Source organism: Balaenoptera acutorostrata, chromosome 15 (assembly GCF_949987535.1).
Source record: "Balaenoptera acutorostrata chromosome 15, mBalAcu1.1, whole genome shotgun sequence".
Taxonomy (NCBI): Eukaryota; Metazoa; Chordata; class Mammalia; order Artiodactyla; family Balaenopteridae; genus Balaenoptera; species Balaenoptera acutorostrata.
Window position 1 is genome coordinate 22,950,193 of NC_080078.1, and position 288,358 is coordinate 23,238,550.

The window sequence follows — 288,358 nt, forward strand, 5'->3', positions numbered from 1 at the left end:
GCCCAACTGGGGGTGAGGCGGGAGGCAGGGCAAGTGTGGTGTCTGGGGAATGGAGAAGAGGGGAGGGCAGCCCAGCTTGGTGACGACACTTGCCTGCCACACCACCCCTCACCTGCACCCTCCAGTGGACCCACTGCCTCTCCTCCCACCAATAATGCTGCTGCTGTTGCTGCTTGCAAGTCCCAGCCTGGACCAGTGCAGGTGAGTGAGGGACCTGCCCTCTGGGGGCCCAGGAATCCTGCAGGACTCCTCGAGCCCTTCCCAGGGACCCAGGAGCTTTGTTCCCCAGCCCCTCCCCAGGGGCCCGGAGTCCTCCCCAGACACCTCTCCTTATACTGTGTAATCCCCTCTGCCATCCAGAGCCCTCTGACCCCCCTGGCCTGTGGTTCTGTGAACTAACCCTTCACTCCATCCATCCTTCCGGCCTGAGATGGAACCACCAGAGGCTGGAAGGAGCAGAGGCAGAAGAGGCTGAGCCTGGGGGTGAGAGAAACGCATATTGTCTCCTTCTCACCCATTCCTGGGGGGTCACCGATAGGGAGATCCCCTCTGCAGCTGCCCTCTTCTGAGGTGCACAGATACACACACTCACAGGGTAATATACAGACATCACAAACACGGAGACGCAGAGGCAAAGAATCACCCCCAGCCTCACCTGGGGACTCAGGTGTCGGGCTCATGGACAGCTCACACACAGACCAACGCAGGCAAGGACACCCTGGGGGGAACACACACACACACACACACACACATACACACACACAAGTACACATACTCAGGGCCATGTGAGACAACCCCCCAGGGCAGACCCACACACACCCCAAGGAGGCGCACACATGCACACACACACACACACACACACACACACACACACAGAGACATGTAGGCAGAGACATAGACACAGAACACAGGCACAAAAAGAAGACAAACACACAGATACAATCAGGCACACCCAAAGGGACAGCAACTTCACACACAGCACACTCACACACATATGAAACACAGACACAACTCCACGGACCCATATGCCCTGAGACACGTACCTAATACGTAATCCCCTGAGTCACAGACACACACACGGATTTGCACAACCAATGTACACTCATTCAGTGACAAAGGTGCAGATACAATGCATACAGAGCATACCAGAGAGACACTCAATGTCTCAATGCTGTGCAGTGGAAAATTCACGTTCACAATTGAGATGCACATATAGTATATTTACAAAAATTAACCTTATTTATTTTGGCCACAAAGCAAATTTCAATATATTTCAGAGGAATGAAATCACACAGAGCATGTTTTTTGGTAATGCAATTGTGCTAGAAGAGTCACTGATGAAAAGCTAACTAGAATTTCCCATGTTTGGAAATTGAGAAGTACACTTATAAATAAAACATGAGCAAAGAAGAAATCCCAAAGGGAAAGATGTTATAGTTGAACTGAATTACGTGGTCATGATAATATGGTAATAAAATATGTTTCCTTCTGGCTTGCGAATTCCACTTTGTGTGACCAGATGGTATGGGTATGGTCTCAAAATCATCCCTAATTAACGTAGACATTTCAACACCTGAAACAAGGTTAGGTACATCACCTGTTAGCATGGGCTTTAGATTATGAACCTAAACAGGGGGAAAAAAATCCAGTCTGACTCTCATTATTGCTTTCCAGGGACCTCCAGAAATTGAGAATTTTAATGGAGAAAGTTCATCAGCTTCTCTTCCGGGGGATCTGAGGACAGCACCCAAACAGCTTGGCAGTACCAGGAGTGCTGGGTGGGGAGAGCCAAGCAGGTGGGCTGGGGCCCAGGGACCCAGGTGGTTAGACAAACCCCACTGGTGATCGTCTATTCAGGGCCCTGTCCTGAGGTGAACTTCCTAAAGGTGCTTTTATGTGTGATTGACACAGTGGTTTCCCAGCTCATTCAGGCCCATGACAGCTTTAAAATCATTGCTTTAAACCCCATAGATTTTATTATTATGGAAACTTATTGTAAACAGGAAACATTCTATTACTGTTCTAATGGAAAATCAATGTCTTTTACCATAAGTACAAAGAAATGATAAAAAAAAACAAGCAAAACAAAAACAAAAAACAGGGATAACAAAACGATAGTGTTGAAATCTGTTTAGATGCAGTTGCCTGCCTACAGAGTCCCACATTTGGGCTGTGTGGTTATAAAAAGACAGACCAGGCACAGAAGGGGTGGAAGTCAGACTAGCCCAGAAGTGAATGGGAGGCAGACGCAGCCTATAAGGGACTGGGGACTTCCTTGAACGGTGCCAGGGTCACCCTGGTTACAGCTCAAGCAAGGATGAGGGGAAGAAGGAGAAGTGAACAGAGTTAAGGGGCCTGGAAAGGGTGAGACCATTCGTGCCGCAGACGAAGCATCCCCAAAGCCGGTTCAGCCTCCCATCCAGGGGAGCCCTCCGTGGCCCCTGAAGGCAGGGCCAGGAGCCCTGGGCTTGAGACCCAGCTGTGCTGCTTACCAGCGGTGTGACCCTGGGTGGGTTTCCTCCCTAAAATGGAAATGTCCGGTCCTGTGTCCAAAGACTGTCATGAGGACAAAGGGATGCCATGTGCTGAGCGCCTGTGCCCATCAGCTTCCTCATCTCCCAGGGGCGACTGTCCTCCCAGAACTGGCACCTTAGAAGCTGTGAAGCCTTTAAAGGCCCCTCCTGTTACCAGCCTGTGCTAAGCACTGTACGTTGCAGGCATCTGCTTATGGCCCATACCATCTCTATCCCCATTGCACGGATGGAGAGTCAGGGAGAGGTGTTGTACCCAGGCTGAGAAAAGGGTCATGGGGGGACTTGGGCCTGGGTGGGAGTGGGGGGAATGCTGGGAGAGGAAGAAGCTGGAGCTGGAGCCTCCAGAGAGAGAAGGGGCCAGAGAGAATCTTGGCTTGTCGTCCAACTTTGCTCAGGGTCAGCCCTGCTCAGAGGATGAAGCCAACCAGGCGGCCATGGTCACACCTCACTCTTCCACCTCGGGCTGATGGTCAGTCATTGCTGTGGTGATGATAATATTATCATACTATGGTCCTGATGATGTCTTTACTGTCACTGTTGTTATTGTGGGGGAGGGCACAGCCCACTCTGACACACAGGGCGGGTCCTGGGGAGGCTCACTTTTTTCCCTCTCTTGACCTTGGGATCTGCTAGGCCCCATGCAACACCCCCATGTTAAGTGCACGCTGTCATAGCCCAGTCCCTACCCTGTGCCCCGTCCCCAGAGCCACCCTACACTGGCCATTCTCTGGCATCTCAGAGCATAGGCACAGCCCTCTGGAAGGCCCTCAATGGGGCAGGTGCCTAGCACTGGGTTTGGAGCCCGGAAGACACCCCCTTCCATGACAGCCTAGGTGGGGCAGGTCATGCTGATCTCGAGGGTGTGGCGGCTTGAAGCAGGATCTCAGTTCCCTGACTGGGAATCAAACCCAGGCTGTGGCGGTGAAAGTGCTGAATCCTAACCACTAGACCACGAGGGCCGGTGGGCTTGAAACAGGACCTCAGTCCTTGTCTTTGAAGAAAGAATTCAGCAAAGAGACAAAAGGTAGTGAAGCAGGTAAAGCGTTTATTAGAAGAAAAGTACATGCACAAAGACACACGGATGGGCTCAGAGAGAGAGAGAGTCACGCTTTTGGGGTGGCTTAAATTGCTTATATGGGGGCAGTTTTCCGGGTTCCCTCTAGCCAGTCACCTTGATTTATCTTGCTTTGTGCCCATATTTGGTCTGACTCAGGGTCCTACTCAATGTGCACATGCATCTTTTAGCCAAGATAGATTCCAGCGTGAGAGTCTCTGAGAGGTTGGCAGGACATATTACGGGCTAGGGCCCCCTCCATTTTTTGACCCCTGAGGAACCTTTTTGTGCATGTGTAGTCCAGGAGGTCTCCTTGACCTCAAGAATGACAAATATGGTAGTCTTATCTTTTTACTCAGGCAGAGCTGAGCTTCTCTCTGCTCCTGCCTTTATGTTTTCCTGGAAATGTCAGCAGGAGACAAGCTGCAGGGGCTCAGCCTGGAGCCCGTCTACCTTCTACCTCAATGCCAGGGTCTGTTCACCCCGACTGCCTGTGGAGGTATCCACAGGAGTGCCAGAACTGTCTGGGAGTATGTGTGTGTGTGTCTGTGGTTGTATAAGTCTGCATGTATGAACCTGTGTGTCTGAGCATCTTGATTGTGAACGTGAATTTTCCACTGCACAGCATTGAGACATTGAGTGTCTCTCTGGTATGCTCTGTATGCATTGTATCTGCACCTTTGTCACTGAATGAGTGTACGTTGGTTGTGCAAATCCGTGTGTGTGTCTGTGACTCAGGGGATTACGTATTAGGTACGTGTCTCAGGGCATATGGGTCCGTGGAGTTGTGTCTGTGTTTCATGTGTGTGTGAGTGTGCTGTGTGTGAAGTTGCTGTCCCTTTGGGTGTTCCTGATTGTATCTGTGTGTTTGTCTTCTTTTTGTGTCTGTGTGTATGTGGCTGTGTTCTGTGTCTATGTCTCTGCCTACATGTCTGTGTGTGTGTGTGTGTGCATGTGTGCGCCTCCTTGGGGTGTGTGTGGGTCTGCCCTGGGGGGTTGTCTCACATGGCCCTGAGTATGTGTACTTGTGTGTGTGTATGTGTGTGTGTGTGTGTGTGTGTGTGTTCCCCCCAGGGTGTCCTTGCCTGCGTTGGTCTGTGTGTGAGCTGTCCATGAGCCCGACACCTGAGTCCCCAGGTGAGGCTGGGGGTGATTCTTTGCCTGTGCGCCTCCGTGTTTGTGATGTCTGTATATTACCCTGTGAGTGTGTGTATCTGTGCACCTCAGAAGAGGGCAGCTGCAGAGGGGATCTCCCTATCGGTGACCCCCCAGGAATGGGTGAGAAGGAGACAATATGCGTTTCTCTCACCCCCAGGCTCAGCCTCTTCTGCCTCTGCTCCTTCCAGCCTCTGGTGGTTCCATCTCAGGCCGGAAGGATGGATGGAGTGAAGGGTTAGTTCACAGAACCACAGGCCAGGGGGGTCAGAGGGCTCTGGATGGCAGAGGGGATTACACAGTATAAGGAGAGGTGTCTGGGGAGGACTCCGGGCCCCTGGGGAGGGGCTGGGGAACAAAGCTCCTGGGTCCCTGGGAAGGGCTCGAGGAGTCCTGCAGGATTCCTGGGCCCCCAGAGGGCAGGTCCCTCACTCACCTGCACTGGTCCAGGCTGGGACTTGCAAGCAGAAACAGCAGCAGCATTATTGGTGGGAGGAGAGGCAGTGGGTCCACTGGAGGGTGCAGGTGAGGGGTGGTGTGGCAGGCAAGTGTCGTCACCAAGCTGGGCTGCCCTCCCCTCTTCTCCATTCCCCAGACACCACACGTGCCTTGCCTCCCGCCTCACCCCCAGTTGGGCAGAGGCAAGCCAGGCAGGAGCAGATCCCGGGGGCCACATGGACTGTTCTTCCCAGACCTCTATGTCCTGGTCGTTGACTGGGTCCCAGAGTCTCTAGAGCCAGGAGGGAGAATCAGGCCCTGGGGCAATCTCTGATGGGGGCTGGGGGAATTACGAGGGACAGCATTTAGCTCTGGATCTTTTGCAGAATAAATGCACAACAGACTCACTGTGGATGCTGAGTCAGTATTTAATTTGCTTCAGCCCCATTCTGAGCGCTCAGCTGGGCAATCTGAAAGGAACAGGGAACTTGGAGGAAGGATAGTGATTGATATTAATTTAAAAGAACAAAAACGCTGGAATGTTGACACTCTTGGCTCTCTTTCAAGTCAATTCTCTCTGCGTTCCTCTCCTCACCCTCACCATCGTGAGGAAACTGAGGCCGCCAGGCATTTGGCCACCATCACACAGAGGTTTCTGAGTTTATTGCCAATTACATCTGACCAAACTCCTTCTTCCGGAGCTCACTTCTTTTTATCTTGCCAGTGATGGTTTTGGGCAGCTCTGAGACAAACTCCACCTGGTTGAGGATAAAGCAAACACAGTCTGACTAAGTCCCCCCGTCATTTTCTATCAACCCTCAGCCCTCCTCCTTTGCCCTCTCCCAGTCCCCCAGACAGGCTGGCGCCACGTGGGGGCCTTAACGGGGTCCAGCATTTATGTCAGATTCTCCTCGGGCCTCCTGAGGTTGGATGCAGCCCTTTGATGTACTTTGACCAGTGAAATATGAGTAGGAGTGAAGTGTGCCTGCCACCTCTAAGAGAGAAGTTGGGAGTCACTGAGACAGGCCACCCCCTCTGTCCATCTCTTCTAGGACTCTGGGAGGTACCTACGTGGTGGCTGCTCCTTTATCCTGGTCCCAGGCTGAGGGGATGTGGAGCAAAGGCTCCGGGAAAGCTATGGTGGACAAGTGGTGTGAGCAAGAAAGACACCATCTTGTTATAATCCACTACAACTTTGGGACTGTTTGTTACCCACAGTAACATGTAGCCCTTCCTGACTGGTACGCATCCTCTATTCTACTCTCGATAAAGCATCAGATCCTAATGTTAGCAGCAGGAACTCTATTGTCAGATACACATGGGGTTGAATTCCAGCTTCTATTTACTCTAATCTCAGGCAATTTACTTTGAGTCTCTCAGCCTCAGTTTCCTCTCTGTAGACTGGGATGATTATCTCAGGTTGTGGAGAGGATTAAATGAAATAATAATGCATGTAAAGCATTGAGTCCAGGGCCTGGTACACACAGTAAGTGCTCAATAAATGTTAGCTATATAACTTTATAATATGTATTGATTGTAAACATTCAGACAATGCAGGAAAGTACTACTACAAAAGAAGGAAATTTTAACTTGTTTTTAAACAAATCAGATAGCACTACGTATGTTCTTTCTTAGTCTGCTTTTTTATCTCAATAATATATTATTGTGATATTTTATGTTAGAAATCTGCATCATCATTTTAAATTACAGAATAATATTAAATTCCATGAGTAATTTCATCATTTCTCTATTGCTGCACATTTTTATAGGTTGTGCACAGCATTTAAAACAAATGAAGTTGAACAAAAAACATCAGAATGTATTACATGTTGTTAGGGTAAATATCATTTTGTTCATTTTTGTTTGTTATGTATGTATATGTGTATTGGGTTGCAATATAGAATGTATTTCTCACGACAAACAATGTTGTTTAATAGTTTGGAAGATACTGGTTTGGATGTTTTTTTCAAATTTTGAAAGATTATAAATAACCTTCTTGGATATCTTCGGGTAATTGTATGATTTTTTTCTTTAGGTTGACACGCCAGCAATGGATGAGTTTCTGACACAGGATCGAGGTCCATCCGATTCAGTGGGCTCCCTCATACCCCTAAGCTGAAACGCTTCTTCTGCAGAGAAAAATATTAGTGCTCTTGGCTACTTAGGCTTCACCCCAGACACTGCATGAGACCTGAGGCAGTGGAGCCCCCAGAACCACTCACAGCGACCAGACCCCATCCATCTGCTCTCACTCACCTTCCTTGGGTACTTGTACGGGGCTGTCACTGACTTCACATGCTGCTGCAGCTCCTTGGTGAGCTGGTCCCGATCATGGGACAGGAATTTTGGGGTCAGGACAATGAAAGCCTTCACTACCTGCAGTGAAGAAGCAGAGTGGAGGCTCAGGGTGAGTGACAACCAAATTATAGTTGAAGGAGTAAATGCTTGGGACTTCCCTGGAGGTCCAGTGGTGAAGACTCCGTGCTCCCACCACAGGGGGCGCAGGTTCGATCCCTAGTCAGGGAACTAAGATCCCGCGTGCCATGCCACACTGCGCGGCCAATAAATAAATAAATAAAAATTTAAAAATAAAGAGTAAATGCTTACTAAATTAATGGGAAAACAAACTGACAGTAGAGCCTTTGGAAATCCCAGGTTCAAATCCCAGTACTTCCAATTTCCACTCTTTGCCTTGGAACATTTCTTAACCTATCTTAATCTCGATCTCCTTCTCTGCGAAATGGGGAGAGGACAGGTTCATACCTCATCGGGTTTATGTAAAGATTCCATGAGATAATACACATAAAACGTGAAGCCAGTTTAAATGTATTTGTATTCCTATCATTGTTATCATCACCATTTTCACTATTATTGTAGGTAGAGTTCTGTGGGTGTTTAATAATAGTTAAGACCTTGTGGGCATTTAATAAATGTTGGTAATTTATTAGTTTCCTATTGTTATTTATGTCCTCATTTCATTTCACAGGGACTGTACATAGAAGGTGTTCAATAAACACTTGTTGAATCGAGGATGCATGCTCTGGAGCCAGAGTGCTCAATTTCCCACCACTTATTAGCTGTGTAATCCAGGCAAGTTATTTAACCTCTTTATGTCTCTGTTTCCTTCTCTGCAAAAAGGTATAAAAGGAGTCCTTAATTCACTGTGTTCTGTGAGGATAAATGAGCTGACACCCAGTAAGAGCTGATGAACTACTAGATGGCAGCAGCAGCAGCTTTCACAATCAGCATCGTTCCAGTCACAGATGAGGCCACAGTGCCCCCTGCTGACCACGTCGTGTAAGTGCACATGCACACCAGCCATGCCCTCCCTTCACCCTAGCTCCAAGGCTGGGTAGGCATGGCCTGGAAGTTTTCCCCTCACCTGCCTTCCCAGCCCCACACCCAGCCACGATGACCTCCACGTCCCGTTCCTCACCTCCCCTCGGATCGGGTCGGGGCTGCTCACCACAGCGGACTCAGCCACCGCTGGGTGCTCTGCCAGGGCGTTCTCCACTTCTGCCGGCCCAATGCGGTACCTGCAGGACCAATGGTTCCTTCTGAGCCAATTCCTGGGCGAGGGTGACCCAGGCCCTCAGATCGCATCTTTTGGAGAGACACATCTTCCCTTGGCACGGAGGGTATCTGTCACAGGGCGCCAGAGGCCTGTGTAATGGGACTGAAATGTGAAGTCCTGAACATTCCATGCTAAGGAATACAAGGCTCAGGTGCTCCCCAGGGCTCCTCACTTCTCGACCCCAGGTGAGGGAGGTGAATGCTTCGTCCTCCCAGTGCTCTGGGGCTTGGCTCAAGCTGAAGCACCTGTCCCTGGCATGAAAACTCTTGCTTAAACATTTGTACAAATTTTACACCCTATTCTTCACTATATCAGCATTTGTTTTAGAAATTTTAAAAAACAAACTCAATTTTCCTGAAATTCCCAAGAAAACATGTTATTTTAGTGTAACGTGTCACTTTTTTTCTTTATAAATCATGTAAGAGTTAGGAACAACATACTTGTAGTCAAACCGCCTTTGTTCAAATCTGGGCTGCACCCTGTACTGTCTTTGAAACTTCAGGCAACGTTTTTCACTGGTCACTGACTCCGTTTCCTCATGTAAAATGGGCGTAATCATGGGAATTCCCTGGCGGTCCAGTGGTTAGGGCTACGTGCTCCCACTGCAGGGGGCACGGGTTCAATCCCCGGTCGGGGAACTAAGATCCTGCATGCCGCGCAGTGCGGGCCTCCACACCCACCCCCTCCCCACACCCCAAAAAATAAAATAAAATAAGATGGGCATAATCACATCTACCTTACAGCATTGGGAGGTGGATCGTACAAAGCTCTACAGAGAGTACGGTCACATAGTACGTATTCCATAAAGGTGAATTTTATTGTTGTTGTTGTTGTTGTTATGTGTTTCTGTGACATGTGCTTCATGAGAGGAGCACACAGAATAAGCTCCCTCAACAAATAGGGACCAGAGTAAAGCTTTCCTTCCCAGTGCCTTTAAATTGCATGATGTCTTACTTTGGTTCATATTAGGCTGAGAGTCCGTCACCGAGGCATGAAGGAATGTCTGGGCGTGCTACCTCCCACCAGGCTCGTGAGGGTGGTACCTTCCGGCTCAGCGTCAGCCACACCTACCCGGAGGCATTGATGACATCGTCGGCCCTCCCCAGGAACCAGAAGTAGCCCTCTGCATCAACAGTTGCTCTGTCCCCACTGTTGTAAAAGTCCCCACACTCCACTTCGGCTGTCTTCACCGGGTTACTCTGCAAAGAGAAGAACACTCCTCTGTCGAAACAGTGAGTTTAGAGATGATGAGCTACAGCAATGGGCTCGGATCTGGGTTTGAATCCTGCTTCTGGCTCTACCTGGCACCTGGGCAATTTTTATAATCTCTCTGAGTCTACTTTCATTACATGCAAGCACTCAATGCATGCTACTGGTCGATTAGTGAACAATGTTAAACCATTTTTTAAAAAAATTGTTATTTATTTATTTATTTATTTATGTCTGTGTTGGGTCTTCGTTTCTGTGTGAGGGCTTTCTCTAGTTGTGGCAAGCGGGGGCCACTCTTCATCGTGGTGCGCGGGCCTCTCACTATCGCGGCCTCTCTTGTTGTGGAGCACAGCCTCTAAACGCCCAGGCTCAGTAATTGTGGCTCACGGGCCTAGCTGCTCTGCAGCATGTGGGATCTTCCCAGACCAGGGCTCGAACCCGTGTCCCCTGCATTAGCAGGTAGATTCTCAACCACTGCGCCACCAGGGAAGCCCCTAAACCAATTTTAAGAACAATTTTTTTTTTACTTATTTCATTTATTTGTTTATTTATTTTTAGCTGCGTTGGGTCTTCGTTGCTGCACGCGGACTTTCTCTAGTTGCGGCGAGCGGGGGCTACTCTCCGTTGAGGTTCGCGGGCTTCTCATTGCGGCAGCTTCTCTTGTTGCGGAGCACGGGCTCTAGGTGTGCGAGCTTCAGTAGTTGCGGCACGTGGGCTCAGTAGTTGTGGCTCACGGGCTCTAGAGTCCAGGCTCAGTAGTTGTGGGACACAGGCTTAGCTGCTCTGCGGTATGTGGGATCATGCCAGACCAGGGATCGAAACCATGTCCCCTGCATTGGTAGGCGGACTCTCAACCACTGCGCTACCAGGGAAGTCCCCAGAACAATTTTTAGAAATAACAACTCACTTCTGTGTGCCACTCCAGTAAAATAAAATTTCCGCTAGAGCATAACTGTATTTTATTCACTGTTATAAGCTCTGCATTTACACAGTGGCTGGACAGACGGGAGGTGTCAATAAACCTTTGTTGAATGAATTTTCTTCCCAAAATATTACCTCATTTGAGCCTCACAGAAAGCCTATGAAGCTGGTAGTTTTCATTAAACTTTTAAGATAATTGTATATTTGCATGCAGTTATAAGAAATAATACAGAGAGATCTCATGTACCCTTTACCTAGTTTCTCCTAATGGTAACATCTTGCAAAAATAATGCTCACTATCATAACCAGGATATTGACATTGATACCATCCACCAATCTTACTCAGGTTTCCCCAGTTTTTTACTTGTACTCATGTGTGTGTGTGAGTGTATCTAGTTCTATGCCATTTTGTCACATGTGTAGGTCCATGTGTCTACCACCACAGTCAAGGTACAGAACAGTCCCTTCATCACCAGGATCTCTCACGTTGCTTTTATATCCACATCCACTTCTCTCCTCTCCTTCTCCCTCCTCCCTTCCCATACCTAACCCCTTGGCAATGACTAACCTATTCTCCATTTTTATGATTTTGTCATTTTAATAATATTACATAAATGGAATTATATAATATATAACCTTTGGGACTGGCTCTTTTTTTAAACCCAGTATCATTCTCTGGGGATCCATCCACATTGTTGTGTTCATCAATAGTTTGATCATATTTATTGCTGATCAGTATCTCACGTTACGGATGAGACACATTTTAACCATTCACCCACTGAAGGGCGTCTGGGTAGTCTCATTTTTAACTATTATGCATAAAGCTGCTGTGAACCTTACAGATCTGTGTGAGGCTGGCATTTTTTTTAAAATTAATTAATTTATGGCTGTGTTGGGCCTTCGTTTCTGCGCGAGGGCTTTCTCTAGTTGTGGCAAGCGGGGGCCACTCTTCATCGCGGTGCGCGGGCCTCTCACCATCGTGGCCTCTCTTGTTGCGGAGCACAGGCTCCAGACGCGCAGGCTCAGTAATTGTGGCTCACGGGCCTAGTTGCTCCGCGGCATGTGGGATCTTCCCAGACCAGGGCTCGAACCCATGTCCCCTGCATTAGCAGGCAGACTCTCAACCACTGCACCACCAGGGAAGCCCGAGGCTGGCATTTTTTAGCCCATTTTACAGAAGAGGAAAGTGATGTTCAAGGAGGCACAATAACTCACTCAAAGTCACTCAGCTGGGCAGTGGGAGGGTTGGCATTTGAATTTACAGCCTATGCATGTGACCACTAAGCACTGTGTTGGGATTTTTCTTCTTCTGGAACATGGAATAATTTTAAGAGGTTTCAGAAAAAAAAAATCTTTAAACATTAAATTGCATCCTTTTTTAGAGTCCCATCCAATTGGTCTGATGATATTGAGATTCTCTGACATATTTTTAAAAGCTCCGGAAGTACCAAGAGTAAGATAAGTTTCCATTTCAGAACGTGTTTTGCCTTTAATTTTTTATTTTTATACAGTCTTAAAGGTAACTTTCCATTTAGAGTTTTACACCATTTCAGAACTTTTAGTGAAAATAGAATTTAGCTAGAATTTAAGAAAATGTTTTGTGTGTATTATAGTTACGGTTATAATTGCCTCCTGTTTTTGGCAAGGGATACTGTTTTCCACTTGTGATACCAGATCAAATTCTTTTTGAAACAAATGCTTTAAAGTAATAATTTGATTTAAAGTGAAAAATAATGTAAGTAATAATATAGATGGTGCATGGATATGGCAAAAAATAGTTGACGTGGAATTCAATGACTGAAATTTAGGAGACACCACACCAAAGGGTACAGAAAAAGTCCCACCCCAATTCATGTACCATTTGAACTGCTGTCCATCTCAGTGTACTGTGATACAGTTGACCTGACACATCCCTGTGGACAAGTCTTCCCTTAAGGAAATGAAATTTCTTGATGTCAATCATCTCAGGTAGGGTCAGAGATTGGAACCTTGCAGATGGGACTCCCACACCCAGGGAAGGGATTCCTTTGTCTCTCTGGGCCTGAGCTTCTTGGAAGTAGATTCTCAGAGCCATTGAAAAGCTCCTGAATGGTAGGAGAATAGTATCACATCTACCACACAGAGATGGTCAGAGTCTATAGAGGCACCAAAGTGAGTTCTTCACCATGACTACTTTTAAAAAGTGCTACTGGTGGGTGATGTCAAAAAAACATGGCATATGAGGAAGACTTAAGGTCTCATTTCCCCCACAAAACCACAAAAAAAGTATAAGAAGTTGAATTGACTATGTACGACATCTGGGAAAGAGTCAAAGGCTTAAAACAACCTTATAAATACCCAATCAAGAAAAAGCCATCTTAAAAATGGTAGAAAAGCTTTGTGACATTTTATTCACCCTTGCTCCCCTGTCCTGCATGGCAGTTTTGGTCTTGAGCAGATGGCAGCCCAGTTCCCGGTCCCCCGGCTCCAACCAGAGAGAGCAGAGAAGATCTCATTTGCAAATTATCGTACACAACTGTTGTAACCTGTCTCGGAATAATTGGAGGACTGGTGCAAGGCACCCAGTTCATGTAACTCAGAATATAAGTGGGAAAAGCAATAGGCACTGTTCATAGAAGCTACCTGGAAGACTACAAAACTAAAAGATGCCTGAGGTAAGAAATTATGGGTGGAGATATACAATAGATCATCAAGGTCTGGAGGAGAAGCTGGGGTGAGATTCTTTCGAGAAATTAGGATATTCAAGACAGCTGTGCACATGGCGGTATTTAGAAAACCATGCACATACCTGAGCAAGACGTGTGCTCACAAGAGTCCTAGGAAGATCTTAAGCTTTCACCTCAGACTGATCTCTAGGCTCAGAGCAAGCCTAGCTAAGTGGTGAAGGAGTACCCCAGCACAGACCTAAATTGTACATTGGTTGTTCTCTCCTTTTTGTTGTTATTGGTATTTTTGTTTGTTTGACCTCTTGGCACTCAAGAAAATCTCTGTCAAAACATTAGCTGAACATGAGCTAAATGGTCAGAAACTTCAGTATGATCACACATGGCAAATAATTGTCTTTGCAGGAAGAGTTTGGAAACGTCTCAAAACAAACATACTATTATGGGCTTCAGTGGTCAACAAAACAAAACAATAACAACAATAAAACCCCAGCAACCCCAACCCCCAGGGAAGCAGGAGAATCTGATTTCCAGAGCTACCACATTGTAATAGTGAGAGGCCCAATATTCAACTAAAAATTACAAGACATACAATGAGACAGAAATCATGCCTCAGGACTTCCCTGGAGGTCCAGTAGTAAAGAATCCACCTTCCAATGCAGTGGAAATGGGTTCAATCCTTGGTCGGGGAACTAAGATCCCACATGCCGTGGGGCAACTAAGCCCGCGTGCCACAACTACTGAGCACGTTTCCCTCAACTAGGCAGCACGCATGCTGCAAACTACAGAGCCCACGCACTCTGGAGCCTGTGCGCCACAACTAGAGGGGGGAAAATCCACACGCCACAACTAGAGAGAAGCCCACACGCTGCAACAAAAGATCCCACATGCTGCAACAAAGATCCTGTGTATTGCCACTAAGACCCGACACAGCCAAAAGTAAAAAATAAATAAATAAAATAAATAAATATTTAAAAAAAATCATGCCTCATTCAAAGGAATGAAATTAATTGACAGAAACCATCCCTGAGGAAGCCCAGGCATAAGACTTACTAGACAAACAGTTTAAATCAAGTTTGTTAAATGTGGTCACAGAGGTAAAGGAAGAAATGGACAAAGCACTACAATAAGTCAGAAAAATGACATGTGGACAAAATGAGAATATCAACAAAGAGATGGAAATTATGTAAAGGCACCAAACAGACGTTCTAGAAAAGCGCAATAACTAAAACCAAAAATTCACTGAAGTGTTTGGCAGCAGTTTAAAACAGGAATAAGAAAGAATCAGACAGTTGAAGACAGAATAGAAATTATGGGTCTGAGGAGCAAACAGGAAAAAAATGAAGAAAAACAGAGCCTAATGGACTTGCATGACACCATTGAGCAGACAAACATGTGCATTATGAGAGAAGGAAATGAAACAGAGAAAGGGACCGGAATATTATTTGAAGATATAAGGGGCAAAATCTTCTCAAATGTAATGAAACACATGAATTTACAAATACAAGATGTTCAAAGAAATCCAGTAAGATAATCCCAAGAGACCCACACCAGGATACATAAACATCAAAATATTGAAAGCCAAATAGAATCTTGAAAACAGCAAGAGAAGTGACTCATCACATACAAGGATCCTCAGTAAGATTATCAGCTGATTCTCATAGGAAACCTTGAAGGCCAGAGGTGGTGGGATTACATATTTAAAGTGTTGAAAGAAAAAACCTGTCAGTCAAGACTTCTCTATCCTGCCTTCAAATCGCTCCTTAAAAATGAGGGAGAAATTAAGATATTTTCAGAAAAAAGCTGAGGGAGTTCATTACCACTAGACCTGCCCTAGCTGATATGGTAAAGGGATTCCTACAGGTTAAAATGAAAAGACTCTAGACATGTGTCAAATCCATATAAAGATATCTTCGGAAAAGGTAAGTGTGTGGGCGACTGTAAAAGCCAATATTACTGTAATTTTGATTTGTGACTCCACTTTTAATTTTCTATAGGTTTTTTTTAATTTATAAAAAAGAATTCTAAGTCTATATTTTTGGATACACAGTGTACAAAGATATAATTTATGGCATCAGTATCAGAAAGAGGGGACAAAGCTCTATAGAAGTAGAGTTTCTTGTTTGTGTTTCTTTTACTGCTTACATGTTTTTAATGAGGTAGCATTGGTTTATAGCATCATATGTTTCATGCATACATTACAATTTGACTTCTTTATACACTACAGCATGCTCACCACTAAAACTCTAGTTTCCATCCTTCACCATACAATTGACCCTCTTTACCCACTTTGCCCTCCAACCCCCATCCTCTCTGATAACCATTAATATGTTCTCCATATCTATGCATTTGCTTTTGTTTTGTTTGTTTGTTTTTTTAATATTCCACATATGAGTGAAATCACAGGTTTTTTTCCTTCTCTGTTTTGTTGATGGTTTCCTTTGCTGTGCAGAAGCTTTTTAGTTTGGTGTAGTCCCATTTGTTTACTTTTGGTTTTGGTGCCCTTGCCCGAGGAGACATAGCCAAAAATATATTGCTAAGACCAATGTCAAATCACACACTGTCTATGTTTTCTTCTAGGAGTTTTATGGTTTTAGGTCTTACATTCAAGTTTTTAAACCATTTTGAGTTAATTTTTGTGTATGAGTTAATTTTTGTGTATGACGTAAGATAGTGGTCTAGTTTCACTCTTTTGTGTGTGGCTGTCCAGCTTTCCCAACACCATTTATTAAAGAGACTTTCTTTTCTCCATTGTAGATTCCTGGCTCCCTTGTCATAAGTTTGTTGTCCATATATGTGTGAGTTTATTTCTGGGCTCTCAACTATTTCCATTGATCTATGTGTCTGTTTTTCTGCCAAATTATTTTGAATAGTATAACTTTGTAGTATGATTTGAAATCAGCAAGTGTGATACCTCCCACTTTGTTCTGTTTTCTCAGTCAGGATTGCTTTGGCTACTTGGGGTCTTTTGTGGTTCCCGACAAATTTAGAATTTTTTGTTCTATTTCTGTGAAAAATGTTATTGCGATTTTGATATGGATTGCACTGAATCTGCAGATTACTTTAGGTAAAATGAACATTTTAACAATGTTAATCCTTCCAATGCATGAGCATGAACTACTTTTCCATTTCTTTGCTTCTTCTTCAATTTCTTTCAACAATGTCTTATAGTTTTTAGTGTACAGGTCTTCCACCTCCTCAGTTAAATTTATTCCTAAGGATTTTATTCTATTTGTTGTGATTGTAAATGGGATTTTTTTCTTAATGCATTCTTCTGCTAGTTCATTGTTATTGTATATAAATGCAACAGATTTTTGTATACTGATTTTGTACCCTGCAACTTTCCTCTTTTCATTTATTAGTTGCAATAGTTTTTGGTGGAGTCTTTAGGGTTTTCTACATATAAAATCATGTCATCTGCAAATAAGGTGACAAGCAAACTTTGTCACCTTTCCAATTTGGATGCCTTTTATTTCTTTTTCTTGCCTAACTGCTGTGGTTAGAACTTCCAATACTATGTTGAATAAGAGGGGCGAGGATGCTCATCCTTGTCTTCTTCCTGATTTTAGAGGGATGGCTTTCAGCGTCTCACTGTTGAGTATGGTTTTAGTTGTGGGTTTGTCATAAATGGGCTTTATTATGTTGAGGTATATTCCTTCCATACCCACTTTATTGAGAGTTATTTTTAATCATAAATGGATGTTAAACATTGTCAAATGATTTTTCTGCAACTGTAGAGATAATCATATGATTTTCATTCTTTGTTTTGTTAATGTGGTGTATCACGTTGCTTGATTTGCCTATATTGAGCCATCCTTGGATCCCTGTAATAAGTCCCACTCCATCATGGCGTATAATCCTTTTAATGTATTGTTGTATTAGGTTTGCTAATATTTTGTTGATAACTTTTGCATCTATGGTTCATCAGAGATATTGGCTTGCAATTTTCTTTTTCTTGTGTGTTATCCTTGTCTGGTTTGGTATCAGTCTAATGTTGGCCTTGTAAAATGAGTTAGGGAACAGTCTTTCCTCTTCAATTTTTTGGAATAGTTTGAATATGATGGGTATTAAATCTTCTTTGAATGTTTGGTAGAATTCACCAGTGCAGCCATCTGGCTTTCTGGGAGGTTTTCAATTACTGTTTCAATCTGCTTAATGTTTATCAGTCTCTCCAGATTTTCTATTTCTTCATGATTCAATCTTAGAAGGTTGCATGATTCTAAGAATGTTTCCATTTATTCTAGGTTGTCCATTTTTTGTTCATAATATTCTCACAATCTTTTGTATTTCTGTAGTATCCATTGTTATTATGCCTCTTTTGTTTTTTATTTTATTTATCAGTGCCTTCTCTCTTTTTTTCTGTGAGTTGAGCTACAGGTTTGTCAATTTTGTTTATCTTGCAAAGAACCAGCTTTCTTTCATTGATCTTTTCTATTGTCTTTTAAGTCTCTATTGTATTTGTTTCTGCTCTGATTTTTATTTCCTTCCTTCTACTGACTTTATCTCATTTTATAGAGTTCTTCAGCTCCAGAATTTGTTTCTTTTTTAGGGTAACCAATCTCTTTTGTGAAGTATTCCTCTGTTCATCAACTTTATTCCTGAGCTCATTGAATTGCTTTTCTGAGTTTTCTTGTAGCTCATTGAGTTTCTTCATGATAGCTATATTGAATTCTCCATCAGTTAAAGCACGCTCTTCTGTGATTTTCAGTTTGGTTTCTGGAGAATTGTCATTTTCTTTTTGGGATACTGCATTGCTATTGTTTTTCATGGTGCTTGATGAAATGTTCCTGTGCCAGTGCATTTGAAGTGTCCAACACCTTTCTTAATAGATAAAGTTTTGCTTACTTTGTTTCTAACAAACCAACAATTTGTAACTAGAGGTGTTTCCTTTGTTTTTAAGTAGGTGGCACTATAGCACAAGTTTTTGGTTTGTCTTTCCAGAGCTGCCTCTTGTGGTATTTGAGAATCTGCACTTTCCATCTTCCATTGTCTCTGTGCAAGGTGTGGCCCCATGCCCTCATAATTGCTTCTTGTGCCCCTGGGGTCACTGGTGCCTTGCTGTTGCTGGTGTCACTTCTGTTGCTGGCATCACCACCAGGAGCACTGGTATGGCAGAACTTCTGCTGTGTCTGGGGTTGCTTAGGTTGCAGCCACTGCTGCCCCAGTGGGGGAAGTTGGAGGGAGGGGTAGAAGCTGGCGTCAGGGGTTGTCAAGTTTATGGGCCCCACCACCACAAGCAGGGGTCTGGAGTTTCATGTGCTCCTGTGGCTAAACGGACTGGGGTCATGGGGCTCACTTCTACTGCTGCCCAGTTCTCTGTGGCCATGGGCACTGCTGCAGTTGGAAGCCAGAGTCATGTGTGTCACCTTCACTGCTGCTACTGGATTCTCTGGGGCTGTGGCTCACCCATGATAGTCAGGAGGCCAGTATCGGGGGCCCTGGTTCTGCCTCCTTTATGTGTTCCAACCCACCCACCTTCAGATTACAGATGTGTAGATCTCTCTTGTGTCCTGGTGTGTTGAGAAGAGGAACCGGTGTTGAGTTATGGGTGTTTCACTAGTTGTAGATTAAAGGAGAGAAACAAAGGGATTGTCTCACACCATCATAATGCTTAGAAGTAGAGCTTTTGTATGTACTTGAAGTTAATTTGGTATCAATACAAATTAGATTGTTATAATTTTAGGATGTTATATGTAATCCCCATAGTAACCATGAAGAAAATATTTAAGGAATATAAACCAAAGGAAGTTGGAAGAGAAGCAAAATGTGTCACTACAAAATATCAACTAAACACAAAAGAAGGCAGTAGTGGAGGAAATGAGGGACAAAAAAACATTAAGACATATAGAAGATGAATAGCAAAATGGCATATGTAAGTCTTTTCTTATCAATTATTACTTTAAATGTAAATGGATGAAACTCTTCAATCCAAAGGCAGAGATTTGCAGAATAGTTGATAACACATGATCCAACTCTACACTGTCTGTAAGAGACTCATTTCAGATTCAAAGACACAAGTAGGTTGAAAAGATGGAAAAAGATATTCCCTACAAATAGGGGCCAAAAGAGAGCTAGGGTGGCTATATAATAATATCAGAAAAAATAAACTTGAAGTTGAAAACTGGTACAAGTAACAAAAAAAGGGCATTATATACTGAAAAAAAGATTAATTCACTGAGACTATATAACATTCAGAAATGTATATGCACCTAACAGCATAGTGCCAAAATATATGAGGCAAACACTGACAGAATTAAAGGGAGAAATCAAAACTCCAAATTATATAAAATAAACATTGATGGAATGGAAGGGAGAAATATACAGTTCTACAATAACATTTGGAGGGTTCAATATATTACTTTCAATAATGGATAGAACAACCAGAAAGAAGGTCAATAATCAAGTGGAGGACTTGACTAACACTACACACCAATTGGATCTGGCCGATATATAAAATACCCTGGCTAAGAACAAGAGAACACACATTTTTCTCAGATGTACATGGAGCATTCTAAAGGATGGGCCACATCATATGCCACAAAACAAAGATTAGTACATTTTAGAAGATAGAAATCATACAAGGTATCTTATCTGATCACATAGAATGAAATTAAAAATTAACAACAAAAAGAAAAGTGAGAAATTCACAAATATGTAGAAAATTAAGCAATACAGTCTTAAACAACCAATAAGTCAAAAATGAAATCACAGGGGAAATTGGAAATTACATTGAGATAAATAAAAACCAAACTACAACATACCAAAGCTTGTGATTGTAACAAAAGCAGTGTTGCTTTGGAATTTTAAACACCTACATTAGGAAAAAATAATCTCACGTCAATAACTTAACACCTTAAGTAACAAGAAAGAGGAGAGCAAACTAAATCCAAAGCTAGCAAAGGATGGAAATAAGTTTGGATCTAAGAATAATAAAATAGAGAATAGGAAAACAATAGAGAGAACAAATAAAGCCAAAAGTTGGTTCTTTGATAAGATCAAAAATTGACAAATTTTTAGCTATATTGATTAAGAAAAAAGATGATTCAAATTATTAAAATTGGAAATGCAAGAGGAGATATTACTAGCAATTTTACATTCCAAAAAAAGAAAAGTTTATAAGAGAACACTATGAGCAATTATACACCGAAAGACTGGATAATCTAGATGAAAGAGGCAAATTTCTAGAAACACATAATCTACCAAAAATGAATCATGAAGAAATAAAAAATCTGAATAGAACTATATAACTAGTAAGGAGATTGAATCAGTAATCAACCCTCTCATCCTTCCCCACCCTGAAAAGAAAGCCCCAGACCTGATGGCTTCATTGGTGAATTCTCCCGAACATTTAAAGAAGAATTAATACCAATTATTCTTAAGCTCTTCCAAAAAACTGAAGAGGAGGGACATATTCCTTAACTCAATCTATGAGGTCAACATTACTCTGACACCAAATCCAGACAAAGATACTACAAGAAAAGAACACTACAGACCCTTATGAATAATTAGGGCAAAATTCTCAGCAAAATGTTAGCAAACAGATTTCAGCAACATATTAAAAGGATTATATACCATGTCCAAGTGGGATTTATTCCTGGTTCAACATATGAAAATCAATCAATGTAATGAACCATGCTAATAGAACGAAAGTGGGGGCTGGGGGACTACATATCTATTCAATTGATGCAGAGAAAGCATTTAACAAAATTCAGTACCCTTTCATGATAAAAAACACTTGTTTATTTAATAAACTAGTAATAGAAGGAAACATCCTCAACATGACAAAGGCCATATATTAAAAAAAAAACATAGCTAACACCATTCTCACTGGTAAAAGACTGAAAGATTTTCTCTTAAGATCAGGAACAAGACAGGAGAGCCTGATCTCACCATTTCTACTCAACAAAGTATTGGAAGTTTACCCAGATCAATTAGGCAGCACAAAGAAATGAGGCACCAAGATGAAACAGAATTAAAACTAGATCTGTTCACAGATAACATGATCTTACATGTACAAAACCCTAAAAAACTTTCTCACACACACACAAATTGTTAGAGCTAATAAAGGAATTCAGCAAAGTTATAGGAAAGAAAATCAATGCACAAAACTTAAGGTGTGGTTCTATACTTTAACAAGTAACAATCCAAAAAGGAAATTAAGAAAACATCAATAAGAATACAATACTAAGGATAAATTTAGTATAGAAGGTGAAAGACTTGTACACTGAAGATTAAAAATCACTGCTGAAAAAGAGAAAGAAGACATAAATAAATGGAAAAGCATCCCATATTCATTGATTTGAGACAATATTAAGCTGACAATGCTGCCCAACATTATCTACAGATTCAGTGCAATCGCTATCAAAATTTCAATGGTGTTTTTTTTGCAGACATAGAAAAACCCATCCTAAGATTCACATAAAATCTCAAGGGATCCCAAAGTGCAAAAACAACTTTTAGAAAGGAGAAAAAAGTTGGAGGACTTACACTCCTGATTTCAGAAACTTACTTCAAAGCTATAGCAATCAAAACAATGTGATACATTCATAAAAAGAGACATACAGACCACTGGAATAGCATAGAGAACCCAAAAAGTAATCCTCACATATACTGTCAATTGATTTTAGGCAAGGGTGCCTAGACCATTCAGTGGGAAAGAGAGTCTTTTTAACAAACGGTGCTCGGAAACTTGGATGTCCACATGCAAAAGAATGAAGTTACCTTATATCATACACAAAAATTAATTCAAAATGGATCAAAAACTTAAATGTAAGAGCTGAGCTTATGAAACTCTTGGAAGAAAACACAGGGGAAATTCTTGCCTTGGATTTCACAGTGATTTATTGAATATGACACCAAAAGCACAGGAAATAAAAGAAAAAGTATTGAATAGATAAAATATTCTTCACCAAATTTAAAAACTTTGTATGTCATAGGATACTATCAAGAAAGTGAAAAGACAACCCACTGAACGGGAGAAAATATTTGCAAAGCATATAATTTGCATATCTGATAAGGTATTAATATCCAGACTACATAAAGAACTCTTACAACTTAGAAACAACAACTATAGGAAAATGAACAACCCAATTAAAAATGGGCAAAGAACTTGAATAGACAATTCTCCGAAGATATACAAATGGCCAATAAGAACACGAAAAGATGCTAGTCATTAGAGAAATGTCAATCAAAACTACAATGAGTTACCACTTCAAACCCATTAGAATGGCCATTATTAAAAATAAACTGAAAATAGCAAGTGTATGTAAGGATATGGAGAAATGAAAACACTTGTGCACGTGGAAAACATGTATGGCCATTCCTCAAAAAGTTAAACAAAATTACCATATGATCTAGCGAATCCATTTCTGGGCATATAACCAAAAGAAGGGAAAGCAGGGACCCAAACAGTTACCTGCACAGTGTTCATAGCAGCATTATTCATAAAGGCCAAAAGGTGGAAACAACCGAATGTCCATCAAGAGTTTAATGAATATACAAAACTTGGTATATACATACAATGGAATATTATTCAGTCTCAAAAAGATGACAGTTTGCTAAAACATGGATGAACCTTGAAAACATTGTGCTAAGTGGAATAAGCCAGACACAAAAGGGCAAATGTTGTATGATTCCACTTATATGAGGTAACTAAAATAGGCAAGTTCTTAAAGACAAAAAGTACCATTATAGGTTACCAAATGCTGGGGAGATGGGGACTGGGGAACTATTGTTTAGTGGGAACAGAATTTCTTCTGGGGATGGTGAAAATTTTCTGCAGATGCATAGTGGTGATGGTTGTGCAATATTGTAAATTTTACTCAATGCTACTGAACTGTATGCTCAGGAATGGTGAAAGGGGTAAATTTTATATTATATATATATATATATATATATATATATATATATATATGCCTCAATAAAAAGAAAAGAACAGAATATAAGCCAACAAATCTCAGTGGAAGAGTGACACGTCTCATTGCCATGAGAACGTGTGAAATGAAAGAAATCAGTGTGGCCATATGTGAAGACATCTTTGCAAAATAAAATATGTTATGTACAATTTTTTTTAAGTCATGGCTTTGGACCACCACAGTTCAATTTAACCAGAATCTCTGTGGTTGGATCCAAGTATTTAAAAAAAAAATTCCCTCAAATGATTCTAACGTGCAGGCAGTATTAAGAACTGCTGCTCTATACACCTGTTACTCTGTGTTCGTTTTCCCTTTTATCCAACCTTTAAACTGTGCTACTGAGAATTAAGGCTAAGGCTTGCATGATTGCTTCTGGACAATAGTACCACAAGGGACAGGACCCCACCCACCCACTCAAGGCCATAGTGTGAGCACAGCAGTGACACCAGTGGCTGTGACTTTGTAGAAAGGAGATGGAGTCTGAGATCAATTTCAGGGTCTGTCTACCCTTCTACAGTCCATCTTGGAAGCTGAGGATTTCCTCTTAGTGGCCACTGCTAGCTAGGGTTTGTCTGATGAAGAGTTACAGCAGGTTTCCTTATAGTCTATGGTAGGTTTCTGTAGTCCCTGGATTTCTCATTTAGAGTTTGGGGTCCAAAACACACCACTTTGAATCCTAGACTTGCCATTTATTTGACATGGGAAAGACATGTAAAGCTTCCAATCTGCAGTTTCTTCCTCTTTAAAGTGGGGATAATAGCGCCCCTGGAGGCTCAGCGAGATTAATAGATTTGTTTGTACCCTGTTGGTAAGTGGGGTGGTATGATGTGAACCGAGTCAAAGCCAGCATTCTTAACCACAAGAGATCACTGCACCCCAAGTCTGGTGGGTCTGAAGCCAGGCTGTTTTCTACCCCAACAGTCAGCCCATAAGTGCCAGATGGGTTATGACAGAAAGGGATGTGGGAACACACTATGAGCTTTGAGATTAACTAGAACAGGTTTCATTGACTTGGAATGAATAAAGGAAGAAGGAAGAAGTCTCAGGATGCAGAGTTGAGTCCAGTCCCTTATCACCTACACAGCTCCCTGCAAGGATTTGTGGGCCTGTATGGGGGCAGATGGTGTGTCCTTACCTCATAGTACATGAAGACGCCTATGGGCCTGGTGGGCTTGATCCTGATGCCAATGTTTCCTTCAGTGTTGGGCGGCAGGATGTTGCCCTTGTCATCAATGATCTGGAGCAAGAGACCTGTGAATCCCACCCTGCAAGGATCCCCAACACTCCTGCCCCACCCAAACACTGCCTGGCTCATTCATGTGACACAGTGGGGGTAATTGGGGGAGGGGGTTGTGGTAGAGGAGCCCTGTCAGAAAATAGAATAAAACTGTCAAAAGTCTTTGAAATCAGCAAATGGTGAAACCCAAGCCATGGGTCTATGTGTTTCATGCATATATAGACATCACAAATGTGTCTTCAAGCTAGAAAACACGGATCAGGAAAAACTAAAAGCACCGGCAGTGGAGAGAGCCGCCGGAGCTACTGCCAGTACTCTTTCCCAGGCTCGGTGCATGAGGCCTCTGGCTGTCCTGGCAAGCTGCACTCATGCCCAGGACATTGCAGGTCTCAACTGAAACCTCCCCAGGAAACTGGAGGAAAAGTAGGCGGAGAAGACGAAGGACAACCGGGAGGCATGACTGGTTCTGTCACCTCGTGTCACACAATGGTCCCACCATAGCCGAGCACTAACTGCTCTCTGCCAATGTCTTTACCACCAGACCTGAATGTCGTAGGGTGGGATGGCCTTCCCCATGGAACCCGGCTTGATCTTCATCCCCCGGAGAGTGCCACAAGTTGTTCCCTGTTCGCAAAGAAGAGAACTGGGGTTAGCCAAGCGTCCAGGCTGATCACAAAAACATAGCATCCTTGCTCATAGATGTCATTTGATGCTGTGCAAAAAGCCCTCATGGCGAAGCTAGAAGGCATCGACCCAACTCTAGTCAGCAGACGTTCACTGCACCTGACATGGGCTGGGCCTGAGCCCGGTGCTGGGGCTACAGAGTCCAGTGGGAGAGGCCAACAAGAAGCAGAGGAGTGAGCCCAGGGCTGTGGGCATGTAACGTAGGGTGTGGAGTGCCCACTGTATGCCAGACATGTGTCCATTTGCCGGGGAGGGCCATGAGTATATTTAACAAACATTTACTTGTAGCTGCCTCAACTGCTTCTCAGAGCTGTGTTGAGATTATTCAGATTGTTCACGTTGTTCCCCTACCCCCTATGTCTTCCTGATGAACCTTATTCCTTCTTTATGATTCTCTAAATTATCATTCTTCCTAAAGTTAAGCGCTTTACACTCAGAGAGACCAAGGTTTGAATCTTGACTCCACTGCTCACTAGCTATGTACCAAGTAATCCCCCTTGATCTCCTCCTCTGTCAAAGGGGGGTAATTATAACATTATCGCTTAGAGTGCTTGTGAGTGTGTGCCAGGCACACACCAAGTATTCAATAAACAACTGCCACTAGCTATCATTCAGGCCCTAATAAAAGGAAGTTGGGAGATTCTCTTTCTGTGGTATTTTTCCCTACACTTGTATTACTGCTTGTCTGTTTCCCTCAGTAGATAATGAGCATTCAGAGAATAGAGATTGTCCCATCCATCTCTGCACCCCCAGCATCTAAACACAATACCTACCTAAAAACAACCGTGACAACCATAAATGCAATAGGGGTTAGACACTGTGCCCAGAGCTTTGTATACTTTCTTTCATTTACCTTACCATAACCTGGCAAGATTGGCATTATATTTCCATTTTGGAGATGGGGAAGCTAGACTCTGCAAGATTCAGTGATATGCTGATAGTCTCGAAGCCTATAACTGGCAAGGCTGAGATCTGAACTGGGGTCTGATCTCCTGAGAGAGGAAGTACTTTCCCCTCTGCAATGTCGCTGCTCACACTCTAGGCATGTGGAAAATGTTGCAGAGATGAGTGGATAGGTGTGAAAATGTTTGGAGAAATAAAGCACCATCCGGGTATCGGGGAGTGTTTTCTTGTTATGAATAGTTGATGCAAAGGGACTGGCATCATGGGTGTAGTGCATAGTTGTAACCTCACCCTTCTTGTCTGAATGCAAACTGTGAACCAGCAAGGACAGTCCTAGAGTCTTAACATTTCTCAAGCCTGGAAGCAGACCCAGTAACTGATTATTTATTTATTTACTTTTGCAAAATAATGTCAGACAAGTATGTCAGTTGGGACTAAAACAGCTATTTTGCTACAGGCTCTGAGATGACAGTCATCCCTCTGTCAGCTAAAGGGATGATAGGGAGGTAGGGGAAAGTGGCTCTGTCCAGCATCGGAAATGCATTGAAAATGTGTTAGAAGTGAGATACCTGCCCACACTATCATGGATAAAGTCCTTGAGATTCAAGACATGCATTATTCTTTGAATGCCCTGCCCACCTGACTGGTCAGTGATCCTCTTTGGGATCACACTGTGTGTATGTGTATGTGTGTGTGTGTGTGTGTGTGTGTGTGTGTGTGTGCTGTGTATATAGAAGATCTCTCCTCCTGCTAGTGTCTCACAATCAAAGCTGTGTGCTCTCCTCATAAACACCCAGAAATGAACTAGGGAACTTCCGGGGCCAGCTCCTGCCTGCTCCTGTGGTGGCTGCCTAGGAAGGGACGGTGAGGTGGACAGGACTTGCAGTGGTGGCTTCCATGCTCCTGGAGAGTGCCTTCTATGCCAGTGCCCCTCCTGGGCTCCCGTAAACTAACTCTCACAGGTACAGTGGCACCATGTCCTTAGACCCCTTTCTAAGTTTTTGTCCAATAGTTTTCAGCACATTGGTCTTTTGACAAGTTGATGAGCTGCAATTGTCTTTTCTGCAAATTGATTTGGGACAAATTAGCCTAGAGCTCTGGAGCCTCCCATTGGCTTTGAGCAACGCTGCGTGCACAGTGAGGCCTCTGCACACACTCATAGCAGGATTCAGCCCATCTGCTGGGCTCCGTGGACGAGCACATCCTGACTGGCCCAGAGGGACCAATCACCTACCGTCTCTGACTGTCCATAGGCCTGGTAGAGCAGAATGCCTGTCTGTCTTCTCCACAGCTCTTGCTCCTCGGGCAGCAGGGCCTCCCCACCAGTACAGCAGTGCTCCAGGGTGGGGAACCTGAGGCTGGGGGGAAGGCAAGGTGTCAACAGGGCCTCCGCAGATTGGGCTTGGGCGCTCTGCCCCAGGCCCAGGGAGAGCTCAGAGCGTTGTCATCTGGATCATTCACCCTTCTGCTTCTTCGCTTTCTTACTTGTCTTCTGGGCATTTTACTGGTGGTCAAGTCCAAGTGGAAGTCACTTCCTGTTGGTACCTGTTAACTCATCTGGCAGGGGTAGGTGGTGGTGGTGGTGGTGAGGCTAATGGGTTAAATCAGGGAGATCAGGATTGAATATGGATGTTGATGTAACAAGAGGGAGAAAAGTGTGCTTGGAACACATTCTAAGCATTCTATGTGGCTAAGAGGGATATTTGTATAAACCATAAGGGCTGAGGGATAAGACCCCAAGGATATGCTAGGATGGTAGTAGAAGTGTACCGCCTTCTGGGAAGAGTGGGCTTCTGTGAACTGAAGGCCTTTTGTGTTTCTGGCTGGAGAACGCAGATTAGGGGTTGGAAATGAATTGCTCGGGACATCAAGGAAGACCAGGCTTCATGTAAGTGAAGGGAAGAAGGATCACAGGTAACAGCCCTGAGAGCAGGAATTTGGGAGAGAACAGAAAAGTCTGCTGTGAACATTTGCAGCAGTTTGCTAGGTACGTTGTGCGATGTAAATCCTCTCATGTATTTTCCCCATGAAGATTTCCATAAATAATACAAAAACCATCACAAAATAATGATGGATTCCCTGAAGGAAATGGGTAGAAGTGATTGGGGTCTTAGTACCACCTTGCATGGGGCTGAGCTGATCTAGCTCGTAGGGATGAGGGAGGTGGCAGAATCCCTTGTCACCCTCTCCTCGTATATACAGAGCCTGTAGTGATGGACAGGAGAGCTGGCTTCGTTGAGCGTATGTTCCTCATTCTTCTTGAGCTTTATCCAAAGTACATAAAATGGGCAGAGTCTCCAACAGAGTCAATATTCATGCCCTGGTTGAATTTTCATGGGGTTTGTTCACTACCTCAAGAACTTTGCAACAAGTAGTTGTAATATGAGCTTTGAAATACAGTTGGAAACATAATTCTGTCAGATTGAGGGTTCATGAATAAAATCAAGCTGTATTTCAGTTACGTTCATAAATTGAACTCCTTGATATTTTAAGTCTTATATGTCTAAAACATGTTAGCTCTGATTTTGAAGTAGCCATTTCCATTTCAGAGTTGCTAAAAGATACATAAACAACCCTAAGTTTCAAAGAGCAGATCAGGTGAGTTAAAAATTAATCCACAAACATGGGGAAATGCAAAAATAAAATTACAGCGTGATACTACATACCCATCAGATTGGGAAACATTAAAACTTGGACCAAAACAAATATTGCCAGAAATGTGGAACAATGGGAATTCTCCTCCCCTGCTAGGGGAAGCAAACCTTGGTTCAATACTTTGGGAAATAAGGTAGTAGGGTGCAATGTCAGTATGACCTAGCAATTCCTCTCCCAGAGAAGATCTACAGCAATGTGTGATTATGTGTTTTTGTACATGTTCAAAAATTCAATGCAGCATTAATCATCAATAGCCCCAAACTGAAAACTACCCAAATGCCCAATAATAGAACTGATTTAAAATGTGCTACTTTCATAAAATGTAATGTTATACAGCAATGAAAATTAACTCTAGCTTATGTAACAACATGGACACTTCTTAGAAACATAATGTTGAAAAAAGAAGCCAGATATTATGGAATAATGTACGATTACACGAAGTTCAAAAGCAAGTAAAGTAGAGTAATTTGTCTAGGGATATTTCCCATGTAAACTATGAGGGAAAATAAGGAAATGAACACCATAAAAGCCAAGATAGTGGATTCCTTTAGTGGAGATGGAGAGGCATGAGGAGGTCTCTGGGGCCACTGGCCATGTTCTATTTCTGTGCCTTGGGTGAGCGGTTGCATAAGTGTTTTATTTTCGACAATTCATTAATCTGTAAATGTATATCTTATATAGTTTTCTGTATGTTTATTTCACAACAAAAATGTTTATAAAAAAAAAAACCCCACAATGATGCAAGGGTCACTGAGTGTTTCATTTGGTTCTCTGAATTCTGTTTAAAGAACCAATTAGACTAGCTGCTAAATATCACCACCAACATTTACCACCCCCCCCCCCACAGTATCCTCAAAGAACCATAGCTAAAATCAGTCAGACCACAGTGCATCACATAACTTAAAATCCTACCCGAAGATTCCTGTTACCAACTGCAGCCACTTCTACCATACCTGGTGGAATTCTGCTGCAGAATCATTCGAAATACAGAGGGCGCAGCAAGGCATTGGGTAATAGGGTATTTGAATAATGTCTAGAAAGTTAGGAGAGAAAAAATTTTATTTTTACAATTAAGATTTAAAATATAGATTTGTTATTCGCATTTTAACTCTGACCTCTCCTCTAGGAGAGCCCATTTATTCATCGGTTAATTCTTTCAGTATACCTAAATTGAGCATGAATTCCGTACATGGCATGTGTCAGGTACTACTGGAGCAACACAAGGAAGTCTAAGTTGAGGGGATGGGTAGGAGGGAATGAAGGGAAAGTTTTGTTTTGTGAATTTGAATAGTAAATTTTTAATTTAACATTTTTCGTTTTAGTCACTATCTCCCATCTTCAGTAGGAGAGACTGAAACCAAGTAATTTAAAAAGTTTATTTTTAAAAATTCACGAAAGTAATAAGTGTAAAGTAAATTAAACAATAAACTTTCAAATGCAGGGTTTGGGGTAAATTTGTAGACTCAATTCTTTGAAATCATTCAAGCTTAAAATACACTGAGACTCTGGGGACACCCCTTGTAGGGGAAGGAGAATTAGACCTGGTGGGGGAAGGAGAGAGGTGGATTCAGTGTGGTTTGTGCAGTTTTATTGCTCAGAGGCTGGCAGGATGCAGGCAGAAAATAATGACGGAGAGGCAGATATTGACATAGGGGCAGGGAATGAGAAGTGGGAGGTACAGTTTCAGGTGTTCGAGGGATGATCAGATGAACTTAACCAACCAGCAGAAAAACAGGGGGGAAGTAGCCTGGAGAGAGAAGACTGGACAGTTTTGAGAGCCACCTGAGTGATGTACCTGCTGGAGAAATGGAAGTAAAGGCAGCTGCTTAGAGGGGAGGGACAGTTGAGGGCAGAGCCTTGGATGACTGCGGTGCTCAGGACTAAGCTGGGGGAACAGGCGGTAGCTGTAGCAAGTGCAGAATGTGCTATGGAGCAAGTTGACCTTAAGGGAGGAGAGACGGGGCTGGTCCAAGGTGTACCAGGGTGAAGGGAAGGTGTTCTTAGGATGAGGAACTTTGAATATGTTTATGGACTGAGGGAGTAGAGTCAATGAAAAGTGAGAGATTGAAAATACAGGAGAAAAGGTTTAATGAGTTAAAGATTAATAGAGAGGGGCTCCAAACAGAAGGGCAGGGAAAAGAACAGGATCGGCAGCAGTTGTCGGGAGGGAGTTGGACATTGAGAGGTGAAGGGGCAGGTCTGCCTCTGAGATAGAAAGCAGGGGAGTGAGTGGAGACACAAAGATAATTTTTAAGTGAAGAGAAATACGTTGAAGGAGTTCACGCAGGTGACCTCAGTTATTATCATGGTGTATGCATAACAGCAACTGCTACCACTTACTGAGTGTTCTCTCTGTGCTAGTTTCAGGGCTAAGCACTTTACACATCTTTCCTATGTCATCTCATTAATATTCCCAACAATTTTGTGGAGATAGTAACCATTAAGACTCTCATTTTACAGATGAGGAAACTGAAGCTCAGAGTGGTAAGTAAACCACTAATAAATGTCAATCATGGGATACGAAACTAGATCTGTCATATTCCAATGCCTTTGTTTCTAAATACGTCATTAAATTGAGTAGCCACACAAATACAACATTCACACACCAGCTACCTGGCCCTGGTAGAGCCAGGATCCAGGATACAGGAGGCCTGAGCTTGTTCTGTTTGCTTTCATTTCTCAAAACGTATATTCTGGTTCCCAGGTCCACAAAGTCTGATCCATAGTTCTAGGGAAAGGTTTGGAATATGTGTTTTCTTCAAAGTTACATCTTGATGTAATTCTGACACAATGATTGATTCAGTGCTTCACATTTGAGAAACCCAGAACCAGGGTTATATTATACTAAGAGGCTTCTTTGCTAAATAAAGTATTTTCTCAGTTGGATCCAGTTTTTGAACTCGAAATAAGTTTTTTCCGGGAGTTTGTTGATATCGAAAGGTTCGTCTTCTTACCTGTACAATGACCTTGGGATCAAACTGGGGCAGATGATGGGCAAAGACTGTAGACCCCGCTGTCCATGGTTCAAGCAGGGACCCTGCGACAGCTAGAATCCAGCCTGTGTCTGATAGGCACCAGAGGACATCAGACGTCTTCAGCTGCAGTAATTTCCTGCTAACTCCAAAATACAGTTGGCCTCAGATACTATTCTGACTACTATACTATCCTTCCCTTCTCTCCACCCCCATTCCTCCAGGATTTTGCTACTCAGTTGTTATCATTACCACAGATACCAACTGTCTACAAAAAGCCTTCTCTGTCCCCCTGGTCTGGTTAATAATGTACAAAGTATACAGAACGTGGTCTGGTTTGAATGTTACTAGCTGGTGGATGGGGAGAAGGGAGAAGAGTTTGGTTTAAAATTGATTAAATGGTTAACCCAGCTTCAGCCTCTATGTTTGTTCCAGGTTAGGGCAGTGGCTTGGTGTGGCTTAGTTCCAGGTATTATTTTTCCCTAACAGTTCCTGATTGGGAAACTTCATGCTGGATTTGTCCACAATCGAGGAGAGGAGAAGACCTGTCACATAAGGTCACATTGCTGGAGCGTTTTATCTTTCCCCACTAAACCCTGGAACCACTGAGAGTGACACAGGGGCTTGTCATTTGTGTGGTTAGCAGAATGCCTGCTGTTTCCACCCACATCTCCTCCATGCCTGCTGTGAAGGTGCTCAGGTAGGACCCAAATGTGCCTCCTTTGTCATTCAGATGCTTCTGTCAGCAAACACTCATACATAGTCTATACTTCTCACACCCTTAGGGGTCTGAACCAAAGAGAGCAGAAAGGATAAACAGCATTGGGTCAATTCCACGAGGAGTTCTTTTCCCAGCACATAGACATACACATACACATACACATACACACTTCACCCCAGATCTGTGGCCCAGCTTCTAAGTTGGTGCCCTCTCTCCTACCATGAAGGGAAGAAGGATCGCAAAGCAAGTCCATGGCTGTGCTTTGCCATCTTGGGGAAGCCTGTGGTCCCACTGGTGAAGAAGATGGCCATTGGGTCCAGGGTCTTTGACTTAATACAGGTGTGAACTGGGGATTCTGATCTGCAAAGGGATTCAATACAAAAGGACAGAAGTCATGTTTCCTGTTTTTCCATCCTCTGGGGAAGCAAAAGAAGCAATATGAGGCTTAGAGTCAGAAAACTGGGGTTTGCAACTCCCAGTATTAGGCATCAAACAAAGTTTATGTGTGACTTGGATAGGTGGACTGACATTTCTTCATTTTAAAAAGTGGGGAAAATATGAAGGATTATTTTTACTTTAATAAACATTGAAAAAGTATTGCCAATGATTCCAGACAATGCTCTAAATGATTTACAAATAAGAACTCATTTAATCTTCATAGCAACCCTAAGAGGTAAGTACTGCTTTTATGCCCATTTTGTAGATGAGGGAACTGAGGCTCAGAGAGGTTAGGTAACTTACCTGAAGACATATAGCCAGCAAGTTGCAGAGCCAAGATTCAAACTCAGAGAGTGTGATCCATATACTATGCTTTTAGTCACACTGCTAACCCTGTATTTTACACAGACTAGCTTCATGGGAATTTAACCTCATAAACTTGGTGTTGAGGGGTGGGAAAGAGAAAGCTAGGGAGAATGAGAGTGTAAAGAATATATATATGTACATCTGCCCTAGCATGAGCTAGAGATGGAAGGTAGAATCCGTAGCTCCCTCCATCTGCCTCGGTTCTTGGGGAGCTTCTCCTTGGCTGAGAATCTCTTTCTTGGGCCTATTATAATTGTAAATGCAAACTTCCTATAGTACTCAGTCAGAGAGGCTGCAAGTAATCCCAGTGCTGGAGGGAGCACTGGCTCTTGTGTAGAAATGATACCATACTGAGTCTGGACAATTTAGGCGAGTTTTAATGAGTATTGTTTAAGCTATTTTAATCTAATTCTCTGACTTTAGAATCTAGCATAAGATGTGATTTCACTGTAATATTTGCCGTTGGGGGTTGAAGTAAAGAGCTTTAAAAACTGTGGAATTACTTCAAGAAAACAAATCCAGCATGGTTTGTGTGTGATATGAAGAATGTCTGAAGGCTTGCAGAATCAGAGTTTTGGAGGTGGAGCGGTCTTTCTTACTTTTAGCACTTCCCTAACTTTCCCTTCAAGGTGTCCCTATAGACACCCACCCCCTAACACATGGAAGGTGTTTGCTCCCAAAGCTGCCTGTCATTTTTTTCTCAGTCTCAAGTTTCACCTTAAAAATTCATCTTAACCTTTCGTTCAACTTCTTTAATTGCTAATTATTTACATAAAAATAATATTTCAGATTCCCCACCTACAAGGAAAATGCAACACAATAACCCTCTGACTTTACACATCTCCTTTGCACAGGGGTGATTATACTTTAGTGACAGAGCCATAGAAGTTCAATTTCCTCATTTTATACAGAAAACAATTGCAGCCAAGAGAGGAGAAGGAAGTAGCCCAAGATTGCACAGCAAATCAGAGACATAGCTGTGAAGAGAGGCTCAGACCTGGTGAGCTTCCTCCCACTGGCTGCTTCTCTACCAGCACTTGGCAGTGAGTGGCTTTCTCCTGCCATTCCTCAGAAAGCACATTCATCAGACCAGAAACTCACTGAATCAGTGATCGGAAGTCCAGCCACCCTTTACGGCTGTGGTCAGACACCAGGAGCTTGATTTTCAGAGCAGGACACTCAGAGGCCACAGAATCCACCTCTGGGGCAAGGGTATCTGTGGTCACGATGCCCTTGGCTTTAGACACTTGTAGTCGGTAGAGAATGTCCTTGGCCTTCATCTGGGTGGTCCCTGGCATGAAGACGATCCCTAGAGATGAGAAAGAAACTGCTTGCTCTGGTATCTCTTTCACAGCCTCACAACCTTGGCTGTCAGACCTGGTTTATCTGCACAGAAATCCCCTAACTTCTTGATATACAAAGTATGGTCCACAGCATCAACACCGCCTAGGACACAGAATCTCACACCCCACCCCAAACTTACTGAATCAGAATCTGCATTTTAACAAGATCTCCAAGAGATTTCTATGCACATTAAAATTTGAAACGCCTGCCCTAATAATTTCTACTCTAAATGGATCTAGCCAGTAGACAGGTGAGTCCTTCTTTATACAAATTTACACAGGATCTGGGAAAGATACAAGTAGGACAGTGTCCCTGACACTGCATCCCTGCCCCCATTTTTCTCCTCTCACTTCCTTCTCTGTCATCGTGAATCTCTTGTCATCTCTTGTCATCATTCCTTGTGTCATCTTGAATTTCCTCTCTTTCCTTCGTTCGTCATACCCAAAGTTAACTACAATGTCCTTTGAACTTTTCTACTTTCCCTTCCATCTTCCATCACCAACAATTAGCTCAAGTCTTTGTGTGTCCCTATTGCGTTCTAATTTCTCCACCAGATGCCCTGTCCTGAATCTTCCTACTGCCCACCTTCCGTATTATTAGCCTGCTTAGTTCCACAGAGCACTGACTTTTTCCCCTCCACATTTCTTCTCTTCACTAACACCTGGACCCTCTCTCCAGGAAAACACCACACTCCCCCCATCCTGACTTTGAGGGCACTGCTCACTCTCCATCTTTCTCTCCCACAACTCTATTCTCTATTTCAAGATGACCATTCTTCATATAGGCTACTCCTGACTCTAAGCATTTCCATGTGCTATGAACATTCTTGGAATTTCCATCCTTTGCTTCTACTCCTCTTTAATTCTTCTTATCCCAGAGGTCTCAATTCATGTCTTGGGTTTCTCATGGACCATCTCTTCACTATACAGATGGCATGGCTTCTCTATACTCCCTCAGCCACTGCTGTTAATTCTTGATCTTGATGGATTAAACAACTATTTGTGAGAAAACATGAGACAGAGAATATGTGAGCAAGAGCACGACATATTGTTGTATGAGCATGCATTATACAACTGAAGCGATTCAAAAAAGAATCCATGAGTCCCATACTTATTATATAGATTAATGCATAGATAAGCAATTAAAAGGGAAAGGAAAATCTCTATAGAAGAATGCCAACTAATAAATATAGAGGGAATGATATAAATAGAAAATCCTAATAAACGACCACCATTAAAATATTCACTTCAGTCAAGAATCATCAGTGGATTCTCAAACCATAAGGTGAAAGACAGCTGCAGAACAGGATATTCACACAGTCCCATAAATATTACACGACAGATTACTTACTAACTACAAAGGGAAAAGGTACCTTTACAAAGGTGGATACTACCTTTCTAAAGTCATAAAACAATATCAATTATACTAGGACAAACCAACTTTGTATATCCCCAAAGTGATGCACCAAGGAAGACACAATATTGCCCTTCTAGTACCTGGGCTAAAAATGTCTAACCTGAAGATAATCATGAAGAAGGAGTCAGAAATACAAATTTTGATGGACCTTCTGCAAAACAACTGGCTTAGACGCTTCAAAATTGTCATCGTCATGTAGACAGTGTAGAACGTAGAGAAACATTCTAGATTAAAGGAGACGGGGGAGGTATAACAACTAAATGCAATGCATTGGATTTTTGATTTAAACCAAATAAATGCTATAAAGGACATTATTGGGACAATCGAGGAATTTTGACGATGGATGTATATCACGTAACTATATTGCATCAGTGTTAAACTTCTTGCGTGATAACTCTACTGTGGTTATGTGAAGGAAATGTCTTGGATCTTAGCAGATGCATGCTCCAGTGTTTATCTGGTGTTTGTGGGTGTCACAGTGTCTGCAACTGATTCTTAAATGACTCACTGGGAGAGAGGGCTCGAATATGGCAAAACGTTAACAACTGATGAATCTTATAAAAAAGCAAGAATGTCTGATACCATGTAAGAGAAAGTGTGTGTGTGTGTGTGTGTGTGTGTGTGTGTGTGTGAGAGAGAGAGAGAGAGAGAGAATTATGACTTTGTGTTTGAGAGGGTGTGAGTATAAGGGAGAGAGTGGATCAGAAGGAGTAAAATAATATTTGAGTGAGTCTGAGAAAAAGAAAGACTGTGAAGAAGAACAACTGGGGGGAAGAGAAAGCACCTAATATTTCAGGACAAACTGGCTCTAGGTGAGCCCAAAGGTCTGCTTGGGTCACTAACCTGTTCGGATGCAGCCCACGATCACCAGCCACCACTCAGGCACTCGAGGCAGAATCAAGGCTAGATTGTCTCCCTCCTGGAGGCCACAGGTCTGTGTGAAGACGTTGGCTGCACGACGGGTTAAGTCTGTCATCTCTCTGAAACTCCACTTCACTTCATCCCCTTGGTTATTCACCCACCACAGGGCTGGGTTTGGACCTCTCTTGCCTTCCTGGTTAGGATCATATGCTACATGTTATTTCCTGCTTCAAAGGAAAGGGGCACTAATTTGGCCAATCCACCGCCACAGTCACATTCCACTGTGAGTGTAGCTCAAGGTCTGAGATCCCATTTTAAAGCATTTATAGCGCCAAGAGAAGTTGGGGGGAGGTGTGATCCAGCCAACTTCTTCTGGCCTACTGTAACCCCCTCCTCTTAAGCCACATAAAATCATGAAGAGCCTTCATGTTACTTATTGAAGACTTACAATTTTATTCCCCATGTGTCTGTCTTAGTTCCACATGGACAGTAGGTTAATCTCTGTGCCTCAGTTTTCTCACCTATGAAACGGGTATAATAATACTACCTAGAATGTAGTAAAGTTCAAATTAATTATTTTAAAAGGTCAAGTGAGTATAACAGTGCCTGGCATATAGTAGGTACTGAATAAAATTACTGTTGTTATTATTATTACAACAAAATAAAAGAGGATAATTTAATTCCTGAATATTTGGGGAAATTATTTTTTAAATTAAGGTACCTCAAGAGGTGCAATAAGTCAGTCTTGGAAGCTCCAGGGCCTTTTCCTCCTCACAAAAACATCAAGTAAACAACAATAGACTAAGATGGCCTTGTAGGAATTTAGAAAAGAGTCACAAATCCACAGGAACCAACAAATGCCCAAACAATAAAAAGTCATAACCAAAATGGTAAGACATTTTGTGGTGTTTTTGCTTATTCTTGCACCACCCGCTCTCTGATGTGGTACAGTGTAGTCAGAGGAAGCCACCCAATTCCCAGCCCCTCCCCTAGGATAGATGAAAAAGACTGAAACTTGTGTGCAACATTCTGGCTTGTCTGGAGGCGCCCTTAGGCACTGGTTTCTGTCTTGACTGACTTGGAGCTCAGATGGGTATGAGGGCATATTGGAGGTATCTGAAAACAGTGGCAGATGTCACAGTGTGTGGAAACAGTAGACCTGTGGTTACCTAGGGATTAGAGACTACAGACAAAGAAAGAATAGAACATTTAAGTCCCCCAGAAGAAGCAGACTTTTAAGAAAGTTAAAACGTTAACGAGCAGCCAAAACTAGAAAAAAATAAAAATAAAAGCACATGCACAGGACCAGGAAAGACACATGCCAGAGAAGACCTTAAGTTTTCATACTGAGCAGATTATTGAAGGTCTTTCCCTGCATGGAGCCAGTCTGCAAAGACTGAGAGAGGTGGCTATTGTTTTTAAATATCGAATTTTTAACAACAGATCACAAGGTCTACAAAGAAAAAGAGAAGCAGCCTACTGAAAGTAACAACATCAATCTCCAGAAACTGACCCTAAAGAGACATAGGCTGCAGTTACTAGACAAAGAGTTTTAAATGACTGTCTTAAATACACTGAAAGAGCTAAAGGAAAACACAAAGAACTAAAGCAAATCAGGAAAATAATATATGCACAAAATGAGAATATCAACAAAGAGATACAAATTATAAAAAGAACCAAACAGAAATTCTGGAGCTGAAAAATACAATAACTGAATTGGAAACTTCACAAAGGGACTCAACAGCAGACATGAGTAGGCAGAAGAAAGAATCAGTAAACTTGAATACAAGTCATCTAAAATTATTGAGTTGGAAGAGCAAAAAGAAAACTACAAGAAGAAAAATGAACAGAGCCTAAGAAACATATGGGGCACAATCAAAGAGACCAACATACACATTATGGGAATATCAGAAGGAGAAGAAAGAGAGAAAATGGAGCATAGAACTTATCTGAAGTAATAATGGCTAAAAACTTCTCAAATTTGAGGAAAGGCATGGAGAGACAAATACAAGAGGCTCAATGAACTCCAAGTAGGAAAACCCAGACACCCACAGAGAGACATTACAATCAAACTACAGAAGACAAAGACAAAGAGAGCATCTTAAAAGCAGCAAGAGAAAAGCGACTCATCAGGTGAAATTCTTAATAAGATTACCAGTGGATTGAAGACCGGAAGGCAGTGAGGTTATATATTTAAAGTGATAAGGAAGAAAAAACTGTCAACCAAAAATTCTATATCTAGCAAAATTGTCCGTCAAAAATGCGGGAGGGGGCTTCCCTGGTGGCGCAGTGGTTGAGAATCTGCCTGCCAATGCAGGGGGACACGGGTTCGAGCCCTGGTCTGGGAAGATCCCACATGCCGCGGAGCAACTACGCCCGTGAGCCACAATTACTGAGCCTGCGCGTCTGGAGCCTGTGCTCCGCAACAAGAGAGGCCGCTACAGTGAGAGGCCCGCGCACCGTGATGAAGAGTGGCCCCCACTTGCCACAACTAGAGAAAGCCCTCGCACAGAAACGAAGACCCAACACAGCCATAAATGAATGAATAAATAAATGAATAAATAAAAATTAAAAAAAAAATGCGGGAGAATATGTATGGCTGAGTTGCTTCACTGTGCACATGAAACTATCAGAACATTGTTAATCAGCTATACTCCAATAGAAATTAAAACGTTTTTTAAAAATGAGGGAGAAATTAGGACATTCTCAGATAAAAAAAAAAAAATGCTGAGGGAGTTCATTATCCTTAGACTTTCCCTACAAGAAATGTTAAAAGGAGTTCAAGTTGAAATGAAAGGACATTAGAGAGTAACTTACATATAAAAGTATAAAGTTCTTTAATAAAGATAGATACAAAGACAAATATAAAAACACTATTGTTATAATTTTGGTTCATAACTTCACTTTTTATTCTTTCACTGTATGAAAACCACAAAAGCATAAAAAATAATTATAAATCTATGTTAATGGGTAGACAATATGTAAAGATATAGTTTGTGAAATCAATAACATAATATAGGAAGGTGCAAGGGAACTGGAAAACAGTAGGGTTTTGTATGTGAACGAAGTTAAGTTGTTATTAGTTTAAAATGAAGTGTTATAATTTGGAATGTTATATGTAATTCCCATGGTAATCACAAAGAAATTATCTACAGAATATTCCCAAAAGGAAACGAAAAGAAAATCAAAACGTATCACTACAAAAAATCAAGTAAATACAGAGGAAGGCAGTAAGGGATGAACTGAGGGACACAAAAGCTGTGACATCAAGGAATCAATTAACAATATGGTAATAGTAAGTCATCCTTATCAGTAATTACTTTAAATGTAAGTGAAAGAAATTCCCCAATCAAAAGAACTAGATTGGCAAAATGGATAAAAAACCTAGAATTCAACTATATGCTGTTGGCAGAATTGTTACTTCCATGTTATGGAATATGATTAAACCAATCAAGAAAACTTTCAGAATATTTTTGCAATAAAAATCTTATACAATATCAATTTAGAAAAGCAAAACCATATTTACATTAAATCCAAATTTATATAATAGTATCCATTCATTCATCCAATATATATTTGCCAAGTTCTCATTATTTCTTAGGCACTGTTCTTAGACCAAAAGGATACAGTGGTGAACAAGACATACATATACACATGTATGTAAACAGTTTTAAATGTCTATGGACAACTTTCATTTTCTTGTTTAAATCAAGTCTTTTATTTTCCCCAAGTAAAATGATTTTTTTAAGTTTTTTTAATTCCCCAAGCAAAGCATGTTCAGAGTAGAAGTTCAGGCAATGCACAATCTTACTAACAGAAAAATTTCTTATGAACAGAAAAATTTCTTCAAATTTCTCATCACATTTTCACTCCCTGAAGGTCAACACTGATAATTGTTTGGTGTATAATCTTCCAGAAATTATTTCCCACATATGTGCAAACATGATCCTACCATCTCTGCCTCATATGACTGGAACAAAAGAGTGTGTCTCACCTGAGATAAGACTTATATACATACATACATACACACACACACAGATATATGTATATACATATATTCATATCTATGGAAAAATCAGTGCTATGAAAAAAAATATTCTCCAACAGATTAAGGAATGTTAGCAAGTATAAATGTCTAGTTGTGCACTGTCTATATAAGGGGAACAGATTATATAATATTTCTGTATGAGTTTACAAAATGATAGAAAGTTTGGGGTATCAATGTAAAAACATTTTTTGTTTTTATTCAGACAAAAGTTTAGATTCCTAACTCTTGCAACTTGAAGAAGATATTGCTTAAGCATTTATAGTTTTGGGGGCTCAGAATTAATCTGATAATGTGATATTAAGATTAGCATGTTTTCAAGAAGATAAAACACAACCTTTAAACTGGATATGAGATTTAAAGTTTTATGCAGGGAAGTTTGAAGCCAAAGGAAATTGAGAAATAGATCTAAAAAATAAAACACTAACTCAGCAATAAAAAGGAATGAAGAAGTAATACACAAAACAATATGAATGAATCTCAAAAACATGCTGAGTAAAAGAAACCAGACACAAAAGAGTGCATCTTATATTATTCCATTTCTATGAAACCCTAGGAAAGAGAAATATAATGGCTAGTGACAGCAAATTAGTGTCTACCTGGGGCTCAGGGTGGGGGTGGGTGGGTATTGACTAGGAAAGGGCAAAAGGAAATTTTTGCGGTGATAGAAATGTTCTAAAACTTATTAAACTATCATATAAAGTGTGTGAATTGTATTCTAGGTAAATTATAGATAATACAGTTGATTTAAATAAACAAAAACCTACGTAGCTACTCCTTGTTAAGATAAAGAAGGAAAATTGGAAAGGTAGATAAATTACTCATGTGATTGATGAATGAGATGATTCTTTCTGAATGTTAAAACACATAAGAATTTACTGCCTATAGAAAGGGCTTGCCTTATTTTTAATTAAAATGAAATACAAGTAGAATTTCTATAATTTCTGTAAATTAATGATAGAATATGATAGATTTCATAGAATTTAAATCCTAACTGACATAGATAAAACACTTTCCCCAACAATGATATAACTCACCTTCTCTTCCATTGTATTTGTAATGTTTACTAACCTCCAGAAATTTCAAAAGTCAGACTATACTTTTTGACTACAATGAAATTAAGCTAGAAATCATTAACAAGAAGACAATGAGAAACCCATCTCAACTATCAGGAAACTAACCGATACATTTCTATGTAATCTATGGGCCAGAGAAGAATCAAAAGGCAAATAAAAAATGTTTTGAACAGAATGGTAATAAAATATGATATATCTAAATTTGTATAATGTACCTAAAAGGAGTGCTTAGTGGGAAATTTATACTTTTAATGCATATATTGGAAAAGAAGGAAGGGTTAAAAGTAAGGACATAAGCTTCCATTTCAAGAATCTAAAAAAAGAATAACAAATTAAATCAAGGGAGCATACAAGAAAAGAAATAATAAAGATAACAGTAGGCATCAATCAAATGGAGAGCAAATACACAATAGAGTATATCAGTAAAACCAAAACTGGTTTTGAAAAGATTTATAAACTTGGTAAACTCTTAGGAAGACTTATCAAGAAAAAAAAAGAGAATAAACATATTAAAAATATCAAGAATAAAAGGTGTACATTATTACAAATCTTACAGAGATTAAAATAGCAATAATAAAAATATTAATAACTTTATGTCAAAAAATAACTTTATGACATTTTGAATGAAATGAACAAATTGCTAAAAAAATTTAACTTTCCAAAGTTGATGAATAGGAATCTTAATAACCTATGTATTAAAAAAAAAGTTAAATCCTTTACTAAAAGCTTTTCTTCAATGAAAACCCCAGATTTTATGTCTAAATATTTCGATATGCATGCTAGTGTGTTGAGTCTGACCTGAAAAACTGCTGGTTTTTGTTTTTTTAGGAAAACAGTGATAATTATATTTCAATTATATCTCAATAAAACAACAACAAAAAATTAGTGATAACTTTTAAATTCTTTATCAAAGCTCTTAGAAGAGCACCTGGTACATAGTAATGTTCGTTAAATATGTACTGAATGAATAAATAAAAAACAACAACTCTGGAATATAAATAAGGAATTTCAGGGTTAATTTAAATCTAAAGATGACCCCAATCACCGGTGGGCCAACCCCAGCTCCAGGTGCCCTAACCCCATGGCCAGCTATCCCAGGATCCAGCTTCACCCACCAGTGGGCCAATATCAGCCCTGGAACACCCCAGGCCACATGGCCAGCCACATCAGGAACCAGCCCTGCCTACAGGCTGGCAACCACTACATGAGACAGGGAATGCCAGCCAATCAGTCTGGGGGCCAGCCTTGACTACCAGTGCCCCCACGGTAGTTGGCCATGCCACTACAGAAGGGCCCACATAGCCCACAGAGGGGGGAACCATAGAGCATACAACCCTAGAGCATATAACTCTGGTGACCAGAGGGGAGTGTGCTGCTGGGCCCATAGGACATCTCCTACATTAGGCCACTTCTCCAAGATCAGGAGCCACTTATGTAGGAATGTTAAAAGGCAAAGAAATAAAACCATCTATACCCACAATAAGTAGTTAATGGATATGCAAAAGAAAAATATGTAAAATATGTCATCAAAAACAACAAACATGGGGGGGAACAGTAAAAATGTAGGGTGGTTAGAATGCATTTGACCTTAAGAGATCATCAACTTAAAAAAAAAACCCATAGGGCTTTCCTGGTGGCGCAGTGGTTGAGCGTCTGCCTGCCAATGCAGGGGACACGGGTTCGAGCCCTGGTCTGGGAGGATCCCACATGCCGTGGAGCAAGTGAGCCCGTGAGCCACAATTACTGAGCCTGCGCGTCTGGAGCCTGTGCTCCGCAACAAGAGAGGCCGCGATGGTGAGAGGCCCGCGCACCGCGATGAAGAGTGGTCCCCACTTGCCACAACTAGAGAAAGCCCTCACACAGAAACGAAGACTCAACACAGTCATAAATAAATAAATAAATAAATAAAAGAACGTGAATTTCTTTAAAAAAAAAAAACCCATATATATATATATATATATATATATATATATATATATATATGTCATGACAACCACAAACCAAAAACCTATAATAGGTACACACACAGAAAAGTGAAAGAAATTCAAGCATAATACTAAACATGGTCATCAAATCACAAGGGAAGAGAGGAAAAAAAGGAGAAAGGAACAAAAAAGAACTACCAAAACAACCAGAAAGCAGCAAAATGGCAATAAGTACATACCTAGCAATAATTACTTAAATATAAATGGATTAATATTCCAATCAAAAGACATAGAGTAGGTAAGTTGATAAAAAAAAAAAAAGACCCATTATATCCTGTGAAGAGACTCACTTCGGATCTAAAGTCACACACAGACTGAAAAAGTGAGGGGATGGAAAAAAGTATTCCATATAAATGGAAGTGAAAAAAAAAAAAGAAGCTGGTGTGCCAATACACATATCAGACAATATAGACTTTAAAACAAAGAGCAGAGCTTCCCTGGTGGCACAGTGGTTAAGAATCCACCTGCCAATGCAGGGTACACAGGTTCAAGCCCTGGTCCTAAAAGATCCCACATGCTGCAGAGCAACTAAGCCTGGGCACCACAACTACTGAGCCTGCACTCTACAGCCCACAAGCCACACCTACTGAAGCCTGTGCTCTTAGAGCCCATGCTCCGCAACAAGAGAGGACACTGCAATGAGAAGCCCGCATACCACAATGAAGAGTAGCCCCCATTCGCCACAACTAGAGAAAGCCCGCGTGCAGCAATGAAGACCCAACACAGCCAAAAATAAATAAATAAAATAAATTTAAAAAAATAGAAATAAAAAAATAAAACAAAGAGCGTAACAGGAGACAAAGAAGGACATTTCATAATGATAAAGGAATCAATCCAACAAGAAGATATAACAATTGTAAATATATATGCAGCCAACATAAGAGCACCTAATACATAAAGCAAATACAGTTGACCCTTGAACAACACAGGTTTGAACTGTGTGGGTTCTGTTGCATTTCTATACACTAACAAGTAACTATCAGAAAGAAAAATTAAGAAAACAATCCCATTTACAGTTGCATCAAAAAGAATAAAACACCTAGGAATAATTCTAGCCGAAGAGGTAAAAAACTTGTATCCCGAAAACACATGTTAGGTACTCACTAAATCCTAACTGAATGAATGAATGCAGTATCAAACAGACAGAATGAATGATTTTGGACATGAACGTGACCTCACATGAATAGATTTGGGAGGCTGCTCCATGAATCAGTTGGAGTGTAGTATCCTTGGAGCCTAGAGTAATATAGGGTTTAATTCCCAAGGATAGTCAGGGGTTATAAATTGATGGCTTGAATGAGTGACTATATTCCACCCCTGGACCTATGTTGCCTGGCTTATGCTAAAAAAAAATTACATTAAAATGTTGGATTTCTAACTTACCATTTTTAATAAGTAAAATGTGTTGAAAATTGAGTCAAAATAAATTCTGTCTATTTGTTATGGTTTGGGTTGTGTTGTTGATTAGGCTACGGATCAGTTTCTGAATGACGCTTGTTAAGTCGTAAGGGGAGGCCCAGAAGGCCAGAGTGGACTGTGGTGGCACACGCCCTCCAGAAGGTCTTCCATGGGAGCAGCATCAATCCCTACGGTGCTCGTAGGCAAGTTTCAAAATTAATGTATTCCACAAATGTGTACTGAGGGATTGCTAGGTGTCAGACACCGTATGTCACTAGAGAGACACTGATCGTGATCAAGGCAGTTGGAAAAGTAGAAACAGACAGATCAGAACTGTTGTGAGAATGAATGTAAATAGGGTGGAGGTGCTGGGGGTAGGAGAAGTTTGGAGATATGGAGGAATTGACAATGACCCAACAAAGACGGGGCATTCCCTGGGAAAATATTTACATGGTGATAATCTCCAGGGGTTGATGTGTGAACTAATAAGGACTTTATGAAGATAAATGCAGGAAAAAAACGATGGCCTCTCCAGCCATTTCTTATGATTCAAAAAGTCTAACCAGAATTTTGGTCTGGGCAGTGATGAAAGTCAGTTTGTAGTCTGAAGGCAGAGATGTTTGGACATCATCAGATTGTGAGACCAGGTTAAACAGTGGATTATAGAATCAGACAGCCTGGACCCAAATCCTGCTCCTTCACTTATTAGGTATGTGAATTCTGTAGGTTATTTGAACCCTTGGAACCTCAGTTTCCTCAGCTGGAAGATGGGGATAATTAAAGTGTCCATCTAATCAGAATAATAAATGCAAAGTGCTTGACATGGCACATTAAAAAAAGGCTCTCCATAACTGAGGGCTCTATTTTCCTTGGAGTTATTATGGAAATTCAGAAAAAGGAAAAAGATGGAGGTAGGAAAAAAAGTCCCTATGAAAGGCATGTAAGCTTTGAATACTAACATATGAATGTATGTTCATGGGACATTAAAAATACATCAACTCTCTGACTCCATCTCAGGTGAATTCTTTCTTCTGTACAAAGACAGTGTTCAGTGGGTTTTCACAATGTGGACATTACCAGCTGGGACTTAGTAGCTGGAACACCACCCACCGTCTACCCCAACTCCTAGTGTCACCACTGCTCCTCTCTTGGTCTGTCTCTTGGTAAAAGACAAACCAAGAACGTGCATTTGTCTGCAGAGACCACAGGGACAGGTTTCTCTGGACACATCCTAAAGCTACATGCTTAAGTAGGTAGTTGACAGGGAAGACTCCAGATGTACTTGCCATCCTCATAGGAAGATAGATGACATGATTTTGTTACATGGTCAGATGTTCATGTGCACAGTCAGGTTGCCTGTACCCTCCCTCTCACTGTAGCCTGAAGTCACGCCCAAGTGTGATGAGATGAATTCTAGTTAGACTCACAGTTCCAGTAGTTGAAGGTGAGAATTCAGACCAACATCAACTTGCTGACCTGTGATTAGAACTAGACACTTGGTCACAATTACTTGACTGTGTACCAGATACTTTTTACCTGCTATCTTGTTTCTTAAATGAGATTATCCCCATTTCACAGATAAAACCATTGGGGCTCAGAGAATTAAGGAAGTGTCCAGGCTGAGAATTGAAGCCAAAAACTTAAGCTTTTCCCACGATGCTTGTAAGCTTAGCCAGAAGCCATTCTTAGTTCTGTGACCCTCAGCCTACAAGGAGCAAGAGGTCAATCCTGTTCTCACCCCCCATCATGGGTGCCTCCTTACCTTCTCCATTTGAGTCCAGTAGTCCAGTACATCACTTGCAAAGTTAAATTCCTCAGGTGTATCATAGTCATTCCATCTTGGGGCTCCAGCTCCCGATAAAGACTGGCAGCACAGGCGCTGAAGGGCAGGGTGGAAGCCATGGCAGGATTTTTGGGTGTCCCAGAGGACCCGGAACTTCATCAGCCATCGCATGGTGGAGCAGTCCTCAGGAAGCAGGCACAGAATTCTCAGGCCACCACCTGCCTTGGGAGGAGATGGATAGTAGGTTGGTCATCGGAGCAAGAATTTCTTCCACAAAATGAAGTCACGCTCCTGGTTAGTTGCTAGAGTGATACTTTGTTTAAGCTCAATGGAATTTGGAAGGCACAACTTACTGATTAAGGTGGGGATTTCTCTTCCCAGATGAGGCAAAAAATGATGGGGAGGGGCTATAGCTACCAGATAAGGTTGGCACATATTTCTGAGGGTCTTCTCCTCTTTTTTTTACCCCCTGGGATGGCGGCCATGTGGCCACCCCCTTTTTGGTAGAAACTTATCATCTTGAAAGTCCTGTACCTAATGTTATCCTTGCTCTGGAGACCTCTCTTCCCACCAAGCCCAAATGTATGGTTCTCATGGAAACTAAAGTTGACTGGTCCAGAGCTGAGCAGTCATTTCCCATGATTTTTTAATCCAAACTGGGCTAATCATAATCCCTCTCCAGAATTTGTGTGTTTGTGCTTGTTATCAAAGGGTATATAAGGCAGTCTCTCCTTGGTAGAAGCCATGAAATGCACACTTTGGAAACTGTCGGTGGCTATAATTCCTGTCATGTGGAGATAACTGCTTTGCATGAGTGAAGAAAACATGGAAGATTTCAGAGACATGGAAATAAGGGGCAGAGAGTATCTCAGAGGCATGCAAGTCTCTGGTTCAGAACTATTGTTCCTGAGGCCCGTCTGCATCTCTACCCCTCTCTTGGTAATATCCTGTCCTGAATTCTATGAGCCAACAGTTTTTCCTGCCTGAGATTGAGTTTCTGTCACCTGAGACTCTAAGAATATTGACAACTATGCACCACCTCACTCAGGACAGAGGAGGCTAATATCACAGCACCTTCCTTACTGGACCAGGATCTGGCCTCGGGGTTTTCCCCAGGACAGCATTCCAGGTAGCTATTACCAATCCATCACTTGACCTATGAAATAAAGTTTCTTTGCCACTCCAGATCCCAGCAAATGCTTCTAACATGGGAGCAGAACGCTCATTTATTAGGATGCTTCTTGAAGTTTGATTGGGAAAATTGGTTTAAGCTAGAACTTCTGTTCTGTGAGAAGAAAGCCACTTCACAAATAGCTCTGAGGTTCAAGCACTTCATCACTGCAAACAAATAAGCCTCCTCCCCCTGTTTCAGCAATAACATAATACTGTTTGACAATAGACCCATTAAAGAGATCAATAAAACTTGACTCAATTTATTTTCAACCTGTTTAGACTCGTAATAACCTAACCTCAATTAATTTTGATGCTGCCCTCAGAACCCTGCTACTGTCTGCAGAAAAGAGGACAGATATGCGAAAACTTCATCCCTTAGAGTTTCTTTGTCTGTGTGGATCCTTAGACCACATGAACTAAAGTATGTCCCCTTCCTTTTTAGTGCCTGTCTATCAATAGTACTGTCTTTTGTTTTATCAGAGCATTTAAGGGAAGAAAGACCCTAAGATAATCAGCTGGCCCAGGCGTTTGACCCTCATCCTTTGGAGGAAAAAATTTGAATTGCCAATATTTAAAATTTGGGGCATTTCATTTAAAATGTGAATTGAAGATTTCTCTTGAAAACTCAGAAGGCCTGGCAACATTGGGCCTTTATTTCAACCTGGCACCAACTGGTTGGAGCTGAAAATTAAATGGAATGTTGTCCAATTCAACAGGGTTTCCACTACTCCCTATGTTGTTACAGCTACTTGCTTCTGCACTTACTGTACCTATCCAGCTCTTGTCGACATTTGAGCTTAAAACCCCCATTCTAGGCCAACATCCCAAGAGGGACAGGGATTTCCCCAAGGTTTCAAGGCAAGTTTAGTAGCAGAGCTACTTCTAAAACCTGCCTGCTATTTTTTCCAACAAATACCTCTCTCCACAGGCATGAGCTCAATGAGAGCAAGAAACCAGACTCAATTTCTATTTTTATACACAGGTGTTTACTGCAGGATCCTCCTTAAAATACTCAAGGACAGTGCAAACAACCCCTTAATAAGTAGCTAAAAACCAAAGCAACACCAAGAGAAATAATGAGGAAATTAATTAATCCTTTATTATGAGCTGAATTGTGTCCCCTCAAAATTCATATGTTGAAGTGCTAACCCTCAGTACCTCAGAATGTGACTGTATTTGGAGATAGAATCTTTAAAGAAGTAATTAAGTTAAAACGAGGTCATTAGATGGACCCAAATCCCATATGACTGGTACACAGTGCCTTGACGAGCTCTTGCAACAGAGCTTTAATTTCACAAGCATTTGGACTGAAAAGCTATTTATTTTATGAGGCAACATCCTTAGCGTGTTATAGGGGATCCTAGAGTTACAGAGCCAGGTTTGGCTCCACTGGGTACCAGCTGAGTGATCTTGACCACCATTCATGTCTCTAAACTTGAGGGCATAGTCGTAATACCCACTATCAGACTTCCACAGGATTAGCACGATAATCAATATAAATCACTTAGCCAGCACTGAGTCTGATGCAGAATAAGGGCTCAATAAATGTTGAGGTGCCTTCTAACTCCCAGCAAATTCTGAGGCCAACCCCTTCCCTGTTAGATATTAAAAACATATTTTTTAATAAAAGGCATTCACCTTATATACTGTGAACAAACTTCTGCATAATAGAGTTTTCTTTCCAGTGTCTATTTTCTGGGTGTTTTTTACACCTCTCGGTACCCTCCTCCCACAACCCACCACATTCAGAGCTGTCTAACATTAAATCAATCACCCATGTGCCAGCCACGGTGCTAGGCATATCACATGTATATTCCCATTGAGCCCTCTCTCTCAATATCACCATCCTCATTTTGCAGTAAAGGAAAAGAAGTGTCAGAGAAGTTAAGAGACATGCTCAAGGTCTGTAAGTGGCACTGCCAGAATTTGAAATTGGGTCTTCAGATTTTAAGTTCAGCACATACTTTACTGCCCTGTGTCAGATAAACACACACATATAAACACAACCCCCCGCCCCCCCAAAGAAGCTGTCATTCACCTCCATCTTACCTGGTACTGTCTAGGAAACACTTGGGTTAGGTCTTGGATGGGGACTTTGCGGGTTCAGTTCTCTCTGATCAGAAGTTCAGTTCTCTCTGTGCACACAACAGAACTTGGTCCCTGGCCACAGCTGGGGTGGAGAACTTGGCAGGAATTGAATGATTCAGAAGGGGGAGGAGATGCTCACGTATAACAGGTCAGAAAGCGATCACAAGCCCTCATGGAGAGAAAATCGGTTAGAAAAACAAACTATATAAAGTAATCTCCAATTATTGTAGGGAGACCTTGCGGTGTGAATGAACAGATAAAGCCAAATGGAGCACTTTCACAAGTTCTCTGTAGCTAACCTGCTCCCCTCTCCCAGTCCCAGGTCTCCAATGTTCTCGTTTAAATGACAGCCAGGTGGCAGCGTTGCCTAGTAGTTAAAGCCTGTGATCCGAGGCAGAGAGATTTGGGTTTAAGCGTCAGGTCTGCCGCTTACCCTCTCTTTGACTTTTGTGGACCTCCTTTTTCTACACTTCAGTTTCCTTATCTATGAGATGGGATGGCAATAGTGACACCTATTTCCTATGGTTGCTCTTTGTTGGTGTCATTGTTAGTATTAGATGAAATAATTCATGAAACGTACATAGCACAGTGCTTGGCATAATCAATGTTGGCTGTTTTTATTAACGTGGGATTCTAAGAGAATCAGTGTGGTGTACTGGCAAGATGCAGGGTCTTTGGTATCCCAAAGTCTTGAGCTTAAATCCTGGTACAGACACTTATAAGATGGCCCATGGCAAGCCATTTACCTCTTCTAACTTTTGTCTTCTCATCTGAAAAGTGGAGGAGTGGGTGGTTGTTAATAAGATTTGTCCCACGGGATCTTTGAAAGGTTCGCACAATGTACAGTCTGCAGCGTGCCTGGCCCAGGCATGTAGACACTGGGTTGACATTGATGTTGCATTGGGTAAGTCCAGATTGTCACAAGTAGGGGCTGGTACTGTTCGTTTTCTTCTAGAGCCATTTTGGGGAGTTGTAAGGGGATGGGGGATGTCTAGTATCCTGGTGCAACTTTCCCAGCTCCTATTGCCTCCCAACATCCATTGAACCAGGGAGAAAAATACCTCTGCTCAAAGCCACCACCAAAGACTGCTGGAGACAGCTAGAACACCCCTGCTAGGGCGGAGGGGCAAGCCTGGCCTCTGAGGGGTGGGTCTTGCTCTTTCTGGCCGATGCATTCATGGTGAACCCTTGCTCAGGATAGACTCTTATTTTATGGAGAGGAGCAAGTAAGCAGGCAGGGCTAGTTGACTGGCCATAATAAGCTAAAGATTATGAAGTACAAAACACTCTGTTACTCAAGCAGAAGAGGCGGTCACTTTTGAGAAGAGAGTGGGGACAGGAGGAACAGTGCACGAGGTGCCCTCTGGATCTCAGTAGATCTCCCGTGTGGAACTGTTACACCAGCACTGTGGTCAAGAAGACAGGCTCTGGGGCCGGGCAGCCTGGGTTTCAGTCTAGCTTTTATCAGTTACCAGCTCTGGGACACTGAGCGAGTTTAGTATCCCTTTGTGCCTCAGAGACAGTAGAATTCTCTAAAGATTCCATGTGCACGTCTCTCTCATGTCCAAGCTTCTTCTGTATTTAGGGTGAGGCTATTGAATTCCACTTTTGGACAAGGAACTGCAGGTGGAAGTGACACAAGTCACTTCTGGTCTAGGGCATTTAAGAGCTGCTATGAGTTCTCTATAATCTTCTTCTGACTCAGTAGTCCTGGTAACTGTGTAGGGAGATAGAAGCATCAAAATATGGCAGAGATTCTATCAGCCTGGCTCTCTGTAGGGCCCTTTCTGCATTACACGTTTCAGATATCACATCCTCTCATACCTTCTGCGGGGCTTGCTGGGACATCTGGGGACCTCCCAAACCAATTGTGGGACAGGCTCTATATCCAGCTCACAGCCCCAGGGGTCTCTGTTTCTCTTCTCCCAGGACCCTCTTCTTTTCAGAGTACCTGGGCCCTGGAGGGACGTGGACGATAGAATGGTGCCCATGGGTGGGTAGAGAAGAATGACTGAAAAAAGTCATGACTCCGTCAAAAAGCCGGATCTTAGAGTCTGAAAATATACCTGCTCTTCTGAGCAAATGCCCTGCCCTGCTCACTCCTCCCCTCTCTCTCTCCTTCTGTAGGCAGACTGGCTCTTTTGGTGGACTGAAGTTTTAATTAAGGGTAGCTAAAATTAAACAGCAATGTTAATCAGCCCTTTCATTGCTCTCTTCTACCTTTCTGTTATCACATCCTGCCTTTTCTGAGTCTTCTTTCTCAGTATTGATCATAGGATTCTCTTCCTCTTTATTCTCTTAAAGTATTATTGTTCTCCAAGGACTCATCCACACCCAACAGTTTCTTTCATTCCATTTATTCCCTCTCTCTGTCTCTCTCTCTCAATAATTTCCTAACCACATTAAAAATCTTTACTTCCCCCAGAGTTCAAACTTAAATATCCAGCTGATTACTGAATATACACTAACCTCAGTATTTCATAGACAGCATAGATAAATTAACATGACCACAATTGAATTCTGTGTTCCTGCCTCCAAACTTTTTCCTCTCAGAGTCTTACAACCACCTATCCCAGTTTACTTAGTCAAACACCTAGACATCATACTTCTGTGCCTCCTTGCCCTTAACCCTATCTGCCTTATTTAGTCACTAAGTTACCAGGTTCCAAGAAGAAGGAATTCTTCTTCTAAGCATTTCTCAAATTCTCCTTTAATACATTTACCACTCGCTTACCAAGGTAATCATTTAGAAATAAATTGTTGACTGAGTTCATTACTGTCCAGATAAAGTCCAAACTTTTTATCATGTGATATAATGACCACCCCTTCTGACATTTCATAACTTGAACCTGACATTGAAATAATATTGAATGCAAGTGAGGTGACTATCTTTTTTCAGGGTAAGATCCTCCTTCTATCTACAGATAATTGCAGCAATCCGGGGGCAACTTAGGCCATCAACACATACACAAATTAGTTAGTCTGTGGATTCTCTAGAGCTAATGATTTCCAGGGAAGTTATGAACAACATATACTGGGTCACAGGGACTTGACAATCATTACTTCTTGGTTCTGAGGGTTACTGGGGCATCTTAAAGGCTTTAACTAGACAAAGACAGGAAGGATGAGGTAGTCTATTTTTATCTCATCATGAAAAAAGCAAGAGTCCGTGATTTCCTTGTGCAGGTACATCTTGGGGATATTGCAAGTTCAGTTCCAGGCCACTGCAATAAAGCAAATATCGCAATAGAGTCACACAAATTTTTCTCAGTTTCCCAGTGCATAGAAAAGTTATGTTTACACTATACTGTAATCTATTGTGTGCAGTAGCAATATACCTTAAAAAAAGTACATAACTTAATTTAAAAATACTTTATTGCTAAAAAATGCTAGCCATCATCTAACAATGCAGGGTTGCCCAAACCCATCAATTTGTAAAAACCACAATATCTGTGAAGTGCAATAAATTGAAAGAATAAAATGAGGTATGCCTGTAGTTACAGTAAGGCAATCTGAAAGGTACTGGCTTAATATTGTGATTTCTATATACAAGCCAAATGGAGAAGGAGATGGAATGAAGTGGGGAGAGACACATTCTGGACTTTGGGTCAGTAAGTCATAGATTTTCCCTAGAAGTATGTGTTCCCAACATCACTCATTCCAGAGCCTGGTGAAGGTAAGGAGATCATGGGATGGGCACTGAGTAAGGAGATATGATCAAAGTCATTCTCACTATAGGATAAAGATAACACTGAAAGTGTCAGAATGATCAATCTGCTAGATTTAAAATTTTGGGAATGTGTCAGTTAAATGATATTCCTTCAACAGTGATAAATCCAGATTGTGAAAAAGAAAGTTTTGCTCTTTCCTTAGCAGATTGTGTTTCTCTACTAGGCCTAACATAAAACTCTGGTGAATTTTAGTGGACTCCAGGAGAGGATTATATCACAGTATATTCACCTTCTGGTGGATATTTTATTTTATTTTATTACTGAGTTGTAATTAACATACAATATTATATTCGTTTCAGGTGTACACAGTAAATTGGTATTTTTATACATTATAAAATGATCAACATAATAAGGCCAGTTAACATCATCACTGTACAAAGTTGTTACAATATTTTGACTATATTTCCTATCTGTACATTACATCCCTGTGACTTATTTATTTTATATCTGGAAGTTTGTACCTATAATTCTCTTCATCTGTTTTGTTCATCCCCCACCAACCCCCATCCCCTCTGGCAACCACCAATTTGTTCTCTGTATCTATGAGTCTGTTTCTGTTTTGTTTTGTGTGTTCATTTGTTTTGTTTTCTAGATTCCACATATAAGTGAAATCATGTGGTGTCTTTTTCTCTGTCTGACTTATTTCACTTAGCATAATACCCTCTAGATCCATCCATGTTGCCACAAATGGCAAGCTTTTGTACTTTTTTATGGCTGAGTAATATTCCACTGTATGTATATATATATATATATATATATATATATATATATATATATATATCAATCACATCTTCTTTATCCATTCATCTATCAATGGACATTTGAGTCTTTAATATATTTTGAGTGTATTTTTCTATATGGTGTAAGAAAGCGGTCGAGTTTATTCATTTGCAAGTAACTGTTTAGCTTTCCCAACACCATTTATTGAAGGGACTGTCTTTTCACCCATTGTATATTCTTGCTTCCTTTGTCATAGATTAATTGACCACATGAGTGTGGTTTTATTTCTTGACTCTATATTCTATTCCATTGACCTATGTATCTGTTTTTGTGCCAGTATCATACTGTTTTGATTACTATTGCTTTGCAGTAAAGTTTCAAGTCTGGGAGTATAATATCTCTAGGATTGTTCTTTTTTTCTCAAGATTGCTCTGGCTGGTAAGGATCTTTGTGTTTCCATAAAAATTTTAAATCATTTGTTCTAGTTCTGTGAAAAATGCCATTGGTATTTTGATAGGGATTGCATTGAATCTGTAGATTGCTTTGGGTGGTATGGACATTTTAACAATATTGATACTTCCAATTCATGAGCATGGTATATCTTTCCATTTCTTTCTGTCTTCTTCAATTTCTTTGTCAACGTCTTATAGTTTTCAGAAAACAGGTCTTTCACCTTCTTGATTAAACTTATTCTTAGGTACTTTATTCTTTTTGTTGAAATTGTAAACAGGATTGTTCTTTTCATTTCTCTTTCTGAAAGTTTGTTATTAGTGCATAGAAATTCGAGATTTCTGAGTATTAATTTTGTATGCTGCAATTTTACTGAATACATTTATTAGTTCTAATAGTTTTTTGATGGAGTCTTTGAGGTTTTCTACATACAGTTTCATGTCATCTGCAAATAGTTAAAGTTTTACTTCTTCCTTTCCAATTTGGATACTTTGATTTCTTTTGTTTGCCTAATTGTTGCAGCTAGGACTTCTAATACTATGTTGAATGCAAGTGGTGAGTGTGGGCATGTTTTTCTTGTTCCTGATCTTAAGCTTTTCCTTTAAAGGAAACACTTTCATCTTTTCACCATTGTGTATTATGTTAGCTGTGAGTCATATATGGCCTTTATTATGTTAAGGTATGCTCCCTCTTATACACATTTTCTGGAAAGATTTTATTATAAATGAATGTTGAATTTTGTCAGATGCTTTTCCTGCATCTATTGAGATGATTATGTAATTTTTATTCTTAATTCATTAATGTGCTTTATCACATTGATTGACTTATGGATGTTAAACTATCCTTGCATTGTAGAATGAATCCCACTTGATCATGGTATATGATCCTTTTAATGTGCTGTTGAATTTTATTTACTAATATTTTGCTGAGGATTTTTGCATCTATGTTTATCAGGGATATTGGCCTGTAATTTTCTTTTTCTTTCTGGTATCTTTGTCTGGTTTTTGTTTCAGGGTAATTTTGGCCTCATAAAATGCACTTGGAAGTATTCCTTCCTCTTCAATTATTTAGAATAATTTGAGAAAGGTAGGTTTTAACTCTTCTTTAAAGGTTTTATAGAATTCTTCTTGAAGTCATCTGGACCTAGACTTTTGCTTTTGGATTTTTTTAAAATTACTGATTCAATTTTGTTACTAGTAATCATTCTATTCAGTTTTTCTATTTCATTATGATTCAATCTTGGAAGATTGCATGTTTCTAGGAATTTATCCATTTCTTCTAGGTTGTCTAATTTGTTGGCATATAATTGTTTTAGTAGTCTCTTATGATCCTTTGTATTTCTGTGGTGCCAGTTGTAATTTCTCCTCTTTCATTTCTGACCTTATTTATTTGGGCTCTCTTTCTTTTTTTCTTGATAAGTCTGGCTAAAGGTTTCTTGATGTTGTTTATCTTTTCCAAGAATCAACTTGTAGTTTCATTGATCATTTCCATTGTGTTTTTAGTCTCTATTGCATTTATTTCCACTCTAATCTTTCTTATTTCCTTCCTTCTACTGACTTTGGACTTTGCTTCTTCTTTTTCTGTTCCTTTAAATGTATATTTAGACTGTTTATTTGAGATTTTTCTTGTTTCTTGAAGAAGGCCTCTATTGCTCTGAACTCCTTTTGCTGTTTCCACTTTCATTTATCTCCAGGTGTTTTTAGTCCCTTTTGATCTTCATTAACCCACTGGTTGTTTCCTAGCATGTTGTTTGGTGTCCACATGGTTATGTGTCTTTTCCCCCAGCTTTTTTTTTTTTTTTTTTTTAATTTTTTTTTTTTAAACTTTGGGTTTATTTATTTATTTATTTTTATGGCTGTGTTGGGTCTTCGTTTCTGTGCGAGGGCTTTCTCTAGTTGCGGCAAGTGGGGGCCACTCTTCATCGCAGTGCGCGGGCCTCTCACCATCGTGGCCTCTCTCGTTGTGGAGCACAGGCTCCAGACGTGCAGGCTCAGCAATTGCGGCTCATAGGCCCAGTTGCTCCGCGGCATATGGGATCCTCCCAGACCAGGGCTCGAACCCGTATTCTCTGCATTGGCAGGCAGATTCTCAACCACTGCGCCACCAGGGAAGCCCTCCCCCAGCTTTTTTCTGTAGTTGATTTCTAATTTCATACCTTTGAGACCATAAAATATGCTTGATATGATTTCAATCTTCTTAAACATAGTGGGATTTATTTTGTGGCCTAGCATGTCCTTGAGAATGTTCCATGTGCACTTGAAAAGAATGTATATTCTTCTGGTTTTAGATGGAGCATTTTATATATATCTACTAAGGTCTAATGTGTCATTTAAGACCAGTGTTTACTTACTTATTTTCTGTCTGAATGATCTATCCATTGATGTAAGTTGGGTATTAAAATCCCCACTATTATTGTATTGTTGTCTACTTCTCTCTTTATTTCTGTTAATATTTGTTTTGTATATTTAGGTGTTCCCATGTTAGGTACATGAACATTTATAAATGTTACAGCCTTTTGTTGGATTGACCCCTTTATTATTATGTAATGCCCTTTCTTCTCTCTTGTTACAGTCTTGTTTTAAAGTCTATTTCATCTGATATGAGTATTACTATCCCAGCTTTCTTTTATTTTCCATTTACATAGAATATCTTTTTCCATACCTTCACTTTCAGTGTATGTGTGTCTTTAGATCTGAGGTGAGGTTCTTGTAGGCAGCATATATATGGCTCTTGTTTTTTGTTTATGTTTTTGTTTTTTGTTTTGTTCTTTAAATATTCTTCCAGACACCCTATATCTTTTGATTAGAGCATTTAGTCCATTTACATTTAAAGTAATTATCGATAGGTATGTACTTATTGCCATTTTGCTAATCGTTTCTCAGTTGTTTAGTAGCTCCTGTTTTCTTCTTTTGGTCTCTTCCCTGTGGCTTGATGGATTCCTTTAGTCTTCTGTTCAGATTCCTTTCTCTTTATTTTTTGTGTATCCATTGTAGGTTTTTGGTTTGCAGTTACCATGAGGTTCATATAGATCAACCTGTATATATAGCCATCTATTTTAAGCTGACAGTTGCTTAAGTTCAAAAGCATTCTAAAAGCACTACATTTTTAACCCCCCTCCCATATTTTATGTTTTTGATGTCATATTTTATATCCGTGTATTTTGTGTATCCCTGAATTACTTACTGTAGTTATAGTTGATTGTACTACTCTTGTCTTTTAAAATTCATACTAGCTTTTTGAATGGCTGATCCACTGCCTTTACTATATATTTGCCTTTACCAGTGAAATTTTTCCTTTTATATATTTTTTTATTTCTAGTTGTGGTCTTTCTTCTCCATTCATAGAAAACCTTTTAACATTTTTATAAGGCCAGTTTAGTGGTAATAAACTCCTTTAGTTTTTACTTCTCTGGGAAGCTCTTTATCTCTCCTTCAATTTTTAGTGCCAACCTTGCCAGGTAGAGTATTCTAGGTTGTAAGTTTTTCTCTTTCAGCACTTTAAATACATCTTGCCTGTAAACTGTCTGCTGAAAAATCAGCTGATAGTCTCATGGGGTTTCCCTTGTATTGTAAATGATTAGTATGTGATTAGCTGTTTTTCTCTTACTGCCTTTAAAATTCTCTCTTTATCCCTAACTTTTGCCATTTTAATTATAAAATGTCTTAGTGTGGATCTCTTTGGGTTCATTTTGTTTGGGACTCTGTTCTTCCTGTACCTGGATGTCTGTTTCCTTCCCCAGCTTAGGGAAGTTTTCCTTCCCCAGCTTAGGGAAGTCATTATTTCTTCAAATAAGTTTTCTGTCCCTTTCTCTCTCTTCTTCTGGGACCTCAATAATACAAATGTTAGAATGCTTGATGCTGTCTCAGAGAACCCTTAAACTCTCCTCATTTTAAAAATTTCTTTCTTCTTTTTGGTGTTCTAATTTAGTGATTTCCACTATTCTATCTTCCAGATTGTTTAGTCATTCTTTTGTATCATCTAATCTGCTATTGATTCCCTCTGGTGTATTTTTTTTTAAATTAATTAATTTATTTTTGGCTGTGTTGGGTCTTCGTTGCTGCATGCGGGCTTTCTCTAGTTGCGGCGAGTGGGGACCACTCTTCGTTGCGGTGTGCGGGCTTCTCATTGCGGTGGCTTCTCTTGTTGAGGAGCATGGGCTCTAGGCGCATGGGCTTCAGTAGTTGCGGCACACAGGCTCAGTAGTTGTGGCTCGCAGGCTCTAGAACGCAGGCTCAGTAGTTGTGGCACACGGGCTTAGTTGCTCCGTGGCATGTGGGATCTTCCCGGACCAGGGCTCGAACCCGTGTCCCCAGCATTGGCAGGCAGATTCTTAATCACTATGCCACTAGGGAAGCCCCCTGTAGTGTATTTTAAATTTCAGTTATTGTATTCTTCAGTTCTGATTGGTTCTTTCTTATATTTTCTAAGTCTTTGTTGAAGTTCTCACTGAGGTCCTGATTCTTCTCCTAAGTTCAGTGAGCATCCTTGTGACCATTTCTTTGAATACTTTATCAGGTAAATTACTTATCTCTGTTTCATTAAGGTTTTTTCCTGGGATTTTATTTTGTTCTTTCATTTGGGACATATTTCTTTGTCTCCTCATTTTGTTTGACTTTTGTTTCTGTCAGTTAGGCAAAAGAGATACCTCTCCTGGTCTAGAAGGAGTGGCCTTGTGTGGGAGCCTCCCTTGTATAGATTGCTTGCACCTGGCACCTTTGGCAGGCCAGCTGGAGTTATAATGGACCTAGGCCAGGGAAGTCTCTGGGGAGTGCTAAACCCAAGGCCACCTTGGTGGGGTGGCTGGGGCTGGAGCAGGCCCTGGCTAGGTGCAGTCCCTGGGTCAAGGCTGCCTTGGCAAGTGGCTGGAGCTGGAGCAGGCATGGGTCACAGGGAGTCCTAGGAACACTCAAACAGTAGGGCTCACCAGCACCTCCAACCCTGGAGAGAGCTCCAGCAGTTCCCTGTCCTTTTGGCATAAGCTCTAGAGTTAGCAAATGGGTTTCCTTCCTGTATAGTCTAGGTGTCCTTTAAACTGTTTTTTCACTGTGTCCCAGGGTGGTTAAGTTTGCACTCAGGCCCTTCAGCAATATTGCTTCCTACTGCAGATTGCTGTGATGGGGGTGGGATTCTCATGGATAACATGTCTCTATCTCTCCTACCTATTTCTATGTGGTCCTCCTATGTGCAGTAGCTATTCAATCAGTCCTGAAGTATTCTTCAAGAGGAATTGTTATATATGTAGGCATATATTTGTCGTGTCCCTGGAAGGAGATGAGCTCAGGACCTTCCTACACTGCCACCTTGTAGAGAATATTTTAAAAGATTACTTTAAGAGAGAGACTTTGTCAGAGTGTCAGAGAAGGGTCAGAGAAGGGTCAGAGAAGAAGGCAAGCAACATGAAGGGGTGCATAGACATTGTAAGCATATAGGCCTGTGTTTGAACCTGATGCTGTCATTTACCAGGTGTGTGACTTTGGGGAATATGACTGAATCTCTCCAAATCTTAGTTTCCTCCTCTGTAAAATGGGAAGAAAAAAATACTAGTACCTGAATTGAAAGGTGACTGAACATTAAGTGGGATTAATATATATGTATCTTGCCATAGGGCCTGACACATAGCAAGTACTTTATAAGTGATTGATATTATTAGTACTGTTGTTATTATTACTAAGTATTCTTAAGAAGAAGAGTCATAGACCCTCAGAGACCCTTTTCTTTCTTCTTCAGCTCACTTTAATCTGCTAGGAAGATTCACCGTCTATCTCTGGGTTGTAGGTGACACCCTCACAGTCCTTACCCCTCTCCCTTCGCTGGATTCCTGGCTCTGGGATCCAGAGGTCCCAGGAACTTACTCTGTGGTTTGTTATTCAACAACATCACTCTCCCCTTCTTTGTTTTCCCCAAAGATAATCCTTAGGGTCTTGATTTTAAAATGATTTTATTATTGATTCTAGGAAGAGTAGATACCAAAAAAAAAAAAAAAAGACATAAGCCATGGAGGAAGGGACACCTTTTTGAGGTGCCTACACTGTTCTCACAGCTATGATCTGAAGTCTGTAGATGCCACATAGAGATAAGACGTGATAATATTTATGAAATGCCTTGCATGGACAGTGTCTTGCATTGTGACAAATGCTCAGTAAATGGTGATTCCCCTCCTCTGGTCATGATTGCCCCCAAATTTGAAGTGACTTGTGGATGATTCTAATTTCCCAATCACACCCACAAACCTCTCTGTATGGAGGTTTTGTCCTAGGAGCGTGATGGGGTGTCATAGCCTTTTGTTTCCTTCCTAAGATCCAGTTTTCTGCATGATTTTGTCACTATCTGTCTACTTGTGGGAGTAATTATAAGTTTCCTTCCCTCCTCCCTTTCTCCTATTCTTCCTGTCTTCCATCATTTTCCTTTATCAGTTTCTCTTACTATTTTATTGAGTTCTTTCTTTTCTTTTTTCCCCTTCCTACCTTTCTTCCTTCCTTCATTTCTTCCTTTCTCCTCCTTCTATTTCTCTTCTTCCCTCTAATTATTTCCACCTTTCCTCCCTGCCTCCACCTCACCATCCCTCCGTCCTTTTTTTATTTCTCAGTTTCTTTCTATTGCTGTTTTAATTTTTCTCTCATTTTTTTCCTTTTTCTCTGTTCACCTCTCCTTTCCTCTCTCTCTCATTCCTCCCCTCCTTTTCTTTTTTCAGCTCCTAACATGGCAAGATTTTGAACTAATAATCAAGGAAAGACAGAAATCAGATCACGTCTTATCATAAAGAATCTCATATCCCCCAGAGGAAGGCAGATGATCCAAAGGGAAATAAAAGGGGAAGAAGGGCAGGACCCAAAGTAAAGCTCCTTGCAAGTATCACTGGGCCCCGATCTGCCCAGACCTCTTCCACTCCTTGACTCGAAGCTTCACCTGCTGGATTTTCCCCGTGATAATCTTGGGCAGATCCAAGACAAACTCCATCTGTTGAGGAAAAAATCCGTCCAAAGTGGGCTGTTCATGACCCCAGTGGGGTTGGATTTCTCAGAGAAACTGCTATAGGGTGAGAGGAAACTCTTGAGGCTGAAGGCTTCTGGTGAGTGAGGACAGAGCCTGCTCAACGAACTTAATCTGTCACTTTAGGTGAGAATGACAATTGTGTTCAAGTTGGCAGATAAAGCAGCTGCATTCAAAGCCAAACTGTAATTATGGGGGCAACGAGTGAACACTGGGATTTTTGGCATGTTTCCAACATTAGCAGAGACTTTGAAAGAGACTGAGCCAGAGCCTTCTTTCTCCCAGCTGGTACATCATCACCTATCACAGCTTTCAAAAGAGTTTGAGCATTACTTCCCCACCACAAAAGACACCCGAACTGGGAAGGAATGGATCCACGACCCATTTGTGAATAATCGACTTTGTCCGTGCTAGAAGAGGATCAACTGCTTGAGATCGCAAGTGACGGTGGCCTTAAAAGTATGTTTGAGACAACTTGAAATCTCCATACGTTCTGGATTAAAGTCAAGGCGGAATATCCTGGGATTGCCACAAAAGCACTGAAAAGCCTGCTTCCATTTCCAGCATCCTATCTTTGTGAAGCAGGGTTTTCTGCAGTGACAGCCGCCAAAACGAGATCATGGAGTAGACTGGACATAAGCAACACAATTCGGGTGTCACTGTCTCCTATCACCCCCAGATGGGACCATCTAGTTGCAGGAAAACAAGCTCAGGGCTTCCACTGATTCTGCATTATGGTGAGTTGTATAATTATTTCATTATATATTACAATGTAATAATAATAGAAATAAAGTGCACAACAAATGTAATGCGCTTGAATCATCCCGAAATCATCTCCCCATCTCCCCACCACCACCCTGGTCCGTGGAAAAACTGTCTTCCGTGAAACCGGTCCCTGGTGCCAAAATGTTGGGGACCGCTGCTCTAGGACAGGGAAAAAAGAGCATGGTGAACGCAACATGACAGAGTAGACAGCCAGCTGAGTTTTCACCTCAGATTCTCTGGGCTCCAGCCTTTCCTTTACCACTTACCTGGCTTTGGTCAGGTCACTTAGTTTTTCTGAGACTCAGTTTTCCCACTGAGTAGACTGGAAGATAACAACTTTGTTGAGTTTTTGTGATAAAAATTGCAATTTCACAGACTAAGTTCTTGGCATGGGGTTGTAGGGGAACAAAATTTGCCAGCCCAAAATGTGTCTCTTAGGCATGAGGATTAATTTAGGCTGATTATTTTTAAGAAACAGAAGACTCAGGATGTTTTTCTTGTTACTTACCCCTTAACTGTTTAAAAGAATTTAGATAAAGAGTCTCTGATCACCAGAGATATCTGCAAAGAATATGGGCTAGGTGTGCTGGGGAGGACTCAGCAGGGCCTAGACATCAGTGCCCACCCTGCGACCCATGGTCTCTGTACAGCTCAGCAAACATTTTTTGCTATTTACCAAACATTTGCTTTTCCATCTCCATGTGAATTGCCTTACTCCCTTTTGAGGTCCCAAACCACTACCCCCAACATCCTCTTTTGCCTTCAGCTGAAGATGGTATTTAAGGTGAGGGCTTTGGCCATTTTGGCAAGTTACTCAGTTTTCCTGGGTCTCTCCCATGCATACATGATTAAACTTTTGTTTGATTTCTCCTGTTTATCTGTCTCATAGTGATTTAATACTTAGACCAGCCAGAAGAACCTAGAAGGATAGAGGAAAATTTTTTCCTCTCCAACAGGGTAAACACTCAAAAATATTAGGTGTGGTTATTAATCTAGACTAGAGAGAATAGACATCTAAGAGTTAGAAAGCCTGGTTTTGAATTCCATCTCAGTCATTTCCTATTGGTGTGTCCTTGGAAAAACTATATAATCTCTCCAATTTCACTTTTCTTACTGGTAAAAAGGAATGTTTGATATCAAGGACCCATCCATTTCAAATATTCCTGAATCCTAAGATACGGATGATGAAGACAATTCATTGAGGCTTCCCATCGTATGGATCAGCTTGTCAGGGCTTTGGTCTAGGAGTAGATGGTCTTGGGTTTAACACAAACAACAACAATAAGGATACTGATATAGAAAAACTGTCTTCTTAGCAGCTGATATGGGAATCTTCCATAAAGTAAGACTGACTTTGTTGAGAAAGGAGTGTGTTAAAATCACAATGGAGTAGATCAGGAGTTGGCAAACTATAGTCTGTGGGCAAAATCCAGCCCTCCTTCTGTTTTTGTAAATGAAGTTTTATTTAAACACAACCAGACCCATTCATTGACAATTGTCTCTGGCTGCTTTCACACTGCAAGGGCAGAGTTGCAATAAAGAGAGTATGACCTAAAATATTTCCTGTTTGGCCCCTGTAGTGTAGGCAGAAGGTAGAAGGAAGCCACAGGGGAGATCCAGGTTTAATGGTAAGAAGAAAGCTACTCTGCATATCATGAAGAAGGAAGCAGAAGGATGTAGTCACTGGAAGGAGGGAGGAAGTGGAAATGACCTGCTGCTGAGGGCATTCTAGAGGAAAGACTCGTAAAAGGAGACACACCTATTGAATAATATAGTGTTATACTGTGTGATAGGACCACTCCACTCGATACTCCAAGATGTTCAGTTACAATTCAAAATTCATAATATGATTGGATTTCTAGTCTCCTTTTAAAATACTTATGAAATGTTTATTATGTGCTGGTCGCTCTTCTAAGTGCCTTATGCCTTACAAATATTAACTCATCTTCTTAACAACCTGTGAAGGAGTAACACCATTAGCCCAATTTACAGATAAGGAAATTGAGGCACAGAGCAACTGTTGAGAAAGTAAGTGATGGAGGTGAATTTTGAATGTAACAGTCTGATTTCAGAGACTGTGCTGTAATGCCTCACTATCAGTTTGAGGCTGAAAGTCTGCGTGGTGGATTCTTTGACGTGTGACTCAGATCCCCCTGCAGAAATGAAAGACTTACTCTTCCACTGTCAAACCCCTTTGGGGAGTGCAGCAGCCAAGAAGGGATATCTCTCCCAGGGCTACACCCCTTCCCAGGGCAGCTTGCATCCATGCCGGACCTACATGAGCGTAAAGACCCTCCTCCTTGCTTTCCCCCAGGAAACCCTGAAAGGTTGTCCTAGCTTCAGAATTCCTCATGGGGTTGGCTGAAGCCCTCACTGAGACGACGTGACAGTGCATCTCCACATTCTGCCCTGGAGTTTGGGGGTAAGTTTTCTCCTGGGTTTGCGCTTCTACCCTCTTTGTGTTGGCAAACTATAGTCTGTGGACAAAATCCAGGTTTTATTCAGGATCTATTTAAAGGTTTCATCCTTTCTCCTTAAGGCCTTGTTCTGTATGCAAGTATTGATACTTATTTGAGACTTTGGCCTGATATTAAAATCAGGCTGTCCCAGCTGAACTGCGCTAACCTTTGGCCTGATTCTCTTTGGAACAGGGGCTGTTTCTTCTGGAACTGACTAGCCTTCAGCCTATTCCTTTGGGAACAGGGGTTATTTAACTGGAATTGTGCTGATTCAGCCTTTGACCCAATTCCTTTTGAAATAGCGGTTGTCCTATTGGAACTGCACTGAGCTGCTTTTGGCCTAGCTCCTCTGGGACCAAACTATTCCCTCAGAACTGGCTGGCAGTAGGCCTGCAGGCAATTTAGGTTGTTTGAGTTGTTCAGGCTGTTTGAAAATTATTCTTTTATTCTAGAGAAAAACCTCTGGGAAATAGAATTCCCAGTTATCTAAATATTTTGACCGTACCCCACCAGGGACTCTGGTATATTTTATGTTTGAAAACCACAGTCCTCACTCACGCTCATTTCTAACTACATGGACTGACTTAACTAAAGACAATTGAGAACATCAATGGTCATTACGGGGAACTTATGAAAACCCCAAACTTACCTCTCTTAAAATCAAATTGAACAACCGTAGCTCTAAAATTTCCAAAACTGAATGGAACACCTATTTCAATTAGTGTTTTAAGACATCCAAATGTTATCAGGAGCCTCACATTGCCTCTCTGCAAAATAAGATTTTAAAATTAACTGAGGCAAACAAAGAAAGAAAGATAAAATGGCCTTTGAAGCCTCCGGCTCTTCTTCCTTGGCTTCTTTGTCTCAAGCTCTGTCTCTGGTGCAATCTTGTGGCTCTACCTCAGTCCCTCCTGCTCAAGGCCCCATCTCCAGTGCCATCTTCCTCCTTCCCTTCTATGCCACCTACACCTCCTCTATATCCTCAGTTCCCACTTACTAATTCTCTCACCAAACTTCCCTTTTTCTCTGAAACTCTCCCCGCTCCCTTTCCCTCTGACTCGATCAGTATCTGTCCCTTTAAAATCAGGCCTTCTGAGAATCCAGAAGCTAAGCCCTTAATTTCTTATATTCCCTGAACTAAACCTGAACTGCGAGCCGTAGTCAAAGATTTTCCCAAAGCAACCAAAGATCCTCACAGATTTGTTGAGGAATTTAATATAGTCACTCAAATTTAACCTGGTTTCTCCAGTTTATATCAGCTTGTCGGTGAAGGCCAGGCTCAGTAGTGGATGAAAACTGTTAATTGGGAAAATCCTGAAAAGTCTCTAGAATTACAACCAGGAGACCAGCCTGCCAACTCATTATATGATCTGCTAACCTATTATGTGATTAGGCTTGATCGGGCAATTCTTAGGGCTTTCCCGAAGCCTGTTGATTGGAACAAAATTCAGGCTTGCACACCAAAATCTGATAAATCTCTTCGTGACCATTACAGTCAACTTCAGATCATTTTAAAAGAATATTCTGGTCTTTCTGCAGATGTTGATTCCACTTGGGGTAGCTTTTAGCTCTATGTTTATTAGTGGTTTGAACCAGGATATTTCACTCCATTAAAAAGGACCAGGATGGAATGGGAAACTATGTCCACTCCAGATTTAGTTAATCTGGCAAACCAGCTTTCTCATACTCCGTCACCTAAAAGGTGACAGACTGCTAAAATTCTTAATCTTCAACTCCAGCAAATGAAGGCCCCTAAACCCAAAAAAACAAAACAAAACAAAAACAAAAACAAAAACCCAAAAAACAAAACAAAAAACCAAACCCAAAACCAACAAACAAAAAAACACCTAGTTTGTGCTATTATCGCAAAGATCCAGAATATCGTAAAAGAGAGTATTACAAATTTAAGTGCTTCGGGCACCTTCAGCCCTCCAACATTCTTTCAATTCTCAATGATGAGGCTCAGGGCTCTTCCCATTCCTCCCTCTTAATCAGCTTGGAGAAACATTTCTGCAGATTTGGGATGAATTACTGCCAGTCCTAACTGACACAGGAGCCACTCTCTCAATGCTCAGCTGCACTACTATAAAGCAGCCCCTGTCTCGGAGTACTAAAACAGATCAGATAGTGGGGATCTCTAATGAACCTCAAGAGATTCCTGTCTCTGAACCCATTCCCTTTCGTTTAGGCCCTTCGAGAGATACATACCCTTTCCTACTTAGTTCCTCTGCCCCTACCCATTTATTAGGCTGGTACTTCTTAGAAAAGTATCATGTCAGAATTTCTTTCTCAAAAAAGGGGGAAAATAATTCTAGAATTTGACCGTAGTCATCAAAGCAGCCAACCATGTGGATTAAATGATCTTTTGATATCCTTTATTTGCTCTGTCTCTGATGGTACTAGAGCTGATTCTGGAAATACTGATCATCTGTCCCTATTGGATTGGCTACCAACCTCCTGACGAGAAAAATCTCCACCTGATATTGGCAAAATGCACAAGGTACCTCCCATCAAGATGCAAATAGACCCCTCAAAACCTCTTCCCAGAATTAATCAATATCCAAAAGTAAAGAAGCTCTTCAAGGCATAAAAAGTCCATAACAGAAGATTACAAGGCTCAAAGCCTCATTATCCCTTGTATTAGCCCCTGTATACTTCCATTCTAAAACTTCTATTTTACCAGTGAGAAAACCTAAAGGCTGAGGGCAGAGATCTATCCAGGACCTCCGAACAATAAACAACATTGTTATCCCTCAATACCCTGCTGTTCCTAACCCTCATTACCACTAATATCCATTCCCACTGGAAGCAAATTCTTTACTATTTATGCAGTTGATTCTTTAGTATTCTAGTTGATGAACTAGCCAATACCTTTTGCCTTACCTAGGAAGAAAAACAACTTACCTGGACAGTAATGCCTCAGGGTTTTATTAAGAGTTTGTCACAAATCCTGAAGGCTGATCTGGATGATATCAAGTTCCCTAGAGGTTCTGCTTTGCTGCAATATGTGGATGGTTCGCTTCTTTGCTCGCCTTCTCCAGTCTCTTCAGAGGAAGACAGCATCCACTTGCTAAACCTTCTAGCCTTAAAGGGACTTAAGGTTGCCAAGTGAAATTTGCAGTCCACCCAGATTTGTGTTTGATACTTAGAGCAAAGGCTACACTTAGATCCAGATAGACTTCACAGTGTCCTAAGTTTCCCAAAACCTAAAACTAAGTGCCAACCGTGAGGTTTTCTCAGGCTAGTTAGTTATTGCTGAAATTGGATTCCAAATTTCTCTCTTATGACCAAGTCTCTGTATGTTTTACTAAAGAATAACAAACCTGGCCCAATTTTATGGAAAGAACAAGATGGCATAGCCTTCGAAGCCTTAAAGGAGCATTTGATGAACTCATCTGCCCTTGGGCAATCCAATTATCAGAGTCCCTTTTTCCCTTTTGTATATGAAAAGGAAGGGAATGCCCTTGAGGTACTCACTCAAAAACATGGAGACCATCATCAACCTATAGGGTATTATAGCCAGCAACTTGACCCTGTGGCATGGGGATAACCCCCTTGCCTTAGTGCTGTTATGGCCACTGCCCTTTTGATTAAGGCCACCATGAAAATCACTGTGAGATTCCCTTTAACCATTTTTGTACCTCATGCAGTAGAAGCTCTCCTGAATTTCCATCATATCCAACATTTCTCAGTCGGCCACCTCACCTCCTATGAAGTCCTTTTGTTAACTGCTCCTCTCATAACTCTCTTACACTGTAGTGGCTTTAATCCAGCTAGTCTTCTCCCCTCCGTCACCAGGGATGTCCTTCATGACTGCTTAACACTGGTGAACCACCTCCTGACTCTTCATGGTGATCTACAGGAAACTCTAGTGGGTAACGTTGACTTCTCATGGTTCACTGGTGGTTTTTATTTAAAAGGTGGTGATGGCAAACATTGTGCTAGGTACGCTATTACAACTCCTTTTGATGTTGTTGAAGCAGCATCTTTACCTATGGCTACTTCTGATCACAGGCTAAATTATATGTTCTTACAAGAGCATGTACTTCAGCCAAGGGCAAAACTGTCAATATTTATACTGATAGTAGATATGCTACTCCATAGCTCATGATTTTGGAATATTGTGGAAGTAATGTGGCTTCCTTACTTCCACCAGAAATAAAATTAAAAATGGCCCCTATGTTCAGGAATTACTGAATGCAATACTTTTGCCTGTTGCTTTAGCTATTATTAAGATTCTGGGGGCATTCTAAACTTGACTCTCTGGAAGCAAGAGGAAATCACTTTGTGGATATTTCTGCAAGAAATGTTGCCCTTAAAGGGACCAACAGCAGCCAAACCTCTGTCATGGTCCAAAGGGATATTTCCCCAAATGATAATTTAGAAAAACTGGCTACAGAAACCAAATAATTGGCCTCATAAAAGGAAAACAAGATTGAAATGTCAAGAATTGTTGGTTTGATAAAAAGAGAAAGCTCTGGTTTGGACCAAATAACAACCCAGTCCTACCAGAGACTCTGAAATTCCTACTCCTCACCACTGTACATGTATTAAACCATTGGTCTACTAACAAAACAGTAGCTTTCATGAATCAATATTGATGGGGAAACATTAACAAGGCTGAAGAAAAAAAAAAAAAGCCTACCTCACTTGTCCCTCTTGTCTGAAGTACAACCCAGGAAAGCCTGTTCATATTGCTCCTGGACATTTTAAACTGCCTAAAGTTTCATTTGAGGTCTGGCAAATGGATTTCATACAACTGAATCCATCTAATGGATATAAGTATGTTTTCATCATGGGCTGTATATTTCACACTCTACTGAAGCCTTTTCTTGCAGACAGGCTACTGCCTCTTCTGTGGCTGATATAATAGGAAAAGATTATCCTACCTGGGGAACACCTCCGGAACATCACAGTGATTGAAGAACCCATTTTACTGGCCAGGTACTTGAACAAGTCCGCACTCTTTGGCCAGTTTTACAACACTTTCACTGTGCTTACCATCCTCAAACTTCTGGTTTACTCAAACACACTAACAGCATTATTAAGAATCAGCTGGCAAAATTTGTAGAGGCCTTCCAAATACCTTGGCCAAAAGCATTGCTGTTGGTCCTTCTAAATCTTAAATCCACTCCTTTTGGAACTCACAAGCTCTCACCCTTTGAGATAGTCACAGGCCACCAAATGCACCTGCCTCTTTTGACCGACAACTAATAAAAGGAGCGCTACTCCAACATTGCAAAGACCTAAGTGCTTCTATTAAAAATAACCACTTTTTGGTAGAGCAATCATTTCACAGTGAACTCAGGAAATGAGGATGTTGAGCATCACACCTTGCAGTCTGGAGATTTTGTCTATTGAAAAAGACACATCCAGAAAAAGATTCTCTTCAACCTCACTTGAAAGGCTCCTTTCAGGTACTGCCAACCGACCCTGTGCTGCCAAACTCCAGTAACTAGACTCTTGGATTCATGGATTCAACTAAAGAAAGCACCAAACCCTAACTGGATGTGCCCATCTGAGGGCCTGAAAGTAAAGATTTCCTGGAATTGAATCAAATGACATCTGATGAGAAAACTTTCCCAAGATAACTGGACCAGGCCTGGTGGAAGATTGTTCACCAAACCTTTGATGATGACATAACATTTCAAACGATCCTCAATATCTATGATCTTGGTATCATATGGGCTTAATAAATAAAAACCTCAATTGAAATAGAGCTGGAAGACCAGAAGGGGAAGCTCTCATGCCCTATGACAAGAGCAGAGCCCAATGGGAAGAAAAAGGACTTCCTCTTCTTGCCATTGAGCTCAGCCAATGAGAGACTTCCACAACTCAGCCAATGAAAGGACACTATACTTTGAACTCTCAGCTCCTCCCCTGGATGCTTTGTTTACTATAGCCCTGCCAACTTCCTTTTCTCCTCTTCAAAAGAGTTCTCCTCTCCCAGGACCTATCCAGGACCTCCGAACAATAAACAACATTGTTATCCCTCAATACCCTGCTGTTCCTAACCCTCATTACCACTAATATCCATTCCCACTGGAAGCAAATTCTTTACTATTTATGCAGTTGATTCTTTAGTATTCTAGTTGATGAACTAGCCAATACCTTTTGCCTTACCTAGGAAGAAAAACAACTTACCTGGACAGTAATGCCTCAGGGTTTTATTAAGAGTTTTTCACAAATCCTGAAGGCTGAACTTGCATATGGCTTGCCATGGTTGCAGACCCCGAATTGCAATCCTTTGCTGATCTCAAATAAACCCATTTTTGATGGAGGAATAACTGACAGTCTATTTGTTTTGGGTAAACACCTTTCTCTCCCTTCCCTTCTATTTCCTTCCCCAGGTGTTGATCCCAAAGCACTCCCTAATAAACCTTTGCATGTTAATTTCCTTCCCAGAGTTTGCTTCTCAGAAAACCCACCTATGATAATTAGCCTGTGCTGACAAAGCATCAGTGAGAATCTGGGTTACATAAGAATCTGAGGGGTGTTAGGCGTAACGTGGTTGCTCTCACTTTCTACCCCAGACACAAAAATAATTTTTTCTTTCCCTGGAGCAAGGTTCTATTTTATACCCACCTCCAAAAACTGGGATTCCCCTTCTGCATCAACCTCCATGCCTTAGTGCCCTGCCCCAGAGTAAAAACAGCTGAATACGGGTAGAGTGTATTCTATGCTATTTACCTTTTCCAGTAAGAGCAGTTCCTTTTTACTGTGGGGAGACACCCCTTCCTCAGTTCATGTCATGGGTGTAGGGCAGCTCTCTCTCCCATCTTTCCTGCACTCTCTCCAGGGTTGATCACGTGACTCAGAACTGGCCAATCAGAGTGTCCATTCACCTGGTCACCGGGATTGGTTTAATCATGGGCACCTGACCTCAAGTGGTCCAATGAGAATCAAGTTGAAGAGTTTTGCTGGTGCCTTTGAGGGAAAAGATGCTTTTTTTTCTACCAGGATTATCTAAGCTGATGAAACTGTTTGGATCTGCTGGGGGCTATCTCAAAGGGATAGCATTTTAAGAAATGAAGCCAATACAGAAAGAAGGAGAGTCAAGAGATGAAAAAGACATCCCTGATCACATCATTTGAATGACTGGTATCAGCCACAAGAAAGCTTCCCCAACCTTGGACTTTTCAGTTGTGTGAGCAATACACTTCACGTCGAATTTCTGTCACATGCAACTGAGAGAATCCTGAATAATATAGCAAGACCTCAATACCAAGAGTGGGAATATAGGCCAGGTATTGGCTAGAACTTGTTCCCATGGGAGAATATGACTTTCAATTCAGAGTGAATTAAAGGCCAATTTTCAGACATCTAGACAGTTACTGGATTGTCTTTTTGGACTTTCTTGGTCATAATCAGGCAGAACTTTAAAGTCTTTGTCCTCAGCCTGAAAAATAGAAATACAAGAGGAGAAACATCTTTCCTTCCCTAAGTAAGGGGGAGCATGGGATTCCAGAGATGCAGAGGCCTTACCTTCCTTGGGTACTTGTATGGGGCTGTCACTGACTTCACATGCTGCTGCAGCTCCTTGGTGAGCTCGTCCAGGTCATGGGACAGAAACTGTGGAGCCAGGGCCACAAATGCCTTGACTACCTACAGCAAGGATGAGGGCCAAGAGAGAATGATCAGAGTGCATCGCTGTCTCCTGGGATAATGGGAAATCGGTGCCAAGACTACCATCACAGCCACCACCTTTATATCCCCTCACTGGCACCTCCAGATATCTGGTGCAAGGGAAAGGGAGGAACTGGGGACAAGCATGGCCAAAGTTCCAACTCTTTCTCAAGTTGTCTACTAGTTGAGCAGGTAGGACTGTAGATTGAGACCAGGATCACCTCATATCCCAGGGACAATAGAGAATGATGGGGGGGAAATGGTTATAAGAGAAGAGAGGAAAATAGACTGGGGACAATAAACCTAAATGATTTGTTTAACCTCTCCAAACTAGTTTGCCCACCTATAAAATAGAGATCCAATTGTCATACTTAATTAATGGGAAATAAAAAGAAATCATATATAGCATGGCTTAACTCAGTTCTTGGCACCCAGGGTTGGACCCCATTTGCCTAGTGGAGCCTATGATATTTCCCACACATGCCAGAGGTATGATATTATCAATTTTCACCCTGCAGAAATATACCTGGACATCGACCCACATCTCTCTACCTTAACCTTTTCCTTCACATACACCAAGCTCCTTTAGACGTTATCTGGGCCTATTTCTCTAATCTTGGCATTATAGGGGTCTTTCTTCTTCCCCTACTTTCACTATAAACCCCATGCCTCGAAGGCTCTGTCTCTTGGCTCAAATTCCTCCTCTGTTCTGGTCAGGTCAGATTCTGATTCAAATGCCAAACTACAGGATAGAATCCCTGAAGCCCCCAAACAGTAAACTTTATATGGTGCTTGCTACATGCCAGGCTTTGTTTCAAGCACTTTACAAATATTAACACATTTAATCCTCACAAAAACACTTCATCTTACATATGGTTAAACTGAGGCAGAGAGGCTAAGTAGCTTGCTTGCCCAAGGACACACAGCTAGTAAGCAGCAGGGCTAAGATTTGGACGCAGACTGTCCACCCCAGAGTCCATACTCTTAACTACCATCTGCACACCCCCAGGCTACAGCTTCCCCATCACCTCTCCTCGGATGGGATCCGGGCTTCTTACTACAGCTGTCTCAGCCACAGCGGGTGCTCCATCAGTGCCTTCTCCACTTCTGAGGGCCCAATCCGGTACCTGTAGAAGAACCTGTCCTTCAGAGAAAACTGGACACTCAACCTCTAGCTCAGCCCAAAAGTCTAGAATCAGACAGAATAAAGGACCAGATTACCCTTTCCAGCCCAGACACCAAGCTTACCCATTGGAGTTTACGATATCACCTGACGGTTCCATGAATATGGAATCTGCCATGACCAGATGTGCAGACTGTTCATTTTACAATTTGAACTACTACACATGGTGGGTCTGCCCTGAACTCACCAACTTCAGCCCCCAGGTGGAACTGGAACTTCCCCTTTTATTTTATTTTACCCAGGGTCTCTCACCTACCCGCCTGGGTCCAGTCTGATGGATAATATTGATGAATTCATTCACCCATGCTCTAGGGCCTTTTCCCCAACTGATTCTACCTTCCCTTCAATCATCAGCCTAACCCCTGCTCCGCTCCACAAAAACACTCACGGGCACCAAGATTTATTAGACATTTTTCTTGGGTCTAGATTGTTAGATTTGAAAGTTCTAGAGATACACCAGCAAGCCACCAGGGCCTGAGTCAAGGTGCATATTTCTATAATGGCTGAACCCCTCTGTTCAGCTGAGGCACTTGTTTATGAGCAGTGAGAAGGATTGAGATTTACCCCTTGATAGAGCATCTTTATATCTTGTTCAAGGGTAGGGGTGTGAGCTCCAGATTGAATGTTTGGTCACTGGGTTAAAAGGTGGCATAGGGAATTCGTAGCCTAGCTCCTACATTTGGAAGATAGGGGTATTGAAGATCTGAAAGATCAAGAGGTAAGTCCAAGGTCACACAGCCATTACAGATGGCAGAGCTGAGACCAGAAGCCAAGTCTCTTGACCTCCAGCCTGACTTTTTCTCCTGACAACTATGCAGCCCCTGCTGACATTAACTCTGTGGCTTTGGGTCAATCTGTTAACTCCTCTGAGGATGCCTCCTCTTTTGTTGAATGGGGAGAATCTTATGCCTTAACTACTTCACTGGCATGTGAGAATAGAGTGGGACAATGGACAGGAAATGCTTGGAGAAGTGCACAGTGTAGCTGTGCCTTCATCTCTGAGGCTCAGTTTTCCTCATCTGTATAATGGGAATGATATTTTCAATCTACAGTTCTTTCATTTTACACACTTATGTACCACTGTTCTTAGTGTTTCACAAATATTAATGCCTTTAGATATCCATGATAATGCTATGAGATATTATAATACACATTTTACAGGTGAGGAAACTGAGGCATGAGAGATCAATAACTTGCTTAAGATCACACAGTAATTAGTGGAACAGGGTTTTAAACTCAAGTAATTTGGCTCCAAGGACTTCATGGGGTAATTGGAAGGATTAAATGAGTTTAATGTATGTGAACTGCTTTAGGAGAGTGCTTACCATGTGGTACACTTGCAATAAATGGCAGCAACTATTACTATTGGATTTATTATTTACTTTATTATTTAATCATCTTGGTGTCAGAAGGTATGTGTTTGAGGTCTTCCCTGCCCATTGTTCACTGTAGTGGACTTGAATGAGTCTTGTAATCTCTGACTTTACCATCCTCACCCATATAGTGAGGCAGTTGGATTCAAGGATCACCTATTTTTAATATTCCAAGATCTGAAGATAGGACTGCTTCCAGCTTATGGTGAAATCTCAGCGTGAAGCATCTTGCATGGCTCTAAAGGAGGTCAATGGCATAGAGCAGGGGGATGGTACTTTAGGGAGGGGGAAGGGCTGCCCTTGGGAGAATGTTGCTATATATAGTTCAGGGGCAATAAGCTTTCTGTCATAAAACAGCTCTTGGGGGCAGAAAAGGGTTACTGGAGAAAGATAATTCTTCAAATGGAATCTTAATGAGAGGCTAAGAAAGGCAGGGTGTATAGTCAGTCTTTTCTCTAGGCAGAGTGCCCATTCTCAGATGCTGAACACCCCTTGTCCCTATTTCTTACCAATGCCTCTTGGTAGGTGGGTAACTCTGGGACTCCCCTCACCCCTCTCAGAGTCCACTATCCCACTAGGAGACAAAGGGGGCTGAGCATGGCTTCCTCAGCACATTCCTGGTTTAGGAATTCCCACATCACTCTCTTTCTCTGATGTCTCAGGTTGGAGTCTTTTTGACAATCCCTGCCTAGCAGTCATCCTACTTGCATACCCCTAATGACAAGGACACACAGCTTTCTGAGAAGACTGACTCAGTCTTTGGTTGGTGCTGGTTTAATAAGAGAATGCTGATTTTCTTTCATTAAACCCAAATCTACCGCCTCTATGACCCCAACCCACTAGTCCTTGTTTCACCGTGGGAGGTGACAACAGAACATGTGCAGTATTTGCAGGCCAACTGTGTATCAGCTGCCTGGGGGGATTCTCAGATTGCTCCACTAGCCTCCTGGGCCCTTCTTCTTCTTTTTTTTTTTTTTTAAATGTTACAATTTAGTTTAACACAAATTTGCATATTCACAACCTTAATTATTATTTATTTATTTATTTATTTATTTTATTATTTTTGGCTGTGTTGGGTCTTCGTTTCTGTGCAAGGGCTTTCTCTAGTTGCAGCAAGCGGGGGCCGCTCTTCATCGCGGTGCGCGGGCCTCTCACTATCGTGGCCTCTCTTGTTGCGGAGCACAGGCTCCAGACACGCAGGCTCAGTAGTTGTGGCTCACGGGCTTAGTTGCTCCGTGGCATGTGAGATCTTCCCAGACCAGGGTTCGAACCTGTGTCCCCTGTATTAGCAGGCAGATTCTCAACCACTGCGTCACCAGGGAAGCCCCTGGGCCCTTCTTTCTGCCAAGCCCACGTTCTCTTGCTTCTACCCTATGCTGCCTCCACGGAAGATAAACATCTCGTTCACAGCACAGTGCCTGACACATAACAATTGCTCAATACATATTTATTGAAAGAATGGATGAATTAGTGAACTCAGCCAAACTTTCCAACTCTGTGCCTCTTCTCTGCCCCATTACCTTCTCCATGCCAGCCCAGTGATTTATCACATCACTAGCAAAGTTAAATTTGGCAGGAATTTCCTGGTGGCCCCGTGGCAGCGATGCCAGTTGCCTGGTATGAATGTGGACAGTGCGACTGGATATCTGGGTTCCCCCATAGGATGCAAAGCCCCTGGAGTTTCTGCAGCCAATGCACGTTCAAACCTGTGAAGGAAAGAAAAAACAGAGGTGAGTCTTTCTGTACAGTCATCAGTTGCTTCAGGAGATTCATCTCAACTTTACAGGGTTCTTCCAGAAATCAGTTTGTCGTGGTTAGGGGCGAATTGGCAGCCAGCACCCGTCTCAGTCGCCTTCCGATGTGCCTTTCTCCAAAAGCACAACACCTGCTCTAGATCCTATTTCTCTAACTCCTCTGACGGTTTCGTGAACATCCAATTCCACGTAATAAATCCTTTTGTGCTTCAAACACAGGGGTGTGGTAGACTGAATTGTTGTTACCAACAACTCCCTGAGGTAGAATTATATGTATGTCCTCATTCATTTTCACATGACTTGCCCAGTGCGTTCTGAAGAAGAGTGTATTTGTGCCTCTCATTGACTTTGGCTTGTCCGTAGGAGATGCTTTGGTCAGTGAGATAGGAGTGGGTGTGATTGTGTGGTTGGTCAGAGACTCTTGCATTTCTGCCCTCTGCCACGAGAGTAGCATGTCCCCCAGATGGGCCTACCTCCAGCCTGGGTTCCAGAACACACGTGGAGCAGAGCTGAGCCCAGCACAGCCACAGGTAATCCCCAGACTCATGGGAAAAATATCTGTGGTTATGAGCACCTGAGATGTTCGGGATGCTTGTTATTATCGCAAACGTTGACTAATACAAGTAGCATCTATTTCCTTCCACTGAGAATACTATGCATTTAGCACACAGGACCTAACATACAGTATCACTTTAGAAATTATAACTGTTGTGATTATCATTTCTATCTCTGCATTGGTTCCAGGGAAAGTAGTTCAAAGGCTACTGGTCTCTGAGTTCCAACATGTGCGCCCTGATGGGAGTTGCAGAATTTAAGTCTAATGACCTTTGACTCAAGGAATCCAGCCAGGAGTCCCACCAACTGGCCAGATTCTCATTCCCTGTTGTTTGGGCAGCAGCAGTCAGAATGCTTAAGGTCTCTGACACTTGGGATTCCTCTCCTATTTTCTAAAAGGATAAGGGATGAAGATTTCCTTACCAGCTCCTACGCAGGAATATTTATTGCCTTCCTACCTGCTGATCTCTCTCTCCTCTGTGGCTGGCTCTTTCTCATTCTTCTGGCCTCACCTCCTCTGAGAGGCTTCCTTCCCTGACCACCACCCAACTCCCATCCCACTTTGACCGCTCTTCTCCCAGCCACCCCAGTCCCTCCCTTTTGCTGTGCTAAACACTCCTTTTTCCTTTGCCCATTGCTGCCTCCTCACTAAGACCTGGAAGACCTGCCTCGGCCCCTGGAGACGGCAGACTTCCTTTCCCTGTGGACTGTCACTCTCCTTGCTAGCCCTGACTTCTAAAGATTGGTTAGTGCCATCGTGAGGCATGACTCCGTCTGCCCATTCCTAACAATGTGCTCACCTGCCAAGTCTTTTCAGGAGGTCTCTCTGGAGATCTCTTGGTCTACTCCCTCCTGAGCAGACAGTGCCAGAACCCCTGCAGCCTTGGAGGAGGGCACAGCTAATCAAGCGGATAGCTCCAGGATCCCTGCAACCTTCAAAGAAGGCACAGCTAATCATTAACTGTGGACAATCGCCAAGCCTAACTTGGGGTAACATCAGTCTTCCTAGCTGTGTTTGTGGATCGCACAGCCCTACAGCCTTGGGGCCAGCAGGAACTGTTCTTCCAACCCAGGGGGCCAAAAGGAGATTTATGTACAAGACTGACAGCAGGTTCATGCTCCGACCAGGAAGGGAGAAGCAGAGCTCATATTGGCTTGATGTACATCCTGTCCTCTCACTTCCTTTAGCCCTTTCCCCCACCTGATTTCCCTCTTACTCTCAGTCTCTTTTAATGATTCCTCCTCATTTCCTTTATTCACACTCACTCCGTACATGATCTCATCCAGTATCGTAGCTTGAACCCCGGCTGCCTTGCCGATGACCATATATGTGTCTCCAGCCTGGATCTCTCTCCTGCACCCTAACCAGCTTGGCCTCTTCCCTCAGATGTCTAACATGCTTTGCCCAGAGCTGAGCACCTGATCTTCTCCCCCTCGGTGAAGCATCCCACTCCGCCTGCCCCCTTGCCCATCTCGGTGAATGTTACCTCTTACGCAGCTCTTTTTGAGTCACAGGGTCAGAAAAACAAAACCCTTTCCAGATCATTGAGTGGATAATATAAAAACTCAGAGTGGAACAGTAACTTGCTTAAGGCCACACAGAAAATCAGTCTCAGGCCCAGGCCTGGAACCCTAGCCTCCGGAAGGGTGGCTCATGCCCGGGCTGCTGACTTACAGTGGATCCTCAGGCGCCAAGATTAGAGCTGGAAATCAGAGGGCTCTAAGCTGCTGAGACACACTGTGTTCCAGGCACACCCACCAAAGGAAAAGTATCTCAGGCCACCTTGGCTCCTGTATCCTCGCAGATGGGGAAAGGACCCCTGATGCCACAGTGCTTCCCCTCCTGCTCCCCTGCACCCCGTGCCCAGCCTTAGAGAGTTATTCCTTCGATGTGCTGGCCACCAGCCATACATCTGCTAAAAGAGCCCCATGACAGGCAGGAATGGGGGCTCCCTGAAAACAGATATCTCTGTTGGAGGCTCACAAGCCAAGGGCAAGACGAGGGTGCCGGTTACCTGGCAGTGACTAACTGCTGAGGGCACGAGTGACAGAGACCCACATTAGGGGACATCTAGGGAAGCCAGAAGGGCTTAAAGATCCTAGAAGCCAGGGTCCAGGGTCTGGCGAGAGAAGAGAAGAGATATATCTGGAGAGGATACCCGAAGCAATTGGCTTTTCTCTGGGCAACCCTAGAAATAATACGCTTGAAAAACCTGTTTATGTAGAGCAGCAGCTTTGTCCTGGGAAGAATTCCGGACCCTTTCTGGAGAAATTCATAGAATTTCACCACCGAGCCCCTCCAGTCCTAAAGGTATCCATCCTTTCTTAAATACCCCTGCAAAAGGTATTTCTGAATGTCTCAAAATCACACAGTCATGAGACTCAATTCTCTTCCAGGAAGTTCTCCCCAATGTCTGTCCTAAATCCCTCTTGCTGTCACTGCTCTGTGCCCTCTCACTACTTACTGACAGAGAGGCTTCAGAGAACCAAGACCATGAGGACAGCTGTACAAGTCCTTCCCTTCTTTCCAGTCACTGCCTTTATTTTGACCTATTTGCCACAAAGAGTAGGAGAATACCTAGAGTGGAGACCTAGATCTTGAAGAATAAGACACCTGAGTTGCTGTCCCTGCTAAGGCTCTGTTTAATAAATAGTTGAAAATGCTTGGAAAGGGAGATGAGGCTTTCTGAAGGAATTTGGTGGCAAGACATAAGAATTACCTCATTGTCAGTTCTTGGAGTCTCCTGAGAATCTCAGGCTCTCTCTGGGTCTACCAGGAGTCCTGAAATGGTCAGCTATTTCTCCTGTTGCCTTCTCTCCTTTTAAAGGCTCCCCACTCCGTCTTGGGTGTCTATCAGAGACATCAAGGCCTCTCACCTCTGCCTCATTTACTTCCGTGGGTTGAGGAGGGATTTCACCTTGTCCCATCCATTCCTCCTCACTGCTGCTCTGAGTGCCTTAAATGCCTCTCTACCTGAGATTGGATTTGTGCTTTCTTCTGTACCAGTCACCCCCTCTTCTGTGTACAAATACCCTCTGGTTCTTCAGCTCCAGTGGTTGGCAACCTCTTCATTCATGACTATTCAGTAGGATTCATGGTTAAGTATCGGGGGCCTGAAGTTTGTCTAGATTTGAATTTGGCCTCCTCTATTACTGAATTGTGTGCTCTTGAAGAAGTTATGTTATCCTTGCCACACCTCAAGCCTCAGTCTTCTCATCTGAAAATGGGGGATAATTCTAAAATACCTCTTAGACGTGTGAGGATTGAACTTGATAATGCACATCAAGCATCCAGCACATGAACATGTTTACAACACTTCTAGTATCAGAAATTGCTAACCTCAGCTGCTTCTGGAGAGGGGAGCTAGTTTGACTTTGAAACAGGTCAAAGTGTCCTTTTAGTTTTTAAAACTTATTCAAAGTTGAATTTTTATTTACTTAAAAGTTTTAATAGTTAAAAAATAAACCAAATGCATAGCACATAGTAAGCACTTAGTAGATCACAATGGGAGAGACTTGAAGGGGAGTCTTTGGACTTAAATTCACACAGCAGCCTGGGCAGGGGGCCTGGGGTCATTAACCTTCTTGCAGATCACGTGGATGCAGCAGATTTGAAGAATGAGGGTCCTGATCCTGGAAACAGTAGTTAGGGTCCCACGAATGGAAGGGAACCTAAGAAAAAGTCATTTGTCCTCCTAGAAATGGAGGCAAAAGGACCCACCTGATAATCTGGTTTAGATGTTCTGGAGCCAAGTTCCCCATGATAAGCCATGGAACACTGTCTTCCCTGGAAATATCTGTCCCTGTCAATTAGTCAACAAATATTTATTGACTGCTGCTCTCAGATGGACACAGAGGTAACCAACACAGCTCCTTCCCAGTGCAGAGGTGAGACAGCTAATAACATGTAAAATGGTTAAGTTCATTTTAGATACTGTTAAGGATAGGTCAGAGGTCAGATAGGTCACACCTCTACTCAGCACTTACCAGTGAATCCCAATTTCATGCAAAAGAAATGTCAAAGTGTTTACCACACCATCCAAGGCCCCACATGGTCTTCATACACGCTCCCATCCTCTGGCTTTATGTTCTGTCCATTTACCACTCACTGCGAAAGAGCCCCATTGACCTCCTGTTCCTTGAAGGCACGTTCTGCCTCAGGACCTTTGCATTTGCTGTTTCTTCTCAGACTACTTTTCTCTGGTATCTGTGGATAACCCCCTTCCTCCTTCAAATCTTTGCCAAAGATTTTTGTCACCTTCTTTGTTACCTTGACCACCTACTTCAAATTTCCATCCACTGGTTCTCCCTCCCCACATTTACGCTGTACTATTTTTTCCTTAATACTCATTGCTTTCTATTATATTATAGAATTTACTTACACATTATTTTTTATCTGTCTCTTTCCTTTAGAATCTAAGCTACATGAAGACAGAGCTCTTTGCTGTGTTTTGTTCATTGATTTATTTCAAGAACTCTGTAAAGTATCTAGCACCGAGTAGGTGCTCAGTAAATATCTGGATTAGTAAATAAGGGCTATGAAGAAAAACACAGACTGACGTGTAGAAAAAAGTGTAGAAAAAACACAACACATGCCTTGGGTAAGGCAGGGCTGGGGAAGAGGAGCAACTCTAAGCTGGATTTAAGTTTTGATTTAGTTTGGACTAAACATTTTAATACCTGAAAATGAGGCTTGAGAAGGAATAAAAAGATAAGGAATCTGCCTGAGGATATACAGTCCTTTGGGTGAGGAAGAGAGAGAAGACATAGTGGCACTGAATATTAGTGACAGGAGTAAAAAATAGAGCTATTTTCTGACAGTAGCCCATCAAGCCCAGCCCACTCAACGTCTCCATCATTTCTGCCACCATCGGGTTAGGTAGGGTATCCTGGGATCTCCAAAAAGTTCCTAACATGGGGATCCAGGGGAGCTTTGCAAAAGAAATGACTTTAGGGGCTTCCCTGGTGGCGCAGTGGTTGAGAGTCTGCCTGCTAATGCAGGGGACGCGGGTTCGAGCCCTGGTCTGGGAGGATCCCACATGCCGCGGAGCGGCTGGGCCCGTGAGCCACGGTTGCTGAGCCTGCGCGTCTGGAGCCTGTGCCCCGCGACGGGAGGGGCCGCGATGGAGAGAGGCCCGCGCACCGCGATGAAGAGCGGTCCCCGCACCGCGATGAAGAGTGGCCCCCGCTTGCCGCAGCTGGAGAAAGCCCTCGCACGAACCGAAGACCCAACACAGCCAAAAATAAATAAATAAATAAATAAATAAGAAAATCCTTTAAAAAAAAGAAATGACTTTAAAAGTTGAGCCACGTGAGCAACTAAATTGAGCCCTCAGGCCAGGAAGATGCAAAGTTGAAGAACAACGGGAAGTTCAGTAGGAAAAGGACAGGGGCAGAGTCCAACAGGGCAGACTGTTAAAGAGAAAAACCACAGGCCCCAAATGGTATCACTTGTGTTAAAGCCATGATACCAAACTTAGATTTAATACCTGACCAAATTGCAGTTTCAGCCTTCACCAGAAATGTAATCTTAACCAACCAGTTTGGAATTTTCTTAGTAGCACCAATGAGGTAATCCCCTGGGCCCCCTCTACCTTCCAAAGGAAGAAGAGCCATCTGCATGATAAAACCCTTGCCCTTGCCTTTCCTTCTCCACCCAAAGAAGATGCCCTGGCCTAAAAATAATCCTTTCTTTTCTTTTGCTAATAGCTCCCTTGCCCCACCCTTCTTCCTTAAAAACCTTCTGTTTTGTGCAACCCTGGGAGAACCCTCCAGGTTGCTAGAAGAGATGCTGCCCTGTTCATAAGCCATTGAATAAAGCCAATGAGATCTTCAAATGTACCTGCTTGAATTTTGTTGTTTAACAAGAATTTAGAAATCTTGTTTTCCCACTGGAAAGGTTGGAAGGGGTCTTGGTAGGGTCTCCAGCTCCTGACAGAAAAAGAGGTGGAGACCCAGGGAGGAGTTGCTATGCAAGTCCCCACTGGCCTTCAGTCTCTTTATCTGTTAAACGGAGATTATAATAGTTTCTTCTTAGGAGATTATAATACTTTCTCCTTAGGAGATTATAATGCTTTCTCCTTAGGAGATTATAATGCTTTCTCCTTAGGAGATTATAATGCTTTCTCCTTAGGAGATTATAATGCTTTCTCCTTAGGAGATTATAATGCTTTCTCCTTAGGAGATTATAATACTTTCTCCTTAGGAGATTATAATACTTTCTTCTTAGGAGATTATAATACTTTCTTCTTTCTTACTTCTTATAATACTTTCTTCTTATAATAACTAGAATTAGATCGGATCAGTTTTCCCTAAAGTGGGCTTTGCAAGGTGATTTTAGATGTGCAGTTTTCATGTTCATGATGATTTTGATGCTCATTAGAAAAAAGTTAACTGAACTACAGAGTCCTCTTCCAATGCATATTATATTGCTTAGGGTTTAGATATTTTCTTTGAAAGGTGAGCTGATTTCCGGCACAGATGGTGTGTGACTACAGCTACAGTCCTGATGGTAGAAAGGGAGTGAGTAAAGGTTGAGGTGAGTATTTCAGCAGAGCTTGTAGCACAAAGCACAGTGTGGAATAAATTGCCAATAAAGTGACAGCACTTGTCATTGCTCTCACTACCAGTGACTTCTGGGTCTGGGTGTGCTGGGGGCTCCCTATGGTAATGCAGCTGAGAGCTTTGCTTTTGACTTTTTGGAGCAGAACCGGGCTGAGGTGACTGTGGCGGAGTTGGCTGGGGAGTCCGGTGTGTTGCGGGGTGTGGAGGGGAGTCCTAAGGGGAGAGAAACTGGGTCCCCCCCACCTGCCGCTTTGTTATCTTTGCCTCATTCTGACTGAAGTCTGAAAAAAGGCCCCTAGCTGGAGAGCTCTGATTATAGCTGGAAAACAGGCTGGTTGAGCCCAGGGCAGGGAGGGAGTCCAGAGAACATCAGCCCTGCAGGCAAGGAAGCTGAGGCTTAGAGAAGAAAGCAGTGTAACCACAATGACAGAGCTGGTAGGTGCCACTTCCCCAGGTGTCATTTCCATCCAAGCCCCTGGCTTTCGGGGAACTGACATATTGGAGACTCATTAGGAATTCCAGCGGCACCCAACACAAGACAACCTCGGCTCAAGAGCACTGGTGATGTTGAGCTGGACCTGCATGTTCTCCTTGCCTCTGGTGCCCCCTCCTGTTAGGTATTGTGCAAATCACCAAAGTCCTCTGAATTTCCACCTTTGTAATAAAGCGAATTTGCCCAGTCTAGGAATGCCATAAAGACAAAAGACATGAAGAACAAGTAAATCACTTTGACAAGTTTTCTTTTTTCTTTTTAAGGACTAGTGAAATTTTAGGAGGTACATTTCTCTGCCATAAACCTTCAGTGGCTCCCTTGCGCTCACAGGAGAAAAACAAAATTCCTAAACCGCGCCATCCTGAATAGGTCGTGAAAAGTGACGCACGTGTGGATGGTGGAGCTGGACCACCTGGCTTTTAATTCTGTCTCTGTGAGATACTGGCTGTGTGAACTTCAGCAAATTGCTTAACCTCTCTGTTCTATCTGTAAAATAAAGCACGTTGCCCACCATCCAGTTCTACAAGAATCAAGTCATTAGCCACTGCAGTTGCTGACCTATAGTACACACTGAAAGGAATTCAGAGCAAAGATCAGGAAGAGGTATTAACAGCCAACAGGCCCTTAGATAGTTAGATATATTTCGGGAGAAATTCTTATGAACCCAGATCCTTGCATCTTCCCATACTTAGAAAAGCACTAAAATCATTAACTGGGATATCTGTTCCTCGTGACTAGCAGCAATCTTCTGTCGAGATATGCGCTGGCGTGCACACACCCCTTTGCCAAAATCACACACATACTGGCCTCCCCAACCTCTTCTGAGCAGTTCCTCTGAGCAATCTGAGAAACTGTCCCCTCGGCTATAGCCTCAGTAAGTTCCCAAATAAAACTGGAACTCAGGGGCTTCCCTGGGGGCACACTGGTTAAGAATCCGTCTGCCAATGAAGGGGACACGGGTTCGAGCCCTGGTCTGGGAAGATCCCACATGTCGTGGAGCAACTAAGCCCGAGAGCCACAACTACTGAGCCCATGCGCCACAACTACTGAAGCCCATGTGCCTAGAGCCGGTGCTCCACAACAAGAGAAGCCACCACAGTGAGAAGCCCGTGCACCGCAACGAAGAGTAGCTCCTGCTCGCAGCAACTAGAGAAAGCCTGCACACAGCAACGAAGACCCAATGCAGCCAAAAATAAATAAATAAATAAATAAATAAATAAATAAATTTCAAAAAACAAAAAACAAACAAACAAAAAACTGGAACTCACAGCTTTCATGTGCATTTTTATTTCAGTCAACATATCTATAAAACGAGGGTGTTATCAGTACCTGTCCAACAGGACGGTTGAGAGTTAAAAAATTTAGAATTGTGCTGACTGTGAGCTGTTTTTAGAAACACAAAACCTGTCTTTCCCACCCCAAGCCCTTTACACATGCTGTATCCTTTGTTCAGAAAGCTCATCCCCACTTTCCTTACTTAGTTTACTTCCACTTTTCCTTTGATACCAGCTTACTGGGGACTTCCTTATGGAAGTCTCCTCTGATACCCTGAGTCCCCCTCAGTCTCAATCAGTCCCCTCATCTGTGTTTTAACTGTACTCTTTGCTTCATGACATTTATCACAGTTGTGCCTTACTTGCCTTATTCTTTGATGAATAATATCAACCTCCCCATTAGACTGTAAACTCCACAAGGGTAGTGTCATGGGCCAAATTATGTCCCGTCAAAATTTATATGTTGAAGTCCTAACCCCCAGTACCTCTGAACGTAGCTACATTCACAGACAGGGCCTAGAAAGATGATTAAGTTAAAATGAGGTCATAAGGGTGGGTCCTAATCTAATACGACTGGTGTTCTTATAAGAAGAGGAGATTAGGACACAGACATGCACAGAGAAGGGGCTATGTGAAGACCCAGGAGAAGATAGCCATCTACAAACCAAAGAGAGAGGCCTCAGAATGAAACCAACACTCCCAACGCCTTGATCTGGGATTTACAGTCTCAAGAACTGAGGGAATAAGTCTCTTTCATTAAAGCTGCCCCGTCTGTGGTACTTTGTTATGGCAGCCTGAGCAGACTAATACAGGAAAGGACTGTTGGCTTTGCTTATCACTGTGTTCCCCGAGCCCGGGACGGAGTAGGCACTCAATAAATATTGGTCGATGAGTGAACAGAAGTGCTAAGAGTCGGATAAGCAGCACTAGGTTCAGTTTCCATCTGCTTCTTTTCTGCACGGCTGGTCTCAGCTGCCCAGAGTCACCCCTCTCTGTTTCTGGGCTTCTGAGACATGGCTTCAGGTCCCTGTATCTTTCCTGGGTGAGACATAACACACTAGCATTTGGAGTTGATGTGTTGGTATGTGGAGGAAGGACAAGACATGAGTCAGAGTACGGTATTGGGTGATTATTTCTTTAAAATAATTTTTTCATTAGAAGAGTTAAATATACTTACTGAGAAAATTTGGAAAATAGAGAAATGTAGAGGAAAGGAAAAATCTATCGTCCATTATTTTCAATACTCAGGAAAATTACTATTAACATTTTAGTGTATCTCCCTCCAGTCTTTTTTCCATCTATAGATTTCCCTTTACATTTCCAAGTTGTGGTTCTCCACTATACATATATTATTTTTATTCTGATTTAACATTAATTTAGCTCAAGTTTTCCCCAACACGTATTTTTTTTTAAAATTTAATTAATTAATTAATTAATTAAATTTTGGCTGTGTTGGGTCTTCGTTTCTGTGCGAGGGCTTTCTCTAGTTGCAGCGAGTGGGGGCCGCTCTTCATCACGGTGCGCGGGCCACTCACTATCGCGGCCTCTCTTGTTGTGGAGCACAGGCTCCAGACGCGCAGGCTCAGTAGTTGTGGCTCACAGGCCCAGTAGCTCCAAGGCATGTGGGATCTTCCCAGACCAGGGCTCGAACCCGTGTCCCCTGCATTGGCAGGCAGATTCTCAACCACTGCGCCACCAGGGAAGCCCCAAACAAGCTCTTCTTAAAATTAACATAAATAAATTTCTTTGAGATAAAGTTTACATTCTCCTACTACAAATAAAAAGTACCTTTAACATAGAACTCAGAGAGAGGCACAACAGACACATAAGGAAGGGAAAATGAAGAAGGAAGCAAATGCATAGAGACACCCAAAGAAATAGATATCATCTGAATTCAATTCTATGTATCTGCTGTGATCTGTGAAAAGCTTTGAGTCTGAGCCAAGCTCTCTCCTTATTTAAAAGGGATGTGCACGACGTGAGGAAGATACTAAAAACAGACTAGTAGTAATACAAAACTTTCTCCTTCACTTGCTCAGAATGATCCGAAGGGAATCAAAAGGGGCGTAACTCTCTCCCTGTGTGATTTGGGCTCCGGAATGTGAGACACACTAGGGATTGGGCAAGGGTGTCTAAGGCTCAAAGGCTTGGTCGTAATTGTTTTTCTCAGGTTAAATGCTAACAGTTTAAATTTTAGGACTTGAGAAACTCCCAAGTCAAAATGTCCACATGTCTTGTAGCCCTGAGTCTCACTGGGGTGCCCAAGGGCGGACGGAATCTGATGCTCAAGATGGACCCTGGGACACAGTGAGTTTCACCCTTTCCAGCTGACTCCACTCGTCCAGCACGTCATGGGCAAAGTTGAAGTACTCAGGCACTGGCCGCCTGCCCAGGCTGATGACTTCCCAGGTGGCCACAATCTTCTGAGGGACAGATAGAGGCGACAGCTGCCCACGAGACGCACAGATGCCCCAGGCATTTCTCAGAGCCTGGAGGACCAGTCCTCTTAGCCATAGCCTCGTGTTGCCTCCTGCCTGTCACCAAAGAGGAGAGAGAGCATCGTCATGAATTCTGGGCTTCAGGGAGACTCTGAGGTTGGAGAGAAGCTTGTGGTCAGCCCTAGGGTGAGCACGGCACATATCGGCTTGTAGAGCAGAGTCTTGGGCTTTAGTCTGAGTTCTGTGGTGTGATTTTGATCATTTCTCCTCCCTGGACATGAGGTCTAGCCCTTCCACCTCTCACTGTCCGTGGATCTCTGTGGATCTGAGAGCAGGAACTCAGAGCCTGCTTCCCAAGGCTCAGTCCTTCAAAGCGAATCCCTCAAAAAGCCTTTGGCAAATCCTGAACTGGCCTGACAATGCGAAAGAAAACTCCAGGGCAGCACTCTCCGATAGAAATGTGATGTGGACCACACGTACTCGTGTAATACACAATTCGCTAGTAGTTTCATTCAAAAAAGTAAAAAGAAACAGGTGAAATTCACTGTAATACATTTTATTTACCTAGCTATATCCTATAATTTCAACATGTAATCAATATCAGAAATTATTAGAGAGATATTTTACATTTTTGGTTGTTGTTGTTCTTAATTCTTTGAAATCCAATGTGCATTTCACACTTACAGGCACACTTTGGTTTAGACCAGCCACATTCAAATGCTCAAGAGCTACACGTAGCTAGTGGCTACTGTTTTGGACAGAGAAGTTTTAGTGCCTGGCTATTCAGAGTGTGGCCTATGGACCAAGGACATCGGCATCACCTGGGAGCAGGTTACAAAGGCAGAACCTTAGACCCCACCCTCGACCTGTGGAATTAGAATTTGCATTTTAACAGGAACCCCAGGTGAGTCGAGCACATTAAAGTTTGAGAAGTGAAGCAGTGGCCTCAGGACTGTATCCCCAGTTTCTTTCTGCCACGTTCCTCTTGCTAGTAATAATAATAGAATATGGGAATAATAACTGCCATAGACTAAATGTTTGTGTTCCCCCAAAATTCATATGTTAAATCCTAACCCGCAATGCAATAGTGTGAGGAGGTTGGGCTGCTGGTGGGTGATTAGGTCATGAAGGTGGAGTCCTTATAAAAGAGACCCCAGAGAGCTCCCTTGTTCCTTCTGCTTGCTGAGGATACAGCTATGCACCAGGAAGCACGCCCTCACCAGACACCAATCTGCCCATGGTGCCTTGATCTTGCACTTCCCAGCCTCTAGAACTGTGAGAAACAAATGTTGTTTAAACCACCCAGTATATGGTATTTTTGTTATAGCAGCCCAAACGGGCTAAGATAATAACCAACAATAATAATGTGTCATGGTAACAGGAAAAGCAATAATAACTGTCATCTACTGAAGGCTTACTGTGTATTAAGCATTTGAAAAGTGCTATATATTTCCTTAAATCCTCATAACAACTGTATGATGTGCTATATTCTCTATTTTATAGATAAAGAGAGTGAGGCTTGGAGGGGAAAAGTGACTTCCAGGTCTCACCTCCCAGAAAGCTAGACCCCGGCTTCTGCTGTGGCCACCAGCCCTGCAACGGGGGTCGGCATGTGGGGCAGGACTCCCTTTCCCTCACCTCCCTCCCCCACTCCTCACCGCTCCTGAACTCTGCCCCAAGCCCTTTCCTCTGCCTTTCACTCCTGGATTCCGGGGGCCCCTTGACAGCAGATAATTAGAATCTCAGGCCTCCTTCCCAAGTGCATAACGCCATTTCAGGCCCTGCCCACTTTAGGCTTAATCAGCAAAGGCCTCAGGGGCAGCTGACACCCCCTGCTGAAGGATTTCTCTCCACAGTGCCTTGTTCTTGAACCCAGGAAGTGAGAAGACTTCTAGGTTTTGCTTCAGCTGAATGCAGGCCTTAAAGCCTGTAAACATTCGGGCTCCTGGGAACGTCAGTAAAGGCAATTTGCTGACTCAGCCTCCCTCGGGAACTTTGGCCCCAAACGCAGCCAAGAGAAGGCAGAGCCCGAAGCCAGCAGGGGACACGTGGCTTCAGCTGGTCAGCACACTTGAGCCAGCGGGTACGGCCCCGCCACCTTTTCTCACAGCTGGGAGATGGTACTCCAGCCCCAGCGCCTGCTGGGTGTCCGGACCTAGGGGATATTTTCCCTGAAAATTCAGGTCACCATCTAATCCAAAAAGAGAACAGGAACTTTATTATATTTTAGCAGAAAGGAGACAGCAGTGACAATAATATAAATCAGATCACGTCCCTTTTCTGTGCAAAACCCTCTAGAGACAGGAAGTAGATTAGCAGTTGCCTGGAGCAAATGGGCACAAGGGATCTCTTTGTTGGAAATGTTCTAAATTTGGAGTGTGGTCAGAGCTGCACAACTCTGTAAACTTACTAAAAGAAATTAATAGTAATACAAATAATTGTACACTTGAAATGAGTGAATTTTTTGGTATGTAAATTATACTTAAATAAAGCTACTAACAAGAACAAAGCCTCCTCTGGCTCCTTGTGTGGCTCAAAGGCAAAGTCTGGAAAACCGCTCTCACCTGGCTCGCCGGGCTGCAGCCACGGTGGTCTCCCCGTGGCTTTGAAGTCCTGGCTTGGGGTGGGGTTGTTGGTAAAGTGGTTCTCTGAGAACCAAAACTGCACAAGTGACTTGTAGTGTTTGCCAGTATCTATGGTTAAAAATTCCCACCATGGCCAGTTTTGATTCCCACCAGTTTCAACTTATCAAAGTTTAACAACCGGCCTGCAAAGTTTCTGAATATTAAGAGGCTCTCAGGTGGCCCTGCAGGTCGGCTCCAGCCAGCACTGATTCAGGCCTTCTTGCAGGCTCCTCCGCCAGGACGCCCCATCCACATGGCTCACTGCCTTGCCACCCACAGGACTCAGCTCATGGACCTTCAACCAACTGCCTCTTCGAAAGTGGAACCCTCTCCCATCTGACACTTCCTGCCCGCCATTCTCTGCTTGATCTTCCTCCCCAGGATTTATCACTTTCTAACAGTCAGTATATTTTATTTTATTTTTTATAAATTTATTTTATTTATTTATTTTTGGCTGCGTGGGGTCTTCGCCTGGCTTTCTCTAGTTGCGGCGAGCGGGGGGTACTCTTCCTCGTGGTGCGTGGGCTTCTCATTGCGGTGGCTTCTCTTGTTGCGGAGCATGGGCCCTAGGCGTGCGGGCTTCAGTAGTTGTGGTGCACGGGCTTAGTTGCTCCGTGGCATGTGGAATCTTCCCGGACCAGGGCTCGAACCTGTGTCCCCTGCGTTGGCAGGTGGATTCTTAACCACTGTGCCACCAGGGAAGCCCTCAGTATATTTTAAAATATGTTTTTATTTTTTCCAGCTTTATTGAGCGACGACTGACAAATGAAATTGTATATACTTAAGGCGTACGTTGTGCTGGTTTGCTACATGTGTACATGGTGTAAGTGATTACTGGGACAGGGCTTCCTGCCTTACAGGTGTTATGCTGCTCACTTTGCATGTATCATCTTGTCTAACAATCCTCCTAGGTGTTGTATGCCATTTTACTGGTGAGGAAACTGAGCCTTAGAAAGCATAAGTGACATGCCTGAGACCACACAGTTGCTTAGGAACAGAGCTGGCATCCAGATTCCAATCTATAGGCACCTTTGATGCCACACCCAGTACCCCATAGTGTGTTTTGCTTCTGGCCCTTCTTGTGACCTCCAGCCCTCCTCCCCCCACTCAGCATGGGCAGGGCAAGGCCCCCTCTTACTCAACAATGGCCTATTCTTCTCCAGGGCTGGAACCCCAGAACTCAGAACGTTGCTGCTGAGGATGCTCTGGCCTCAGGGTGTCCAGGAAGGGACTCCACTGCTGCCTCTGGATTTCCACCCAGCGGCCTCCGGGTCCTGCTCTGGTCACAAAGGGAAGCCGGGACCCTGCTCTTCAGGCGCAAACTTCCCCCCTCAAGGGCCGCAGAGTGTGCTGCCCCGGCCCTGGCTTGGCCCCAGTGGGCCTGAGAAAAACCAGGCTTCCTGCAGGTATGAGCTTGAGTAAAAATGGCAATTCTGACTGAAGGGCCCTGCCCTGGTAGCCTTCCTTCTGCCAAGAAGGTTATAAATTTAAGTGTGAATTTCAGCATAAATGGCTACACATCCGGATCACCAAGGGGGCTTAAAAAAAAAAAAAAAAAAAAAAGATGCCCAGACTCACTGGACCCCAGATCAATGAAATTGAATCCAATGTGTTTTGAGTTCAAGCTCTTTTTAAGTGCCCCGGGAGACTGAAATGCACAATCATGGTTGAGAACCACTGAAACAGACCATGGGGTTTGTGTGACAATTAAATTAGGTTATTTGTTCATTCATTAATTCGACATACATTGAGCTCCAAATCTGGGCCGGGCACCATTCTAGGAGGAGGGGAAACAGCCGTGAACAAAGGCCCTTATATTAAAAAGTTAGAGATATAAACAAGATGCACTCAGAAATAATAATACAAAATTTGAAGCAAGCAAGGGTAATGTGACTGAGAGTGCTCAAAGCTGAGGCGGGGGAGACAGAGTGGCATGGAGAGACCCCTCTGAGTTGCTGGTGTTTGTACCGGGACACTTCAGAAAAGGCTGAATGAAGATCAGGGTAAGGGGGTTCCAGGCAGAGGCAAAGGCCCTGAGGCAGGATGTGCTTGAGGAGAGGAAAGGAGACCAGCATGCCTGGCGCCCTGTGATTGGGGGGAGAGACTGGAGTGCCAGCGTCAGAGGGGAAAAGGGCTATGGAGGCCAGAGCTGGCCAGAGGGGCCTGAGAGAACAGACGCAGGGTTGGGTTGTCTGAGACGACAAGCCACGGACCTTTTAGTAAGACAGCAATGCGATCTACATTATGTTTAAAAAGAAAATTGCTAACTGCTGTGTGGGGGCTGAATTGGGGAAGCAAAGGGAATAAGCCGAGGGATCAGAAAGGAGGCCGCGGTGCTGGGACAGGGGCCCTCTCTATGGGACGCTGGTGGAGACAGCTCACACTCAGGGGTCAGCGTACCGGCTGGCAGGTAGGAAGCCCCTCCGTGTTAGCTCTTCTTCTTCTCGGTCTTATTAATAAAAGTTTCCCATCACGGCACTGCCCTGGAGTAGGTGGCGGGGGGGAGGATGCTGGAATCTGTGGGGCTGGGGCAGACGGTGCCTGAGGAGACACAGAGGGGCAGCAAGGGATTCCCGGCCAGAAGGGCAGGTACAGGGAGGACTGAGGTCCACAGGCCCAGAGAACAGAGGGGCCCAGGTGGGGCTGAGGGAACAGTGCCAGGGGTTGAGCCAGAATGTGGTCCAGAGTTTGACGGGAGCCCTGGGATGAGGTAGGATGGAGCTGTGGTCACAGTCAGTTTTAGGAGAGAGTGCAAGAGGGAGAGACAGAGACAGAGACAGAGAGACTACTCCCCTGCCACCCCCCATCTACAACCTGCTCCCAGCAATGCAAATAGCTCACTTCTTTGCTTCCTTCAGTAAAATGGCAGCTTCGGAGTGAAGCTTTCTATGTGACCCTATTTAAAATGTCAATACCCCCCTCACCTTATCCCTTTCAAATCTTCTCTGATTTACTTTTTCTCCTTAGCACTCACCAGCATGTGACATACTCGGTATTCTTTCTATCTCATTCACTTGTTCCCTCTTCTAGAATATAAGCTCCATGAATGCAAGAACTATTGTCTATTTTGTTCACTTCTGTACCTAGAATGGTACTTAGCACACATGGAGACCTTAAAAAATATTTGATGAATGAACAAACAAATGAATGAGTGACTGAGTGGATGAATGAATGATCGGGAGTTGGGAAGACTGAAGTGGGCAAAGTCTGACGGTGGAGGGCTTTCCGCACAGCTCAAGGGGCTCGAGCTCCATCCCGTGAGACCTGGGGCTCTGAAAGCGTTTCCAGCCAGCAGGAAACCTGGCACCTCCCTCTCTGGGGGGTCTCCCACTTCTCCCTCCCCAGGAATTGATGAGGAGTCCCTGGGAATCCTGTGTCAAAGACCTGTGAGGGGAGAGAGCGTGGTAGGGCAGCCTCCACTGCCTCGGCTGCTCTCAGATGCTGGGTCACCCGCTGGGTTGGGGGGAGGGCACGGCAACACAGGTGTCCCGAGTCCTGGCGCAGAGGTGAGACCATAGGCCCAGGCTTCCCTTCCCTCTGACAAGTGTTATCCAGATCTCTCAGAGAGGGTCTAACAACCTCAAGTCTTGAGGTCTCTTTCCAAAAGGCCTACTGGCGTTTTTGCAAATCCCTCCTGCCCCTGCCAAACAAGAGATTCTGTGTGCCAAGGGGTTTGGAAGGGGTCACTGATAGTCAGTTGCAGGAAGGTTCTGGGTGGCCCTCACTGCCTTATGTTTACATAACTGAGAAGCGGTTATTCTAGTGATTTTCTGTAAAATAAAATTAACTCTCTAGTACTTTGATGTCTCCATCTAGGCAAAGGACTTTTAGATGACACTTTCTTTTGCAAGTAAATGATTCAATGAACAAATAAGCAAACAGGTGCCAACTAGAGAATGGTGCTCGCCTCCCAGTTCCACGAGAATTACGTCATTAGTCACTGCAGTGGCTGGCCTTAAACGCGCCCTGAAAGGAGCTCAGGGCAAAGATGAGGAATGAGGCACTCTGTGCTCGGGGAAAACTGGCAGAACAGGCCTTCAGATAGTTAGATATTTTCAGGAGAAATTTTTATGAACACAATTTCTTGCATCTTCCCATACTTAGAAAAGCACTAAAACCAATAACTAGGGCTTTGGTTCCTTGCTGAGATGTGGGTTTGATTGCATGTACTCCTTCACCAAAATTACGTATATACTGACCTCCCTCCTTATATCTTCTGAGCAGTTTCTCAGAGCCATCTGAGAGGCTGTCTCCCTAGGCTATAGTCCTCAACAAGACACTGAATAAGCTCAACTCACAGCTCTTATGCTGTGCGTTTTTTCCCAAGTCAACAAAGGTGAATTAATACTAGAAACAAAAGTTCCATCTAATAGTCATCACACTGTACCAGACTTACCCAGGGCTAACAAGTGTCATGTTACCTGGTGGGCCGTGGGACTCAGCAGTAGTGAGCCCTTTGGCTGAAATGCAGATGTGAATCATATGCACCACTCGTCTTTCCAGAATACCAGGCTCTCCACACTGACTTCATCCATATCTCAACTCTCTCTGTATTGATTTTATCTGACCCTGTGGTTCTCAGCCTACAGGCTGCAGGACAGAATTACCTGGAAGGCTTAAGAGACATGACAATCAGTGACAATACATGGATCTCAGTTGGATTCTGATTTAAACAAACTTAAAACTTATGAAATAATCAGAGTAGTTTACTGTCTGGATATTTGATGATATGGGAAATTATAGTTAATTTTGTTAAGTGTGATAATGGTGTTGTGGTTATGTTTTATTATAAAATCTTCATCTTTTAGAGACTCATAATGAAATATTTACGGATGAAATAATATGATGCTTGGGACTGGCTTCAAAAATAATCCAGGGCAGGGAGTCAATGGGAGTATAAAAGAAATAAGATTGGTGATGACAATAACAGAGGTTGAGTGATGAGTTACCTTGTGGGTATGTTATACCATACCATCCTATTTTTGTTTATGTTCAAAATTTTCCAAAGAGAAAGTTAAAAAAAAGAATCACCTGGAGAGCTTTTAAAACATACAGATATCTAGACCCTCACCTTGAGCAATTTTTAAAAAATAGATCTTTATTAGAGTATAATTGCTTCACAATACTGTGTTAGTTTCTGTTGTACAACAAAGTGAATCAGCCATATGCACACATATATCCCCATATCCCCTCCCTCTTGCATCTCCCTCCCGCCCTCCCTATCCCACCCTTCCAGGTCATTGCAAAGCATGGAGCTGATCTCCCTGTGCTATGTGCTGCTTCCCACTAGCTATCTATTTTACATTCGGTAGTGTATATATGTCGATGCTACTCTCACTTTGCCCCAGCTTCCCCCTCCCACCACGTGTCTTTAAGTCCATTCTCTATTTCTACGTCTTTATTCCTGCCCTGCCACTAGGTTCATCAGAACCTTTTTTTTTTTTTTTAAGATTCCATATATATGCGTTAGCATACGGTATTTTTTCTCTTTCTGACTTACTTCACTCTGTATGACAGACTCTAGGTCTATCCACCTCACTACAAATAACTCAATTTCGTTTCTTTTTATGGCTGAGGAATATTCCATTGTATATATGTGCCACATCTTCTTTATCCATTCATCTGTTGATGGACACTTAGGTTGCTTCCATGTCCTGGCTATTGTAAATAGAGCTGCAATGAACATTGTGGTACATGACTCTTTCTGAATTACGGTTTTCTCAGGGTATATGCCCAGTAGTGGGATTGCTGGGTCGTATGGTAGTTCTAATTTTAGTTTTTTAAGGAACCTCCATACTGTTCTCCATAGTGGCTGTATCAATTTACATTCCCACCAACAGTGCAGGAGGGTTCCCTTTTCACCACACCCCCTCCAGCATTTATTGTTGCTAGATTTTTTGATGATGGCCATTCTGACTGGTGTGATACCTCACTGTAGTTTTGATTTACATTTCTCTAATAATTAGCGATGTTGAGCGTCTTTTCATGTGCCTCTTGGCCATCTGTATGTCTTCTTTAATTTTGAATTAATAGTCTAGGGTGAGAGGAGCATCAGTATTGCCTTAAAATCTCCCCAGAGAATTTTAATGTGAATCCAAGTTTAAGAAGTACTAATCAAGCACAAGTTCTTTATGAATCCTCACAACGACTCTGGGATACAGGACCACTCACCCATTCTTCAGAGGGAGGTGCTGTGCTCTGATAGTGGACTTTGCAAATCTGAATATCTGTGACCACTTCCAAAGTCCAGAATATGAGGTATGGGCATGAGGGCAGTGTGGTATGGTGATTTAGACCTGAGGGTAGCAAACTTTTCCTGCAGAGGGCCAGATAATAAATATTTTTGGTTTTGCTGGCCACATAGGGTCTCTGTTGCAACTACGTCACCCAGCAGTTGTGGTAACTGCAGCCATAGATGATAGTGACGGAACGGGCGTGGCTGTGATCCTCTAACACTGTATTTATAAGAAGAGGCAGCAGGCCATAGTTTGCGATCCCTGGTTTAGACCCATGGACATGGGGCTCAGATATACCTGAGCTCAGGTCTCGCTCCTTCTTCCTGGATGGGTCTCCACCTTGTAAGGTGGGCATCATAATTGTACCTACCTCACAGACGTGCTGTGAGGGTTAATGAGATGATGAGTGTAAAGCCCAAATACTAGCTTAATACATAGTGATTGATTTATTACTGTGGGCAGGCATGGGACTGGGGACTGGGTCTGCAGTGGTGTGCAAAAAGAGACGGGGCTGGGGTTTCAGCACAGAGAAGGGACAGAAGGTAGGACCCCTTTCTCAGGACCCCAGAAGCATCAAAACTCTTGCCACTCCTCCCCATTCTCCTCCCTCCTGTTAGGAAGGCACACTTTTGTCTCCTTTGGGGAAGGTAACTGTTCCTTCTGTCAACATGTTCTTCCAAACCTAGAGTTTATAGCATAAACCTTTGAGTCGTCAAAAACCCTTTTCTTTCTGAAAAGCCCAGTTCCTGCAATTGGAGCTCTGGCTTGCAGGTGCCTTGTCCCTGCTGAGTTTCAAAGGCCTGTTCTGCAACCCTAAACCAAAAATCCGATTCTGTTCTCTATGGCCAGCCTCAGTCCTCCCCTCTGAGACAGGATGTGATTGAATGGTGGATACCAGGGGTGGTGGTTGGGCGGAAGCCTCAGTGAGTGTCTCAAAACACTGTTCACTACATCAGTTTTGCAGGGGGACACTAGAGAGGCAGTACATTATTGTGGTTAAGGGCATGGATTCTGTAGCTAGATTGCCTTGTTTAAAATCCTGACTCTGTCAATTATTAGCTGTGTGGCCTTGGGCAAATCACTTAACCTCTATGTGCCTCATTTTATACTCACTAAATGGGGATTATAATATTACTATACTTACCTTATAGAGTTGTCGTAAGAGAGGTGATGACATGGAATGCATTAAAACAGCACCTGGTACATGACAAGTATGTTTAGCTACAGGTATTTATAAAATTTAGCACTTGAGAATTGGTCACAATTCTTTATATATTAGACCAAAAAATTACCTTAGAAGATCTACTTTTAAAAAATCCTCGGATAGTGTGCCAACCATATTTCCCAGGTAAATATCAAGTATCTATTCATTCATGTTCATTTTCCTATCATAAATGCCAGGTGCTAGGAATACAGCACTCAACGAAGGAATTCAGGTCCTTATACGTTTAATCTGAACTTGCTATATGTCTTCTTATTTAAAACACTTGGGTAGTCTGTGTGATACACAGGAAAATGGCTCTATGCTTGTGGAGAACATGCAAAGATCTGTGACAGTGATCCTATGCTTTAAATTATTAGGGAAAACATATGTTATCAGGGAGAGTGGAACTTACAGAGAGGCAGCTGCTGAACCAAACCATTCTAACAGATAAGAATTGTAAACAAAAGATAAATAAATAAAAATAAAAAGAAAAGAATGAGAAAAAAGAGGAAAGGAAATCATGTTATAGATCTAATATGTACCCTTATCAGAAGGTACCTGGGGTATATTTCATCTCATTGAGTAAGACAATCGGAACAATGAACAGTATACATATCTAATTCCATTTATGTTTACATATGTACATTCAAATATACATTCATATGGGCATTTTCAACATCATTCCAAACTGTTAAGAGTCACTTTCTCAGGGGTGAGGTTATGGGAGAAATTTTTATTTTCTACTTAACATTTTTTTATTGTATTGCTTGGAATTTTTACAAGTGTGCATTATGGTGATTACTTTTAAAAGAAATATTTACACTTGAGAAAATTTGCTCAAAAATCAAATGGGGTACAATGTCAAGTAGTGAGCCTCCCATCAAAAGAGGTATTCAAGCAGGATCTGGAGGAGCATGAAGCAGAGGCTGTGATAGGGATTGGACCAGTCATCTCTGAGACCCAGAGGCTCACCCTGGGATCCTGGACTGGGTTTCATATCCGAAAAATTCTCACCTAGTGTCTGGGGAGCCAGTGGGCTTGAGTGGCTGGCATGTGATTTGGCTTTCTGCTGCTCCAAGTGGGACCGTGCTCCTCCGAACTAACCCTGCGCCATTTCCATGGGCCCTGAGGTTAACCTAACGCTTTGCCTCTCCTTTGCCAGCTTGCTTTGCTGAGCTGTGGGCACTGCTAGGGGGGCAGTGGGACATGCTCAGGCCATGTTCTCCACATCAAGACTGACCTGGCAGGGAAGGAGATGGGGAGGGAGTGATGACATGGGGCCCCACCACCTGTGTTGATAAGGGTTCTTGTTCCTCCTCCTGCCCCTGCAGGACAGCAATGCAGCTGCTCTGGATGTCTCTGCTGCTGGTGGCCTCTTGTGTCTTGTGTTGCACTGTCCAGGGCTCACCAGAGACGGACGTCAACATGTCCCAGCCCTTGCACATCCTGGTGGAGAAAAACTTGATGGTGCTAACACCTGCCGGCCTGACCCAGATGCTGAATGAGACCCGCTTCCTGATGGTGCTCTTCCGTGAGTGTCCCTCACTCCTGGGCAGTGGGTGATGGGTGGGCTGAGACCTGCCCCCTTTCTCCTGGCAACGAGAGGAGTTTTATTTATTTATTTATTTTAAAATAAATTTATTAATTTATTTTATTTTTGGCTGCACTAGGTCTTCGTTGCTGTGCGCGGACTTTAACTAGTTGCGGCGAGCAGGGGCTACTCTTCATTGTAGTGCACGGGCTTCTCATTGTGGTGGCTTCTCTTGTTGCGGAGCACGGGCTCTAGGCCCGCGGGCTTCAGTCATTGTGGCACGTGGGCTCAGTAGTTGTGGCTCAGGGGCTCTAGAGCGCAGGCTCAGTAGTTGTGGCGCACGGAATTAGTTGCTCCATGGCAGGTGGGATCTTCCCGGACCAGGGCTCAAACCCGTGTCCCCTGCACTGGCAGGCAGATTCTTAACCACTGTGCCACCAGGGAAGCCCTGACTACTCTGTTTTAATCGGGGCAGCAGGGCAAGTTCATGGCTCTTTGGGGCGTTAACTGTTGTCTTGTAACTTAGGGATTGGATTGACATCGAACCTGGGGCTACAAAGGAAACTAATCCATTTTATATACTTTAATTGCACTTGATAACAACCAATTTGAATACTTTAAATTTAAAGCCTTCCCACCAGCAGGTATTTCAAAGCGGTGAACACCAGCAGAGATGCTACCTAAAAGACACTCAAACTCATTTCATTTGAATATTTGATGCCTTCAAATACACAGTTTAAATCAAAATGAATTCTCAAAAGCTGGCAGACCCTTTAAAGTGACCTTTGGAAAAACAAATCACTTGGGGCAAGCATTATAAAAGCTTTTTTTCCAGGAGTAAATGGCTTTTTATAAATAGGTCTTTCCAATATTGTCTCCAGGGAAATACTGCTCTGGTAACTTTCAAATCCTTAGCTGCTGCCCACTTTCTCATCTCTCCAAGGACCCCAGGCTGAAGAGCCAACACCCAGGGCGATCTTTGCTCTTGGATATCCCTCGCACATCTCAATGCCACGTGTGTCCAAAATAGACCTCAGCATCTTTGATTTGCTCCAACGACAAACTTCTTCTCACGTCCTGTCTTGACTGACAGCACTGTTATCCACATAATGTCAAAGTCAGAAATCCAAGATCATTCTTAACTCCTTTCTACTCTCGTCTCTAATCGTCACCAAATCCTGTTGAAACCACTTCCGGAAGCCCTCTGCAATCACCATTTCTTCCCATCCCCCTGCCACGGCCTTAGTTCTGGCCTCACCATTCCCCGCCACGAACCACTGCAGCATCTTCTAGATGGTCTCCCTTCCCCCTCCAGTGCTGTCTCTACAGTGTACCCAGAGAAATTTTTTTTTCTAAATGCAAATCTGATTGGGTCACTCCCTGATTAAAAACCCCCAAAGATTCTCTAAGTCCCCAAACTCCTTAACACGGCTAAATGTCCTCTGCTTGATCTAACCAGGCCTCCTTCTCCACTCCACTTGAACTCTGTGCTCTACGCTCTGAGTGTGGCCACCAGGTAGGTCACACTGGCATCGGCCTCCTGGCCTTTACACTTGCAGTTCCCTCCACCTGTAGTGTCCTTCCTGAACTTCTTCACCTGGATTGTGAGGTTTAAGTTCATGGAATTGCCCTGTCAAGAGGCTGTGTCCACCTCACTCCCTCCTAGGCCCTCCCACGCTCACTCAGCCCTCTGCACCCTCCTTTTCATAGCATTTGCCACACTGTATTGAAAATGCTTTTAAACCTGTGAGCTCCACCGGGCACAGGGGTCAAATCTTATTCATCTCTTGATTGCTAACCTCTGGGATTGTGCTTGGAGCACGGCAGGCCCGAGGAGACGCTGAATGAGTAAATGAGCTTTCCTTTGGCCCACAATGTTCTCCACGAATGAGACAGGAGAAGAGGGAAGGCTACATTTAGCAGAGAGAGGTCAAAATGAGACTTAACAAGAGCTGTTTCTAGTTCATTAATTAGTAATTAGTACTCATCCCTAAAGCAGAGGTGGCAAGATTCTGCCCTGGGAGCAGGTTAGATGATGATGTAGATGGTGAATGAGGATGATAATGAGGACAACAGTGGTGATGATGGGGACGACCATTTACTGAGACCTGCAAATGCAAGACCTTACAATGAGACCTTACATTTAAGGTATTTATTGATATGTATGTTCCTATCACCATTTTCTTAATTATTTTGCGTTTGTTTGTGTAGGTCTTGTCTTTCTCTTGTGTTTCCTGCCTAGAGACATTTCGTTAGCATTTGTTGTAAAGCTGGTTTGGTGGTGCTGAATTCTCTTAACTTTTGATGTCTGTAAAGGTTTTAATTTCTCTGTTGAATCTGAATGAGATCCTTGCTGGGTAGAGTAATCTTGGTTGTAGGTCTTTCCCTTTCATCACTTTAAATATGTCCTGCCACTCCTTTTTGGCTTGAAGAGTTTCTGCTGAAAGATCAGTTGTTAACCTTATGGGGATTCCCTTGTATGTTATTTGTTGCATTTCCCTTGCTGCTTTTAATATTTTTTCTTTGTATTTAATTTTTGATAGTTTGATTAATATGTGTCTTGGTGTGTTTCTCCTTGGATCTATCCTGTATGGGACTCTCTGAGCTTCCTGGACTTGATTGACTATTTCCTTTCCCATGTTAGGGAAGTTTTCAGCTATAATCTCTTCAAATATTTTCTCAGACCCTTTCTTTTTCTCTTCTTCTTCTGGGACCCCTATTATATGAATGTTGGTGCTTTTAATGTTGTCCCAGATGTCCCTGAGACTGTCCTCAATTCTTTTCATTCTTTTTTCTTTATTCTGCTCTGCAGTAGTTATTTCCACTATTTTATCTTCTAGGTCACTTATCCGTTCTTCTGCCTCAGTTATTCTGCTATTGATTCCTTCTAGAGAATTTTAAATTTCATTTATTGTGTTGTTCATCATTGTTTGTTTGCTCTTTAGTTCTTCTAGGTCCTTGTTAAACGTTTCTTGTATTTTCTCCATTCTATTTCCAGGATTTTGGATCATCTTTACTATTGTTACTCTGAATTCTTTTTCAGGTAGACTGCCTATGTCCTCTTCATTTGTTTGGTCTGTTGGGTTTTTGCCTTGCTCCTTCATCTGCTGCATGTTTCTCTGTCTTCTCATTTTGCTTAACTTACTGTGTTTGGGGTCTCCTTTTCACAGGCTGCAGGTTCATAGTCCCCGTTGTTTTTGGTGTCTGCCCCCAGCGGGTGAGGTTGGTTCAGTGGGTTGTGTAGGCTTCCTGGTGGAGGGGACTGGTGCCTGTGTTCTGGTGGCTGGGGCTAGATTGTGTCCTTCTGGTGGGCAGGGCGACACCTGGTGGTGTGTTGGGGTGTCTGTGAACTTAGTATGATTTTAGGCAGCCTCTCTGCTAATGGGTGGGGTGTGTTCCTGTCTTGCTAGTTGTTTGGCATGGGGCATCCAGCACTGGAGCTTGCTGGCCGTTGGGTGGAGCTGGGTCTTAGTGTTAAGACGGAGATCTCTGGGAGAGCTCTCGCCGATTGATATTACGTGAGGCTGGGAGGTCTCTGGTGGTCCAATGTCCTGGACTCGGCTCTCCCACCTCGGAGGCTCAGGCTTGACACCCGGCCGGAGCACCAAGACCCTGCCTGGCTGGCTAATCCTTTGCTGTATGTGTGTGTGTGTGCGTGTGCGTGTGTGTGTGTGCGCATGCGTGTGTGTGTGTGTGTGTGTGTGATGTGAGGAGGGTGTCCCTGCACTATAGGATATTTAGTAGCATCTCTTCCTTTACCCACTAGATGCCAGTAGCATTCCAGATGTGACAACAAGTAATGTCTCCAGCTATGGCCAAATATGCCCTGTTGAGAACCACAGTCTAAAGCAATGCAGACTCCAGCTCCCTGTGCTGGGAGCTAATCTCCAGTCCCTACACTCACAGCTCCCCCATCCATCCGTCCCTGCCCTGACCCACACTGGCTGCTCAGAAAAGGGAGACTGGGGTTATCTACTAAAGACCCAGGCAAACATTGATCTAGGTCCATTAGCCATTAACACATTTACACACCAAGCAGACAGTCAGAGAACCACTGCCAACTCTAATGCGACCCTGGGTCCCATTTGTTTACCCCCAAACCCACGAGAGAGCCACACAATAGGCCTCAGCCTTGTGTTGGATGACTTGGTGCTGGTCACCATTGTCTTCCTTCCCCCAGAACCAGAAGATCTGCTGAAGATAATGATATCTCCATAGGACTCTCCCTCCCCAGAGAGCATCTGGTCAGAGCAAGACCAGGGATTTCCCCCATGTCATCATAATAGTTAATGTTTATTGGGCACTTCTGTGCCAGAGCTTTGCATACCTTGTCTTACTATGTAGGTTCATTCTAAGGTATGGGAGCTATTACTACCCCCATTCTATAGATGAGGAAACTGAAGTGCAGAGATGTTTAAAAAACACCTTGCCTGGACCACCAGTGCTGTAAGCCACCATAACTGTCTCTGTTTTATGAGACAGCCTAAGGAATTCATGTTCATTGAGTACCCACTATATGCCAGAAAATGAACCGTAGGTGGAGTTAGAACCTGAGGAGGGCTATACCTGTAGGAGCTCTCAGCCTCCCAGCGAAAGGCTCCCTGCCGGTCCACAGTCCGCTGGGCACTGCTTTGCCCAGGTTCCGATGTACAGCTGAATTGTCTCCATGCCCCATGAGACACAGGCACCAAGACCTGCGGGGTGTATGCATCCATTTCACCTTTACACACTCAGAACTCAAGACTCCAAAGCCCCAAAGGCACATTTTAAAAAGACAGAAATTAGTAAATAGGACTGTAAATTATAAAGAGTGGATTTGGCTCTCCAGAGTCTATGTGCTCTGATGAGAACCACTCAGAGCAGGGGAGATAGGAAACCCACCCCTCCAGGAAAAAGGAACATTTTTCAGACCAGCTTACCTATAAGGTCAGTTAGAGCATAGATCTTGGAGTCAGTCAGCCGTGGAGCTGAACTCAGCCTAATGCTTACTAACCGTGAAACCTCTTGGCTTCCGTTTCCTTGTCTAACATTCCTCACCTGTAATAGTAGATGACTCATAGGGTTGTTCTGAGGATTCACCAAGATAATGCGTGTAACACTTAGCAAAGCACTTGGCATAGTAAGTGTTCAATAAATGTTGTTATCTTGTTATCATTACTACCATCATCATCACCATCATCATCCTTCTGGTTGCTCAGGTCAAAATGTCAGAGTCATCCTTGATTTCTTTCATTTATACTCCACCCCCAATCCATCAGTAAATCCTGTCAACTCTTCCAAGATCCCTCTAGGCTCTGACCATACCTCACCACTCCCCTGGTTCAAGCCATTACTATCTCTCACCTGGATTACTACAGTGGTTCCAGCTAGTCTCCTTTTTTCTCTTTGGTCTAACCTCCATATAACATTCAGAACAATCCAGTAAAAAAGTAAGTCATCACATCTAACTCTGCTCCAAACCCTCCAGTACATTTCCACAACCCTCGGAGGAAAGGCCAAAGTTTATTCAGTGGTCTACACGGCCCGTGTCACCTGACCTCACCCCAGCTCACTCTGCTCCAGACCCAATGGATTTCTTGTCATCCCTCAAACATGTTGCATGTGCTCCCACCTCAGGGCCTTTGCATGTATGGCTCCTTTGTCTGGAACTCTCTCCCTCCTGTGAGCAAGCACACAGCTTGCTCCCTTATCTTCTTCAGTCTTTATTAAAATGTTCCTTCTCAGTGAGGGCTCCTTTCGCCTCTCTACTTAAACTCCATTCCCCTGACACTCCCAACTTCCACCTCTGCTTCTTTTTTCTCCATAGCACTTACCATCTAACATGGAATATAGCCTGCTTCTTTATTTTGTTTATTTTCTGCCTTCTCCAATGAGAGCAGTGATTTTTTTATCAATCTGTTCGTTGTTAAGTCCCCAATACCTAAAACATTTCCTGGCACATGGAAGATTCTAAAAAAGATTTGTCAGAAGAATGAGTGAATGAATCCCATTACTGTTACTTTTAGGTCCCATCCATCCAGCTCTCAGACCCCAGCTGTCACAACCTCTTTCTCTCACTTCCATTTTGGACACTGAAGAGCGCTGGGCTGTGTGTGGAACCTCAAAAACTCCACTGTTTAGACAAGTGTTTCTCTTGCCCCAAGCTCGTACCCTTAGAAACTCAGATTTGGATGCTACGTCAATTAGCAGCCCTGAGCCCGGCACTGCCGAATCCACGAGGGAGGCAGAGGAGAAGCCTGCAGGCCAGAGTGGCTGGCAACAGGCCAGCACCTGCTGGTGGTGATGGATGGGGGTATCGAAGGCAATGATGGTGACAAAGCAGGCAGTGGAAAGGCATCGATCTACAAGAGAGGCGAAAATTCCCACTTCCTGTCCATTGATTGGGAGTTTAATGAAAACGATCATTCACTTTCGGGTCCCATCACTGGAGCAGGTGTGCTGACTGGCAATAGGGCCTGTGCCAGCTGTCCCAGGCCTAGCCTTCTGGGTTTTGCTTTACAAAAGCCCTCTCTGTTGGACTTGGAACTTGCCCATAGCATTGGAAGTGATTTGCACTTTTTCCAAATGCTCCAGATGGACAAGGGAGTTGGAAAAAGATAAACTGTTCTGGCTTGAAAGGGAATTAATGACCCCCTGCCCTGGCTTGGCACACCTGCTGCAGACACCAGTCGGTGAGGGACCAGCGAGGGGCCTGCAGTTTCACAATCCTCTCAGGAGGAAGGGAGGCAAAACTGACTGCCTTTTAGCCCCTCCCATTTAGGCCAGGAAGACCTCTCCTGCTGCTGGGATCACATGCCAGGCCCCTGAGGCTCTTTCCAGAAAAGGGCTCCTCACTCCTAATGCCACCCCACTGCCCAGCAATGTGACAGTGTCAGGTCTCTTCAACACCCCCGACCAAGGGGATGGGCTGAGCGTGTAGGAGATCATCATAACCTCCCTCCATCCTTACCCTTCCCACATCTGGCCTTCTTTCCACGAGAGAGTCCCCTGCCGTATTACATGCAGATACAGGGCAACTGGAGGGGCCCAACTTGGCCTGTTAGGTCCAGGAATTTCCACCAGATGGCATTCTCTCTCTTTTTCTCTCTCTCCCCCTTCCTCCCTCCCTCCTTCTCTCTCCCTCTCTCCCTCTCTCCCTCTCTCTCTCTCTCTCCCCCCTCTCTCTCTCCCCCTCCTTCCTCCCTCTCTCTCTCTCCCTCTCCCCCTTCTCCCTCTCCCCTCTTCTCCCTCCTCCCTCCCTCATTCCCTCCCTCTCTCTCTCTCTTTCTCTCCTCTCACCTCCCTTCCTCTCTCTCTCTCTCCCCCTCACTATAATTTCTGATAGAAATTTTACAATAGTAACAGTGCTAGTAAGAATGCATTATGTACTGACCAAGTTCCAGGCATTGTGCTAAGGGTTGGACATGCCCAGTGGAGGTTAGAGAGCAAGCACTCCGGAGCCAGAGTGAGTGGTTCCTGCTACACCTCCTGCTGCCCTGTGGCCTTGGGCAAGTAGGTCATTTCAATTCCGCAACAGTTTCCTTATCTATAACAGTGAGATAATAATAGCAGTGCCTACCCCATAGGGTACTAGGAGGATTAAATGGCTTAATCCATGTAAAACTCTTAGAAAGTAATAAGCACAATACAACTGATTGTAAAATAAATCTTTTGACAACTTCACAAGGTAGCCACTATTTCCCCACTTTATCTATGAGGAAATTGGAGCTTCAAGAGATTAAGTTGCCCAAGGTTGTATTGTTTCCAGTGTTGCTGAACCCAGAGAAACCTGATGTGTGTCTCCCAAACTGACCAATTTCATGAACCGTGTGTCTCACATCCTGTCACATTTCTGAATCTCCCCGCTAGCAGCGGAGCACCAGAAAAGCCCGGGAGCTAAGCAGGCCAGACAAAGCCTCCTCCTTGGGAGACAGGGATGCAGGAAAAGCTCTAGTGAGTTCTGTCTTCATACTGCCTCTTTCAGACAACCCGTCCTCAAAGCAATCCAGGAACTTAGCTGAGGAGCTGGGCAAAGCCGTGGAGATCATGGGCAAAGGCAAGAACGGGATTGGCTTTGGCAAAGTGGACGTCACGGTTGAGAAGGACCTTCAGAAGGAGTTTGATGTCAAGAAGGCCCCAGAGTTGAAGCTGTTTTTTGAGGGCAATAGATCGGAGCCCATCAGCTGCAAAGGTAATGGTACTTCTGCATCAATCAAGGTAATGCTAACTATGGAAGCGCAAACATCTGCATTTCAGTGGCTTAGCAGAATTACTAGTTTATTTCTTGCTTGCATGAGCCCGGTTACCAGCCAGAGGGTGGAGATGAGGGGGCTCTTTCAAGGACCCAGGCCCCTTCCAGCCTGTGACTTTGTCCCCCCCTCGGACCCCCGAGCTTCCTGCTCTTCCCTCTGTATCTGCAGCTATTGGTGCTGAGATGCAAAGGGGCGCCACGAGTGGTGTCCGTGGCCCAGGCCTGGAGATGGCGAATATCACTTCTATTCTCATCCCATTGACCAGAATTCTGTCAGGTCGCTCCGCCCAACAGAAAGGCTGGGAAATATGGCCCTGCTCTATGTCTATAAGGAAATAAAAGATTTCGGTGGACATGTAGCTGCCTCCACCGCAGCTTGCATCTCAGCTGGTGGGCTCTGGAGGCACCATGAGGTGGGAGAGTGATGTACATGGTTTATAAACTAGAAAGACCAGAGAGTGAGTTCCCCGCTCACCTATCTCCCCACTCCCACCGCACTCTTCCGCTTTAGAATGATTTTGACAGGGTCCCAGGCCGAGGAAGCACTGGTTGCTCGAAACGGAGATTGGGAGTTGCCAGAACAAGACGGGTTTGAGACAGGGTGACTACCAAACCCTTTCGCTTCTATCATCCTGCATTCAGTTAACTCATTCATCTACTTATTCCACACCCTTTTATTAAGAACCTACCATGTGTCAAGCCCTATCCTGATGTTGTGGAAATTTGAAGAATTTTGTGCTTCAGTGTGGCACATAGCAGGTCCTAAGTTTAAAGAGTGTTAAATATATGGATGCATAAATGTACGCACAATGGATGGATGGATGGATGGATGGAATAAAACTAATGAACACAGAAGTGCCCAGCACAGCCCTTACTATGTTAGCAGAATTTTCCCATTGTGTACGTTGAATGATTGAATCTCAGAAAACTGAGTTTGTATTTTTCAGGGCCTGGCGTTTAGCAGGTTTGCAATAAGCCTGTTTGAGGGTTGTTACAAGAACCAAAGGGACAGGGAGGAGAGGGCCACCGTGTGCAGGGGCTGCAGGATGCCTTGCAGTTCTCAGAATGGACACAAAGGGGGTGTGAGACACACATGCCAGACCTGCTGAAGAGCCAGCCTCAGGGCAGGTTGCATAAAAGACTTGGAGCCTTGAGGCTCCCAGCTGGTTTGTATGAGGCTGGTGTGTGCAGGGGGAGGAGAAAGAGATGGGGAGAGAGGGCAGGAGTGAGAGAAGGGACAAAGACTGCTGCTTCCTATGCACCGAGTGACAACCCTCAATGGCCACCCACTGACCCTAAGCGAGAAGCCCTTTGTGATGTGTTGGTTTGGGGGAGGGCTGTGAAGAAACCAGAAGCCCCAAGTTACTTTGTCAAAGTCCATATCTCCTCATGGAGTGGCTCAGGCTCTGGGATGCCTTCGCCTCCTGAAGGACAGGTGAGGTCCAACTCCACTTAGAGGTAAGAAGGTGACAGCGTAGCGACTTCCAGACTGTCTGAGCCCCCTTTGTGCTGGGAGCCAGGCCTGGAACCTCCTCTGCCATTCAGGAAGCTTCACTATCACCTCCTCCAGGAAGTCTCCCCTGACTGCCCGGTTTCTGTGGTCCCACAGCACCCGTGCTTCCCCCTCAAAGATCTCATCTCACAGAACTATATCTTTTCCTCACTGTCTACTCAACTGAGAGCACAGGACAGAGGCCAATCTCACCTTATTTCCTGGGATCTCTGAAAAGGCTGCCAGAGCTGGTGGACACCTCGGCTTCAAATCCTCACTACATACCTGAGGAACAATCACTTCCTCCTGTTGAATTCTGATTTCCTCATCTGTAAAGTAGGGATGGTAAAGGCGTCTACCTCCAAGGGTTCCTAGGAAGAAAGAATAAGTCTGCACATGTCTGAAGCATTTACTGTGTTCCAGGCACTGTTCTAGTCCCTTCTCAGATGTCACAACACAGTATAGGAGGTGCTTTTACAGATGGGGAAACTGAGGTGCAGAGAGTGGAATAACTCTCAAGGCTCCCCAGCTAATTAGCAGTGGGGCCCACAAACATTTTCTCTAAAGGACCAGAAAGTAAATATTTTAGGCCTTACAAGCCAGTCTCTGTTGAAACTATTTAACTCTGCTGATGCCGTGAGAAAGGAGCCATACACAAACAAACGGGCAAGGCTGTGTCCCAATAACACTTTATTTATAAAATTAGTTGGCAGATCAGATTTGGCCCATGGGCTATAGTTGACTGATCCCTGCTGTACGCCGTGCTGTCCTCTAAGTAAACGGCAGATGTGGTTATTATTATCCTCAAACTATTAGTTTCCTGACCCTAGTCTAGTGCCTGGAACACTTAGGTTTTTAATGCATGTTGAGTTTGAATGGGGTGGAATTGCAAGGGCCCCGCAATTAAGGAGCCAGCCCATATTTGTACTGGGCTTGACCATCCCCTTCTTCCTCAGTATTACCCCCAACCATGGAAAGAGGCAGTGGGGTGCTGGGATGGAGCCAGAGCCCAGAGTTTAGGACGAGCACTGGCTGTGAGAACTTGAAGCAGCCTCTATTGCTCGCTTCTTAAAAAGAATGACCAGTGCCAGTTCTGCCAGTTGACAGGGCTTCCCTGAGCTAAGGGGGCGGTGGTACCTTACTGACCTCCTGCATTGTGACTTTTACGAAAACTTCCCTCAGAGGCAGGTGCGGTTTAGTCTTTGTTGTTTCAAGTCCAGGTTCTCCTCTCGTCTCCAAGGACTGATGGTGGGAGACTTGGCCTTGGCCATCTCCTTGGAGGGAGGGGGACTCAGGCTGCCTCCAGGCCTTCAATTAATGATGCATTCACAGCTTGTGCCTGGAAATATGCAGCGGAGCTCCGGCCCCAGTCAATCATTGACACGGCATTCATACCTCGGTTGTCACTGTGTCCTCTGGCTCAGAGCCGAGCACCAGGAGAGGCACCTGCCTAGTGGGGACAGTGCCCGATTGGCAGGCACTCAGAAACAAACTGTTTGCCAAGTTCAGAGCTATCTCGGTCCTATGCGGTCCAGAAGGGCAAACGGAGCTCATCCATCCCAGAGAAGAGGGTCCAAGATCAAGCTCCCTCAAACCGAGTTATCTAATGATTCATTCACCTCATCCATTCACCCCATAATTACTTCCTGAGCACCTACTATGAGCCAGACATTACAGGATGTAGGGGAGGAAAATTTTTCCTTTCTTCCCTTCCAGGTTCTTTGGCTGGTCTAATAATTAAATTGACATAAGAAAGAGTAACAGAAGAAAAACAAATTTAATTTCATACGTACAGGAGTCCCAAAGATATGAGGCTCAAAAAAGTGACCAAAACAGGCAGCTTTTATACCTTTCAGACAAAAAAACAATAAAGTTGTGAAGAATTGACAAGGCAAAGGTGTTTGGGCTTGGGGTAGCAAATTAGTGAGGAAGTAACAAGGTTTGTTTATACAGCCTTCTTGACCTTAAATCCCTGTGTCTGGTGATAAGGATGTAGTCTACCCTCCTGGTATAGGGAGGGTACCTGTACATGGGAGACTTATCTCCTGCTTTTGAAGGGACAAAGGAGGGTCAGATAGCCTTCTTGCACAGGCTATTTCTCAAGTAACTTTAATTCAAAATAATATGCCAAAGTAGTAGAATTTGAGGTGGCGTATTCTGTTCCCCCTCAGGAGCTACTGAGAAAGTTAGGAAAAAAATCATAACTTCAGAAACAGACTCAATGAAGAAAATACAACAGGTCATAAAATAGGGAATGATTGAGGGGAGTGTAAGAAAAGACCAAATCGAGAATTAAATAAGCAGGGTGAGATGCCCTTGAGAGCTGAGAGGAAAGGACAGCCCAGGCAGAGGGACTGCTGGATGCCAAGCCCAGTGTGCTGGGTGATAAGGATATGGCTGGAGTGTGGACAGAGGGAGAGAGTAGCACAAAGGGAAATCAGAGCAATGGTTCTGAGGACCTGAAATTCAAACCCATTTGGAAGGGTTTTATTCACCTTTTTTTGGTATTTTCAGAATTTCTAAACCAATTCCTTTCAGGTCACTTAAGACATAATTTTTTCAGGCAAAGCCTTTAAGAGAAAGAGTTTGTTTTCATGATATGTGCCTCTTTCTTCCTAAAAGATGGCTTGGACCACTGTGAAAGTAGAAACTCAACCTTGGGGCTGGTGTCCAGGAGGAGGGGGTGACTGCAATGGGTGGAGAGCCATGGTTAGAGGGTGGCATGAAGCGTCCCCCGCCCCCTCTGTCCCTTGAGACCACCACATCATCCTCTTATGAACTTCTAGAGGCCTGATTCACTGTGGCTTTTTAAATGGTCTAATCTGTATCTACTAAAGCTGGACACAGCGTCCCCATGACCAGAAATTCTTCTGGGCATGTACCCAACAGAAGTGCATACAATGTGCCCCTAGAGACATGCACAAGAATTAATTCTTAATAGCCCCAAACTATAAACAAACTTACTGCCCATTAACAGGGAGTGGATAAACAAGTTGTGGAATATTCACACAATGGAATGCTACACAGCAGTGGGAATGAATCTACAGGTGCAACATGGAGGAACTCACACATATAGTGAAGCCAGATCCTAAACACATACTGTATGACTCTATATAAAGCTCAAGAGCAGGTCGTTAGAAGTTAGGATAATGGTTACCTCTAGGTGAGGGTTGGGTAGTGGCTGGGAGGGGGCACAATGGAGATTTCCGAGGGGCTGATAATGTTCTATTTCTTTATCTGGGTGATATTTTTACATGTGTGTTCATTTTATGAAAATTCATCAAACTATACATTATAATTTGTATACCTTTATGCATGTAAACATACTGCATTATAAATTTTTTAAAGGCCTAGTGTTCTTAGGAAAAGTAAGCAAAGACACTGAAAATAGTGTCCTTTCCAGTCATTTTAGCAACTCAGTGTGCATTCCTCAAGCCCTAGGCAGCAATTTGTCCTGCCACAGGGCCTTTGCACAGGCTGTTTTCTCTGCCTTTCCTTTTCCAGTTGCTTCCTGTTAACACCTATGTATCCTTCAGTTTTCAGCTCATAAGTGATTTCCTCCAGGAAGCCCTCCTTGACTTCACAGTCTAGGTCGTGTATCTTTTCTACAGGTTCATAGAACTTTGCTTTTGAATACTTACTTTGGGTGTGATTATACACTTGTTTGTGCAGTTATTTGATAGTTGTCTTCCTCAACAGAATGAGAGCTGCATAGTCTTGTTTTTGCTCACCATTTTATCCCCAGGACTAAGCACATCATTCAGTAACATAATAGGCACCCAATGCATATTTATCAAATGAATGAACGAGTGAAGGAATGAATTATAAGAGAAAGAATAAAGGCCTTTGTATTGGCCTTTTTGGCCAACCCAATATGTTGTCCAAAGCTACTCACGACAAACATAGCTTTAGCTCATAAACTCATTTTAAACGATCCATTGTATCAAGGCCTATAGCAGGCCTTGACAGAAAATAATATTTTACATTGTCTGCCACCATATGAAATTGATGATCCTAGCAAACACAAGTCCATTTGTAGCCTTGAGTACATTCTGTCACACCATTATGTCTCCCCAGATGTGGTAGATGTGTCCCAATTTTAGATGCTTTTTGTGTGCTTGGCACTTCCCTTATGATAGCTGAGAAATGGAAGTCAGGGTATATGACCTCAGTGGACACCTAGGTCTCAGCTAAGGAACTGGAGGCACAGGGAGATAATGGAATTCTCCCAAGGGTGCAGAGCTAGCTGGCCTTTTAATTTACATTTTAAAATTTTATGTTTTAAAAAAATAAATCCACCTTCCTGTCACTTTGAAGGGTGAATAAGAAAACACAGCTGGGCATGCTTCCTCCCGGGTTTGATTCCCAGCTTCACTAGCAGAGTGACCAATGGCAAAGTTGAACCTCAATTTCCTCATCTGCAAGATTGGGAGAATATGTATCCCACAGGGTTATTGTGGGGATGTAATACATGCAAAATGCTCAGCCCGGTGCCTGGTCCTTGGTAAGTGCTCAGTCAAGTTTAGCTGCTGTTGTTAATGTTCACGTTTTGGGGCTCAGGTGGGGAGGAGAGGAGAAACTGACCTTGGCCTTCAAGGGGTGGGAATCCAAGGCAAGAGGTTTCTACTCATTTAACTTGGGGAAGACAGGACTTGCTCCAGTTCAAGAGGAAACTTCTGTGGGATCCATCTAATTGTATGTCTCTCTCCAGGAGTGGTTGAATCTACTGCTTTGGTTGTTTGGTTGAGAAGACAAATTAGCCAGAAGGCATTTTTGTTCTCTGATGCCAATGAGATAGCAGAGTTTGTGAATTCCAGGCCCTTGGTCATCATTGGCTTCTTCCAGGTACTGCATTCAAGAGGTGGGAGGTGGCTTCTGAACTGATGAGGAGTCCTGTGTCTGGGAGGGTAGGTGGGGTGAGGAGAGGTCTCCCATTTAGGTTAATTCCATGCCCATTCTTCATTTTTCAATGAACTGGTTTTCTGGGAGAACTGCAGGATAAAAAATAAAGAAATAACAGAAGCTGAAATGGTGAGAGAAGGTAACTACAAAGGTGGACAGTAATGGGGAGAGAGGAGAGGAGATTGACATATATTGAACAGGTTTTGATGGTGTAACTGATCTTTTTGGGGTCCATTTAGAATATCACTGAATGACAAATGATTTGCAAATTGTTCTTGCTTTTGGAGAATGAGTTTCCTATACATCTTAACTCATTTCCTATAACTTTGATGACTCCTCCTCTTCTCTGAGTAGAAGTCAGAACTTTGGTATTATATTTATACAAGGGGAGAGTTTGTACCTTTTTCTCTCCCATCCTACATTTTGACATCGTTTTTGGCCCCAATTTTCTTTCAAGCTTAAGAAGAAGGCTGAAACTACAACCATATCGTGATATCAAGTTCATATTTGGTACCACATGTGGTCAAATCAATGGCCTCTTCTGAAAGGAATTAAGGAATAAATGTTAAAAAGTCTTAACACCTGTGTTAGAACAGCCTTCACTCTAATACTTGGAAAAGGTCAAGTTTATCAATTCTCTCCGTTCATCTCTGTGGATTTGCGTATTTTGGCCTTAGTCATAGCCATAGAAGTATTCTGGGTATGAAACATCCATGAAAGTGGATTTAGGTGGCCCAGCAAAACCACAGAACTTGGAAAGGTGAAGAGATGAATTAGTCACTATTTTCACCCTGTCCTTAAAAAATCCAGGCATTTTGCTTCCTACCAAAGCCTCATCAGACATCCCTCCCCAAACAGGATTTAGAGGAAGAAGTAGCAGAATTGTTCTATGATGTGATCAAAGACTTCCCAGAACTAACTTTTGGAGTGATATTGATTAGAAATGCCATTGGACGTTTCCACGTCACCCTTGACAGTGTTCTGGTGTTCAGAAAGGTAGGACTTTGGTCTTATTGCTAGTGAGGGGGCTCTAGTTCAAAATAATGAACTATGTGTGTATGTATGGGCCTTGGGTATAAATTCTGGTTCTGCACTTGTGAACTAAGGGACATTGGACTAGTTGGTTTCTGGGAAATTGCAGTCTCCTGCTGTCTCTCTGGCCTGTCTAGCCATTTTCCCTTGGGAGTTCCTCCTTTCCTTAACCAGTAAATGACATTAATTAAGTCTCAATCTTCTGCCCTGAGTTTTCCTCTGGTCCGTCTCCCTTTCCCCATCACCCATGACTTACAAATCTCCATCTCCAGCCAGACTTCTCTAATCTCCAGACCTTTAAATCCATCACTAGATGTCTCAACATGGCCATGCCTAAAGTCATAATCTCCCCTCCAGATCCTCTTCTAGTGTTTTTTCTCTCTTAATGAATGGTATCACCATCTCTCCCAGCTCCTCTGTAGGCAAAGCCAGAACACCTAGGCATCATTCTAACACCTCCCTCTTCTCCATCCCTCAAAACCAATCCATCAGCCCAATCCCATTGATTTTTAAATCCAAAATATCCTGTGAATCTATCCATTTCTTTCTACTGCTACCATCCTAGATCAAGTGACCATTCATATTCCATAGCCTAATACAACATACACCCAACTGGTCTACCACATTTTATCTTGTCGTCTAAAGAAAAATCTTTCCAAAATTAAAATCTGATGGTCCCTTTCTGCCTTCCAATTGAAAGCCCTTTAACTGATTCCTATAATTTTTAGGATAAAGATAAGTCCCTGATGAGGCCCACAAGGCCTTCCACAGTCTAACCTCTATTACAAACCTTCCTCCTCTCTCCCTCTGGGATCTAGATCTGAGCTGTCCAATATGGCAGCCACTAGTCACATGTGACTGTTTACATTAAAATTAAATTAAAATTTTAGTTCTTCAATCAAGCTAGCTATTAGTGGATTGTGGCTACTGTATTTAATAGCATTGATTTACAGAGCATTTCCATCATCACAGAAAATGATGATGAACGGTGTTATTGAACGGTGTTACTCTAGACACTGTGGTCTGTTTCCTGGAACATGCATTACCCCCTCCCCACACAAAGCTAAATCCTTACAATAATCATGTTGCTTATAGGCATGGCTCAGAGAGGTTAGGTTACTTGCCTAAGGCCACACAGGAAGTAGGTGGAGTGATAGCCAGATGCTGGTTGACTCTCAGAGAGAAGTCTTCTCATAGAGAAGACTGTGAGCCATTGTGTTTTACTTAGGCCCATGGAAGTCATTGAAAGATTCTAAGTTGGAGAATAAAATAAGCTGATTTGTGTTTTGAATGAACATAGAGTCCAGAAATAGATCCAAATGCATATGGAAATTTAGTATATGATAAAGATGATATTTTAGACCAGCAGGGAAAATAGCATATAATATGCTAGTCATGTTATTCAATGACTAGCATTGGGTAGCCATTTGAAAAAAGAAAACTAAAGCTAAATCTATATATCACTCCTTCTACCAAATTAAATTCCAGATTGATCCCTGATTTAAAAATATAACAATAAAACTGTGGAAAGACCAGAAGATGCCATGGGAGAGTCTGCTTTCTAACCTTGGAGGGAGGGGGAAAGCCCCTTTCTAAAGCATGACAGAAACCCCAGAAAGTATGAAAAGAAATACTGATAAATTTGGATCATACAAAAATTTTAAAATTCTGCAGAATAAACCCAATCACAAAATCAAAAACCAAATAGCAAACTTGGAAACGCATTTAGGAGAGATTTGGTCTCTGTTAATGGTTAAGAACATGGGCACTAGAATCAGATTGCCTGGCTTGGAATCTTGGCTCCACCTCTTACTACCTTAGCAACCCTGGGCAAGTCACTTCACTTCTCTGTGCCTCAATTTGCTCAACTGTAAAATGGGCAAAATAATAGTATATAGCACAATGAGATGTTATGAAGATTAAATGAGTTAATACATATATTTAGAACTGTGGCTGGTACAACATGAGCTCTCCATAAGTCTAATTAGGATTATTAAACTATTGTTATGACCAGAAAAGAGTATAGGCTTTATCCTGAGGACAATAGGGCCTTTGAAGTGTTTAAGCAAGAGTTGCATTTTAACAACATCACTCTGGCTGAAGTGTGGGAGATAGATGGAAGGGAAGCAGGGGGAGAAATTGGAAGACCATTAGGAGACTTTTGCAGGAGTCCAAGGAATAGGTTTGGACTAGAGGGTGGGATTGGCATAGATGAAGAGAAGGAGATGGAGTAGAGAGAAATAAGGAGATAGCTGCTTCCTTCTCCTTCCCCCACAGAATTTGATCCTGGGCTACAGAGAGTTATGTCATTTCCTGTGCTAATCCAGGTCCTTCTGAGAAGCAGTCATCAAGCAGGATTAATCATGCAAAAGATTAGGGGAAATGCCTTTGAAGGAAAATAGAGAGGGAGCTGGGGGAAACTTATCAGACCATGATGTATCAATAGATCTGACCCTTTGGAAGGAAGGAAGGTGGGATGGAAGAGTCCTTGACTGCAGTGTAGTTCTAAGAAAGTTCATCAAAGTCCCCTATAAGAGATGTCCTGTATCTCCCAGAAATGGGCTTGCCTTTGTATCCCTGACAAATTCACTGGTTAGGAGCAGCGTGTGAGAAACTGCTCAGCATCAGCACAAATACGTTGATGGATTTCAGAGCAAGGCAGCTGGCGCTGTCCGTCAAGTATACTCCCTGTGTCTGTAGGCTGGAGGTTTTCATGGCTTCCACATACCCGTATTCCACCCTCAGGCTAATCTGCCCAACCATCCATATTTATTAAGTATCTAGATTATGTATTACACCTGTTACCATGGTGTTTTCCTTTTATCCAAGGGGAAAATTGTGCTATTATATTTATTAAGTGCCTACATCATGGATGCTACTGCCCTCTAATGTTTTTCTTCGTTCGTCCAAGGGAAAAATCGTGAACCGCCAGGAGCTTATTGATGACAGTACCAACAAACATATCCTCAATCAACTCATAAAACAGCACCTCACAGATTTTGTTATTGAATACAACACTGAGGTCAGTGAGCAAAGGGTCCCGGGAGAAGGGTAGCTGGGGCAGCTGTGTGCAAGGAATGACCTGTTTTCCTTTTAATTTCAGAATAAGGATCTGATTTATGAATTGAACATCCTGAATCACATGTTGCTCTTCGTCTCCAAAAGCTCCAAGTCATTTCGTATGATAATGCAGCATTATAAATTGGCATCGAAGAAATTCCAAAACAAGGTTTGTGGAAGTTGCCACTGCTCCTTGGGGCTCTTTGTTTAGGAATCCAAGACCTGTAGACCCTAATGTGATCCATCTGCCTTACCGATTATAAATTAATCCAGGAAGGATTTGTGTATTCATTTGCATACCAATCTCCTGATTTGCATTCTTCTTCCTGCCCAGTGTCTCTTTCTTTCTCACCAAACCTTTGCTCCTTCTTCCCTCATCTTTTTGAGAAGTCTACTATGGGAACATGATTGGTCTGGCTGCTTTTTCAATGGACCATGCTCCACTAAGAGTGACTGCAGTGTGGCTAGCTTGGAGGTGAGGGGAAGGAAAGACCACTCCTGCCTGAGGTCAAGGAGTGTGAAAAGCCTGAAGGTGTGAAGCAGCACAGACAAGCAGTTGCTGAAGTTCAGGCTTCAGCATCAACAGACCTGTGTTCAAATTCTCTTCCTCTTACAAGTGATTTTGTCTTAGATGAGTTTAACCTCTCAGTCTCAGTCACCTCCCGTGTAAAATGGGGAGTTATAGCAAGAATTAGAAGTGCTATATGTAAAGCAATGAGCAAATGTACAATAAATAGTGCTTATTTTTATTATTATCATTAGAAACACATCAGGGGACTTCCCTGGCAGTCCAGTGGTTAAGACTTCGCCTTCCAATGCAGGGGGTGGGGGTTTGATCCCTGGTCGGGGAGCTAAGATCCCACATGCCTCTGGGCCAAAAAACTAAAACATAAAACAGAAACAATATTGTAACAAATTCAATAAAGACTTAAAAATGGTCCACATCAAAAAAAATCTTCAAAAAGAAAAAAAAGAAACATCAGTTTTTCCTAAGTATTAGACCTATATTTATAGAGCTAGCACCATCTGGACCCTGGGGGCTATTTACTTCACTTTTCTCTTTATTTTTATAAGAAGTAAGGTAATGGTAGGTTCTCTTTCTCTTGAAGAAAATTATTCTGAAATGTAAACAAAACAATTAAAAACTTTGAAACCCCAAATAAATACAGAATAAAGCCACTAGGCATGAGCATATTTAATGTCTGCTACATCCCACCTCATTTTTCTCCAGGAAAGTTATTCTAATTACAGAAACACCTCTTGTAAATACGTTTCCTGGTTTATTCAGTTTTAAACTTTAAGAATTTTGATGTAATTAAATTGATTACAATCTGATTGCTTTCACGCTATTTCTGTTATAACAGTCAATGCTTAGCCATAATTCTTCTAGATTAATTTTTTTAATTTAACTCTTTAGGTGGAACTTATTTTGGCATATTATCATGGGTTTAGGTTGTAGATTGCCTTTACCCTAGTTAAGAAACTTCTAGAATGCCATTTATTGATTGTGCTCCATTTTCGTGCCAAAGATAAACAGTTGGATGAATATTATTCCAACAGGTCATACCCCCATATCTTATCTTGTTCACCTCTAACAAATGTTTATTGAAAGTATAAATGGTTGGCTTTAATATGTCTGCTTTGTTTTTCACAATCTCCCTAGCACCTGGAAGAGTGTCTGGCACATAGTAGGGCTCTTAATATTTTGATAGATGAATGACCTGAGAGTATCCAAATCCAGGGTCTACAGGAGACTCTGACTGGTCTCCTTCTTCCATGCTTGTTTCTTCTCTACAACCAGAGTGGTCTTACTGAGCCTCTATCTCACCCCATCTGTGCTCACTCTCTCACAGTGCCCTGTTCTATCATCTGGTTGGCACTCACTCGTTGCTATCTGATTGACTAATTTCTTTACTCTTTTCTTGCCTGTCTTCTCCACTAGAACGTGAGTTCCATGAGGGCATGGATTTTGTCTGCCTTGTATCCCCCAGTGCTTAGCAAAATGACTAGTAGCCACTCCACAAATAGGTGTTGAATGTATGATTGAATGAGGTCGTGAGTTTCCTAGATAGAAGAATAATTTAGAATAATAGGTGAAATGTTCTGAGCATTTTATACCTCCCAGTCACTGAACTGAGCCTTTTATATACAGTGTCCTGTTCCATTCTCACAGCAACCCTATAATGTGGGTACTATTATAATCACCACTTTACAGATAAGGCAACTGAGGCACAGAGAGGGGAGATTACTGTTTTGCCCAAGGAACTGGGATGAAAGCTCAGGACCTCCTGACTTCCTGCGGTTGTGTGAATGGTGTCCTGCACCAGGATGGGGAAACCAGGATGACAGCTGATGTCTGTCTGTGCAGGGCTGCACCTGCCTGATGAAAAGGACCTTTTGTCCTGGCTTTCAGAAGCGCTCCATAGAGTCTGCTATTTGCTTTCCATTAGTGTCCCCCCCGCAACAGCTTCCCAGCAGTTTCTCTCCCTCGGTAAGGGGGTCGTTACCTTTTTCATGCCTCCGATCCAGAGAGACACAGGTTTCGTTTGGTTTGGCAGATCCTTTTCATCCTTGTGGATGCAGACGAGCCCAGAAATGGACGTGTCTTCGAATACTTCCGGATCGCAGAGGCTGATATCCCATGTGTCCAAATCCTAAACTTAAGCTCTGATGCAAGGTACAAAATGCCTTTCGAGGAAATAACCTATGAAAACCTCAAGAAATTCGGCCAGAGCTTCCTGAATAGAAAGGCCAAGGTAAGCTCATCCTTGGACAAGGTTTATCCAGAGCCTCAAAATAATTCTTTTTCTGTCATTCTGATGGCTTTAGTCATCTGAATGGGGAGGCAGAATAAAGGTCAACCTCATGGTTCTTGTGAGGAAATACCCCCATCTCCCCAGCTCGAATCTATTTAACTTTTGATCTGTCCTGACCTTATTATTCCACCATTAACTCTTTATTCTTAAAGTAAAGGCATTTTCTTTGTAGGAATTTCCAGATGAAATGCAGGCACTCCCAGGGCTGGCATCCTCTGAAAGTAGGTTCTTATCCTTCTTTCAGACTCTAATGTGAAAGATTTACTTGGCCCCAGGGTAGATGCTTGCTTGGGGGAGAAGATGGGGTGGCATATATGAAGCAATCAGGATTTAACCTCAAAGGCTTTAGGGACCAGGGAGGAGAGGCTGCAAAAGGATGGCTGCATAACACTTAGTAGCCCCATAACATAACCTCCTGCTGTTTATTTAGCTCTTGCTATATCCTCAACCATCCTGCTGAGTTATGTCCTGCTGAGTTAGGTGACCATATTATTTATTTTCCAAATGGGGTCACTTTTGAGAGTAATGGAAGCAATTTAAAAAAGTGTTCTGAAATGGCAGGAATAAATTGGGACTCTCCAGGCAAACCAGAATGTATGGTCACCTTACCTCGGCGGGCTCCCACTACCTTCCGTCCACCCCCCACAGACACCGCTTCCCCCGCAGCCTTCTCAAATGAAAGCTGGTTTTTGTCTAACGTACAACATTATCACAGGCCAGTTGGTAAGGTTGGTGTCCTCCATGCCACTTCCAAACCATTTCTCCTCCTTCTGCCTTCAAAAACTCCAGATTCTTTGGATTCCACGCCTTTGGACTTTAGACCACCTGCTCCTGATTCCCATTGCTGTTCTGATCGCTTCCCTTTCACTCTCTGAGGCCTTAAGCTCCTCGTCACAGACCTGCCCTCCACCCCTGCTCTGCCCTCATTTACAGAGATGTCAACATCCAAAACCCTGGTCTTTTCTCCAGTAATGGTGTGTCCATGCCCTCTCAGCCACCTGCTCTGATGGCCATACTCTAGAGATGGCAGCCCCTCTGAAAGCCTGATTTCACACTTCCCGTCCTCTCAGTTCCTTCCTCTAGTAGCCACATTGCTACAATCCCTAACCCTTTTCATGGCCTCCAATCTCCTGATCCTGTTTCACCATCCCTTTATTGCCCTCCTTCATGAACTTGGATTCCATGGCTCATCGCTCTGATGATGACTCCCTTAACTCTTCGATCCCTTCCACCTTCCACCTCCTCTACACCCTGTAGTATTTACCAGGCAAAATCACCACTCCTGTTGAACCCACTTAACTTCCCTATGGCTTCCAGACCGATCCTGGAGAAAAAAGACCTCATCGCGAGGCAGGCTGGCTTCATGGAATCACAAACCAGATACCCTGTGGGCTCTTAGAAATGCCCTGACATTTCTATATAAATTTCTCTTAGTGTGTTCATTCTCTTAATCTTGGAGTCTATTTCTCCTCCAACCCCATTCCTACTTGCAGCCTGAACTGAGTACTCTAATCATATATCATTAAGAAAACAGAAGGCTTCAGACAGGAGCCCCTCATTTTCTATCACCACATCTACAAACCTACCTGGAGCTCTGCCTGTCCTCTTTCTCTCACTCTGGTTATATCTCAGGTGTCTATCTTCCTCTCAAGGGCCAGCACATCCTCTTGTGTTCTTGGAATGAAGATAAGCATCCTTCGCATGACCTATAATATGTCACGTGCCTGATCTGGCCCATTCCTAATTCTCCATTCCCCATCTCTCATATCCAGTCCCCACACTTTTTACGCTCCCTCACAAAGAGTTTTCAGGTCCTTTCCAGAGATTTGGGTGGGGATGAGGGAAGCTATAGTGGGAGACAAGGCTGGTGAGCTGGGCAAAGGCCAGACAGCAAGGACTTGTAAGCATATAAAGGATTTGGTATCCTAAGAGCAATGGGAAGCCAGATTTGTCTGGTGAAGGTAGAATCCGCTTGTAGGAGAATAAAGGTGTGGTGAGGATTAGGAGGAGATGCAGAGAGAACACTAGGAGGCTATTACAGCGACCTAGACGAGAGATGAAAGCTACCTGGCCAAGGGTAGTAGCAGTGCAGACAGAGAGGAGGGTGTGAATTCAAGAGATATTCAGAAAATAATGGTTGCAGAGAAAAATATATGTTCTAAGATTTTCACCACTTTCTTCAAAGAGAAGCAAGAGCTGGGCTCATTCTTTCATTCATTCACAAAACATTGACTGAGGTCTCACCATGTGCCAGTACTCAATTGTACCCAATGATGGGGGAAGAAAAAGTCCCGTGTGACATTCCATTCATTGAGATAGTGATACATTCATCAAATAACCAGAAAGATAAATATAAATGATAAGTAAGTGATGCAGGAAAAGTACCAAATATTATGAGAATTTATGAAAGCAGGGCCTGACCTTGTCTGGGGTAGAGTCAGGGAAGTCCTCCTCTGAGATCAGTCTGAAAGATAAATCTGAGTTAGAGATAAATCTGATAGAGAAGGGAGTGTGGGAATGAGGAAGTGGGTGGAAGGCTAGCCCTTTGGGTGAACAAACCAGCTTGGCTGAAGAAAGCAAGCAAGGGAAGAATGGTGATGAGCTTGGAGAAGGTGTCAAGAAACGAAGTGTGATAAATATTTTAGAGGTCACATAAAATGATCTTAGTTTGATTCTTGGGGTAGTTGGGGATGGCTATATTTTTGGGAGAAGGGACACAAACTAGTTTAGATGTTAATGATGTGAAAGTCACTCTCATCTAAGAATTCTAAGAATCATGTATTTGAAATGCTAGAATCCACCCCAGTTTGGAGCCCTGCCACTTCATCAGCCCTCTGATTCCAGTGCCCCGGACAATCTAGGCTGCACATCTAGCTCATGATCTATCTCAGCATTTCCAACTCTTTCCCAAGGCTGTTGTAAGAACAGGAGAAAGTCTTCCATTGTTTCCAGTCAGGGTGGGGAGCCCCAGCTGCCAATCCCTTTCTGGAGACCGTTAAAATCTCTCAAATTTGCTTTCTAGAAACATCAGTCCAGTGAAGAAATTCCAAATTATTGGGACCAGGGGCCGGTTAAGCAGCTTGTTGGGAAGAACTTCAACGTCATTGTCTTTGACAAGGAAAGGGACGTATTTGTGATGTTCTGTAAGTATCTCTGCAGAGACCATTGGAGGCAGTGGCTTCAACATTACTTTTCAGTGTAGCTCCTGAATTCTTGGGTACCAGAATCTCCAAAATTTATCAAAGCACCATGCCAAGAATAGTCTTCAGACATCCAAAGAGTTTGGATCAAGATGCTATCAGCGTCTTTATTCCTGTCCTGCCCCTAGGTTCTTCAGAACCATTATTATTATTATTTTTTTAGATTCCATGGGAAGCAGCCGCATAGCACAGGGAGATCAGCTTGGTGCTTTGTGTCCCCCTGGAGTGGTGGGATAGGGAGGGTGGGAGGGACACACAAGAGGGAGGAGATATGGGGATATATGTGTGTGTATAGCTGATGCACTTTGTTATAAAGCAGAAACTAACACACCATTGTAAAGCAATTATACTCCAATAAAGATGTTAAAAAAAAAAAGATGCTATCAGCTACAAAGCAACTCTCCCCCCAAATCAAATTCTTGCAATGTGTGGAATACCTTCTCATAATCAGGCCTGCAACTATTTGTAACAACAGTAATGAATGCTGATGGCTAATGCTGATTGAATGCTAGATAAACCAGGCCTGTGTAGCTCATTTAACCCTCACACCTTACTTTTGAAAGTGGCTACTTTATTGCTCCCACCTTACAGATGAGTAAACAGAGTCCCAGGGAAGTAAAGAAACTTTACTAGAGTCACAGCAGCTAGTATGTGAACTTAAGTAAGTAAGGGATTGGAACCTAGTCAGCCTGAATCCAGTGCCTACTCTAGTAACTGCTGCACCAGTGACCAGTGTAAGTTAAGTAACTCATCAAATGGCCCATGCTTAACATACCTGAGTTGGTGCAGCCAAACTGAAGACCCACATCATGCATGTAAAAGACTTGCAACAGTGTCTGGCATCTTGTAAGCATTTGATAAATGACAGGTATTATTGCTATTATTTCCCCTGTTGTTATAATTATTTCCAGTGCTCACCCAGGAACTACTGCCCTTCCCTCACTGTTTCTGATTTGCATGTGAGAGCCAAAGCCAGGGACCTTCTCTTCCACCCTGAGACACAGAGAAGGGTGGTAATGCAGTGACTTCAGACATCTCTTTTACTTAACAGGAGGAGTTACCATTTATTGTGCACTTATGAGTTTGCAGTTTATACACCTGCTCTCATTTCCTCCTCTAAACAAGCCTCTTAGGAAGGTCCAGTGGATTTCCCCATGATACAGATCAGGGAACCAAGCCTCAGAGAAGTTAATTACCTTACCCCAGGTCACATAGTAAGTAAATTGCAAGGCAAAAAGTTCAAATCCAGTTCCGATGCCATCATTGCCTGGAGGGTGAAACTAGGGCTGGATTACATCACGCAGGCCTTTAAAAATCTCATTAAAGTGGATGCTCATCCACAGAGCCCGGTGTTTAAAGTCTGCATGGCTGAATAACCATGATCTGCTGCCTTTAAGTGAGAGGCTAGGGAGGCCTTTCTGTACTCACTGACGCTGGGAGTCATGAGAATGCCCACTTAGTTCCAGTAAAAAGCAAAAGCAGCTTCATTTTCTTGGAAGCAGGGCTGTCAGATTGGCTCCCTGGGACCGCCGCCATTAGGACCCCTCATGTTCCAACCCAGGGCCCATTGGGCTCCAAGGGAGATTCGGGGATTCAGCTGGGAGAGCAGATGGTCACAGAAGCACTTGGTTTGTAAATGGAGGGATGATCGTCCAAATGTAATAACCAGGACCTTTGACGCCACTCCTCCCACAGAGCCAGAAATTTTAATGGAACAAGCATGCAAGGTTGTTTCCCTTCCATGTTGGAGCTGGTCCCAGCTTTTTCTCCATAGGTCCCGGTGACTGGGCCACGCTCAGAGCTCAAGGGGGAAGTCCAGTGTCCCCTTCCCAGGGGTAGTTGTACTTGTCACAAGCTCATGTTCACTTCCTGGGTGCGTTCTCCTCCACAGGACTGAAAGGCGGTGTGATACCATGGTCACAGGTCAAAACAACCTGTCTGCAAATCCCACCTCCTCTGCTTAATTAACTAAATGACCTTGAGCTGTGAGCTTAACCTCTGTTGGAAAACTCTCATGCTATCTCACACACACACACACACACACACACACACACACACACACACACACACACTTTCTGGCAGAACATGAGGAATCATCTATCATAAATATTTTTCTTGGTTTTCCTCTTCAGCTGGAGTGGAAGGCTATGTTAAAGGAAAATCAGAGAACAGAAGAAAATGTCCCAACATGTAAAAAGTTTTAGTGTCTGAGTGGAAGGGGACTAGGTTATTATTTTTTTTCTAATTTAGTTCATGATGATCAGGTACTATGGTTGAAATGTAAAATAACCTAACACACTATTAGAAGAGAGGGGGGCTGCAATTTGCATGGCAACAGACCATTAGTGGAATACAGTGACCGTGTCTACGTGGGAGTGTGGCTCTCAGGGTCTTTATTAGTGTGAGCTTGAGTGACGGCCCTTCTCTTCCAGATGCACCCTGGTCCCAAAAGTGCAGGGTGCTGTTCCCAGTGTTGGAAGAGTTGGGTAGAAAGTATCAAAACCACTCCACAGTCACCATCGCCAAGATCGACATCACAGCAAATGAACTTCAGCTGACGTACCCGGACCGGTACCCTGTCTTCAGGCTCTTCCCTGCTGACTCTCAACAAGTGAGGGGCTCTTGGGATTCACATAACTGAAAGGTTACATTATTGTCATGGACTCAGTCTCTCCCTGTCTCCAGCTCTGCCTTTTACCAAATCAGCTTCATTCTCAGCTCCAGCCCTTATTATCTTCTCATATTCAAGTTAAAGATTGTTTTCCATTAGCTTCCACAAAAGTCCCAAGACTCAGTCTGATTGGGTCCCCCCCGACCCAGTCATTGTGGTCAAGGCGATGTGGGTGTTTTGATGGTCAGGCCTAGGTCAAACAGTTCCCTCTGGTATTAGAGCTGAGCCTGATTTAGACTATATGGAATAAGGTTGGGGGAGTCACCGTGTGAGTATTGGGGGTGGGGTGCTATCAGAAGAAGAAAGAATGCATGATAGAGACAATTAAGTATTTTACACTTTGGTATTAGAGTCATCGAACATGACCAGTGTTCATGCAACACATTCTTCATGCCACTTTGGCACGTGGGGAAGAATGTCAATCAAAGAATCACAAGCCGAAGTCCCTGCTCCTAAGAAGAGTATGACTGAGTGTGGAGGAAAAGTCATGATATGGGCTCATCTCCAAATGCAACTGGAATTGGATAGGGCAGATACTGGAGAACAGATATGGCTGGAGGTCTTCATGCAGACATGAGACTTTGAAGAATGGTGGGGATTTAAATCAGAAGGGCATGAAGTATAGGTAGGAAGTATGACATGAACAAGGGCATAGGCAGAAGGCTGGCCACAGAAAGGTGAAAGAGATGTCATCCTCCTGGTGCAAAAGATGCACGTGCCTAGATTGAAAGATCTTCAGTTATCTGAAGATCTGGCACAGATCTTCGGTTATCTGAAAAGGAGTTTGGACAGCCAGAGGGCAGTAAGCAGTTTCCTAATCTTCTTAAAGACCAAAAGAGGAAAGGAAGCTAGTGATGGCTGAGCAAGAACATAGGCCAGACACTTTGTAAAATAACTCTTCTTATTCTTTAGTAATAATAATAATAGAAAATATATATAGTGCAGACTATGAGTCGGGCATTGTTTTAAGTGCTCTTCGTATAGTAACTCATTAAATCCTTATAACAACACCATGAGGTAGGGACTGTTATTATCTTCATATTACAGTTAAGGAAACTGAGTCATAGAGAGGTTAAGCAACCAGACGGCACTGCTAAGTGATGAAGCCAGGGGTTGAGCCCCAATAGTGTGTCTCCAAAATTCTTGCTCTGAACCACTGCATCACAGCCCTAGGATGGAGGACGGTTCATTATGCTTATGTTAGAACCATGGTAGTGGAGGCTCAGAGCAGTTAAGGAACTTGCTTACTGCACTTAGGTTGTTAGGAATTTGACTCTGGATTTCCCTGTGGAGCAATCCCCTGAGTATTTTGCAAGAAGGGGCTACCATTTCGACCCTGCTCCTTTTTCTTCCTAGGCTGTACTATATAAGGGAGAACATACCCTGAAGGGCTTTTCTGACTTCCTGGAAAGTCAAATCAAGACCCAGACTGAGGACGAAGATGAGGTAAGGCGAAACAGCAGTACCCTAGATGATTCTATCCCACACAGAACCATCAGGAGCTCAATGGGCTAGGAAAGAGGGTGCCAAGATTTCCATAATCTTGTGCACTTTGGAGAGATTGGAGGATGAATCCAGTTTGGATGACTTTATTTCAAGGACACATACTACCAGAAAGGTGGAGTTGAGAAACAACGAGAAGGGCAAAGGCTCTGAGGTCTCACACAGCTCCTAAGGCTGCTTCCCTGGGTCCACTGTTCCTGAGTGGGTAACCACATGTCTTGATGGGCTCTTGCCCTCCAGCATCATTCTACAATCTCCATTCTCTCCTAATTCTGTTCATGCCTCAGTGAGGCCATCTGCTGGAAGGTGTCATCTGTATTCGTTAGGACCCTTTCAGTTGCAAATGTCAGAAACCACAGTACTCTTTGGCTTAAGCAACAATGGGAATTTATCCCCTATAACTGGGAGAAAGTCAGATGTGGGTGGATCCTGAAGCTCAAAGTTGCTTTCTGTCTCCCCATCTCTGTTTTCCTCTGTGTTGGCTTCATTCCCAAGTAGGCATTTCCCCACAGAGGGCCAATGACTGCTCCACGGTTCTCAGCTAACAACCTCTCCGCTTGGAAAGAAAGTACCTACTCTTTAGTCCTAGCAAATGTCCTGGAATGGATCTCAGTAGCCAGGCCTGGGACAGCCGCAACTGTGGGCATAGAGCAGAGAAAGGCAGCTTGGCAATTACAATAATTATCGCGTAATTCTTGCTTCTGTTTCTTTTTCCACCTTCTTCCCTCTGTCCCTCCCACTCTTCTTTTCTTGAATAGCTACTGTCTGTTGAGCAAAGTGAAGTGACAGAAAAGGAGGTATTAGGTGAGGAAAAGGAGGTACCTTTTACGAAGAAAGAGCTACCAGAACAGAAGTTGCCTGAGCTGGAGAACTTGACCAAGCTGGAAGGGCCAGCTGGGCAGAAAGAAACGGCTGAGGAGGAGGAGAAGGTAGCTGAGCCAAAGGGACCTCCAGGACAGGAGAAGAAGCCAAGAGTGAAGGAAGAACTGTAGCCTCTCCAAAACCAGGAGAGAGGGTGCCCATTTTCCAGGTCCTGGAATCATTTTCTGAGTGGATCTACTCCAAATAAAATTATATATAATTGTGGTAGGTGGGTGGAGACTGGATAATAAAAGCCCCTGATTTAGCCCTGTTTTATTCATTACGTCTTTTTCCTGGCTGGTGGTGCCTTAGAAGAGTTGTTTGGCCTGGAATTCACATAGGGCTGCAAGGGAAGCCATAAGAGCAACATTTAATGAGTGTTTACAACATGGTGGGCATTCGCTTAGTTCTCACAACCTCACTGGGAGCTAGGTTTCATCATCCCCATTTTACAGATGAGGAAACTGAGGCAAAGAGAAGTTAAGCAACCAGGCAGGATCACACAGCTAGAAAGCCCTTGAAATATGATCCTAGGCAATTTCACTCCACAGACCATGCATTTAACCACTATGCACACACTACCACCATCAGGTTGGGGTCCCCAGAAGGTAGCTGATTCTTTCAAAGAGGTGGATTGATTTTTTTTTACGTTTCATTTTAGCACAGTAAGAAAGAGATTCAACTCCAAATCTGTCCCCAGTCTTTCACATCTCAAAAATGACCCACTCTCTTAAGTAGCCATATGCTAGGCTAACCCTCAAGGTCCCGCTTTCCTTTTATTACCATGAAAGTAACTCTACCAAACCACATGACTCCACCCACTGCCCTCCATCTCCACCCACCAGTCTCAGCCACAGAAGTCTTCTAATTGGTCCCTCTACTGCTGCTCTGCACCTCCATGCCCCACGCACATACACAAAATCTATACTCCCTAAAGCTGCTAAAGTGATCTTTAAAAAAGCCATAGCCGTGAGGGCTCGCAGTACTACCTTGTTTTTCTAGCTTCTAGTGGCTGCCTGCATTCATGGTTCCTTCTTCAAAGAACTCTGACCTTTTGTTTCCATCCTCACTTCTCCTACTTCCTCTAATTCTTCTTGCATCTCTCTCATAAGTGCCACTGAGATAGCACTGGGCTTGCCCAGATAACCTCATCTCCAGATACTGAACTTAATCATACCCACAAAGTTCTTTTTGCCATGTAAGGTAACAGTCACAGGTTCTGGGGATTAGGACATAGACATATAAGGAGGTCATTCAGACTCATGCTGCTGGTGTGTGACATTCATTTCAGTTAGGTGATAATAAACCTTCTCTTGGGAAAAGGAGGGCATAATATTTTAGGGACCAAGGTCTGCACAAACCATCTGGGCCTCTCCACACTCTACCCGTCATGTAACACAAAGGCTGATTGTGCTTTATCAGGCCTCCGGAGCCGGTGTCCCTGTCTCTCTTCCCCCAAACCTGGCCTGTCCACATCCAGACCAAGCAGGGAACAGCCTGGGGCCCTGGAACTCACCTGAACCAGTTGCCCCGACAGGGGCAGGTATTAGTATTCAGGACACGATTCGAGGCTCACCTGCTTCAGTCTTAAAGCCACGTGGCTGCCAGTGGCTTTAAGAAGGAGGGGTCCACAGGGGCTGCTAGAACTAAATCACATGGAACAGAGCCCCTGACTGGCCACAAGCCAGAAAATGGGTGTGCTACCTGCAGGTCCCCCAGATGCAACTGGGACCTTAGGAAGTAGGGGCTCAGATTGGGGTAAACAGTATGGGTAGGTGGCGCAGGTGATGACCCTCTATTGGGAGGTCATCAGAGCATACAGGGAGAGAAAGGCCTTTTGCAGAAAGATATTGTCTCCATCATGACAGGAGAGGGGCTGTGGGAGATGAGTCCAGAGGCAGGTAGATGGAGAAGATGTAGGAGGCATGGCTTAGTTCCTCCAATGAAGTATGCCATGATGTCATTAAGTGTGTGGGACTGGGGAGAGGGCAGGAAGAAGAAAGAGTGGAAAAATAGCCAGTTAGAGAAATACCACAAGACGATCCAGCTGTGTTGAGTGGGATGATGCTTATTGTTTTAAAATGTAGGTTTGATTATAATTCAGGTATGGCAAGGCCAACACATGAGGAGATAACTGTCATCGAAAAGACGGTTTATTATACTCACAGATCCCAAGAGGAGGGTACACACCACGCCGTGGGTGGGGCACACAGGGAAGTGCCAGGGTTGGTCAGGAGGCAGAGGAAGCAAGGGGAGAATTTAGCTATAATTTGAAACTGTAGCCTTAATTGTGGTTTCCATAAGAAGGAACAGAAGAGGCAAGAGAAGCAGGTTTAAGATTGGCTAGTTTGAATAGTTTCAGCAGGCTCTGGGACTTAGGAGTTGTCCCTAGTTGTCTGGTACCTGGCCCTGGGGTGATTAGGGCAGGGAAAATGTGGCCCTGAGTGTGAGCCTGATAGAGGAGGGGTTGGGGGATGGGCTCCGGACAGGCATTTGTGCATATGAAAGTCATGCTCTCGGGAATAGGATATTCCTAGAGATGGCAAGGATATATATCCTGAGATATTCCTTGGTATCTCTAGGCATTAGTTTACCTTCAGTGGGATAGTCCCTCCAGAGTCAGCAAAGTCTCAAAGTGTAAAAGCATCAAATACAGAAACTAGAATAATGTGGTTATTAGACTTATGAATAGTCTCCAGCCCAAACTCCCCATTTTCCTGCCCAGGATCTCTGCCCAGACAACTCCAGAAGCCACCTGGAGCTCCATCTTTAATCCTTTAGAGACACCCAAACTCGGATTTTGACAGAGCCTCATGTGCACCAACCAGAAATGATATTCACCATCCAGGATGGAGAAAAAGAATATTAAGAACTTTTATTTTCTTCTTAAGCTATAGAAAAGAGAGGGAAAAAAGACATATTCTTATAGGGGGAAAAAAAAGGAAAAGGATACAAACAGCCAGTTCAGAAAAGAATAATAGTAAACAAATGAAAAGATAATAACGTCCCTTTTCATCGAAGAATTGCCAAAGCAAATAATGAGATATTTCTCACTTTTCGACAAAGATGAAAGTTAAAGCTCACGGTTGGTGAGTACTGTGGTGGGATTGTAAACTAATTTTTAAAGATCTCTCTGGGGTGTTTTTTGGGAAGAGGTATCAAAATTCTTAAAACTGTGCCACCTCTTTGACCCAGTAATTTCACGCCTATGAAATTCCCCTGAGGAGGTGAGTGTGACACTGCCAATGGTCACCCAACCACTAAACCAGGTGGAAGAAGAAAGCCCTGAAAAAGCAAGTGCCATGGGTCATTGCCATATTTCCTGCGCAGCCTGAGTTCACACACATCTGATTTTTCTCAATATGGGATTTCCGTCAACATGGAATTAGGTCAGGAGACACGGGGTTGAACCCAGCCAGGCTCTGTCATTTTCTACCCCGTGACTGTACATCAGCAAAGCAGCATTGGCAGTGACTTCCACGGATGGTATCATTGCTACATGCCTTTACTTGCATCATTTCCTTTAATCACTGTAACAACTCTAGGAGATGGGTATTGTCATTTTATAGATGACGAAAATGACCTCAGGAAGGAAAGAAATGAGCCTACTGGCACACAGCAATGGCTGATCAGGATTCTGATGGACTGACTCCAAAGTTAGTTTGTTCAGTCACAAAGTTATCCACTCCCAAGGGACCTTCCTTCATGGGAATTCAGATTTCCTGGTTCATAAAGTGAGTCTGGTCCAACGATGTCTGAGTTATCTTCTGGCTCTGACCTTCAGCCATTCTCAGCTCCTTTCCTGCTCCCATCTGGACCCCAGGGGAGCTGGCTTAGTCCATGAGGATGGAGTGTGCTTTGGAACCCGAGCGGCCACAGGTACATGTCCCAGTATGGACAATGAACACCCTTTTCTCCTGGAGAAGCCTGGCTTTGGATTCTGACCTCTGCCTGGCTCCACCTCGTCCTTTTCAATGACCAAGAAAAAGCCCAGTAACTTGGCACTGTTTTCCCAGTTAATTTCTAACGAAGGAATCTCTTGATCCCAAAAGGTGCAGAACAGAGGGCTTGTAACTGTGGGCACAAGTGTGACCCCCTATGTCAATCATTTGGGGTCTCTACCAATTAGGAAAAAGAATAACAACCAGCTCACAGCCTAGGAAAGGAAAACACTGTGCCAAAGGGGGAAAATATTCCACCCCCGGGAAAACAATCAAGAAATAGAACCAGAGAATAACTGGAGGCGAGAATGCCAGTGGGGGGCAGATGCGTGTGTATATATATACATATATATATATATAGGAGGCACACACTTGTAAACGGATTAATTCTACCTTTCTGGCTTCAGGTAAGGCTATCTGCAGCTCTCACTTCTCCTAGCCACTTCTCCCCATCTGGTCTTCTGCTGATTTCCATTCTATTTGAGGGAGGGGGTAGCAGAAAGGAAGAGATGGGACACTTGGGTCAGACCTAAGTTGAGTCATCACTCTGCTGACCACTGGCTTTGTGAGCTTTGGTAAGTCAGTCCCCCTCACTTTCAGCCTGTGCTTCCCTAACAACAATTTTTTCATTCATTCAGTTCATATTATTGAAGTGCCTACTATGTACCAGGCACTGGGGAATACAGCAGTGAACAAGAGTATCTGCTCTGAGCCTGCTTTGCACATATCATCTCAGTTAATCCCCGGATAACAATATGCAGTCGGTTATTAGCCAAACTATAGGTCACAACCCATTAGTGGATCATGAAATCATTTGTGGATTACATTCAGAATTTTATTTTAATTAAATACAATAGAATATATCATCAAAGAATGCACACCGTAATGGTAAGAATTGTTTTATAAAACATTTATTTCATGTGTGTGTGTATGTGTGTGTGTATAAGCAGCTGTAGTGGGTCATGGCATAAAATAATTTCCTTATAGAAGATCATTGTCTCAGAGGCTTGCAAAACACTTTTCTAGGACACAGTTTCTTTGATGACAGGGGACTTCTTCACAGTGAGCCTGATGCATTGTAGTCACTCAATTTGTGCAAGCACTGATCTCTATTTCATAGATGAGGAAACTAAGTCTTAGCGAATTGAAATACATTGCCCAGTGTTACACTATGAGTTTACCAATCATAGTGATTGTTAAAATAGGGATTTGAATCCTGGTTGCAGGCTCCAGGTCCCACATATTTAACCACCATGCTACGCTATTTTGCTGCTGTAAAAATTGGGGTAATAGTAGATTATTTTGCCAGATGGGTGAAATAATAAGTGAGCACTCTGGAAACATTAAAATACATTACGAAGGTTAATCACCTCTCAAGTTGCTTATCTCAAGCCACTTCTTTACAATATGTGAGTTGCATGAAGTCAGGGACTTTGTCTGTCACCTTGGTGCATAGCTCCCTGTTTGGCACATAGTAACTACTCAATAAATGTTTGTTGAATGAATAAACGTATCTGAGCAAGTTCAAAGTTTCCCATCAGGGGATCAGGAGTTGGCTGTTAAAACCCAAAGCTGCCTCCAATAAGATGGTGAGTCCAGAACACTCCCCCATCTTGCTGGTTCCTGCTCCAGATGAGAGACTCAGTTCTTCCAAATGCGCTGAAACTGGGGAAGCTGATGCTGGGATGTGAGTGGGAGTTAAGAGTAGGGCCATAGAGGGGAAAACCCCACCAAAGCAAGGGCCACAACGATACACACTTTTTGTGGTTCACATAAATGGCATCTCCTGGACTTACGCAGTGCACAACCAAAGTACTGTGGGGCTGGGAGTTAGATCATGTGTTTATCCCATCCGTCTCTGTTCACAGGACTTCAGGTGTCAAGGACAAGGAGGAAACCCCAAGAGGCCAGCCTTTCCTTGCCTTTGGGAAAGTCTTCCCAGACCAGGAGTAGCTGTGAAGAGCAGAAAAGATGAAGTGGCCCTTCGCTTCGACCTTAATGTGGATGGTAGTGGTGGTGACCTCTTGGGTCATCATAGCTGCAGCCTCTGACACCTCGGCAGCGAGTAAGTGCTGTGCGCGTATAGTGAGCAGTGCCCGCATTAGCAGAGGCGGTCTCAGTCCCTCTCCTATTATGCTTGGGATTTGCACAGTCTTTATTCTAAATTCATTTCTTACTCTATAATGTACATAGGACTCACCCAGGAATTTTACTAAAATGCAGATTCTGATTCAGTAAGTCTGGAGTGGGGCCTGAGACTCTGCATTCTAACAAGCTCCCAGATAATGCTGATGCTGTGGTCCTTGGATCACATATGGAGAGACAAAAGTCTAGAACATCACTGAGGCCCCCTGGCACTTCACTGGAAGGTCAAGAACATACTCAACCACACAGGAGATTTGAACACACCCACGTGGCTTCCAAATACCTCCCGTGTAACACTTAAGTGACCATTCCATGGGTTGCACATTGCTTCAGCTTTTCCTTGGAGAAGGGAGCTGGCCACCACCCCACAATCCCCAGCTGGGGTGCTTTGGGACAGAGAGTAAATACCATCGTGTTGTCGTGGTTAAGAGCACACACTCTATGGTCCTGCCACCTCGGTTTGTGTCCTAGCTCTGCTGCTTACCAGTGGAGCAAGTGGCTTAAAACTGCTGAATCTTGTTTCCTCACCTTTAAAATAAGGGCAAATACAAAAGTCATTCCCCAGGGCCATTGGAGAGGATTCAATGAGATAATGAATAGAAAGTGCCTATCCCAGTGTCTGGCATATAGTAAGTGCTTAATAAACAACAGCTCACTATCTTTACTGTTATCGGGTTGGCCAGAAGGTTCATTTGGATTTCTCCATACGATCTTATTACTATTGTCACAGAGGAACAAAGTGTGACCGCCACCACCAGATAGAGAGAGGAAGCAGGGAAGGAGATCTGAGCAAAAGGCATAGAATGTACCAAGTAGGGGAAGGGGTGACAGGGTCACCTAAGTCCTACCAAAGTGTCAAGAACTCTGCATTATTCCTCTGGAGGTGGAAAGGTGGACATTTGAAAAGAAGACACAGCTTGAAGGCAATGCTTGGACACCATCAGGGGAGTTTGGTTTGTTTCTTTCGAAGGTGGTCGGCTATGGACTAAGTCTTAAAGAACGTGGGTACCCTAAGGGACACGGGAAGAGTCTCTGCGTGACCAGTGGCCTAGCGGCCTCCACTCTGAGTCTGGTCTCTTCTGTCCGCAGGAAGCTGCTCTGAATGTCACAGCAACGCCACCTGCACGGAGGATGGGGCTGCCACTACGTGCTCCTGCCAGGCGGGCTTCACGGGCGACGGCCTCGAGTGCGAGGACCTGGACGAATGCGCCACTCCGGGGACACACAACTGCTCCGCCCCCAGCAGCTGCGTGAACACGCCAGGTTCCTACACGTGCGTCTGCCCGGAAGGCTTCCGCCTGAGCTCCGAGCTCGGCTGCACGGACGTGGACGAGTGTGCAGAGCCAGGGCTCAGCCACTGCCACGCCCTGGCCACCTGCGTCAACAGCGAGGGCAACTACTCGTGCGTGTGCCCCGCGGGCTACTGGGGGGACGGGAGGCACTGTGAGTGCTCGCCGGGCTCCTGCGGGCCTGGCCTGGACTGCGTGCACGAGGGCGATAGGCTCGTGTGCGCCGACCCGTGCCAGGCCCACCGCATCCTGGACGAGTACTGGCGCAGCGCCCAGTACGGCGCGGGCTACGCCTGCGACTCCGCCGTGGCCGGCTGGTACCGCTTCGTGGGCCAGGGCGGCGTGCGCCTGGCCGAGACCTGCGTGCCCGTCCTGCGCTGCAACACGGCCGCGCCCATGTGGCTCAACGGCACGCACCCGTCGAGCAGCGACGGCATCGTGAGCCTCAGGGCCTGCGCGCACTGGAGCGGCCACTGCTGCCTGTGGGACACGCCCGTCCAGGTGAAGGCCTGCGCCGGCGGCTACTATGTCTACAACCTGACGGCGCCCCCCGAGTGCCATCTGGCTTACTGCACAGGTGAGTGGGTGACTCCCCGCCACCCCAACCGGGCCGCGTGGGCGCCTCGAGGGCCTGGAGCGCATCCTTGTTGACTGTCTGTCTGTAACCCTGCAGACCCCGGTTCCGTGGAGGGGACGTGTGAGGAGTGCAGTGTAGACGAGGACTGCAAATCGGACAATGGCAGATGGCACTGCCAGTGCAAACAGGACTTGAGCATCACCGGTGAGGCCAGTGGGGAGGAGGGGAGGTCCTGAGAAATGTCGGCCACCAGGGGAGGGACGCATTCCTGTGTGGGAATTGGGGGACCGTGGGGATGACCCGGGGAATGCTTATTATCCAATGTGAGTGGAAAGCCGGTCCGGTAATATCCATTTAAACCCAGCAAGAAGCTCTCTGGGCTCCCAGAGCTTGGGGAATCACCTCACCCCCAGCCTTCGTTCTGAGGCCCCCTGCACCACAGCGGATACGCAAGTGGCTGCCACCTGTCGGCCCGAGGCTACCTGAGCCATATTCCTGCAGCACAAGAGCGCAGGCGTGGCCCGCAGTCTGCAGTTTCTTGGGCCGGGCCCTCCACTGACCAGCTGAGGACCCTGAGCAGGGCCCTGGCCATCTCTAAACCTGTTTCCCCATTTGGATAATGACTGAAGCAGGCTAGTATTTCCCAAATTCCAGTCCTGATTTTAGTCACATCGTTCTTGTAAGTAAACTTGGGACATTGAAGTTCACTGCTGTGTCTCTCTGTGGGAAGTAACACTTACCCTGCGTAGACGGTAACAGTAAAAATGAATACAATGAAAGAAAGTCATTCAATTTCAGCAGCTGTGTAATACTTCAATTTAAAAAGTCCAACCGTCTGTTGTTATGTGCTGCAAATACTTAGCCAGAGGTCTGCGCTCTGTTGTTTCAAAGGAAAATTAGCAAGTGTAGGGCACTGAAAACATTAGCAGCTCTTGAGGACTGTCTCCTTGATGTAGAAAGGATGGAAAGAAATTGCAGTTAACTTATTAGCTTTTTCTGTTTGCTTGTTGTTTTGTTTTGTTTTACTGGGATTCAATGTTATTTAATGCCGGGGCAGTGAACGACCCAAAGATAATACTGTTCCTTGTATACAACCTACTCTTAGGGTAACATGGTCTGGTGGTTGGTCACACGGATCCATCCAGTGAGCTGGGAATCCAGTCTCATGTCTCTATATCTCTCAGAAGGGAGACCACAGCGGGAGACCGAAGCGACTCTGAGTACCCCCCAGCTGGTGGCCAACCTGGCTAGCTGGGCCTGGGCCCTGGGGCTGTGCCGTACCCTGAATTGTGGTCCCAGGCCTCCCTCCAATCCTGTCTTCCCTAATCATTTCAGATCTCTCCCTCCTGGAGCGCAGGCTGGAATGTGGGGTCAATGACATTAAGCTGTCCCTGGGCAAGTGTCAGCTCAAGAGCCTGGGCTTTGAGAAGGTCTTCATGTACCTGCGGGACAGCCAGTGCTCGGGCTTCACTGAGAGGGGCGACCGGGACTGGATGTCCGTGGTGACCCCAGCCAGGGATGGGCCCTGTGGGACGGTGATGACGGTACGTTCCGGCCAGTGTGGGACAGGGTCAGAGCACTGCCTGGTTCAAGCCTAGCCCTACCACTTGCTAGCTGTGTGAGCTTGGGTGACTTATTTAACCTAGCTGTGCCTCAGCTTCCTCAGCTGTAAAATGGAGTAATAATAGTACCTACTGCATAGGGTTAAGAGGGTTAAGGGAGTTAATGTGTGTGAAATGATTAGGACGGTGACTGGCACATAGTAAGTGCTCCGTAAATGTTAGCAGCAAATACGAGGACGATCCATAGTGATAGTTCCCCATTTTACAGATGGGAAAGGTAAGGCCCAGACAGTGCAATGACTATTCTAAGCCAGTAGGTATCAGCGCTGAGTTCAGAAGCAGATCTGTTTGTCTCTGGCCATCCTGGGAGGCAGGGTCTGCATCACTGATGTTTGGAGGCCTAGGACTTCAGCTATAGAAGCCTCCTCCGAAGGGACCCAGAGGTAAACACTTGTGTGAGTGGGCTCTGCTTCCTCCCATCTCCCTCATCCCCCAAAAGAAAAAGAAAGAGGACAAAAGAAACAAGGAAAAAATTGTCATTTGCCAAATATGGCTTTTTGAAGTTCCACCATTAATGATGACTCGGTACGTGGTTTTCAGTCTTTTTAGTGTTTGCGAGAGAAAGCATGGGGTGATGGGAAGAGTCCAGGCTTGTTAGATCCCCTGTACCAGGGGCAAGTCACTCAGTTCCCATGAACTTCTGTCTCCTTTCAAGAGACAGGGAGGTGCTTGCCTTGCCTCTTAGGGTCATTGCAGGGCCAGTGCAATGATGCAGTATGAGCGTTTAGCTGGGGTGAGGGAAGGGGGCTAGCGCATGAGTCGTGCTCGCGGAAACTGGGAGGGCAGTTTCAACACCTTTGGCTTTGAATCTTAGATTCTATGCCCTTTTTTCCACCCTCCCTCCCCCCACCTCCCCACCCTAACACAGAGGAATGAAACTCATGCCACATACAGCAACACTCTCTACCTGGCAGATGAGCTCATCATCCGTGACCGCAACATCAAAATCAACTTTGCGTGCTCCTATCCCCTGGACATGAAAGTCAGCCTGAAGACCTCCCTGCAGCCAATGGTCAGGTGCGGCCAGAGAGGGTCCCCAACGTCCCTGGCCGGCTCCACCCCACAACCCCTTAGACACCAGGCCCTTAGCTTCCCTGTCCACTGCCACCCATAAGGAGCTGGGCAGAGGGAGGTGGCTGGGAGGAAGTGTTGGACTCCATCAGGAGCCCCCCTAAGGAGCCCAGCTAGGAAGTCTGGAGCCTGCTTTCATAATCCCGGCTCCATCACACCGATGGCTTTGGGAAGTTGATGGCCCTACTCTGAGTGTCAGTCTTCTCATATGTGAAATGGGTTTAGCAATGCTGGACTGTCTTTCTTAGAAGCACAAAAGTGCTCCGCAGAGGTGAAACCAATATTAGGGTCCCTGGCTTATCAGAGGGGTAGGGTGGGGTGGTTGGACCAGAGAAAAGAAGGGAGAGGTCTCAGTTCAGACCTGCTATGGGACTGGGCAAGTTGTACCCCATATCTGGACCTCAGTTTCTTTCTCTGTAAATAGAAGGAGTTTGAACAAAGAGGGGTTTACAATTCATGCTTCTTGGAGTGTGAGGGTCTTTAACGAGGTGATTTAGGGGTGGGAACCAGAAAACTTCTACCCACATTGAGTGCCACATGAGGTTTTATTTATTTTTTCCTATTTTTTTAATTGAAGTATAGTTGATTTACAATGTTGTGTTAATTTCTACATACAGCAAAGTGATTCAGATATATATATATATATATACACACACACACACATTCTTTTTTCATATTCTTTTCCATTATGGTTTATCATAGGATACGGAATATAGTCCCCTGTGCTCTACAGTAGGACCTTGTTGTTTATCCATTCTGTATATAAAGCTTACATCTGCTCACCCCAGCCTCCTACTCCATCCCTCCCCAACCCCCTCCCCCTTGGCAGCCACCAGTCGGTTCTCTATGTCCGTTAGTCTGTTTCTGTTTCATAGATAGGTTCATTTGTGTCATATTTGAGATTCCACATATAAGTGATATCATATGGTATTTGTCTTTCTCTTTCTGACTTACTTCACTTAGTATGATAATCTCTAGTTGCATCCGTATTGCTGCAACTGGCATTATTTCATCCTTTTTTATAGCTGAGTAGTATTCCTTTGTATATATATGTACCACATCTTCTTTATCAGTTTTATTATTTTAAAAAATAAAAGGATCCGGTTGCTAAATAAACTAGAAAATCTCTGAATAGGATGAATCACAAGCCAATGAAGCTGATACTGGAAAAAAATAATAGTTGTAATAATAACAAGTGTTTATCGAGAGCTGACCATATGTCAGGCATTGTGCTAAGTGCTCTACATGGAACATCTCATTGAAAACTTAGCGCACCCCAGGAGGTGTAAGTATTATTATTATTCCCATTATACAGATATGGAAATTGAAGGTCAAAGAAGGTTTAGTAACTTGTCCAAAGTTGTAGAGGCTAGTAAGTGACAGAGCTGGGATTCAAACCCAGGCCATCAGGCATAGAGTCCCCACTCTACCGTGACCTTTTCTTTGAAGCTTGCCCATGGTCACATGTTCCCTGGGCCAACCAGACTTGGGGAAGGGCACTGGGCACTGATGAGGGTGCTTGGCTGACTTGAAGGAAGACAGTTACTCATTGTCTGCTTTTGTGTGGCCGAGCAGTGCCCTGGAGCAATGTGGCCACGTCCCAGGCCTGGTCGGTTCCAGGGAACAACACATCTGTACGCAGATCTCTCTCTGGCTTGAGCTAGAGATCTCATTCCAGTCTAACCAAGTCCAAACCAATAACCCCATTCTCACCTCTGAAATGGACTTCCACATTACTATTTCTCATGTACCCCATTTCCTCGGGCATCAGTCTTTCAGTGTCCTTTGTAGGATAATCGCATGGAGTCTACATCAGTGTGACTGTTTTTAATGTGATTTAAAATAACCCATTTTTAAAAACCCCAATCTTCTGCTGTAGGTGCAGCCAGAACTCTGACTAAGGCCTGTAGGACTCATAGCCCATCTTTTTAAACTGTTCTAGATTAAGGCCAAAAAAGGAATCTAGGTGATTCCCGAGAGAATGTGTTTGCTGCGCTTCTTGAACGCGGGGGCCACCACCTGAGGGGGTGGACATGTTACAGAAAATGTGGTCTATAGATCAGAAGCAGCAGCAGCAGCACCTGGGAGCTCGTTAGAAAAGCAGAACCCTGAGCCCCACCGCAAACCTACAGAGCCAGGACCTGCATTTCACCAAGATCCCTAAGTGACCTGTGTGTGCTCATTGTACTTTGCAGAGCAATGGTTGGTGGGTTCCAGTCCTATTGCTGGATAAAAATGCAAATAACTGCCAGGAACTGCTTAGGAATGCAGCAGAAAGGATGACCCTATCTGTTGCTATTCTCAGCTCTGGTTCTCTCACCAGCCCCTCTCCTCCTGCAGCGCCCTAAACATCAGCATGGGTGGGACCGGAACGTTCACCGTGTGGATGGCGCTCTTCCAGAGCCCTGCCTATGTACAGCCCTACCAAGGCTCCTCCGTGACCCTGTCCACCGAGGCCTTTCTCTATGTGGGCGCCATGCTGGATGGGGGCGACTTGTCCCGGTTTGCCCTGCTGATGACCAACTGCTATGCCACACCCAGCAGCAATGCCACAGACCCCTTGAAGTACTTCATCATCCAGGACAGGTAAGGCCCACGGATGGAATACGGGAGCAGGGAGGGTCTTTGGACTTGGATGGGTGCAAAGTACATTTTTATATGCATTCACCTCTGGCTGAAATTTAGCATTGCCATTCATTATGATATAGGCAAGAAACCACAGAAATATTAGCAGGACATATGAACACATGTACACACATCAATACTTTCTAGTTACTATAGTATTAGAATTTCTACTAGATATTATTTGATGTAATATCAAATCCATGTACTTGTAAATATATATATACATTTATAAAATAGATATGTAAGTATATAATGCATGTATCAAAAGTTTTAATATTTTAAGAACTATGTTTAATTGGTTTTCTTTATAACCTTATGTAATTTAGTTTATGCATTTAAGGCATTATTTTTGAGGAGGGAAGCATGGGCTTCCCTTCCAGATGGTGGAGGGGGTCCAGGACTCAGAAAAGGATGAGAAACCTGATGGAAAGGCAGGCCCCGGGCAGGAGCAGGCTGGCACTTGGCTGGGAGGAGTGCAGTGGAGGTATGGTTAGCCAAGGGCCAACTGAAACAGGGAGGACACAGGTGGGCTGCTTTTGACTCAAGTGCATTAGAGAACCATGAACCACACTGTGAGAAAGTAGTTCACGGTTTCATTCATAAACTGAACAGATATTTTTGGAAGTTTATGTGTGTCAGGCTGTGTGAATAACAGTGAATAGAAGGGACAAAAATCTCTGCCCCCATATAGCTGATATTCTAAGCAGGGAGACCAACAAGGAAACAAAAGTGACATCCATGGCATATTAATGATGAAGGGGCTGTAGAAAAAAACCTAAGCAGGAAAAGGGGAGGGGCATTTGCAATTCTAATAGTGCAGTCAGAGAAAGCACTCCCAGGAGACACTGACCTGTTTCTGTTTCAGTTCTCTTAGTATCTGCATGGTCACATCAAGGGGGAAGGTCTCAGCTGGGTGCTCATCTGATGCTCACACTTCTGTTATTTGCTCATCTCCCTTTGCAACAAAAAGGAAGGAGAGCAGAAGTCTGTTTCGGGCCTTTTACAGTCAACAGTGTCTAAGTACAATGTAACAGCACTGCTTTACTTTATATTTGTTAGTATGGTCATGTTTTATATATGGCAGCTAATACTGGTTTGCTATTTGTGGTCATGACCTTCTAAAAACTAGATGTATTTCAGTAAAAAGGATGATATAATAATGTAAAATAATAATACAGATATTGGGAAACAGGAAAACATTCATGGAGATGGTTTCTGGCTAAGGCAAAAAAAGAACTGAAATTTGGAAAATGCTGGCATGACCTCGATTGGGGCATCATGGAGACTTGGGTTCACGTCTTGGCTTTGCTATTTCTTAGTTTGAGACACAAGTCATTTCATCTCTCTGGATATCCATGTTCTCATATGTGAAATAGGCATAAATCAAACCTACTGTGCAGAGATTTTTTAAGCTTTTTTTTTTTTTGTCTGAGTATAAAGGTAGAGCATGTACATTGCGGAAAGCTTGGAAAGTTTTGAAAAAGAAGCATGAAGAAATGCTGGCTGTGGCCCTGTGTTTCTGCCGTGGCATGGGTGGGAGCTGGGCCGAGGACCACCAATCTGTGAGAGGCTCAGAATATCACGGGGCGTGTAAAGAGGAGACAAGTTGGGGAGACCATGAGCAGCTACAGGAGACACCTAGGTGCCTTGCTTGGGTTGAGTGCCTGGGGCTGCCGAGGGCAGCGCTGGATGCCACGCTCTCTGCCTTTCCTGAGGTGGGTCCCCTTAACCTCAGGGCTTTTATTTTGCCAAGTGAAGTCAGATCTGAATTGGAGGGGGCACAGAGTAGAGGGAACACTACCCCCAGAAGTTCCTTTCTCGGTTCTCCTCTGCAATCAGCCTTCAGCCCCTTTTCTAAATCCATTTTGAGCAGATAATGTGGAATAGCAGACAGGGTACCTGATTTACCTGCTCAGAGTACCTACGTACCCTGCTCCAGCCCAGCACCTGTGTGAGTCTCCAAACGTGCAGTTTTGAGTTTCTATCCATGTGTTTGGGTGCGTTGTGTATGTGTGTAGATGAGCACACACACTCCAATTTGGTCAGTGGCCCTCAGCGCTCAGACGTTTCCATTGTTAAAATTAACACCAGGCACTAGTGGACAGCCAATAAATGGTAGGTAATGATTCCTGAATGCCATTTCCTGGGAAACCAGGAAGTGCTGACTTTAGGATGGTTGCAGCTCTGTACCGATGACATTTTTACTTTAGAATCATATATATGTATCACCTATTGTACGTCACATACTGTAATAAGTACTTTGTAATTTTAACTCATTTGATCGTTGCAACTATCTTATGGTGTGGGCTACAATTATTATTCCTCCTACGTAGATAGGGAAACAGGCTCAGAAAGGTTAAGTAAATGGCCCACGGTCACACAGCTAATAAGTGGTGGAGTGAGATTTAAATCCAGGAAGTCTGGCCCCAGAGTGTTTGCTTAGCCAACCGTGTTATATGACGTAACCTTCCCAGATGTCCACACACGGCGGACTCAACCATCCAAGTGGAGGAGAATGGGGAGTCCCCTCAGGGCCGCTTTTCTGTCCAGATGTTCCGTTTTGCTGGAAACTATGACCTGGTCTACCTGCACTGTGAAGTGTACCTCTGCGACACCGTGAATGAAAAGTGCAAACCTGTGAGTCACCTCCCCTCCCTCAGCCTGCTCGCCACGCCCTCCGCCACGCCCAGCTCCCATAACCGAAGACATTTGGCCACAAGGTTCAAAGAAAACATATAAACATCTCTGCCACGTTTCTGTTTTAGTACAGGGGTAGACAGAGCAATAAGATGAGGCTGGTGTGGCCGGGCAGGAGACCTAGGCTGTGGGGAAGTCAGGTGGGGTCAGGGCAGTGCAGCAGAACCTCTGGCTTATCTGCAAGCTTGTGTTCTAATAACAGAAACTGACATTTTTAAGCAGTGAGTGCGACTTATGTGTGTTAACTTGTTAATACTTGACAGCAACTCTGGGAGGGAGGTATTTTACCAGCCCCTTTTTCTATATGGGGAGAGAGGTTCAGAGGCTCAGTGACTTTCCTAAGATCGTACATCTAACATATGGTAGAGCTGGGACCTGAGCCCACGTATACCGATCTCCTAACAACCCCTGCCTCTACCATCCTCAAGTCCCAGCCTGAGGCAGGAGGTTGCTCCCCCTGGCAGGGCCACATTCAGTCTCCCTTGTGGAAAGGCTTCTTTGTCACCCTCTCCCTGCAGACCTGCTCCGAGACCAAATTCCGCAGTGGGGGCATCATAGACCAAACCCATGTCCTCAACTTGGGTCCCATCACACGGAAAGGTAAGAGGGCCCCTCCCTTCCCCACATTCCTGGCGAGAAATGTTCTCTGGAGATGAGGAGGGGTGACGGAACCTGGCACTTGGGATCTTACTGGGGTCTGAAGAACTGGAGCAAGTAAATCCTGCGAGGCGATGTAGACTATAAGCTGCCTTCCTCTTGCCGGTTCTCATTCATTCATTCATTGCACAGCTGTCTTCTCATGCCTGCCTTGTGCCAGGCCTCGTGCTAGTGGCCAGGGTCTCAGGATGAGCAGCAACAGGTACAAGCCTGGCTCATGTGGCACTCGTGGACCAGTAGGGGAGACATCAGTCAAATAATCGTGTATCTCTGCGGTTGCAATAAGTGCAGTCACGAAAATGGATCAGGAACTCTGAGCTCTTACAGCAGGGGAAGCAGACCTAGTGAGGAGGATTGGGGAAGAATGGAGCTGAGGTTTGGAAATTGAGAAGGGATTAACTATGAGGGGTCAGGAGAAGCAGAGGAGAGGGAGGAATCCCAGGGAGAGAGTAGAGCATCGGCAAAGGGCCTGTGGCAGGAGGGAGCCTACCGTGCTGGAGTAACTGGGATAAGGCCAGGCAGGCTGGAAGGAGGAGGGTGAGCTGATGCAGGTTGGGGACCAGACCATGTGAGGCCTTAGAGTACTTCTTCTCTTTCTTCTCCTCCCCCTCCCCCTCCCCTTCCCCCTCCTCCTCCCCTCCCCCTCCCCTCCCCCTCATTTTAATTGAAACATAATTGACATGTGGTTCTTGCTAAGGTTTTGCGCCTTTCTCTTGAAAGTAGCTGGCAGCCACTGAGGGGTCCAAAGCAGGGGAGTGACATGATCAGATTGGGGTTTCAAAAAGACCACGCTGGCTGCAAGGAGGAGCAGATGGAAGGGGCTTCACCCAGGCTTCCCCACGCACTGACCCTTCTGTTTCCTCCCACAGGGAGCCAGGCCGCAGTCTCGAGGGCTGCTTCCAGTAGCTTGGGTAAGTTCAGGTCCTCTTTGCACAGGGACTTGCACCAGAACCTTCCTCTGGGGCTTTTATCTGTGGGCCCAGGGTGTGCTGGAGTACCTGGCCTGCTTGAGCTGAGCTCTGAAGAGGTGACGGCCCTTACGGAAAGTCTTGGACCTGGGGCTGCACACATAGCCATGCTGTCCCACAACAGTGCACGTGGACGCAGGCATGCACAGACAGGTGCACAAGAACAGACATCACCCAGACGTTCACACACACACACACACAAGAGGTCATGTGCACGTATTCACATTCACACACAAAGGTGCATGACAGCTGGAGCTGCATGTGTGCATATCTGTATATACAGACATAGACTCGCTTGTTACACACTTGTACACAGTGAGCAAGCACACACTCTAGATCTGCACCTTGGGCACTTCCTGAAGCTTCAAGGCTCATCTCTAACACCTTTTTCAGGATGCTTAGTGCCGGGATGAACACAGCAGAAAAACAAGAAACCCTGTTTTTCTGCTTCTCCGCTCCTCTGACCACAAAGGCCGGGGACCGGCAGCATTTTCATGGCCCTTGATTTTTATGGCCACTGAACTGACTGAAAATCTGGACGAAAAGTGAATCCATGTAACTGTTGTCCTGCTTGGCTCCTGGCACCTAGATCCAAGCAGGTTGTTACACCAACCTAGTGTTTGACCTGAGCTAGTTCATCCCAGTATCAGTGAGCTCAGAGCTGGAGAGTCAAGGTATCCCCAAGAGGCTTGCCCTTTGTGAATATCCCTCAAGGTCACCAAGGTTGAGTAAGCTGGTCACTGCACAAGAGTGCCCTTTTGAGGGGATACCAAGGCTAGTGCCTGCGGAATGCCTGCCTTTTTCAGATTGGCCCACCTGGGAGGGCACCTTTTTCTAATTGGTTTTCAGGGCAGGTAAAGAGAAAGCTTCCTTTTTCTAACTGATCAGCCCAGAGAGGGTGTCCTTTCCTATTGGTCAGTTTAGAGGAAGCAGTTTATGTTCGTTTTGCACATAAAATGTGCACATCAGTGCTGGCAGCAGCCCTGTAATCGCTTTCCTTTCAGGGCTCCTGAAGGTCTGGCTGCCTCTGCTTCTGTCGGCCACCTTGACCCTGACGTCTCAGTGATCAGTGGCTGGAAACCCTGTGCTCTGTAGCTACCCACTCACTTCCTACTGACTGGTGAGGCGATGCAGGCTGGCACTCTACCCACAGAGAAAGGAGCCCACGTTTCAGTCGCTCTGCTCCTATTTTCTCCCCTTTAATCCTTGCTACCGAAAAACAGCCTGTGTCTTTAAATGCTGCTTTCTCTCAAAATGGGACTTGGGATATGTCTGCACATGAGGCCCCTATCTCCTTAAATAGTGTTGCAAAATAATAATTTTGAAAAGCTCAGTCTGTGAGTCGTTTATTCACCCAGTAAGTATTTATTGGGCACCTGCTCTATGTAGGCACTGTCCGTGGTGCTAAGGATCCGATGATGAGAAAAACCAGACTCCATCCCTGCCGTCATGGACTTCATGGTCTGGTCGCTGAGACTGGGTTCAACTCTAGTTCTGTGAGCTTAAATAAAATACACGACGTCTCTGAGCTTCATCCATCTATCTATCCGTTCAGTCAGTCAGTCAAGTAATATTTGCTGATCACTTACTATGCGCCAGGCACTGTGCTAGCTGCTGGGGATACAGCGGTGAACAATCCCTGCCCTCCTGGAGCTTAAGGTTTGGCAGGGGAAAAAGAACTTCAACAAGTAATGATAAGTGTGTCAGGCATTGCAGAAATGGAGGATATAGCAGGGGGCTGCTGCTTCTGCATAATGGGGATAATAGTGATACCCTCACAGGTTCATTCAGTTCTCCAGAAAAAGTTTTTTGAGCACCTAATATATGCCAGGCACTGTGCTAGGTGCTGGGAAAAGACAGACGTGAATAAGATAGACACAGCCCCTGCCTTCTGGAGTCTCACAATCCTTATAGGTGACGTACCTGGCACGTCCTAGGGACCCCTCCATCCTTTGCACTTCTCCCTCCCAATGTAGAAGATGTAGACCTGTTTACAGGGACTTGGCAGCAGAAGCAGAAGGCAGACCATTAACCCCATTGAGAGGGGATGCTTTGCAAGGGGGGCCTCCAGGAGGCTCCTTGCACGCACAACCAGAGGCTGCCCAGGAGACCTGGATATTCCAAGGGGCTCTGGACTTCTTTGACCAGTAGACCAAAGGAAGCTGATGCCAATGGGAAATGTCTGCCTTGATGCCAGCTGCTTCCCTGGACCCCAGCCGTGGCATTCAGGAGAGACCAAGGCCCTGACCCATTATTAGAACCTCTGATCCCAGGGAAAACCACACGTGTGTATCAGCAAACTGGGGGCTGTGGGGACAGCATATCTCAAGTTAAGGAACCTCTTATCATACGCAGACACGCACTGAATCCCCATGCCTGCTGCCTTTACGTAAGAGCTTTATGTGGGAGGACGTCCATGGTCAGATGGGCCTGGCTAGGCATGTGCAGAATCATCTATACTTTGATTCAGGTACAAGAGAACATAAAAACAAAAACAAGGACCAAAGGCAAGAGCCAGGAGGAAAAAGCACATCAGAATTTATCCTTTTGTCCCTCTGTTCCTTTACTTTTCCTTTCCTTTATTTTTCATTCCTTTTTTGTTTGCTATCAGATAGTTATTCAACTTAATATTCAACAGAGATTTTGAGCATAAATTCAAGGCCGGACGCTTTTATAGGCAGCAGGGAAACTGACAGTGACCAAAACAGAGCCCTTGCTGGTAAGGAGCTTATGTTTAAAAGGGGGATACATGTAAACAATAGCTATGTGATATGTCAGGTGGTAACAAGCGCTCAGAAGGGAGTGGGTGGGAAACAAGGGTAATAAGGCAATGAGGGTGTTATTTTACATAGGATGGTTGGGGAAGGTCTCTCTGATAAGCAGAAACTGAGAGAAGTAAGAAAATGAACCAGGGAGATATCTGAGGAAGAACATTATAGGCAGTGGGCCAGCAAGTGCAGAGGCCCTGAGGCAGGAACTTGTGTCTTTCCACCAAGCTCTCAGTAAGACTTGGGCACCATAAGGTTGAGGCATTACACACAGGAAAGGGTCTTGAGCATACATACTGTGATTTCTGCCCATTTGTTTACCCAACAAGTACTGACTAGGTGCTGATGAGAGCTGCAAAGACAGGATCCGCGTCCACAGAGATCTTAGGGCCTTCAGAGGGAGACAGATATGTTAGTGGGTAGTTGAGTGTGACGGTAATCAGCCCAGAGAGGCATAGTAGCACAGAAGAGCAGCACGAGCAAGTCTGGGGAATTTAGGAAAGACTTCCTGGAAGAGGCAGACCTGAATGATAAGCAGTAGGAGGGGGTTGGGCACGGAGTAATCCAGGCAGAGGGAAGAGCGTATGGAAAGGTGTGGAGGGGGAAGAGTTCAGAGAACCACAAATAGGCTGGAGCATAGAGTGTGTGGGGAAAATCTGCAGATGAGCTGGGAGCTGTGAACAGGGGGTCAGATCCCAGGAAGCCTAGTGTGCGGGGGGTAGGGCGTATTGCTGAGAGGTGACACTGTGGCCTCTGGCTGCAGGGATAACAGAATCAAAGGGGGCAAGAACGAAAACAGGGAGACCCGTGAGGCAGCTGTTAAAATCACCCTCCTAAGAGATGATGGTGGCCTGAATTAAGGCTGATGACGTGGGGGTGAAGAAGGAAGGACGGGTTCAAGAATATTTGAAAGATTGATGATTATTGGGGCTGAGGGAGAAAGGAAGGAGGCAGGTTTCCAGCTCGGGTGACCAAGTGAGCGGTGGTACCATTGGTTAAGATAGGTTATACAACGAGCAGGGAGAGATCTAGGGGAATTGATGAGTTAGGATTTGGACCTGCTAAGGTTCAAGGTGCCTCGAGCATTTCAGTCCAAGTGGAGCAGTCCGGCAAGCATCTGGGTAGGCGGATCTGAAGTTCAAGGGAGTAGTCAGGGATGGAGATACACATTTGGAACTCACCAGCCTGTGGATGGTACTTGAAACCATGAGATAACTTGACACCTCCCAGGGAAAGTCTGTGGAGTGACAAGAAAAATGGGACCTACCAGCATTCTCAAGGACAGCTGGAGGAAGACGATAATGATAATGACAATGATAATGGTAATGATAGAGCACGAGTATCCAGAGACGTAGGGGAGAATCAAGAAAACAATTGGTACAGGGGAGTCAAGGAGATACAGAGCGCCTGAAGAAAGCAGCGAAAAATCCATTGACAAGAGGCCAGAAAAAATGCCCACGGGACTTGCCTAAGAGGTGACCTTAGCAGGGCAGTCTTAGCCATATGCCTCAGACTGAAATGGAGAAGTCAGAGAGGGATGGAGGAACTGACTTTGAAAAGAAGAAAGATCACCTTATCAGAAGTTGCGGAGGAACTAGAAAATGGGGGTAGATATTTATATGTTTCTAGGGGAAGGAGACACAAAGTTGAGTGAGGTCAAGTGTGATGACTTAAATTTTCTTGAGGTAGAATGCAAGACACCTGCTGAGAATGGAGGAAGTGGAGAGAGTAAGTGAGTAGTGATGGCTGCAAAGACTGTTTAAAAGGATGGAGAAGGTTGAGAGTGGCCATAGGGGAGACTAGGGTGGGTACCTGGCCAAAATGAATGGATCAGTGGGCTATTTTGTGGGCTCAGATGAATTTCTGAATCCAGCATTTGCAGTTGTTATGTTTCACATTTAGGGGATTCTTCTCCAAATGCACTAGGAGTAGAGAAGGTGGCTTGTACCATCTCTTCCTTGTCCATGTTGAGGTTTTCCTGGAAGGTGTTACCAATGCCAAGACACCCATGCTCCCTGCCCCTGTAGCCTTGGCTCCTTAAAGAGTCCCAGAGTAACACAGGAAAGGCAATGGCCATTTATTCTGCTAAAGCTTTGACTCGTTTGTTAATTCTGTAATATCTACCTTGCCACAAAAGCCAGGTCCAAGCCTGGAATTTAAAAGTCCAAGATCTTCAGCTTCCTCTCAGTTTTATACCTTCCAATCTCTAGGGTAACCCACATACCAAAGGCTCTTCTGATGCTTATTTTGTTCAAGGGCATGGGCTATCCTTTGCTAGTCGGTGATTCACACATCCCCAGATTGGCCCTTCCCAGACTCCTCAGCATTGAGCATCTGAAGTTGGGTAGATTCTGTGGGCCAAAAATCAGAAATACCCATCCCCCCCTTCCTTACTTAGTCCCTTGCTCTAACTGACTTCAAGCTGAGTGGCATCGACACAAAAGCAGAAGTGCTTTAAGGTGATTAGCTAGGAACACAAGGTACAATTGGAAATCTGTTGCGCAAACAAGTGTGTGTGTTTGATTTCTCTCCACTTCCCTTTGGATATTAATCCTTTAATATCCAAGTCCTTCCTTTTGATTAGCGTTTGGTTTCTGGTAATAAATATGGTACCAGCTTCATTGGTTTATGGTGAGGATTAAATGTGAGAAGTAATGGGTGCAAAGCACTCAGCGGTGCCCAGTGTGTTCAGCATTCAGTACCTACTGCTCTTGTTTATAGAGCAGCATTTGCATGAAGGAGGGACTGCTGAAAGGGTTTACATGCAGGGGGATGGCGGGAGAACAAAGGGGCCTTCCTTCACCATCCTTTGTGGTAAATTGCTTATCTTACCTGCACCCAACCAGCCCAGTGTATGCCTGGCAGGCTAACTCCAGTCACACCTCTGCACCAATCGTGGAGAGCCACATGGGTGGGAAACTGCAATAAAAGGACAGTCCACGGCAGGCTTGGATTCCCATGGCCAGAGGAGGAGGAGGAATGCTCTGTGTTCTCACCTCCAGGTAAGTCCTGCTTCAAGCCCCAGCAGTCTTTCTCCTGATCCTGGGGGCCTCCCCCAATCCTTGACTCACTGGGATTGCTAGGGCTGTTTGTTTCTGGAAGCTTTCAGAACCCAGCAAGGAGTTTGGACCCCGGCCCTTGTCCAGGGCTCCAGTTATCACTCTATGTCCAGTTCAGCCATGACTCCAGGCACCTGCTGGCTGCTCCAGGCCTAAAGATGCCCCCTCACCGTTGTCCCTGGACACCCCACCGAGAAGACAGGCCTCTACTTGGGATTTTATCTCTAAGAATTACCAGTCCCGGGCGCTCTCTCATAACATATTCACGCTATCCCTTCCAGAAACAGACCTCTATCTTCAACTGAAGTCTTCCAGAGGCTGTACGAAGTTATCCAGAGATTTTTCCATTTGAGGAGAGTTTCCCAGAAGAGGAAGTGTTATTTATTTGAGTGCTGATAGGCTCTTCACAGCTCTTTGTTTCTATCCACTCCCTCCCCGTTTATTATTCATTCATCCCTCAAACCCCTATTGAGCAACTCTTGTGCGTCAGACACTGTGCAAGGAGCAAGCCCTGGGCTCAATCTGACATGGTCTCACCCTCACAGGCATCTACACACGTAGAGGACACTTCGGGCTCTCTTAGCACAGTGCCTGATGCACAGAACTGAGAAAGGGAAGCCGTGACTTTTGTCTGTAGGTATTCATAGTACCGTCACCCGCCCCCCTCCATCCAGTCTCCAAGAGCCACTACCTTGACCTGAGTAGGAACTACCCTGAGACCTTCTAGGACATTCTGCAGTCCTGGCTGGCTCTAAGCTTGCCTTTGGTTCTCTTGCTGTCAATCTCACCCACTTGGCAAGTCTCCTGCTCCTGTTATACCACCTCCTTTCTTCAAGTCACACCCGCTTTAAAGCAATACAGCCCTTCGTGAAGGAAGCCATCGGCCCATCTTTAAGAATGTGGGCCTAAGCAAGCTATTTCACTTCCAGCACAGTGCTTACACATAGGAGGGGCTCAATGAATATTTCTGGAATTAATTTACTCTGAGTCGCAGCTTCTTCATCTGTAAAATGGGAGGAATAATAATACCTTCCCTGAGGGTGGTTCGGTACCTTAAATGAGCTAAGGTATGCAAGGGGCTTAGTACACGTGCTAACTGACGTGAGTTCCCTTCTTACCCTTGCATGCACCCAAGGGAACAACCTCTGTCTCCTTGATCGTATCTGGGTCTCTTCCTCCCGCACCGCCCCCCGCTGCATGGATAATCTGCGGGCCACTGAGTGAGCGCATGTCTCAGCTCATGGAAAGGATGGCTCCTGTCCTGTGGCTGGCCCTGGCCTCCTGCATTCTGACCCTGGCATCTACAGAGCAGCAAGGTGAGTGCTCTGCTCACCTGGCATCTCAGATGCCCTGCAATACCCGGAGAGTGAGCAGGGAAGTGCAGAGAAGGTGCTTCAGGGTCAGTGAGGAGAGGGGCATGACTAAAGCAAAGGCTCAGAAGCCAAAAGTCGAGGGAAACAAGATGAGAGAAGCTGGAATCCAGTCACAGTCTCTCAAAGAGCCAAATCAGAAACTCCCCCTCAAGGACAGTGGGAGCCAGTTAACATAACTTCCCGTGCCCGGATATGGGGGCGATCAGAGAGCCCGGGGTTCATGAGGACATGAATCACCCAGTCACTCTGTGCCTTGTTTTGGCCAGCGCCTCTCCTTCTTCCGAACAAGTTTGCTCATCTGTAAAATGAAAGGACTAGGCTTAGTGATCTCTCTGTGGTCCTTCCAAAGATCCATGGATTGGGCATCTTAGATGCTTGTAGGAAGGGTTCTCAGGCTCAACACAAGGGTGAAAATTTCTGCCCGTGTCACCTGTGGAGGGGGCTAGAGGGACTCAGCTCATGGCCTCCCTTGGGAAAATACAGTGTGTGCAGGAAATAATCCAAGAATAACAAGTGCAGGGACTCCTTTCCTTAAAACAAGCATGTGCATAAGCAAGGCTCGAAAATCTCTTTTCTAAAAATTCCCTCTAATGTGATCCGAGCTTTGTGGGGATGGACAGAGCCCTAGCAATCAGTGCATCGGTGCTGGGCACACAGTCACCCATCAAGTAGCTTGTGCATCAGGGGAAAAAAAAAAGGAATGTGTTGTGATCCTGGTAGGATATACTTAATTCATCATTAAGGCACTCACACTGTTCAACATATCAGAACTAGAGGAGAGAACTAGCTTAAACTACTAGGCCCCAGGTGCTGTGCATGGCATTTTGCACCTACTATCTCATTTAACCAGCCAACAATCCTTTAAAGCTTTATTTTCCCAAATGGGGCATGCATATCCCAAAATGACTGCGAGGGTGCAGAAATTCTTAAAGAATTTTTGGGGAACTTCCCTGGTGATCCAGTAATTAAAATTCTGAGCTTCCACTGCAGGAGGCATGGGTTCGATCCCTGGTCAGGGAACTAAGATCCTGCATGTTGAGGGGTGCAGCAAAAAAAAATTTTTTTTGATAGCTATATATAGTTTTCTTCATGGGTATTAAACAAAATAACTAGTACATCATACCTATGGTATCACAGATATTATTCCTTAGGATGAAACGAATTTATAAAGAGAGTCATTGAAAGAAACACATGAAATAAATAATAGGACAGGTGGACACACGTGTGGCAAACGTCATGACCTGAGGCGTGGGAATGGATGAAGTTTGGGCGCCATTAGCTCACAGGTGTTGTTTTGCAGAAGAGTCTCAGGGGAGTTAAACCATCTGCCAAGGTCACCCAGTCAGCAGGCACAGAGCTGGGCTTAAACCCAGACTGAGCAGCCTGTGGCTTCCTCCGCCCCCCACCCCACCGCTGCTTTACTTGTCTGCCTCTTCACGCACCACAGTCCCTGAATCTGTTACAAGCCATGAGATCAGCAATCAGAAATGGTCCTGTTAAATTCAGTCACAGCTGGGAATCTGGTAATATCTGAAATTGCTTAGCAAACAATAAAGAGAACAAAAACCTAAAAAAAAAAAAAAAAAAAAAAAAAGAAATGGTCCTGTTAGACCAGTGGGGGGTAATTTTGCTTCTCAGGGGACAATTGGCAATGTCTGGAGACAGCTTCGGGGAGGAGTACTCCTGGCATCTAGTAAGAAAAGCTCAGGGCCGCTGCTAAACATCCTACGGTGCCCAGGACAGCCCCCAACACAGAATTATCCAGCCCAAACATCAACAGTGCTGAGGTTGAGAAACCTTGTGTTAGATCTTCATCTACTGATAATGGACAAATGTCTATGATATATTAAGTAAAAAATGCAAGTGGAAATGGACATATATACACTACCAAATGTAAAATAGATAGCTAATGGGAAGCAGCTGCATAGCACAGGGAGATCAGCTTGGTGCTTTGTGACCACCTAGAGGGATGGGATAGGGAGGGTGGGAGGGAGATGCAAGAGGAAGGGGATATGGGGATATATGTATACGGATAGCTGATTCACTTTGTTATACAGCAGAAACTAACACACCATTGTAAAGCAATTATACTCCAATAAAGATGTTGAAAGAAGGAAAGAAAGAAAGAAAGAAAGAAAGAAAGAAAGAAAGAAAGAAAGATGCAAGTGGAAAAAAACAAGCTCTACAGCATTAAACCCATTTTTATTTAAAAAAAAACTATTTTAAACATATGCATAGAAAGGGTCTAAAGACTGTACAACAAATTTATGGTTACTTCTGGGAATGGAATGGGCTCTGACAAGTTTCATTTCTACTTTATTCATTTTAATGACCCTGATGTTCTTAATGCCTGTAATATACCACACAAAGGCCTCATTATTATTCTGACCCCAGGGTGATGAAGGCTGATGTTCAATGAATGGATCACGTGCCGCTTGTCCTCACTGGGGCCCCTAGCATTTCCAAAACAAAGCGTGTCGGGGATAAAAACCCTGTAGGTTCTGGGGTTTCTCTGTAAACCTAAGCGTACTGTTACTCTCCAGGTTACAGAAACCCCACCAGTGCCAGTTCCTATGAGCAGGACTTGGAGTGTGGAGCCCCTGGCACCCCAGAGGCCCAGCTCTGTTTTGACCCCTGCCAGAATTACACCCTACTGGATGAACCCTCCCGAAGCACAGAGAATGCGGGACAAGCCGAGAGCTGTGACGGTGACAAGCACGGCTGGTACCGATTTGTGGGAGATGGAGGAGTGAGGATGGCGGAGGACTGCGTCCCCGTGTACCGCTGCCAGACGGCTGCTCCCATGTGGCTGAATGGCGCCCACCCCACCCTCGGGCAGGGCATCGTCAGCCGTACCGCCTGTGCCCATTGGAGTGACAACTGCTGCCTCTGGAAGACGGAGGTGCTGGTGAAGGCCTGCCCGGGCCAGTACCACGTGTACCGGTTGGAGGGCACCCCGCAGTGTAATCTGAGATATTGCACAGGTGAGGGGAGCAGGGCTACCCGGTGAAGTGCCCAGGGTCGGTAGAGCGAGTGGAGCGGGTCAGGAGGAGACTGAGCAGAACAGCCTCGACTCAGTGCCTGTCAGTTATTGCCCAGAATGTTGGGAATGTTGCCCAAGGGCTGCCAGACCTTCCAGCATTTCAAGTAAAGCCAGAGATTCGGATTTGAAGGTGAAATCTCCTGATACATCTATCCACGTGTGTGGCATCGTATTAAGAACTCAGACTCATTGAGATTTAGATTTCACTTGGGCAGTTTAACTCTCTGAGTTTTGGTTTTCTGATCTGAAAAAAACGGACGATGGCAAAAATAACAGCACCATAGCATGCATTACAGTGCCCCTGCCCCTGTTCTAAACACTTTAAACCATTAATTCCTTTAGTCCTCCCATCAACTTGATGAGACACGCACTATACTGTTAGTGCAGATGAGGGGTCTGGGGCACAGAGACGTTCAGCAGTTCTCCCAACATCACAGAGCTGGAATTGTGGCAGAGCCAGATTTGAACCTAGCACCCCAGCTCCACGATCCAAATGCTTAACTGCTATGCTACCCCCACCCCCATGTGGTCCCCACGTGAAATGCACGAGCTAATGCATGGAAAGTACTGGGAACAGCGGCTGCCTTGTAGTAAAAGCACTAGGATGGCACCTCCGAGGTTCTCACCTCCCTGGATTAGGAGTCCGGAAATTCTAGTTTGAGGCTTGACCCTTCCACCAAGCGTGGCACAAGTCTTCCGTGCCCTGTAGAATGACAAGGTTGGCCTTGGTGGCCTCAGCTCCACCCTGCTCTGCATCTTGATCCTCTTCCTCTGCACATTACCCCAGACCCCACCACCACGGTGGACAACTGTGAGAGGACCTGCCGCCCCAATGAGGAGTGTCGCTTCGTCAACGACACCTGGGACTGCTTCTGCAGACAGGACCTCAATATCTCTGGTGAGCGCTGGGATTGGGCTGGCCTGGTGGGCAGGGCAGGAGGGAGGGAACTTCAGAGGGTCTGGACAAGGTGTGGACCAGAGGCAGTAGGGATGGAGCCGAGGTCAGGGGATGAGAGTGCACAAAGCCAGTGAGTTTGCAAGGATGGGGGGCAGGGATGGAGCACATTTTCAGGTCAGCCACTGGACCAGGGCCTCAGGAATGAGTGGGCTTGACCCACGAGGGACAAAGGTACTGAGGATGAGAACTCTGCAGGTGTGGAAGTTGTGTTCAAATATCTGCAGAGTCTATACATGAGGAACAGGGGCAGACTCCTGAGCCACTTCTGGATTGGCCAGGTGGGGCCTGGGGCCTGGGACAAGCCGCCTACACTCTCTGAGCCTTAATGTCCTCATCTGTAAAATGGGGATGAGCTAATAATAAAAAATACCCACAATGCAGGGTTTTTATGAGAATTCAATCAGAGCAGTCCAAATGGGCAGGCTCTGGAAGTGATGTTCTTCTCATCCCAGTAGGTAAGCAAACACCGTCGGGTGACCCATGGGTAGACATGCCACAGATGCGCCCTAAGCCCTGGGTGGGGATTGGATGAGCTTCCCACTGAGACGATCTCCTTCCCTCCGAGACTCTAACAAGGGCCTCTGACTCTTGCTTTGGGCACAAGCCTGCTTCCCTGTGAGCACACTTGCAGGCCCTGTAGAGGAGAGGGTGTTCTAAGCAGAGGGAGAAGAGGGAGACCGAGTTCCCCATCTCTGGTGACAAGGGTGTCCTTCTACCTCCAGATGCAGGGAGGGCACCTTTCACAGGGGAGACTTATTTCCTGCCTTCAGGGAGACAGAGAGGAGGGTCAGAGTGTCACTCTTGCATTAGCTGTACCTTAAGTAACTTTAATTCAAAATAATCAATGTACCATTAGGCATATTTTGGGGCGACCTGCTCTGGGGCTCAGTAGGAACCAGACACGAGAACCTTCACCAAGCCTGCACACAAAATGCTTGGAAATCTTGGACCAGGGGCATCTTTGCCAACCTCGCCTACCACAAGCCTGGGTGTGAATCCCACGTGGCTCCCAGGCCCCCTCCAGTCTCCCCAGCCTCCCGGTGGGCAAGGTGGCTTTGCCAAAGGGCAGACAGTGTGAGCTCTGCCCACTACTTCCAGACCCCTGTCCACTCTACCTACCTTCCTCTCCCAACTTTCCAGATGTGCACAGTTTGCAGCCCCAGCTGGACTGTGGGGCCAAGGAGATCAAAGTGTCCCTGGACAAGTGTCTGCTGGGAGGCCTGGGTTTCGGGGACGAGGTCCATGCCTACCTTCAGGACCGGAACCGGAACTGCAGCAGCATGATGCAAAGAGAAGGGAAGAACTGGATATTGGTGACCAGCCCCACCCAGGCTGGTGCCTGCGGAAACATTCTGGAGGTGAGTGGTGTTTACCCCACTGCTGCCAGAGTGCGGGAGCTGGGCTGGTGGGGCCTGTCTCAGTAACTGGGAGCTCTTGGACAAGTCACTTAGCCTCCATGGGCCTCTAGAGGTATGTGAGCTTACACATGTTTGTCCAGGAGGGAGCTGAGAATAGGTTTGATGCCTAAGCTCAGTAAAGGTAAGCTATGATTATGATTATTTCACTTAGGGATGAGGTGGGAAAGGTTCACAGAGGACCAGGCATGGTGATTCCTGACTGTTCCCAAGGGTCAACAATCTATTGTTCTAGTTTTTGATCTGGGGTCCTCAGTCCCCTTCCCATAAAGTGGCAGTGCCACTGCGGGAGGAGGCCCATTGCCTCCTTGAGGTCAGAGGGCAGGGTGTCAGCTTGACCGAAAGCATCAACTCTGGAGTCACACAGACCTGAATCCCAGATACACTTGTACCCTCATCCACATAAACATACATGTGGTCTTGTTTTTATGCCGAAGAGAAACCAAACCCATGCCATCTACAAAAATACCCTCTCCTTGGTCAACGATTTCATCATCAGAGACATCATCCTCAGCATCAACTTCCAGTGTGCCTACCCGCTGGACATGAAAGTCAGCCTCCAAACTGCCCTGCAGCCCATTGTAAGGTATGGCACTGACCCTTACCCTTTGACCCATAACCCTGAAGTTCACGACATCTTATGATGACCACAGAATCCGCCCACCTCCTTCAGGAGCTTCCGTTCATTCGCTCATTCATTCCACAAATATTTGTTGATTATGCATGAGGAATGTTCAGCATGAACAAGGCAGGCATAGAATATTTTGTGGATATTAAAGATTATTACTATGAAACAATACAACGACATGAAACAGTGTTAATTAAATACGCTAAGGAACAAAAATGCACAACGATTTCATTTGTCTTGAGGAAGAAAGGCATTAAACAACTAACTATATCAAAAATTATTTACAAGTGAGGTGCACGCAGTGTGGGGTAGGCTCGGAGTGCTGTGGGATCAGGGAGCAAGGGTCCCTGACCTAATCTTGGTTGGGGAGGACAGTTGGGGGCAGGAAGGCTTCCCTGCAAATGTGGGATTTAAGCCAGATGAGCTTTGATTGGATAAACAGCGCCCATAACTCAGGAGAAATAGAACCAAATAGAAATTTGGATGGAATTCAGTTTGGGCAGGGGCTTTTGTCTTTTGTTCACTGCTGTATCGCTGTGCCTGGAATGGGCCCTGTTGAAGGAATTCCTCAGCATTCCTAGACTTGCTGGGGGACCTTCTGGGGGTATCAGAAACCCAAGATGCCCTTCCCATTCCCTTATTGCCTCCTGGGCTCACAGAATGGCAGGGTTATGATTAGAAATCTTCTGGTTCAGTTTCTAGGTTTCAGTCTGTAATGTGTTGGGGCCCAAGGTTCATAAAAAATAAATATTAAAGCCATTTTATTTATCTTGTTAAAACTGGTGTTTCATTGAAGACTATAGGGTGGAGGGAAGAGGTCTGCTGCCAAAAACTGTGAGCCCACAGAACTGGTCCCAAGCCCTATTCTACAGGTTAGAAGACGGAGGTGTTCTTTGAGCGAAGGAGGTATGTCTGCTGTCTGATGCAGGGAGAATTTGTAGGAATCCTGGAGCCAGACTCATGTGTTTGTCAAGTTTAGTGCCTAGAAGGTAGCAAATGCTTGATTTAAGTAAGTGATCGAATAGTTCATTTAGGAATCGAACATGTGCCTCTGCCTTCATAACCCGACACAGGTGTGGGACTTGATTGATTTTGTTCTCACTGGGCAAAACCTGAAGTTTCCATTCTTGTGGTTTCTCTGTTCTCAGTTCCCTGAACATCAGTGTGGACGGGGAGGGAGAGTTCACTGTCAGGATGGCCCTCTTCCAAGACCAGAACTACACATCTCCTTATGAAGGGGCTGCAGTCGTGCTGTCTGTTGAATCCATGCTCTATGTGGGCGCCGTCTTGGAGAGAGGGGACACATCCCGATTTAACCTGGTGTTGAGGAACTGCTATGCCACGCCCACTGGAGACATGAATGACCCTGTGAGATATTTCATCATCAAAAACAGGTACCGGACAATCTGGGGTTATCTTTTGGCCTAAATGAGGTTTGGGGTGGAGAAGAATGATCACCTCATCCCTGCCTGGCAGTTGGGTAGATTGGCTTGCCTCTTTTGGAAAATAATTCGGTATTACATATCATGACCATACCCTGTGACCCAGAAATATCACTCCTGAAATTGTAGTGTTAAAGGATTAACAGAAAATAGGTGGGCAGGGTAAAGAAATGCCAATTATTTTTCATTTCAGTGTCTTTCATAATGTTGGCAATAGGTTCATATTTCAAAAACAGGGGACTTTTATACAGATGTTAACACTAACTGAACAACATGAAAATAGCGTGTTATGGGACAAAATATTACTGAATATTGTTAACTAGCAAAAACAAAGGGAAATGCATATCTATAGATCATGATTCAAACCGTGGTAATAATACTGGCTAATATTTATCATAGAGTTTAGCTGTATACCAAGCACTGTGCTAAACAGAATATAAGGATTATCTCATTAAATGCTCACATCAACCCTAGGAAGTGCATACTCCTGTCTCTACTTTACAGATAAGAAAAGTGAGGTTCAGTAAAGTAATTGGATCACGATTGCTTAGCTAGAAAGTGGGTTGGGTTGGAATTTGAAATCAGTCTGTCTCGTTCCAGGGACTGTGCCCCCCAAAACTTAAACCGTGTGGGCTTATGGGTAACATTGTGGAGGAAACCTGGAGGAATAAAAGTCTATGTTATAGGTTGGAGAAAACACTTGGCGGGAGGTGGGGAGGCTCTTCTCTCCGATGCTGTTTTTATACTGGATACAAATTAAAGATGCAGCCAAGGGCCTCAGGCCCCCTAAGTTGCTCTAGAAGTTAAATCCCTGCCCCTGTCACCTCCCAGCTGCCCAAATAAACGTGATTCTACTATCTACGTGGAAGAGAATGGGGTGTCATCGGAAAGCCGGTTCTCAGTTCAGATGTTCATGTTTGCTGGAAATTATGACCTAGTTTTCCTGCACTGTGAGATTTCTCTCTGCGATTCTCTTAAAGAACAGTGCCAGCCGGTGAGTATCTCTTTGGACTGAACAACTATTCAGTGCCTGACATGGGGCCTGGTACCTCCATATATACTTATTGGAATTATGGATGGATTGAAAGAAGGGAGGGAGGAAAGGAGAGAGGAAAGGAGGAAGGAAGGGAGGAAGGGAGATAGGGAAAGAAAGTTAGATGGATGAAGAGATGGAAAGATGGATGGATGGGTGGATGGATGGAACGGAGGGAAGGAGAAATAGAGGAAGAGAGGGAAAAAAGAAGGATGAATGGATGTACTTTAAGCCTCCAAAAGCCCACATGTAAGCAATCCTTGTGTCCCCAGGAAGTATATCAGACGAAAGAGCCTGTCCTCTAGGTTTCCTTGGCCCAGGACATTTTAAATGATTTTAATAATAGTTGACTATTTTTAGTGCTTACTCTGTGTCAGGCACTGTACTAAAACGTTTATATGCCTTATCTAATTTAATTCTCACAGCAGCCCTTTAAGTAGATTCTTTTAGCAACCCCACTGTACAGATGAGGAAACTGAGCTCAGAGAGGTCCCTTGCCCAAGGGCCACACAGCTAGAAAGTATCAGAGCTGGGGTATGCCCTGGCTGAGGTGTAACTACAGTGCCCACGCTCTTAACCCAGATTTAGCACTGCCTGCTAAGAGTTGGCATTTCTTGAGTGCTTACTATGTGCCTGTGTGTTGCAGACATACTTCCTTTTAACCTTCACAACCAAGAAGATACTATTTAATAAGAGTAGACAGGTATAGTCATTTGTCCCAAATTAAACAACTAAAAGAGAGGAGAAGAGATTCAAACCCAGGTTCACTTGACATGACAGTGAGAATTCTCTAGATTGAGAAAAACAAACATCAGCGTTAGGATCATATAGTGCGTGAGGCTCCACTCTCGGGCCGGAGCTGCCCATCGCAGGAGTAGCCTGGAGAGGAACGTGCCTTCACATTTTGTCATAATGAGACTTCTCCATCCCCACAGTCTTGCTCGAGAAGTCAACTCCGCAGTGAAGGAGTGGCTATTGACCCAGCCCGTGTTTTAGATCTGGGACCCATCACTCGCAGAGGTAAGAAGTGGCCACGTCCTGGTGATAACACCAGCTGGCCAAATGCTGACAGTTAACTGCAGATGCCTGGGGTCACCAACCTAATGACCCAGGGCTTTTTCTGCTTCCTCAGTGCCCCTCACTGGTGAATGCATCTTTCCAGGAGATGCTTTGGGTAATGATAATTGCTTCTGCCACATGTGCTGTGCGCTAGAGATCAGGCTAAGCTCTCAGCATGCACTGACTCACTTAATCCTCCCCAGATGCATCCATTTTACAGGTGAGAAACTGAAGCTCAGAGAGATTGACTCACCCAAGATCACCCCCTCATGAGCAGTTGGAGCTAGCACTGAACCCAGCTCGGTCTGATTCCAAAGCGTGTGTCCTTTGCCTTTTCCCTCCTGCCAGGTCCCCATAACTCAGTCTAAGTCCTGAACCAACTTTGTTTTCTGGGGAATGACTGTGCTTCTCAAAATCCAGTTACAGTGTTCTGGGGCATGACATAGGAGAAGCTTTCCAAGTACTCCTCAAATTTTCATCTCTCCATCCCACGGGTTAGCAGTACCTGTGGTAGTTAGTCATGGTTTTTATTCGCACTGGAATGGCAGAATCAAGAAATCCAAAAAAATGAAAACATTTCTTTTTGTCCTAGAGAAATTAGGATGCAGTAACATTAATAACAGTAATAATAGTAACAGTAATAATAATACTTTGTGCCTGGCACCATACCAAACACATTTATATGCATTATCACATGAAATGTTCTCAACAGTCTAAGGACGTAAGCACTATTACCACTTCCATTCTCCAGATGAGCAAACAGGCTGTCTCCTGAAGAAGGCTCTGCCTGGAATTGTCCTGTCCTTTTATTGCCTCATGTGTTGTCACAGGGTAGCTAGGGGAGGGGGGAGGAGGTGCCAGGAACTTCCACTTTGCAATCAGACAGACTGAGGTTCAAATCCAAGCTCTTCCACTTACTGGCAGACATTGCTGAGCCTCAGTCTTCACATCTGTCAAATGGGGATGAGAACGGTTTCCTCACAAATCTGGCAGGAGGATTAAGTTTCATATGCATGATAATAGATGCTTCCACAATGTGGATTGTCCATGACTGTGATGGCCAGGTCCAGGAGGTCTTGGAGCAACTGTGGCTACAGTGCCACAGTCAGTGGAGCATGACTCTGGAAACCCTCACCTTCTGCTCTTGTCTCCAGGTGCCCCGTCTCTTGGTGTCATGAGTGGAGCCACCAGCACTGCAGGTACATCATTTTCTCCTGCCTTTCCCACAGCCCTCCCTCCCAACTCTCCCTCTTTTTAATTCAGTGCATATTTAGTTATAGCCTCTTCTACGCGCCAGGCCCTGTGCCAAGAACTGTGGACCCTGAAATGATTCAGACCCTAGACTGGCTCTAGAGATGAGCTCTCACAGTGCAGCAGGAGAGCCAGTCATTAGACAGGAAATGTTTATTGAGCACCTACTGTGTGCTAGTCTTTGTTCTAGGCACTGAAGTTATAATGGTGAACGATACAGGCCAGGTGCCTGCCCTCACGGAGATTGTGTTCCAGTTGAGAAATAGATAATAAAAAGTTAAGAACGTAGTTTAGAAATAGAGGAGAGTGATGTGATAGAAAATTACCAGTATGGGTTAGGGTTAACTAACCGCCTTAAATAACACAGAAGTTTATTTCTCTCACACATAAATGAAGTCCACAAGGCAAGCAATCCAGGGCTAACAGGGCAGCACCATGAGGTCATCAAGAATCCAGACTCACTTCATGGATAGGGGAAGGCTAGCTCCTAATAAAGAGAGGTAGGCTCTGAGGGCATTGGCTCTGGGCTATCAGAAGAATCACAATCCTTAGGAGCCTCTATCCAGATGATCTCATCCCATGTTCCTCAGTCCCCAGGTTTTTCCAACCAGAGCTCTGACATCGTAGCAAAGCTGCCTAGACAGGGCATTCAACCATCTTTTAAGCTTGGCAACTATATTGAGCCCAAATTTGCTCTTCAGCTGTATCTACTCTCCTATTTGCAGTAGATAAGGGCTTCTTACAAGCTAACTAACTACCAAAGAGACCCTCCGGCTCTCTCACTTGGCCCTAACAATTAAAACTCCTCAGTTACTCATCCTTCTGCAGTAGGGCATTACTATAAAGCAGTAATAATTAACCAATTCCATTTCCCCTGTACTTAAAGGTCTGAATCATTGCTCTGGCCAGAGAATTCCCCCCTCAACAGGAACTTTCTCTTGAGTCACTAATTGGTGAAAATTTTAGCAATTATTTTGCTGCCTTATGATGGGAACTACTCATGTCACACATATTAATTGGGATTGGGTTCTAAAAAAAAAAAGAATCCAGCCTCCTTCCATCTCACCCCTCTACCATCTTTAGGGTGTGGCCATCACCTTCATGATCCAAGATGGCAGCCAGAGCACCAATCTTTATATCTAGGCCAGGATTGAGGGAACTTGGAAGAAGTCAATGACTTTTAAGGAACAGTCCTGGAAGCTGACACCTTATACCTCCACTTACATCTCATTGGCCAGTGCTTAGTCACACGCCACACCTAGCTGCAAAGGGAGTTGGGAAATATAGTCTTTATCCTGGGTGGCTATGTGCCCAACCAATGTGTGATGGTTCTATTACCAAGATAGGAAGGAAAATGAATATCAGAATGGATAAATGGTCAGAAAATTTTTCAGAGGAGGTGATATTTGAACTAAATGAGAAAAAGGAGACAGGTGTGCAAATATTAGCGGAATAAGCCCTGCAGGCAAAATGAATGCCAGTTGCAAAAATGAGATAGGCATATAAGCAAATAAATCACAAGCAAGTAGATAGTGCAGAAGGGGCACACAGAAGAGTAATTAACTGTATTGGATAAGGTCAGGAGAGAATTTCAGCATGTGTTGACATCTGAAAGGGCTTTTGATGGATGAATTGGAGCTCAATAGGAAGACAAATCTAAGAAACATATTTTGGTCCAAAGGGAAAGCAATGCTATTAAGATTTCACTGTCCCCCAAAATGGCCTATGCTGGTGAACCCAGACATGAAAAAGTTCTACCCATCCTCAAATCTCCAACTAGATAACAGTCTAAAAGTTTCCAGTTAATCTCAAGTTGTCCTCTCCATGCTCAGTGCTAACATTCAGACAACACTCAGAAAAGCAGTGCTCATTGGAGAGGGGGGTTTAGGGCTCAGACCAGAAGCAGCTTGAGGGCAGGGACCTCAATCTCATTCATTTCTTCCAGTCCTTCAAGTTAGCACAGTGCCTGGAACAGCCTGGCTTCCCAGTAGACTTTGCCAAATTGACTCATTTCTTGGTGGGTAGTGGATTCTGGGGACTTCTGAAAATGGAGGGAATCACTCTGACCTGGTAGCAGAGTACCACAAGAGGGCACCTATGGTTTCATTGCTTGCTATCTCCCACAAGCATTTTTGATGTTTTAGAATTAATTGAACATCAACCTATGTTTCATAATTATAAGCTGGTTGTCATATACTAATATGTTTCTGAAAATTATGATATTCTTCTCCCCCTCCCTCCTAAGGACATCAGCAAGTTACTCCGAAATTTAGGGGACAGAGAGCCGTTATAATCTGGTATTGGGTGGAAGGGGCGGTGCATGCCTCTTCCAGGTCCTCCAATATGAGGCAGCTATGATCCAGGATCCAAGCCCTTCTTTAACCCTGAGTATACTGTAATGTTTAGAAGAGATATGATTCCAACCTCCCAGATCTTAGAGTCTAATTTTCAAAATCAATACTTACATGGTGTTTACCACGTGCCAGGCACTGTTCTAAATGCTTGCTATGAGTTCACTCACTTGCCTTACAAAAATCTCATGCAGTAATAGCTGCTAGTAATGTTTCTATTTTGCATACAGGGAAATTCAGGCGCAGAGAGCTTCAATAACTTGCCTGGGTCTGCACAGCTAGTTGCAGAGCTAGGATTCTAAGCTAAGTAGTCAAGCAACAGAAGTAGTGCTTTTTCACCTCCCTGTCTTTCTGCCTCTTCAGTATTAGTCATAGTAAGTAATGCTAGCTGCTGTAACAAACAATCCCCATCTTTCTGTGCTTTTATACAACAGTTTATTTCCCACTAAATCACTGGAGGATGCAGTTCAGTGCCTTTGCAGTCATTAGGAACTCAGGTGCTTAGCTTCTGGCAACTTCTGGCAACTCTACTGTCCCCTGCAAGTCCTCTCCTGGATCCTCTGCACCTGGTCCCTAGATGATGGATGAGGGAGCATGGAGAATTATGTAGGAGGTTTTAAGGACCAGGCTTAGAAGCAGCTTCTACCCACATTCCACTGGCCAGATTCAGTCATATGGTCCCACCTACCTGCAAAGGAGGTGGGGAAAAGTGCCTTCCAGCATGCCCAGAGGAAAATGAAGTGTTTGGTGGTGGTGAGACAGCTTTGCCTCTACCACATGGCCCTGTGCCACCTCCCAGGGGCTGTAACCCAAAATAAATATTAAGGATGCTCTGTCTTTGTCATCCTTGTAAGACAGAAGATAGGGATGCCACCTCATTTTGGCTGCTGAATTCCAAAGCCCAGCACCTGACAGTCCTCTCTTGCGTTTCAGTGTTCTTGGTGGCCTGGCCCGTGCTTCTCCTGCCTGTCCTCCTGGCTGGGCTGCTCTGAGAGCTCAGCTGGGCATCTGGCCTTGAAGCTCGTGTTCTTCCCTCTGGCGATGGCTTCCAGTCACCCTTCAGCTCTGCTGGTTCTCTCTCGAAATCACATAGACAGTCTCCAGGCCTGACTAGGCTTGGAGAAGAAGAAGAGCTTTCCCTTGTTTAACACTCTCAGTGCCTTTGTATTCCTCTTTTTCTCATGGTGGGTGCCCTGTCACCTGGGCTGGCTTGACTTCCTCATTCATTAGCAGGATCCTGAAAGCAAACTTGCGACGTGCTTCTGTGGCTACAAGTGTAGCACGCGTTCATAACTTCAGGGAAGAGGGGCTGTGTCGATGGGGGGAAGGGACGGGGGAACTGCTTGTAAAAAGATACCTCCCATGGTCTTCCCAAACACCCCCTGTTCTGACTGCCAGTGAATTGAACAGACCAATGTTTGCTTTCACCCCGCTTCCTCTGGTGTATTTCCATCATGGTTTCAACAATATCCATGGGAACATGTTGTAAAGGGGCCACTTTTGGAGACCTTGTTCTGGGGAAGACTGGTGCCCATTGCTCCCCTGTCCCCCACCACACTGCAGACATGCTTTGACATGCCTAAAACTACACAAACCCCTACCCCTGGGACCTGGAGGCTAGAGGAAATGCTCAGTTTGGGTGCAGAGATGCTGTCACCCAAGAGCACACCTCTAGCTGTAAATAGTGAGGCCCTTGCTCTGAAGGGTTAAGCAGGGAGTCCCAGTATAAAATGATGCATCAATTCTGCCATGGGGATGTAGCAGCAGAGCCTGGGGGATGGGCGAAGTCCCTTTCTGGAAACCTTGAATGAACCCTCACAAAGACTCCACGAAGATGCCACAGATAGAGAATGCTATGCATGAGGCCTCTCCACGCCAGCCTCAGGGAAAGTGACAGGATCAGGGCTAGGCGACCAGAGGCAGAGCCTATTCATCTGCCAGGAGGAGACTTTCCAAAGTGCCACGTTGTTCAGAGATGGTGTGGTTGCAAGAAAGAGAAACCCACTCCAATGGACTCAGGCCAGAGGGGAATTAATTATAAGGATATAGGAGCACCAAGTCCAAGGACAGAAGATACAGCCTGACTGCACAAGGAGAACCACGAGAAACTGAAGTTTGTCTGTCTTTCCACCTGTCACTCTTCCTAGAACCTTGCAGGCTTTACATCTGCTTATCTTTGTGTGTTCCCTTCATTTCCCCGCCTCTCTCTGTGAAACTAGCTTTACCTGTTCATTCATCATCCTTGATTAAATATGGACATTGCAGCTTCATATCACTTCTTAATTCAGAGACCACAGAGACCACCTGGCATCTTGGTATCCCACATCCAAATTGCACCCGGGGAATTTGATTTCCCTGTGGGTATGAATGCTTCCCCTGGTCCAGTCATTGAGGGCAGGCGAGTGGGCTCATCTAGCACAGAGCCAGTGGGGCCGACCTGAGGGGGCAGGTCTCAGATAAATGGGGGTGTTCCTTGGACAGATCTCCCAAAAGACCACTATGATAGTGGCTTCTTTGAAAGGGAGGTTCCCAAGAGGAATTGCTTTCTGTTTCCCAGTAAGAGGATTCATAACTACTATATTCCAAGGGAGGTGGCATGCTAGGATTGGACTTGAAAGGAGGTCAGAGGTCCTAATCTTTCCCCTCTCTGAGGCTCATCTTCTCCCTTCTGTAGAAAAAAGGGGCTTGGCTAGAGCAAGATTCACAACATTTATAGTGGAGCTATTTCTTTAAACACAAGTCTACATGAACATCAAATATATAGAGATTAAAAGCAAATAGACTCTTGTTGATGTCAGGTAGGGGGCTTACCTCTTCCATTCTGTGCTTTCCTCCTCAAACCCCCAAAGAAACTCTATGATAACCCACAGGGTTACCAAGGGCAAAATTTTGGAATTCCCTGGAACATACGACCTCTAATATCTCTTCCAGTGTAAAGCACATGGGATTCCACTTAACTAGACTGAACCCCCTTTGTCTGTCTATCTGTCTGTCTAACATATATTTATATATCATCTATCTATCTATCTATCTATCTATCTATCTATCTATCTATCTATCCATCTAGCTCCTAGTCTCTCTTTCCCTCTCCATCTGTCTGCCTATCATCAAGGTAGTTACAGCTTTTTGTTTTCTATGAATGCGCATCCCTTCGAGTAAGAGCCACTGAATATTCAGTCTACTTCGTTCATTCAATCAACACTAATCTGCTGAGTAGTTATTATGTCCCAGGTCCAAGGGCCTGGGTGAAATAATGAAGGAAACACAGTCCCTGCCCCTGAGACGTTCACAAGCTGGTGGGACACAAACATGCACAGAGGCATGCACAGGCAGATCACATTCACACACACTTTCCCACTGACCCTCAGGCCCAGAACTCACACCCACACCAACATACACTTGCAACAGATATACACGTCAACTTCACATGCTCAAAGATACATGTCACACACAGAGATCCTCACCTGGGCCCTCAAGCTCAGTCACCTACATATTTATTGCCATGAATAACTTAGTAACAGCTAACATTTTAACATGTCCTGTGCATCATTCTAGATGCACTGCATTCCACCCTCACATTAGGTACTGAAGATATGTACTTTTATTACCCCCAGTTTAGAGATGAGTAAACCAAGGCTTAAAGAATTACTCGCCCAAGAGCTTATAGCTTTCAAATTCTGTATTCAGGGTTTAAACCCAGGTAGCCTGAATTTGGGGCATTTGCTGTTGACTGGACACTCTATGCTGCCTCTGTTTATATACAAAGCACACACACACACACAGAGGTACTCATATATTCACACATGTACCACCATATATACATGCATCCACTCATGTGCATACAGGCACATGGGAACATGTGGACACATTTGCCTACACAGAGACCCTCACACATAGACAGACATGAACACTAATGGACACACAGATGCTAATGTGCACATTGACTTATGCGTGGTCATGTAGATGCAGACACATACACCTTAGTACAGAAAAAAATAAACCCAGAAACACATCCTATGCTATACACACACACAAGCACACATAGATACATGTACATATGCATACATACCTCTAAGACACAGGACCTGGATCCAACTCCCCAGGAGCCAGGACTCCAACCATGTCTCCTCTCTCATTAGTTTTCTTCTCCTCCATCCCCAGTCCTGCCCAGCTGGGCACTGAGACAAGAAGTCCAACCTGGGTCACAGAAAAAATAGGTTCGAGACCCAGCATCTGGAAGTTCTGGAGTAGAAAGATGATGGAGACGGTGAGAAGGAACCTGACCCGTATCAGGAACACTGACGTCTCTGTCCTGGGGTGGGGCGTGGGGTACCTCCTCGTAGCAGTGGTGGAGGTTGCAGAGAGGAGGTTGCAGAGGAGAACTGGGCAGCCCTGCCCTCTAGGACCTTAGAGTCGACTTGGGAAAGCAGGGCATACAAACTCCATACAGCCAAAGCCAAGCAGTGTAAGACTGACACAGACACTGCGGCAAGATGGGGAGAAAGGAGAACTCAATGCAGCCTGGGAGAAGAGGGAAGTATCCCAGCCCAGAGAGTTTAGTCCCTTCATTTTCCAGTTGGAAACTGAGGTTCCCAAAAGAGAAGTCACACGTCCATTCTTAACCCTATAAGAGACACTAGAAGACGTGTTGTGGCCAGCTGGGCATGAGGGGCAGGGGGAAAGTGGTCCCCTGAAGGAAATTGGAATGAGGACCCTAAAGGATAAATTCCACCCAACCCAAGTCATTTCATGATCTCTCCTCACCCCCTCCTTCTTCTTCCACCTCTTTCTCTTACAAAGGGCTGGAAATCACCCTTTTCTTTTCCTTCCTCATCACAGTTGATTCTCCCTTCTAAAACTCTATGAAATCCATCCACTTTTCTTCAGTTCCATTGACCCTGATCTTTTCTAAGTCACCGTCCTCTCATACCTCTATAATAGCTTCCCAACTGGTCTGTCTCTAGTCTCACCCCTCCCAATCCACTCTCTACACTGCAGCTAGTCAGCATATAAAGCAATTCACTTCTCTCTTGAAACCCCTTCAGCAGCTCTTTACCTTCTATAGGATGAGATCAGCTTACTAGCTTGCAGACAAAGTCCCCACCGTCTGAGCCCTGCCTGTCTCTTCAGCCTCAGATCTTATATGTATCCCCTTTATACCCTTGTTCTGGCTTCTCTGAATTTTCCTCAGTTCCTTGACCTGTTCCATTTCACCTGTGCTGCTTTTTTCATGTGCTGGTCTTGCTGCCTGGAAGGCCCCTCCCATTCTGGGGATGTGACCCTAATTAACTTCAGGGTCATTTCTCCTGGAAAGCCTTCCTGACCCTGCTCCCCAGTCTGGAGCTGATTACACTCTGCTCTGTGAGCCCTTCTCTACAGAACCTCATTCTCATGTGCGTTACCTGCATCTGAAGTGATCTGTTTATACTCATCCCACATCCTCCACCCTAGATTGTTTGTTCCTCAAGGACAGGGGCTTTGCCATATTCACACATTACTGGCTGGATAAATGAAGACACAGGCTGCATCATGCTGTCATCTTCCGGGAGAGGAAGAAAGAGCTTAATATCAAAAATAAAGAAGAATTTCTCACTTGGATAATTATGAAAGCGCCAACTCAGAATGGGAACAGGAATTCTGGGCTCGACCCCAAATGTGCACTCCATCCCAGTGTCAGTCAATCTTAGCAAGGATCGCTTTTCTTTCCCTTTAGTTCCCATCTTCTGTGACTTCAGGGGAGGTTGATTGGAAATCTGAGTATTTTTTTCTCATTGAGGAGGGCTCTTAGGAAACTGATAGAGAGGTTATTAGTGGAGAGCAAATTGAGAGGGCTGAAGAGTGATTATTACTTAACAGCAGGGGGGAAAACACACAAAAAAAGACCCCATAAAAACCAAGCACGTAAGAGATTGGGAGACTAAGTCCAGAACTGAACACACATAGCAGCTGTAAGGGTGGAAAAATAATTTTCCCTCTACTCTTATAGGTTGAGGCTGAGACACACCCCCGCCCCAGATACACACACACACACACCATAATAAAAGATTAACAGGAGAAAAACAAACATAAGTTTAATAACATGTCTACCTCCTGTATACATGGGAGATGCCCAGGAAAACTGAGTAACTCCCTGAAATGGCCCAAGCCATCATCTTAAATACCATCTCTAGCTAAAGACAAAAGAAGATTGGGGGAGGGAGGGCTGGGTGGGGAGGAGGTCGGTTATGGGAGGTTACCAGGTAAACAAGGGTAAGGTTGTTTTGCAGAGTTTCGTTGTTGTTATGCAGATTTAAGTCTTTGCCTCTCCTTTGATAGACTTTTAGAGTCCTCCTTCTCTTCCTGGTACAGAGAGGGCAGCACCCTTACAGATGGAGGTTTCCCTCATAAACGTAAATGTCTCTTACAAAATGTAACTTCTACTAAGTTTTCAGAGCTTCTCCGGTGTCTGTTTTTTCTTAAAAATAACCAGCTCAAAATGATTCTTATGCCCAAGACGCATACTTTGGGGTGGCGAATTCTGTCCCCCTTCACAGCCAATCAGCAATCAGATCTTAGAAAGTCACAGAGAAGGGCTTCCCCAGTGGCGTGGCGCAGTGGTTGAGAATCCGCCTGCCAGTGCAGGGGACACGGGTTCGACCCCTGGTCCGGGAAGATCCCACATGCCGCGGAGCAACTAAGCTCGTGTGCCACAACTACTGAAGCCCGCGTGCCTAGAGCCCGTGCTCCACAATGAGAGAAGCCACGGCAATGAGAAGCCTGCGTACCGCAACAAAGAGTAGCCCCCACTCGCCGCAACTAGAGAAAGCCCTCGTGCAGCAACGAAGACCCAACACAGCCAAAAATAAATAAATAAATAAAATAAATTTAAAAAAAAAAAAGAAGAAGAAAAAGGGCAGTTAAAAAAAAAAATCACAGAGAAGGACCTTCAGACAGGCAAGTCTCAGAAAAAGTGTTTGTTGTGGAGTCCAGGCAAAATGCTGGATTCTGGGAGCCCCTGTCTTCGAGAGGAATTAGCTTTGTTTCATAGAATACTTTGCCATTAGGTGAATTGGGTTGGCAGGGAGGGAGAGGGGCCCGGTTGTACATATCTTATTTCAGTACCTAAACCTGGCTCCAAATTCATTGAGAAGAGCTACAGTTTTAAGGGGCAGAACACTTGGACTCCGGGTCCCAACCTACCCAGGCAAGTGTTCCCACTCCTTAAATGTAAAAATGGGAGCTGCAGAGCTGCCAGAGAAGTAAAGAAGATACAGGACATGAAGTCACTTTGCAACCTTACAGATGATGACTGCAGTATTACCATCACCATCGATCGTCAGCACCAGGGCTATTTCCCCATGGTAATGTATTAAGCTGCCCTCTTACCTCCTAGAGGGGACCAAAAGGGGACCGTTTTAAAGAACCTTTGTGTTTGCCAGAAATAGGCCTCTCAGGAGCACCTGGAAGGGGGTACCCCCTCCCTCAGACATGAACTAATACTTTATGAACACTTAATATGTACAAACCAGTGTGCCACACATTTTACATTTATTATCTAACTTAACCCTCACAATAATCCTTTGAGATAGGTGCTATTATTTCCACTTAACAGAGGAAGAAACTGAGGCATAGGGAGATTTAAGGGACTCATCATCACACAGATAGCACATACCCGTCATTTATTTAGTGCGCTAAATGGGTCAGCACTTCAAATTTCACATTTTACAGAGGAGGAAGCTGAGATTCAGAAACATCGGTAACTTGCTCAAGGTTGCGCAGTGAGGAAGTCACAGACTCCAAGACTGGAACTCAGGGTTGCTTAAATTGAAAATATGTGCTCTTTCTTCCATGCTACACAGGCCTCCCTTCATGACCCTCAACGCTCTGCAATGATGACTAAAAACCTACCTCAGAACTGTGGCAAGATGTGAACATGTGTATGTGTGTGTGTGTGTGTGTGTGTGTGTGCAAGTACACGTGCACATGTGTGCCTGTGTATTTGTGTGTGCGTGAGTGCGTGCGTGTGTGTGTTGGCAGCCACTAGTTAACTGTAACAAAGCTGAATGGTATAAAAACCACTTTTCCTGAGACATCCTTGAAATTCTTTCCCACTCAGCAGGAATTCAGAAGGCTTGTTGGAACTGGGAGACCCAGAGGAGATTTACAGATGATCTAATCCTACCCTCTCTTGTGTCCACAAGGAAACTGACACCCAGAGTGCACTGGGCCAGGAAGCAAGAAATTCAGATTTCAGACTGACTTCTGCTGACGTGAGTTCAAGAATGCCACTTAACTTCCCTTGGGCCATCTGTAAATTAAGATAATGATACTCTTCCGCTGCACTTAATGATCTATGACTCTGCCATTGACAGGCTGTGGCTGACGCATGTTCTGGCCCCAGCATAGCCCTCTCTATCCAACCTGGGGCTGTCTCAAGACACATTCCCAGTGGTACACTGGCCTCAGAACCCTCTGGTTGGCTTGGAACCTGGGAGAGCGCCTCTCTGGTCCTGAAATGCAAGGTGGGGGGGGAGGCAGTTCAGAACTCGGAGATGACCTGGGAGAAAATGCTCCCTCCCTTGATTCCTTCAAGTTCCTTCTGAAGAGACCAGTGGGCCAGCTCCTGTGCTGGTCTTTCTTCGCTCTCTGGGGACTCACTGGAACTGGTTTACCTTGTCAAGTGTCCCCTCCAGTTGGAACTTCTGAGGTGGAAAAGTGGCACATAGGGCCTCAAAATAGTCGTGGCTGTGTTGCATTGTGTGTGACAGTAATGCAGCTGTAATGAAAAGGTGATGTCACTTTGTAGCCACAGAATGCTTTCACCATATTTTATTGATGTATAATACACATATCACGCACATATTTCACTTATACACCTTGATAAATTTTAACAAAGTGAGCACTCCGATGTAAGTAGTACCCAGCTCAAGAAATAGTAGCCTTCCTGCCCCTCCAGTTATGGCATCTCCCAAATGCAACACCTGTCCCACCTTCCAGCACCACAGAGTAACTGATTTTGAACTTTATCTAAGAGGAGTCATACAATGTCTGTCTTTTGAGCCTGGCTCTTCTGATCAGCATTGTCTTTGTGAACTTGATCCATGTTGTGTTTAATTATAGTTTGATCATCCTACTTGCTGACATTATTCTGTAGGAAGAATACAACCTAAATTATTCATCACTTCTACTATTGAGGACATGTGGATTGTTTCCAGTTTTCAGCTGTTGCGAAGGGTGCTGCTTTCTTCTTCCTGGCTTTTGGTGAGCACAGGTACCCATCTCTGGTGAAGTGTATATATTCAGCTATAGTAGTTACTACCAAGCACTTTTCCAAGGTGATTGCACTTATACATGACATGCTTTTTTTTTTTTTAAATTTTTTATTTATTTACTTTTGGCTGCGTTGGGTCTTCATTGTTACACGCGGGCTTTCTTTAGTTGCGGTGAGGGCTAATCTTCGTTGCAGTGCATGAACTTATTGCAATGGCTTCTCTTGTTGCAGAGCACAGGCTCTAGGCGTGCAGGCTTCAGTAGTTGTGGCACTTGGGCTTCAGTAGTTGTGGCTTGCAGGCTCTAGAGCGCAGGCTCAGTAGTTGTGGCACATGGGCTTAGTTGCTCCACAGCATGTGGGATCTTCCCGGACCAGGGCTCTAACCCGTGTCTCCTGCATTGGCAGGCGGATTCATAACCACTGCGCCACCAGGGAAGCCCCTGACATGCTTTTCTTAACATCCCAAGATTCTTTATCTTCCAGTATCTAGTGACTATTGACTATTGACTCCACTTCCTTGAGCACCCCAAGACCTTTGCCTCCCTCAGGGCCTTTGCACGTGCTATTCTCTTGGCCTGTTAATCTTTCCAGGTGAAGGATGGACAAGTGCTCATCCTATAGGCCTCAGTGTTGATGTTGCCCCTTTCAGGCAGGCCTGTGCCTGTTATACTCACCACTTCATGCATAGCATCTAGCCCAGCCTGGTAAATAGCCAGCACTAAACAAATGTTAGTTCATATTGCTGTTGTTGCAATAAATAGTCTCATTCCAAAAAGAAAAAACAACCACCACAAAAGGAGTTTCTCTTTCCCAAATTCTATGATTCCGGGAAGTCAGATTTCCTGACTCATTCTGCTGTGTGCTGATCCGTATGTACCCCCCAAGGGTTCTAAATCTCCCCCCAGGACAGGGGCCGTTAGCAGGTGGGGTCTCCCCAGGCCCCCAGGGGAGCAGCGATCTCCCTGGGGCTGCGCAGTCCCTGCTCGCTACAGAATGGCCAATAGAGGGCACTGTGGGAACATAACCAAAAGAAAGAGGGAGGCGGTGGTCAGAACTAGAAAGAGAGAGCCGGAAGGGACCTTCATTTTGCAGACCCAAACCTTCATTTTACAGATGAGCAAACAGATGCCCAGACAGGAGACGTGACTCCCCCAAGGTCACACTGGTACTGCTCGGCGAGCGGAGATGACTCTTCACCCCTTGGCGTTCTCCGCTCTGCGTGGGAGCTGCCAGCCCCGAAGGAGCCGGCTGCCCGCGGGCGCTGCAGCCTTGAGCCGCCAAGGCTGCCGTTTTCCAAGCCCCTCACTGCCCCGAGTTTTCTCCTTCTTTGCTCCTGTTCCATCGGAGAAAGGATCTAGATTTTGGAGGTAGGACAAAGCACACAGTGCCCCTTTGATTCCACAGTGTTCTCTGAGGAAGTATTCTACTTTTCTTAATAATAGCTACCAATTATTGGGAACTTCCTGGTGCCAAATATTATGCATTACCAGATTTAATCTTCAAACCAGGAATGCGTTGAGGGTTCAATTTTCCCCTCCCTTCTGGGAGTCCTTTCCTGATCATCACCCCATTGAAAGAGACCTTCCCCCTCACCCATTGCCTCTCTATCACAGCACCTGGTTTATTCCTTCACAGCTCTTATAATTATGTTTATAACAATTTTGGTTATTTACCTGTCTGCTTATTTATCATCTGCATCAACTCCTCTCCTCCTCCCAGTAGACTCTGAACTCAGTGAAAGAAAAATTCTGGAGCTAGACAGACCTGAGTTCAAGTCTCAGCTCGTCCATTTACTAGCATTATGACAACCTTGTGTTAGTCACTAAAACTGTCTGAGGCTGCATTTCCCTTTGTAAAATAGGGATTCATGCTTGTATTTTACAAGTATATGGATGGCTGTGCCAGTCATTTGTTGATTAGATCTCTCCAATATCATCATTGTGGTCATCCACCCTATATTTGATTACCCTCCGTGATGGAGAACTCACTACAAGGCGGCCCCCAGATAAGGCAGCATATCTGGGCATTCCAAGGTCAGTCATAAGATATATGACTTTGGAAAAGTCAGAAAACTTTTCTGAGCCTCAATTTCTTATTCTGTAAAGCGGGGATGGTGATGATAAAACCCATTTCCCAGGGATACTATGAGGATGCAGTGAGATTGTGTGTTGTGTATAAGGGTCTGGCATATGGTAGGTGCTTACTAAATGTTAGTTTCCTCACCTTGTTTCTTAGAAAGGGGGAAATGACTCTATAAAGCACATTTTATGATATCTGAAGTTGTTATAATTGATGGCATGACATAGTTTGGAGGCACCGTTCTTTTATTCTCGGTGATACGTATAATGATGTGTCTTATAGTCAAAGTCGTCTTAGATTCAATGAGATGTGACAGTAGGTTCCAGGGACAATATTCAAATTCAGGTTTGCCTGACTCCCAAGGCCCATTTCTGGGGAGAAGAGTCAGGTAATGGTGGACACAGTTGAGAAGAGAACAGACAGTAGAAGTGTGTTCCAACTAAGGCTTATCTGAGCCTGGCTGTCCAGAACGCCACCACTGCTCAGCTGGTAATTGAATTTGGAAATGTTTTACCATGTAGGTCCGTCTGAATGAGACTCTTCATAACCACTGGTGAACTGGCTTCCCTGCAACTCCAGCCCCATCCCCAGCCAAGCCGAACAAAAACTTAAAAACCGCTAGGGGTCATATTACTATGCTACGCTTATGTGTGTGGGGCAAGGAGAATCTGGGGCTGAATTAAACAAAGATGTCCATCATCTGCTACTGTCAATAGATAAGTCTGGAGACTGTACCTGTGGCTGTTTGAAAGGACACAACATTTTTTGAGTTTCTACTGATTTCAAGGCCTTGGGCTAGGCATGTTGACAAAGGCAAACAAATTAGCTCCTCACTACAACCTTATGAGGCAGGTATTATTTATTTAGCTCATTTGCATACAAGGAAAATATAGACAAGGTTAAGAAACCTGTCCAAGATCAGGCAGCTAGAAAGAGGCAGAGCAGGGGCTGGAATCCAGGGTTCCTTGGGCACAGAACAGCAAGGAAATTGGTGGAAATTGCTAGTTATAAACCTTGAATGAGCCAACTCTCATCCTTTTTCTCGGTTCACAGGGATCCCAAAATTCTGACTTTGTTATCTTTGCAACGTGTACTCTGTATTCAAGAAAAATCAGACAAAGGGACATGAGCTCCAATATACAAGCATTCATCTACCTTGCGCTCTTCCAAGAGTGGTCTCTTTGTTGGGTGGACTTTGTAGCAGAATGCACCGGTGTGGCCCAAGTTCCTTATTCCTTTGGGCCCCAGTTACCACATCTAAGGCAGGATGATAACGCTTCCTCTGTTGGAGACAAGAGCCTGATAAGATGTTCTGAAGGGCCAGGAGCAACGGTCGAAGGAGAACATGTCGGCATTGCCCCAGCTGGGGAGCCAAAATTTGGGGCACGTGGATTTCCAGACTCAAATGGAACAGAAAAGAAGAGAAAAGTGGAATATTTGAACCCGAGGAGGTAATATTCCAGGGTCCGTCCACACTGTCAGTCATGACGTTATTTGCCTTTCTGACCCTCAGTGCTTCTGTTACCTCAGTTTCTCTGCTCCACTAACTATGGGCCAGTCACTGAACTTGGACTTCAACTACTTTATTCCAGCATTTCTCAAGCTCAGCACTCTTTACCATTTTGAAGTTAAACCAACTGGGGTTCAGAGAGGTTAAATTACTTGTACAGAGCTGAGCAGTTTGAAACAAGTCTGACTCCCAAACCCAAGTTTGTTCTACTACAGTATACTTTCTACCCCCTGGAACATGGGGCAGGCAGATGGACAGTCATGGGCATGAGTGACAAGCTGTTAGGAACAAGATGTAAGGTCACTGGGACAACCATTTCAGAGAGCCTTGGTTAATGGAACAAAGGTTTCCCCGAGACACAACACCTGATATCAGCACATTCCATGGTTACTTCCCGGTATGCAGTTCCCAGGTCTCAGCCCCTGGGAGCCAGAGGGCACATGGTCTAACCCTGAACTGAACAGAAGAACTAAGACAGAGACAATCCTGTTAACAGCAAACACATAGTGTTTATCATGTTGCAGGCACTGCCCTAAGCACCATAGCAATATTAAGTCTTTTCATCCTAGCAAGGAAAGTACAATTGCATTCTCCTGTAAGATGGGAAACTAAGTCACAGAGACGTTAAACAACTGCCACGTCACACAGTTAGCAGACAGCAGAAGTAGGATTTGAATCCAGGCAGCTGTGTGGTAGAGCCTGCATCATTTGACCATTGTGTCTGCCTGAGCCCATCTGCTTTTGGCCCCATGGCTTCTCTGCTCCCAGAGCCTTGGCATCCTGGTTTGAAGGATTTGTTTTGTGCCTGGAACAGAGACAGCCAGTCCTGTTCTCCCTGACAGCCACTGGAGTCCAGCTGATAAACTACCAATGGGCTGTCAACAAGGAGGCTTCAAACTCATGCAGAAAATCCCTATAGGATAGATTCATGGGATGGCGTCATACATTCTGGGTGGGCCTGCTTCCTAGTAGCCTCTGGGATTTTTGTCTATCCCCCAAACTTCCCCTTGTCTTGCTGTTACCCTCAAATGTGTTTATTTCACTGTGGCCTAGAAAACTCCTCACCCTCTGCAGCCAGAGCGGTGAATCATATTGTGGCTTTTCTCCTCCCGTCGGCACTAGACAAACGGATCACCACTGATAAGAGCCTCTTCCTACACCTCTTGGAACTCACTGCTATTATGGCCTGTTCCGAACTATGATGATTTATGTGTCTCTCTCTACTTCTCTAATTTGTGAACTCCTAGAGAGAATGAACCATCTTATTCACCCAACACACCTAGTGTAGAACCTGGCACTTAAGGATACTTGATAAATATTTGTTGAATGCATAGGTGGGTGGATGGGTGGATGGATGGATGGATGGATGGATAGATGGATGAATATACAGGGTAACTCTCAGTGAGACCACTTTTCATCACCACCCCCATCAGTTCCTATTCAGACAGATGTAATAGCTTCCTAAAGGGCTCTTCACCTCCACTTTGGCCCCCCTAAAATCTGTTATTCATACTGCAGCCAAAGGAATGCTGTAAAGATGCAGATCTGATCAGCCTTGACTCACCTCTGTCTAAAATATGCCAATGACTTCCCACTGCCCTTAGAATAAAATCCAAATTCCTTCCCAGGGCCTGTGTCCACCAACAAGCTGTGCTATCTGCTGACCACTCCATCCTCATCCCGTGTCAGCCTCCTCCTCACTGTTGATGTTTGGACACCCTAGCCGTCTTCCATTTCCTAGAATGAGCCCAACTCTTTCCTGCCTCAGGGGTTGTGTCTGAACTTGCCGTTCTCTGTGTCTGGAATGCACTTCCTCTGACTTTTTGCATAACTGGCCCCTTTTCTTTAAGGTCTCAGCTTCAAAATAAATTCTTGGGGAAATTTTCTCTGCCTCCCCCATCTAAGTTACACCCCCTATATCTTCTTTACGGCATTCATGTGGTATATCCACTTTCATTATAGTACTTTGTTGAACATTTTCAGCATTATTTGTTAATGTCTATCTTCTTAGCTAAACTGTAAGCTCTAAGAGGGCAAGGAGAGCAGGGACCACACCTGTCTTATTCACTACTCTACCCTTAGTACTTAGTGGATGGTAGGTACCCAAAAATATTTTTAATAGGTGTTGTGGGTGAATGGATAGACAGGCACGGGATATGTTCTGATGTTTCATCAGACTGAGGACACTTGGAGGACTGAATGAGGGAAATAACCAGGCCTCTTTCCTTTTCCCTGAACATAACTGATAAGTAAGTTTAGGTTCAGAATCATGAAATCTGATAACCTTGGAGCTGAATGGGATCTCTTTGATCATTGAGAATCATTAAGCTGATAAATGGAATATCAGCTTCATTTTAAATTTGCAGAGATGGAGCCCCAAAGTGAAAGTCACCTGCCGGAAGTTACTGTAGTTGGGTGGGACTGCTAGTTACCTGAGCAGTAGCATTCTTTCTTCATCCTTATAAGCAGAACCCAGATTTTGTTGGTGGTGGTGATAAGCCCAGCTTAAAAATAAATAAATAAATAAATAAATAAATAATAGATACTACATTTATCAGCCTCATTTTCAGGGAGGGATGGTCGTGTGACTGTTCTGGCCAATGATGTAAGTAGACATCGTTAGATGCGGCTTCTAGAAAATCTTCTTAAAAGAGGGCTTGACTTAGCAGGCATACCCTTTGCCTTTTCCCCCTTCCTTCTCCTGGAACACAAGCATGAAGGCCAGCGCTGAGGGGGCTATTCTGTGCCCAGGAGGCCATCTCGATGACAGAAGCCACAAGTTAAAGAGAGTAGAACAGAAAGTTAGGAGTCTGGAATATTGATGACATCCAGAACCTACCACATTAGCCCTGGATCACTGACCTCTGTGTTTTATGTCACGAGACAAAAATAGACCCCTATTTTGTATGAGCCATTGTTATCTGGATTTTCCATTATATGCAGCCAACTTAATCCATAACCGATATGGTCACTGATAGAGCTAGTGGCACAGCCAGGATTTGAAACCAGGGATCCTGACTCCATGCCAAACGCCACTTACATAAGGATAGTAAGTAATCCATTGCATCTAACCACGTGGGCATGATAAGAAAATGCCGTCCTAGAGATACTACTGTAATACAGCCATTCTCAGACTGTGGCCCCTAGACCAGCAGCATCACCTGGGAACTTGATTGAAATGCAAATTCTCAGGCCCCACCCCAGACCTACTGAATCAGAAACTCTGGGATGAGGCCCAGTGAGCTGCATTTTCACAAGCCTTCCAAATGCATTCTAAATGCATGCTAAAGTTTGGGAACCACTAGCATTCTAATGCATTCTAGCATTCTAATGCATGCTAAAGTTTGGGAACCACTAGCATTCTAATGCATTCTAGCATTCTAATGCATGCTAAAGTTTGGGAACCACTACTGAGCTAATACTCCGTGTTACCTATGGGAAGCATGAATAAAGCAAGTCATCTGATGCAGAAGTCACTCCTAGCGCAGAAAGAAGGGAGCTGTCTCCAAGTTCAGGGATAAGATACGTGGGCTCTCACAGACAGAATAGGCAGTTATTCTTGTGTTTTTATCCACTTGCTACTCAGAGCGTGGTCTGCAGATCAGCACTAGCTTCACCTGGGAGTTTGTTGGAACTGCAGCATCTCAGGCTCCACCAGACCTACTGAATCAAAATCCGCACTTTAGTAAGATCCCACCTGTGGTGGGTCATACAGAGGTTACAATTTGAGTGCCCAACTCGCTCAGCGAGGTCTGGGGCTGGGGATGAGGTGGCCCAGGCCCTGATCCCTAGAAGCACATGCAGATGTTTGTGGGAAGATGGCACCCACGCCAGGTGCCAAAGGAGGTGGGGACGCAAAGCTGACAATCAGTGTAGCTGCCACATGGCACCTATTGCCCACCCATCCACCTACCATCCCCTCCATCTTGCTCTCTCTGCTTTCCCCTAACATTGCCCCAACACCTTCCTCTCCATCCCCAGCCTAATGCTTAAGAGAGTCCTAGAGTCAGATCTGCCTTGATTCAACTTTACGACTTTGAGCTGTTTAATCTCTCTGAGTTTTGGTACCAACTTCATGGAGCTGCCGTGGAGATTAAACGTGTTAATACTTCTAAAACACCTAGACCAGAGCTTCACAATCCTGGATCACCTGAGGAGCTTTAAAAACATGCTGATGGCTGGGCACCCTAGACCAAGTAACTAAGAATCTTCAGGGAAAAGGACCCATCATTCATATTAAAACGGATGAAGGGGCTTCCCTGGTGGCGCAGTGGTTGAGAATCTGCCTGCCAATGCAGGGGACACGGGTTCGAGCCCTGGTCTGGGAGGATCCCACATGCCGCGGAGCAGCTGGGCCCGTGAGCCACAATTACTGAGCCTGCGCGTCTGGAGCCTGTGCTCCGCAGGAAGAGAGGCCGCGATAGTGAGAGACCCGCGCACCGCGATGAAGAGTGGCCCCCGCTTGCCACAACTGGAGAAAGCCCTCGCACAGTAAACGAAGACCCAACACAGCCATAAATAAATAAAAATTAAAAAAACAAAACAAAACAAAACAAAAACAGATGAAGAACAAGCCTCCGCAGGTTTTTCTAATGTGCAGCCAGGAGGGAGAACCACTGACCTAAAGCAGCACCAGGCACACAGCAGCAAATACTCCATAAATGCCGCTGTTGCTATTCACACCGTGCACCCTTCCTCACCCACCCCCAGACTGTCTTCACCCCAAAGCTTAATCCTTTGCCTCAAATGACCTGCCCCTCCTGGACTGCCTGGCACACAGTGTTCCTCCAAGATTCTGCAAGAGTCTCACCACCTCCAGGAAGCCTTTCCTGATTCCTCCAAAGGGTACGGACCACTTTCTCCTCCGGGCCCCAGTGTAACCAAGTTGATAATAAAAATACTGACTTAACCCTTTTATGGGGTATTAATTTATCCTGGGCATTGTGCCAGGTCGTGTGTACATTCTCTTTGTCATTTCTCACAACTCTAGGAAGGTTCTGTTGAAAGCCCTGGTATATGGATGAGGAGACAAGGATCCAGAAAGGTACAGTCACCTGCTGGTACCTTGGGCAGGTGGTATTTGCACTCAGGTGTGGGTTCAAACCCCTGCACCACACTGCCCGTATTGGCCTGTCTGTCTCCTGCCACAGCCTCTTAAACTTTTCAAGGACACGGATTGTGTGCGATTTATCATTGTATTTCTAACACCTGGGATATGTTAGGCACATAATAAATGATTTAATTAATTAACTGTCAGGGTAGGGTGTGATATATATCTGTCACCGGCTTGCTGCTTTCCCAATATCAGGGACAAGAAAGTATAGAATTTGAACCCAAGAATCCTGATTGTGGTCTCACTGGGATCAAAGACTGCCTACAGCTCTCCACCGTGATGGTGACCTTGGTGAGTCACATCATCTCTCTAAGCACTAGCTCCGCATCTGTTGGTGGAGACAGCGAATGTGGCCTCTTCACGTGACTGAGTTACGTATGTGAGGTGCCTAGCACGGTGCCTGGTATACAGCCAGGGCTCAGTCAGTGTGAGCAGCTATTGGCATCTCCTTTTATCCTCACAGCAACTGGTTTAGGTGGATAGTGTTACCATGTTTTTATTTTCTTCTTTAGCTGAGGAAGCTGAGTCTCAGAGAAGTTGCCACTTGCCAGAAGTTGCAAAGAAAGTAAGTGGCAGAGCAGGGACTGGAGCCCAGATTGGCCTGGCAGTAAGTCTGAGCTCCTTTCTAGGCTCGCTCAGGCAGGCAAAATGGTCTGGTGGCCTTGAGCTCTCCCCTGGAGGAGGCTGCAGGCTGGGGAGAAGCAGGGAGAAGCACTTGCAGGAGGAAGAGGCTGCCTCAAGCATCACGGCTCAGAGGTTTCATCCTCTCCTGTCCCTGCACCTCTGTATGTGCCCAGAAGAGAGGTGGCCCCAAGGCCTGCAGGGGTGATGGCTGGTGGGCAGAGAGCAGGGAGCGGCCAGTGGGGGTTGGGCCAAGTGCAGGGAGAGGACAGATGGCGAGGACAGGACGAGAGGAGGGGGGGAAGGGTGGGGGAGCATGGTGGAGGGGAGAGGGACGGTGGCAGCACAGGACGATTGTCACGAGCAGATGGAAAGGTGACTAGGACAGTGTGGGGGGCAGCGCGGTATGGGGGCTGAGGAGAGGGAGGGGTGGCCTGGGAAGAGGAGGGGAGGAGGCTAAAGAAGGTCTCCTTGTGGTGGTGAGCTGACCTCTCCGGAGTAGAAGAGCTGTTGCCATGACAACGCTGAGAACCAGATCGATGCTCGGCGCTGGATGGAGCTCTCAGTCACTGCCAACTCCCTCCCCCTCTTTCACCCCTGAAGTGGGGAGTGTGGGGAGAGGGTGGAGGATCGTTCCGCACTCCCCAGAGCCTCCTGGAGTGATGACAGGGGTCCCCAGAGCCCCCCAGCTGAGTACTGCACATCCTGCCCCAGAGAGTGGGCCACGTGTGGGATAGGAGGGGCTCCTTCTGCCTCCCTCCCAGCTCCTTTGGTGATGGGGTGAGAAGGGAGCACAGGGTTCCCCGAGAGCTGGGGGAACCTCCTGGCTGCTGTCACTAGGGATCAAGGGTACAGAAGCCAAGTGTCACCTCCTCCCCTCCATCTTGCCAAGAAACCTGCAGAGGGAATCCCGAGGCATGGGTTCAGATTCCTTTCCAGGCCTCCTCTTCAAAATGTGGCAAATGGCAGCAGAGACTAGATTTTCTCTGAGGCTCCTTCCAGCTCTAAAAGCCAGGACTTTTTTCTTGTTGGCTTTCTGGGGTGGGGTCACCTTCTGGTATGACTGAAGAACCCCATGGGATCCCCTCCTGCCTCTCAATGCAGGCCTTTCCAATGACCAGTCAAGAAGGTCTGAAAGGCCATTAGAGGGTCCGCTTCTTTGAACTGTTACAAAAATGCAAGTTCTCCGCGGCAGGGCCATGTGTTAGCTTCTTACCAGGCTCAGGCCTGGAGCTCCCAGACCTCAGGTGAAATGCTCAGTCCCCACTCACTGGCTCTTTGATCCTGGCAAGTTACACAACTTCTCTGAGACTGTTTCCTCCTCCAAAAAGCACTGTTTGGGGAAATAATAATACAAGGGGGTATGGTGAGTATGGGTAAAGTGAGATGATAGAAATGAAAATACATTTAAAAGTAGAAATCATTATGTAAGTATTTTAAATTATCATCAGTCATACCTGAGTGAGTCAGCCTGATAGAAAGAGGTTTTGGTGAGTGTGGTGACCTGGGAACAAGGCTTGAGCAGTGCCAGGCCCTCTGCTATCCCATATGATCTCAACAACTCTGGTGGTCATATTATTCCCATTTTTCAGTTAAAGAAACTGAGTCTCAGAGAGGTTAAGTATATCGCCAAGGTCACACCAAACGTCAAGGACCATTCTGGGATTTGAATTCAGGACTCTCTGACTCCAGAGTCCTCAGTGGAAGTATAATTGTTGAGCCGAGTCTCCTGTCCAAGAAGGGCCAGGCTTGGGAGCTATCTTGGCGTAAAGACATAAGAGGTTTTGGCAAGAAAGGCAATGAAGTTGGTGAGAGACTGAAGGTCGCTTCTACCCACACCCCCTGTGGGGTCCCAGAAGGAGAATTTCTGAATGAGTCCAAGTTCAGGGGGATGCATCAGGGGTGAGCAGTTTGTCATTGATTTCAACTAGGAAGGAAGATAGAAACCAAGGAGGGAAGGAGGGGGAAAGGGAGGGAACGAAGAAGGGAGGGAAGGAATGGTGAGCAAGAAATCCTGGCTCCAAAGTAACGAAGTTCTCCTTTCTCTAGTCCAAGGTGACAGGATTTCACCAAAGGTCCCACCTGGACAGTCCAGAGAAGCCCTGCCCAGGCACTTCCAACTTCACCAAAGTCTGGCTTCCTGGGAGTGCAGGGGGCAGGAAGGGGGAGCATTTTCGAGCAAAGCAAGAAGCTGACACAGAGCGCAGCTTTCCAGGAGAGAAGGAGAGGGGAGGACGACATGAGCACAGGTGCCCTGCGCAGCTAGGAGATTTCAAGAAACTCCCGGCCACGAAATGCCGGTGCGGCTCCCCAGAATCAGGACCAGAACCAGGGGCTGGGAGGCCGTGGGTGGGAGCCAGGCCTGCAGGGAGGGGCGAGGGGGGTCAGGGAGAGGGCGGCCACTGAGGAGGAGGCGGCGAGCTCTGCTAACCAGCAGCAGCCTACGGATGCCAGCGTCCTGCTATCTGTTTTTGGTTTGGAAACTGCTTTTTTTAAAGGAGTAAGTTTGGCTTTTACTTGGAAAATGAGCAGATTTGTCTGCACACAGCGGTCAGTTGGACATTTTGCATCTTAACAGCATGGCCTCTGCTGTCAGGCGACCCTGGCTTCTGTTCCCGTCCAGCTCCCTGTGAGCTGTACAACCTCCAAGTATCAGTGTCTTTTTCTGAAAACGGGGATGGGGATGCCTAGCCCGGAGGGTGGCTGTAGAGATTAAATGAGGTGATGTGTGAATGCGAGCTTAAAGGACTCCTGTCTTCTAACTTCTGATGTGCAAAGGGGCTAAGTGGGATTTCTCCTAGGAACTCAGGGTCCGGGGCAGGGAATGGAATGGGCTCTGGGGGCCTGAAGACGACACATCACCGAGGGTGTGAGGAAGCGAGTGTGTGAGGTGACAGGGCCAACATGGGGTCCCGCAGGAGCAGAACATTTTGTTTCCACTGGGTGAGACACCATTAAACCCATTTTACAGATGAGGGGCTGAGGCTTACAGAGGGGTTGATACTTATCCAAGTTCACTTGGTCACTGAATTCCACAAAGTGGTAGAAACAGAAGGTAAGTGCAGGTGTTTCTGCTTTCAGAGCTCAGGCCTTTGTTATACTGTCCCCTGCGAGGGCAGCATTGAAGGCAGGAAGCCCTGGGTGCCAGCTTCACCTTTGCCACCGTAGGCAGGGGTCTTCGCCTCAGTTTCCTCATCTGTAAAGTGAGGGTTATCTCTGCTAATGTATTAAGAGAGCCCAGCAATTTCAAGTACATGATGATGTGTTGGGAAGACTGTTCTGAGAGCCAGGAGTCCTGGGCTCTAGTCTTGCCTCTGCCTCACCTTGCTGTGTGCCCTTGGGCAAATCCCAGCCTCTCTGGGCTTTAGAGCATTAGAATTCCCAGGGAAACTTTAAACACACAAGCAACTCAGCCTCTCCTCTAGAGATTCTGATTCAGTTCATCTGGAGGCCTACACACCCAGAGCTGTGGCTATGCAACCAGGGTTAAGATGACAGCAGTGGTTCTCAAATGTAGTCCCTGAACCAGCAACATCACTGGGGAAATGCAAAATCTCGGCCCTACGGGGACCGACTGCATCAGAAACTTCGGAGGTGGAGCCCAGCGATCTGTTTTTTGGCGTTTTTTTTTTAACATCTTTATTGGAGTATAACTGCTTTACATTGTTGTGTTAGTTTCTGCTGTATATCAAAGTGAATATATGTATACATATATCCCCATATCCCATCCCTCTTGCATCTCCCTCCCACCCTCCCTATCCCACCCCTCTAGGTGGTCACAAAGCACCGAGCTGATCTCCCTGTGCTATGCAGTTGTTTCCCACTAGCTATCTATTTTACATTTGGTAGTGTGTATATGTCCATGCCACTCTCTCACTTCATGCCAGCTTACCCTTCCCCCTCCCCTCATCCTCAAGTCCATTCTCTACATCTATGTCTTTATTCCTGTCCTACCCCTAGGTTCTTACAAAGCCCTCAAGGTGATTCTGATGTGCATTCAAGTTCGAGAGCCTCGGGGCTATAGGATCCAGCCCTAAGATCCTCTACTTTTTAGGTTGTGTGCATCAGAGGACCAAGATGAAGGAACTGGGTAAGAGCAGGAGACAGCGTGGGTAAGATCGGAGCGTGGGTAAGATCGGGGGTAAAAATAGAGGGATGGGAGAAGAGACCCAGAGAATCAAGAGGCGACCTCAGCCTTGTCCCTGGGTCTGTTGGCATCGCAGCCGTGAAATCTGCTGAAAAATTTAAAAGCCTCCAAGGACGTGCTTCTCAAAACAGAGTGTGCCGTGTGGGTGATAGAAGCCACAGGAGGAAGATGCTTGTCTTCCCGGAAAGTCAATTTACCAGAAGATGTTTTAGGGGAAAAAGTGTTAAATTATTTCATCAATGAGTAACTGAAAACATGACTATTAGATTGAGCAAACAGATATATTATGGTACAGAATACACTTCTAAGATAAAAGAAAAGCTCAAAAACATTTTACACTTGCATTTGGGAGCTTCAGACCCCAGTCTCAGACCCTAGGAGGTCAGTTCTCTTTTCCTTGACCTTTGGACAACTGCGGTAGAAAACAACCATTAATGAATGAATTCATGGATTGACTGATTAGACAAATGATTGAGTCCCTACCTTGTTCCAAGCACTCTACTAGACACCAGGGGTGTACCAGTAACAAAAATAGGCAGAGTTTCTGTCCTGGAAAAGGTTATGTGTAATGGGGGTGGAAGAGGTGGACAGACTCCAACAATAATCCAATTATCACACAAATAGATACGTAATTACAAACTGTGATAAATGTTTTGAGCAAAATAAAAAAGAGGCAAAGGCAAAAGGATCGTGTGACAAGGGAGCAAAGCTACAGTGAGGTCAGGAAAGGCTTCTCCCAGGAAGTGACACTGGACCAGAGCCCTGGAGCCAAGAGTGGGAAAAGAAACACCAAGCGGTGTTTCCAGGAGGTCTGGAACCAGCACGCCAAGTCTTTGGCTTCCCTACCTGGAACTTTCTCCTTCATCTATTTAACCCCTAGATCAAGCCCAGCCCCCATCCAGGAAACATTTCCTGACCCTGACCAACTCTGACCACTCTGACCATGCTCTGAATTTCTATGCCCCATTCTTCCAGCACCGACTGTGATCTTATTTCCTGTCATTCAGATCTCACTTTCATGATCTTCTCTACACCCAGGTAATACCCATCTAGAGTTGCCTTAAATAAAAGGTAAATAAAAGTAATCACTATGACTCTTCCTTTGTGATAAAGGGAGACTGGCCAATTTTAGAAGGATGTTAAAGACATATCAGCACTAAATGAGACATCCTTCTTGGCAGATCAGAAAGACCAACGAAGATACGTGAGGGGAAATATGGTCACTCTGTGATTCACTAGTTATCCACGTAGCTCCCGAGACAACTTTCTGTCCCATTAACGGTACAAACATTGCATACATTTTTGTTTGTATTTTTCATGTTTTGTTTTCAGGAGGATGTTAGGGATCTCTAACAAAACTGTGAAATCCTCAAGGATCCTCTCTTACATATCCATAGCACCTGCAGTTAGTGTTCAAATGTTTCTTGATTCAGAGGAAACTTTTTGACTTGCCATGACCCAAAAGAGCTGAGATTTGTTGTGTCCTTAATGTCCTCCGTGAACTGCTTTACATCTCTTGCCTCTTTTTATTCTCACAGTAACCCTGGGACAGAGGTCGTGCTGTCATCTCAATTTTACAGAAGAAACTGAGGTTCAAGAGATGGAAGGAAATGACTTGATTGGGCTCGTCCACGAAGAGGCAGAGCTCAGTCTGGACCCAGGCCTGGCCTGAAGTGCTCCGGGCCATGCCAGTCAGCTAGACCATGTGCACACAACGGGGTTGTTCAGGCCTGAATCACAGACACATGTTCTGATTAACAGTCTCACTTTTGCAGAGGACCCCCTTCCCATAGGATTCTTATGAAAATACAATAAGAACACAGATGTGTAAAAGGGTGAAAGGAAAGACATGATGCCAAGTACTGCAGACAACTGGTTAACATAGTGGATCCACGTGAAACTCTCCTTAGCTGCCCTGCTCTTCCCTGCTTCCCCATTGCCTGCACGCAGGTCTCAGACTCACGCCTTTCATGTACTGCCATGAGAATCTTCACCATATAGATGACCTGCACTCAATTAATATTAAATAATTGAACTTTACTTAGAATGCATTTGTGTGGTTCAAAATGCAGAAGTTATAAAAGGGTATACAGCAAAAACTCTCCCACCCACCCTGTCAATCAGGTCCCTTTCCCAGAGATGGCCACCATTGCTACAGTCTGTATGTTTGTGTCCTCCTAAAATTCGTATGTTGGAATCCTAACCCCCATGTCATGGGTTAAAAGAGGGGGCCTTCAGGAGGTAATTAGGTCGTGAGGGTGGAGCCCGCATGGATGGGATTAGTGCCCTTATAAAACAGACCCCAGAGAGTTCTGTTCCCCCCTCCATCATATGAAGATACATGGAAAAGCCTTCAGCTGTGAACCATGAAGAGGGTTTTCTCCAGAATGTGGCCATGCCGGTACTTTGATCTTGGACTTCTCAACCTCCAGAACTGTGAGAAATAAATTTCTGTTGTTTGTAAGCCACCCAGTCTGTGGTATTTTGTTACAGCAGCCTGAGCAGACTAAGACAACCATTATTAGCTGCTTGTGTCCTTCCAGAGAAAGTGTACTCATATATAAGCAAATACACACACACACACACACATACACCCTTTTAAACACAAAGAAAACATATCAGACATAACGTTGTGCCACTTGCCTTTATGACTTAACAATACACCTTAGAGCTCATTCTATATCAGAATATAAAAAGCTTCTTCATTTTTAAAGGCTGTTTTGTATTCACTTGCCCCATTCTTCAACCAATTGATGGACATTTAGGTGGTTCCTATTCTTTTTATATTGCAAACAATACAGCATGAATAATCCTCCAGTTATACTATTAGTGAAATAACATCTTTCTCTCAATCAGCTGTTTTTTAAAACTTTGCTTCTGTACTAAGCGATATCTATGAAATCACAGGTTTGATGGACTAAACGTATGTTTTTCAAATTCACATAAATAGATAAGAAATCCATAACTGTTTAAATGAAAATGCTTGCCTGTGTATCACCTGTATTCATTTTGCTTAGCCCTTGTACCGTGCATCTGCTATTTAGGGAAACACCAGCTTCCAGACATTCCAAACTCCGTGGCCAAGATCTACCCTCTGCCTCCCTCTCCAAATTCATTTCTCCGATATCCTACGCTCCAGGCTTCTGGACTCATGTGCTCTTTGAGGCTTGTGCCTAGGTTGATCATGCCCCAGTGACTGTACATGCTCCCCGGTACGTGTACCGCTGCCTGGAATAATATCTGCACCCTGCCCCTGGAGAACTCCCATTCTTCCTTCAAGTCACAGTCCAAGTCTTCCCCTCCAGGAAGCTCTCTCTGCCTTCTTCATCCAAAACTTGCATCCTCACATCTTGTGCATGCTTCTACTCTAGCACTCAGTGCACATAACTAGCATGGCAGAGTGATTAAGAAAGTAGGGCCTGAATTGTGTAGCTCTGCGTTCAAATCCCAGCTCTACCACTTACTATCTCTTGGTGGGGGGCTCAACTTTCCCATCTGTAAAATGGGGATAATCACAACATCTACTTCCTTGTTATAGTGAAGATTAAAAGATGTGTTTAGCGGGTTAGGTGTTCACTATAGCTCTTGCCTTTACAGCTGTTTCCCCCACTACATTACTAGCTCCTTTGAGCTTCTGAGCTCTCTATTTGCAATCCTGTCAGGCTTACCTTCAAAACAGATCTCATTTCCGAGCACACTGCAACTCATCCACAGTGCCAGCTGAGCAACCATCCTCTCCCGCCTGGACATTAGCCTCCTACCGGCCTCCGTGTTCTGTGCCCAATCCCTTCAGTTTGTGCTTTACAGCCGCCAGAGGGATCCTTCAAGACAGAAGTCAGATTGGCTCTTATCCTGCTCTCAACCGTCTAGTGGTTTCCAATCACTGTTAATGTAAAATCCACAGTACTTTACTATGGCAAAACTGGCCCACGTGAACTGGCCCTGCCTTCCTCTTCCTCTCGCCCCCTTCTCTGGCCACACTGGCCTCCTTGCTCCTCTGGCTCATGGACCAAGAGCTTTGCACTGGCCAGTTGGGCCTGTGGCCTGCTCTTCCCGCAGGGAGCCGCGTGGCTGGCTCCTTCCTGCCATTCAGGCTGCTGCCTTCCCGGCCCCCATCCAAAATGACCGTCACCATCCCTCTCTAGTCCTCTGTTCAAAGCATCACGGCTTCCTAACACGATGTCTAAATTTGTCAGTCTGTCTGTCCCACTGAATGCATGTTCTGTAAGGTCAGGGGATTGATTTTATCCACTGCTCTCTCCACAGTCCCTACGCCAGTGCCTGGCATATAGTAGATGCTCAATAAATATCTGCAGAATGAGTGGATGAATGAAGGACTGCAGTGCCTAGTACTGGGCCAGGGACATTTTTCAGCAAACATTTAGGGAGGAACAGAGACAGGGAGGGAGAGAAGAAAGCAAGGAATGAAGGAAGGACAGAAAGAAGTCCAGAGCATTCTTTTTAGTTGCCATGTCTCTTTAGTGAGGTATGATTTATATACCATGAAATTTACCCATTGCAAGTGTACAGTTCAGTAAGTTTTAGTAAATTTCCACAGTTCGGAAACCATCCCCACAATCCAGTTTCAGAATTCCTTCATCACCCTCCTCGCCCACCTACTGCCGGTCCCTCTCACAGCTCCGGTTCCACGCGACCACTCAACAGCTTCCTCACTCTCTGATTTCGCCTTTTCTAGAAATTTCATATAAATGGAATCATACATGATGTAGTCTTTTCTGTCTGGCTTTCTCCACAACGTTTCGTAATTATTTTTAGGTTCACCCATGTCAGGCACGCGTCAGTAGTTTTTTCCTTTTCCTTCTGGAGTAGCGTTCTAGTGCACGTTTGTGCCACATTTTATGTATCCATTTGCCAGTTGATGGATGTTTGTAGGGTTTCCAGTTTTAGGCTGTTATGAAGAATGTGGCCATGATTTTCACGCACAGGTTTTGGTGTGGACATCTATTTCCAAATGTCTGGGGTAGACACCTAAAAGTGAAATTGCTGAGCCATACAATAAACATGTGAGTCCAAAAGATTTTGATGCCCTAAGATACAGCTTACTTTTGGAGTCTCCACCTAGGCTTGTAAGAAAATGCCCCAAACATGGTAGAGAAAAATGCATATAAAACTCAGTTTGAGCTGCAAGCTCAGCTCCAAGTCCTAAGTGCATGGCCAATTCATTACGCCTGTGTTTGAGTCCCATTTGTAGCTGCATTTGATGTATTGTCTGTGGGGAGATGGTGAAATTTGCAAGCCTTCAGACTAACAACTGAGCCTCATTTTTCACCCAGTGATTCTAAAGAATTCTCTTCTTGGCAGAGGTTTGAGAGAAGAACAGTTGATGAAATTAATTGTGGCAGAATCATGTGGGAAGAAGTCACACTTTCTTTACCACTGAGAGGCCCAAGCAAGAGGTGAAGTGATCACAGGCAACCACAGTTGTGCAGAAGTATCTCTGGCCCCTGTGAGATTTTGGCCCCTTCCAAGTGTCCTGGACACCCTGTCACCATTCCCGGCTGTCGAGGTCTTGAAACCTGGGCTCCAGCACCAAGATCTCAGGTTCTGCCAGGTGCATCCTGCCAGATCCTTGCTTCAGGTTTTAAACTTCATAACTACGATGATGAGGCTGCAGGTGGGATTTACAGAAAGCTTCGAGGCTTTCATCTCCTGCCTTGCCACCTGACGCTGTGCTTTGCTCTGCTGTGCTTCAGTTTCAAAGACTTCACCCAGTGAGGGAGTTAACCTTCAGGTGAAAACCTCAGGGGCTGGACCATGTCAGCGTCCATCCCACCCATGAGAAAATGAAAAGCTCCCGGCTCCTCTCCTTAGAGATCTTTTGTAGCATAAAATCAGAGTTCGTCCTAGGATATAATTTTGGCTTCAAAAGTCAATTTCTGATGTTCCCGATTGAACAATGCCCATTCAAAAGAAGAAGAAGGAAAAAAAGCAGACTAAAAGCAGAGGTTCACAGAGCTTTGGATAAGTAAATATCCTTTCTGATGGGTTCCAGTCTCCCTGCAAAGAGAGGACACTGAGAAAAATGATAAGTCAAGGGAGTCAAGATTTCATAGGAATTTTTGTTGTTTGTTTGTTTGTTTGATGTAACAGAGGTTCTGTCTGAGAAAAAGGGAATTCAGGCTATCTTGCAGGGCAGATAGGTTGGGAGGTCAGCAACCCCAAGGTAATCCATGTGCAGGAGTTGATTAACGTGGAAGAAAGATGTGGGGATCTCACTGGCCTCAAGGCTGGGTTCTGAGCCCTGAGGAGAGAGATGCCGAAGGAGCATCTCTGAGCCTCAAGCAGCCCTGACATGACAGCTTTGGAGACCAGGGGACACAATGGGGCATGTGCAGGGGGAGGGCAGCATTTGACTCATGTCAGCACAGCACACAGTGTGGCTTCTGCTCAGGAAAGGCTGGGAATGTGGCCCTCCCCAGTGGGGCAGACTGCAGTCTCTGGGCTGGCCACCTGGGTTCACACCCTGGCTCTGCTTCTTTCTAACAAACTTTGGGCAAGTTGCTTCTCCCGTGTGAGCCTTGTTTTTCTCATCTGTAAAATGGGTATATTAATAATGAACACCTCCTAAGTCTGCCGTGAGAAATAAGTAAGTTCTCATATGGAGAATGCTTATCTGGGTATACAGAGAGTGTTTGCTAAATGCTGGCTGGTTTTTTGATGTTGCTGTTGTTAAAGAATTCCAGCTTTCAGGAGCACTCGGAGACACCACCCTAACATATACATCAATGCTGTCAAGGTGGTTCCAGCAGGAGCTGGCACGAGGTGGCCACTAGAGAGGCGCTGGGGCAAACACACCCTGAGCAAATCCTTTCAGAGCTCGTGTGAAACCCCTTTGGGACTCGTAGCAAAACCTGGGTGAGACCTCACCTGGAACGGGAGAGCCCAAAGGCCTTTATTACACAGATGGGGTATCAGCCAGTGAAATAGATATCATCACTGTCAGTAATGACCTCGTTAAACCCTCAGCTTCGGGGACCTGGGACTCTCCAGGTTACCCAAAGAAGAGACTGGCAGAAACATAGAGGAAATAGCTGCTGAGTAGTTAACAACTGAGAGCACGGCCATCCACACTCCCTGGGTTCAAATTCTAGATCTGCCACGTCCTATCTATGTGTTTTCAGCAAGTTAACTCTGTGCCTCAGTTTCCTCAACTGCAAAGTGGGAATAAAAATAATAGTCCATATTTCATAAGGTGTTTGTTGGGCTTTAAAGAGATCATTAAAATAAAGCACTTAACATGGTACGGTGCCCAGTAAACATTAGTGAGCCAAGCTAGCAGATTAGAAGGAAGAGGGTCCCATGTGCAAAAGCCCAGAGGTGCAGAGAGAACAGAGCTGCAGGAGACAAGGCCTGAGCCTGTCCTAGGCTCACAGGGCTTCTCTTCACAAGGGAAGTGATGATGAGTAGAAGAATTTTGGGGGCATCGGTCAATGACCTTGTTTGTGTCTGTGTCTCACCATCTAAACTAAGCCCTTTGAGGGCAGGGACCTTGTTTCTTCATCTTTGTTCCCATAGCACCTACCACCACACCCAGCACGCAGTGAGTGCTAAGTTGGCATTCTCAAGATGTTGAAAGCACTGGAAAAAGCTCCAGACCAGGATTCTGGTCCCACATTGGCCTTTGCTGATTTTCTCTGGGACTGTGGCCAGGTCATACCATTGATGTCCAGGTTTTGCTGGACAAACAGAGATCATGGAAGGGATTTTATTTTATTTTAAAAAAATTTTTTATCATCCAAAAATAGTTTATTATTCCCTTTATCAACTCTTCCTGCCAAATAAAGGACCCCAAAGCATTAAGTGTTAACTGCAAAGAAGTTAGGTGAGGCTCGTCTTGTCTCCTGGAAGGGATTTTGGAGATGAAGAAACGAAGGCCCAGAGGACAGGAAGAGCACAGTTAATGTCAAACACTGAGCAATAGAGCCAGGCCTGGAAACCATTCCCTCTGCTAAGTCCAGTGCCCATTCCCACCTGATTTCTCACCGGGCAGATCAATGACAGATTTTGCTGTGCAGCTGAACTTCATATATTCTATCAAGCTTGCATGTGTATTTTCAGTGAGCTGATCAATTCATCCTGAGACTATTCTTCCAAACCAAGCTGGAGGTTAATAATAAGCACTTACAACCGTGATGTGAATAAGATATGAATCCTATGTTACAAGTGAAGACAGCCTCCAAAAAGCTGAATTTACTTGTCTAGGTTCTCACACCTGGTAGGGAAGTTGCAGAGTACAAATTCATCTCGGTTCTCCCTGAATCCAAAACCCATGCATTAATCTACTGAGAGGGAATTCCGGGTGTAGTTAAGGAGCTTTGCCTGGGGTTCAAGGGTTCTACTGGAAGTCTGGGGTTCTGCCCACCCCACCAAGAAAGACCTCTAGGACAGAAGGCTATAGTATGGGGTGATGGCTCGGCCATTCAGGAGGTTCAATGCCATCTTGGTGTGCTTGACTATTTGGGTAAATCAGTGAAAATCTCAAATCCCTACCTAATCCTCTCCCTCTCTCCTTCCCTGAGGGTCATTGAGCCTATAAGAAAAGTCTTAGCTCTCACCATGACTATTTCCCAGACTGATAAACAGAGGTCAAACAGAAATGTAGAAAGCAGGGCATGCTCTGGGCTATGGTGTCAGATGCAGCACAAAGGATGCTGATCTCCTTCAAGTTAAACAGCCTCCCGAGACTCCACAATTTCCTCCCTCCCAGCCCCAATCCCCTTCAAGAGAATCAATGCTTTCACTTTATTTTCGCTGAAATTCACATTTAAATCCCCATTACCTCATAAAATACGTCTCATGCATTCACACAGATTTACCAAATGTATTAGTCTTTTGCATTTTTTTTTCTGTAAAGATCTATCTTAATCCAATATTGCTCCATCACCATGAAGGTACCTCCTTTAAAGGTTATCCCCATAAGAACATTCCTAAGTGCCTGCAATTTCATCCCCACTGCCAGCTGGAGAACTCTAAAAATAAATGATAGCTACAATTTAGTGAGCACCTACTATGTGCCATGCATCTCACAAAATGATAAATTATATAATTAAGTTATAAGTTTGGTTGTGAAAACAGAGTCCCCCATTTCTCTCTCATTTAACAGTCGAGGAGTAGGCTGTCCAGGGTTGGGATGGGGGCTCCAGGATGTCAGAATTCCCAGGTTCCTTCTATCTTGTTGCTCTGCCATCTTTAGGTGTTGCTCTGCCATCTTTAGGTGTTGCCCTGCCATCTTTAGGTGTTGCCCTCATTCACCTCGTCCGAGATGGTGCATTGCTACCTTCCAGCCAGCTAGGAAGGGGACTAGAGAAAAAGAATGCCCCTTTCCTTTAAGGACATCAACTTATAGATGGCATAGCTGCACATTTCCCATTAGCCAGAACTTAGTCAATGACTACACCTAGCTGCAAGGGAGGCTGGAAATTGTAATCTTTAATCCAGGTGGGATAGACCCAATGAGAAATCAGAGGTTCTAATTCCATCGAAGAAGATAACGAATGGTGGTACTGGGTACCACCAGTAATATGTGTCATATCAGGTGATTCTAAATGAAGCCAGGCCCCAAGATTTTTGAACCTATGATAAGAAAAGGCTGAAAGTGAAACGCTCTGGGAGAGGTGCAGCCTCACCTGGATTGGGATGTGCATGCGTCATTTCCAACTTTGCTTTAATATAAAATAACCCAGAGGACGGGATGTGGGATAGTCCCACCTGTGTGGCAGGGACAGGTCACAGCCCTGCGGGTGGGGAGGCGCTGTGGAGCTTCCCCCGAAAAGAAGGGGTGCTCCTGCAGTCAGCCCTCCTGGAGGGTGGCCAGCCCTGGAGCAGGAAATGAGGATTCTGAAAACAGACCTTAAATGAGACGGATGGAAAATGTCTCTCCTCTGTGAACTGGGGGTCTGCTGGGTCTGGACCCCACCGTGTAGAGATGCCTGGAGTATTTCTGGTGAGGGAAGTGGGGGACTTGGGCCCAGTCATGGTGAAGCATACTGAGAGGGATACTCAGAGCCCGGAAGTCCAGAGAAGCTGAGGACACACCTGGACCTGTTCGGTCATAATTATTCTCTATTTTGCTTTCTTCTCAACTAGCCCCAAGCTGTCATAAAAGCTTGTGATATAGCTAATCCTGGTCTCTCTTCTATTGGGGAAATGAAGGCAAAGTGCCTGCTCCACACTTAGGAAGAAGTAGATGTGTCACTCTGGCCTTCCTTCAGACCCTCAAATATGCCACATTCCTTGCTGCCCCCGGCCTTTGCACACACCTTCTCTCGGCCCGGAATGCCTGCCTCTGCCCCCTTTGCCTGTACTCTCCTGCTCACTCGGACCTATCATCTAGAATATCACTTCCTCAAGAAAACCCTCCCAGACTCTCCTAACCCTCACCCCCCAGACCCAGTAGATTCTTCCTATGCTCTCTCATAATCCCCGAATTATCATATGCATGGTTTGTAATTACATATTTATTCATGGGATTGTTTGATCAGACTCTTTCTCCCCTACTAGACAATACGTACCACAAGGGCAGGAACCATGTTCAATTTTTCTCACTCTTCAATTTCGAGCATCTAGGACAGTACCTGGAACGTAGTAGGTGCTCAATAAATACATGTTGAATGAATGAACGAGAATGGTGTCCCATCGCTGAGGCCAGAGTACACGGGGCTCAGCAGCAGAGGACAGTTTTGGCCACCAGAGTATTGACCCTCAAGGGTCTTTGGTATGGCGACATGAGGGGGAGACAGGAGAAACCCTGCCAGTTCAGAGGGTCGCCTAAGAGCTTCTCACAAATATCTGAGGAGACACATTTGGACATAAGGAGCTTAACCTGGTTCAGAAATGTTTGAAAACCACTCAAGGACATACAGTAAGTAAATGAAGTCTGGATTCAAACTCACGTCTGGCCATCTCCAAAGATCACCCTCATTCTACAAGTCCCGTTTGTTTCCCAGAGAAACAAAAGCAAATGGGGAAAAAAAATACAAAGTCAACTCATGAAATGACTCAATGACAAATGTTTTCAACTCATGGCTGCTCCAGGAGGCCTTTTCTTCTGCATGAATGTCTCCATGGCTGAGTACTCCCAGCCTACTCTCCCAGACCCTCTACCATTTAAGCTTGACACTGACTACTTTTCATAAATTTTGGTTTCAGTTATGCCCTTAACATGGTAAGCATACTTTGGGATCCTGTTCTCTGAATACACAGTAGTTTACACCTGTGTCCCTTAAGGGTAGCATCCCAAACAGAACAAGTTGAAATAGACCCAGCCTTTCCAAAGGGCAGTTTGGGTTTGTGTATGCAAAGCTTCTGAAATGTGCGTCTATTTCATCCAGCATTTCTGCTTCAGGGGGTTTATCTCAAGAACTAAATCAGACAGATGTGTAAAGATGTCAGGTCAGGGATTTTTTATTGGCAGAGATATTTGCAATAGCAAAAATATGGAAACAACCAAATATCCAATAATAGGGATTGGTAAAATAAATGGAGATACATCTATACAATGATATACAATGTAGTCATTAAAAATGACAATGAAGATTTTTACTGATGATAAAAAACATTCACAATGAGAAAAAGTAGGTTCAGAAGCAATTTGTATAGTATGATTTCATTTCTGTTAAAATATAGGTTTATTTGTTCATTCAACAAAATGTATTGATTGGTTGCTATTTATCAGGTGCTAAGAGCTGGGGATATAGCAGTGAACAAAATAAAGACTGTCTATCAGGAAATCACCAGTCCATTGACCATTCTCTGCTGGTGATCCCTGAGGTCAAACTCTGAGCCTCCATTTCCTCATCTATCAAGAAAGAATAATAACAGTTATCTACAGAGATGTGGGAAGGTTAAACATGTATGAATATAAGGGCTCAATAAATATAAGATAGTGTATTTATCACGCCAAAATCTACTACTCCCTACTACTCCCATTTACCAGGGACTATTGTGATCTTATGTAAAACCTTGAGGCTGCCTCTCAAGTTCTAGTCTCAACACAACTATCAAATATCTGTACAGCCCAGGGTAAATTGCTACATTCAATCACGTCAGTCAGTTGGTTAGTCTGTCATTCAGCAAACACTTATTGAGCACCTACTATGTGTCCTCCTATAGCCTATAAGTTTGTACACCCTCTGGTTCCATACCCACCCCTCTGCCCCTACTACTGGCCTCCCAACACTGGCCTTCTTGAAGTTCTTCAAACATGCCAAGTTCGTTCCCATTTCAGGGCCTGCTGTTTCCTCTGCCTGATGTTCTTCCTTCTATATGTCATGACTGACTCCTTCTATCCTCCCAGTCTCAGTTTGAATATCTCCTCTCAGAAGAGTCCTCAGCATCCTAGGGCCTCCTAGACGCCCTGTTCACTACTCGACTCTATTGTCTTCATAGCATTTACCACAATATTATGATCAAATTTATTTTCTTGTTTATTATCTGTCTTCCTCAATACAATGTAAGCTCCAGGAAAGCAGACACCTACTTTGTCTAGTTCATTGCTATACTCCAGCTCTTAAAACTGTACCTGTCACATAGTAGATGTTTAATAAATTATGTCAGAGGAAAGAATGAAAGGCTGTGCCTGGCCCCTTGCAAAGGCAGAGGAGACAACAGTGAACAAGGCACATGTAATCTCTTATAGTCATCACCTTGTGATGCCTAGTTTCTCAGTCCTCCAAAAGGGAACTATTCTTGCCCCTTTCTTACCTGAGAATCCTTTATAGTTATGAAACCAGCATTCATTTTAATATGCACAACCCCCATCAGATTCTTTCTCCAAGACTATCCTCTGCCAAAGTGCTGAGTAATTATCCTTTAGGAGATACAATGGCTCCAAATTTTGATTAAACATTTTCCTGGTTTTTAAAATTCCAGGCCAGACTATTAGGCTGTGTTCTGCTATGGCATTACCCAGTGCAGTGATTGACTGAGACAGACTTTGTCCCCCTCTTACTTCGCAGTTATTTCCTCGAGTATTTTGATCTGGACGAGAAGTATGACATTATTGATTTGCTCTGCTCCACACACCAACTGCCTCATCTGCAAGAGTAGGAATCTTTATGGCTTCAATAATTTCCCGGAGTGCAGAGAACGAGAACTCTATATTTTTGCTTGGCACTTTGCAATTCTGTAAATTTTTTATGGACTCTGAGGTTAAGTTTTGTCCTTTGCTCTCGGGCTCATCGGGATGTGTGCTCGTGCTCTATGAAAGAACCTGACCCTTTCGTACCCAGTCACGTCGCACCCCATCCTTATCATCAGAGAGGGAAGGAGAGAAGAAGAGGGAAAGAGAAATAGAATAGAATTCGAGAGCTCTTTAAGTTCTATACTTCTTTTTACTTAAAAAAAAAAAAGCAGCTCAGAAAGGTTTAGTGACTTACCTAAAATAACCCTTATTAGTAGGAAATAATAAGTGGGAAGCACTCTTCTGCTTCTGGGGCCATCATCGGTGCTTGTCACCAGTATTTTGTTTCTCTTCCCCCTGAGCACAAAATAGTGTTCTGTTTCTCTGTCTCCATAAGGCCCTTTGACGTGCAGAGGCCAATACAATGCACGTGGAAGTAAGCTGTGCCACTTCAGGTGGACGCCGTCAAGAACATCAAGAGCCATGACCCATTGCGGCTTCCCCACCTCCAGATGGTGGAGGCTCCATCTACCTGCATCCCTAGATGAGCTCAAGCTCATCAAACAAGGAAAAGTCCAATTCATTAGGAAAATACTTAGATCTCTTCAGCACTGGACCCTAAGCTTCCTTTCCAGCCTCAAATCTCCAGATCCCTTCCTGAGACACTCTTCTTCCACGTCATTAACCTCTTTCCCTGCACACATTTATTAATTCTTTGTTTGCACAGTCATGCATTCAACAAATGTTTATTGGGTTTCTGGAATGTTCAAAACATGCTGTGGACTTCAGTGTATCAAACTATTGCATGTACTTCTTTATTCTTTTTTCAAGATCCAGATCAAAGTCTTTTCCACTAGGAAGGCTTGTCTGACACCAATTTTTTCCAAAGCTATGTAGCTTCCTCTTTCTCTGGGTGTTGATGACATTTTGTAGGTCTTTCTTTTACCTACTGTGCATGTGGTACTACAATTACTGGTTCACATATTTATCTCCCTCACTAGACTGTGAACTCTTTGAGGGCAGGGATCACACCGCAGTCATCTCTGGAGTTCTAATGCCTGGCTCATAGTCTATGCTCAATAAATATCTAATGAAAGGAAGGATGGATGGTGATTCATTCTCACTATTCTGATTCTGCTTCCAACATCCCAGCATCTTAGCTCTCCGAGGGGGAAAATGGCACCCAGAGTCCCAGAAATCTGGTTGAGCTGGAAATTGGGGTGAGTGTCTGATTTATAAACATACTGGGTGCGTTGGTGAGGATGAGGAACCGTTTAACATCTCTGCACCTACCTGGATGAGAAGCAGCAGAGAGAGACCCCAAGGATGTGCTAATATGTCTGCATGGTAGAGGGCCGCCCAAGACTGGCTTGTTTAGGGGAGCAAATGTCACTTAATGAGCAGGAATCAGTCTCTTAGAGGCCCCAGAACATAATTATGCCAGTGGGGATGTCCTCCTTCTCTGCTTGTATTTCAAACATAATAAATCATGAACTACCCTCCTGAGCCCAAAGCTTGGATCCCAATGGTGAAGCATAATAAGACTCAGGCTGTACAGCAAGGCTTGTCATTTCTGCAACAACATCAGCACCTTTGATCTTTGGAAGTAACCCCAAGTCAGCTGAGCCTTCAGACAGCCAACGCCCCCTCACTTACCCTCCTCCCCACGCTTGTGTCTGCACAGATCCTGGGCTTTCTGTGTTGGTTTCCTCAACCACATTTGACATAATCCATATTTTCCACTTTAAATATTTATAGCAAACTTGGAGGGAAAACATTCTCTTTTCAACAGGCCTTCTAATTTCATTCAACAGTGAAGGTCAGAGCAATGAATGCTCTGCAAAGGAATTTCTCTCCTGATTTTCAATCTACAGCAAGCAGAATGGAGAGCAGGAAACTGAGAATTCTTTTACCCAGTTTCACCCTCCATGCTCTCCACTACCAACCATCTGAAGGCTCCTGTTAAGGGGAAAAACAGCTGAGAAATCACCTTTTAATAGATTTATAGTATTTTTCAGATTATAAAAATGCATATCCCTTGCAATAATTTCAGGATATAGAAAAAGCATATAGAAGAAAATAAAGGCCACCTTTAATCCACCACACAGAAATAATCATTATTAACAATTTGATGTCAAATCTTTTAGATCTTCTTCCAAAAAAAGGATTATATTACTTCTTACTAAAATGGGATTGTATTATGCAAACTATTTTGCAAACTTCTTTTTTCTAATTATAATTATAGTGTGGAGATCTTTCTTGTGTGGGAGTGTGTGTATGTGTTTGTCTAATGCACATAAATTTTAATGGCTGTATAATATTCCATTGTAAAAAAGTACCAGAAATAAGTAATTAAGCAATCCCCTATCACTGGGCACTTAGGTTGTTTCCACTTATTCATTATTATTTTAAAAAATAATTTAAAGATGTGGTGATTATCCCTCCACAGAAAGATGAGTGTTCTTCTCTTACTATTTCTTTCATATAAATTTCTTGATGTGAAACTGTTGCTTCAGGGGATATGGGTCTTTTAAAGACTTTGACTCACATTACCTTAAAAAAAAAAAGGAAAAGAAAGGACCAATTTGCTTTCACAAGCAGTGTATGACCCTGCCTATTTCCTTACAAACTTATCAGTTTTGTGTATGAGCCATCTTTATATTTTTGACAATCTGATGGCAGAAAAAAATGGTGATCACATTACTGTCATTTTTAATACATTTCATTTATATTAAGTTTAAATGTTCATTAAACACATTTTTTATGAATTTGTATATTAGGTATCTTGCTCATTTTTTCCCATTAGAGTAACTTGATATACTGCCATTTTAAATGTTAAAGATTATATGCTGTAAGTACTCTTCTTAATGTGCCTTTTGTCCTTTAACTTTGTTCTCCTTTGCTGTGCAGATTTTAACTTGTGTGTAATAAAGTCCATCAGCGTTTTTTCTTTTTTTTTTAATTTATTTTATTCAAGTACAGTTGATTCACCTCTTCTGCTGTACAGCAAAGTGATTCAGTTATACATACATATACATTCTTTTTCATATTCTTTTTCATTATGGTTTGTCACATGATATTAAATATAGTTACCTGTGCTATACAGTAGGACCTTGTTGTTTATCCATTCTATATATAATACTATGCATCTGTTAATCCCAAACTCCCAATCCATCCCTCTCCCACTCCTCTTCCCTCCTGGCAACCACAAGTTTGTTCTCTGCGTCTGTGAGTCTGTTTCATAGATAAATTCATTTGTGTAATATTTTAGATTCCACATATAAGTGATATCATATGTATTTGTCTTTTCTTTCTGACTTACTTCACTTAGTATGATAATCTCTAGTTGCATCCACATTACGCAAATGGCATTATTTCATTCTTTTTTATGGCTGAGTAGTAGTCCATTGTATGTATGCACCACATCTTCTTTATCCATTCATCTGTTGATGGACATATCAGTGGTTTTTTCTTGATGGCTTCTGGCATTGATTTCAAACTTTAAAAGGCCTTCCCCTCTCCTGAGACAATAGAACTTTCACCTATATATTTCTATGGGAATTTTGTGGTTATTTGCCTATTTTTATATAAGTATTTAAACAATGTGAAATTTATTTTGGTATAAGGTATGAGGTAGGGATCTAACTTATTTTTTCCCATAAAGTTAATTCATTTTACAATTAACCCTTCTCTCTGATTTGAAATACATTTATAATGTATAAACTACTTATATATTTGTGTTAGGTAGACACACTTTGTTAGAAGAAATCCTTTCATTGCTCTTCTTTTTTCAGAAAATCCTTGAATTGTTTTCAGTTATTTATTCTCCAGATGAGCTTATTATTTTGTCAAGTAATAATAAAAATTCTGCTAATATTTTAATTAATATTGCATAATGTTTATATAATTAGGGCTAAATTGGCATGTATCCAATACTGAAAACATAGATTCCATTTACTTATCTCTTATACCCTTCAATAAAGATTTGCAATTTCACACAACATAGAATAACACATTTCTTATTAAATTTATATCTAGATATTTTATGTTTGTGCTCAGAATTTTATTATAATTTTATTATTAATTTTTACTGATCTATAGAAAAGCTACTGGGAATTTTAGTGTATATTTTATACCTGTAATTGGTTTTGAAGATGGTTATCTGGTGGTTAAAACCATGTCATTGTACTTCATAGTTGCAGTTGTATTACAAATAGACATAAATCATGCAAACTCTTCTGGAAACCCCATTGGTATAAGAATGGTTGTGTGGCTTGGAAAGTTCACCAAGGATAGTTGTATTAATCATGTTTTCTATTTTCTGTATTTTATTATGCTTTGACATTTAGAGGGCTTGTTGACTTGGGAAAGACTGCTCCTCCCAGGGCTAGCTGATTCCTAGAGACAGCAAGCTGCTTTCCTGCAAGCACACTTCTCATATGCAAACAACCACCCTCCAACCACCTCCTTTATTGAGTTCTTATACTTATGTCCATATTCTCCTGTCCTAATCACCCCACAGCCAGGTACTAGATAACTCAGGCCATGCTTTCTTCCTGCTTCTCTGCCTCCTGACCAACCCTGGTACTTCCCCATGTGGCCCTGCATAGGGTGGCAGACCCCTGCTCTCGGAGACTGTGAGTAACAAACTATCTTTTCAACCTGTTCAATATGTTTCAATCTGTTCAATATGTTTCAATCTGTTCAATCTCCTGATCTGTTGGCCTTGCCATACTTGAATAGTAAAAGATTTTACATTTTAAAACAACAGTTTTAGTAGAATATCAGGAATAGTCTGATACTGGAGCAAGATGCTAGGTTTTAGAGTCACACAGTCCTAGGGCTGAATTAAACTTCCTGACTTGCTAGTGGGGAGACCTTAGACAAGTATCTCACTCCTCCAATACTCCAACTCTCTCCACAAGATGGAGGTTCTTGGAAACGGAATGACTCACTGAAGTTCACCCGGGCAGTTGGTGGCTGAACTGGTACTCAAACCCACTTGAGTTGGAACCCAGACGCATGCCCCTGTCACTAAGTTACACTGTACTTCATCTCACTGTGATGTGTGAGGGTCTTGCAGGGCTTAGCCACCTTTCTGAGTCCTTGATACCATCATCCATATCTAAGACAAGAGTCTAAGATGCAGAAGAGAAGGAGAAAATGCAGGGGCCTCTTTCCACTAGCTGAAGCCTACTATGCCCATTAATAGAGGGCCCTGGTAAGTTGGAGTCTTACTGATTGAGTGGGGCTACTCTGAGGTCAAGACATGCTTTACACGCCCAACACATCATGAGACACACCGGCAGCACCTTGAACAAGCAGGGAGGCAACAGCAAGAGAGGTAGCCTGGATTAAAACGGTCACTCTGTGGTAAAGGAGCATCTCCAAGGACCCACAGCCTCGCCTCAGCTCTTGCGAAATGTACACAAAAGGAAGAACTGCGCAGGTTCTTCTTCTTTTTATGCACTTACTACTTATTCAGAGCTTACTTTCTGCTGAGACAATGCTAAGGAATTCATAATCACAAATTCACATAAACCTCACAACTGTCCTGTGAGGAAGAAAGAGTCATCATCTCCATTTTACGGATTAGGAAACTAGGGTTCAGAGAATAGAGTCTAACTCAAGTCATATATCTCAGAAGTGGCAGAGTCAGGATTTGAACCTAAGCTTGCCTGGCTTTGAAACACTTTGCTCTACTGTCTTTCTTCTGATGTGCTTGGTGCCCATTCACATCCTGGCACTGATATGTCAGCATGTGAACTGGCTATTTGTTGGTGATCTTATTGCTCCAATAATGAGTCACTATGAACATTCGTAACAGTGCAGGTGGCGTGATCAGAAGTTTTACAGAGACTTCATGTTGCACGCACTTTATGCTTTAACTGTTACTGTCAGTTGCTTTCCTGCTTGTCAGGGCGGCTGCTGAGGTCTTGTGGTGTGTCCCATGATGCCCTGGGTATGTAAAGCATGCCTTGACCTCCGAGCTGCCCCACTCCAATACATAAGAGCTGATGTTGCTCGTAAGGAGACATCTAACAACGTCCAATGAGTTCTGCAGATGAAATCCTCCCACACCCACACATCCCCTATAAAATAACTGAGAGAGGACACACACTGGATGTTGGCCAGTGAGGGAAAGACATGTTTGTGCAGAAACATGTTGGCAAACGATCTACAGCTGAGTGTCCCTCTTTGGTATTTAGGCAGCAGGTGTTCACTGGGGTTCAGCTGGGGCCTTTCACTAGAGGACCAACTCTCATCAGCCAGCTCAGTGCTGCCTCAGTTTGCCCACTCACAGCCATTGTCTGTGGGAGGCGCTGAGGTCAGAAGAGCCGTCATGGGTCCAGATATTCCCAAATGCCAGCCCTACGAAGCTCCACTTCCCAAGCACTGAGTCGGCTGCCCCTATATGTCTAGAGCACATGGTCCTGCCTGGGAGGCTGCAGGAGTGGTACTCGGGACTAAGCAGGAACACAAAATCCCTCTTCTGAAATGTTATGCATTAATGTGAGAACGACATCTGGCCTGGAAGCCAAGGACCCAAAGCCTTTGGTTGGTGTGTGACCTCAGGGAGCCCAGAGCTGCTTGGGGTGGGTGAGGCTTACTCATCATAGACATGGCCACAAAATCACATCCAAAAGGGCATCGTTGTCTGCTACCAACACCAGGTCACGGAGCCTGCAGAGCATATGGTGAAACAGATTAAGAGGGCAAGAAAGATTTTCTGTGCCAAGACATCAGCCTAATTTACATGGGTTAGCACCTATGAATGAAGTCATTTCCTCTCAGTCAAAGGCTGAGGAACTTGAAGACCAGAGAAAGAACCAGGGCAAGATATCAGGAGAAGGGGTGAGTTACATCTCCCAGTGGGAGATCCCCTCCCCTGGGCTTGAGCCTTGGGGCTTCTCTTCTCTGCAGCCCTGAATTTCTGCCTAGTGACTGAAGCTTCCCTTAATCTTTCCCACACTTTTGTCTTTCCCAGCTAAGACTCGAGCAGCCTAATAGAGTGTGACTGGGTCTTTCCCCTCTTTTTTTTTTATACCAGGAAGAGGTTTATAGAACTAGCTGGAGGAGACCTGATGAGAGTTTGGGGATTCACCTGCGGGGTCACTGAGCACCTGCTATGTGCTAGCACAACTTAAGGCATTTTGCATACATTTTCTCACTTCATTCTCATAGCAAACCTGTGAAGGAGGTATCATCCCCGTTTTCTAGCTCCAGGTCCTTTCAACTATGCTGAAGATGAGGATGATGCTAGTAACAGTGCCAACTGGCACTGCCCCCTGACTCTACGGCAGACACTATTGTAAAAGCTCTTCCTACTTTAACTCATCTAATCCTCACAACAACCTCATGAGTATTAAAATTATGATGATTATTATGAGGTATCACTAGTGCCACTTTACCGATGAGGAAACCGAGGCACAGATGGGTTAAATACGGTCACACAGCTGGTAACTGGAAAAGGCAGGAGTCAAACTCAGGTGATTTACTTCAGGGATTTGCTAATTATTGCATACCGGCTGGCCGCCTGTTTTTATAAATAAAGTTTACTGGGACACAGCCATGCCCATTTATTTACTTACTGTCTGTGGCTACTTTCCTGTTATAACAGCAGAGTTGAGTAGTTGAAACAGAGATCATGTGGCCTGCAAAACCTAAATACTTATCACCTGGCCCTTTACGGAAAGTTCGCCGACCGCTGGTCTAGCCCCGGAAGGAGATGGCACCTGGCACTCTCTGAGCAAGCCGAATGCCAGCTCCGTCAGCGTGTCTTTCCAAAGCCCAGGTGGGGTGGAGGAAAACCTTCAGGCCTTGGTATCAAATCCACCTGCGCTGAAATCCCCACTCTGATGTATTGTCTGGCAGCACCTTGAGTTCATCTGTAAACTTAAGGATGACCATTTCTTTCCTGGGGTTGGGGAGTGTTGCTGTGTATGGAGGCCATTATACAAAATACCATAAAACAGTAGGTACGCAACAAGTGCCCAGAAATCATCAATGGCGCAGGTGAAGTGGGAGACTCCCTTCACCTCCTCTGCATCCCAACGGAAGTGCCAGCTCCATCCTCCGCCAGCCAGGGAGAAGTAACACCTGTTATGCCATTGAAGCGCAAAACACTTCCTATCTATTTCACATTTGCAAGCAATCATCAATATGCTGCTTCAGCTTGGCAGATGCAGAGAGAATGCTCAGATCTCCAGCTCAGACAGCTGCTCCCTGGTGGGCAAGGAGGAGGGGGATAAGGAGAGTGGGGAGGGGGAGGGGGAGGGGGGAAGGGGGAGGGGGAGGGGGAGGGGGAGGGGGAGGGGGAGGAGGAAGAGTGAGGAAATGAAATGGAGCCAAGGCCCGGGGCCTCTATCACCCCACTGACCTCCTCTGTGTCCTGGTGGCCCCACTTCCAACTTGAACAAAGGGCCTTTTACAACATGGAGGTGGAGTTCCAAGACTCCCAGAGCTGATTGCTTCCAGAGAATGCTTTAATAATGGAAGCTCTGTACAGGAGAAAAAAGACTGGAATCTGCCTTCAGTAGCCTCTCTCTGGAACTGTTGGGGTGAGAGACAACTGGGGGCGCCTTATCAGACTGACTTCCCTGAACAACTTCCCAGGGTCGCCCCCAGGAGCCCAGCACCACCAAATAGTAGTAGCCAACATTCATTGAGCACTTACCATTTAATACCACAATAACCCCATGATGAAGGTACTGCAATCTCTGCTTTACAAATGAGGGTGCTGAGGCACGAAACATAGAAGATCCAGCACTGTGAGAGAATACATTTCCGTTGTTTCAAGTCCTCCAATCTGGCAATTTGTTATAGCAGCCACAGAAAACGAACACAAGGGCTTCACACATGATCTGGCATGTGGTAGGCAAGGCCATTAAATCTCACCACACCCAACCAACTCAGATCAGTTGGTAATGCCTGAAAGGACTGAGTCTGGACTCCTCAGGAAAGAAGAGTACAGTCGATTAGTGATGTCTGCCATAGGTAAGGAAACAAGGACTGTTGGCATGAATACTATGTATTTCTATTTCCTATAAGAATGCACAATAGAAAGCTGTTCAATCAGTAAACAAATGAGACTTCTGCAAAGAGGGTCCTCCTGAGAGAGTACTGAGACTGCCTAAATATCCAGAAGGCTCTAAACGCAGCTAATCGCCAAGCTTGCAGTGACCCTGGGAAGCTTCAGCAGAGATTGGGATCTCAGGTCTCCTCCTGCCCTGTGGTTTCTGGAGGGGACGGGGAAGAGACGAGTGCATTTCTTGAATCCATGCCTTGCTTTCCGCATTGTCCCCACAGCCACCATCTCAGCCCGTCCTCATCACCCACACCCTCATTGTGGCATCAGCTAGGCCAGGCCTCCTCTTCGGCTTTCCCCTCCAGCTTCTGCTACACAAGGCTGCCACTGTCTGTGTGAAGTACCACTTCCCTGCTGCTTCTCTGCTCGTAAACTCTTTAGGGTCTACTCATTGCCTTCAGTACAAAATCTAAGCTTTTCTGCTTGACAATAAATATCTTCTTTCTCCCTTTTTCGTAGTTCACCTCCACTTCAGACAAGCTGAGCTGGCAAGATGAATGCCTTGGGTGAAAGAATCCAGGTCCTTGGCCAGGAATAACCCCAGGATGCCCAGTAGCTTTTCCTGGTGTGTGTTTGGAAAGATACCAGTTATGCAGATTTCAGCTGTGAGTAACAGAATTCAGGACTCCAACTGGCTTCAAAGTTTGAGAAATGTACCATCTCCCCTGAAGGTTGTCCTGAAGAAAGTGGGCTTCAGGAGTGCTTGATTCAGCCACTCAGCAATGTTACCAAGGACCCTGGTTCCTTTCAATTCTCCCTTCAGTCACCCTCAGGGCTGGTGTCCTCAGGTTGGTGTTACTTTATTTTCAGATGACAAACATCCAGAACAAGAAGAGAGGTCACTTTTTCCCATCACTCTACTTCAGGGGCTGTAAGCTTTACCCAGAAGTCCACAGCAAATTTTCTTTCACCTCCTCTTGGCTACTTTGGGGTCACCAGCTCATGCCAAACCATTCTATGATTTGGGAGTGGGATTACCCCCAGACCAATCAGATTCACTCCTTGTGCTGAGGCTGGGTTCAGCTTCCCCTGAGGCTCACGTCTGCGGTAGGGAGGGGAAGTTAATCAAAAGCAGGGGTCTGCTAGGAAGTGGCAAATGGATGCTGGTGGGGGTTGGAGGTGGGAGTCGGGGTGGGAGGCAGCCAGTGGTACCCATTACAGAAGCATTAAAGGCACAGCCTTGCATTTGACATCTTTGAGAAATTCTTTTTTAAAAAATATTTATGTATTTATTTATTTGGCTGCACCGGGTCTTAGTTGCTGCATGTGGGATCTAGTTCCCTGACCAGGGATCGAACCTGGGCTCCCTGCATTGGGAGTGTGGAGTCTTAGCCACTGGACCACCAGGGAAGTCCCATCTTTGAGAAATTCTAAGAGTCTTAAAGACTAAGATGCCCCATCTCAGCCATCTCCACCGTAATCTAAGGCACCGTCATCTCTTGACAAAGCCACTGCAATAATCTCCTCTGTTTTCCCCACATTCTCTCTTGATGGCCTCCACCCAATCGATTCCTTACTGACCACTGGAGTCACATTTTTTAAATGTACATCTAATCTCACCAAAAAAACCCTACACGTCTTCCCATTGCTCTTAAACTAAAACCCAAACCTACACTGACTTAAATGGACCTAGAGAATCTGGCTTCTGCCGACCCCCAACATCAACTTGGGTCACTATCTTCCCTCCCTCTCTTGCTGTATCTTTATGCCTTGAACCTGTTGTCTCAACTGCCTTGAACCTTACAGGAGCTCCTTCCCCTCTTGAGCCCTTTAAAGCTGTTTCTTCTCCCAGTCTGCTATCTTTGCTTGACAAACTCTCACTGAATGTGTGGACTTAAAAGTTGAGAGTTATATTTTATTCCATGGGAATTTTTAGGACTTCAAGCCTGGGAGGCAGGGCTTCAGAAAACTCTGAGAAACTGCTCTGAGGAGGTGAGGGGAGAGCCAGGTTATATAGATGTTTTGCAACAAAGGGTAGGTAGTCGAGAACATCAAAAGATTATTGTTAATTAAAGAAAACCAGATATTCCAAGTTAAGGAATTTAACACTTTCCTATCAATGGGAAGATGTAAGAGTCTGGGCTCACTGAAATCATGCCTTTGATATGCATCTCAGCTATCTGGGGTCAGTATCCTGTATTTTCACATCCTGAGTCTCTTTTTTTTTTAATAAATTTATTCATTTCTTTTTGGCTACGTTGGGTCTTTGTTGCTGCTTGCAGGCTTTCTCTAGTTGCGGTGACCAGGGGCTACTCTTTGTTGTGGTGTGCGGGCTTCTCATTGCAGTGGCTTCTCTTGTTGCGGAGCACAGGCTCTAGGCATGCAGGCTTCAGTAGTTGTGGCACACGGGCTCTGTAGTTGTGGTTCACAAGCTCTAGAGTGCAGGCTCAGTAATTGCGGCGCACGGGCTTAGTTGCTCCGCGGCATGTGGGATCTTCCCAGACCAGGGCTCGCACCCGTGTCCCCTGCATTGGCAGGCGGATTCTTAACCACTGCGCCACCAGGGAAGCCCACATCTTGAGTTTCTTCAGGGCTCACCATGGGGAGTGGCTGCAGTCTGATGGCTGCTAGATGGCAGGTATTCTTTCCTTCCTGAGTTCCCTCAGGACTCTCCAGCTCACGCTGGAGGGTTGCAATTGCTGAAGACTGTGACATCCTTTGTTTACTGATATGGCAGGAGATATTCTATTTCTCAAATGTAATGTTTTGTGTCCAGACTTAGTCAGCTTCTTCTGGTATTTGTTCTCAGAATACTCATTCTTTCGTCACACTGATCACAAATGTAATTACAATGCTTTTTGTATAATTAACTGATTGACATTACATCCCCTTGCTAAATTGTAACCATCATGAAGGCAGGGACAAGGTTTATTTCCTCCTTTGCTGTATCCTCCAGAATCCAGCATGCAGATGTTCAATAAATAGTGGAATTATTTAGGACTCTTGGGGTTGCAAGCAACAGAAACTCACTATATTATTTAGAATATAACTTCAGCTGCTGTAACAGAGAGCCAGAGTAACAGAGCCTCAATAAAACAAAAATTTCTTTCTCTGACATGTAATAGTCTTGGTGTAAGCATTCCTGGGCTGACATGGCAGCTCCATGATGTTACACACCCAGGCTCTTTTGGTCTTGTTGCTCTACCATCCCTTTGAGTGCTGCCCTCATCTTTATGATGCAACAGAGCTTATGGCCACATCAACATTCCTGTAAGCAGGAAGGGAGAAAAGTAAAATGAGCAGGCGAGGATTTATCCCTTTTGTTCAGGGATACAACCCAGAAGTTACAAGCTTTCTGCTTGCATCCGTTGGCCAGAGCATTGTCATGTCATCACCCAGTTGTAAGGAGGCAGGCAGAAATATGGTCTTTAATTTGGACGGCCACATGGACAGCCAAAAATCAGGGGTCATAAAGAGTAAAGACAGAATGAATATTAGGAGAAAATTATCACTACCTTGAACAAGGGTGGGCAATTTATTGCTTCACATAATCCCTAAAACATGGTTAATAATCAAACCTCATGAAAGGCAAGGACACTCCGGGCCTCAGAACAAGGAGAACTAGGACAGAGTCTCCCTCCATCTTCAATTCAGCTCTCTTTGCCCGTCACCTGTTTCTCAATGTGATAGCTCCTGAATTATACATCTTACAATGCTCACAGTTGGAAAGAGACCGGTTCTCTATATCAACTCCTGGGGAAGTCCAATGCCCAGTTTGAATTAAGCAATTGTGGTCAAGGAGACAGGGTGCTGTAAGAACATTCTACTAAAACTAAGTGGGTAAACATAGATGCCTCCTACATGACGTAAAGACAGATAAAGTAAATGAATAAGTGACTTTGCACGTCCTTACCTATCATGTTGTATTTCTGGCTAATAATCATGTGTCAATGCCTTGAAGGCTAAAGCCTCCATGTGATCCCATTCCTATTTCTCCAGATGCTGAAATCATTCAGTGAACGTTTGTTGAAGCAGAGTCAAAGAATCAACACTTGACATTAATCTCAGACAATACTGTAAAAAATGATCAGTGGACTAAATACATAGTGAGACACAAGAGTGGGAAAACTTAGCAACTGTGCAATGGAAAAGGTAACAGTGCACTTGGAAAAGCCCCAAGGCTGTGGTTGCTGAGTTTGTTCTTTGATAGGAGGTCCTCGGGGTACAATAAGGGCAGCACGTGCTAACTGAGGCCAGAAATCATGTTCATCACCAGAATGTTTCTGTTATCTTTTAAATCTAAATGAGACCCAGTGGGGTAAGTTTGGAACATGATTATCAGGGATTTTGCAAGGTGGCTTGTTAACATAATTCCCCTAATTAGGAACCAGAGAAGCTCTTGTTGAAAAATTTCCACTAAATATTACAGGGCCATAATTCTTGCATCATTAGGTGCCTAGCTCTGAATTCTAATTGTAAACCTTCCCTTATGATCTGTGAAGAGCTCAGTTCTAGAGGGATTTCTTTCATTTAATAAACAGTTATTGAGCTCCTACATGTTTAGTACTGGGTTAGGTGTTGAACATACAGAGACAAGAGATAGTCCCTGACCTCAGGAAGCTCACAATCTAATAAGTGGGACAGAGAAATAGACAGGTAATTGCAATTCAAAGGATATATGGTGTGTGTGCATGTAAGGGGTTGGGGGTAGAGAGAGAGGGAGGGAGGGAGGGAGGGAAAGAGAGAGAGAGAATATGAATATGAAAAAGATGCTTCGGAAAAACATAACAGCTTCTCAGCTTGGTGGAGGGAACTGAGGTGGGGAACAAGGGTCAGGGGAAGCTTTCTGAACTAGGCAATCCATTAGCTATTTTGAGGATCATTATGTGAAAACAAGAAGAAAGGTATTTCTGGTTGGGGAACAACACATACAAAGGCCTAGAGACATGAAGGACAATGTCAGGTCCAGGGATTTGCAGGTAGGCAGTTCAGCAAGTCCAGAACTTAGAGCAAAACAAGAAGTGGAGACAGACATGTCTGTATTGGTGGGTGAGGGTCAGATCACTATGCACCTTGGAAACCATGGTAAGGAAGTGTTTTCAAGGGCTAAGAGGGAGAGGGAGAGGTGGAGACAGATAATGATCAAAAACACTTTACGTATGATGCCTAGAGGATTATCCTCCCAGGAAAGCCCCTTCCTCTCGCTCTAAAAACCTGTTGACCCTCCCTCCCATCCCCGCCATCCTAACATGGCCGTAGTCCACAGCCCTGGTTACAATTTGGCCTCCCAGTTGATTGGTTTGGAGGAAGATCACCTGATTCAAGCCAGACCAATCCTGCATCAGGAACGTTCTAAAGTTGGGTGTAAAATGCTGTATACATTTCAGGGGAACCAAACAGTCCTTAACTTTTCTCAGGTTATCAGAGGATTCCTCCAACCTCTTAACATTTACTGAGGTCCAAACTAGGGGGTGGGGTTGGGAGTAGGAGCGAGGAACCACACAACAAGGCACCCAGGCCCAGCATTTTGCAACTTGCTTGAGCAAAAAGGAGAACGGTTGTATAAAGCATAAACTAACCCCGTGCCCTCTGCACCAAATTTTTCTTCTGGCCTTTTCATTATGTCAGACCCAAGCCCACCTCACTTATTTCTGTCTGACATGATACAGTGCCTATCTTGTGAGACATGGTGAAATGGACTACAATAAATACATTGCTTAAGCAAGGAAAGTTGACAGGAATATAAATACAGGGCATGATATATAAAGCCCCACACATCCCAATGGCCTCATTTATTAAAATATTGCCATGCGAAATTTACAAAGAGTGCTCGTCTCTACATGGGTTCTCATAAAATACCACTTACTCTGTTGCTCACGTCCAAACCCTCCCCAGTGTCACTATTAGCTGACCTTTCTCTATGTAAACCTCAAGGTCTCACTAGAATCCACCAGGGACTCAGCATTTAGATGTGTTCAGGGTAGGCTTTAGATTTGGATTGAAGTGAAGATATGAAGCTCTGGTCAAGGTTAGAATGAAACTTAAATGGGAATTTCTGGAGGAATCGTGGTCTCTGGGTCATTCCCATCACTAGCCACTCATCTAATCAATCCTGAGCCAGACCCCAAATCAACAACGTTCACTTATCTAATTAATATTTAATGAACATCTGCTATGTTCTGAGTATGGCAGGACAGAATGAATTGGCCACAGCCCTTGCCTTTTAAGAACTCACAATAGAACGAGGGAACTAAATACACAAATATATAGTTTTGACACGTTGTGATAAGTGGTGTAAGTGATTGGAAAGGCAAATAACCATAACATTTGAGAGTCTATGATGAGCCAGGCACGGTGCTGTCTTTATGCCACTGTCTTGTATTTACATATGTATCTCCACTTTACAATTATGGAAAATGAAGCTCACAGAGGGGAAGGGACTTGCCTGAGTCAAACAGTGAGAGATTTTTTTAATTGAAGTATAGTTGATTTACAATGTGTTAATTTCTGCTGTACAGCAACATGATTCAGTTTTATGTGTGTATATGTATATTCTTTTTCATATTCTTTTCCATTATGGTTTATCACAGGATATTGAGTATAGTTCTCTGCTACCCAGTAGGACCTTATTGTTTATCCATTCTATATGTAATAGTTTACATCTGTTAACCCCAAACTCCCAATCCATCCCTCCCCCACTGCCCCTCCCCCTTGGCAACAATAAGTTTGTTCTCTATATCTCTGAGTTTGTTTCTGTTTCATAGACAGTTTCACTTGTGCCATATTTTAGATTCCACATATGTGATATCATATATTTGTCTTTCTCTTTCTGACTTACTTCACTTAGTATGATAATCTCTAGTTCCATCCATGTTGCTGCAAATGGCATGATTTCATTCTTTTTTATGGCTGAGTAGTATTCCATTGTATATATGTACCACATTTTTTTATCCATTCATCTGTTGATGGATATTTAGGTTGATTCTATGTCTTGGCTATTGTAAATAGTGCTGCTGTGAACATAGGGGTGAATGTATCATTTTGAATTATAGTTTTGTCTGGATATATGCCCAGGAGTGGGATTGCTGGATCATATGGTAATTCTATTTTTAGTTTTTTGAGGAAGCCTACATAGTGTTCTCCATAGTGGCTGCACCAACTTACATTCCCACCAACAGTGTAGGAGGGTTCCCTTTTCTCCACACCCTCTCCAACATTTGTTATTTGTAGATTTTTTAATGATGGCCATTCTGGCTGGTGTGAGGTGATACCTCATTGTAGTTTTGATTTGCACTTCTCTAATAATTAGCAATGTTTAGCATCTTTTCATGTGCCTATTGGCCATCAAACAGTGCGAGATCTGAATCCAGGTCTGTCTGAATCTAAAGATTGTGCTTTATTCTCTGGTTCCTTTTTTACTGTGGCCTTCAAGATGGGCATGGGCTTTCCATGCAGGGTCAGCACTGGGTAGCTGATATACTTCAAGATCCCCCTACTTACCTGCTTCAACTCCTTATTCCTACTCTTCCCCTTCCCTAGATATACACTTGAAGAAATTTTTGCATTGCCCTCGGTCCATGCTGATGGACCTCTTTTGGTTATTGCCTGCCTACCATCCATTCCCTTTTCTTCTTTTAGTGGAACCCTGGTATCCCTTTCCCTCTTTCCCTCCATATGCTCAGATGGGCTGATCCCACTCCCATGACCCAACCCTAGGCAAGCACAGCCACAGTGACTGATTCAGGGATGGGCATGTGATCCAGCCCAGCCCAACTGGAATGAATGTGGGGCCTTCTGCTGGAATTGCTGGGCGAGAGCTGCTCTCTGTTGGCTGGGGTTGCTAAGGAGAAGAAGTGTAAGCCTGAAGCTGCCCTTGGCCATTTCTGCCTCTCTTTGGGGGGAACTTGCTGTAGAACGAAGTCAACAAAGAGAAAACTGAGCCAAGAAATGGAAAGAGCCTGGTTCTGATTCCCTTTTCAGGTCATTTTCAGTACTGGATACAGCCATGACCCAAACCTGCACTACCACAGACTATCAAGGTACAGGAGGCAGTAAATGCCCTTTTTAGCTTAAGCTAACTTGAATTCGGTTTCTGTTATTTCAGTCAAAAGAGTCCTAATTAGTACATCCACCAGTCTTATCTCTGAGCTCCTAGAGGCTGGAGCTGAGACTTGGGTAAGCCTAAAATCCCCTCCAGCTCTCCAGCTCTCCATTCAGGCAGCAAAGCAAAGAATTCAGTTGGTCTCAGATCCAGAATCCTCTCTGTCAACTCACTCCATCATCTTCCTCAGTGAAACTCAAAGAAAAAATTGAGAGATGTCTCCTTGTATGACTTGAAGAAAAGACTACCTCACAAAACTGGGTATTTTGTAAGCTGTTCTCCAATATGAGTTCTTAGGAGAAAGGTGTATCGTGGACAGCTAAGTTCCTGACCTTGTAATAAATAAAACTCCCTCTCATTATAGTACTAAATAAATAAAAGTGGATATGAAACTATATGTGAAGTATGATTAAACCATGAGAAGATACATAAGGGGAAAATGGTTTCAAACGTACTGCTAACTACAAAAAAAAAAAAAAAAGAAAAGAAAACTGATGGAGATTTATCACAGGCCACCATTTGAGTATATTAAAATCACATACACATAGAAAACAACCCTGAACATTTTACAGGTAAACATGCATTAGAGACATATATCAGAAACATTAGAGCGGGTGCCTGTGAGGGAGGGGATGGGAATAGGGACTGGGAAAGAAAAGGGTGGAGGTGATAAGTAGAATGAGAGGGGCATTGCAGAAACCAGTGATGATCCCAGAAGTAGGAGTAACTCAGCTCTCTGCATCTGAGATTATAGACAACAGAAAGAAGGAAAAGAAGGAAAGAAACTAGGAGGAAACACTCCAAAATATTAACAATCATTGTATAGTCAGGGAGCATTTGGCTACCAGGAAGAGACACTCACTCAAGGAAGCTAAATTAAAAGAGGGCTGGTCTTACGGACACAACTGTAGACAACTCAGGCTGACCTCAGAGAGCTGTAATCTTGGCGACTCTCTCCGCTAGCTCTTTATCGGAACTACATGCTCCCTCAAATCTGCCTCTCATCCTATCCTGCTTCACTCCCTGCAGAACAGCTCTCTGTGCTTTCATCTCCTTCCACAAGATCCATTGTGGAGGCCCCAATGGTCCACGTACCTCGGCTGTTCAGCAACCCTCCTTTCCCCAGCTAACGGTCTCTGTGACTCTATTCTAAATTTGCGATGGACACATGTGACTGGCCTAGCTTCAGTCAGCTATTTACCCCTGGTTTAAACAGGGCTGGTGATAGTGAAAGGGAGTGAGGTGGATGAAAGGGAAATGAAAATGGGGCTGGAGGCTAAGACAGTGGGGGGAGAAGAATAGTATAGCTTGTGCAGACTGTCCCTCAGTGCTGGGATTATGAACAGTTATTTTCCTTATAACGTTAGCATGGTCCAATTTTCCTAAAATGCATGAGTTGGAGATAGAAGGACTAGTGTTTAAAGGTACAAGCTCTGAAGTCAGACAAAATTGGTTTCAAATCCTTGCTTTTCCACCTCCTAGCCATGTGACACGAGCAACTGCCTTCACCTCTCTGAGCCCCTCTTTCCTCCTCTGGAATGCAGGTGGGGTGGTAGCTTTCTCATAAACTCTTATAAGCAGTGAATGAAAACGTAACGAAAGCATTGAGCACAGTGTCTCATTCATAGCAATCACTCAAGAAATATTACTCTAGGGCTTCCCTGGTGGCGCAGTGGTTGAGAATCCACCTGCCAATGCAGGGGATACGGGTTCGAGCCCTGGTCTGGGAGGATCCCACATGCCGCGGAGCAACTAGGCCCGTGAGCCACAACTACTGAGCCTGCGCGTCTGGAGCCTGTGCTCCGCAACAAGAGAGGCCGCGATAGTGAAAGGCCCGCGCACCGCGATGAAGAGTGGTCCCCGCTCGCCGCAACTGGAGAAAGCCCTCGCACAGAAACGAAGACCCAACACAGCCATAAATAAATAAATAAATTTATATATTAAAAAAAAAAAAGAAATGTTATTCTACATTATTGTTAGCATATGTGATTTTTAGAATTAACAATTCTTAACCAAAACAAATAAAACCCCCCATGTCATATGTCAGCTATCATTGAACTCTGTTGCTACTCTTGTTCTCTCACTCTCTTCCTGCTTGGAATACGGGATTTATCTGTGCCGGAAATGGCTGTTGGAAATCTTCACTGTATACCATGTCCCCCTCCCCCCATGCACATAATCAATGAATTAAGCTTCCTCTTCCTAGCAGCCCTCATTTACTCACCCTAATTGATCATTAAAGGCATGCTCAGGGGGTCCCTGGGCTCGTGTGTTAATTGACTGCACACCCACTTCAGGGGGAGCTCCCCAGTTCCCCAAGTGTGAGCAGACTCTACTCCCTCCTGCACACACAGTGCATTCTGGGAGCCTTCAGAGGAGAGAAGCTTGGCAGGTGGTGCATCTGATCAATTAATTAGGAGCACATTGAGAGGTTTGACTCCAAGCCTAGCTAATCGCATAATTAAATCTCCACCCACCCTCCGTCCCAGTTCCCAATTCAAAAAGCTCTCCCAGCCTGCCATCCTGCTTGTTGCTGGGGAGATACGAGCCCTGCTCTGGTCTGTCCACGGCCGAGGCAGCTCCTCCCCATCCTCCTGCTCCTCATTTCTGAGGCTGAAAAAAATGGACCAGGAAAATGTTTTTGAGAGCACCTGGGAAATGAAAGTGGACCAACTTCCTCAAAAGGTTGTGTGAGGATTGCAGAAAATAATAGTGAAAAGGAGCTTTTTCCAAGGGGAAAAACCTCAACCTGTTTCAATCAGCAAAGCCTGTTGATCTAGTCCTCGGAGGTCGCTGTGCCAGACATGGCTTGTTCTCCCTCTCCTGCCCGTATCTGTTCTCCTCCACTTTACCTAGAAACCCTGCTTTTGTTCATGGCATCCACGCGTGCAACCAAAATAAAATGTCTTTCCCAGGCTCTCTTGAGCGAGGAGAGGTCCCAGAACAGTGAGATGTTGGGAGTAGACATCAGAGAGAGTCACCCTGTACAAATAATAAGGGTGAGCCGTGGAGGAGGGAGCTTTTGCCTCAGGTCCTTCACTTCTTTTTTGCTCTCTTGATGATAGATGCAATGCCTGGCAGTGGAGCGACCATTTTGCAGCCACGAAGAAAAAATGCCGACTTCTAAGGACGACTGAGATGAAAAATGGAGGGAGTCTGGGTCTCTAATGGTGCTGTAAACAGCCATAGCAGCCGGGGCTGCCACTCAGGATTTGTTGCTATGTGAGACTATAAAGTTCTATTTGGTAAAAACCACTGTGGGCAGCTATTACCTGCATCTGAACAAACTCCTGACTGATACAGATGCTGACATTAGCCTAATGTATAGTAGTAATAGTACCGAGAATAACAAAATACAATGAGCATATGTTATAGACAGGATTGTCAGGAGGATTGAATGAGATAACGTGGTTAAAACTCTTAGTACAATGACAGGCACATGGCAAACATTCATGTACTTTGGTTTTTATTAGAATTTGAGGTTGAGAGGGCTTATAAGACTTATCAAGAAGTCTTTGATAAGACCTACCAAGAAGTTGGAAGAGAAACCAATACCAAGATTTGGGAACCACAAAAGAAGTGATTACACTGATCTCATGCTCAGGAACTTCCCCCATTAGCTGGTGTCCTGGACCTGCCTCTGACACGATGTGTGAGTTCAGGCAAATTACTTAAGCTTGTGGAACCTCAGTTTCCTCTTTTGCAAAATGGGGAAATTATGAGGATTAAATAAGATATGCCCATTGGTTAGCACTTGTGGTTAATTCCACCTGGAGGTGGGCAGGAATCTCAAAGGAAGAGAATCTCTCAGGGCATTGAGAAAGGTAGCAAGACAACCTCCCAGTCTTCAGCAAAGGTGTTTTCCAGCAGACCCCATGAAAAGCAAGAGGAGGCACTCAGCATATTCCTCACTTTGATAAAAATCTCTCAGAGAGGGCTTCCCTGGTGGCGCAGTGGTTGAGAATCTGCCTGCCAATGCAGGGGACACGGGTTCGAGCCCTGGTCTGGGAAGATCCCACATGCCGCGGAGCAACTAGGCCCGTGAGCCACAACTACTGAGCCTGCGCGTCTGGAGCCTGTGCTTCGCAACAAGAGAGGCCACGATAGTAAAAGGCCCGCGCACCGCGATGAAGAGTGGCCCCCGCTTGCCGCAACTAGAGGAAGCCCTCGCACAGAAACGAAGACCCAACACAGCCAAATAAATAAATAAATAAATAATTAATTAAAGGTGCTAATAATTAAAAAAAAAAACAGAAATCACCTTCTCCCAAAAGAATTCCTTATTAAAAAAAAAAAAATCTCTCAGAAAGGCAGTAAATTACCGAATCCTTGTTTCAGCTAAATCAAACATACTGCAGATTCCATTGGCATTTAATACTGATATTATAGCCTCCAGGAATAACAAGGGAAAGTAATTAAGTTTAATGATTGCAACGAACCCAATACGCTTGATTGCAGTGTGTATGCCTAATTATCTTCCTTCTTTTGTTGTGTGTGCGTGGTATAACTAAGGCCTATTTGTTAAAAAAAAAAAAAAAAGGCACTAATTTTAAGATGCAATAGGAAAAGTTGCATCTGCAGCACCTTTCTGAAGGGCTCGCTCGAAATCCTAAGTGAGGAGAAAGTAGCTTGGCTTGTCAAAGTGGCAAAGGAGGGATGATGTAATGCTCAGGTCTCTAAACTGCAGGACAAAACCAGCTTTCCCAGCAGCAGAGGAGGAAGCCAAGGAGGCCCAAGCCTCTAGGGGCCCTCATCTTCTCCTCACCAAGGTAAAGGAAAAACAGAGGTGTGTAGAGGCTAGAGGCATACCCTGGGGGAGGAAATGGTAAGGTTTGACTATGGTCCTCAGGCACTGAGTCTGCTCTGCTCACCTGGAGAGATGCCCCAGTGGCAGATGAATCATCGGCCTCAATGCCCCAACACCTCGCTGTATCCAGGCTCTTTGCCATATGACTTTCACTTCTTTCCATTAAAAAGACAGAATATATTTCCCTACTCCTTGACTTTGAGTGCGAACACATGACTTGCTTTGGCTAACAGAATAATGTGGAAGTGACAGGCTGCCAGCTACAAGCCTAGGGCTTAAGAGACCTTGAACATTTCTATTTACCATCTTGTGTTTCTGCCACTGCCATGTGACCATGCTTGGACGAGCCTGCTGGTCCCAGGTGGAGAAGGAGAGACACATGGCAGACGCACTGAGTCAAGCCCAGCCTAGATCAGCTGGACTCCAGCCAAGCCACAAATATGAAAGCTAAATAAATGCTTAGTGTTGATTTATTTATTAAGTGCCACTGGGATTTTGGTTTTTTTTAATGGAGTATAAGGGCTTTGGTATAACAATGAAAACCTTGAAATGCTTTGAGAATTTTGTGACAATAAGCAATTTTCTGGGAAACAGTTTCCCAGGTTTCAGGGGATTCTGAAAACTGTGTCCGATTCAAGGGAAATTAGAAACCACCTGAAACAGTTAACCACACCTCCCTGTACTCAACCACAAGCTGCAAACTCCCAAGGCCTTCTTGGCTCTTCTTCTCTCTAACCGCCATTGTCTTCTCCCAGCTCCACATTCGGTGACATCACATTAGTAACTTCAAATTGGCCATGGTGGGAGTATTTATACCATAAACATTGGTGAAAGCTACCAACCAGGGTTTTTCCCCCCAGAGAGCCAGCTTAGCATCTGCAATCTGTTGATCAAGTCATCTTGCCGCTTTGGCGGCAGCAGTATCTCTTGGAAGCAGCCCCTTCCTCTTCATCCTTTATTCCACTGTCCTTGCACAGGGGCTAGCCTGGAGCTGCAGAGCATATGTCAGAGTCAAATGACCTGTGTTCAAATCCCAGCTCTGCTACTTAGCAGTTGTCTGATCCTAGTTAGTTCCTGAAACGTTTACTCCTCATTCTCCACATGTGCAAAATGGAAATAATCCAACAGTATTTAACTCTTAGGGTTACTAGGAGAGTTCAGTGAAATAATTCAGGCAAAGCAGGCAGCACTGCTTACGACACCTCCTAACCACATAAGAAGTGACAGCTATCGTTACTTGGTTCATGCTCACGCCATCTTATGCCATGGTTATTTGCAACGCCTTCCAACTGACTTCTCAATTGTTGGTCTTGCCCTCTTTCACTCCATTCTCCCCAAAGCAGACAGAGCAAACTTTCAAAAACACAAATATGATTGTGTCACTCCTTGCTCAAAATCTTCCAGTCACTCCCCTTTGCCTTCAGGAGACAGCCCCAATTAACAAACAGGGAACTTGGAGCTTGGAGAGGTTAAGAAATTTGCTCAAGGTCATACAAGCAGTAAATAACATAGGATTGGAATCCAGGCTCTGGATCTCCATGTTCTGCCCTCTTAACCACTATGCTATACTGAGGATAAAAGGGTAGGTGGTTAGGAGGGATAGATGGATGAACAGATGGAATAACAAAAGGAGAGAAAGATTGGGGGATGGATGGAAGTCTAGAAAGGATGGCAGATTCTGGAATGAAAGGATGGATGGATGGACGGATGAATGGATGGAAGAGTAGAAGATAGAAGGATAAAGATAGAAGGATGAATGGACTAAAGGATGGAAGAATGTAGGGATTCTCCTAAGTTGCTTTCTCTCCTTCCCTCTGGCCTGGCCTTTCCTAGCAAGGCCTTCTCTCCATGGACACCTACCTGGGACATCTACTGAGAATGTAGCAAGTCCTTTGAACCCTTCCACTTCCTGGCTCCTAGTTCTCTTTTCCTCCTGCCAGCTCAATTCATCCCTAAACAAGTCTCCCTTGGTGATCAGTTTCCAGTGAACTAACCACTTCTGTCTTCTTCCAGAAGCTCAGGCTTTCCCATGACCAGGGACCAAATTTATCTTAATAGTTAATATACACTAGGCACTTACTGTATGCTAGATATATAACTATCTCATTTAATCTTCACGATTCCCTTACAAGGTAGGTATTGTTATTTTCTCCATTCCATGAAGATTAAGAAACAGAGTCACAGAGATCTTAAATAATTTGCCTAAAGTTGCACAACTACAAAGTGGTGGATCCAGGATTAAACTCAGGGAATTAGACCCCAGGGCCCATACTCATAATGACTGCACTCTGCTGCTATGTCTCCTTAGCTACCTCAGCTGTTAGCTCCATTCTCCATATTTGGATGGACAAGCTCTTATCAGTCCATGAGGGCGAGATTCACATTGTCTCTTGTGACCTTACCTAAGGCATTTCTCAGACATCTGCCAATTTATAGTCATAAACAACTATTGAGTACAGGTTACAGAATATACCACCATTAACAAACCAGAGCAATATGGGCCAAAGACACCTCCCATATGGAATTAAAGGGCCTCTGACATCTTGCCTGAGAAAAACACTCCTGTAGGAGGCATGGCCTAGTTGGGACAAAAGACCCATAGTGGTTTCAGAATCTGACAAGCCTGGATTCTAGCCCCTACCCGCCATTCAGTTAAACTGTGTGACCTTGGGCAGCTTACATTTCTGAGTGTTCGTTTTCTTATCTGCAAAACAGGGAAAATAATAGCAGCTAGTATGAATAGTTGTAAGAATTAAATAAGATAATGTGTACAAAAGGCTTGACATGATAAAAAGTACACAAATGACAGCTCTCGTGCTGATGGTTGTCATATTCTGACTGCAACTTCTCTCTGGGCAGATAATCTGCCTGGAAATTTTCTAAACTGTGGTAGATTGTAGAAAAATACCTCTCTACCATTAAGACACATGATACAGTATAAACACTACCTGGGAAGAAAGGCTTTGTTTCTTCAATGTGTGTTTTTTTAAACAAAGTGAAAAAGCTCAATCAACTTTGACCAGAGGCCCAAGGCCCTCACCTCCCTGCTCGCTTTCTCATCCCCAAAGGCCTCACCTCTTGGCAGAGAATCTGTTGGATGAGCTCCTCTTCTGGCTTGATTATCTTTCCCTGGTTCACTGACAGGGTTCAATGCAGTTTAATTTCATTGGGAGGAAGTGGTTCAGAAATCAAGGTCATTTAATTTCTGAAAGGCAAGTAAAGGGTTGCCTTTCCTAGGTGATCTTTCTGCCATTTCTCCCCTTAAAACGAAAAGTACAGTGGTTAATACAATGGCTTCAAGGTCATGTTAGAGCACCTTTGCAAATAAGGGAAGAATTCTTCCTACAGGATTTTAATTAGGTCGAGTACAACTAATTCTTCCTTTGCTACTTATTCCATTTCCTTTCCTTTCTGTAATTACTGCCAGCGTAACGCTCCTCACACACACAAATGGAGCTGAGGAAAGCCGTGCGATTATCCTTTATTTCTCCTTCATGCAGGAAGGGTGGGTGTTATCCACTGCCTTCAGTCTTTGTAAATCTGAGGACTATAGTCCTAACAGCCTCATACACGTGAGTGTCAGCGTCATTATAAGAAGGGAGGGGGTTTCAAATGTGATGCTAGCACCGTGACACACAGGTCTCCCCTTCATCTGGTCTACAGAAAATGATTAGGCATCAGCACAAAGAAAATCAACGCGTGTGCACATTGTCAATCATAAACATGTACCACCTGCCTGTCAAGGGCTTAGAAGGGTGTTAGGTACATGGGAGTCAGGGTTGCAAAGGAGACTAAGGAGCTTAGTCAGGTTTGGTGAGACTGACAATTAGCAGGTACAATAAATCAGCAATACACTACTTGGTTCTAGAACGGCAAAGGCACTGTGGGCAGCGGTGGTGATAGGGGGGCAGGGAGGCAACCAGAATGCTCCACAGAGGAGGTGAGGCTTGAGTTGACTTGACGGCACAAGTATGATTCAGATCATTCACTCATTTAAATATTTCCTGAGTGCCTAATATATGCCAGGCATTGTATAAGTACTGTCCTCACTTCAGTCCCGAGGGGCAGGTGCTATCCTTACACCCACTTTACAGATAAGGAAACTAAGGCTCAGATTCATTAAGCAAAGCGCTCAGAGACGCATTAAGAGTGGCAGAACTGGGATTCAAACCCAAGTTTCTCTGACTCCAGACTCCAAGACAAAAAGGGAGAGAAGAATGAAACTCATTGGGAAGAGAGAGATCATACAGGTTGTCTGGACAGGGAAGAAAGCTGGAACAGAAACTTTAAGCACCCATAAGCCAGGTTCTGTGGTAAATGTGTCACCTCAGACACCTGTAACACCATTTTATTTTTAGCATAGCACTTTTCAGTACCTGTTATTTTCTTGCTTTGATTGTTTTTTATCAGTCTCCTCCTCTCTCTAGAATGTGAACTTCAAGACAGGAAGGCCATACCTCGCTTGATTACTGCAGACTACTCAGTACCTAGTTCCCTGACTGGCACATAGTAGGTGATCAACAAGTATGTGTGGAATGACAGAGTGCATCTCATTTCCCAGGAGCCAAGGGGAGGAGGTGCTATATTGCAAACTCCAGCAAGGTACTCTCCATTCCTGTCTGGTGCCCCACTGTATCGCCAGCACCTAGGACAGCACCCACAGCAGCAGGCAGCTACTCAAGGACTGTTGAATGAAGGAGAGATGGAGGGAGGGAAAGAGAGAAGGAGAGGAAGAAGAAGAAGAAGGAGGAGGAGGAGAGGGAGGGGAGAGGAAGGGAGGGAGAGAGGGAGGGAGGGGGGATCAGCTAGAGCAAGACACATAAATTTAGTAGAAAGCAGATTCAAGTTCAGCTAAATTGTTACTCCCCTTCACTGATGGACAAAGCCACCTTGCTAGAGACTGAGTCAAAGAAAACTCACTGCTCTGAATCCATTCTCAAAAAGACCCAAATGCCTGGCTGGTCCACATCCCTGATGACTATCCTCTGTTCATATCATCCTCACCTGACCCAAAAGGGAAAGTGCCCTCTGGACCTTGCAGATCTCACCACCAACTTGGATTCTCTTTTCATTTATTTGTGTTTTCCTAAGGAATATTTATTCATGTAGTTTCTGTTTAGGCAGTTATTGAAATTATGTCTAATTATGTAATGATGGTAAATAATAATAATCACCTAGTTGCAACATGCTCTGCTTCTATTATGCGTAAGGATTTTATGCAATTTACTAAGAAATTTTCTAAGGTAGGAATGCTGATTAGGAAGAAGAGATGGTCATTTTGAATATTTGTTGAGTTATCACTATCCCTACCTAACTGTTATGCAGGAAAGGTCCTATATCTTTTTTTATCCAGCCCTAGGGCTGTACTCTTTGAATATTAATACCACAATTACTATTAATAATAGCTACTCTTAATTCAGCATTTACAATGTGTCAGATCGACTTTAAATACAAATTAAAATTCAATGCAAACGTATGTGCCTTCAAAGACCAAGAAAGTACGGTAAATGACTGAAGCAGGTTGGGTTGGGGATCAACAGGCAGCAGTGGGGTCTGCTGTGAATTGCAGCTTGCTTGCCCTAAAGGAGACAGCCAACACTCAGCTTCAGCTGGGTATTGCCATTTGGAGATGTGGGAATGGTGCTGCCAATTCTTCTGACCTTTCAGGAGAAGCCAGAAATATGGATTTTCATGTGAAATTCCTAGATTTTTCAACTACTGTGTGTGCCAACAGTCTGTGTGCTGCCCATTTATAATCCCTCAACCTCAGGCATTTTCCATCCGAAGCTTCTGGAAGCAGGCGCTGTGTCGACTTTGTTGATTGTGGCATGGGAGAAGGGAAGGAAAAACTGTATTGAGCTAACACGGAGGCTGTAAGAGACCATTTCTCATTTTTTTTTAAAATCTCATGGAGGTAATTTCAGAGAACAATGAAATATCAGAAGTCTGGTCAGAGAGGAGAGGCGGGTAAAAGGGACGGATATAATTACTGGCAGTACTGATAAGGAGAGCCAGAAACAGACAAGCCAGAGGCATGAAGTCCTTCTCCAAGGTCCGCACATGCCCCTGGGGCTGGCCAAGGCAGGGATCTGCACAGAAGGGGTGCCAGGCTGCCCAAGTCAGAGCCCCGCAGGACCAATAGGGACAAAAAGAGGCTGATCCTGGCTCTTAAGTAACAGGGGGAAGAGAGCATCCATGGTCTTCCCACCTCTGTTTAACTGTCATAACTCAGGGAAGTCTTACATTCACGTTCCAGTAGCTTGATATTCCCTCCCCATAATATCCTTAGACTTCCCCTTGTGACATTCATTATGCATGTGGTTATCTGTTTATATCAGATCCACTTTCCCTCATGAATATGAGAGTAGGGATTTTATCTGTCCTGTTTATCACTATATCTTTAGGACCCACAGAGCTTGACACATAGTAGGGGATCAACAAAAAATGACTTAAAAATAAACAAGTGAATGAATAGCTGTTTGACCTTAGGCATGGGTTACTTAATTGCACGGGTTAGTCAATAACGTGAAACAGGGAGAATAATAGTGCCTCTTAGAATCACTGTCTTCTTTGTGCTGGTACCCACAGAAAATTATACACTGTGAGTTTCATCTGCTTTCCACAACAGGCATATTAGATCAGCAGGCTTTTTATCCCAAATTTGTACTAAGGAAACCCAGGCTTACAGCAGCTAAATGACTTGCCCAAAGTCACACAGCTAGGAAGTGACACAATGGAGATTCCAGTCTGAGTTTTTCTGAATCTTTATCTTCTTCCCCACAGGAATTTAGAAAGTGAGAATGTCATTTTAGCAAACTGGTGGAAGCCAAAGCAAACCTCATAAAGAGATGCATTGGTTCTGGTCTTGAAGGGTGAATGAGGATCTAAAACGCAGAGGAAACAGGGAAAGCATTCGAGGCGGAAGGAATGACTTGGGCAAAAGCCTAAAAATATCAGGTCCATTCAAAGAATGGTGGGTGATCACTTTAGATAAAGGGGAGTCCTGAGTGAGGCTGAAACCACATTGTGAAAACTCTGAATTCACTCATCCTCTCAATTATTTAGTGAGTGCCTGACTCGGGGCAGCACCGTGCCGGGTGATGGGGAGAAGGGGCCACGCACCCTGGCTTCCTGTCCGCATGGAGCTCACAGGCTAGCTTTTGGCTACAGACTCCATAGCACTGTGGCAAGGACCAAATGAAGAAGTAGGCAAGAAATTACTTTGCAGAGCTAAGCTTTGCTATTTAAATTCTCTCTGTTCTGCTATGTCAGTTAGATGCTTCGTTGCGATTAAGTGAAAACTCCAGTTCAAACTGGCTTTCGCAGAAAGAGAATTCATTGACTCTGGTAAGAGGAAAGTTGGAGAGTAATATGGCCCTGCTGGTTTCAGGGGCTTTATCGAGAAAGCAGAACAAGTTCACCACGACTCTCTGCTCACCTCTCCTCTGTGTGAGGGCTTCATTCTCAGCCAGCCTGGCTCCTCTCAACAGCTCAAGACCTCATACCTCAGTCTCACATCCCACTGAGTTGAAGCTTCTCTTTCCCAGTAGCTGAATCCGAGTTCAACTCTCATTGGCCAGAAAGTGATCACGTGCTCATCTTAGAACCAATCACTATACCCACAGGGATGGGATATGCTAATTGGTTTACACTAATTGGGACCTCCTTCTTCTCCACCAACCAAGCGAAAAACATAGGCTAAGAGTTAAAGAAAAGTGGTTTTACAAAGAAAATCTTGGGCATAGTTTTACCAGAAGAATAGTAAATTCTGGGAATCAAAAGCATAGCAGTGCATTATTACCAGTGTGGGGTTTGTGATCTTAAGAAATCTCACATTATCAAAAATCACATTATAAATACACCATTACACTTGCCCAGCCAAAGTTGTTGGGGGCTTTTGGCAGAAATTTCAATAACAAGGTTTTCTGTTTTAAGATAGATGTGTTATTTTGTCACTGCAAGCTATAAAACTGACGAGACATCGCTGAGTACATCCTTAGCAGCACTTGAGATCAGACCCAAATCAGTGAGCTTCCAGAGTGGTCGTTCTGAAACCACGGGAGTGGCTGCACATTAAATCACCAGGAGAGCCTTTAAAAATGCTGATGCTCAAGCCTCACCCATAGTGATTCTCATTTAATTTGTCTTCAGCGGGGTCTGCTAGTGGATATTATTAAAAATAGTAGTTCTCAATTGTGGTCACAATTAGAACCACCTGGAGAGTGTAAGTCCCAAAGTCTAAGCTAAAACCCAGACCAATTACGTCGGAATTCATGAAGGTGAGACCTAGACATCAGTATACATTGAAGTTCCCACGAGCATCATTGTTGGTAGCAACCAAAAGGAACGTAAAGAACACGTTCCCAGCAAGCAGACAACAGCTCCATAAAGAAGCTGGGCATTCCTTTGCAACGTATGAGATGATTTTTCTTCTTAAGCCCATGCTTCTGATTCCCAATTTTGTTCCCATTATGTGCAATAGAGGTCTGAGTTAGGCAAGCCATGTCCATTAACTTAATTGATGACATCAGATCCATTTCCTGCTATAAAAACTTGTGTGGTGGAAGTGGCCAGGACCAGAGCTATTTTCATGGCTTACACATGAGATATCACAAGCCACCATCATTGTCAATGATCTGAGTTAAGGATTTGCATTGAGCTAATATTTAATAAGGGCTTAGTTTGTGCCAGGCACTGCTTTAAGCAGTTAACAGATACATGACTTATTTAATCTTCAGAAAACCCTGTGCTATCATTATCCCAGTTTTACAGACGAGGAAACCCAGACACAGAGAGGTTCAGTGGCTGGCCCAAGATCCCATGGCTACCAAGTGGTTGAGCCAATATTTGAATCTTAGCAGCCTGGATCCAAGGTCTATACTCTTAACCTCTACATTACAGGAAGGCTGGCTGGAACTTAAAAGGAATGTTCCATACCTCTTCCTGTATTGCCACCCTAGTGAGCACATGCGCAGCTTGAAGGGACTCTCCCCTGTGTTCTCATTAGAGACAGTGGCTGGTGGCCTCTGGACTGGTGGCCTTTCAGATCAGGTCCACAGGGGTCCCTCTTTTAACCACTGGCTCAGATGATTTGATGAAGGTTAAAAGATGCTGCAGGGGAAGGAGGCAGGAGACAGGTGATGGGTGTTCACCACTCTCATCCTCAATGTCTTCGCTCAAGGAGAATGTTCTCTCCGCACCTCTTTCCCTAGTTAATTCTAACTTCGCCTTCAGGACTCAGCTCAGGATTAGTATCCCCTCTGAGAAATTTCTCCCAATCAACTCCTTCTCACTCCCAGGTTTTCCTTCTCTCTCAAAGGAAGTGTGGAGAAAACAATTCTCAGATTAAGCGTTGAGATTCAGGGAGAGGTCTGCCTTTGTTTAGCAAAACCACCTTGATGAACAATCTTGGTTGTGGAAAGATGGCTCTTAGACTCTGGAAGGATTAGGACATCCGTGAAAAACTGAATGTCTCTGTATAACAATGCAAGAGGAATTTGGAAGCTGCTGGGCAAGATGAGTAGTGAGGATGTGAGGAGATTCTTGGAGGTGAAGGACAATATCATGGCTGCAGGACAGGAAACTTGAAGAATGACATTGGCCCATGAGAATTCCCCTCATACTCTGGCAGGTCTGGCAGAGGGACCTTACAATAAGGATGTCCTCTTAAGCCATTGGTTGTGTTATAATTGAACCCCTTTTATTGCCTCTCTCTACCCACTCACCCACCTCCCAAAATATATTAAGTGAATCTTGACTTTCCCTTGGTTGATTGACATTTTGGAGCGGTAAGGGAAAGTAGCTCTGTTGAATATTTGGGCTGATGTGGAGAAGAACACAGCCACAGAAAGCAAAAGACAAATGCACCTAACAGTAAGGGAAATTAGAGCTGGAGACAGGAGCATAAGCCGTAAAGTTTAGGAAAATCTTGGGGAAGACTAATCCAATAGCATGAGATGCAGTTAGGGATATGAGCCAATGTTATTTAATTCTCAAAAGATAAGGCAACCTCTGCTATTATTTTAGTGACACCAGGTTTCTCTTAAGGTTGGATTCCTCAAAGGCACTAACCTTTCCTTTGCAAATTGCCAACATTATACAAGAAACTTTAACAAGCAACTTCTTTAATAATCTTGATTCTGGCCATGCTGAACCATTTTAAACTCTACAGACACTTCACATTTTTATTCCTATACAGATTTTTATACATGTTTCTCCATCTGCCTGAAACATACTGGCCCATAATCTTTGCCTATTTTAATTCCTGCTATTCTCTCAGATCTCAACCTTAGCTGTCACTTCCTGTGATGTATTAGTGAGGATGTTTTAGACTGCCAGGAAGAAACAAAATTTAACTCAAATGACTTAAACAACAGGATATTTACTATTAAATTAGATACCTCTTATGTATCATTCTGTTGCTCTCAGTGCATTGTGTTCTTCATGCCAGTGGGCCAGCCGCCAAAGAAAAGAGTGACAGTGCCAGTGAGGTTAATTGATTATTAGTACATGAAGAACTAGGGGTGCAACTACACAGTGGGGGCAGGGAGAATTCACTGGGTTATCTTTTGGTGCTTCTATTCCCTGAGATCATAGAAAATTTGCAGTTTCAGGAAACATGGCCCAAAAAAGGCAAGGCAACGAGGGCTCAGGGTAATGCAGCATGGTAGTGAAGGGTGAAGATGTTGGATATGAATCAGGAGCTCACAATCATCTGCAGCAGCAGGGATCATAGTTGCAAAAACCCTCTTGCCTTGAGTCTTTGCAGCTACCACCTTGAAGAGGACTCTGTGATTAATCAGACGTTTATCTCTTCTCTCAGGGAAGAAGTAAGGGTATATCGTTTTCAAAAGTGGACGTCAAGAGGGGATCTGATTGATGCAAGGCATGGACTATATTAGACACCATATCATCATATCCTTCTATCACCGCTGAGATTCCATCAGAATTAGCTGCAATCTGACTGTACCTCAACTCATCATTGCACCTGGACCACACATTTCTCATCTCCTTCCCAAGGTTTCCCTGTTAATGCTAAGCTGTTGGACACTGTGCAACCTGGCTGGTACCCATGCATGCAAAACTCAAAAGTCTGAGGCAATTAACACACCATAGGCAAATCCTTGATCAACAGGAGGTGAGAGTTGGTGGATAAACTATCCACCCTCTCCCCCTGATGCACTGTCCCAAGATGCAGTTTACAAGGCTTCTTAGAGGACCGTCACACTCAGTGGCAGCCAACTTGATAATGCTTTCTCATACTGACCCTTCCTCCTTCCCGCCTTCATTCTCTCTGTCCCTCACACATGTTCCCTGATATTGTATCCTCTACTGAGGTGCATATCAGCTCTTTGTCCCAGGATCTGCCTTTTTGAGCAAACCAAAGATAACAATCACCCATAACAAAAAGTACGGAGGTAAGAAGTTCCAGAGTTCAGAAGGATGTGTGCCCTCTTTATCTTTCCAGTCTTCCTTTTTTAGTGCCTTGGGTTTTGTCTTCACACTTATCCTTTCATGGTTTTAATAGGGCTGCAGTAACTCCAAGTACCAGGACCTCAAACAAAAATGTTCAAATTCTGGAAGATGGGAAGAAAGCATAACTTGTCCTTTCTGGATAGGAGTTAAGTCTCCTAGAAGCTCCCCAGACTTCTGGGAGATACCTTCTCACATCTCATTGCCAGAACTGCATCCCATTCCCATTCCTAACTGGCATGAGGAACTGAATTTCTTAGTCCAATCATGATTCATCCCTTGGGATTGGAGAAGACCCATCCTCCCTGCAGTCGCATTCCTGAAAAAATCAAGAAAGAAGTGAGGGATTAATAGCTGTGGGCACAGTGGTAACTATGTCAGACACTTATTAGCTAACTCAGGAGCCATTTTCAACACTCCTTCACCTTTGCCCACCTCCCGCTATAGAGGCTAAACAAGCAACATATTGACTTTCGGCTTCCTTTGCAGCTAGGGAGCTGTGCTATCTGTTTTTAGACATGTGTATGTAAGGGAAAGGTTTTAGGGGGTTTCTTCTAGGTCCTCCTTGATAAAAGCATATTGACACAAAAAGAGCTTTCTCTCTCTCTCTTGCTCCCTCTTTGGTCACCTCTCTGATTCATTTCTTTACACCTGATCATGTGAAGATATGATTCCCAGAGCTTTGGAAGCCATCTTGCAACCATGGGGCAATAAGCCTAAGTACGAAAGACTAACAAACTAATAAAGGTAGAGTAGAATGATGGAAAGAACCTAGCTCCTTAACTACATCCTTGAGCCACTAAAGCAGCCCTGGGATTGCTTTTCTCTGGATTTTTTTTAGTTATATCAGATTACTGTCTTTCTTAATTAGACATTATTATTTAAGTATTATGTTACATGCAGCTAAAAGCCCTCCTAACTGATAAATCAACCAACATTTCTAGGAGGTATCCTTTGACTCTACAGACTATATTAGCTATCCCTTTCCCCTGACAGCCAAGGCTTACCGCTATCATGGCTATTACTGCAGTACGCTTTCATTGTTCAGTTAAACAGAGATTCCTTTGAATCGTCTAAATTCTGCAAGCAAAAGCTGAGCCACTGCAACAGAGAGTGTAGTACAGTATTCCTGCACAGAGCAGTGGGCTGGCCTAAGCACCCTCACAGTCTCTTACAACTTTGAAATCTATGACCCCAATTCCTTCAATATAAATGTCCCTTTTCCATGTATAAGAGGCTTTTTTCCTTCCATTATGTCATAGCAAATTGCTAGGCAACACAAGAATAAAACTTGGATAAGTGTTCTATTCTGTTTGTACTGTGGGGAACTATCAAGCTAAATTTCCACTTTTGCAGATCATTTGGGGGATTATTTGTTATTCTGAACAGGCCTGTCCCCATTCTCCTCCAGCAGTATGGAGAATGGATATGAAAAAAATGTGCATAAATGTTTCTTTCTTTTTGAAATGATATTACTAAAGTATTTCCTGTGGTTATGGCTAATAAGTCACTTGTTTCCTAATTTTTCTGTATCAATATGCTCTTCAAGGACGCTTAAACCCCAAACCTCTACACATAGTGTGGTATTTGTAGAGTTCATTACAGTCTATAATTAACAGAGGAATTGCATTTGGGGAAGAACAGAAAATTGAAGATTAAAAAACTGACCAAATATTTACCTGCAAGCAGAAACCTTTTATAAGTAGCAAGGACATTTTAAATTTATAAATGTTCAGAAAATGTTCCCAATATTTTGTCTCTCTTCACTGAATGATTTCTTGGTGGTCGACCAGAGAGCAGAGCAGAGAATGACACTGACTGTCCTCCAACTCTATGCCAGGTACTCGATGAGTCACTTTATAGGTATTATCTAATTAAATGATTTTTGTCATTTAAAAATACTTTTTACAATTACATAAGTAATACACACTTGTAAAATTTTTCAGCAATTCAGGGACATAAAAATGAAAAAGTGAAAGTTCCCCTTCACTCCCTTTACCCCTCAATTTCCTTTACATTCCTGGAAATAATTACCATTCCCTTTGGTGTATATCCATCCAGACTTTTTTTTTCTATGCCTTTTCATAAATGCACATATTCCTACGTGAATATATAAACAAACCATATTTCATGTATTCTAGGATGCACTTTTTTCAAGTTTAAAATCTCTGAAATAAGAATGCATCTTACAATTAAAGGCATTCTACAGTGGCCAATTTCTCTCTTTCTTAGTGGCACATAAAATAATGGTGCATCTTGAAATAAGTGGCATTTTGGAGTAACAAAATACAGTAGATACAGCGCTTACACAATTATATAGATGTATGACTGTGTGAATTGCTATGGACGGCTTTCAGTACACATGGCTCTGCCTCATTCATTTTAATGTCTATGTGAGCTGCCATTGTATGAACGTACCTGCTTTTATTTAGCCATATACCTTGTAGATGGACTTTCAGATTATTTCCAAATCCTCCCGGTAGAAAACAGTGCTGCATTGGCCATCCTTGCCCCTAACTCTTTGGGTCCATGTAATAAATACTTTTTACAAAGAGATTCCTATCTCATGAATTTTCATAGTTACCCTATGTGGTAGGAAAAACTTAGTGATTCAGAACTCAATGAGACACATGTCCAAATCCCGGCTCCAGAGCTGCCATGTTGAACAACTCAAGGGAGTTCAAACTGTCATTTGGGTCAAGGGTCAGCAAACTTTTCTGTAAAGAGCCAGATGGAGTGAACACCTGAGATGTGTGTATGACTCAGTTTCTTCACCAAGAAAATATATCTATGTTAACAGTGTTTGTGAGAATTAATACAATGTTACAAGTAAAGCATTTACAAGTGCTTGGTAAATGCTATAGCTATTAAAAAATTTTATTCTTTTACTGATGAGGAAATTCATAGTTATTAATTCACAGAGGCAGGACATAAAACAGGTGAGTCTGACTCCAAAATCTGTGCCTCTCCTATAGCACCTACTGCCTCAAAAGGAAGGACCTATTGCAGAGAGAATCTGAACTCAGAGGAGCTGAAAGGCTTTTATAAAGTCCTACTATGTCACTGTCAGACATAGTGGACTTTGGCTCTTCGAGTGTCCAGCAAATACACTCCGCACCTGAGAAGGCAGCTTCTGTGAGACCCAGCCCTTTGGGCTTGCTGACATCCCCAACCAGTGGATTTTCCTGTTATTTACACCAATTTAATATGATCGCAGTTCTATTACCTGGTGGAAGTGCAGCCACAGAGGTGTTGATAAAGCTGTCACAGCAAGATGGAGACAGTAAGTCTCATTAATATTAAGAAAAGAATAAACCCATAAATAAGACATTATCAAGTGAAATAAGATAGTCTCTCCTCCAACTTCTAACAAATCTCATGTGCAAAACCATGTAATTTCCCCAGGCATCCTCCTTACGAGACAGATGTATAGAATATGAATTGTACGGGGAGGGAAATTGATATGCAGAACAGGAGTTGGCAAAATAATTAGAGCTGGGAGGCTCCCTGAGTCTCGTGGTTTATTTCAGAAGTCACCAAATGTACAATCCCGGGGTCCAGACCAGACTGATATGTAACATATCAGTCCTTGAAAAAAGCCTGGAGATGATGGAGAGGTGATGGTACTGGCTCCTGAGGGTGAAAGTAGTGCCAGGCCTGACACACTGAACAGGTGAGGGCCACCTTCCCAGGTGGGGAAGGGCAGGGGTTGCCCCTTTGTTGGCACAGCCCTGCCTAGTACAGTCGCATGCTCCTTACCCACTCTGCCCACTAAGATCCCAGCCTTCTGCATCCCTCTCAGTCATCCCAACCATTTCTCCTGGCTGAGGCTAAGCAAAAAATGAAAGTTGTATTAAGTTCCTAAAACCTTATCAACTGAGAACCACTTGCAGACAGGGACCAGTTGGGTCTGTATCCCCAGAGGGCCCCCAGCTCAACACCTGGCTGTGGTAGGGAGTCTAGAGATGCTTATTGATTGGAATTGACTAAAGCCACCAACAAAAATACCCCGATGGAATAGGAGAGAAAGGAGAGAAGAGAAAGGCAGGAGTGAGGGGAAGAGAAGAGAAAGAAGACAGGAGGGAGGAAGGTAGAGAAAGTGATGAAGATGCTGGAATATGAATTGAGTGGATTGAGGCAGAAGGGGAGCAAAGAGACGAGGGAAGAGAGAGGAGGAGACCGACATAAAGCAGCGACAGAAGGCAGAGGAGGCAAAGAGGAGTGGAACATGAGCTGAGCAGACAGGGCAGGGAGATGGGCAGACAGAGAGAAGAGGCAGGTGGGGGCAGAGGGGAGGCAGCGAGACAGGCAGAAAAAGACACACGGGACAAACACACTGAAAGAAAGATGGGCACAGAGATGGTCAGACCCCCGCAGATCAAAACAGGGCACAAAGGTGGAAAGAACATAGACAAAGCCTGAGGAGGGACAGAGAGACAGGGCAGAGCCAAAGACTTTCCTGGTCCCCCAAGGGAATCCACACTCCCCTCAGTTTATCTTCCTACTGAACTAATTCCTTGATAAAGAAAGGGAAGAAGAAAAAATGTCTTTCTGGAAGAAAAGATTCTGGAAACCCATTACTTGGGAGGTGAAAAATGTCCTTCGTCTCCAGGCATTCTGCCAATTCTAAGGTGGCGCTGCATCTCAGCTTTTAGTTATAAAAAAGCTGCATCCGGGCTTGCATCTCAGCCCCAGAGAGCCTGGGCGGGGGCTGACCCTTCTGGACTCCAGGCTCCTCGATGTGGTAAGTTGTGACCAGGAACCCACTCTATCTACCCTCATGGAATTCTTGACAGGATCAGCTCAAATAGCAATATGAAAGCCCTCCAAAAAGTACATCACCCTCTGAGATCATCCAGGAATGAAGGTGAGAAGTTAGTTTGTTTTGGTTGACTCCTATAGTCATTCACATTCCTCCCTCCCTCTCCACTCCCTCCCCTCCTCCTCCCTTACTGTCCTTCTCTTTCCCATCTACCCCCCCCCCCCACGCACATCTGCTTTATATTCCGAAGAGAGCTTGACTTCAGCCCTCAGGCCATGAAATATTCAATCCACTTGGACACTTTTTAATTAATCTGGGGTTTGATTCACGCCATTGCGCCTTGACACCTGCCTCTGTAACCCCTTCCTGGATCCCATTAGTCGGCTTTGAGCACTGCCCTGGAGATGGAGACAAGACCTCCTCTCCTCTCCCGGAACTGGTTTGCTGAGGCACTGCAAGCATTTTCTCTTTGCCATCCCGCCATGCATGCCCGGAAGAGGCAACAAGGCGATGAGATCTGTCTTATGCAAGAGTCAAAGGTGACTTTTAAAGGATGAGAAAAGAAAAATGCAAACCAAAAGCTACTAACAGCTCAGGCGGCAAATATCCAGATGATTAACAGGCTGGCTGGATCAAGGATACAGATGTTTCATCCTAATTCCACGTTGTCCTCACCTGACTTTCTTCAGCAACCCCACCTCCCCTACAGGCTCAATTATCACAAGATTCATTTGCACTTATTGACATTTTGCTCTGTTAAAAAAAAAAAAAGTGGGCTTTTCATTGCTATTATTACATTGTGCTAGTGGGTTTTGTCTGACAGGTTGAGTCATAATAAAATTAAACAAATCGTTGCATTTAAGACTTTTAGCACACTGCCAGGCACATGTTAAGTGCTGGACAAATAATCGGTATTTTGATTAATTTTAGTCATAGTCATTATCGCCATATTCATCTTGGGGACAGGCCTGGTGTTCTGTTCTGCCTGTAACAGGTCACACCATATCTGGCACTGAGGTGGTTCTTAGTAAAATTTGCCAAGAAGCTGTTCTGACAGTGAGCATAGGATTCACAAACAGTCTGTGCATCCCAACGTGGTCTCCCTTCTTTCCTAAACTCCTATCCAGTCATCCCACTAATAGTTACCAGGCACCTGATGAATGCCACACATCATACTAGGTGCTGGGGATTCCAGAAGAGCAAGATAGAAAGGGTTCTTACCTTCAAAATTGTTAAGCCACAGGACTTACCATCCATGCCAACGACAATGGCAAATCTTCATACAGCACAGGGCACAGCCAGATACTCTTCTCAGGTCCTTACCGGCACTGACACACTTAATCCTCACAATTGGTCTTTGGGGGAGGGACTTCTACAGCTCTCATTTTATATTTTATGTATATATAGACTGAGGCCCAGAGAGGTCGATTAATCTACTGAAAGCACACAGAAATAAGCGGCAGAGTTGGGATTTAAAAGCAGGCAGTCTGGCTCCAGAGTCCACGCAGCTAACCACAGTGGTGCTGCATCATTCGGTTCATGGTGCTTCATTCTGTTAGTGACTGTTTCCATTTGTTTCTGCAAATAGATTAGAATATCCTTAAACTCCGTGGAGACAGGAAGCAGATTAGTGGTTGACAAGGGCTAGGAAGAGGTGGAGTGAGGAGGGATCACTAATGGGTATGGAGTTTCCATTTGGGATCATATAAAAGTTCTAGAACTAGATAGTGATGATGGTTGCACAATATTGTGAATGTACTTAATACCATTGACTTATACATTTTTAAATGGTTAAAATGGTCAATTTTATGTTACGGGAATTTTACCCCTTAAAAATTTTCTTTAATCCTTAAGTGTAGGGTTGTGTTATATCTTTCATATCCCCACAACGACTAGAATGTAAAAGTTCTTAGCAAACATTTCATGATCGGTTGAGTGATTGCCAGTGGTCTTAGAAGTGGAGTTTGTTTTGTCTTTATTACCATCATTCTTGTGATTATTATAAACAGAGCCCTTTTGGAGCCCAGAATGTTCCTGTCCATCTACGAGCAACGGGACCACAGATTGTGCTGATTCCGAGGGTGAGGGGACAGGCGTTCAACACCAGGTGCTGGGCTAGACCGGGCAAGGTGCTTCCCCAGAAACGGCGATACACAGGGGCGAGTCAGCATCAAGGTGGGGTTGAGAAGGCAAAGTTCAGAACCAGGGGAACAGCTCAGGCTTGAGGTCTGAGGGACAAATCAGGGCTAAAAATAGAAGACAACCTCAGGGTCAGGAAGTGAGAGAATCTGAAGCCTTTTGGGAAGAAGAATACAACAATAATATAAAAATAAAAGTAATAGTGAATCAAACCCTTAGATAATGCTTTCCACGTGCCAGATACTGACTCAAGGGTTTTCACATATTAATTCATTTATTCTGGATTATTATTATCATTACCCCCACTTTATAGGTAAAGAAACTAAGGCACAGAGAAGTTAAGTGACTTGCCCAAAGTCACACAGCTAGCGAGTGGCAGACTCTGTATTCTAAGCCAAGTGGTCAGGAGCTCTGGATTGACTCAACCATAAGAGTCAATCTCTGGATTGACTCAACCATAGGAGTTAAGGAGTGAATCTGGAGTTAAGATTCTGGTCCTGCTGAGAGCTAACTGCTGGCCTGATGAGAGGAAGGGCCCCCTGGAGCTTGAGGTTTAAGGATGCAGATGAAATGCCGTCCTCAGGGCCCTGGATTCACAAAGGAATAAGTCAGTTCCCAACACCTAGAGGAAGAGAAGTGTAATGGTTAGGAACACAGATTCTGGCCTAGAAGCCTGGCCTTGGACTCCAGCTCTGCCCCTTAGCAGCTGTAAAACCTCAGGCAGATTCCTTGATCTCTCTCTGCCTCAGTTTCCTCATCTAAAACGAAGAGATGATCCTTCCTACCTGTGAATTATTATAGAGTCACTGTCAGGAGTACATGACTTGATTTTTGTAAAGCGTTGAGAACAGCGCCTGGCATAGAGTACGCAGAATGTGAATGTTAAATAAAATAAACTCAGTCGAGTAGGAGCCACGACGCCATGTACCTTGGGCGGGAGAAGCAGCAACCAGATGGAGAGCTCCCTGCACACTTTGCCTTTAACAAAGGAAACCGAATTCTTGGCTGAAAAAGAACTGATGGCTGGTGTCATGCTGAAACTTACTCTTGTCTCCAAGTGTGTGAGGGTGGCATTTCTAAGTCTCTCTTCTGGTCTGGAACTGGAAGCCAATCCTTTGTAGCAGAAAGAGTCCTAGAGTCTGTGTCCAGAGATCTCCCGTCCCAAACTTCCCGTTTGGGACCTAGACCTCAGCTAACTGTCTCCCCTCTTAGAGTCTCCACTTTTCCATCTGCAAAATGGGGATGCCAGACCAGCTTTAGTAGTCTATGGTTTGAGAACATTAAGTTGTCAAGTCCTTGTATTCTTGAGCCTGGCAGGACAGAGTCGCAGGACCATCTTCCTCCCCAGTCTCTCCCCTCCCCTCATCATCCCGAGAAAATGGCCACAAGCAGTTTTTTCCACTCAGGTCACTGGGCTTTGAGTGATACAAGCTGCGCACAGTCATGAGGAACGGGACTAGAGATTGGACCCCTAGTTCTAAGCATCACTGCAAATCTAACTAAGAGGGCCAGTGACGTGTCTTGGCTCAGGATTCTCCACATTGGGTGGAACCAGCCAGACCTAGCCAGATTCCCTCTCCTGGGGGAGTTTTAGCTGTTCCTCTCCCCAAGCAGAGTAGAGAAGAAGCAGCATGGGCACTGGCCAGACAAACCTGGGTGTAAAACCCTCCTGGTACCTCCCTGCCATGTAGCAGCTATGTGGTGTACACTCTCTGGGCCTCGGTTTCATGATATGTACATGAGGATAATAAGAATAATTCCCTTCTTTATCTCATTAGATAACTACATCAGTTACATAGCACAGGGCTTGACACATATTAGCCCCCAGTTATAGGTAGCTGGTAGCTGTGGTTACCATTGATGGCAGCAGATAAAGAAACAGGAGAGAGAAGAGAGAGAGAGAGAGAGAGAGAGAGGGAGAGAGAGGGAGAAGGCAAAAGCAGAAGAGACACAGAGATGGCAAATCACAGAATGTTTGCATGGGTGAAGTGCCCTTACACGCAGCTCTTGGCCCAAGTGCTCCAGGGGGACTCCACCCCTTTTCCAGGCGTAAAGCATGTGGCTCAGGCCCAAGGCAATCGGAGCCTCACATTCTCCTGGCCATTGTGACTGGTCCAGAGGAGAGCACGCAATCAAAGTTAGCCCATGCCTGGTTGCACTCTGCTGTACCCGAGACGCAGAGTTCAGCGGATTCTCCAGTGTCCATGAGAAATCAACTCCCACTGACCCTTTTGTGACTTTCGAGGACTCTCGTAAATTTGTTGGGCAGGTCATGGGAAAGGATCACATCACAGAGCAAGTGGCTTTCCGCCAGACGGTCACCTTGCCTGAAACTTAGTCTTCCTCTCTTGTCTGTCGCTCCCCGCCTCCCCGGAGCAACCCAGGTGTTTCCAAGAATAAACTTCAGCCCTGAACACCCACCAAAATGTTTTCCCAACAAAGGTAGCTTTCTATTCCAAAGGAGCAATTCCGGCTGAACCAAATGTCCTCTGTCTGTCTGCGTAAGTCAATTACCAGGTAAGCCCTCCATCAGCAGAAGACATTATCATAACAGCTCCTGGCAGGAGACAAGATCGATATCCTCTCCCCCTCATTTTGCTGGGCCGTTACTCCCACTCCCGGTATCAACACCCCAGGCAGACCGAGCAAAAGACTTTCCACCTCAATTCCCAGAGGAGAGAGATTGTGATGCACAGCCATCTCGTTTGACTTAGGGTTTGCAGGTCTCACTGCCACCAGAATTGCCAAGGTTAACCATTCTGGATGAGAACTGGAATTAATAACACAGCAGTGGCCTTACACCAACCATGGGTTCCCCCTGTTAGTTAATAGAGTGATTCATTTGAACTGCTTCCCCCTTCATTGGTGGCGAGGGGCCCACTCCTCCCACTGCTAGCCCTTCCCTTTCTAGGGAAAGACAAGTGAGGCTTATTGAATTCTAATACATCACCCTGGCAGTGGGCATCAATAGAGAGAGACAGATGTGAGAACAGAACACAGAGCCCCATATCCATCCCTCACATTCCCCCCCCCCTTCCTCCTCCTCCTCTTCTCAGCAGATCTACTCAGCAGCCCCCTAGGGAAGCCGAGAGTTCATTATGAACACTAGCCAAGGGTCAATAAATACATGGCTGAGATTTCAGTCACCTACTATGGCTGTCCTCACCACCAACAAAGTAATTGCATGGCCCCAGCCTGGTTTGTGGAGTGGGGATTGGTGGCAGGGAGCTCAAAGGAGCTCTACAGCCAGAATGATCTTTTCATAAAGCAAATCTGATCGTGTAAAACCTCTCCACCTCACTTAAAACTCTTCAGTGGCTCCCTATTTTTTCTAGGATAAAGACCAAAGCATTTAATATCGCTCACACGGTTCTGCAGGGTCTGGTCTCTGCTGATGTGTCTAACATTATATATCCATGCCTGCCCCCTCCCATTCTCAACCACTCCAGTCACACTGAGAGGCTTTCATGCTGTCAGTGTCTTAGGGGGCCTCCAGAGCTCAGGTCAAATATAACCTCCTCATTCTGGGATAGATCCTGCTTTAATATAGTCTTCTAACCCCTCATACTTGCCCTTCACTGCATTTGTTACATCTTGTGATTTTATATTTCCCTATCTAAAGACTGGGTTGATGCTTTGTCTTCCCACTGGTATGTAACTCCATGTTCTGTTCACCAAGCATCTCCAGCTTCTAACACAAGGCCTGGCACACAAAAGGAACTCAGTAGATATTTGCTGAATGAATGTAGTTATAAAGTAAGGTACGTTCTAAGAGCTGGAATCTGAAAGTGGAGCTAAAACAGAGAGCATGTGGGGCAAGGTGGGAGAAGAGGCAAGAGAGGTAAACAGAGGAGATCACAGGACGATCGTTATTCAGCACCGACTGTATGCCAGGCACTGTTCTACGCACTGAGGATACAACAGTGAGTAAGATGGACAACACGCTCCAAGTTTCTAGAGCTTACATTTGAGGTCATTTCCCTCTTATGTTGCAGGATATTGATCCTGGAAGTATCTCCATTTGTAGTGTTATTCTAAGTTATGACAAGAATAAATTGCACACATAACCAGGTGTAAAGGACTTCCCATGGGCCACCTCCAGAGCTGGGGTCTCATCCACGGGAAGGCCAGTTAAGTACTTCAACACATGCCCAAAATAAATCCCCTCTGCAACCTGTTGATAAGAAGTGGGTGGCTTCTTCTGGATTTTGTGGAGGCTTAAGGAAGGTGGATTGCGTTGCACACCATAGGATTGTTTCCCCCTTGCACACCCCAAGGCCCTCACCCCTACCGGCCACTTCATCTCTCTTCTCTCCCTCCCATGCCGCCTCTCAAAATTCTTTCTGCTCTGAGCAATTCAGCCTTCATCTTCAGCTTGCCAATTTTCCTAACAGTGACCATCTACCGTTCTTCAAACGTGCCCCTTGGTCTATGCTCCCATAGACACACTGATCTAATTTGCTTGCTCTCCTATGGACAGTTAGAATTCACCAGTGCACCATAGCCCACTGGCGGTCACACGTGGGGCTGGGCTCCTCACGCTAAGGCTTTCGACCTCTGTCTAGAGGGCCATGTGTAACATAGGAGGTTTCTGGTAGGGGAGTGACCCTGGGCAGACTTCCCCACAGCACCTGAGACTTCACCTCAGCTGCCAGGAAGAATCCGGATGCAGCTGTGGGCGCCCTTCTTCTGGCGTTAATTAAGGCTTCACCTCGGGCCCAGCTGCAGAGAGAAGCCCATGTGGTGCAACACAGACGGGGAGCAGCTGCATAGACGGCTCTAGGCTCAGCAGGCCTGCCCCACCCCAGGGGTCTTGCTGCTGGAAGCAGAGCTAGGGTGGCCTGGGGGAGAGGGCATCTCTGAACTGAAAGGGAAACGCTTCGGCTTCCCACAGAAGAGGGAAACGGTTGTTTCCTTGGGAAAAACCTATAAAGTGGAATCGCCCGGAGGATTCTCTCTGATCTCCTTTCAGGACTGAAGCCGGCAGTCAGTGGCCCTTCCACAGAGCTCTCCTTACAAGGGAGAGCCATGGAGTTGTGCAGCCTGGCAACCCCACCTCCCATCTCTTGCATCCAACCTCCCGTGGCTGGGCCCAGTGGGCCCAGAGAGTCGTCTGGTAAGAATCAAAATTGTCAAAAATAATTGCAGCTACCATTTATCAAGAATTTACCAAGGCAACCTGCTTAACATACACGATCTTGATTAAGCCCCTCAATAATCTGGTGAGATGGAGATTATTATCACCATTTGACAGATGAGGGAGCTAAGGCTTACATCTACTTTCAAGTCCTGGACTCCCAGTTAAAAGCATTGTGATACCGAGCATGTTACTTGCTTAGCCCTTCTGCCTCAGTGACACCCCTGAATGGAGATACGTACGAAAGTCTCTCTCTGAGTACAGCCCCCATCCTTACCCCCGGGTCTCCTACCCACCCTCAGGGTGACTCGTAGACCATTCTCTGGGATGGGGCAGCAGCTGTGGACTGCACCTGCGGGAACCCTGGGAAAGTGAGAGGAACTGTCCCAGTCTGGAAATGAAGGTTTGAGGCTTAGGCAAAAACACAGGGTCCTGCAGAATCCTCTCTGCCCAAGTCTGGCTGCTGGGAATTCAATTCTGCGTTAGATAAACACCTATACCAACCCCCCCAGGTGAAAATCCTAAAAGGCATATCTGACCCATCTGTCATCTGGTTGAAAACTCCACCACTGGCTCCCTTTCTATTACAGAACTCATGGGTAGCCAGCCATAAAAAAAGAAAGCCAGCAAACTTGAGAGGGGAAAAGAGAGGGCAGAGGGAATGTATGATGGCTTATGGGAGTTAGTAAGAACTGGTAGCTTGAGAAAAGAGAGAAATTGAACTTCAGTGAACCTGGTCCCAAAACAGCAATTTACTGGGCCACATAAGGAAACAGCAGACAGCATGGTAAAGACGGGCACGCCTGGAACCAGGGCCTCAAATGCTGTCAGGCTTCTCTAGCTCTCGTGTCTGTTTCTTTCTGAAATTTGGCTTCATTGTTCCTGTTCACACAGGTCTTCACCCAAAGGGAGCATGGCTGTGACAACCCCAGTTTTACTGCTTCTTTGAGTGACCGAGAAAGGAAAGCTGGGTTCTCTTACTTGAGGTTGAGTTGAAGAATTTGCAGGAAAAAACAGATAGTGGCCAGATCAAAAAAAAAAAGCCATCTGCAGTAATCAGGATGGCTCTAGATCTCACTGATGTAATAGAGCCCCAGTACGACAGTGGCTTAAACAAGTTAGCTATTTTTCTCCCATGTAATAGTTCAGATGCAAACTGCTCAGGGCCTGCAAGGTGACTCCGTTTTGTCCAGGACCCAGGCTCTTTCCATTTTTTCGCTCTGCTGTGCTTAGGTATCATTCTGCATGGCCTAAGAATGCTCACCACCACATCTACCATCCGGGCAGCAGAAAGAAGGAAAAGGTGAGTGAAGGAAGCAATACTTGGCTTAAAGAGCACAACTCAGAAGTTATACATATCAGTTCCACTGACATCTTATTGGCCAGAATATAGCCACATGGCCGCACATAGCTGCAAGGGAAGCTGAGAAATGTAGTCTTTAATCTGGGCAGCCATGTACTACACCAAAAACTAAGGGTTCTACCATTACTATAAAAGGGAGGTTATACATCCAGGATGACCTCCATTTTTGCCACAGTTGTGCAAAGGCAGGAGGTTTCTGGAAACAGAAACCAGAATATGACCTGGAACTAAGAATGTATTCTCATCTCCATCACTCTTCTCTGCTTCTCTTGGATGTCTTCTTCATTACCCTCTCCCTCCTCAGCTTTGAGCCCCCTCATGCCCAGGGTAGGTGGACTACGGCCACCTCACCATTTCTAGGCTTCCACATCCAGTGAAGGAAAATAAGACCAGCCAGGCCCCAACACACATGGAACTTGGGATGAGCATTTACTGCCAAGTTAAGTGGATTTATGATTTAACTCTGGGCCAGAAAGGGACAAATAATAACATAATGAGGCTGGGCTATTAGCTTATGAGAAATAAATGTTGTTATGTTAATAAGTGGAATATTAAATCCTCGTGAAGATCAGAAGGAGGTGTATGTGGCAGGGGTATGTTTTGGAAATAAATTAATTCTTGGGGTGATGAGATCAGTTTCATTTTAAACCCTCTAGGGAGCAGCCAGCTGCAGAAATGCAGAGTACAAAGAGATGCTCCAATCTATCTACAGGAAAAAAGCAGTCCCCACAGCCCAGCCAACCGGCCCTGAGTTGGAACTGCCCTCTACAGACATCAGTAACCAAGGCATAAGAGAAGAGCCCTTGACAGTCAGAGCCTGAAGCTGGAAACCTGCCAGACATCAGAAGGGACTGGTGAGTATGGAGACTTGAAGATTTTGGGTGGAGTGAGGATTGGATTCAAGAATGGGAGGGAAGATGGGAGGGTTGGTGTACTCTAGAGAGAAGTGGATAAAGGGAGAGGGCTAGGGAGGAGCAGGAGAGAAAGGAGGGCATTGGGATTGGGGAGAGCATCCACATAGCACGTGCTTCAAATTCTAGGCCCTGGGGCATGCTGAGCGGTGCCTTTGGTCAACATGGTTAGGCTAAGGTCCAGCTGCCCCAGAAGCTACATAGTTTGGTACTTAGCACCTGAACCTGAATCCTTGAGCAAAGAGCTGCTCAAATTTCCACCAGAGTCCAGTGTACATGCATTCAGTTTGGGAACAGCAAACAAGTTTGTTTCCAAAATAAGGAGGGAAAGAGCCCCCTCTTGCACCACCAGGCATCAGAACATTCCCACTGTAGACTGTGAGGTTGAGGGAGGGCCCACCATTTGGGGACTACTGAGAAGAGATGGGATCCACCTGCAGACCACAAGCCAGATGCCCAAATGGTTAAATTAGCTAGAGACCCACTGTATGAGTTTGCTAGGGCTGCCATGACAAAGCACCTCAGACTGGGTAACTTAGACAACAGACATTTATTTGCTCATAGTTCTAGAGGCTAGAGGACCATGATCAAGGTGTCAGTAAGGTTAGTTTCTTCTGAGATCTCTCTCCTCACCTTGTAGATGGCCATCTTCTCCCTGCGTCCTCACATGGTCTTTCCTCTGTGTATCTGTGTCCTGATATCCTCTTCTTATAAGGACACCAGTCATATTGGATTAGGACCCACTACAATGACCTTATTTAACCTTAATTACCTCTTTAAAGACTATCTCCAGAGATAGTCACATCCTGAAGTTAGGACTGGGGAGTTAAAGACTTTAACATATGAATTTTGGAGAGACACTTCAGCTCATAACATCAACTGTGATGAACCAAAAAGGGAGCTTACTTTGTAATTTCACATGTCAAAGCCTCAAGGAGAGACTGACTAAACTCTTTCTCATCTCTAATTACAAATTTTGGGAGAGAGGATTTGGGGTTGGTCCAGTTTGGGACAGATGTCCATCCCTGGTCCAATCAGCTAAGCCCAAGTATGTGGGCTCATCCAGAACAAACATGGCTGCCAAGACTCTGCCTATGGATGCTGGCAGCAAGCTATGGCCTGTGGCCTTGACAGACACTCCATATCACCTATCAGAATAAACTCAAACTCTTTAGTAGGGCATACAGAATCCTTTACTCCCTACCCCCTTAATTGCTACCTCTCTGCCACATGCCCTGCGACCCCTGCACAAATTCTGCCCTTCATCTGTGCTAAAGGTACAATGCCCTGACCTCACCTCACTGTTTCCTGCCTCCAGGCCTTCACTCAGGCTGTTCCCTCCATCTAGCGAGCCTTCCCTCTCCACTCCCTTTGTCTACCTGACAAGCTCTCACTTATATTTATATTTCAAAGCCCAACTGAAGCATTCCCTTTGGAAAATCTTTTCTGACTTCCTTTAGAGTCAGCCTCCCTCTTTTATTTCATTCTGCGCCTGTATGTACCTCTTTTATAGCCCTTAGAACACTCAGTCACAATTTTTGTTATATTGCTTTTCTCTTGCAGTGGACTCTGGGTTCCAGGTTATTAGAGAAAATTCACCTTACCTATCCCAAATTCTAGCACAGTGCTTGCTTTGTACTCAAAATTATTTGTGGAATAATGAATGAATGCATGTTATCACCTGGGCACAATGGGATACACAGTTTACAAATAAAGCACAAGTCTCTGTCCTTTAGGAAACTCCAAGTGACTAAGGAAGACATTAATATGAATACTCGTTATGAAAATAAAGATGTAAGCCAAGGGCTCAGGAAGTACAAAGGGAGCTGCCACTTAAACTGGGAGAATTATGGAGAGCTTCTGGGAGGAGGTGATTTTGAGTGTCACAAAGGATGAGTAGGAGTTTGCCAAGTGGTGTTAGACAGGGAGGGGGAACTAGAAAGACAAGACCACATTAAGGAAAGAGCATGAACAAGGCATGGGGAAAGGACCTTGCTAGGCTTATAGCTGCAGCAGGGAGCAGATATAGGGACAATATGACCATGGATACCAGGTGGGAACAGCATCATCTGGTGTTCTGAGAAAAGGGAGCCCCAGTCACACCTGGGCCTTTTGGCTGTTCTCAGGAATAAGCTGGGAAGAGAAAACCACTTTATGTTGTACTCATGGGGCCACCAGCTCCTCAGGGCATCCACCCAGAGTCTCTCTCCCTCCATGGATTTTCTCAGGAGAGAGGGAAAGACACGAAGTTTCCAACAGTCTTGAGTCAAAGAAACCAAGTCTTCAGAGTCTGGAGTCTGCATTGACCTCCTCCACTCCCTCCCCCAAATGACAGAGGGGTAGGGTGGCCTCTCTGAGCCTGGAATGAGACATTCGCCTCCCACCTCCTGCACATAATAGAACATTTTCTAAGCCTCTCTGATTTCAGTTTGCTCTGCTAGTCACAAGCAGGTCATTTCTCCTCTCTGAGCCTCAGTTGTTCATCTGAGAAAAGGTGATAATGGCCCCTCAGGCTTATTGTGAGGGTTAAAGTTAATGTAGGTCAAACACCTAACCATGATTGACACCTAAAAGGTACTTAGTTAACAGTGGCCATTACAATTAATTTCTTAAATAAAAATTGTGCTTGTCTTTCATCTCCTGCTCTAGAACCAGAAGTTTCTGCAGTAGATTCATGCCCCATACTGTCTAGCCTATATTTATGCTCAATAAATGTATGTTACATCAATGACTGCCTAGAATCCTAGAATTTTCAGACTGGGAGATACCTAAGAAATCAGCTATCCCAACCCCTCATTTTATACACGGAGGAAATAGAGACTTCTGACTCCATCACATGTTTGCTTACCCACACAAAAATGGAGTGGCTATTGGATGGTCATAGGGATTCAATGAGTAAATACATATGTAGCATTAAGGCCAGTGTCTGGCACATAATAACCATCAATAAATATTAGTACTGGGGCTTCCCTGGTGGCGCAGTGGTTGAGAGTCTGCCTGCCAATGCAGGGGACATGGGTTCGAGCCCTGGTCTGGGAGGATCCCACATGCCGCGGAGCAACTGGGCCCGTGAGCCACAACTGCTGAGCCTGCGCGTCTGGAGCCTGTGCTCCACAACAAGAGAGGCCGCGATAGTGAGAGGCCCGCGCATAGCGATGAAGAGTGGCCCCCGCTTGCCACAACTAGAGAAAGCCCTCGCACAGAAACGAAGACCCAACACAGCCATAAATAAATAAAAATAAATTTAAAAATAAAAATAAAAAAAATAAATAAATATTAGTACTGTTATAGGATGATTGAGATGGGCCCAAAGGCACGTAATGAAGTAGTAGTGAGCCTGAAGCTGGGGCCATGTGCTGCTCCCAGTCTATCACTTTCCCCATTACACCCCACTGTTTCCACATGCTCCTTATCCCAGTTCCTGAATTCACATAGGGTGTGGAATTCACATGGTGTTCCCATGTCCCAACAGGGCACAGGTCGACCCCTAATTCCTGGGGAGGACTTCTCAGGCAATCTGATTGTCAGCCAAACCAAGGTCTTGGCCAGCTTAGGGCCCCATTATCTCTGAGCACCTTCCCTGCTTGCAACATCCCAAATATGCTGAATTACTTCGTCTTCAATTATATAGAGCAGTTTGTCTCAATCAGGGCAAATTTTGCCCCCAGAGGACATTTGACAATATCTGGAGACATTTTTAGTTATCAAAATTGGGGTGAAGGGTGCTACTGGTTTCTAATGGGTAGAGGCCAGAGATGTTGCTAAACATCCTAAAAGGCACAGGCCAGTCCCTTACAACAAAGAAGTATTCAGTTCCAGAATGTCACTGAGCCGCTGTTGAAAGACCCTAATGTCAGTGCATGTGCATTCAGATGCAGATATGTGTCTGTTTCACATCTGTTTTATAGCTACACAATCAGCAGGTAGCTTTAGCATTAAAGAGACCAAGGTTTAAATTTTAGCTCATCCACTTACTAGCTGTATGACTTTGGACGTGATACTTAACTTCCAGTTTCCTCATCTGAAAACTGGAGATATTTATGCTGTAGTGAAGCTTTATGATGATACACAGAAAGCACATAGTATGTGCTTAAGACATAATAAGTAGTAGACAACGTCCATTATTATTTACCTCCTCATTTTTGTAAGGTATGTAAACATGGATTCTTGAAAATGTTGGTTGGGGATGAGCCAGAAGTTGGCTGACAGAAGACAGATTAATGGATGTTGATGGATCATGTAGGGCCAAGGAAGGTTCCAAGGCAAGAGATGGGAACCTGGGCAAGGTGAATGGGAGGGAGTGGGGGCAGAAGTAGTAGGGGAAAGAATCCATGCATGTAGGAAATTATCATTCACTCATTTATTTTAAAATGTTATAGGCCAGGCTCTATGCTAGAATCATAGACATGATTCATTTATTCATTCAATAAAAATTTAGTGAACACCTACTATGTACTAAGCACTATGTACTTAGCACTGTACTAACACACCACCCATTTGTTCATATCTTTATTTATTTACTCTGTAGTTATTCATTGAGTGCCCACTCTGTCCCAGGCGTTGTGTTACCATTTCACATGCATTGCTCCCTCCCTCACTCATTTACCCACTCCCCCATTAATTCATTATTTAATTAACTCATTCAACAATTGTTTATAAGAACCTATGCTATACCAGGCACTAGGTTAACTGCTGATAAAAGACTGAAAGCTCTAGAAACGGAAGAGACAGGTCATTGACGGACCTTCATCTAGGATGGGGAAACCACAAGGGAAGCAAAAAATTCTGGACTTTATGGAATCATGGTACAACCCGCTTAGTGGTCAAAACTTTGTGGAGAGAAGACCCTCCACAGCAGCTAGTAGGCAGAAGCTCATTTTCCCAAGACCCCAGGTTGTCAATGATATAGACGTGAATGGTAAAGTCTGAGGTCTGAATTAGAATTGTTAGGTGATTTTCTAGGACTTGGTTGCAGAGAACATAATCCACTTCAGCTACTAAAGCATAAAATCTCTTGGGTTTTGGGCTCTGTTCATTGCTTTGTGCAGCGATGGATTTTAGAATCATTGGGAAAACTGAAGAAACAGCTTCTAGACTGAGCTTCTTGGAGTGACTCCTAAAGCTAAAGAGCAGAATTGAGCCCCAAAGAACTTCTGCTCCCACCATACTAATCTGCAGCTGGAGATCCGAGCCATCTCTGCTGTGCACTGCACCAGCAAGGGTGCCTCTTACCTTGCCCCCTACTTAACTCACTTCTGAATCTGAGTTTCAAGCAAGAGTGTCTGATTTTCAGAAGCCCTCTCTGGGAGATGTAGTCTCTATCTTTCCGGGAACAAAAGCATTTTGGAAGGAAGCTGGAAAGAAAGTGGATCGAGCCAATCCACAGTCTTCCTCATAGGAGATTAATTTAGTTGTAAATCAGTGATAAAGTAGGTTCCTAAATCTAACCCTCTAAGTTACCATCAGAATACACTGTTCTACAGGTGTTAAAAGCTTTCCCTTTAAAGGGCTGGCTGAGTAAAAGTGTGCTAATGACCCATTCATTCTGGAATCCAACTGAGTCAGAATTTTTGTGGGTAGGGACCAGGAATCTGTATTTTTTTAACTTTTTTGGTAATCCCCCTGATCAGCCTGATTTGAGACCACTGAGAAAAACTAATTCATAACAAATGACTTAATTAATCCTCCCAGGAATGTGTACATCTCAACAGAAGACAATTTCCTCAAAAGAGTAGATTGTCTAATGCCAGAATAAGACAGGAGAAGAAAGCTTTCTATTTTCATCAAACTAAACCAGGTGGGCACCACTCATTTCATATAATCATAGTCAAATCTTTCTTAAGGGGGTTTTGGAACTTCCTTCTGCATTTAAACAAAGAATGCCAATACTGTCAGTAAGTAACTAGATAGCTGCAAAATTGAATCTCAAGAACTGAAATCTGGCACACATCAAATAAAAGAAATAGAGTCTCTGCCCTCATAATGCTAACCACCTAACAGAGCAAACTAACAGGTAACCAGACAACCATAATTACTATTTAGGGGCGATAAGTAAGTGCCCTGATTTGAGGAGCGGGGGAAGGGGGTGTGTGGACACAGGGTGAAAAGGCAGCATCAGCATGGATCCCTGCCCAGCCTGTGGGCATCAGAAAATCTTCTTGACGGAAGTGCTGTCTTAGCTGAGATCTGAAGGACGAGGTGGCCAGGCACAGAGGCCAGGGAGAGGGAACAGTGTTACAGGTGGAGGGACCCATAGGTGAAAAGGCCTGGAGCCATGAGAGAGCCGGACACATTCGGAGAACTGAGATGTGTTCAGTATGGCTGGAGCACAGAAAATGAAACGACTGATTCTGAAAGTCGTGGCCCTGTACAAAAGGAAAGCAAGGAAGCAACATCAGCTGAAATCTTGGAAGGGCAGAGAGAGCTGGCACGGACTGTCCCAAGGATGGAGCAGTGATCATCCAGTGCCCAGAACTGGGCAAGCGGCTTCCGCGTCAGCTAACTGGCTGTAATTGAGCTGAACCAGCAGGAATAAACGGCGAATCCGATAGGGCTGGAACGAAATCGCTGTCCCAGCTTCACGCCGGAGGAGCATCTAAAGAAGCAAAAGCTTTCAGTGGCCTTGCAAGAGGAGCCTGGGCACAATTCTCCTTACTGCAGGAGTCTCCATTTAGAAGCACACAGCACAGATCGCGTCCTTAAGCCAAGCACATTGGGAACACAGCTGATCGTCTAGCCCATCAGTACCGTATGATTGCTTTTAGTCTCCTTTCCCATTCTTGATTCTGATCCAGGCAAAGGAGACACCAGAGAGGTAGGTTCAGGGACCCATACACACACACACAGACACACACACACACACACACACACACAAATGCCCACAAGCCCAGTTATAAATGTCTCGTTCTCTCTCATTCCTGCCACTGAGCCCTGCGCTCAGCCCTCCTGGCTTCTGGTTCTCCTGTTTTCAGCTCACCTGACGGTCCACATTCAGGACCACCTCCCCAGCTTTGCCTTGACCACCCCTTCTCAATCATGATTTGACTTTTTCTTCCAACTAGGCTGTCTTAAAAGCTGCCTTGACACACTCTTTCCCGGTTTAACCTGGAGAGCGCTTTGTGATGAAAAGATTATGGCTCTCAGATGCCTCCTTAGCTGTATGACCTTGAGCAGGTGATAAGCTCCCTGAGCCTTGGCTCCTTCACCCGTGAAATGGGAACGACAATGGCTACGTCAGCACTGTAGTGAAGATCAAATGGGAATCCACGCAATACCTTTACTGCAGTACCTGGCATATAAAAAAATGCTAGAGAAGTAAAGCGTCCTTTTGTTTCCTTTCCCCTCACCAAAAGGAGTGCTTTTCTCATGGCCACTCGTCTGAAATTAGGTAATCATTATGATTGTATTTTCTTTTTTCAGTTTCCCAGATTATGTTGAGCAGAAAGCAGATAAGTAGCACTTGTTTAGAGTTTTTTGCATTTTTAGCAATCCTAAGAATAACCATTGCAGCGCTAAGAATAACGCATATTTGATTTCTCCCATGCTTGCTCTCAGAGAATTTGATGTTTTTATGCAGTTGGTTGTTTTGCCATTTCTTTGTTTCTTTGTTGTACTTACTTTCTTGCTGCCCAGAATTTATCTTTAAATTATCGCAATGGCAATGATGAATGAAATGTAAGCTCAGAGAGTTTAAACATCACTCAGCAACGCCATGGCTGTAGCCCATTATCCTAGTGGTTCTCCACCAGAGGTGGCACTTCCCTGACATGGACCATTTGGAAATGTGGGGAGCATTTGGGGTCGTCATAGTGACTAAGCGGACACCATTGACAGCGGAAGTAGCTGATTGCAAAATAATCTGCAATGTGAAGGATTTGTCCAGCCCCAAAGTCCTATAGTTACCCATTGAGAAATACCATATAAAGCACAATGAAGCCACACAGAGAGATTCTGGGGGAACTGGGGCTAGACTCAAGGATCATTTCCATCCAGAGCAGCTTTTCAATTAAAAAAAGTTCTTTAACATATTTAACAGACATGCAACAGGTATGACTCTAGCTCTTATTCTATAAATTAAGGGGACAAAAGCTGTCACAGTGCTGTATTTTCTCTAAATCAAACTTGAATCCCAGCCTCATCCCATTGGCCAGGTAGGAAATTCAGTTCCAGTTATTATCAGAGCTTCTTCTCACTCTCCAGGACTAGGAAAGGACCTCAAAGTTCTTAGAAAGAGCAGAATATTCTGGGAGCCACTTCACTCTTTGGAGTCAGGCAGCTCTACTATGATGGGTCTTGCTTGGCCATGGGCCCCAGAGGATGCTGGAAGCCCAGAGACTAAGCACACCTCTGTGGGTGCACCTTGACCATCACCTTGAGGTCTTGACTCCCCAAGGGCTTGTGAATGGATCAGCCACAGGTTCCAGCCTCTCACAGAGGCTGCCCAACTTCCTATCCTTGGGATTTACTCTTCTCTCTGTCCTTCTCACTTCTGCCCCCCCAAAAGATCTTGCCTCCCCATCCTCACTTTTTCAGGGCCCACCTAGTATTATCTTCCCAATAAACTCTGCAATAAAACTAGGAAGGGGGTTCATCTTCCAGGCAAAGACAAAGGAGTGGTTACCTTCTTGGAAAACACCTTATTTTACCTATTCTAGGATATAAATCTTTTCCTGCCTCTTAACATCTCTGACAGTCTGAGGCATCACTATTGATGGCATCTTCCCATGGCCGTTGCTCAGTGGCCGTCAAGACATAGGTATTATTTTCTGTGCGTGTCCAAATTTGGTTGTCACTCCAGATGGCAGGACTGGACACCTACAACCCCTTGACCTGTCAGTCAACAAACTATTGAGGACCATCTAAGAAAGGGATATGAGTCTCGGTTGTTATCTGAAAACTTTCATTACAACGACCTGATAAGATCTAGAAAATGTCAACATCATAACTTGCAGAATGAGTGTCAGAGGTCTGAAGAAAATCCCAGTGACAACGATGGAGCTCTCTTCTAGGAAATGCCACACCACCAACACTCCGAACAGCACAGAGGCTGACACTGTGTGGAAAAACACAGACACTGTTGACCACAGATGACTCTGAGTTGAAAAGTGATTCACAAGAGTCGTGCATTGAATGTGAAGAGATTTTAGGACCATCCTAAACCATTTTTTGCTAAAATTTTCTTTTTGATATATCCGTTAGAGTGATACATGTTCAAATCTATGTCTCAAAAAGGCTAGCAGGCATTTTTCATGAATATCAAAGTAAAATTCTAAATGATAAGCATGGGTCATAGCTTAATTGGTAGTGTGATGTTTTTTCTTAGTGAGATACAAAGTAGTGGTACATCTTAAAATCAATAGCATCCTAAATTCCAGAAGATAAGGTACCAGGAGCAGAAAACACAAATGAAGACTTCGATAGATGACCCAGCCTTGTGTGCCGCCACATACTGCACACCAAGACCCTCGCCAACTGAGAGAGAGCAGCTGAAGGATGGAAAAATGAGATGTCAGGCAAGGAGGAATGCCAGTTTTTGCCTGTGGTCTGCAACTTCTAGATCTGGACCGTAAGCCCCAGAGCCCCTGCCTGAGCTCCCAAAGTATTGCCAAATGAAGAGCAAAGACAGGGCTGTGAGCTCCAGCACAGCAAGCCCTTGGCGAGGAATGCAAGGACCTGTCCACTAAGTGGCCTCAGAGACCCTAGAAGGATGTCAAGTGGATGAGCTCTCAAGCTGATGGTTATCCTTTCTGAACACCACTTAATGGCTCATGACTTCCCTGATCATTCATCCATTTGGAACCAGGATGATTGGTTCTGCCTGATATCCTGAAACATCTCTTGTGTCTGCCTTTGTCCCTTGTTGAGTAGAAGGGGCACAGACTTCAGAGAGGACCCAGACAGGTCGGCTTTCACATCCCAACTTTAGAATATATTAGTCGTGTGTTGTGGACAAGTTACTTAATCTTGTTGGGGCCCCTTCCCTCCCTCTTTTCCTTCATCTTTTTTCTCTCTCCCTCCTTCCTTCTTTCTTTCTCTCTTCCTCCCTCCCTTCCTTCATTCTTTCTTAAGCAAATACTTTGTGTTAAACACTGTCCTAAGCACTTTACAAAACTAAGTCATTTAATCCTCAGAACAAACTATAAAGCAGAAACTACTATTTTCATCATTCTCATTTACAGACGGGGAAACTGAGGCATGGGGAGTTTAACAAACTCACCTGTGTTCACATAGCCAGTAAGTGGCTGAGTGAGGTTTCAGACCCAGGCAGTCCGCCCCATAGTCTGTGTACTTTCTTCCTAGGCTCTGCTACCCTGTCACGCTTGTCAGCAAAAAATAACCACCATCTCTGGATTATTGTGCTGCTTAAATAATAGAAATAAAGTCCCTGGCACATAGTAAGTCTTTAATAAATGACAGTCATCAACTTCATTCTCCAGGCTGCTGGTCTTTTAATTCACATAGAGAATAATAATAAATCTACTTGTATTGTTTTACAAGTTTAGAAAACGCTTTCACCTTAATCACCCTCATTCATCCTTATAACAGTCATACAATCCACTGTTTTGATTATAATAATGTTAACATATAATACTTTATACTTCCCAGGCATTATTCTATGTGGCTTATGCATTTAGTCCTAAACTCAGTTCTACAGCTCTGTGAAGTAAGTACTATAATTATCCCCATACCACTGGCCCAGAGAGGTTAAGTAATGTGCCCAAGGTCACACAGCTAGTAAGTAGTTAGTGGTGCTGGAATGAAACACAGAGAGTCTGGTTTCAGACTCTGAGCTCTGAACCTCTACTCTGGGGGGTCCATATATGAGGCAACTCAGGCTCTTAAACCCTGTGATGAGTAACAGAGTCAGTAAGTGACAGAGCCAGAACTCAAACCCAGGGTTGTCTGTCGCCAGTGTCCCCAGTAGTGATTTTTCTGACCCTGCCGTCTTGCACATCCAAGTGGCCTAATGGAAACAGCCTTGAGTTGACAGTCAGGAGAAACAGGTTCTAGTCCTGCCAAGAAAATAATTGGTCAACAGCTGAGTGACCTTGGGCAAATCACTTTGCCTCCAGGCTTCATTTAAAAAATTAGGGAGTCATACTCACTTGCCTTTAATATCTTGTAATTCTAAGCAACTATTTTCCGGCACTGAATTGTCTGCCACAATGCTGTTTGAAGAAAAGACATGCAGCATGTTTCTTATGGCTCAAGGTCAACTCCACCCCCAGCCCTGAGGAAAACTCTGGAAAATGCCTCTGTACCTGATGAAACCCTGCATGTCCTCTGAGGTGCAGCTCAAATGCACAGCGGCCAGAAACACAGTCACTTCTCTGGAGACCCCTCCAGCTCCCAGCCCCTTCCTCTCATCACTACTGGGAAGAATTACACAACACTTCTCTGTGCTCCTGCAATACTTAGTTCGTGCCTCTATATTAGCAATTACTCTATTCACTGATATTAGGGGTAAGTGTGTGTGTGTGTGTGTGTGTGTGTGTGTGTGTGTGTGTGTGTTCCCCACTGAACAGGAGCTCCTTGAGGGCACAACCTGTATTCCATTAATTTTCATATGCTTGGCAAATTATATTAGATTGACCACATGTAACTGCCAATATTTGACCATTTTTGACCTGCACAAATGGCAATTTCATATGGTTTAACCTAACAGATACTTGTTAAATATGGGATATTTACTATTGTGCAATACATGCCTTCCTTTAAAACCGCATGTTCTGCAAGAGAGCTCAGTAAGCTTTTTCTGTAAAAGGCCACATAGTAAATATTTTAGACTTTGTATGCCATATAGCCTCTGTCCCAACTATTCAACTTTGCCATTTTTTCATCAGGACAGTCATAGACAGTCTGTAAATGAATAAGTATGGCTGTGTTCCAGTAAAACACCGTTTATAAAAGCAAGATGGACTCATGAAGAAACGGAAAATCTGCATAGCCCTATAACAAGTAAAGAGATTGAATAATCAATCAAGAAACTGCTCACAAAGAAAAGCTCAGGACCAGATGGATACACTGGTGAATTCTATTAAACATTTAATGAAGAATTAATACCATTTCTTCATGAACAGTTCCAGAAAATAGGAGAGGAGAGAATACTTTCCAGTTCCTCCTATGAGGCCAGTATTACCTTGATGCAAAAAAACAAAGGCATCAAAAGAAAAAAATCTACAGACCAATATCTCTTAAGAATACAGATGTAAAAATACTAAAAAAAATACTTCAAATTGAACCCAGCAATATATAAAAAGGATTATACATCATGACCAAGTGGGATTTAACCCAGGAATGCAAGGTAGGTTTAACAACTGAAAATCAAGTTATGGAATACAGCACATAAATAGAACAATGTACAAAACCACATGATTAACTGAATAGATACAGAAAAGCACTTGACAAAATTCAACACCCCTTTATGATAGGAACATTCAACAAATTAGATATGGAAGGGAACTTCCTTAAGCTGATAAAGGGCAGCTACAAAAAAAATTACAGCTCACATCATCCTTAAAGGTGAAAGACTGAATCTTTTCCCTCTCAGATGAGGAACAAGACAAGGATGTCCACTTTTACCTTTTCTATTCAATATTGTACTGGAGGCTCTAGCCAGGGCAATTAGGCAAGAAAATGAAATAAAAGGCATTAGGAAAAAAAGAGGTAAACAATCCCTGTTGCAGATGTTGTGATCTTGCATATAAGAAATCCACTAAAGAATTTTTTGCATATAAGAAACTGTTAGAATGAATACATGAATTCAACAAGGTTTCAGGATATAAGATCAATATACAAAACATCTGTTGCATTTCTATATACCAGCAACAAACAATCCAAAAATGAAATTAAGAAAACTATTCCATTTACGATACCATCAATAAAACATTTAGGAATAAATTTAACAAAAGAAGTGCAAAATTTTACAAAACATTGTTGAAAGAAATTAAAGACCTAAATAAATAGAAAGACATCTCATGATCCTGGATTAGAAGACCTGATAGTGTTAAGATGGCAATAGACCCCAAACTGATCTATATAGTCAATGCAATTCCTATCAGACAGTGTAGAATGCCAAAAGTAGATAAGTATAAGATGAAAAATAAGGGAAGGAAAGTCCTGGATGGACTGGATAGAAACCACTTTCTTAGTCACACATAGCAAAAGATAATGAACAATTTTGGAATTGGAAATTAATATTCATAATCATATATATTTTATGCTAACTGAACAATAAACTGTATACAAGTCTCATTCCAAAATTTAGACTCATTCTTCTCAACTAACCTTTTTGTCATATTCATAAAATTCAGAATTAATCTGGGGGGGATATGGTTGAGATAACTATCAGGATTAGGTGGATCATCCCTGACAATTATAATCACTATTTTGTTGCCAAAGTGGGAAGATGGACCCATTTTATAATAGTGCCTTAGCCCATTTCTATCCAGGAATGTTAAATAGTACCCAAGTAGGGGTGTTCACATGAGTAATCAGTATCATTGCCATCTACATGATTCTTTTGATGCTAAAGAAGTTATCTAGCTGAAAGGAACTATATATTTCTTCTCATTTGCTCAGCTTGTATTGAATGCTTACTATGATGCCACACAGGGCTAGGTGCTAGAATATGGCAAAGAACAAGCTCCAACTCTTGCTTCAACCCTAGAACTTGTAATCTGCTTGGATATCATCTAATTCAGTGGTTCTCAACTGGGGGCAATTTTACATCCTGGGGGGCATTTGGCAATATCTGGGGACTTGTCACAATTAGGGGAATGCTACTGGCATCTATTGAATAGGCCAGGGTTGCAGCTAAACATTCTAAAATGTACAGGACTATCCCCAAAACAAAGAATTATGCAGCCCAATTTGTCAATAGTGCACCTAGTGAGAAACTCAATCTCCCCATTTTACAGAAGAATAAACTGAGGCTTATGTAATGATGCACCCAAGATCATCGGCTCTACAGAAATGGAGTCCAGAAGTCCTGGTTGCATACTGCATAATCAATAAATTTTCACCTTCCCTTCTTTGAACTGATGTTGAGGACTCATTTTGACATGTGTTTTCCCTTTCCTAAAAGCAATGGGTTCTGCAGTTGCACCCTAATGGAAGGCCGTTTTAGCCAGTAATGGAGAAGCAATCACCTTTGATCTGCATGATTGCTGCAGGAGACGGGCTCTAGACTTTGAGTAACAGAGCTGCCTTGGCATGGTTAGATATGGCTTCTGGACTTTGAAAGTAAGGATACTGTGAAGAAAAGCATAGACTTGGAAGTTCCATTTATGCATTCTTTCCTTTTCTTGTTCATTCCTAGATTCAACAAAAAATACTGAGCCCCTACTATGTGGCAAGCATAGGCTAGAAACCAGAGGCATGACAATGAATAATAAGTATGTGGTCCCTTTTTTCAAGAGCTCGTGGTAAACAAGAGACACACAGAGGAACAAGGCATTACAATACATTGAGATAGAAACACTGATGGAGGCAGGACAGGATGGAATGAGATGTGGCAGGCGGTCAGAGTCATTGGTTGCAAGCAACAGAAGCCAATTTTGGCTTATTTGAGCAGAAAAGAAATTTACTGGAAAAATACCAGGGAGCCCACAGAAGCACCAGAGAGCCTAAAGAACAAGGCTCAGAAAACAGACAGGAAAAGGGAGGCTCAGCTGTAGCTAGTATCTCAGTCTCAAATCTACTATGATGAGGACTCTGCAACTGCAGTCAGTGAACACTGGCTGTTAAAGTTTAACAGCACTACTCCAGCACTGGACACTATAAGTTGCACTGGGCTCCTGCCCCATGCCCCGGGAGCCAGCATTTTGTTGGCACAGCTATGGCAGGATGGCTTCCCCAATGTCCCAGCTTTTTTAACTTTCCAGATTCTAAAGCAAAAAGTCTTTGGCTCACTCTAGCTGCAAGGCATGCTGGGAAAGTAAGCATCTCACCTGTTGAGTTTCCGCAGATAGAGGCCAGCTCTGTCTCCCACCACCAAAACTCATGCGTAAGAACAAGTCCTCCTGGGCTTTGCTCAAATATCACCTTCTCAGTGAGACCAAAGTGTATCAAATCAACCCACTGTACACCTTAAACTTATACAACTTTATATGTCAATTATATCTCAATAAAGCTGGAAGAAAAGGGGAAAAAACCCTCTAATACCTCCCTCCCACAGCACTTGTTACCACCCTTCCATGCTATATTTTCCCCCATAGCTCTTATTATTATCTCATATACTATATGTCTATTTCTTTATATACTTGTCTATACTTCCCTTCTCAAATGTAAGCTCCATTTGGAAGGAATCTGTGTCCAGTTTATTCACTGCTGAGTCCGCAGTGCCAAGAACAGTGTCTGGAGCGTAGTAGACTCTCAATAAACATTGTTGAATAAATGAATGAATGGATGGATTCTTCAAACAAAGGGAGATCAAAGATCCCAAGGATCCAAATTTCAACAAACGCTCACTGCACAGAGCCTATGGGAAAGGCACATAACATAACCTGGCCTGGGGATAAATCAGAGAGAGCTTCCTGGAGGAAGTGAAACCTGAGCTGAGTCTTCAGAAGGGGCAATGCAGGCAAATCAGGGTCAAGAAAGCAAGACTTAAACAGTTATGTGGGATTCCAAGAATGTGTTGTTTTCTGGTTTGCCATGATTCTGGGATGCTCCTCAGCCAAGCTCCCTGCATCTTTTCTGTAAGAAGGAGGCACTGGGTTGGACAGGTACAGCATTAGGCTTGACCACAAAAAGCCAAGATTCAGAGCTTGGAGGTGGAAGGAATCTGACCAAAAGCATCCAAGAGTGAGTTCCCTGTAGAATCAAATGGTAGGTTCCAAGGAACACCTGGAGCCTTAAACAAAACGGTATTATTCTGAACATGATTTTGGAGAAAGGCAATCGGAGCAGTGAGAAAATAATGATCAAACCTAAAAGGCGAATGAGTTTTTCTTAATAAAGGTGCTTGTATTATTACCTGGATAGTTTTTTGTTTAAGTGATTATGTTGCCATAGAAGTTTTTGTAATTCATTAAAATTCATAGGACATGGAGGGCCAGGAAAAAAAAAAGTAGGTGGCAGGGTTATTACTTGAAGTCCAATTCAATAAATATAATTTATTTTTCTATAGAGTCCTTTATACAAAATATTGCCAGTGGCTTTACGGTCCAACAAGACTGAGTCTGAATGACTTAAGGTATTTGCTTTCAGATCAAATCGACTTTTATGAACATTCTGACTTCCCCCTGTACTAAATGAAGTGATATACAGCTATTCTCCACATAATTTCTGTCACCACCATTATCTTTCCTCGCTTCAGCTCTTTCACAGAGCTCCAGGGTGACATAAAGTGATAATTGCTGCAGTCTTTCCCTCACAGAGGGGACTGCTTTTGCTTCTTTCAGTTGATCACTTCAGAAGGGACTTTCACAAGATGCTGGGTGGTGTAAGGAGAGGAAGGGAGCCGATGAGGACAGGAGCCTAATGAAGGGGGCAGGAATCACCCCTCTGTCAAATCCAACCGACCCAGGCACGGCTGTAGACAGTTTCCTAGGTCCTGGGGATGCAAACATGACCCAGCTGCAGCCTTGTCACCTTGTGCCTTACCTCATCTCCTTACGACATTCAAATAAATAGTAGTTGAAAGGCAATTTACATCTGCTGCAGTTTTTGCTAAAAATGCCAAGGGGAAAAGACCTTCATAGTGCACAGCAAAACTCAGAAATCCTTTCCCCAGCCTGTCTCTCTTCTCTCCTTCCGCCCTCCCTAAAACTCCCTCATAAATCAACCCCTGGCAGCCTTTCTGCTTTTCTTCCTTCCCCTCTTCAGGCTCAGCTCTCTGGCTTTTGCCAGTTTTTCTTTTCTACCCTCACCTAGATACTGTACCAGAAAAGAAAGCAAGCAAGGTGGGCCCGAGGCAGAAACACATTGCAAAGATTTATAACTTAATATATTTTCTTTTATAACCTGTCATAAATTCTCCCTTCAGGGAGTGCCCATTCTGAGAACAGTTGTGTTTTAGTTAAACCTACAGTGTAAAAGATTATGTTATCACCTGGACTTCCTGTTTGTTTATAAGTAACCCCTAGAATTGGGCCAAAGAAGAAGAGAACTGTGTATAATTTAATGTGAGCAAAAAAGATTTAATTACCTCAAGTGTGATCCAGGAACAACTCCTTCTTTGTAAGAGTAGAGAAAATCCCAGAGGAAGCGGATCTGCTTTTTCCTAATTCCCTTAACCAATGACCAGGTCTTTAAAATAAACCTAGGTGTCAAGACAATAGTTTTTAAAATTGGGTAAAATACACATAATATAAAATTTGCCATTTTTAAGTGTACAGTTAAATGGCATTATGTACATTGATATGGTTATATAACCATCACCACTATCCATCTCTAGAATTTTTTCGTCTTCCCAAACTGAAACTGTAGCCATTAAGCAACTCCCCATTTCCCCCTCCCCCCACTCAGCCCCTGGCAACCAGCATTCTACTTTCTCCCTCTGTGATTGACTAATCGAGATATCTCATAAGTGGAATCATACAGTGTCTGCCTTTTGTGGCTGGCTTAGCTCACACAGCATAATGTCCTCAAGGTTCATCCATGTTGTAGCATGTGTCAGAATTTCCTTAGATTTGTTTATCCATTCATCCATTGGTAGACACTTGGGTTGCCTCCACCTTTTGGCTATTGAGAATAATGCTGCTATGAACATGGGTGTATTCAAGCTGCCATTTTTGTCCAATACAAAAGTCTGGAGGCTGTTTTGTTTCTGCTGGATTTTTACTGGGTAGAAAATGAGCAGCCTTGAACATTTAGTGCTTCAACTCCTTACTCATCATTGAAGTAGATGCTTTGTGGGCATTCGCCAACCCACATCCCTGTTCTCTAACAACTGCCTCCTCATCCATCAGTTGGGATGCTGCTGATGTCATCCCAACACTGTGAGTGACTCCACCCTTCCCTGGACACATCTGATTGGATAAGGGAAAACTCTGACCAGGGGAAGCCAAGCCATTGGCTGAGATCAGCCCATCAAATTCCTCCTCTCACAAATTTGGACTTGACACTCATGAAGAGACTGGGTCGGTTAGCACAAGTCCACAAGTACTGGACTTGTGCAATAGGTGAATTCAGGGCCACAGGGCCAGTCAGCCTGCTCTCTGAGGTGGAAAATGGAGAAAGGCAATCCCTGAGAGAAAAGAGTAAAGTCTTACTACAGAGGGGACAAGAGACAACCTGCAGCAGAGAAAGTTATACACCCAGAGAAAGGAACAGAGACAGAAATAGAAAGAATCTGCCTTTGGTGCCACTGGCCTTTCTATTCCTGAAATGCTGTATTTCCCATTCCTGGGTTCCTTGAGATGCTCGTGTATCCTTCCAAAAAAGTTCCCATTTTGCTTAAGTTATTTTGAGTGATTTCTGTTCTCAGTAACCTAATGTGTCAAGATAATCTATTGAGATATTAATTTTTGTCTTGTTTCTCTGCTCAAGGAGAGAAAGATGAGAAGTAATTTTCTCTTTCTCCCCACCTCCTGAAAGAACAGCCACATTTCTGTTTTTGCTTTATTGTTCTAAGATTCCACTTATTGTTCTAAGGTAGCCACTAGCCACATGTGACTGTTGTGTGCTTTTGACACATGGTTAGTCCAAATTAGGTGCACTGTGAACGTAAGATACACACTGTTGCAACGGTGTAGCCCCAAAATCAAACATCAAATAGCCGAGTAATCATTTCACATTGGTTACGTGTTCAAAATGGTAGTGTTTTGGCTATCTTGGGTTAAATAAAATATATTATTAAAATAAATTCATCCATTTTGCTTTACTATTTTAACGTGGCCACTAGAAAATTTTTAAATTATATATGTGGCTCAAATTATATTTCTCTGGGACAATGTCAGTTGAAGGTCTAGGCTAGTCGGGGGGAAGAGGAGTGTCCAGAACTTCTTTGCATTCCAGGAGTCCTTCAGAAGAAAGCTCCACTCATGTCTTTAGTGGGTAGGTTAGACTGACCATGGAATTAAGCTAGAGTTGTCATAGAGGAGCGAGAGGAGAAGGGCGCTGTGAATGGAGGAGGGAATAGTGTCACCCTGGGGAGAACTGGAGATCCTAGGACCCAGAGGGTGGAGGGAGGCAGACCATGAGCGCCAGAGACCTGCAGTGCCCTAAATGAGGCAACCCTCTGATGGGGTGACTCCTGGATCCTAGGGGTGATGGCCAAGAACCCTGACTGCAAAGGCTATAGGGAGATCCCTGTATCTGAGCCACAGCTCAACTATGGAAAGCATCTCCCAGAACAGATGGGTGAGGACCAAGCCCCCACTGGCATCAAAATAAACTCCGGGATTTGATAAAATCCCATGGGGCGGGGTGGGGGGGCAGCCTAGTGATGACAGATACGGCACATGTCATCAGTCATGTGGGCGGGGTCTCGGAGTCCGATTTTATTTGACTTAGAAAAATGAAGACAGGTGAGGTTTTCTGCACCCCAGCACAATGGAGCAAATTCATGCCTGTTTCACCAATAATCTTCGGCTAAGACAGCCAGATGCTGCGGGTCTTCAAGGCATGTGAAGCCGAAGGTCCACGGGCCTCTGTGCATGTGGCTGGCTGCAGGACTTCTCTCTGACCTGAAGTATCAGGACCCATATGCCTTCCAGTTAGATACATCTTCCTAGGAATATACCGAGAACTACTGGGAACCAGAAGCCAAGAGAATTCCGAATAATGTCAAAGCTGCCATCATAAAACCGCTGAGCTGGAAAGAATCCATAGAGATGACATATTCCAACTCCTTCATTCTAGCAGAAAGAAACCATAGCCTGGGTGGGAAGAACGGAGGATTTGCTTGCGGTCACACAGGCAGTGGTCAGATCTCTAGCTAGAAGGCAGATGCCTTTTTTACTCTCCTGAGCCTCTCAAACGGCCCTAGAGCTGGGGCCTCACGTCCTTCCCTTTTCAAAAATGCCAAACAATTTACAAGATTCCAGGCAGAGCCTTCTAACCAGATAACATGCAGGTAGCTAATTTGAGACATTCAAACTCTACAAGGAGGAAACTACTTTTACTAGAACTATGTGCATATACATACATTGTAATTAGATATAGCCTAGTACAGCTTCTGTAGCTGCTATAACCAAAAGGAGGTGGCTTAAATAAGAAGCTCATCATTGTCTCATGAAACAATCTGGACATAAGTAGTTCAGAGCCAGTAAGAAGGCTCCAGGGAGCCTGAGGCCCAGGATCTCCCATTGTGTTGCCGTTCTTCCACACATAGGGTCTTTCCTTCACTGTGTGGTCCAAGAGGGCTCATCTTCATACCTTCATTGTGACCAGTGGGGGGCAGGGGTGGGGAAAAGAGAGGAATGGGGAGAGTCATGCCTGGAAGCTGCTAATATCACTTCTGCTCACACCCTATTGATCAGAACTCAGTCACATGGCCATGCCTCACTGTAGGGGAGACTGGAAAGCCACCTTTGTTCTGAGAAGCCACATACCTAGCAAAAAGTCTATCATCACAGAAGAATAGAGTAATAGATGTGGGGAAAACTAGCTGCTCGTGGATACAGCTGCCCATGTACCCATACTCACACATCAACATGCTGGCTCAAATAGAAACACACACTTACATGTCAATGAATGCACATGACACCCATGCGCCTATATGTATTTTCACGCACACTCAGATATGCACGTGTTCCAACCCTATGCATGCTTGCTTATCCATTCACATGTTCATATGTCTCCACACAAAGCACACATACCAATGTGGCTATGTCACTAACATACACATACAAATGCGTGTACACATGGAGAGAAACAGAGACAGAGGGAGAGGAGAGACTGCAAAACCTGTCACTCTGTCATCCTACTGTGCCACGTGGGGATCAATTCCCAATCTTCATATGTCCCCTCTCATTGGGGATGCCCCTTGTTCTGTGTTTAGGACACATTCTTTTTTCCTATATTCAGAAGGACATTTAGAACAAGATCAGGGATTATGCAATACAACACAATGTAAAACAAAATAAAATATCATGGAAGTGCCTGTAAAGAGGTCCACCCCATACTCTGCACCCATAACCACTGGGGTAACTGACATCTCACCCTCTCTATTGGCAGTTTGCCCACCGCGTGTTTGGGGCTACCCAGCTGACTAGGAGGACATATAAGGTGCTAGAGCCAAGATGAAGAATACCTATAAGGCCAAGTGGTAGGGGAAGGGATGCAGACTTAGAAGCAAGCATGAGATACGGTGAAATACCCAAGCAGGTCACCGCATATACCTGACACACAGTACTTAGTGAATACTTGGATGGATGGATGGATGGATGGATGGGTGGATGGATGGATGGATGGATGGGTGGATGGATGGGTGGATGGATGGATGGATGGACAAGTGGACAGATGGATAAATGGATGAGCAGATTCATGGGCAGAGAGCATAGAACATTCTGCACCCGGCCCTCACTTCACTCCTGTAACTCGAGCCCCTGACACAGTAGTAGGCACATAGTAGGTGCACAAACAACAGTTAAGCCAGTTGGATGGCTGATTGGATGGAGGAATAAATGGTTTAGATCTTTTCCATCCTTTTTGGAAAATGAGTGTTTGCCCAAGGTGACATTTTGGATTAAGTAAATTGAGGCATGGGGAGGAGCGGAACTAACACTTACTGGTATTTACTATGTTCCAGACAGAAGAGTTGCACTTGGCCGGCACGTTTAATTCTCAAAAGAAGCCTGTAAGGCAGGTTCTATTATTATCTTCTCCATTTTACAGTTGATAAACCTGAGACACAGAGAGATTAAGTACTTTGCCCAAGGTCACTTGCTCAGGCTAGTGAGTGGAGAGCAAGAATTTGAACCAGGGCTGTCTGACTCTTGCTTGCAGCCATGCCGTGCTGTGGAAAGCTTTCCCCAACCGTCATGGGTTGTGGGAGCCCAGTTCACAAAACAGATGAGGGAGAGGCAGCTCTGGCTGTTTTGACCCATGGTCCCGAAGCTCTGCTGCTCCCGTCCCCTCTCCTTACTGCCTAGGACAGCTCTGTGGACCCCTGGAGCCCCATGAAGCATGGTGGGAAAGCTGCTGTTCTGTGGGACCCTCCAGGGCTCTTCCTGGCCCTGTGCTAAGAGGCCTCCCAGGCTACCGCAAGTAGAGATAAAATTACATCCCCCAAAGCTTCCAACCAACAGGGGGAAAATCAGTTAAGGGAAATGGGACACAATGGGAAAAAAAATCCAGATGGCCCCGGGCTTTGTTGTCTCGCCACTGTGAGCTTCATTTCCTCCGATATGAAGTGGGTGTAATGCTGTCACCTTCACAGGGTGGAGTGTGGGTGAAATGAAACAACGCGTGCTCTGCACACAGCAGTCACTAATAAATAGTCACTAAATGTCAGGTGGCAGTAGTAGTAGTGGAGGAAGCCCCAGCAGGTCCTAGTTTTCTGGCCCCATGAGGTGGCAACTCCTTTTCTTTGTCTCTTCTGGCAGCATGAAATGGTAAAAAGAGAATTAGACAGATGTGAATTAGAACGTCAACTCAGTTATTTACTAGCTGAGTGACCCTGGGCAAGTCACTTTACCTCTCTTAGCTTCCATTTCTACTTACTTAAATGTAGACTATTTCCTGACTTATGTTGTAAGCATCAAATTAAATGAAGGTGGGCACACAGGAAGGGGGACATAAACATTCTTCTTTCCCGTTTCCTGGGGCCTTTAGGGTTTTGCAGTGAGAGCCAACAGCCCCAGCTCCCGTGAAGTCCACAGGTGCTTCCTTAGGATGAAGGTTCCCCAGCCACTTCTCCCCCTAGGGGCTTACCGTTCTCTCCTTCCCACCAGGCTCCAAGACCTGCTGGCTTCAGCTCCTCGGCTGTGGGATAACTTCCTCCTGGTTATTTAATTTATCTCCAAACAGCAAGGGAGAAAGAGCAGGCCGGCTCCTGCCTTAGGCAGACCATCCTCAGATACAGAAATCACTTCCCTAGGCAGCACAGACGAAGGAAGATTTGGGGCCCTGGATGAATCATCAGGGCTCCGGGGAAGCAGGGAACACCACAGTCTATCGTCCAGTTGGCATCACGGAGAAATAAGGGTCGCTGGGATTCCTGGAAAAATGACATGTGAGAGGAGGCTTTGGGGGGCCAGTGAGACAATTTACTAGTTGGTCGTGCCATCTCAATAACGCCCGAAGGTCCTCTGGACACCTCTGTCACCTCACGACAGGGGATCTGAGTGAGGCAGCCCGGACGGGTCCGCAATGGCGAGAGGAGTTCGCTGTCACGTCGGCCTTTGCCACTGTCACGGGGTTTGAGTCTCTCTCCTCCTCCTTGGCTGTTTCACTCTGGAGTGTACGTCTGTACGGGGCCTGGCACAGAGCATGGGTGGCATGAAGCTGAATGGGTCAGGATCCTGCCCAGGAAGAGTGCTCAGAGAGGGTAGACATGTGCACCAACAGTCACACCTGAATAATCACCGTGCTAGGCGCTGGGCGTTCGTTCACTTCATCTACACCACCGCCCCGTGGCATCAGTGCAGTTACGGTCTCCCTTTCACACACACAGAAAGTGAGATACAGAAGCTCAGTGACTTGCCCAAGATCACCGTCAGCAAGTGGCCGAGGCAGGAATGGAAACCAGGCGGTGGAGCTTCGAGCCTCCCCCTTCAACCCCTCCACTCCGGTCCACACAGGACGGGAAGCAGTAGGGCCAGTCAGGCTTTGGGATAAAGTGTTCAAGGCAGTGCACAAAGGGAGCCCTGGAAGGCTTCCCAGATCCCATATGGTTTGGACTGAACGGGATGCAGGAGGGTGGGCATTCGGGCAGATGAAACAGCGTGAGTAAACAGACAGAGGGTACCCTGCGGGCTTGGAAAGTGGACCTCACCAGCCAGTGGGAAGGTCCTGGAGGAGGAGGTTGGTAGGAGGGGGCTCAAGCACAAGAGCAAGAGCAGGTCTGAGGCCACCGAGGTCCCAGAACAGGAGAGAGACCTGCTCAGATTCGTGCTTTGGGGGCTGCGGCGGTAACGTGTGCCGAGGAGCAATGGAGGGGCTGAGCCCCAAGAAGAGGGCTGGAGAGGAGGGTGCAGGCACTTACAGGCGATTCTGTAAAATTTGAGGAAGAAAGGGGAAAAGGGAGGAGAAAGATGAAACCCAAGGAAAAGAAAAGGAGAGCAAGGTAAAGAAAAGCAAGGAGAAGAAGAAAGAAGGAGGGAAAGGGAAAAGGGAAAGAAAGATCTGACTCTGGCCCGGGCGCCAGGCACACGCGTTCTCTCAGCGTTTCCCCTGAGTGCAGGGCTCACGCGTCGGTGATGGGCACACACGGAGATGACATGAGGGGCGCCTGGCCATGGGATTAAATAACGCCAAAGCTGGTAGTAAGAAGGGTGTCCCCCTTTAAATGTGTTCGTTCGTGTTTGCGTTGAAAGGGAGTGTCAGTTTGGTGCCCTCCGATGCTTGCTAATCTTCCTCTCTAACAGAGTGACCTCCGGCCCACAGTCTTTGGCGGGCAATGGTAAATAGCTAGCACTGAGAACATTATCTTGTTTTTGTTTTTGTACTGGGGTCGGATATGACAAAAACCACAAAAATGGTGCCCAAGTGACCAAAGTGCTGGTTTTCCATCCTGGCTGCACTTTAGAATCATCTGGGAGTTAAAAAATCCTAATGTCCAGGCTGTTCCACCACAGACTCTGGTTTGATGGGCCTGAGATGGGGCCAATGCATCAATTTTTTTAAGCTCTTGAAGTGATTCTAAAAAGCAGCCACAGCTGAGAACCACTAGCTCAAGTCTTGAAAATATCCCATTATCTCGTTTAAATCATCACCGGTCTGTCATTACTCTGAGGATGGTGACAAAAATCTCTACCTCACGCCGTTGCTGAGGACTGGGGATCTGACCAATATTTGTAGCTCAGGTTCATCTCTTCTATGATCATGTCCCCTCCCTAACCTTCATTCCAACGCCCAGGGCTGGGCTCAGGGCCAGGATCATAGCACTGAAATGTCCTGCAGGGTCCTCTGCCCCCATGGAGATTACAGCAAAGCTACCCCATGTGAAGGCATGTCCACTTGTAAGCTTACTCTCCTAAGACGTGCAGCTTTCCAAGTGCCTGATGCAGCCCCAGCCCTGGCAACATTCCAATTCAACCACCCTGGCTGAGGAGACCGGAGAATCCCGTGTCCTCTTCCCAGCCCAGCCCAGCCCATCCATTCTCAGTGGAGGGAAGCTGGTTCTTTTAATTAAGCCCCACATCAGTGCCAAGTACTTCCAAGACAGAGTGTGGGAGGCGTCTCTGAAGTGTGAGGCAAGTTGACAAGGGGGGGTCATGATGGATCTTTCCACACCAGATTCAGTATGCCTCTAACGACTTGTGATACAGCCAGCATCAATCCAGACTAGCAGGGGCCCCAGTGATGCATGTGTTTTCTCTGCAAACCAGGACCAAGTTTTCGCTCAAAGGAATTCCCAAGAATGCCATTGCCTGAGACACATTAATCTGCAAAACAGGAATTGCATCTTTAAATACCTTTAGGGACCATATGGGAAACATCTGTGAGTGAAGCACGCCAGGGTGGGTGCAGCAGGGAGTAGCAGAGACTGTGGCAAACAGGAGGGGGAAATGCCAAGGAGAAAGCTGCTTCTGAGCTCCAGCCGCCTCCTGCCCTGGAGGAACTGGGTACAGTGTAGCCTAGTCTTCTGATTTTTTTAGGAGAGCAGTCTTCCCATTTCACTCTGAGTAAAAGCTGAAGTCCTGACAAAAGCTTGTCAGCCCGTCATGATCTGCTCCTCCTCCCCCACTGCCGCCATTTCTGTGTCCTCATTTCCTATCACTCCCACCCTGCTTGCTCTGTCCCAGCCACTCTGGCTTCCCTGCTGATCCTGAAACATACCAGCCACACTCTCGTCTCAGGGCCTTTGCACATGCTGCCCGGCAAGCTCTTGCCCCAGACATCCCCATGGCTCATTCCCTCACCACCTTCAGGTCTTTGTTCTAATCTACACTCTCTCAATGAGATTCACTCCAACTAACTACCCTCTGCCATCTGCCCTCCCCACACCCCAGCTCTCCAGGACCTTCTTCCTTACTCTGCTTTTTATTCTTTTGTATAGCATTTATCACTTCTCACCTATATTATCCCAAAAGGCAGGTTTTACTTTATTTACTGCTATATCCTAGGCACCTGGAACCATGCCTTGCAGGTAATAAGTGCTCAATAAACATTTGTTCAATGGGTAACTGAAATCTGCTGTTATGAACTGAAATTATGGTGAAATTCATATGTTGAGACCCTAACCCCCAATGTGACCATATTTGGATACAGGGCTATTTAAGGCAGTAGTTAAAGTTTAATGAGGTCATAAGGGTGACCCTAATCCAAAAGGACTGGTGTCCCTATAAGAAGAGGAAGAGACACCAGGAACACACATGTACAGAGAAAAGGCCACATGAGGACACAGCAAGAAGGCAGCCTCCTGCAAAGGCAAAGGAGAGAGGACTCATCAGAAACCAACCCTGCTGGCACCTTGATCTTGGACTTACAGCCTCTAGAACTGCCAGAAAATAAATTTCTGTTGTTTAAACCCCTCAGTCTGTGGTATTTTGTTATGGCAGTCCAAGCAAACTAATATATCTGGACATCTGGATTTTTGTGTGAAATCTCCTAATTCATAAATGCTGTCCACTGTTTCAAAATTTAAAAATAAACTTAAAAGATCTTTCTGTAGGCCAAACAGGGCATGTCTATGAGCCAGATACTGGACGTGTGCCCCTAGGTTGTGATGTCAGGCTTGCTAGAAGTCATGCACTCAAAGAAGGATTCATATCCCACTTTAGATCACCTGTGCTCATCCAGCATCACTCAGTTAGGACAAGGAAAGGCGAGATTTTTGTCAGCTTCCTCCCACCCTCCCCCTTGTGCAACTCACTGGAGCCAAAGGCTCTGAACTGCAAATCAGATCATGTTGCCCCATTCCTGAATCCTCCCATTGCCCCCTACCGCTCTTGCAGTAAAGCCTATCTCCTTATAGGATCTCCTCAGCCCTTCATGATCTGTCAGTGGGAGGTACACAGCAGTGATGAATGCCACCTCCAGGTATGACCCCCCAAAACCCAAGTGGCCACCCACATTCTCTTTTCCCCTTCTATGGCAACCATTAAGGCTTTGTGTTGAAGATGGCAGGGTCACGTGATGGAGGGGGGCAGGATCCCCAAGTCACTGCTTAGAAGAGAACCACCAGGAGAGCTGCCCAGTTTTTACCCAGGCTGTGATATGAGTAAGAAATAAGCCTTTATTGTTTAAGACACTGAGATTTGGGGGTGGGAGTGATGTTAAGGCATTGTTACTGTAGCACAGCTAGCCTTTCCTGATTATTACGGTGCAAATGCCAATCATCGCAGGCTGTTCCTCCCATTTAATCCAAGCCATTGGGACTCTCTCAGGATGGAAAGAAATAGAAAAGCCTTAGTTCAGATTCATCCAGCGGAGGTTCCCTGAAGAGAGTGCCCAGTAGTTCCTGCTTTCTGGAATCTCTGAGGGAATCTGGATCCTGCTCTTTGAAAGCCTGGGCAACATGACTCTGAATTCTTGCCCCCCACTGTCCCAACTTTGATCCTACTCTGACCCGTGGGACTTACTCCCTCATCTTGGTCTCCCTGCCATTTACCTGTCTTCCAAACCTAGAGATTCTGCACCCTGTGTGACCTTAGATAGGAAGCCTCTTTTCCCCTGACCACTCAGAGCCCAGTCTCCGACACTGGCCCTTAAAAGGTGCCCTGGTCACACCAGGAAGGCCATGCCTGCATCCAGCCCTTGACACAGTGATTCAATATGGCCAGAGAGCTCTTTTTTGTCAATTCCCTTCTGAATCCATTTACAAACATTTAAAAGTTGCAAGATGGGAACAAACTCATATAACCCAAAGGTTAAGGATTTAGGATCTGGAGCCAGATTGCCTTTTTTTTTTTAACGTCTTTATTGGGGTACAATTGCTTTACAATGGTGTGTTAGTTTCTGCTTTATAACAAAGTGAATCAGCTATACATATACATATATCCCCATATCTCCTCCCTCTTGCATCTCCCTCCCATCCTCCCTATCCCACCCCTCTAGGTGGTCACAAAGCACTGAGCTGATCTCCCTGTGCTATGCAGCTGCTTCCCACTAGCTATCTATTTTACATTCGGTAGTGTATATATGTCCATGCTGCTCTCTCACTTCGTCCCAGCTTACCCTTCCCCCTCCCTGTGTCCTCAAGTCCATTCTCTATGTCGGCATCTTTATTCCTGTCCTGCCCCTATGTTCTTCAGAACCATTTTTTTCTTTTTAGATTCCACATGTATGTGTTAGCATACGGTATTTGTTTTTCTCTTTCTGACTTACTTCACTTGGTATGATAGACTCTAGGTCCACCCACCTCACTACAAATAACTCAATTTCGTTTCTTTTTATGGCTGAGTAATATTCCATTGTATATATGTGCCACATCTTCTTTATCCATTCATCTGTCGAAGGACACTTAGGTTGCTTCCACGTCCTGATTCTCTTAGCTTTTGTTTGTCTGTAAAGGTTTTAATTTCTCCGTAGAATCTGAATGAGATCCTTGCTGGGTAGAGTAATCTTGGTTGTAGGTTTTTCCCTTTCATCACTTTAAATATGTCCTGCCACTCCCTTCTGCCTTGCAGAGTTTCTGCTGAAAGATCAGCTGTTAACCTTATGGGGATTCCCTTGTATGTTATTTGTTGTTTTCCCCTTGCTGCTTTTAATATTTTTTCTTTGTATTTAATTTTTGATAGTTTGATTAATATGTGTCTTGACATGTTTCTCCTTGGGTTTATCCTGTATGGGACTCTCTGCACTTCCTGGACTTGATTGACTATTTCTTTTCCCATATTAGAGAAGTTTTCAACTATAATCTCTTCAAATACTTTCTCAGTCCCTTTCTTTTTCTCTTCTTCTTCTGGGACCCCTATAATTTTAATGTTGGTGCATTTAATTGTTGTCCCAGAGGTCTCTGAGACTGTCTTCAATTCTTTTCATTCTTTTTTCTTTATTCAGCTCTGCAGTAGTTATTTCCACTATTTTATCTTCCAGGTCACTTATCTGTTCTTCTGCCTCAGTTAGTCTGCTATTGATTCCTTCTAAAGAATTTTTAATTTCATTTATTGTGTTGTTCATCATTGTTTGTTTGCTCTTTAGTTCTTCTAGTTCCTTGTTAAATGTTTCTTGTATTTTCTCCATTCTATTTCCAAGATTTTGGATCATCTTTACTATCATTACTCTGAATTCTTTTTCAGGTAGACTGCCTATTTCCTCTTCATTTGTTTGATCTGGTGGGTTTTTACCTTGCTCCTTCATCTGCTGCATGTTTCTCTGTCTTCTCATTTTGTTTAACTTACTGTGTTTGGGGTCTCCTTTTCACAGGCTGCAGGTTCGTAGTTCCCATTGTTTTTGGTGTCTGCCCCCAGTGGCTAAGGTTGGTTCAGTGGGTTGTGTAGGCTTCCTGGTGGAGGGGACTGGTGCCTATGTTCTGGTGGATGAGGCTGGATCTTGTCTTTCTGGTGGGCAGGACCACGTCCAGTGGTGTGTTTTGGGGTGTCTGTGACCTTATTATGATTTTAGGCAGCCTCTCTGCTAATGGGTGGGGTTGTGTTCCTGTCTTGCTAGTTGTTTGGCATAGGGTGTCCAGCACTGTAGCTTGCTGGTCATCGAGTGGAGCTGGGTCTTAGCGTTGAGATGGAGATCTCTGGGAAAGCTTTCACTGTTTGATATTACATGGAGCCAGGAGGTCTCTGGTGGACCAATGTCCTGAACTCGGCTCTCCCACCTCAGAGGCACAGGCCTGACACCCGGCCAGAGCACCAAGACCCTGTCAACCACACGCCTATGTCAGATGTGTAGCCATCCGAGTCTCTGTGTCCCCTTCCTTAACGTCTACAACCAGGTTGGCTGGGACGGTCAGGGTGCAGGACACTGGTCCGGGGCTGGCAGACTCTGGCCTGCCTGGGCTAGCCAAGCGCCGGGAGCCCAGATTGCCTTTAAATCCAATCCCCAGTACTCACTAGCAAATGACCTTGGACATAACTCTCCGAGCTCTAATTTCCTTATTTGTAAAATGGGCCTAATAACAGCCCCAAGATCTTTATGCAGGTTTAATGAATTAATATATGTAAATTACTTAGAACAGACTCTGGCACAGAGTAAGCACTCAACGAGCATGAGCAGTTCTTGCTTTGTGCCACATACTAACCATATTTTCCCATTTAACCCTGTCATAGACGATACTATACTCTCTTGCTTACAGAGGAGGAAACTAGGGCTCATCGAGGCTAGGTAACTGGCCCTGGATTCAACAGCTCTTCAGGGATGTAGTCAAGATTCCAAACCTTGTCTTTCTGCTCTGCTCTACTACTTTACTTCTCCAAAACCAGTATTCAAAGAAAGCCAAGGTTTATTAAGCACCTATTAATGTTTCAGGAACCAAGCTTGATGTTTATGAATATACAGTTTCAATTATCCCCCCAACAGCCCTCTAAAGTCTGACATATCATCCCCAACTAGCACATGAAGGAATTGACTCTCAGAGAGGTTAAATCAAGCACTGAAGGTCACAGTGCTAATAAGAGCAATTGGGCTTTAAATCCAGGTCAGTTTGACTCCAAAAGCTCACTCCACTGTTCCTGGCTACCTCTTGTAGTAATTAGAACTATTTGTTGAGCTTTCGTTTATGTCCCAGGCAAAGTACAACTGACATGGCATCCTTTGCGCAGGGCATGTCATCCTCAGGAAACTGAGGCTGGAGGAGCTAAATTTCTTGCCCATGTGCGCACAGCTCCTAAGTGACAGAGGTAGGACTGGCTCTGCAGTCTCCACCGCATTTGTTCTTTCCCGATGACATCAAGCTGCAGAGGCTAAAAGCCTCCCACACTGATGAAATTCCCGCCATCACCTCACTGGCCACTTCGTGGCTGTCCCATAGTGGCTCGTGGAGTTGGATGCTTTTCCTGTAATTCAGAATTCTTGATACTTTGACCAAAATTGAAGTTTCCCTGCATGCGATAAAAAAGGATTGGCCTAGGAAATGAGGGGTGGAAGTAAGATTGTAGGCTCTTGTTTACATATGCAAGGCATGTGTTCTTACAAAAGCTCATACATCTGAAAATTGCATCTTTTTAAAGAAACAGTCCCACAGAACTATTGGGAAAGGACTTCAGGGGCCCAGCTTCAGTAGTTGATTAATGACCTCTAAGCTGCTGACATCAAAAGCTGGTGAGGCTGGTCCGGCTCTACCCCACAGATAAAAGATGCTGACAAACCCCAAACCCCTGGTCCCCCTTGGAAGGATGGCAAAGCTAACTCCCAGCCTGCTTTTTTCTCTGCTGCCCTGGGGGAGGTTAGCTTCTCAAAGCATTCCCAGCAAGGGCTATAAAAGACTTTTGGGAATCCGAGCTTTCCCACATAATAGATTCCTTAGAACCCTTTCTGCAAAGAGGCAAGAACAAATCACAAATGGTTAATGAAACCAAAGTAAAATTTGCAGTGAGATAAATCTTCTCCTGGACTTTCCAATTACGTGAGCCAATAGCGCCTCCGGATAGAGAATAAAAACCCGAGGGGGCAGAAGGGAAGGTGGCCGGCGGCACGGCACTCCCTGGCAATGCCCCTGCATTAAGGAAACTTTGATATTCCACACACGGGTACACATAAGATCACAAAAGAGCCGAGGAAAAAGCTCCTGCTATTTCAGAATCACATAACCGGAGTAAACCAAGAAAGCCTTGATGTTTTGCCTTCTTAAGAAGACCTACTGTTTTAATCCGTGTTAGCATATTAATTGCCCTTATGCAGCTGCGTGCTGCTAATTACAAATGAATGGTGTTTATTCATTACAGAAGACCCAGCAGGAAAGTCTCTACTTAGCAACACTATGTTAATTTGAGTTTGGCTTTCAAAGGTCATAAAACTGCTTTGAAAGAAAACGTTTCTTAAAGAGAGAGTTGTTTCCCCTTCTCTCCTTCACCCATTGCAAGGAAGTTCTGGGTAGAGATCTTCTGGTCCCTTCTCAGTTCCGAGACTCGCTCCTCAGATGAGCGAGAGCCGGTTTCCCTAGTGGGCAGAGAAACAGCGTTAGCAGCTGCTGCCAACGCACAATGCACGGCCCACCCTCTTTGCCTCTTTCCCTCTTTGTTTTTCGAACATCAGCACTTCAGCACTGCAGACCCGTCTCTCCTTTTCTATCTGCAAGTAGGAAACACCCGTCCCCACCAGCCAGAATTTCTCTGTGCTCCTTGCCTGCATGCTCGTGTCTGGGCGGTGAGTCTGACCAACCTTGCCTTGACCAGCTAGCTGCCTTCAAGTTAGGGATTAAGGAACTAGGAGCCCCCAGTTTGTGTTCTCATTCCAGTTTTTACCTGAGAGCCCTGAATTTGGGGGAGGCGATGGGCAGAGTGTTTTATATAATCAAAGCATCATTTCTCATTTGGCTAGTGATGCTTGTGTACAGTACCTGCTGGACAGAACACACAAGAGCTAGTGGAAGGGTGGCTCCCTGAACCTCTCTTGAAGTCTGTAATTTAGATATTTCCAAATTATCTTTACCATGATTAGTCTGAAGTATTAAAGCTTGAGCCTGTGTGTTTATCTCCCCTGTGGAAATCCCATTTTCCTTCTATAATAATCCTAAAAGGCAGTGCTATTCTTATTCCCCTTTTTTCAGATAAGGAAACTGAATCTCAAACAGCTTGCCCAAAGTCACACAGCTAGCACAATGTGAAAGTACAAACTGAATATATCTGACTCCATAGCTCTGAATCACTGCTTTACAGGGACCTACCAAAAACTCAGGGCTTTTCAATGTGGAAAAAGACATGCGCTAGAGAGATGGAGAGAATCCAAACTCATACCTGGATAACCTGAGAGCAAGGTCCTCCATGCCTTCTGGGGCATTGGCCACAAGCTGAAAGATGTCATTACCCTAGACCAAAGCATTTTAGAAGCTCAGTTTTTAAAAATCAGTAAAATGTAATCCATCAAACTACTGAGAAGTTGCAGCTGCTGATAGGATGAGACATAAGCCTAGAATTGCTCGTAACCTTCTTATCACCATGAGGGAAGAGCTTGTCAGAAAATGCAGACCACATTGAAGAGAGAAGATTTGAGATGAGGAGAGAGAGAGAAACTAAATGCTGATCTCACCATTTAAGCCCCTGGATCCAGCCATAACTGTATGTTCACCACTTTTCTAAAATTACTTGAATCAATCGCTGTCCAATTCTTCCATGTCCTGGTACTTACAAAAAATCAATTATGAACTGTTAACTTTTCTCCTGAACTTTTTTAGTTACATGAGCTAATACATCTTCCTTTCCTTATTAAACTGAGTTGGATTTTCTGTCATTTGCACCTGCCAGTGTCCTGAGTACCTACTAGTTTTATATTGTTGTTGCTGTTTTTCTCTTTATTATTAATCTCATTATTTTATAGCACATGAATAAATCATTTAACCGTGGATTTAAGTCAGATGGCTGACTTCTCCCTGTGTCTTCACGTCATCTTTTGCATGTATCTGTGCCCAAATTTCCTCTTCTTATAAAGATACCCATCATATTGGATAACGGCCCACCTGCATGGCCTCATTTTAACTTATTTATGTCACTTAAGACCCTATCTCCAAATACAATCCCACTTTGAAGTACTGGGGGTTAAGATTTCAACGTATGAATTTTGAGGGGACACAATGCCACCCATAACAATGTTGATAAATGCTTATTTTACTGAAGCATCAGAGTCTTGACCTTCAACTTACAGAGACAATTCGATTATACTGAACAAGAACTTACTACTGAGGCTTCCTGTAGCAACCATGGAGGTGCCCTTGTCAGATCTTCCTTCAAGAGGACCTGCTGGCTGTTTGACATCCTTCAAACTTAGCACCTTTGTACCTGCCACAGCATCCCTGCCAGGCCATGTTCCCTGGGCTGCTCCCAGCCAGGGAGGGAAGATGGCAGGGGCACTAGATCCCAGCCATTGCTGTGGCAGGGCTGCTCTAACGGGAAGCTTTGGCTCTGAGTCTCCCCAGCAGCCGACCAAGACTCACCCAGGGCTGCACCGTGACCTGAGGTTCACCTTTTCCTCTCTCCTTTCACAGATGTCAGACCTGAATCAGGCTGAACTCTCTCCCTCTGGACTCCTGCTCCCACCCTTTCTCCTTCACAGGCATTTCCCCAAATAAATCTTGCATCTCTTATCTCATCTTGGGATCTAGTTCTCAGAAGATCAGAACTGACACATATGCCATGATGAGAACTTGGAATGAAACACAAAATTGTCCTAAAAGACCTGGGATTCACCAAAACCACCCCAAAGCACAAAATCATTTGCTGCAAAATCCAGCAAGGGAGGGGCTCCCTTCATGGCCAGGCGCCATGGGGTCACTTCACTCTCACAACCACAAAATTAAGTAGGTACAAACACGCTCATTGTTTTATGGATCTTGCACAGCTACAAGGAGGAGTCGGAACTCAAACCTAGATCTCTTTTGCCCCATAGTCTGTGCTCGTCACCACTAAGTTCTTAAGGGTTCCAAATGCAAATGCCTGAGACATTGGCCAGAAGGAAGGAAGGAAGGAAAGAAGGAAGGAGGGAACCCGGGCAGGTTTAAGACCCAAGGAGTGATGGGCTTGTGGGGAACTGGAGAGACTATATGCATTCAAATTTAAACTTTCAAACTAGTCAAAGAAAGCTCATCTGTGGACAGGATCGAATCTGCTAAGGAGTTTGCAACTCTTCCTTTTCTTCTTCATTATTGTCATCGTCATCCTCATGGTCGTCATCCTGCCTCCTCTTCTTGGAAATCGTTTCTCTGACACTGACATGGTGAACTCCTACTCATCCTTTAAAGCCCCAGATAAATGTTATCTATTCAGAGCTTTCCCTCACTTCCCTAGAACAGCTAGACTCTCCCTCCTCTCTGCTCCCACAGCACTCACTCTCTATGTCCCTCTGTCCCAGCAAGGAGTACATTAGTTTGCAGATCTGTCTCCCTTGCTAGACAGTCAGTTCCCCAAGGTCGGGTCCTATTCTCCTTCCTATACTTCAGCTGCACTGGGGGCAGGAAACCGCTATTTTTGGGGTGCCTACTCTGCCCGAGACATTGCAATGAGCACTTAATCTTCACAACCACCCTGGAAAAGCATTTCTCTTACTCCGTTTTACAAATGGGGATTCTGAATTCCAGGAAGGTGAAGTGACTTGTCCCACAACTAGCAAAGCTTCGGCAGAACCAGAATTCAAACTCAGCCCGCCCCCCATTGTCCCCAACCAAAGCCCCCTCGTCTTCTCACACTGCTCTCCGGGCAGCCAGCAGGGCAACTGCCAGAGCCAGCAGAGGGTGTAGCAGAAGGGCCGCAGGACAATCCCAATCCTCTCTGTATATTGAGGGGGTTGGACCAGCTGACGTTTAGCTCCTTTCCTGCACTGACATTTTATTCTAGGAGGTTTGTTATCTCTCCTTTTGACACCATCTGAACTATTCGAGACAAGGCCCTGCTTTAAAAATAATGATAAAACTGCCTGTCATTGGAAATAAGCCTCACACACTATCTCACTAATAGAAGTAGGAAAATTTCTGAGATACCTTGGCGAGTTCGTTAGGCATGCAAGATTAAACTCGAATTCATCTCGGCTCAGTCAGACGCGCGCTGAAACCGAATTGCAGGGAATGGAAATTTCAGCTGCTCAGCTGGTTCAAGACGAAGGTGAGGGAGACCTGGACAAACATGCAGAAATCTGCCCACTGGGAGACAGGGGCTTCTAACTGCCAAAAGCCACCCTGACCCATACAGGGACATGGCATAATGGGTAGACATGCAGACTCTGGAGTTGGAATCACTAGGTTCAAACCCAGCTCCCCCACTTGCTAGAGGAGTATCCTTGAGCAAGTTTCTTAATCTCACGGTTCCTCAGTTTTCTCATCTGTAAAATGGGGTGAATGATAGAACACATACTATTAGTTGTTGTGAGGAATAAATAAGCATGTAGTTAGTGCAGCCCCTGGTATATAGGAAATGCTTAGTAATCGAAGTTAGAATTATTATGTAGGGCCTTTCTAAAGGTGTCCAGAATATTCTGTTGCTCACAGGACACAGCTCATACTCGATCATACTTGCAAGGCCCTGCACACTCTGGCCTCTGATTATCCCTCCAGCCTCGCCTCTTGCTTTTGGCCCCATCTGCTCCCCATCCCCGTTCAACTGCCTACAATCTCCCAGATGTCCCCCTCTCTCTTCCCTTCCCCACCACTGCTGTCACATACAAATTCCCATACACCCTTCAGAGGTCACCCTCTCCGGAACCCTCTCCTACCTCCCCATCAGGCAGGAAGACTGGATTAGGGGCTGCAGGTGGAATATCCACACAGACACGAGGCTTGGTCCTACAGGGGATGACACTCCTGGGAAACT

General features: G+C 44.5%; 5 protein-coding genes across 9 annotated transcripts; 3 read left to right on the forward strand and 2 right to left on the reverse strand.

Annotated features, from left to right (window-relative positions):
• Window positions 1-5,589: 5,589 nt before the first annotated feature.
• Window positions 5,590-50,864, reverse strand: LOC102999573 (acyl-coenzyme A synthetase ACSM1, mitochondrial-like). Its single transcript, XM_057528444.1, has 14 exons — window positions 50,569-50,864; window positions 47,326-47,568; window positions 37,042-37,252; window positions 34,540-34,747; window positions 32,854-32,994; window positions 31,896-32,055; window positions 29,895-29,974; window positions 27,521-27,644; window positions 25,243-25,323; window positions 24,598-24,699; window positions 9,827-9,954; window positions 8,618-8,717; window positions 7,438-7,557; window positions 5,590-5,939 (listed from the first exon to the last, which is right to left on the reverse strand). Exons 2-14 carry the CDS (start codon window positions 47,515-47,517, stop codon window positions 5,853-5,855), a joined length of 1,734 nt encoding a protein of 577 aa, XP_057384427.1. The 5' UTR covers window positions 47,518-47,568; window positions 50,569-50,864; the 3' UTR covers window positions 5,590-5,852.
• Window positions 50,865-61,513: 10,649 nt separating this feature from the next.
• Window positions 61,514-79,539, reverse strand: LOC102998738 (acyl-CoA synthetase medium chain family member 2A). The gene is given in 6 exon segments (XM_057528879.1): window positions 61,514-62,465; window positions 73,208-73,327; window positions 74,377-74,475; window positions 77,425-77,559; window positions 77,561-77,610; window positions 79,431-79,539. Coding segments are annotated over 6 exon segments (618 nt in total). The 3' UTR covers window positions 61,514-62,360.
• A 12,349-nt stretch (window positions 79,540-91,888) lies between these two features.
• Window positions 91,889-130,531, forward strand: PDILT (protein disulfide isomerase like, testis expressed). 3 transcript variants are annotated; one of them, XM_007188296.3, is made up of 12 exons: window positions 91,889-92,006; window positions 100,378-100,577; window positions 108,541-108,747; window positions 115,011-115,144; window positions 116,060-116,197; window positions 119,145-119,255; window positions 119,337-119,462; window positions 121,852-122,049; window positions 125,132-125,252; window positions 127,742-127,920; window positions 129,337-129,426; window positions 130,242-130,531. In XM_007188296.3, the coding sequence occupies exons 2-12, from the start codon at window positions 100,385-100,387 to the stop codon at window positions 130,473-130,475; spliced, it is 1,731 nt and encodes a 576-aa protein (XP_007188358.2). In that variant the 5' UTR covers window positions 91,889-92,006; window positions 100,378-100,384; the 3' UTR covers window positions 130,476-130,531. The 3 variants fall into 3 exon arrangements, with proteins under 3 accessions (XP_007188358.2, XP_007188360.2, XP_007188359.2); XM_007188297.3 differs by lacking the exon at window positions 91,889-92,006 and adding an exon at window positions 92,814-93,012; XM_007188298.2 differs by lacking the exon at window positions 116,060-116,197.
• Window positions 130,532-134,605: 4,074 nt separating this feature from the next.
• UMOD (uromodulin) lies at window positions 134,606-149,269 on the forward strand. Of its 2 annotated transcripts, none has more exons than XM_007188299.2 (11): window positions 134,606-134,692; window positions 136,154-136,350; window positions 137,520-138,296; window positions 138,393-138,500; window positions 139,632-139,840; window positions 140,787-140,935; window positions 143,330-143,575; window positions 146,089-146,251; window positions 146,830-146,911; window positions 147,838-147,879; window positions 148,941-149,269. In XM_007188299.2, exons 2-11 carry the CDS (start codon window positions 136,257-136,259, stop codon window positions 149,000-149,002), a joined length of 1,932 nt encoding a protein of 643 aa, XP_007188361.2. In that variant the 5' UTR covers window positions 134,606-134,692; window positions 136,154-136,256; the 3' UTR covers window positions 149,003-149,269. The 2 variants fall into 2 exon arrangements, with proteins under 2 accessions (XP_007188361.2, XP_007188362.2); XM_007188300.2 differs by lacking the exon at window positions 134,606-134,692 and adding an exon at window positions 134,778-134,860.
• A 4,355-nt stretch (window positions 149,270-153,624) lies between these two features.
• Window positions 153,625-177,472, forward strand: GP2 (glycoprotein 2). Of its 2 annotated transcripts, XM_057529414.1 has the most exons (11): window positions 153,625-153,706; window positions 154,899-155,079; window positions 157,680-158,120; window positions 158,967-159,077; window positions 160,278-160,495; window positions 160,990-161,138; window positions 162,329-162,574; window positions 163,454-163,616; window positions 164,591-164,675; window positions 165,869-165,913; window positions 169,250-169,569. In XM_057529414.1, the coding sequence occupies exons 2-11, from the start codon at window positions 154,992-154,994 to the stop codon at window positions 169,306-169,308; spliced, it is 1,605 nt and encodes a 534-aa protein (XP_057385397.1). In that variant the 5' UTR covers window positions 153,625-153,706; window positions 154,899-154,991; the 3' UTR covers window positions 169,309-169,569. The 2 variants fall into 2 exon arrangements, 1 of the variants encoding a protein (XP_057385397.1); XR_003623949.2 differs by lacking the exons at window positions 153,625-153,706; window positions 154,899-155,079; window positions 169,250-169,569 and adding exons at window positions 176,497-176,565; window positions 177,450-177,472 and having other exon boundaries at window positions 157,892-158,120.
• The last annotated feature ends 110,886 nt before the right edge of the window (window positions 177,473-288,358 follow it).

Bases quoted from the DNA above. Each gene is read 5' to 3' on its own strand.
- LOC102999573 (XM_057528444.1), bottom strand. From the start codon at position 47,517: ATGCGATGGCTGATGAAGTTCCGGGTCCTCTGGGACACCCAAAAATCC. The intron at 32,056-32,853 runs GTAGGAGAGAGG...TTTTGGAGTTAG, and splicing joins CGATCCTTCTTCCCTTCATG to CAGGAAATTACTGCAGCTGA. The intron at 29,975-31,895 runs GTAAGAAGACGA...CTAACTTTCTAG, and splicing joins ATCCCAAGGTCATTGTACAG to ACATTATTCAAATACCCTAT.
- PDILT (XM_007188296.3), top strand. From the start codon at position 100,385: ATGCAGCTGCTCTGGATGTCTCTGCTGCTGGTGGCCTCTTGTGTCTTG. The intron at 108,748-115,010 runs GTAATGGTACTT...GTCTCTCTCCAG, and splicing joins GGAGCCCATCAGCTGCAAAG to GAGTGGTTGAATCTACTGCT. The intron at 119,463-121,851 runs GTTTGTGGAAGT...TTGGTTTGGCAG, and splicing joins CGAAGAAATTCCAAAACAAG to ATCCTTTTCATCCTTGTGGA.
- UMOD (XM_007188299.2), top strand. From the start codon at position 136,257: ATGAAGTGGCCCTTCGCTTCGACCTTAATGTGGATGGTAGTGGTGGTG. The intron at 146,252-146,829 runs GTGAGTCACCTC...CTCTCCCTGCAG, and splicing joins TGAATGAAAAGTGCAAACCT to ACCTGCTCCGAGACCAAATT. The intron at 147,880-148,940 runs GTAAGTTCAGGT...CTTTCCTTTCAG, and splicing joins GGCTGCTTCCAGTAGCTTGG to GGCTCCTGAAGGTCTGGCTG.
- GP2 (XM_057529414.1), top strand. From the start codon at position 154,992: ATGTCTCAGCTCATGGAAAGGATGGCTCCTGTCCTGTGGCTGGCCCTG. The intron at 162,575-163,453 runs GTACCGGACAAT...GTCACCTCCCAG, and splicing joins TATTTCATCATCAAAAACAG to CTGCCCAAATAAACGTGATT. The intron at 164,676-165,868 runs GTAAGAAGTGGC...TCTTGTCTCCAG, and splicing joins GGGACCCATCACTCGCAGAG to GTGCCCCGTCTCTTGGTGTC.